The 288,358-nt window shown below is 40.1% G+C and overlaps 3 protein-coding genes across 4 annotated transcripts; 1 reads left to right on the top strand and 2 right to left on the bottom strand.

Annotated features, from left to right (window-relative positions):
- Nucleotides 1–7,209: 7,209 nt before the first annotated feature.
- Nucleotides 7,210–9,769, bottom strand: MEX3B (mex-3 RNA binding family member B). The gene is made up of 2 exons (XM_063088319.1): nt 9,487–9,769; nt 7,210–8,657 (listed from the first exon to the last, which is right to left on the bottom strand). The coding sequence occupies exons 1-2, from the start codon at nt 9,767–9,769 to the stop codon at nt 7,210–7,212; spliced, it is 1,731 nt and encodes a 576-aa protein (XP_062944389.1).
- Nucleotides 9,770–96,964: 87,195 nt separating this feature from the next.
- Nucleotides 96,965–262,010, bottom strand: EFL1 (elongation factor like GTPase 1). Its single transcript, XM_063089163.1, has 20 exons — nt 261,917–262,010; nt 261,047–261,150; nt 256,394–256,461; nt 250,947–251,031; nt 243,138–243,271; nt 236,289–236,426; nt 235,193–235,407; nt 218,965–219,088; nt 216,923–216,999; nt 216,046–216,182; nt 215,310–215,432; nt 213,331–213,430; nt 203,006–203,157; nt 202,595–202,761; nt 197,682–197,820; nt 134,665–134,796; nt 128,953–129,100; nt 122,027–123,009; nt 111,330–111,514; nt 96,965–97,269 (listed from the first exon to the last, which is right to left on the bottom strand). The coding sequence occupies exons 2-20, from the start codon at nt 261,135–261,137 to the stop codon at nt 97,081–97,083; spliced, it is 3,387 nt and encodes a 1,128-aa protein (XP_062945233.1). The 5' UTR covers nt 261,138–261,150; nt 261,917–262,010; the 3' UTR covers nt 96,965–97,080.
- A 180-nt stretch (nt 262,011–262,190) lies between these two features.
- Nucleotides 262,191–285,625, top strand: LOC134374090 (stabilizer of axonemal microtubules 2). 2 transcript variants are annotated; one of them, XM_063092291.1, is made up of 4 exons: nt 262,191–262,237; nt 267,676–267,855; nt 273,109–273,311; nt 284,682–285,625. In XM_063092291.1, the coding sequence occupies exons 1-4, from the start codon at nt 262,200–262,202 to the stop codon at nt 285,623–285,625; spliced, it is 1,365 nt and encodes a 454-aa protein (XP_062948361.1). In that variant the 5' UTR covers nt 262,191–262,199. The 2 variants fall into 2 exon arrangements, with proteins under 2 accessions (XP_062948361.1, XP_062948360.1); XM_063092290.1 differs by lacking the exon at nt 262,191–262,237 and having other exon boundaries at nt 267,820–267,827.
- The last annotated feature ends 2,733 nt before the right edge of the window (nt 285,626–288,358 follow it).

Raw genomic sequence — 288,358 nt, 5'->3', positions numbered from 1 at the left:
TCACATAGTAAAAAGAAAAAATGAAAAAACTAAAGGTCATAAGAATATAAAACAAAATAATAGCAGACATATGGATTTATAGAGATAGATAAATAGCACTTACCACATGCCATGCATTATTCTAAATGCTCTTCAGAGCAACCCTTTGAGGTAAGTTACTATTATTAGCTCCACTTCATAGATGATAAAACTGAGACACAGAAAAGTTTAGTCACTTTCCCAAGTTACACAGCTAGTAAGTGGCTGAGCAGGTTTTCTTTTATCATCCCTGACCACTGTTCAACAGTTAATTGCATATCTGTATTGGTTTTCTTTTTTTTTTTTTTTTCTCCTAAAGATGACTGGTAAGGGGATCTGAACCCTTGACTTTGTGTTGTCAGCACCACGCTCACCCAGTGAGCTAACCAGCCATCCCTATATGGGATCCGAACCCGTGGCCTTGGTGTTATCAGCAACACACTCTCCCAAGTGAGCCATGGGCGGGCCCCTCTGTATTGGTTTTCGATTTATGCATAAGAAATTACCCTAAAATTTAGACACTTAAATCAAGCATTTATTAACTCACAGTTTCTATGGGTCATGGATCGGGATGTGGCCTACCTGGATGCCTCCGACTCAAGGTCTCTCCTTAGGCTGCAGTCAAGACATCAATCAGCGCTGCAATCTCATCTGTAGATTCAGCTTGGGGAAGATCAGCTTTAAGCAGGGCCAGCCCGTGGCTCACTTGGGAGAGTGTGGTGCTGATAACACCAAGTCAAGCATTAAGATCCCCTTCCTAGTCATATTTAAAAAAAAAAAAAAAAAGTTCATTCGCATGGTTGTTGGCGGGTCTCAGTTCCTCAGTTCTTCACAAGAGTCTCAAGTACTCATGGCCACAGGCAGAGGCCCCCTCAGTTTCTCACCACGCGAGCTCCTCCATAGGGCTGTCTCAGGACATGGCAGCTGGCTCCATCCAGAGCAAGTAGTCCCAGAGAGAGAGAGAGAGATTGTACCATGACAGAAGCCACTGTATTTTTGTAACTTAACTTCAGAAGAGACATCCCATCACTTCTGCTACACTCTGTTCATTAGAAGCAAGTCACTAAGTCCAACCCACACTGAAGAGGAGGGGGTAACACAAGAAAACAGGGATCGTCAAGAGCCATCTTAAAGACTGACTACCTTGATAGTCTTCTAGAACTTCTCTATGAATATAAAACTGTTTTGTAGGGTTGGCCAGTTAGCTCAGTGGGTTAGAGCTTGGTGTTATAACACCAAGGTCAGGGGTTCAGATCCCTGTACCAACCAGCCACCAAAAACATTTTTTTTTTATTTTTACAAAAATCATATCCTTGGCATTTGGCCTTTACAGACATCAGGACGATCCTCTCGTTTATTATAACAGCTAGAATTCCAGTGTGCAGAAGCTACATGACTTCATAAACAACTCCCTCACTGATGGGCATGTAGGTTATTCAAGCAAAACACCCTTTTCACTGACTTGCCAAGTGCATATTGAGCATTGCTGTGGGTCAGTCTCTGTGTCAGGTGTTGGGGCACAGAAGTGGACTCTGCCCTCTAAGCATTCTCGGCCTTGGGCAGACCGGGTAAGACAACTAAATAAGCACTCGTGAAAGGCCCTGATGGCTGCCACTGTGGAAGGTGATAGATACAGGTGTCGTTAAGCCCAAAAGAGGGGTTGAGCATGTCTGGTAACTCCAGAAGTAAAGACACCATCTCTGTTTCTACAATGATGATGAGCAAACTGAGCAAACTGAGTCATGAACTTGCCATTTGCTTCACCTACACCTTCCATGAACACATGTGCTACAGTTGGAACAAGCGCAAAAGACTCACAGGAGTGGCAGCACCCACAATCCCACTTATAGCCCTTACCCAGATCTTGCAATTCTAACAAATGCCCTAGAAAATGAAGTCAGTGGGAGAGGGGAAAAATCAAAGAGCTTGGCATTCTGGAGACCAAACAACTGACTACATTTCACTTTTAAGCCAGGGTTTTGGCATCTTTTAGTCACTTTCTAAATTAGTCCATGTGACATTTTTATGAAGCTTTTTAAAATAGAAAATTCTGTGTTCATTTTACTCTCATCAAATGCTAATTTCTTTTTGTCTACCTGGAAAGGATGCATTACAGAATTAGCTTAATGTCTACGGTTCAGGTGGAAACAACAGTTAAGAGATGGCAAGGCTATGGAGTTAATGCCATAGAAATGCCCCCATGTTCAGAAGGTGAGATTCATGCCCACGGTTCTCCTCATAGGGTCTGGAGTCATTGCAGCAATTGAGCCCTGCTCCCTTCTTCAAATCAGTTACACTTATCACCAAGAAAGGAACATCATTCCCATGGTTGACTATTTTTTGACAAATGAGTGCTCACTTTTTTGAAAATTCCTCCTCTAAAAGTCATTTTTCTGAAGTGGTATGGATAGGAGCTTTGGATTTAGATAGATCCAAGGCTGGAATTCTAGGTTCAATGTTTATTGACTGTGTGGCCTTAGGTAATCATTTAACTTCTCCCTACCTCAGTTTCCTTATCTCGAAATGGGTTTCCTCATACCTATCCTATTAGGCTAGACTAATGCAAAACACTTAGCACAATGCCTGGGTCAGAGTGAGGGGCTTAATAAATTATAGAAATCATCATTGACATCTACTGGGCCAATGTAAGGGATGCTTAACTCTCTCCAGCTCTCCCCTTCCTGGAAAGCAGGTTGGCCTTAACCATGGAGGAAGAGAGCCGCCGTTAGCACTTTAAGCATCTCTGGGTGGGGAGAGGGCAAGGTCAAATTTTGGGTGGATCAGGGAAGGAAGGCAGAAAGGCGGCAGGGTTCAGCATTAGAAAGGCCCTTGTTCCCTAACCAGGGAGGGAACAGCCCTTTTAAGGTGAGAAAGAATGAGCGTAGCCAGCACAAATTCCATCTGTTCCCAAGGAACCTGCCTCCATAAAGCCTTCAGGACAGCTACTGTCAGCCGCGCATGGGCCAACAGATTCAAAACCCCTTGAAAGGGGATACATTTGTTCATATTTCTTGGAAAGATAAGATTTAGGAGACGAAGGCTCTGCATCACAGAGTGACTGAAATTTACTGAAGATGTCAGAGCTTTCCCCAAGAGCCAATTCCGGTAGGATAAGGGGGAAAGCCTGAAGTAAGGAAAGGGGAAGAGGAGCTAGCACAGACCCATTTTGAGCATTTCTAGAATGTCTCTATTAATTCTGTCCCAATAGCTACAGAGAACCTGACAAGATGAAAAGAACACAAGCTGGAGTTAGATAATTCAGGTTTGAGTCTGCGGGTGGTGGGGAGGACTTTTGAGTATTTGTGTTTTACTGCAAATAGGCACGATAAAATCTCAGTGCTACCTGCCTTGTGGTTATGGAAAGGATCACAGCAGAGAATGGAAATGAAAGTGCTTTGGACCTTCCATGTAAGCATTATCATTATTAATTGGGTGCAATCTACAACTCTTTGGTTAATAAAAACAGTCCCAAGTCACGACCTCCTGTGTTCAGACATCAGCCTTGACCTCCCCCATGATGTTCCTGATATAACTAGAGCTACACCGGGTAATGGGCAGCCTTTAGGCATTTAAATGTTGGAACAATACCACCAATTTCAAGGCAGTGATTGAAGAGCAGGGAAGATCCATTTGCTTGTCTACATCAGGGTTTCTCAACTCTTAGCCAGATGGTTCTTTGTTGGGAGGGCTTTCCTGTGCATGGTAGGATGTGTAACAGCCTTCCTGGCCTCTATCCACAAATGCCAGTACAACTACCCATTTTCATAATGACCAAAAATGTCTCCAGAGATTGCCAAATTGGGGGTAAGAGTGTTGCAAAATCACCAAGTCGAGAGCCACTATTCTACATGAAGAAATAAAACATGGAATAGTAGTTAGGGAAAGAGATGTCTGCTAGCTGGTATTTTTGTCACTACAGAAAGATAGATTTCAGAGGGGTGTAGATATAAAAAATGAAGCCAGCAATTGGAGGGCATAAATGTGGCACTTCTCATTTTTCCTGCTGAAGGACTGTCACCTCCACAGCCAGTGGTCACCTCCATAATAGTCCCTTGGGGAAGCTAGGGGATGGGAAAATAGGCTTAACTTGGATCAAAAGCTAATGTCATCTAATGTCACTAGCATGTGTCCATATCCCCTGTGACAGGGATCTGGGTGTGGAAGGTGAAATACATGTTAGAAAGCATTCTCTCCTCTCAAGAAGCCTAATTTTATTATAATATAACCCCAAATTTCATGTCAACAAAGGGGACCTCTCACCATAGAGAAATACAGGCCATCCACAGGTATGTCAGCAGCCTCAAAAGACGATCTTTTTTCATTTTCCAAAGCAGCATATGGACCACAAAAACAATCTCATACAGAGGGGTAAGGGCCCGTGAGAAACTCAACCAGGGAAGGCTTTTGATTTTTCCTTGCCTTATCTGTAATCATTCTGTTAAAGCAAAATTACATTACTGGAGAAAGGAAGTGTGAAAAGAATCTTGGTTCCATTCTAGGCATTTCCAGACAACTAAAGCAAAGGGGGACTTGGACTTGGTAACATCTCGCCTCGCCAGGCCTCAGCTAACCTCCAGTCCTTGAGGGAGAAGCAAAGGGGGTAAACATGGCCTGGGAACTTTCCAGAGTTGAAGATGATGCCAAAAAATTTCCAAGCAGGGCCACTCCTTTCTCTCCTCCCACCCCAAAAGCCTGTCTACTGTCTTTACACAGCATCGTTTAAACCCAACAATTCAGGAGCTACATAGGCAGTGACTACATTTCCAGGCAAATAAACATTAACACAAAGGGGGAAAGAGGGACCACTATTGTATAGAAGCCTTCTCTTTGGATTCACCTGCTTGGATGAAAATAAACGCCTGCCACATTCCAGTCGGATACTGTTCTCCTGGGGCAACTCAGCTAGGAGGTTTGCTGCAAATACAGTTGCATGTTCTGGTCACTCCTAAATACTCTCTAGAAGACAGAGTTCAGGTCAAATGAAAGCACATGGCACCTCCCCTTCACAAAGCCCTGCAGTCAGGGAGCAGGTGCAGCCTGCCAAAAACAAACAAAAACTTTCCTCAAACAACAACAAACAGTTAACACCGCAGCCTGTCAACACCAATTAGTCCCCACTACAAGCAGAAGCCTATTAAGACCGGGGCTCAAATCCAGCAAGGTCCTCAAACTGTCCGCCTCTCTACTTCTTCAGCTTCCCCAAGGAAGTGACCCTCAATGGAAACACTACAGAGCTGAGACCACCCTCTCCATGCGACAGAGCAGACACAGGGCCTTAAACCCTCTGCTCTTAGGGGCCCACGCTGAGCAGTAATGACTTTCCTGGGCCCTAGGCACTTTTGCCTTCATGGGCCCCTTCCTCAATAACAACATCCACATTAAAATTTATTTTTGAGATAACTTTAAATACTTCAATATTTTATTTTCTTAATGTTTTAGGCAAAATTTAATAGGTTTTTGTGGGGCTGAAAATTAAGACATTTCCTTTGAATGTTTCCATTTCCTTTTTTTTCTTCTAGTTTTAAAAGAAATTAAACATTTTCCTGGACCCCTAAAAATATCACAGGCTCTAGGGACTGTGCCTACTACGTCTAATGGAGAAGTAGGCCCTGATTCAGTAGATATACGTTACCTTTTAAAAGTACTGTTACTTATGGCCTATCCATCCAACCAAACCCAACTCTGGCCTTTTTAAAAAGTTCTATTGATAAAATGCTCACATAACATACCCAGGAGTTATATATTTCAAGTTTTTTAAAAATGACACCTTACACAGACTCAAAAGTCTTAAAAAAAAAAAAATCAAGTCACACACAAAATAGATTTTCTTCAATATTTTATTTATATAGAAATACTTAAAAAATGAAGTAGCACCATTACTTAAGTTTTACCTTTATTATGTAGAACTTTAAATGTCAGAAAAATAAAACTCTTGATACAATTTCAAATCTTGTCTCAGCAAATATAATATTAGTATTTGACCATGAGGTTAAAGGCCCTTTATCATAAAATAAAATATACTTTTTTTTAAACTTTGCTCAGTAAAGTACATTTAAGCTCAAGTAACATCACCTACATATACATAAACAAGTGGTAAACAAATGTATTAAAATAGAAATACTAAAACTATAGTGGTGCAACAGAATTTTTGTAACTTGCACTGAATTCTATTTATACAAATGTTAGAAAGCATCAACAGTTCCTTTTGACATGTTTATACATTTCCATTTTTTGTAATAATATAGAATAAAATATGCTTTATATCACTGAATAGAAAATATGCTGGGTGAAGCAGATCTAGAAGATTTGTCTGAACCTATAAAATCTCCATCCCAACAGAATACTGTTCAAAACATTACACATTTTATGGTTTGTAATTCCGTCACAATTGTGTGATTATTAAAATAATACAGTGTTCTTTGCCATAAGGCCATACTAAAATAAAAAGATTTAACCCAGCTACAAAAAAGTTCACTGAACTTAAATTAAAATACTTGTAAACATCTTTGCAATATGAAATATAATTTTTCAAGTCAAAAAAGAATAAAATACTTCAATCTGTATTAATGCAATTTCTCTTTAAAACTTTTAAACGTTTTTAATATATAAGAGATATGTTACAGTTTCTTTAACTTTAATAAAGCTGCAGTATCCTGGTTTCACAGGAACTCCTGGCCCTTCCACGAACATTCAAAAAGGATCCACTGTGTTCTATAATAAGCATCGTAGGAACCCACCCACAAAGGGGAACACACTAAACAGTCCACACATCCCATAGCACTATCATTATCATCTTCATCATAATAATTGTTCATTTTTTCCTACTTTAAGAAAATGGAAAACTTGTGGGGTTTTCTTCTTTTGGAAGCTTCCTATTAAGTACAGTGTAAAAACTATCATTACTAGAATGCCGCCGTTCCTATTATTTATAGAGCATGCATTTCAGGTGGTTCGGAGGTTTCCCAGGCTACAGTACTCTTGATGCAGATATCCTGGCAAGTTCCTTTGTTTAAAAATTAACTTTTAAAAATGAGCGGATACTACAGCTTTCCAAGCTCCTCTCGGATCTCGGAGTGTGTGGGGGTGGGGGGAAGGCGGGGAGGAGAAGGTGGGGCACCCAGGACCGAGAAGGAGGAAGGAGGAGAGGGGGTCCCCCTATTCCTCCGCAAGGTGCGCGCAGGCGCGCTGCCTTCAGGAAAAGATCCGGATGGCCTGAGTGACGGCGGTGTGGCAGACCGGGCACTCAGGCTCGCTCTTCTCGCAGATGCGGTTGGCGCACTCCATGCAAAAGAGGTTGTGGCCGCAGGGCACCAGCGCGGCAATCACTTCGCTCTCGAAGCACACGGAGCAGTCGCGGCTGCCCTTCCTCCTCAGCCCAGAGGAAGAGGATGAAGAGCTGGAGGAGGAGCTGGACGACGAGGAGGAGCCCGACGTGTCCGAAGGCTGCAAGCCTGGCAGCTGCGGCCCCAGCCCGTTAGCATATGCGGCGTAGGCCAGGCCTCCTCCGCCAGGGTCGCTGCGCACCCGGCGAGCCAGGTGGTGCTCGCCCGTCCCGGGGGCCATGTGCAAGGGCGGGGACAGGCGCGAGCAGCTGGTGCCCGGGTGCAGCCGACGGTGCACCAGCAGCCCAAGGTTGGCGTTGGAGGGCGCGCTGGCGCCACCTCCGGGAAAGACCACCGAGGAGGACGAAGCGGACGAAGATGCCGAGGAAGAGCAGGAAGAGGACACGGGAGCTGCAGGTCCGCCTCCCGGGGACCGCTCGAACTGCGCCCAGAGAAGTGGCGCCCCAGGTGGGGGAGCGGGGGCTGGGTCGAAGGTGGGCTGCAGCTCGGGACAGCCGTCGGGGGACGGCACCGAGGCTTCCCCCGCTGTGTAGGTGTACCCATTGCCGTTGTTGTTGTTTCCGTTGTGGGCGAAGCTGAGTGCGGGGCTGGGGGGGCTGTAGTCCGCCAGGCGCGGGGTGGCGGCTGCGCTGCCGCTGGTCCCGCCGCCGAAGTAAGAGTCTGTGGAAGCGCTGCCAAGCGAGCTGGAGCTGTCGTTGCGGTAGCTGGAGAAGGGCTTGCGGCCGGGGGTGGGCGTGATGCTGGGGGTGGGCTTGCTCCAAAGGCTGCCTGGGCCGGACCCGCCGGACCCGTGATGCAGGTCGAAGCCCACATCGGTGCCGTTGGCGTGAAAGTCGTTCTCGTCTGTGAGCTCGATGATGCCGCCGGTGCGCAAAGCAATGTGCGCCTCGATTTCCTCGCGAGCCCGATCCACATTCTCCGGCATGCCGGTCACCTCGAACACCGGCTCTTTGTCGCGACTGGGCGTCACGATGTACGTGTGCGTCTGCTGCTGGATACGCTTGATCGTGGCGCCTTTGGGCCCCACCACGAGCCCCACCACGCGGTAGGGCACCCGCACTTGGATAGTGGTCTGCCCTGGCAGGTTAGGCGGCCCGGGCACCGCGCCGTTGAGTGCCGTGTTCTTATTCCGGGAGGCGCGGATCATGGAGAAGTGCTCGGCAGCGGAGATGATCTCCCTCCGAGCCATTGCCACATCCTCCTTCCTGCCCGTCACAACAAAGACAGGCTCCTCCCCGCGAACCGGGGTCTTGATATAAGTGTTGGTCTTCGCCCGCAGCGCTTTGATTTTACAACCTGGGAGCCAGGGTGCGGGAGAGGAAGTGGGAGAGAGAGACAGATACGCCCATTATCCCGGGGTAACCGCGGAGATCAGGCACAGCCCGCGTCCAGGACAGCGGGACAGCAGGACAGGCGATGGGCGGAAAGGGGGCGTCTCCCTCCCCGACCCCGGGCCGCGCCACAGGCAGGGCAGCGGGTTCCACCCGCGAGGCGCTCGAGTAACAGCTCATGGGCTGCCCTGTCCTCCCCCCGGCGACTGCAGTCGTCCCAAGCCAAACCCAAGAATCCCAGAAAAGTCATCTGGGGAGATGCCACTGGGATCCAGCTGGATGCGCCGACCGCCTTGAAGACAAGGCGAAAGGGTTGGGGAACACGGCCGCAGCCGCAATTCCTCAGCTCAGGGGTACTGGGAGGGAGGGGGCAGTCCCGGGACCCATTGTTCCTTCTCTGGGCTCCATTCCGCTTTGCAGAAATCCAGAATCCTCCTCCCATCCGATGCTCACTCCTCCTCCTCCTTCCCCCTCCCAAAGGACCAAAGAAAGGCCCCCTCCCCCAAGCATCTTATATTTAAATTATCTTTACGGGGTGGGTTGGGTGGGGGGCACTCGGGGAGAAGGCAGCGATTTTAGCAGGAGAAAGTGCATCCTGCCGTGGCAGCAGCGCGGTTCTGGGAGACAGCCTGCCTGCACTTTCTTTGTCTGGGGCGCCGGCCCATCGCGCGGCTCTTTCTTCCTCCCCAAGGCTCCCCCGCGCCGCGGATCCCCATCCTGCACACGCCCTCCCCGCTAGGCGGTGGCCCGAGACCCTTCACCACCCTCCGGTTCCCCATCCCTGTCGGACCCACCTTGCCGCCCTACGATTTCCGCGACATGCTCGGAACTGGGCACTGGCACGCACTCGGTCATGTTCACGCTCTTCTTTCGCGGCTCGCTGTCGTAGAGAGAGGCGCCCTCGTCACTGTCCAGCCCCAGCAGAGAGAGCTGGTCTAACGCGAGCTGCAGGGCTCTTTGGTCATCCAGGGTCTCTCCCCCGCCGCTGCCACCGCCGCCGCCGCCTCCCCCGCCGCCACCTCCCCCTCCGCCGCCACTGCCGTTGCGCTCCAGGTCTGCAAACAGCGAGCTGGGCATCTCTCGGCCGTGCGCGCCGCGCCCCCGCCGGCCCTCGGCTCGGCGGCGAGAAGCAGCGGCCACAAAGGCAGCCGGGAAGCGGGTGGTCAGGGACGGGGAGGCCGGCCGGCTGCAGAGGGCTCCGTTGCTCCCTTCTCGGCGCCGGGAGGAGTGGGTAGCTCCGTGCGGTACGCAACCGGCACTGACTGCAGGAGCCCCCGCCTGGGTCCCCACCCCAGATCTGCTGGAGGGTGGGGGGGGGGCAGAGCTCGAGCGGCGGCCGCGCGTGCCCCCCGAGTGCCCGGGTGGCTGGCCACAATGCCGAGCGAAAAGCGAGCAGGCGAGCGACAGCAGCGTTTCTTTAAGGAGCCCCTCCCCGGTTCCTCCACTCCCTCCCTCCCTCCCGCCCGCCCGCCCTCACTCAGCGCTTTTTCCTCCTCTCCTCCCCGCCTCTTGACTGAGCCTCTGCAGCCAGACGGCTCCGGAGGGGGACGAGGGAGGCGCAACGTCACCGGCGGGAGCTGACACTACAATGCTACTGACACTATCGCTGGGGGAGGCGATTGGCGCGCGCCAGGCCGGGGGCGGGCGGAGGCCGCGGGCAGAGCGAGCGGAGAGCAAGCGCCACCCTCCCACCCCCGCGCTCGCCGCAGCCCGCCCAGTCCTCCTCCGGGCCGCGCCCCTCCCCCGCCGCCGCTAACGCCTCTCTTTGTTGTCTAATGCGGGACTGGCAGGCTCGGGACACTTGTATGTACCTATCAGCCGAAGACAATCACTGTCCCCAAGTCTCCTCCCTCGCCTGATTGAGAAAAGAACACGCGCCCAACTCTGATGCCAGGGACCCGGCTCTAAAAGAGCGGTCCTTAGAAAGTCCCGTTAGTGCCCCCAAATAAACCATCCGTGGAGCCAAAACTACCTCTGGGAGAAGGGCCTGTCGTCTGCCCAAAAGGTCAGCCCGAGCCTTCAGACACGGAAAACGGGACTCGAAGTCCTGGGGCACACGGGCAAAGCGACTCCCGGAGCGGGCTGCCCACCTGCGCGGGAGCGCACGAGACACAAAGGCACACATCCGCCCACACTGACACCCGCACGCAAGCGCGCGCGCCCGCGCCTGCATTTCTGTCCCCTTGGGCAGCACTTCGCTCAAGTGGCCCTGAAACCGCGGATCAGAAAGCCAAAAGCCGGCGGAAGCGCGAGCCTGGCCCGCCCGCTGCCAGTGACCTCTGGAATGCACGGCACCGGGGTCCTGCACACGCCCGCGAGCGGGCCGAGGCCCCGAGGGCTCTGACACGCGCACGAGCGCCGCGCCACCACCGCGGGGACGCAGGCCATAGCGCCAGCGGGCGGCGCGGGCGAGCGCGCCCGCTACTCCCGTCCCTCCCCTCCCCGCCCCGCCCCACGGCCAGGCATGCGCAGAGCGCGCGAGGAGCGGGCGGGCCCTTTAAGACGGGCGCTTCGGAGCGCGCCGGCCCCGCCCGCGGCCCCGCCCCGACAGGAGGTGTGCGCTCGCAGCCCGCCGCTCTTTGTCCGCTTCTCGGGTTGGGGGTGGCTGCGGAGGGAAGGTGCGACGGCAGGGACGGCGAGCTGCGCCCCCTCTTGGACCTCCCGGGAAGCGCCTCCGAGCGCGAGAGAGAAGAAAGGAGGCTTTGAGAGGCAGGCTGGGGCGGGGCATGCAGCCCCTCTCCGCGCGCGTCCCGATCCACCGCCCACTCGGGCGGACACCCCTTTCGGCCCCGCGCGCTCTCCTCTCCTTTGTTCCAGGAGCCGCCTGGCTCGCCGCGCCCCTTGCGCCCCGCCGCGGGCCGTTCCGCAGAACGTTGGGGACGGGGTTTGCGGCGACGACCAACGTCCGCGCAGCGGGACGCCTGTGAGGACAATGAGGCCATGTGGCCGCAGCCGCGGACCGGCTTACTCGGGAGACCTCGTGGTGCCGCGGAGCGATCCTGAGGCTCGAAGGCAGAGGCTCCCCCAGTGCTCCCTGCGCGAGCCCGGGAAGAGTGAGCGAGCATCCTGGCCTCCGCTTCTTATGTAAAACGGGGAAATAAGACCTGCCCTCCCCACCTCTTGGGTTGTTCTGAGAACTAAATTTGACAGTAGAGGCGAGCGCACCGTGTCACCAGTAGACAGTTCCGCGAACGCCTTTACTTTTGAGAGCACGGAGGTGATTCCTGTCTTACTTGCTCACCTGGAGCTGTCTTGGGGAAGAGGTGCTGATTATTTCCTTAGGGAGATGAGGCTGAGAGGCCACTTATAGTGGTTATTTCCTCAGGATGTTTACGTCAGCATCCCAGAGCCTGCTGTGTGTTTTTCCTGAAAGGGAATGTTTGATGGTGGAAGCGGGGGTGGGGGATGGTGCTGAGTCCTCCGTGAAAGTCACCACCTAGGTGACCAAAAAATACAGGGAAGTCCTGTATTTTTGACCCGGATTATGGACCCGGAGTCCAACTAATTTGAGAATGAGGAGGGAGTGCTCTTGCGGACTCCTGCCGAGGAGGGCCACAGATGAGGATCAACCAACCTCCTGCCCTCAAGCAGGTCCTGTAAACAGAAGGCAGACAGGAAAAGCACTCGGAAGGCCTGAGCATGTCCATCCTGAGCATCTCCAACTCGAGAGGCTAGTTTCTGGCCTCTCAGCTATGTTTCTAGGAACTTAATAGCCTCCAGATTGGGTCGACTGAGTTTTATTTTTTTAAATAACAGACATAATGAAGGTTACGTTGTTGGCAGATGAGGGACCGTGCACAGGTAGACGGGGGTATAGGAAGGGGCCCCTGTCCACAGTGTGGCTTGAGCTAGGGAGTGTGGCCACAGATACTTTCAGACCTGCCATAACTCCTTCCCCTCCAGCCAGCAGTGATATTTCAGATGGGTGAATTCTGAAATTTGCTTAAACTTCGAGGATTCGATGCTTCAGAGGAGTCCCTGGGGTCCCTGAGTCATTACCAGGAAGGTGAATTCAACACTTTGCCAAGGTGACATGTTTAATGTCATTCTCTGCTGGATCATAAAGGTAGGAAGTGTACTTACCTATAACTGCAAACGTTCAATGAAGTTACACATTTTTTTTTTTTTTTTTTTTTTTGTCTTTTTGTGACCGGTAAGGGGATCGCAACCCTTGGCGTGGTGTCGCCCGCACCGCGCTCAGCCAGTGAGTGCACCGGCCATTCCTATATAGGATCCGAACCCACGGCGGGAGCGCCGCTGCGCTCCCAAGCGCTGCACTCGCTCGAGTGCACCAGGGGGCCGGCCCCACATCTTAATCCACATGAAGGGTAAACTGAAACTCTGACAGTAGGAATTCATGGGAAACTGCCAGTCCTGAGGTGCCCATGACGTCCCATGTAGCTCAGGTCAATCTTCAAAGACTGGATTGGAGCACTTCAGTAAAACCCATAGGGAGATCAGCACAGTTTTCTGAAGACACCCATGAAATTGAAGGTCCTCCTGAGAGTGTGGGAGGATGGCAAGTGTGGTAGAAGTTATGACATCTGGCAGATTTAGTACCCAGTCCCAGATGCGCTTAAGGGTTGTTTGTAAAAACAGGCTAGTATCCAGCCTCCCACCTACATCAGGGTTGTTTTAGCTGATGGATAATGATGGCCAAAGGTAACACTGTAAATTGCAAAGTACTTAGCAAATGTAGTTGATGCTTTACCAACCACTTCTTGCTTTCTCTACTTGTATCCAATACTGACTGGTCAGGGTATTTTCTGACATTTGAATGCTATTATAAAAGTAACAATCCAGAAGTTTTAATTCTCAATTAATGGCTTTAATAAGCCAAGACATCATAAAACTTGCAAAGTCCAGTTCTGTTTTTAAATAGATAATACACTTTAATCCCATAGTTTCTGGTCAGACTTTCCCAGGCTCCTTTAGGACCCCAGAGCTTAACTACTTTTCCTGATACAGGACACATTCCCTAAGGGCTTCTCAATGTGACTATTATTTTTTTATTAGAACGAGAGAGAAGTTTGCAGAGTGTGTTCTGGTAATATAATAGAGAATTTTAGTTAACATAAAATACGAAGAGGGAAAGTTATCACACAAAACGAGATTAACAATAAAACGACCTCATATTTGGTTCCAGAGGCCTCAAAGTGTTTTGCACACATTTTGCTTTATATAACTGGCAGAAGAAACTAAAATTCTCATGTGAAAACAAGCACACTTTCAGTCACCTCATTTCATATTATTGAGCACCTACATACTTTATTATAGGCACACAGAAATGAACGAGGCTGGGGGCCCCTTCCTTTTCCCTTGGTCATGTCCAAACCCAGTCCACACAGCAGGGTTAGTGCCCAGAGAGTAGTGAATCTGACTAGGGTCCTGGAAAGACTTCCTAGAAGAAGAGATACTTAGGTTGTGCTTCCAATGAATGAGGTGTGAGAATGAATTGAGACCAATGCCTAGCATCTCGTAAGGAACTCAATAAATGTTTATTAAGTGAATGAGTGAGCCAGGTTGGAAAACCTTGAAGGTATAATTTTCTTAAGGATGTACATGAATAACTCAGTCTCTGGGAAGCAGCTCAGATGACTCCAGCCACAATCACATGATTTTGAGTAAAATTAGTATTCACAGGTGATATTTAATTAAGCACTTTTTATGTACCAGGCAGTTTACCAAATGCTTTACAATACGGTACTTTGTTTAATCTTCATAACTACTCTGAGGCAAGTACTTTTATTATCCCCACTTTACAGATGAAAATAAATTGTCGCTGGCCCAAGCAGAGGCAGATTCACCTTCAAGCAGAGGAAGCTTAAGCTGTAGGCTCCTCACTTCACACTGACCTTACTCCAAGGGCCTGGGAGAGGTCCTAGCAATTTACTCACAGGATCACGTGTTTCAGTAAAATTTTTAAGACTGAGGCTTTTATTTTTTTTCTTAAGGAGAACCCCTATAATGATGTAAGCTTCAGGCCCAACAAATCGTGGATCCACTATTGTGCTGAATATCGCACAACTAGCAAGAGGTACCCGAGCCTGTGATCTTAACCAAGCTTAAGTTCCTTCCTGTCCCTGAGATATGCATCCTCAGCTGGAAGTTGGAAATATTTCCAGCCCTGCTTCTCACATGGGATTATAAGGATCACATGTGTGAGGGAACATGAAAGCACTTTGGTTTTGAATGCTCTTCTGTTGTCTTTGTATTGCTAACATGTGTGTGACATATAATACATGTCACACACAAATAGCTTTTAAAATATTTCAATAATACAGGAAATGCTCTCCATATATTGAGTGAACAGAAAAGAAGATAAGGAGTGTGTGTGTGTGTGTGTGTGTGTGCACGTGCGTGTGTTGCTAATCACTCAATAAGCATTAGAAACAGTGAATGAATAGACTAGAAAAGATGCATCAACTTTCTCACAATGGTTAGTCTTTAAGTAGTGGGACAATTTTATTTGCATTTTACTTTTCTGTGTGTTTCAAGTTCTGAACATATTATCTTTATTCAATTAAAACAGCATTCCCCACCTTATCTCTGCTGTAAATAGAAACAACAACAAAAAGCTAAGGCTAATCCTAGCACATACTTACATTTATTAAAGCTTTGGGAATTATTAGAGTAGAGAAGGTGAAAGTTTCATAAATATTGAATTAGCCTTTAAAAGTAGCTTGACTTCTAAAAATAAATAAATAAATAAAACAAAAAAGGTAGCTTGACTTCTCAAATTTAAATGTCACATAGTTAATAATCAGTAATAACCATTCTGCAATATCAAAAAAGAATAAGGAAAAGAGAAAGTGATTTTAAAATCTCTCAGATACATGGGAATTCAAGGAGCTTGGAAACTCACAGTCTTCAGGAAGAATATACCGTTTCTTCTCCCTGAGCAGAGATAAAATAGATTAGAGGAATTCAAGCATTGTTTACAATTGAATCCTCTCCCCCAAACAAAGTCTTAGGTTAGGTTGAACCCCTATCTATAAACCTGATCAAAACCATAGATGGTTAGAATCACGGAGAAAGTGTGTGGTCCAACACCCTTACTTGACAGTGAGCAAAGTCAAGACCAGAATAGGAAACGGCCAACCCAACACCAAACTCTCCTTTGTATGGAGCAGGGGTGGGAAGCCAGAGTCTGGACTTCCAGTGTGATGTGCTCTCTTGTTTTATAAATTAAGGAAATCTGGTATTGCCCCTAGTGAACACCTTTCATATTTCATCATTTGGTTTTGAGGTAGTCTCACAGTCAATATTGCTGGTATCCAACCCTAGAGGTTGCTAAGAGCTTGCTCCCCGCATCTTGGTGGTAGACCATAAGAACAGGCAGTAGTGCAGGAGATCTAAAGACAGGCAGTCTCTCTGGCTCTTCCTCCTCACTGCTTCTCAGTGAAGGGAATGGCACAGGAACTACATAACCCCGCTTGGGGGAGACAGATGAGACACTGGCAGCAAAAGTTGTCATAGTGGTGCTGTATGCTCTTAGACGGGCTTCCATACCATGGAAATTAAACAAAACAAAATAAACAATATGCATTGGCATATAATACCAATCAGGTACAATGCTAAACACCTGGATGCTTTCTCTTTTAATTCTCACAGTATACCTATAAGGTATGTATTATCATTTCTATTATGTAAATTAACTTTCTCAAGGTCACATTTCTAGGAAGATTTGGAACTAGAATTGGAATCCAATGACTCCAGAATCCAGACTCCAGCTGACCTTTCAAATAGAAATGTGTCCAGAAAAAGCCAGGATTGTGGAAAGACTCAAAATCATGATGTAAGAGAAATAATTGAAAGAACAATGACTCTTTAGGCAGAGGGCTAATAATATTTATTCCTTAGAGTGAAGGATGACAATGAAATAAAAATAATAATAGTAAAATAAATGATAAAGTGCCTCATAATCATAAGTGCTCAGCAAACAAGTTTAAAACAATCAAAATTGGAAAGGGACATTAAGCTATAGAGGAAATTGATAAGTTTTCCAATGTTTAAAGAAATACTCAATCTCAACAGGGGGCTTGTTCTTTGAAACTGTATAGGGAAGAACAAGGATAGATGTTACTGGAAGGCAGATACTGCAATAAGGTAAGAACTTCCTTAAGCCTAGAGCTGCCTGCATGTGAGTGGGGTCCATTTAATCAGGAGAAACCTACAAAGTGCATATACTAGCTTGGGTAAGCAGATATATTTGATCAGTGATGACATTTTGAGTTTTCTTCCATTGGTCTGTTGACATTCACCTAGTCACTTACTCTCTGAGCTTTAATTTTCTCATCTATAAAATAGGAACAATGGTTCTTTACTTAAGCAGGTAACTAATGTGGGCCCTGTCTTCTTGCCAGTGGCATATAAACAGTCTAGTGGGATGCGGGTTTTCTGTGATTGACTATAGAGTGGAAAAATATTAAAAACTCTTTAGTGTTTTTCAATATTTTATATAATCACAACTTCTCTGTTCTTACAGCTTTTAAAAAAGAGCAAGAAATGCTTTTACAATCAAAATAAGTTTTGTGTCTGTGTTAAATGTCACCCCGAGTAAAGACACCAGTTAATGAAGTTTACAGCCCTGAAATTCTCCCAATAACTCTGAACTATCATCCAATTTGCCCTCATGACAAAATTGTTTCTTTTCTATGCATGTCAGTTAAAACAATAAAAATTATGCCAACAGTGCTATTGAAATTTTAGCTAATAATATTATCATTTTTTATGTTAATAAAGCAAATCTTCTACAATTTTATTTGTTAAAATTTTGCAACTATCATTTCCTAAAATGTGTGTGTGTGGTGGATTGAATTATGTTCCCCCAAAACTCACCGAAACTTGAGTTGTGTCCCCCAAGTTTTATGTATTAGAAACTTGGCCCTCTCTGTGACAGTTAAGAAGGCAGGAAATCCTATTATGGTAATTGAAAGGTGGAGCCTTGAAGAGGTGATTGGATTGTAGGACCGTGCAGTAGTGAATGGATTAAAAAGGGTGGTCAGGGGTGGGTTCTGAGGGTTTTAAAAGAAGAGGAGAGTCTGTCTCTCTGTGTTCTCTCTCTGCTCTCTCTGCTTCCACCATCTTGTAATGTGAGACCCCTGGGTCACTGTCGCCACCACCAGATGGACTTTGGACTTCCCAAACTCAGAAACTGTAAGCAATAAATTTCGTTTTTCTTTATAAATCATCCAGTTCCATGTATTTTGTTATAAGCAACAAAAATGGACTAATACAGTGTGCAACCATATAAAAATTCACTGATCCTGACAACCAAAGAAACAGCAGTTAAAGAATGCTTTTGAATAAGCACAATCACTAGTAAACCTAACTGAAGTATTAAAATATAGACCACGATATAAACTCTACATCTCAGAAAAAAAAGAAGAAAACAGTCTCTAGCCAGAAAATTTTAAGGAGCATTATGAATAGAAAGTATAAAACAAAACACAATAAAAACACGCACAAACATAAAACAACCCAATAAATAAATACCACGTCAGTAATAACAGATTTGAGAATACACTCCCCCTTGAAGAGAGATTGATTCTCAAGATGGATCTGATACACCTTGCACAGGTTAAGGTCACAGTCTCTGGAGCTAGACTCCCTGGGTTTGACATTTTCTGGTCCTGCCGAGCAGTTGTGACCTTGAGCAAATGTCTTCTCTTTCTGTGTTCGGCTTCCTCATCTGTAAAATAGAGGTGGTTATAGGACCTGCCATATTGCTGCTGTAAGAAGTGACACTTGAAGATTTACGTGCTGATGCTCATATATCTGATGAGAACCTTGAAAAAGAAGAAATAAGAGCAGCACTGCACTCTGTTGTATTTAACTGTGTTGTGCAGCTGCAAAAATTAGAACAGCATCTACTGGCATCAGAAGAGAGCTAGATCATTAAAATGGACTTTTAAGTTTTAGAAACAAGCCCAAACTGAAAAGTATTTACTATATGACAAAGGTAGAAATTCAAATGAATGGGGGAATTATAAATTATTTTCCAAAGAATTAGCCTCATCAGAACATCATCTTCTCATCTGCCTTTTCCGTCTCCATTATCAGTCACTCAAATAACATTTGCATTATAACTTTTTTACTCAACCTGGGAACCAACTGTAATATTATTCATCTCATATTTTAGTTCAAGTTGACTTCCTTTTAAAACATGCGTACCAATGTTGGGTTCTTCCTAGCATTGATATCAGTGATTTCCCAGGTTTTAAATACTAATAATATTTTATAATACAATTAAAATAAATATATAAACATTAAACTAAAACAGGGTCATCTGTGTACTTCTTGAGGTCACCACTGGTACTCCTGGGATTATGTATGTCGCACCTGGGGGAGCCATGTATATATGATGCTGAGATAATTGACTTTTTAGAAATGATATATCAAGTTGGATTTTTTTATAACCTCACAGCATACACCCAAATAAATTCCAGGTGAGTAAAGAAGTTAAATTTCGAAAGAAAAACTGAACAGAAATGTAGGTAACTGTTTCCATAATTGTGGATTATGAGAAGGGCTTTCTGAGCATGCCCCTAATGGTGGAAATCATTGTGGGAAAGGCCCATAGAAAGAAACTAAAAACCTACTGAAAGACATAGTAACACATACACAGCTCCCACAAGTGTGATGTACATAACCCCAGGTGTACCAGTGGTGACCTCGAGAAGTACACAGATGATCCTATTTTACTTTAATTTTTACATATTTAATTGTTTTATAAAATATTCATATATAAAACCTGGGAAATCACTGATATTAATGCTAGGAAGAACCTAAAGTTGGTATGCATGTTTTAAAAGGAAGTCAACTTGAACTAAAATATTAGATACAGTTGGTTCTCAGATTGGGTTGAGAGACGCCTGATTTAGGCAATCAATCAGTCAGGAGAGACCCTCCCAAGGAACAACGAGACCACGGCTCCGGATGCAATTTGCAAGAGGTTTTATTGAACACACGGGTACCCGGGCGGCTCAGTCTCTCGGTAGACTGGCGCGCCGAGTAGAGTTTTTGAGCTTGTTTTATAGCAAAAAGCGCGGGTACAGAAGCGAGAAGCAAGGTAATTGGTCGGTTTAAACAAGGCCAGGGAAAAGCGCGGGTACAGAAGCGAGAAGCAAGGTAATTGGTCGGTTTAAACAAGGCCAGGGAAAAAGCGCGGGTCATGTGGGAGTTCTTGAAACAGCTGAAGGGCGCCCTGGAAACTGCTGTTGAAAAATTTTTTTACTAGGGTATTTTTCTGTGCCTTGCGGAATGGCGTTACTGCGGCTAGCTTGGAAAACACTTCTTTCATTCCCCCATTTCTCTTGTGGGAAGCTCTAATCTTAGAGCGAATTTAGAGGTTGTCTTCGTTGTCTAGGGTCTGATATTTTTGTCTAAGGACTAGAATTTTTACTGCACTTACCCTGTCATTGATGAACTGGACTAACCTATTGATGATGCAGGGCCCGAGGGTGAACAACAGAAGGAGGAGCAATAGGGGCCCGGCGATGGTTGATAGGAGGGTAGTGAACCAAGGGGAGTTATTGAACCACCCTTCATACCAGTTTTGGTTTTTCTGGCGCTCCAACTGTCTTTTATCTAGTCTCTCTTTGAGTTTTCTCATGGAGTCTCGCACCACACCTGAGTGGTCTACATAAAAACAGCACTCTTCTTTTAGGGCCGCGCAGAGGCCTCCTTCTCTTAGGAACAGTAGGTCAAGGCCTCTTCTATTTTGGAGTACTACCTCCGATAGGGAAGTCAGCGAGTCCTCCAGCTTGCTGATTGAGTCCTGGAGGACCCGGAGGTCAGTATCCATGGCGGTCTGGAGGCTGGCTAGGCCTTGTTGGAGGTCTATGGGCCCTTTAACTAGGGCGGATGCGCCAGTACCTATACCTGCTGCGACCCCCAACCCCAGAAGAACAGCTAGGGTAAGTGAGACAGGCTCTCTTTTAACCCTGGGGTGAGGATCGTCATAGGCCTGCAACAAAGTTTCTTCAGAATGGTAATAGATGCGAGGGACCAGCTGGATCAGGATACAGAAATCTTTAGACTGATTAAAAACTGAGGTGGAGAGGCAGGGGGTGAGGCCGGTGCTGCAGGCCCACCAGCTATGGTTGGTGGGGAGCAGGTACTGATGTTCCGTGGAGGAGTTGATGGGTAGGGTCTGGTTGCAAAGATGCTGATGGGTAGAGGGCACCTTTCCTATGCACGACCCGTGTCCTGAGACCTCAGTGAGGGTAAGCTTTCCTTGGCTCTCCCAGCGGCACTGGGTATAGTTGGAGGTATAAGTGAAGGCCCCTCCTAAGGAGGCAACTCCTTCATAATAAGGGGGACCCAAGGCCAAACAGAGCCAGCAAGACTTCGTGGCGTCTGGGTCGGTGGCATTTAAGGCTAGGAAGGCCCCCCTCACAAGGCCAAAGAGTCTGTCGCCCGTGGTGGGAGACAGGGTGTTCAGGACAACACTTCCCTCCAGTACCGTGGGGACTTGGCTAGGAGCCGCCGAGGGTTGAGAGGTGGGCGGCGCTTCCCTCGTTGGGGAAGGGGGGTTTTTGTTAGGGGGTCCTTGTTTCGCAAGGACGGAGTTGGGGCCCACTGTCTCTGCTGGCTTGCTGGTGATTTCTAACCGAATGGTCAACTGTACGCCCGGATATCTAGACACATAGAATCCCAATCCCCAGGTTTTTCCTATTATCCACTCTTTGGATTGCCGTCCTTGTTCTGTGAAATTTATTTTAAGGGGGTTACACCAGCCGGTTTTTTCACAGGTTGCCAGTAGGGCACCCCATGATCGCTCTGTGTTATTCCATTTTACAGTTATGAGGTCCCAGGAGGACGTAGGTTGCCAATAAACAGTCCCCGTGGTTTCACAACCCCATTCTTTACAATACAGGGATTCTAACCCTCCACACCTTCTAGCTTCTGAAAGGGACCGGCCATCCCGGGGACACACGTAGAAGGTGGAACTTGCCATTCTGGTCCTAGCCTTAGGGTAGCTGCATCCTATGGCTCCCCAGGTGATCTGTCTATAAGCATTTTCATAGTTTGAGTCAGGGGGTCTGACTCTCTTAGAGGTTGATACATCGGTTCCTGGGATATCCCAGGACTCAAGACCGGCCGCCAGGGCACATACATCAGGTGTAAGAATGGGCCACCAAGTCCAAGGGGGCTGGACTTTCTCTGTCTTCCAGACAACGTTCCCAGTTTGGGACAGTACCTGCCAGGTGAGGGTCACAGGCTGGTGAGGGTTTTCACTCCAACCCGTTCTGCCGCCGCCGAAAACGCAGCTTAAGAGGATGATCAGTCTTTTCCAGCTCCCAAGACTCATCTGGTGCCGAGGGTGGTGCAGGCTTGAGGTGAGAAGCATGGACCCAGGCAGCGATACCGTCGACTTTTACTGCGGTCGGGGTGGTCAGCAACACCAGGTACGGGCCTTTCCACCGAGGCTCAAGGCTGCTGGATCGGTGGCGTCTGATAAGCACTCGGTCTCCGGCCTGGAACGGGTGGGGGATTGTCACGGTACCGGGCTTGTACACCTCCTTGATCTGGTCCCAGATCTGGGTCCTCACAACTTCTAAAGCCTTTAAATGAGTAAATAAGACAGGGAGAAAATTATCATCGGGACCCAATGTCCCTCCAGACTCGAGTATGGGGGGTGGTCCCCCATAGAGAATTTCATAAGGAGTTAGACCAAACTGGCCAGGGGTATTCCTGGCTCTGAGCAGCGCTAAGGGAAGGAGGGCCACCCAGTCTTTTCCACCGGTCTCTAAGGCTAATTTGGTTAAGGTCTCTTTGATTGTCCTGTTCATTCTTTCTACCTGACCTGAGCTCTGGGGTCTATACGCACAGTGTAACTTCCAATTTATCCCCAGTTGAGTGGCCAGTCCCTGACTTATCTGAGCAACAAAGGCTGGGCCATTGTCTGACCCGAGTACCTTAGGGATCCCGAAGCGGGGTAGAATTTCCTCTAATATCTTTTTGCAGACGGTCAGGGCCGTTTCAGTTTTGGTAGGAAAAGCTTCTACCCATCCGGAAAAAGTGTCTATGAATACCAGCAGATACCTGTTTCCATACCGGCCAGGCTTTACCTCTGTGAAGTCTACCTCCCAGTATACGCCGGGTCGATCTCCTCGTTGTCTCTTTCCGATCTCTCGGTAGGTTGGGACCGCATTAGTCATGACACAAGCCTGACACCGACTGGTGACCTCGCGAACTACAGACTGGAGGTTCGGGATGAGGAGGCTGGTGCGGTTTACTAATTGGAGAAGCTTTTCTGGTCCCAAGTGTGTCAACTGATGCAACCGCTGAATAAATTCTTTCCCCCGGTCAGGGGTGAGCTCTCTTGGCTCGGCCTTAACCTGGGCGGGTTCGATTAGCTCTTGAGGTTTTGTAGTTTCTGCCAGCACTCTGGTCGACAGGGCGGCTTGTTTTGCAGCCTCGTCGGCCCTCCGGTTCCCGGTGGCCACAGGGTCATTTCCCCTCTGGTGGCCGGGGCAGTGGATAATGGCGACCCGCTTAGGGAGGTGAATGGCCTCTAGCAGGGCCAAAATTTCTTTCTTGTTTTTAATGTCTTTTCCCGCAGAAGTGAGCAACCCCCTCTGTTTATATATTGCCCCATGAATGTGAGCAGTGGCAAAAGCATACCTGCTGTCGGTGTAGATGTTGATGTTTTTTCCTTCGGCCAGGCGTAATGCTTGCGTCAAAGCCACTAGTTCGGCCTTCTGGGCTGACGTACCTTCTGGCAGGCTGCTTGCCCACACCGTCCGCTTGCCATCTACGATGGCGGCCCCTGCTCTCTGCTTACCCTCCGCGATGAAACTGCTACCGTCCGTATACCAGGCTGGCACCCCGGGCAATGGCTGGTCTTTCAGGTCTCGTCGAGTTCCAGTTTCTTCGGCGAGGATCTCTGAGCACCTGTGTACTGGGGTAGCTTCTGATTCGACTGGTAGGAGGGTAGCTGGGTTCAGGATGGCAGGGGGTGCAAACGATATCCTTTCATTTAGCAGCAGGCTCTGATAATGAGTCATCCTGGCATTGGTCATCCACCGGTCGGGGGGCTGCCGCACAATGTTCTCGAGGCTATGGGGAGCAATCACAGTCACATTCTGTCCCAAGGTTAACTTATCAGCGTCCTTGAGAAGGAGTGCCACGGCTGCAACCGCTTTCAGGCAGGTTGGCCACCCGCTAGCCACCGGATCCAATTTTTTTGATAGGTAAGCCACTGGCCGCCGCCAGGGTCCTAAAGTCTGAGTAAGCACTCCCCGGGCCACACCGGCTCTCTCATCTACGTATAGAGTAAATGGTTTGGTGAGGTCTGGGAGGGCCAAAGCGGGGGCTGACAGCAAGGCTTTTTTTATGTGGTCAAAAGCTTTTTGATGTTCCTCAGTCCAGGTAAAAGGGATGCTTTCCTTTGTTAAGGGATACAGGGGTGCAGCTAGGGAAGCAAACCCAGGGATCCAGAGCCTGCAGAATCCTGCAGTGCCCAGAAATTCACGGACCTGTCTGGGGGTCGTGGGAGCGGGGATTTTCATAACAGTAGCCTTTCGGGCCGGGGTCAGCCATCTTTTTCCCCCCTTGAGTAGGTACCCCAGATAGGTGACCTCTCTTTGGCAGAGCTGGGCCTTTTTAGCCGATACCCGGTACCCTAATTTACTCAATTCCTGTAGGAGCTTTTGTGTCCCTTCTTTGCAGTCTCTATATGTGGGGGCTGCCACCAAGAGGTCGTCTACATATTGGAGTAGCACTACCTGAGGGTTGAGGGCCCTAAAGGGGGCCAAATCTCGGTGGAGGGCCTCGTCGAAGAGAGTGGGAGAGTTCTTGAACCCTTGGGGCAGCCGTGTCCAGGTCAACTGACCTGCGTTACCTTTTTCTGGGTCTTTCCACTCGAACGCGAATAGCGGCTGGCTGTTGGGGTGTAGCCTGAGGCAGAAAAAGGCATCCTTGAGATCTAAGACTGAATACCAAGTGTGGCAGGGCGGAAGGGAACTCAGAAGGCTGTAAGGGTTTGGGACGGTGGGATGAATATCCTGTACCCTTTTATTAATTTCTCTCAGGTCTTGGACTGGCCGATAGTCATTGGTCCCTGGCTTTTTTACAGGTAGTAGAGGGGTATTCCAGGGCGATTGACAGGGCACCAGGACCCCTAGGTCTAAGAACCTCTGGATGTGGGGTCTGATACCTTCCCGGGCTTCCTTGCTCATTGGATATTGTCGAACAGCCACCGGTGAGGCACCTGATCTTAGTTCCACTACCACTGGTGGGACTTGATTGGCCAGTCCCATGCCTGCCCTCTCTGCCCATACAGTGGGAAAAAGTTGGAGCCAGGATGGGTCGATAGAGGAGGGACCTGGCTTTTCATGTAGCCGGTATTCTTCTTCTAGGTTCAGGGTCAGGCACAGTGTAGGGCGGTCTTCCCATGTTACTTGTGGGCCCTCAGCAGAAAACTGGATCTGGGCCTTTAGTTTGGTCAAGAGGTCCCTACCCAACAAAGGGGCGGGGCACTCGGGTATGACCAGAAAGGAGTGGGTCACCTGTTTATGTCCAGCCTTTAAAAGTCTCTTTGTGGTCCAGGGGTAGACTTTGCTCCCTGTTGCTCCTTGTACGACTGTCCGTCTGGACCCTACCCTTCCCAGGGGTTGGGTCAAAACTGAATGTTCAGCCCCGGTATCGACCAGGAACTCAATGGGAGTCCCCTCCACAGTCAGCGTTATCCTGGGTTCGGGGAGGGGGTCCGAACCTTGACTCCCCTAGTCATCTAGGGACAGAACTTTGGCTTCTCTGACGTTTTTCTTTCGGGGACATTCTCTTGCCCAGTGACCCTTTTCTTTACAGTATGCGCACTGGTCTTTGTCCAGAGGAGATCTTTTATCCCTAGGTGTCTTTCTTGCCTGGTTGCTCAGATTCCCTGTCTGCCTATCTCTAAAACCTTTTTCACTTACCACTGCGGCCAAAATCCTAGTCAAGTTTTTTTCTTGGCGCTTATCGCGCCGCCTTTCTCTCTCTTCTGCCTCTTTTTTTTCTCTTTCTTCTCTTTCTTCTTCTGTCTCCCTTTTGTGGTACACCTTTTCTGCCTCCCTCACTAAATCTTGCAAGGAATAATCTTGGAGCCCCTCTAGCCTCTGTAACTTTTTTCTAATATCTGGGGCTGACTGTCCGATGAAGGCCATGGTAACTGCAGCCTGCTGCCCCTCAGAAGAGGGCTCAAACGGAGTGTATCTCCTATAGGCCTCCATTAGGCGTTCTAAGAAAACCGAAGGGGGTTCTGCCGGTCCTTGTAAGACCTCTCTTACCTTAGCCAAATTGGTGGGGCGCCGAGCTGCCCCTTTGAGACCTGCCACTAGAGTCCGGCGGTAGACCAGGAGACGCTCCCTACCTGCGGCTGTGTTGTAGTCCCACTGAGGTCGATTGAGGGGGAAGGCCTCATTAATGAGGTTGTCGAGTTGAGTAGGGGCCCCGTTGTCCCCCAGGACATTCTTGCGGGCCTCAAGGAGAATCCTTTCTCGTTCCTCCGTGGTGAAGAGAATCTGTAGGAGCTGTTGGCAATCGTCCCAGGTGGGCTGATGAGAAAACATAAGAGACTCAAGGAGCCCCGTAAGTCCTGCTGGATTTTCAGAAAAAGAAGGATGATTAGATTTCCAATTATAAAGATCTGCTGAAGAGAAAGGCCAATATTGCAGAGGGACTAGGCCGTTGGGCTCGGCCGGGGGTCCTATGGCTCGGAGGGGTAAAATCACAGTGGAGTCAGGACCCGAGTCGTCTGCCGGACTGCGGGCACGGCGACTCCTGGTCCCCGCGGCTGGTCCCTCAGGATCGGAAATATCGGGCGCCTGGACCGGCGCCGGTCCGACCGCCTGAGGGGCCAGAGGAGGTGGCAGGGCTGCCGGATAGGGCGGGGGCTCAGAGAGAAGGAACGAGTCGTCTGTTGCCGGGTAGATGGGGGGTCGGGGAGGAGCGGATGGCCTCTCTGGACTGGAGACGACAGCGACCTTGACAGAGGGCGGCATCCATGATGGGGGACTCTGGGCGAGGTCTTGCCACACCACGATATATGGAACTTGGTCCGGGTGTCCCCCGATTTCCTGAAAGACAATCCTTTTAACTGCGGAAATGACAGAGACATTAAAAGTTCCTTCCGGCGGCCACCCGACACCGAACGTGGGCCACTCGGAGGAACAAAAGGTCCGCCATTTTCCCTTTCTGATTTCCATGGACAGATTGTGAGCCCTTGCTCTCACGTCCCTCCAGTGATCTAGAGTGAGGGAGAGAGGGGTAGAGTTATTTTGTCCCATTTCGAAGAGAGGGACCACGACACAGAGGCCTATCAGGAACAAAACAAAAAGAAACCAGAAACGGCGGCGAGATCGAGTAGCGTAGAGACAAAAGAAGGAGTCAGATGGCAGAGCGCGCCTCTCTAGACGCGGCAGTGGGATCAGAGCATAATGATCCTCTCCTGAGGGGTCCACCAGGCGTCCCTGGTCCTCCCCTGATCCTGGGACGTCTCCCAGGATTACCGGGCGGTGAGCCCCCGAACACGTCTGTTCGCTACTCACACGTCGCTCCCAGAGCGATCAGCCCGGAACAAACTGAAACCAAAATGCGCGCACTCAGAGGGACAGTCAGAGTTACGGAGTCAGACACAGAAACAAGACACGGAGCGATCGCTGGCCAGCTTACCTCCCGTTGGTGGGTCGGTGGTCCTTGGGTGGGGGTCTGATCCCGGACGAGCCCCCAAATGAGAGACGCCTGATTTAGGCAATCAATCAGTCAGGAGAGACCCTCCCAAGGAACAACGAGACCACGGCTCCGGATGCAATTTGCAAGAGGTTTTATTGAACACACGGGTACCCGGGCGGCTCAGTCTCTCGGTAGACTGGCGCGCCGAGTAGAGTTTTTGAGCTTGTTTTATAGCAAAAAGCGCGGGTACAGAAGCGAGAAGCAAGGTAATTGGTCGGTTTAAACAAGGCCAGGGAAAAGCGCGGGTACAGAAGCGAGAAGCAAGGTAATTGGTCGGTTTAAACAAGGCCAGGGAAAAAGCGCGGGTCATGTGGGAGTTCTTGAAACAGCTGAAGGGCGCCCTGGAAACTGCTGTTGAAAAATTTTTTTACTAGGGTATTTTTCTGTGCCTTGCGGAATGGCGTTACTGCGGCTAGCTTGGAAAACACTTCTTTCAGGGTAAAGATATATATATAATGCAAGAGTTATATAAGTGACTGATGATGGAGACAGAAACCGCAGATGAGAAGATGATGTTCTGATAAGGCTAATTCTTTAAAAAATATTTGTAATTAGAATTTTATATAATTTCAATCAAAAGACATCCTATGCCACTGAATAAACAAAACAGTGTGGTATCAGTGTAAAGAAACATGAAGCTCATAAATAGATCCAAGATCATGGAAGACTTTAGTATAGACACTCATCCTCTCAACAAATACTTGGAGTGCCTGTCCTGCAGGCACTGGGCTGGGGCCTTGGAGTAAAATATGAGCCAAAGAGAGACACGGGCCCTGCCCTGGCACTGCTTGAGGTCAATAAGAGAAGAGAGGGTTAATGAAATCTTTACACAGGCGTCTGTGTAAAGTTGCCACTGTGACAACTGACAGGTAGGAAAGGATCACGGTGCAGAGAGAGTTTATAATAGGGAGATGTAGCTTATTATTATTACATAGAGGACTTAATCTCTGGCCTAGAAATATTTAATGAGAAGATACTTTCATGTATGAAGTGAAAAAGGAGAAAAAATTGTTAGTTTATAATATTTATGAAGCACATAATATTCCAGGACTGTGCTAGTTACTCTCATTTAATAATCTCAATAATCTAGTGAAATAGATACTACTATTATCTCTATTTTTGCCCCGAGAAAACTGAAGCTTAGGTGGCAAGGGCCAGGCAGACCAAGGTTGTCCAAAGCCAGAGTCCTCCCTCACTCTTAATCATCAAGGTACGACGACAGGTGAATTTTAGAATTATACACATACATACACATGCACACATATAAATACACACATATGTACATATACATGTATACATATATACATACGAGGGTACTGCAAAAAGTTTATGGAAAAGTAAAATGAAACTATAACACGAATGTTTCCATGAACTTTTTGAAGTACCCTAGTATATACATATGTGGGTGTGATCTTAACATCTGCCCACATACTATACATCTAAATATTCAGAAGTTATGACTCAAGCTATCAACTGCTGAACAGGACTGTCATAGAAAGTTCTAACCTCCTTCCCACCTTGACAAATAGAACTTCCTAATGACCTGAAGGGCTGGGTTAGAATTTAGAACTCTCAGCCTCCTGCAGGTTCCACCCTGAACTCCTTGAACTCGGGCCATACAGGGAGAGGTGGCCTTGGCCATGACCCATGACTCTTGCCTCCCTTCTCCCCCCGCATTCTCAAACACACATGTGTAGACACCCCAGTCCCATCCACACCCTGTCCCCTGCAGTCACCTTTTGGACACCCCTTGGGCTTACAGTATACACACCTGCTGTGGAAGAGTGGACAAACTGTCAGGTGAGAGAGGTGCTCACAGACACTGCAGGTGGGCATGGAAGGGGGCCTGGGACTTTGTACTCTGGGGAGGAGCACAGACAGAGGACAGTAAGAGTGAGACCCTCTAAAGCATGGGACCCAGGGCAGGGGCCTATCTTGCCTAACACTCACAAAAGAACTTAGAAAACAACTATTTGAGTTTGAAAATAACCTAAAATAACTATTGAGATTAGTATCGTTTTGATCTCCAATTTATACATGACAAAAGATTAAAGTAAATCTGAATGCTATTGGACAGGATGATTGTAAAGAATCCTTCCACTTGTAACATTTCTCACTGGCAACTTCTCTTCTTGCTTCCTTCCTTTTTCATTCTGCCCTCCTTCCCTTCCTTTTGTCCATTCCTTCCTTCTCTACACAGATGTTTAGAGAGTGCCCTATGTGCCAAGCGCAGCCCAGGCGGGCGCTGGAGCTCAGGGTAATTAAGACAGAAAAGCTCTCAGGGAGTTCAGAATCTAGTGAGGAAACTAGCATTGATCACACACAAATAAATGTGTAATTACCAACCAGGACAAATGCACCCACAGATAAGCATGTGTTGATTTGTTGGTTGCCTTTGATTTAAGGTTTCCTGCTGAGACAGGGAGGAATGTAAATCTGTTTTTCCTCTTGAAGCCAGGAGCCTTGCATATTTTCGCAAACCTCCAGAATGAATGCATTTTGTATCGCTAACCAGAATTCGGTATACTTCCTGGAAGCATAGGAGCTAATTTTGTTAAATCAACTCTACTACTTTATTGCTGCCGTAAAACTTTACTGAAAACTTCAGAGGCACAAATTCCTGCCGTGCTACAAAGCCAATTGTCCAATTATAGAAGCTGGGGATTTTAGCAGGGGATCCTGATGCCAGATTCCTATGGAAATGCAGAAGGTGGAGTGGGGGAGGATCTCCAAGCCCTTATAAGAGCCTCATTTTCTCTCCTAATGTCTCCGCACCACAAAATAGAAGAGGCGGGGAGGTGATGAGTGACGCCTGGTATTCCTTTACTTCTCTTCCAATTACCTTGCACTAGACGGTTTCTAGTAAGTTAACGCTCAAGGTGTGGGGGATGGGCCGCGGTCACTTCAGGAGGAGACAAAAACCCAGTCGGACACCTGGGTCAGAGAAAAGCAGGGGATTTGACTCCAGCTCGTTACAGCCATCCCCAGTGTAATGAAACTTGTACGCGGCTATTAATAAGCTCCATGTGGATTTAAGCGCAAAAGCTGGAAGCCTTTTATTTTTAAATAGCTTTGTATTGAGGGGGAGGATCCCAGAAGGTTGCTTGTGCCGCTAACACCGGCAATGTGGATTTTGATTGCCTGTTGATCTTACATCTTTTCACTGACGGTTTTCATTGTTTACAAGTAAGGAGTAAATCCCTATGAAATTTACCTTGGGAAAGGAACGATTATATCTTTACCAATTAAGCAAACATTCCCAGAGAGGCAAAAGCGGCTTCATTCCGCCCCCCACCCCGTGCTGAATATTCCAACAGAGGAAGCCCTTAATTTTTAAATTGTATTTTGGCACACACGCGCGCGTTTCCCTGCACCTTTTTTGTTCGGGTTTGGCGCGAGTGTCCCAGGCTGGGAGGCGACCATGGGACCTGGCACGCCCTTGGCTGAGTTTTCAGCCCCTCCCTAGAGCGCCCTCTTGCGGCGGGACAGGCGGCCAAGCCCGCACTAGGGACGGTGAGTGGCTACTGTGAATTGAGCCGCCCCACCCTCTGAGGGGCTCGTTGTGTCCCGCTCTGTCCCCACCGCCCCGTGGTAACCCCCTGGGGTGTGTTTCCTGTAAGTTACCTACGGTCAGCACAGCGAGTAGGGGTTTTTGTTGTTGTTGTTGTTGTTGTTGCTGTTGTTGTTTGCAGGGTTTGGGAAAACATCAAACACCAGGATTAGAACTGAAAAAATGAATGAGGAAATGACTGAAGAAAGGAGACTGTCCTGTCTCCAGAGCATCTTTTATCCTAAGAATCTGCAACTTTTTATAAACTCCCCAAGCTCCCCCAAGCAAGGAGTGAGTACTAATGATCTAACCGGCTTGACCTAGACAAAGGCAGGGCGGGCCGGTCGCCAGCCTCCCGAGAGAAGCCTGCGAAGTGCTGCAGAAGTGAGCACCGACCCCTCCTCCTCTTCTCTCCCCTGCTCCTCCTTCCCCTTGTTATTACAGTATTATCATCGTTTAGCTATTACCGTGAAGTACTTTTCAATCGTGTGGGCTTTGATACCGCACTCGGGTCGCATAACCTTCCGCGGATGCCTCAGTTTACTCCTCGGTAAAATGAAGGTGATCACAGGGCTCACTTCAGACAGCGCTTGATTTAAATGAGCTGATTTATCTAAAGCGCTTGCACAGCACCGAGCACATAGCACCGGCTCAGGAAAGGCCGGTTGTCATCATCTCAGCTCCTATTTTGTTTTCCACCAATGCAGCTCACCGCGTTCTTTCGTGACTCCATCTTAAATGCTCCTCTTTTTCATTACTTTCCTTTTGTGATTCTCGTCGTCCTATTAGGCTCCATGGAAATGCCACCTCCCTAATGGAGCCTCCCAGACCTACCCCAGAATCAAAAGTGGTCACCCCTCCCCCCTTCATCTCCCCGCTGACAGCACGAGTCTCTCTTGGCTCCCTGTTCTTTGTGGATCTTCTTACCTCCCCCGCTAGGCTACAGGTTTGTTTAGGAAATCTCTGTTCTATTTTTTTTTTTTTTTTTTTTCTGTAACCTTGGAAACTACTTAACCTTTCTGTATCAGTTTCCACTTTTGGAAAATGGGGAGATATTAAGTGCACCACACTCAATGGAGTCAGCACGAAAACTAAATAAAATGCTACGTGTAAACACACGATACAGTCTCCAGCATAAAGGAAGCAACGCTCGGGAAATGTTTGTGGGAAAATGACATCCCAGAGCTTCAAAGCTGACATTTTAACGCCAAGTAGCAGGCACTCGGGTGAGAAGGTCTGCAATTGGACGTGCACAGTGTCGCCCTCGTGAATGGGACCAGCAGATGCAAGGCCACAGATAGCCTTAACTGTTCCCACTCACAGTGAGCGAGTTTGCAGTCACACAGATGCTACTGTCCACACAGCCCTGCTGTCCGGAGGGGGCCCCTTCCAACTGCAGGCCCCACTGTTCCTGAGGGAGCCGCATCTGGGGCTGGAGTCACGCCACCGTATGTGTCTCTGCCCCAGCACGTGGCGGGGGCTTCTCGAGGCACAGGCACCACTGTCCTCCCAGAGTCGCATCTGCAGGAAAACCCAATCGCCTCTAACAGAAGTCGGCCAGCTGATCTTTAAACATATTCAAGACACATCAATAGGTAAAGAAAACCAGCCATCCCAAGTAAGCCCGAAGGAAATCTCATTCAACCACTGCCCATTCACCAGCTTCACCAGCTCCTGCCCAGTGTGTTTCAAAGAAAAACGTTCATTACACCATCTTCTCGGGGGTGTAAATTTTTTCCAAGGTCAGCAATTTTTTTCTTTAGCTTTTCATTTGGACATAACTTCAAACTTATAGAAAAGTTGCAAGAATAAAAATAATGCCAGGAACAGTGATACATTCTTTACACAAATTCAACTGTTATTAACATTTTTCCCCATTTGCTTTATCCCTGACTCTCTGTGTGTGTGTGCATCTGCATGTACACAAGCGTACTTCAAAAAGTTCAAGGAAAAATAGAATTGAAAAATAATATGAACCTTTCCATGAACTTTTTGAAGTATTCTCATGTATATATACATATATATATGTCTATATATACACACATGTATATATGCACACACCTGTTTTCTGAAACATTTGAGTCAGTTGTGCACATAGTGGCCCTTTACCTCTAAATACTTCAGGGTACATTTCCTAAGAATAGGAATTTTCTCGTGTAAAACCATATTACCGTAACCAACTTCAGTAAATTCAACATGGATACAATACTTTTATCAAATCTACTGTCCTATTCCAGTGTTGCCAGTAAGGTCAGCACTTTTAAAATTGTCTTCAGAAGAAATAAGATAACAATCTCAACTAGGTTGAATAGTCATATTTATTTTTAAATCCTCGGTTTTTGGAGTAAATTAAAATCCACACACAACTGACAGTATTTTAAGCAGCCCACTCAGGTTTGCCTTATATACGTTTCTATTATCACTGTCAAAAACTGCCTCAGAGTCCTGCATCTACTGTGCAGGCTGGTGCCACAGGTGTTCTAGCAAGGGAGCCCAGGAGGTAATTAATTCCTCAGGGAATGATTTACCCGGAGTGGGGTCTTCAAAGCCCATAGCAGTGCATTTTTTCATTCTTCCACAATTATCCATTGAGCACTTTCTGTAGGCTGGGCATTGAAGTTACAACTATGAAAGGATAGTCTCCAATCTAAATTTGCACGTGTGGAAGTTCAGAGCACAAACTTAGAAGTAGGACAAACCTAGGTTGTATCACAGCTAAACCACCTATGTGTTGAGAGTTGGGCAGGATTATTATGTCTGAGCTTCAGTTTCTTCAGCTTGGAAATGGGAGTAATAAATAGTAAAAGCTCCTTTGCAGGGTTGCTGCGATGATCACTGAGAACATCTGTCCCGGGCCAGCACAGTGCCAGGTACATGTAAGTGCTCAGGGTCAACTGTTATGAATGGTAGGGAGACAGGCACAGAAACACACAATGGTCCTAGTACAATCAATGCGCTGCTATGATGACGCTCTAGAGCACCTCACAGAGGGATCCCAGGAGATGGAGCCTCTGAGTCTTCAAAGTGGAGTCGGAGATGTCCTCAGAGAAGGCAACGAACAGAGGCAGGAAAGGCATAAACTGACTGGCAGGAGCCTGGACGCTGAAGGGAAGGAAGAGGGAGGGAAGGGGAGGTATTCCACCTCCCACGCAGAGGAAATTGCATGGACGACTGAGAGACTACAAATTCGTTCATTGTGGCTGGACTCAGAGCTAGAGGTGTAGGTCAGCAGGAGGTGAGGCTGGAAAAATACCACAGACACGATGGCATAAGTGATTGGTAGGTGTAACTCCTGTGAACAACTGCACACTAGTGGAATCAGCTGCACTACCTTCTGTCACTCATGCACTGTCAGGCACTGGTGACCAGATGAGACAGGACGAGCACAAGATGAGCTGCCCTGGGAAGATCTGCTCGCCCCTCCTTTCAGTAGCTCAGAATAGCCAGGTACGATTTTTAGGAAAACATTTTTTCTGGTTGTAAAATTAATAATGCTCATCATAAATGATTTTGAAAATATATTAAAAAATCTGTCCCCCCTTTCAATTAAGAAACTCTCACTGAGGAATAGCTTCGTTATGTGGCATGTCAAGTTCATTAAAAGGCTGGTTGGCTGAATATTAAGTCATTTAACTCCCTGCAGCCTCCCCCTTCGACCCTCCCTCCTATGATCTGAAGAAAAACCACCGCCCTCCAATCGTCCTGGTGCCATTTCTCTGGGTGATACCGTTGCGTGTTTTTTTTAGGGGGAGAGTCTCATCATGGTATGCAACGTGATGGTTTCCCCAAAGGTGGCCCATTTTAAAAGCAACGGATTTTGCAGAATGTAAAAACTTTTATATAGATATTTAAATAAGACACCTTGGCTGTGGTTCCTAACCAGAAGCTGGGAAGCTCGGAGCTTGGAAGCTCAGAAGCTCAAAGCAGAACTGCCTGGGGAGCTTCTCCAGCCCTCACACTGGGGTGGGGGGCCTGGGCATATGTACTGGGCTACAGCTCCCCAGGCGATGCTCATGTGCACCCTCCTTAGGAACCTCTCTCCATCAGAGGGTGTTTGTTTATGCACTTCACAGTCAACTAAAAGGGACCCCAGAGGGAACTAGTTAAGCTGAAGCCCCAAACTGAGCTCCACTCACGCCATTGTTCTTTTAAATAGACAGTCCCCTGGCACTTTCAAAATACAGTTTACTTTCAGAAAGTGAGTGCTTGCTCCTTCTCTTCCAGTAACAGATTTGCTAAGAGAGCTGAAACACAGTTCTGCAATCAGGCCTCAATTTGGCTGACAGTAATTAGTGAGAACACCACAAAGCAGAAATTTCATTCATCCAGACTACTTGTCCTGTCAACCTTGTTTGTCCTTTTTTTAAACAAAAACCAATGTTTTTATTTTTGTTTTTCTGATTTTTAAAATATTGCCTTATACAAATGTTAATAAGGGGTTTGGTTTCACTTTGCAAAGGGATTTTAAGAGTGTCAAAACAGGAAAGTATAGGTACCCACGAAGCACTGAAAATCAGATTCAGTTTATAACCACTGGGTTTACATCAGATTCTTTGGGAATGAAGCTTATGCATCAAGAGTGCTCCAGCTACGGCCACAGATACAACCTGGATGTCCAGAGCTCCTTACATTGGTGTGAGCACAGCTCAGTCCACCTTTTGGCAAAAGTGGAGTTGGAGTAGGGGGTACAGAATTCCCCCAATAGCTCCACCCAGTGTGTCCTGTCCCCATCAGAGCTGTAGGGACGCAGAGCTTCTTGTCCCAGACCTTGAACAAAACCAGGCCTTGCTGTTCCACAGGGACATTTTCCCACTCCTTCCCAGAATGTCTGTGAAAAATCAATATAAAAATCAAAACGCTCTCAAGAAACATCTGACCGAATTCTTAAGAGGTGTTAGAAGAAAAAACATTCTTTCTCTGCTTTTGTGTTTGTATTATGTTCTGTTTTATTTGTGGTTTGTGGAACAGCAAACTGTTTAATCCATCTTTAACACACACACATGCACGGGCCTGCGCACACCAGGAAATTATGTCAGAAGGACCCTGGAGTCTCTGTGAAGGCCAAGAAATACAGCTGAGCCTCGCAAGGACCTGGGACCACTAGCTGGAGGGAAAAGTGAAAACTCTCTGTGTCTCTGGGACCACCTGGTCCCTGGTGCTCTTTGCATTTCTGCTTCATTCTCTCACAGATGACCTTTCTCCATGTGGCTCCTCAGTCCAAATACCTAACAGAACTTTCTAGAATCGCTGAGTCACAGTGTCTGAATTTATTGTAGAGACAATCTGGCTGGTTCACCTTAGGTCCAGTTAGCTGTAGCCATGAGAGGGGGTACACCTGACCCACAGCCTGCTCAGCATGGTTGGGGGTAGGGATTGTCTTCTCGAGCACCCTTTTCTGCTGTGACATTTCATCCCTGAATCTGTCTTTCATAAACAGTTATATGTTTCTGCTTCCTTCGTCCTCGCAGTTCCTGGGGTAAGCACTGCTGGAGAAACATCTGCTGTTTTTGCCTCCCCAGCACCATTGCTCCACTTCCAGCATCAGATCCTTTTTCTTTTGGACATACTCTTTGCCCCACACTATCCAGGTGGTTCAGGTGAGGTGGGCATCTTCCACTCCCCCCACCTGCCTGGCCAGCGAGTCACAGCGACTTGTTCAGAAGATGAGCACGTGACCCAAGCAGGGCCAATCAGAGTCGAATCCGGGATTTTTGCTGGGCTTATCAGGAAAGGCGTGTTCTCCTTCTGTCGAAGTTGCCAGATTTAAGCCTGGAGCTGCTGGTGACCATCTTGGCTTGCTCCAAAATGAAGCCAACACGGATAAAAAGCAGAGCCAAGAAATACAAACAAATTAGGGACAACATGATTTGAACAATTAAATATGAACACATCTAAGTAAGTGGACCGAAAGTGGACCAATCTCTTTTTTTGCTTATGTCAATTTGAATTGGATTTTTGTTCCTTGCACCCAAAGGAATCCCACCTAAAACACTTGTAGAAAGAAATGACTTACATTCTTCATCAGTTTCAGCCTCATCAGCCAACACTCAGAGAATGAAAGAGCTAGACCAGCCAGTAGCCATTAAAGAGCCCAAGACTTCATGGTGCAGAAAAGCTTCAAGCCTTAGGGGCTGGAGAGATTTGCCCGAGGGAGGCCAGCCCCTGACATTTGCGCCTCAGAGCAAGAACAAAGGTGGAGGCCCACATTCTGTCCTCAAAGTATTTAAACGTTACCAATCAAGCTAACAAACTTTTGAAGACAATATATTCTATCTTTCTACTTTGATATATATATACATCTTCATTTTTGACCTAGAAGGCCAGATCCAAATTTAGATTTCTCAGCCCTCCTTGTTGGCATGGGGAGTGCCACTCTCCTTTCTACGCCCCCCAGTGCCATCTTGATGAGAGAGTCCTCACATGCACATAGGTGCACATCTCAGCTCACATGTCCAAGCTCTGCTGACCCTCCCTCCACAGAAAAAGCTGCTCCTTCTTTCCTTCTCAGGCTTCACTGTGGCCTGCCTCAGGAGGACAGACTCAGCAGAGGAGCCTGGGCAGGTCCTAGAAACAGGCCCAGAGCCTTTGGGCAGAGAATTTCAGTATCCTGGGTGCCCAAAGAATGGCCTAAAACGGGGGAGGTGAAGGCCTTCAGTGATACATTCCTTGGCCCAGAGACACCATCCCCTGAGAGGAGGGCCCCACCTTCAGGAGAGCAGACCCCTGAGAGGAAGGGACCAGGGCAGGGCCCCTCTTGCCCAAGTCTAAGGGCAATTCTAAGCTGAGGTCACACACAGGTGACAAGAAGTTATTTTGTAGTCCTCAAGCCATGCACTGGTTTCTACTCCATTATTGATATTTTTGCTTGACTAGGGTTTCCATACTCCAAATTTTTATAGAACTTTTAGGTTCTGGCTTACTGTTTGATTATGCAGGGGCCACTGGGTTGCGAGGAACTTATTCTGTCAGGAAAAGGTATTTGCACAACACTTTTGATTGTGTCTCTTACTGCAAGATGTAAGATTTAGTGGTCCCATCAGCTGAAGACATGTTTGCACTAAATGTTCATTTTAACAGGACTACTCCTGGGTGTACATAGGGCATATACCATGCACAGTAATATAGTCCTGAGGGCTGAGTAATTTACAGAATTGCAACTCACTTACCTCCTAATTTTTCAAAGCACTTTGAGCGGTGAATGTATGTAAACAAATGTCTCCTTTATCAGCTCTGCTGGAAGAATATTGGCATCTGCAGCTATTTTTAAGAGGCTCATGCTCCAGGATTATTATAAGTATGTTACTGGGGGGAATAAGAGTTTGTAAGAAAGACGGACATAGTATTAAGGACCTATGCGATTCAACAAATAAAACTTGGACAATCGTAAATATGGGAGGGTCTGCTTTGGAAGGGGTGACTTTTGTTTTTGCTATTAGGCAAGTGAGTTCTCTGAATCTGATCAATGTAGAATGTTTCAGCTGCAGTGGCCCTTAGAGATGACCAAGTGCATCTTCCCTGTTGCATATATGTGAGGCCCAGGGCCAAGGTCATCCAGCCAGCTCCCCACAGAGCAGGACCGGTGGGTCTCAGGGTTTCAACCATCTATCCCACACCAATAAACCTCCCTTCCAAAAACTCCAGTGGAAAGTGACCATGATGAGTAAATGATTGGGAGACTAGACAGCTTAAGTAGGTCAAGGGCTGCTGCTCCCTCTAAGTCCCCAGCAGTGTTACATCCTGTAATCTGACCCTGCAGAAATGCTCTCTGGAGAGGGACCCACGGTTCTCCCTCACTTTGCAAGCTCTCTCCTTAATAGAACCCTAAGGTCCTGTTTAACTTGGGAAGTTGAAAAGAACCAAATTAACACTGAAGATGAACTACACAGAGACAATGCTAAGGAAATAAGTCACAGCCCCCCTTCTGCAGGGGTAGGGATGCTGGGTAGCACTCTTGCCCTGGAATAGCCTCCCAAAGTCAAGACAGGCTTAAACCATTTCCAGGGTTTGAGAATTCCAGTACATTTTTTGATACAGGAAGGAATGCCAACACATAACTAGAAAAAGTATCATATATACTAAATGTCTGCATCAACCAATTATAATGCAAAATAATTATACAAGTTCCCAGATAAGTGCAGGATTTATTTTTTAAAAATTCATAGTGCATCAGAGGCAATACAGCCCAGTCATGATGCATATGCATAAAAGTGCTAAACTTTTTTTTTTCCAATCTTATTGGTGAATATCTGTGACAGTATTTGTAACCTCTTTGGAAATAACACCAATTCTATAAATTAGAGGCTTTCTGAATGGGAGGTCAAGTCACAGAGCCCTCTGTCCTCACCCTGGGCCTGTTTCCTGGTCTTAGACTGGTACTGATTCTGGATTTGGGATGGATGCTCTGATCTCTGACCTGCAATATTAGCTTCTAGAAACCCACATGGTCCTTTCAAACCAGGGCTGTCGCTCCCCCAGGGTAGGTTTTTAGCACCTCTGTCTGCAGGTACCCAGAGGTCACCTTAAAGAAAATATTTTCTGCCCCACTATACAGAATTCAGCAACTGCTCTGGATATTTAATTACTCACTTCCTGCTCCTATTGTTCTCACTCTTTAACCAAATCTATGCAGCACACCCCTCCCTTCCAAATCCTGATCTTTCCTAAGTGGCTACAGAGTGACAAGCACTTGCGACATACCAGAGATACAAAGCTGAATAAGCAGTTGGGTTCTCCAGTATCTCTCAGCCCAGGGAAAGCAACACATACATAAAGAGATGATAATCACCAGGTGGTTAGATAAGTATGGAATTTTTTTGTTTGTTTCTTTTTTATTTAATTTTATTGTTTGTCTTCCCGTTAGACTCTAAGCTCCATGAGGATAGCCGGTGTCTGTTTTGTTCTTTCCTGTGTCCCTACCATCTGGCACCTAGTAGGTGCTCAATGAATATTTGTCAAATAGACAAATACTTGACTTTTATACCCTGTTATGTCATATCACATTCTTGGGGTTTAAAATGTCATAAGTACTTTTCTGTAGAATTATATTATCTTTGTAATCATTAGCTTTACTGTCCTCATGATGGCATGTCATTATATTTCTGCTACCGCTACCAGTTGTGTTCCAAATTTGTCTAAAGACAAGAATGGCCTGAAGTGCCTTTTTAGAACATAGATTCGTGGGCACCATGCCAGACCTACTGAATCAGAATTTCCCAGGGAGAGAGATCGTAATCTGTATATGTAACAAGTACCTTGAGTGATTCTTATTGTCAGGGAAATCTGAGAAATTCTAAATTCTAATAAATTCATCAAAGATTACTCAGTCTACTTCTATTTAGATTATGTATAAAGAGTTTAATTTTCAGCTTATGAAATGATTTCTTTAGGACGTATGCTGCAAGTATAATTACTGGCTCGAATGCAGTAATTGCTTTCCAGTAGGACTCTACTGTTTTACTGGCCATGGGCATGAACTTGCTTTACTTCTCATCAACAGTATTAACAACTTCTTAGACTCTGTTCCTCTTGTAACTGAACACCTATCTTCTCACTTTATTTAGTCTTGGTTTGATTCCTACTGAGAGCAAACATTTTACTATGTTTGTATACTAATTGTATTCTCTTCTCCAAGAATTTTGTTCCTGCTTCTGTTTAATTTTGTTCCTGTTTAATTCTTGGTGTCTAATGTTTATCTCTTTATATGTAAGATATCAACTCTTTGTCTTTCATACTTGCTGCAAACATGTCCCCGCTCGAAGTTGTTCGCTTCTTAGTTCTTTTCTGAACAGGCAGAAACTACACACACACTCTTTTTCCTTTTTTTTCTCTTTTCCTTTGTCCCTCCTTCTATCACGTCTTTTGCTCTGCATCCCTCTATGGAAAGTCTGTAAGTGTCAAGTAGGCTAAATCAGGGTTAGAGTTGTAAACCTGGGGGTGGGGGTGACAGCAATGGATGGCATTAAAGGCTAGAGAATGGAAGAAAACATTGAAAGAGAAGGGGTAAAAAATGGAGACCCAAAGGATTTCAGTACAGAGAGGTTGGGGTGGAGGTGGGACGTTGGCAAAGGAGACTGAGAAGTATGGGCCAGAAAGGAAAGCCAGCAGTATAAGGTACCATGGAAGCCAAGAGGAGAAAGTGGAAGGAAGACGGGACTTCCAGGAAGAGTTTCTGTCTCAGGGTAGACAGGTTTGCTCCATAGGATTTAGTATTTAACTGTTTAATCCACCTGTAATTTCTCTGGAGCTGGGATGCAAGGTGAGTCTCTGACTACCATCAGCCTTGAGATTAAGGGAGCCATTTATGGTTCAGCCTCCTCCTCTCAGAGTCCTATGCACGTTCTCCAGCTTCGCAGACAGAAAGGTAAAGGTGGGAAATAGGATTGAAATTGTTTCCTGAACAGGCCAAGCTGTCTCTGCCCACCTCTCCTGCTCTGATTAGATGTTTGCTGTTTACTTGGGTAATTAAAATTAAGGCAGAACTGGGGAGAAAAAGTGAATCTCGACCAACCACAAAAACCCATTTTAAAAGCACTTTCAAATACCCTGTGGCAGAGGAAGACCGATGTGATGACTGAGTCATAGGTGCGGAAGCTGAGTTTGAGAGACATCACACGAGTTGTCCTAAATGTTAGAAAGAAATGGGATTGGGAGAAATCCCCAATCCAGCTGCTCTCCTGTGCACCAGGTGGCACAGAAGCTGTAAGAACAAGATTGAGGAGTTGACCCTTCTCTGTTGCTGTAAAGGACATCTCTGGTCATGACACGGTCTCATGGAGACACAGACCTGAGGCAAGAGAAGTTCTGACAGGCATTTGGCTCAGGTGCCCTAACAGCTTTTTGAGTAAATATGTTCTGCTTTCTTGAATGGGAAAGAGATTTCTGCAGGGACAACTTCTCTCCTGGTGAAAAGAACAGGACTCTGTCTATCCCAGCCAGTCTGGGCAGTTAGGACTTGAAGTAATCTGTGTAAGTAAAGCTTAAGAATTGGCATACAGAAAAACTATGAGCGCTCTGAGTTCAATTACTGCTAAATAACTAGTCCCCTAGTCTTCTCCCATGTCAGGGGTCGGCAAAATCTTTCTGTAAAGGACCAGACAGTAAACGTTTTCAGCTTTGCAGGACATGTGGTCTCTCTGTTACAGTTATTCAACTCTGCTTGTGTAGTGCAGGAGGCAGCCAGAGACAATGTGTGCAAATGAATGTGGCCGTGTTCCAATAAAACTTTATTTATAGATACGGAAATTTGAACCTTATGTAATTTTCACATTTCCTCCCAAACATTTAAAAATGTAAAAGCTGTTCTTACATCATGGGCCATATAAAAACAAGCAGTAGGCTGGATTTGGCTCTGGGGCCATAGTGTGCACCCCCCATTCCATGGTGTGATGGGCTCTTCCTTACCCAGGACCATTATCATTCTTTTTTTTTTTTTTTTAAAGATGACTGGTAAGGGGATCTTAACCCTTGACTTGGTGTTGTCAGCACCACGCTCTCTAAAGTAAGTGAACAGTGCATCCCTATATGGGACCCGAACCCATGGCCTTGGTGTTATCAGCACTGCACTCTCCCGAGTGAGCCACGAGCTGGCCCCCATTATCATTCTTTTTACCATTATTATTTCTTTTTACTCTTATAAAACAGAAAATAAATTTCACAGCGTCTTCATTATTGGAAACACAGGGACAGTCGAGTGTTCAGAACCATAACTGCTCACTGATTAGCGCTGCCACTCTCTCGCATCTATGGAAACATCACTTTGTGCTCTCCTGGCCCCATGGGGTGCTGGAAGCAGCAGATGGGAGAGAAGAGCATTACTTTCCATGTGCCAGTGAATATGCCCAAACATGACACATAGACTCAAAGTCCGTCTTCTCTGTTTCCCACCTGTGTGATGTTGGGCCAGCTCCTCAATGTTACCAAGCCTCATGAGGCTGATGTTCCTTCTGCACCAGGTGTTGCAAGTATTCAGTGAGATAAGGCACATACCACAGCCAGCACATGATAAATGCTCAATAAATGCAGCAGAGATAATCATGAGTCACCAAAGCAACACTGCAGGCCTGGTGTCTGGGTGTGTGCTGGAACCTGGAGAAGAAAAGGAACAGAAAAGGGATCAGGGCCAGGGGGACTCAAGGGCATCTTCAGCCCATGCAGAGAAGGAGTAGGATTGTTTAAAGTGCTTTTCTGGCTTCCATGTGGCAGGTAGCAGATTCCTATCTGCAACTCCTGAGTAGATTGCACAGAAACATCAGACCAAGCAGCCAGCTCTTACCCACCATCCCCGCCAAGTCCCTGCCTCTCCTCAGCTACAGGAAGAGACAATTTGGGGAGGAAAGTCTCTCCTAGTGTGACCCTCTTTCAGGCTGCTGTTGTTATTTCTGCAGGCTGCCTTCCATGTCTCACATAGGATATACGGATGTTTACGCGGTTGCCAGCATTCACTTCATATTCTACATACATGTAGACATTATCCCATGTTGCTACATGGTTGTCACATTAACCAGTGTTAGTGGTAGCATACTATTTCTCCAAGCAGCTTTACTATCATTGTCTTAACATTTCCTGTAGTCTTGAACATTAGGTTGGTTTCTTTCAGTGACAAATATAATGCAATGATAACTATCTTTGTGCCCCTAGCTCTTTTATTCTGCTGAATTATTTCCTTTCATTTCCCTGGGATAGATTCTGAGGGGGAGCTCAAAGCAGTACTGCACTCCTCCGGCTGCCTTCCTCCCACCTGGTGAGGTGTCCCCAGACCAAAGGGACATGCCCATTCCAAATCCTCAATCTCCCTTTTAGATCTTTCTTTGGGGACCTGGGACCCCCAGGAGTCCCTGCCCCCTTGGTCCCACTGTCATCACTAGGGCCTGCCCAGCCCCACTCTCTGGGTCTCTCCTCCTGAGGTCCAGTCACACCACCAGTGAACACAGAGCTGGACCCAAGGAGTGGCCAGTGGGCACTGGGATAGTGGACAGACTTTGAACGTGTGGGCTGGGATGTCCACACACATTCACATGAGGCCCCTTCCAATGCGGGACAGATCTAGCACTCAGAAGAGAAAGGATCTGGGGGCCAGTGACTGGCTTTCCCCCAAGCTGTCACCTTTAAACATGGGACTCTGCCTCAGCCCATTTTGTACTGCTATCACAGAATACCACAGACTGGATAACAGATGAAGAACAGAGATTTACTTCTTACAGTCTGAGATCGAGGGACCTGCATCTGGGGAGGGCCTTCATGCTGTATCATCCCTCAGCAGAAGGCTGGAAGGTGAAAGAGCATGTGAGAGAGAGCGAGAAAAAGGGGGCCCAACTCATCCTTTTTATGAGGAACCCACTCTCTTGATAACAACATTAATCCACTAATCACCTCTTAAAGGTCTCATTTCCCAAAACCGTTGCAATAGGGATTGTTTCCAGCACATGAACGTTAGGGGAAACATTCGACCATAATAGACTCCAAGGTGTCTGAGGATTTTAAACTTGAACCCGGTCTTCAAGTAGTTGTGAAGGTATGTTTGTCAAGGTAAGAGGGTAGAATATATTTTTATTTAACAATTTATAACCTGATTTATAACTTTAAACCATTTAGACATATGGTATGCAAGGCTCCATTTACACTTTTGCCTGGAACCCTGAAAATTATTAAGAGGAGGTCTGGGTTAAAGGTTGTGACCATTTCTATAGTCTCTTGCTATGTATGACTGTATTACCACATAGTTTGTCCAAGTAGCTGCACTGATGTACAGCTTATGAATGTACCACTGTCATCAAACTCTCTTGGGCACTGGAGACTCTGGTTGTTGCTGATTCAGTAGGTGTGAAGTGGTCTATCAGGACTGCTTTACTCTGCATTTTTTTGATCACCTTCAATAATAATAATGAAAGCCACCTTTATTGAGCTTTTACTATGTGCCAGGCATTATGATAAAGCATTTTGCCTTTATTTTCTCATTTACTTCTCCCAGAACCCCTTGAAGTATCTATAATTAGGATCCCTACTTTACAGATGAGAACACTGAGCTTAGAAGAATAAAGAAATTTGCTCAGCATTGCAGTTAGTAATCAGTGCAGCCAGGATTAGAAAACACGTATGTCCAACTCCAAAATCTGTGATTGTTAATTACATCATGTATGTCTCGCATGTGTCTATTCCTAAATGCATTTCCTCTTTGGTGAATGACTTTTTAAAATCATTATTTTAAACTTTTTATTTTGGAATATTTTTAGATTTACAAAAGAGTTACAAAAATGTACATAGAGTTTCCTCCCATATACCCTTCATCCAGCATTGCCTATTATTAACATCTTATATAACATGGTACATTTGTCAAAACTAAGAAACTAATATTGGTATAATGCTATTATCTAAATTACAGATTTTGGGGGGTGGGGGATTTTCCTGAATAGATTTTTATAGCCTTTACCCTTAACAAAGAATTTCATGTTTCTCATAAAAATTTGAATGAGCTCTTTATGTTTTATTTGATCACCACTCAAAACATAAAAAAAAAAGGCTCTCTGGTCCTATATACTTCCCCGAATCTGCTGTTAAATATGTCCTGTCCCCTGACCTCACTCCCTTCACTCTCCTCCTTCTCAGATCTTTCTTCTGTGTTCTCTAGAACCCCCAATCTGTCCAGTAGTCAAATTCCTACACACTCCCTTTCCTTCATTAAAACATCCTTATTGCCACCTGGACACCTGGTTCTCCCTTGCAGAGAGGAGTTGCCCTGAAGCTCTCCCAAGAGTTACTCTCTCTCCACCTCTGACTCTAAGTTCCTGGGGGTCAAGAGTTGGTTTCGTGTCTTCTTCAATCTCTGAAGATACTTCTGAGCCAGTTCTTCTCCACTCCAATGTCTGCACTTACCCCACTGAGGTCAAATTCTGCTGACCTTAATGCCTGGATTGTCGCTTTCTTGTCTGTCTCTTTCACCATTACTTAAAGAAGATAATCTTGCTGAGGACTTTACAAGGATTTAAAAGTGGTCAGAAAGAACTATGTTAACTTCTCTTCAGGAAAAAACACACACACACATGACGAAAACAGTCCAAATATCTATCAGTGGATAAGTGGGTAAACAAATTGTGGTGTATCCATACAATAGAATATTACTCAGCTATCTTATTAGTTTTCTATTCATTTTCTAGGGCTGCCATAACGAAATACCACAGACTGGGTGGCTTCAACAGCAGAAATGTACTTGCTCACAGTTGTGGAGGCTGGAAGTCCAAGATCAAGGTGTTGGCAGGTTTGGTTTCTTCTGAGACCTCTTTCCTTGGCTTGTAGATAGCCATCTTCTCCCTGTGTTCTCACATGGCTTCCCTCTGTGTGCGTCTGTGTCCTGGCCTCTTCTTATAAGGACACCAGTCATATGGAATCAGGGCCCACCTATTTGACCTCATTTTACCTTAATTACCTCTTTAAAGGCCCTGTCTCCCAATACAGTCACATTCTGAGGTTTACGGGTTAGGACTTCAACAGGAATTTTGAGGAGACACAATTCAGCTCAAAAAAGCCATACTGACACATGCTACAGCATGGGGGAGCCTTGAAAACGTTATGCTAAGTGAAAGAAGCCAGACACAAAAGGTCACATATTGCATGCTTACACTTATACGAAATGTCCAGAACAGGCAAATTCACAGGATAGAATGCAGATTGGTGGTTCCCAGGGACAGAGCAGGAGGGGAGAATGGGGAACAACTGCTGGATGTGTACAGGGTTTCCTTTTTGGGATGATGAAAATGTTTTGGAACTAGATAGAGGTGGTAATTGTACTATATTGTGAATGTCCTGAACGGCATCAAATTGCTCATTTTTAAATGGTTAAATTTATTTGTGTGAATTTCACTTTAATAAAAAGCAAACACATTTCTCCATTTCTCAGTACCATCCCCATTCCGGTCACTGTGGTAGACTTGTCTACAATGGTTCCTTCTACCATGACACTGGATCCCTTCCTCCGTGCCTCTGCAGAGATCTTGCTCCATCACTTATCCTCTCTCAAACGCAAGCTCTGCCTGTCTCTTATATCTCCCAATTCCCATTTTTCTTCCCACTGCAATGTCGCCATGCTCTGGTCTGTCCTACTTCATCAAGAAATTCCCTCCCTTCACTCCACAGCCACCTCCATCCCTGCCCTATCGCTGTGTCCATTCATAGCAAGGTTCTTGGAAGAGCTGTCCCCTTCCTCTCCTCCATTCACCCCTGAGCTCACAGAGGCATTCTGGCCTCCACTGAAACAGCTCCTTAGACAATTCCTAGCACCCTTCAGGTCCCAGCCTAGCTTTCTCTTCCTCTGAGAAGCCTGCGTTGACCCCCCAAGCCTGGATGACCTCTGTTCCTGTGTGTCCCCAGAACACCCAGTGCATACTTTGGCTGGAGCATTTGTCATCTTGCACTTGTCTTTCCTCCAAGATGGTAAGCCACTTAAGGGACACATCTGCATTTAAAAAACACTGTACATGCAGAACCGGGAAGCACTTAGTATGTTACGTATCTGCTATAACTTTCTAGGTGTCCCAGCAACACTTATCAAATAATCCATTATTGCCTCCTTCTTCTAAAATGTTAAATATGACATTCTTATGTTTAGCTGAGTTTATTTCTGGGCCTTTTATTCTGTTCCATTGATCAATATGTATTTAATTGTTTTGAAATTTCATAAACATATTTAAAATACTCAATTTGAATACTTTTATCATAAATGTTTCTTCTTTGTTTTTTAAATTTTGAAATTATTTTATATATGTCCAGTAAAAAGCCTCCTAGTTTTTTATTGTGATTATATTGTTTCTAAAATGCCTCATAAAGAAAACATCTTTTAATAACAGTTAGCTTTCCCATATGAAGCATAGTATATTTATTCAAATTTTTATTTATATCATCCAATAATATGTTATATATTGTTCTTTCTGTAGATTCTGTATTTCTTTCAACTGGGTGCTGAGTGCCCCTTTCATTATTTTGCTTTGTGACTTCTTTATATATTATATATATTCAGTTGTGTGTATAAAATATTTCATGATATAAGATTCTAGTCATCTCTCAAGGGTTTTATTCCCTTGGAATGAAATACTTTTATTGAATTTGCAAAAGTGATTCTCTTTTCAATAATTTCCTTCAAGTTTCTTCATTGCAGTGTATTGAAGATGTTTCTTTGCATGTACTCATCTGGCATCTAATAAAGGATGATATTACGCCCTCTGAAAAAGATAACAACACCCTTGTCTCTCTTTCCAGCACTGTACTCCTCTTATATATTTTTCACATCCAATTACATTGCCTGGTCTTCGTATTGTTTCAATCACTCCTTCCATCAGTCTAAAATAGAGGAAAAGAAAATCAGGGGTTCTTATGGTGTGTGATCTAAGCTTAGTCAAAGGTAAAAAGGCAGTTGAGGTTCTGTGGCTCCTTTGTTGACGACGGTACTAAGGAGAGTGTTCCCAGGTGAAGGTCAGGGAGTTGTTAAGGAAGCTTTTCTTCCATTTTAACTCATACAAACATTAGGCTGTTAAATCCACATTCAGTTTTGACAAGAATGTTAGCTTTCTCCAGGAAACCAGAACACTGGGCAGTACGCAAATATGATTCTACATTTCATTCTCAATGGTCTTCGATCTTGACACCAAAATGCTTGTTTTTAAGTTATCACACTTTTAACTGATTTTAAAATGAATAATTCTCTTCAGGCAGTATTTATCTCCTGTCTGCATTGAAGCCCCACCTATCCACACCCTCCTGAGGGGTGCCTAATCTAATCTGCATACTCACCTAAATTTTGTTCCTCTGTGTGCCTCAGTTTCCTTAAAAAGTTACTAGACTAGATGACTGTCATGGACTTGTGGAAATGTTAATACATGTTGAGGCACATTTCTTGTTGGTATTAGCTTAATGACTTAACTAATTAATGAATGGATTTTTGATACCAAAACAGGGACGATTGTTTCTATGGGTGTGGTTGCCGGGAGTTGACAGGAAGCCATGTGAGGGGGTAAAACTGAGGCTCACTAGAGCTAGAGCTTTGAGGCCAGCTGTTCCTTCTAAAACCAGGTGCAAAGGTCCAGCATTTCAGGAACAATTATCTGAACACATCGTTCAACATCACCTCCTTCGTGAAACCTTTAGGAATGACCTTGGGACCGAGGATGACTCCTGCCTTCCTGAATGCTGCTTTGTATTCAACTCAGCAACCACACTTTCCACGCTGCACAGGAATCATCTCTTTCCTTGTCCCTTCCTCGAGGAGACTGTGAGCCTTCAGCTGGCAGAGAGGCCACCTAGAGAAATATCTGGAATAAATGAGCGGGAGTGAGGGGGTGAGTAAATGAAACTATGGTTCTGTGGTCTACACTTGTGCTGTCCAATACAGTAACCACCAGCCACATGTGGCCACTTAAATTAAAAGTCATTGAAATTAAGTGCAATTAAAAAGTTGGCTCCTCCAGCACACTAGCCACATCTCAATAGTCCTATGTGGCTGGTGGTACCATACTGGACAGCACAGGTTATAGAGCATTTCCATCATCTCAGAAAGTGCTTTTGGACAGTTCTAGTCCAGAGCAAATCTTATCTTTATTATGCACACACACTCCTTTGGAGTTAGAGGGACTCTCCACTGGGGTCACAAGAAGGATCGTTTGACCCCCACAGTGTTAGGTGAGTCATTGCCAGACACACAGGGCATCACTGCTCTTGACGGGGGACGGAAAAGCTTCTAGAGGAAGTTAAAGGGGACACTGTTCCTAGACACCTTCCACTCCGTATTTCCAACCCTTTTAGAGAACAAAATGCACGAGGAGACTCCAGTGCCATGATGCTAGACAACGTTTCATTCCTTTCCCAGACAATAAGCCCTCCATTGTATTCCCATTACAATTTATGAAGGGAAACTCATGTCTCACGTGATAAATCATCTTTATTTATTTAAGTTTGAGAAGAAGCCAAAAGCAGACGGTCATCGGACAGTGTGTGATCACCACAAAGCCGGCCTGGAGAGCCCTTGAGGAGCACACGCGTTCCCTGCCGATTTTTAAATACTCTTTGTCAGGAAATGTTTGTTCAGACATTTTCAAGTGTGCTGTGTTTTTGTCCCTGGGGCTTGATCTTAAGCTCTGCTCATCCATCACCCACTGAAGGTCTGCTCCTTCCAGAGAGATGCCTGACCACAGAGATGACAGCCTCCCTTAGCCAGTTATGACCGTGCTCAGACATTGCCAAACCCTCCCATTCCCTTTTTGGAAACAATTAGTAATGGTTAATGTCTGCAGAGTGCGTGGGATCAGAAAATCCCTGGGGCAACAGCTGAATTCTTAATAAAAATTCAAGACAACCCATGATCCTCCAGGCTGCAGCTTCTGTGAATGGAAGATATTCCACGAAAACCATCTCAGAATTCTACTCAACAACAAATGCCATGTGAACCAAGAATGGTCATAATCTTAGGCTAAACAAATAGAAGGGAGAATTCACACCAACAGAGTAATTGTTGCACTAACCTTGGTGTTGTGAAGAACACACCAGGGCAGGGGTGGGGGCAACATTTTAGAAGTTTCCAGAAGGGAGCACTAGTAGGGAGGAAAATTGCAAAAATCGTCAGAAACCATTATCTTTGGACATGTAAACCATCCTAGCTGAGAGCACTCTGGACAGAATAAGGATTGAAGATAATCCTATCAAACTGAAATTTTGAGAAGGTGGATCTCAACCAACAGGATGTGGCCTGGCAGCTTTAAATATATAGTTCTGCTTCTGCACTCCAAAAAATGCATTTGTAAAAGTAGATGCCTAAGAGTTTCAGATAACTAGGAGATCATCATAAGGCAACAGCACAAGTAGAATATTAAAAATAAAATTTTAAATGTCTACTAGTGATATGGGGTGAATGGGCAGGCTAACAGGCTCCCCTATACCCTGAGCTGGGCAGCTACATCCAGAGAACCTGAAGACCAGCACGATAAGAACGGGGTTCAGAGAAGAGTGATCAGGGCAGCATGAGCTGGAAGCATTGAGTCTGGGGAGAGATTATCAGAGTACTGATAAATCTCTGCAAATCTTTTAAAAGTCACCTTATGAGGGAGAGAGTAGATGGACAATCTGACCTATACAATTTTTTTCTTTTTTATTGAAGCATAAATGATTATATATATTTGTAGGATACAAAGTTGACTATCAACAATTGTGTACAATATGTGATGGTCAAATCAGGTGACTTATCCAATTAATTTTTCTGAACTGGGAGCTGAGCAGAGAAAAGAGATGCTCCCACTCTTTTCTCCACATTAGGGGCATGGTGGTAGGGGCATGTGTAAATTCACTTAGTCCTTAGGATACATCCAGCAGGTAGGTATGTTACCCTTATCTTATACATGATAAAACTGCTTATTAAATATCAAGCTTATTAAATTGCAAGTCCATGACTTGCAAGTGGCAGAACTGGGATTCAAACCTGCACCTACCTGCCACTTGAGTCTCCTTCCTCCAGGAAGTCTTCCCTGACTGTGCCTTAATCTCTCTTTCGCAGGTGTCATGTTTGCTCTCAGACTGCTCCTTCCCTTTCTCTTTTACCAGTTCCTTCTGTTCCCCCATCTGCTCCCTGTGGTTCTGACCTCTTCTCTCCCCTCCCCAGAACCCAACTATCATCTCTCTCTGCTGGCAGGTCCCAAAATTATGTCCTTAGCTGGTTACCTGCCAACTCCCATTTCCACATTTTTACCCCTTAGTGCAGAATTTTATCACTGGTTGGTGCTCAAGTTATGGAGAACAGCTAAACCAATCCATCAGTATTTCTGGAATATCCACTAGGTTCAGAGTGGGGGTGGGGAGTGTTCAGAAAACAACCAACATTAAAAAATAATAATAATAACAAAAAATACCAGGGAATAGTCATTTGATTTTTAAACGGAGCACTGTATGCCAGATTATGTAGTGTTCAATCCCTTACTTTCAGGAACACCCAGTCTATTGGGAGAAAAAAGACAAAAACCTGTTAAATAATTTCAGGTATCACGGAGCCATGCAATGGGAGCTCTGAGGGGGAAGAGCAAGGGTCTGTGGAGATGTCAAGGACCGTGTTCTGGAGGACTTTGAAGGGCAGACCATGTGGGGAGGGCATTTCAGGCAAAATCTCATTGGAAATAAAGGCTATGGAACCCTAGGCAAGGGGCTCACAGGTCTCACAGATGTCAACACGAGTGGAGTGACATCTGATATTAATCATGCACACAGACTGTTTGTAGGGAATTTTGTCAGTACCTGTTGATCAGTTGTAGATGTGCATTCCACTTCCAGAACTACATCTTACAGGAATGCGCCTTGCTCATTCCAGCACTTTCTTCTGTAATAGTGGAACAAGTGAAACGAGGCAAATGCCTTCCAATAAAGAATTTTTTGACAAATTATCAAACATCCATACAATAAAACACGATGGAGCTGATAAAAAATAAGAATGAGGAAAGACAACCATGTATATGTTTCTTTAAAGAACAGTCGTAGATTAATACATGTAGTATAATCTCATGTGTTTGTGTGTTCACCCAGAAAAAGATCTCAAAGGGTGTGTCTCAAACTGCAAATGATAGTTGACTCTACACCTGGGAAAGGGAAGTGGCGGTGGGGAGGGGAGACTGCTTTTTACTTCAAGTGCTGCTGGGTTGCTTAAAGGTTTTGCAACAAACTTATAAAACTTTTGTAATTAAAAATAAATAAATAAAAATGAAACAAATACAAAGACCACACTGGCCTGTAATTAAATTAAGTAAAATCAAATAAAATATCTACTCCATTTCTTCTCCACAGGGGTCCCATCTGCTGGGGCTAAGAGCCTGAACTGAGAGCAGGCAGGGAGGCAGGAACTACAGCAGGTGATGTCGCTCATTCCGTGCTTCCCACGGCTGGACTGTGGTGAGCAGAGCCAAGTCTTGTAGCCCCAGCTGGAGGAGGATGGGCAAGAAGAAGCCGGCCCATACTGATGGATCGAGTTGCTGTACTTAGGAACAGACTTGCCTAATCCTTGTCCTTCCCTTTCCCAGCCACCCTTCGTGTCAGTAGCTGTCCTCTCACCACCCCTGTCCCAGGGTGCCAAGCAAGCCTCTGCCTTTTTCCCCTAGCCAGGATCTTCTCCACTGTACTGGAAGCCTCTCTTCTAACACTGCACGTGTACACACAGAACATCAGAAAGTAGAACCACAGCACTAACGAACACACAAGCAAATGACACACACCCTGGAGCAGTGCCCGAAGATAAACCATCTGTGACCAACTGCCCACACTTATTAAATGCACCGGCAACTGAGGCTTCTCTCAACAATGTATCACTTTCAGTTTCTTCCTGAAAAGCACAAAAGGTCCCCCTCAGTGACCTGGTGCCCCAGGCATTCCCTTTGCCCAGTCTGTGCAGGAAAGTCTGCTGTGTATATGGTCCTTTCTGTCCTCACTTCAAAGCCCAGGTCTTTCTTACTTGACCCCTGATGGCTAATTAGAAATAAAGGAAGTTGGGTGGAAGCATGCAAAAAACTTGAGACCACACGTTGGCCCTTCTAACTAGGAAATATTCATTTTAGTCTTTGCATCTCTATTTCATTCACTGTCAACCCTATTCCTCCATCTTCTGTGTCAATACCTTCTTTCCATATGGTGGACACTTTCTATGCTCCTCTGTGCACTTGAGGTTTTTTTTCTTAAAAAGAATGATTCTGTCAAAACTTTTTAAAGAAGGCAAAGAGAGACTCAAAATCCTCACTGACCTAAGTCACCTAGTCCTGCTAAAACTTAGATCTAGCTCCAAAGTCATCTCTGCCGATTGATGCTCAGAGCCTCACCAATTATTAAGGATTTCATAATGTTGACCACATAAAGCTAGCCCACACTTCTTTCTCAGAACATGCATTGCACTCCTGGGGTGACAGTCACAAAGCTCCACTGCTCCACTCAACAGTAGACACTCGACAGTGCTCTACTGCCTTGGGACTGTGGGGGAAAGCGTGTTCTCACCATTCCACCGGGTGAGCACAGAAAATTGAATGCCAGGGTGGAAAGGCAACAGCCAATCTGGGAACATCTGGAAAGACAAGAAAACTGGAGCACCAGGAGAACAAAGTGATTCACCTGAAGTGGAAAGGCTGTATAAGAACCCACCTCCTAGCTGGTCAGCTCATACATTCTCGCCTTCAGTGCCCAGTGGGCTTGACGACCTGAACACCTACTTCCCTTACCTAATGCCGTGTTCACCTCCCTGGGCCTGAGCTCTTGAACACTTGAGAATTAGCTTCATAATTCTCACCCATGTAGAGCTAGCTGTGCAGTGAACTGGCTTGTTTAAAATGTGGCCAAAGGGCCGGCCCCGTGGCGCACTCGGGAGAGTGCAGCGGCGCTCCCGCCGCGGGTTCGGATCCTATATAGGAATGGCCGGTGCCTCACTGGCTGAGCGCGGTGCGGGCGACACCACGCCAAGGGTTGCGATCCCCTTACCGGTCACAAAAAAAGACAATAAATAAATAAAATAAAATAAAATGTGGCCAAAGCTGGAAGTGAGTAAAAAGGTTTCTGAGCAGCCAAAATAAATGAAATACAGTTCATCCACGGAAGCTCATTACCCATATTCAAAGGCAAGCCTTTCAAACTCTCACTCAGAGCCCACGTGCTCTCACTTAACATGCAATTCTAACGAGCTCTGACACTGGTTTTCTAAATTAACAGCGGATCAGAAATACCAAACTAGAAATGGCTGGAGGAACATACTGACAGCAATAGAAAGTGACCTCTGACAGCTGAAAGGTCTACAAGGAAAAGATAGCAAACAAGGAATTGGTGTAGAAATCTGAGTCTTTATGTGGGAAGACAAATAACCTTGTACACTCCAAGATCTTGAGGGCTTGTTACAAGACAGGACCATACCATGCATTCACCTAGTCGCTTACAAAGCCCCTACTCTATTCCAGGACCTATGCTGCTGTATTTATTAGCTATTGCTTTTGGCTGCCAGTTATAAGGACCCAAAATAATAGTGGTTTAAACAAGCTGCAGGGGTATTTTTCTCTCATGTAATGGGAAACCCAAAGGTGGGAGCCTGTAGTGGATGGAATTATGTCCCCCCAAAACTCACTGAAGCTTAAATTGTGTCCCCCAAGTTTTATGGATTAGAAACTTAGCCCCCACTGTGACTGTTAAGAGAGTGGGACATCCTATTATGGTAATTGAAAGGTGGAGTCTTAAAGAGTTGATTAAATTGTAGGACCATGCAGTAGTGAATGGATTAAAAATGGTGGCCAGAGGCATGGTTCTGAGGGCTTTAAAAGAAAAGGGAGGAGAGTGTGTGTGTCTCTCTCTCTGCTCTGCCATTTGCACAATGTGATATCCCGTGTCACCAAGACCCTCACGAGCTGTGTTCCCTGGACTTTGGACTTCCCATCCTCTGAAACTGGAAGCAATAAATTTCATTTTCTTACAAAGTACCCAGTACTGTGTATTTTGTTATAAGCAACAGAAACAGACTAATACAGAGTCCAAGACTGGTATGGTGTCTCCTTGATATCATTAGAAACCTTTCTTTTTGCTTCACCATTCTTAGCATGTGGTTTTCATCCTCAAAATCACCTCATGATCACAAGATGGCTGTTGCAACTCCAACCATCACATCTGAATTCTAGTCAGCAATGAGGAGAAAAGGGAAAAGGCAAAAAGGCATACTTCCCATCTGAATCAACCCCTTTCAAGCAGCTTTAATGGAAGCTTTACCCAATTTTGTTTACCTCTCATTGGCCATCCCTATGTGCAAGATGAACAGGAAATGCAGATTTTTGCTGCAACCCCTTCAATACAGAGGTTCTCTTGGTAAGAAAAAGAAGAGATATTGGAAGGGAACTAGCATGGCTGGTCACCTGAGATAAATAAGACATAGCTCTGCCCTCAAGAAGCTAGGCTTCAGGGAGAATAATCTCCTTCCAAAATAGTGAAAATAATTCTCTCTCAAGACATAGACTTTCACCTACATGAAGAAACTCAGTAATTTGGGGCAGCCCTTTTCCAGAAGACTCTTGACTGCCGAGACTTTTGCTGAGTTTGGTTTGTTTGTTTTAATTCCATAAGAATTACATTCCTGTCTATGAAATCTGCTTGGGCCCTGCTCCCATCTACCAGTGTTTATGCACCTCATAACTCTGAGGTAGGAAATGGGAGAATTTTTTGATCATAGGAAATAACCAAAGCATTTCTTGGCCCAATTTCTCTGAGACAAATGACAAGTAGACGCAGAAGGCATTGTATCCCTGTCTGTCCTCCTTCCCTTATGCTTACCCTAATCTTATTCAGGTTGTGGAAACTTCATTAAGAGAAGAATCCTCTATGAGAGGTATAAACCCTCTGACCGTGCATTATGTGGCCGCAACTCCAGAGACACAAGAGATGCATTTTCTATTTCATTTTGAGCATATCTGATGTTTTCATAGATAAAGTGAATGTAGCGCACTTTGATGGATCTCTGTCTCAGGGGAGAGGGGTGAATTTTAAGCTGGTTTCTTCATTTCTATCTTTGCTGGGGGGTGGGGGAGGGGATTTCCCCTGACCAAGCTAGGAACAGAGGAAACCAGCTTAGACTCCTGCCTGAGCCAGACCACGAGGATGAACGCCACTGCTGGAACACGGTGCCGCTGCCATTCACCTGTCCCACTTGCCCTCTACTTCTCAGGGCCAACGTGTAGACTCAGTGGTAGGTGGCAGCATCGTGGTGGGGGATGGCCATGAGAGAAAGGGTAGAGCACCACAGACTGCCCCAGGGGGGTGGGGCACGGAGGAGAAGTGCTACTCAAGGGCACAGGAGAAACATGAGCAGGGTCCAATTGGATGCCCATAGAACTTTGAGAATCAGTCACACATTGCTCCAGGTGTATCTGACCCTTTTTTCATTCATTTGGATTTTACTGACAGCATTCCTTCTGCTGGGCTCTAGACCAGGCATTAGACATATAAAGTCCCTGCCCTCATGGGGTGGAGAAGAGGAAGGTACCAGGAGGACTTGGTGTGAGCTCAAGGAGAAGCTCCCTGCTCAGGCTGGTGGTTACACAAGGCTTCCTGAAAGAGGTTCACCCCAACTGAGTTCTGAAGGATGGATCAGGCAAGCAGAGATGGCAGCAATGCTCATGCGGGACTCTCTGAATGTGGTCTGCCCCAGGGGAGTGGTGCAAGGTGAAGCTGGGCAGGACTGGCTGACCAGAAGGGCCATGGGACCATGATGGTAACAGGGCTAAACAGTAGGAGTGGGATGCTTGAGCCCCAATAGACTTTAAGCAAGGAGAGCCATAGACCTGCACAGCTGTGTGGGGACAGCTTGGAGCAAAGCCTGCCTGGAAGTCAGGCAATGAGTTGGAAACTGTTGTTGTCACCTGTGCAGGAATGGGAGCCTGAACTCAGACTTATCGGGGCACTAGAGGCAAGGGGCAGCTGCACAGGCTGCTAGAGAGATAAAATCCATAACCATTGGTGAGTGACTGGGTGTTGTTGGGGGAATAAGGAGCAATCGAGGAGGACAGCCTGGTTTGGGGACTAGGTGACTTTGTCCCACTCTCCCCTCCTGTTCAGGGGAAAGATCCCAGGTTCAGAAACACTCAGGTTAAACAGGAGGTTTTGTGGGCCAGCTAGTGGAGTCCTGCCTCAGATCAGCAGCAAGTATATGATCTGAGAGTCGGGAGAGAATTGGGGAAATGCCCCATGTCCTACCACTTCTGCTGCAGCCCCCAGCTCTGAAGACAAAATGTGGTGTCATCCCTGCTGTAAATACGCATGAGGCTCTCGTCTTGTACACAAAGTTAGGAAGAATGAGACGCCTTAATGGAAGAGGGGCATTGTCTCTGGAGGCTCTCTCATCACTTGCAGCAGAAATCATTTGCACATATACTTCTGCAGAAAACCCTGACAGGTAAAGACTAGAATTAGCTTCATTTGACTCACAATGAATTGGGAGATCAGAGAGGGAAAGTGACTTACTCAAGATGACCCAGCCAATTAGTGACAAATATGGAACCAGCTTCCGGATCTTCTGATTCCTGGGTCAGACACAAGGAGGGAGTTTAATCCAGAGGTTAGTACATGGACTTTGCAATTAGGTAGATCAAAGCTTGAATCCCAGCTATACTTCTTGTTAACCTCTCTGAGCCTCAGTTTTGTCATCTGCAAATTGGGGGTAATGATTCTACCTTCTCACAGGGATGCTGTGAGGCTTGAGTGAGATAATGCAGCCTGTAATGCACTCCAGACTGTGCCTGGCACACGGAACCACCCCATTCTTGTTGCTACTTAACAAAACACCTGGAGGGGGCCCAGTGAGAAGCTAATCATGAGAGTACAACATGAGGCCTGGGAGTTAGAGGGAAAGCCAGTCCATGGAACATGGACTTGAGACTGGCTTGTTTTTCTTACCCCCAGCATCAAAAAAGCTGAGTTCATCCTCCCTCCAAAGCTGAATGCAAGCCAAGGCCTGGCCTACAATTGGGGTTCACAGGAGAATATAACACCCACCCTCTAGGTGGGCCTGATTTACACCTGTAGCAACATCAGACACTTATGGCAGATATGAGCTGGTCTTCTGTGTTCTGGACCTGTTGAGCTCAGCAACTCAGCCCACACTTCCCAGCCCTGCTCTTACTCCTCTCTTTCAGCACAATCCACCCCCTGCAGGGGTCAGACTCCATGGAATCTGGCCCAGGAGTGGGGTGGCCCTTGGCAGGAGATCAGAGCCTTGGCCTCAGGCAGGGGTGTAGGCAGGAGCAGTCAGGAGGGGTCCCAGCCGTGGGTGGGGGAGTGAGAGAGGGTGGGGGAGGCATTTCTTTGGGCTCTGTCTTCTGCAGAGCCAGGGCCAAGGCAAGCAGAAGGTCTGACTCAGCCCGGCTTCTTCATCTGGGTCCGGCATCACATGTTTGCGGTCTGGCACACAGGCCTAGCGATGACGGTGTTTAACCATGAACTACACAGCCGACAACCCCTCTGTTCCATTTCTGGTAGGGCCCCATGGGATTTCTTGAAATCTTGTTCATGTGGTCACTATGGACCAGACACTCTTTTAGTTCTAAAGTTCAAATGTATCTTTTTCTTTAAAAAAAAAAAAAAAAAAAAAATCTGCCACAATTCAAAGTGAACTTTATTTCTATAAAAAGGAAAGAAATAGTGCCTTTTAAAAAAACCATAGCCCAAACAGGAACATTTAAATATGAGACTGATATATAAATAGCCATACCCTCTCATAAAAATAGAGTGGTTTGGGGTTATGTTATTTTTTTTTTTCCCCTTCATTTGTTGTATGTCATTGAAAATCCACCAAAAGCCATCTGGTAGTGAGTTGAGTGAACTCAATCAACACTGTTCACACATCTCTGCCTTACAGCAGACAATTTTTAATACAGGGAATAGATCATAGAACTGCTGGGGCATGGTTTATTGTTGTAAAAATTATCCAGTTACCCATTCTGCATTATCTAGCAGGGATATGTGCTTCTAACCCCCCCCAAAGAGATGGAGTGGCCTGAAAGAGATGGTGCCAAAGGATCACAGTGAGGGCTTCAAACAAAGGGAACGTGGAGAGGTCTGTATTCGCAAAGACGTGCTGTGACGGGGCCTCCTCCAGGTAGAGGCTGAAGAAGCAGCTCCTCAAAGGCACAGCAACAGCAACAGCATTGTGCAGGGGGAAGGCCTGGGTTCAAGTCCTGCCCCTCCATACACTCTCCGAGTGGTTCTAACCCAGATATTTAACATCTGTGAGTCTGTAGGAGCTGAGAATACTGATAGCTACTCAAAGGTGTGCTACAACAACTAAATGAAAACATGCTTGTGTAGCCATGAAGAAATGTGGGCAGTCACTGGGTCACCCATGGGAGAGGACTCCACATGCTTTGGCCCTTTGTGAAAACAGATTTGAGAGCAGGATCAAGAACAGCCAAGAGCAGAGATGAAAAGAAGAGAAGAGAACATTTCCTAGTGCCATCGAGTAAGAAAGTGATTATACACGCACACGGGGGCATGTCAAGGGGCCACAGGAACCAGCTGAACGAACTTGCATGGCCAAAGTGGGGACAATCTGAGCAACAAATAAATAAACTTGCAATGCATATAAGTAAATATATAAAAATAACATATTTAGATATAAATATATAAATAACAAAAATAATAAACTTTGCATTTTTATGCCAAAGCATAAAATAAATATCCATGAGTCTATACTGATAAAAATAAATGGTTGAATAAATTAATACATCGGAGAGAAGAGATAAATCTCCTGTGCAAAATAATTCCACATAATTTATGCGGATATCCCACCCTATGAGGAGGTAGAGCATAACTCCCCACCCTATAAGTGTGGGCTGTGCACAGTGACTTCCTTCCAAAGAGTATAGCATAAAATGAAGGGGAAAAAAGTAACTTTACAGTGGAGAAACCTGACAAACACAACCTCAGACGTCATCAAGGTCAACATCAACAGCCATAAATCATGTTGGTGGTACGTACTATTGATGTGATGTGCTATAAATGGCATTTCATCTCTGGGATCTTCCTCGAAAAACCCACAGCCCCAGTATAATCATGAGTAGAACATCAGATAAACTCCAATAGAGAGGCATCCTATAAATACCTGACAAGGACTCCTTAAAACTAACAGGTCATCAGAAACAAGGAAAGTCTGAGAAACCATCACAGCCAAGAGGAGCCTAAGGAGACATGATGGCTAAATGTAATGTGGTGTCCTAGATGGGATCCTGGGACAGAAAAAGAGCATTAGGTAAAAACTAAGGAAATCAATAAACTATGCAGTTAGTTAGTAATAATGTACCAGTATTGCTCTCTTAATTCTAACAAATGTACCATACTAATAGGTAAGATGTTAATAAGAGGGGAAACCATGGGAGTGAGGGTAGGCGAACTCTCCATACTATCTGCTTAACCTTTCTGTAAATCTAAAACTGTTCTAAAAAAAATAAAATCCTTAATTAAAAGGAAGAAAAGAAGGAGGGATAATTCTTTGTACACGTCTCAATAAAGGGTGAACTTGAGGAGGGGCGTGGTCGCATACCAGGTGAGGCAGGCACCTCCTTGTTCCTCACCTGAGTGCTGTTGTTAATGTCTTACACACTAGCAGGGCGCAGGCACATTCGTTAGAAGGATGCCATGTTGCATTCAGTCATCAGGTCTACTTAGGCTCCTCTTGGCTGTATGTACCCGAGCACATACTGCTCCTTCCAAACTCAGTCTGTGGACTTGGATTGCTGACATGGGCTCCTTTTCCTGGCTTACCTCCAAGATTTGCTCATCTTTCCACAAGTCCACAGACTGTCCATGTGCCTGGTATTCAACATCAACAGAGGAGGTAGGGCATTTGGGGTTCAGCAAACTTGATTGAGTAAAGAAGGAAAATTTCTTTGCTATTTATAATCACAGTGATCTTCTAAGGAAGAGACATCCTATCCCATAAAGATCCTTTTGTTCTGCCAAGCACCTCTATGGATTCAGATGTGCCTAGAGCTGAGTTTGGAAGGAGATGATGGACAGAGATGGGAAGAAAAGAGAGAGAAAAGGCCCTGAATAATGGCAGAAGGCTGAGGGCTCCCTGGGGGGAAGAGGCCCGTGAGAAGCCCTCCTGGTAGATTGGCTAAAAGGACTTTTATAACAGGAATGTCAAAGGCCTGGTGTTAAGTTGTGTGTGCTCAGCCACACCACATGAACTTCCTTGGTGGCCTGCAGCTCATTCGTAAAAGCTCTGCTGAAGCAATGGCCTAGGACACCCCCAGTTGCTTGGTTGGGGAGGGAAACAAGGCACAGAGATTATCTGCGTGCTTCTCTGAGTGGAGATAAGGAAGCACCTGCAAGGCACAGAGCAGGAAACAATAAATCTGTATTTGTAGGAGAGAGGATATGGAGGTGACAGAGAGAATGGGGGTCCCCTGGGGGCTCTCAGGTGCATGGGGAGAGTTGAGTCTTCCTCCATCCTTCCTGGAAGGGCTTGCCTGGAATATGCCTCCAGAGGCCAGGAGATGCCAGCTGGTGTCTGGGCTGGAATACTCTAAGTGCAAGGGTGCCTGGGTCCTCATTGGCAGCATGGCTGGGCGATTCATGTCCAAGTGGGCGGTTCTGAGGAAGTGAGCCTGTGGTCATCCTGGAGAAAGCAGGAGCCTGGAGGAGCTTGCAAACACACAGCTCTCAACATGGGGCCCTGCATCTGGTAGGTCCTCAGAACGCCCTAGTTCCTCTCCCAGTATAGCTCTGCTTAAAAAATGTGCCAGCTGGAGTAACCAAAAGAACCTGGTGCAGTGCTGTTTTCCATCTGGGGGTGTGTTTGCTGTGATGCCCACAATCATCTCTGGAGGGTAACAACGAACACACTATTCTTTAATCAGCATCCCTGGAAAACATCTGGTTTTCTTCCTTCTGGTTGATATTTGGAAGTAGAAGTCACTGGGTAGCTAACTGCTAGTGTGTGCATGTGTTGGCAGGGTGGGGAGGGGGAGCACAGGGAGGCAGCAAGGCGACTGTTCAGGATCCCCACCACACGCATCACACTGAAGCACGTGATGACTGCATAGGTGACGCTTTCCATAGTGGTAGCTATTGCCATTGCAAGGAGCCACTGGAGGGCTGGGATGGGAGATGGCGGGGTATCTGTTTGGCAGTGTGAAGAGGGCACAGGGCTCTGGGGAATAAAGGGCCTTAGAGCTCCAAAGGCTGGCTCGGAGGGTCTGATGGATGGACTTGGAGGAAGCTGGGGAGGATCCAGGCAGACCTGGGTGGAGGTAAGCCCTCAGGATGAGGTGGAAATGGAAGAGGGCAGTGAGTAGGGGGGAGGGTCCTGAGGTGGCTGATAAAGGGAGGTTTGGGGCATTTGGAGTCAAGCATAAAACTCAGGTGTGCCCTCACCAGCCCCTAAAATAGCCCTGTGGGCAAGCACTTGGATCACACATCCTGATGTTCAAAGCCCTTTGGGTAGAATGCTCCCTTCTGTGTCCTCTCTGTCCCTGATGACTTTTCACACTTGTGGCTGCTAAGCCAGGGCCCGTGTTCTGGCATCTGTGCAGCTGTCAGCAGCAGGGTGGCATTTAGGCCAATCAAGACCTTTTCTGGATCTAACTCTGTTGTTCTACATCTCATCCAGCCCTCAGGGAATCTGTGAACTCTATCCACTGACAGTCAAAGAGAACCTCATTCACCACAATGAATTCTCTGAAAAGTTTTCCCAATGTTCAACTCCCAAGCAAGGAAGAGCCTGCCCTCCTGGGCTCACTGTGCAGCTGCTCCTGGGATTGCACATTGCTGTGGTCAACTGCTGGTGGACTGTCCACCTTGTCCTGCTGCTCTGGGTGGGACACACGGTGACTTCTCCTACCTCCCTGCCCCTGCCCCTGGTCTAGAGAGGCTGCATCAGAATTGGTCTCCACCAACCCAACAACTCAATATTCTCATTAGTCTTCCCAGCCCTGTGGGTGAGGCCACTTTCTTCCCTTTTCTATCCTAAAAATGCAAAGCCCTAATGGATCATCTGGAAATTTGATGGCTAGAGAATTCTGCCTTCCCCGTCTCCCCACCCCTCAAAAAAGCAATCTTGTTAACTTTTGGAGGTCAGATTGTCCTTAAGGAAAGTCCAGGCATTAGAAATACAATTGCTAGCTTCCTCCTGAATGCAATATATAATATGTAACATAATGGGAAAAATATAAAGTATAATATGTAATATATAATATGTGTGTGTGCATATCCCAGGAAATGGCATATACTTGGTTTTCAACGACGAATAACAATTATTATTATTATTAATTTAATCAAATATTTTATACCACTTGTCTTCACAATAAAACTTTTTCTACAATAAAAGGAATTCCAGCTCCCTGTCAGATCTATTACCATGCACTTTATTCATTATTAGGAATTCTATAGTTCTAAAGCAGATAAGGAAGTTCTTGAAACTTCCTTACAGTTCACCAACCTATATCTCAACTACTTTACAACATGTTTGCAGCATGGAAACTCAATGGTCGACAAGAGGAAGGCGCGACCCATATAGATCCATGAATCCAAGCCGGCTAAGGTTTGCTTTCTGGTAGCCCACCCTCCCCTGAAGTGAAAAGGAAGGCAAGTGGGGTCTAACCAATAGCCCACCACATTGGTCCTGCTCTTTGTCCTGAGCATCAGTCTCATGTCCTCACTACCCTCCATACTTTTCCAGAACCATCACTGCCTGATGCTCAGGTAAATTCTCGAATAGTGAGGTAGGGGGACACTAGGTATTGTCAATTTCCTTAGATTTCAAAGAAAAAATTTAAGATATTCTTATAAGCAAAAGAAAAGGGGGGGGAATATGTGATTCCAATTCCACAGAAAAATTACTAAAGCGACAAGAACACAAAGGATAAAATTCTGACCACTGAGTTTCCATCCATCCTAGTGAGAGGGCAAAAGCAGAATTGCCTGCGGAAACCAGCACGCAGAGACTCTCAGGAGCACCCACTAAGGGGTTATGCAGAAACATCTGGCCCAAGATATTGCTTTCTAAGCCCAAAGACACATGTGCCTTCTACCCAGCACCCAAACGTCCACATGGAAGTAATAGGAAAGATTCCATATCCATGCTGGGAACTATGAGGGGAAAGTGCTCCCACTTTTCCAAAAACCCAAGGAGTGTCAGCAGGAAAGGGGGCCAAAGGCTGCTGAGGAGAAAGATCCCCTACCTTCCCACCGGTCTTCACTTGCAGAGGCTGATCCAGCAGCAGAGTGCCCAGCAGAGTACCTCTTCTGACCTTGACTCAGGAAATAATGGGAACCCAGAGCCATGGGTGGGAACAAGTTCTAATCCCATGGAGCCTCCAAACTGGTGTTTTGTAACCTGCTTTGTCTATGAAAATATACCTACAACATAATTTTAACAGCATTCTATTGTATGGATGTGCTGTATTTTATTTAATTGATCCCGTAATAATAGACACTTAGGGATATTCCCCTAATTTTTCACTACAATATACAGTGCTGCCCAGAGTCTAACAAAAACATCTTTGCCCATTTGTCTGATTATTTCCTTAGGATAACCTCCTGATAGAATGGTCAGATAGGCACATTGATAAGGCTGTATTTAAAAGACTGCATTGCTATAAATTTCTCTCCAGAAAACATGTAACATCTTACAGTCCCACCAGAGAAGTAAAAGAATGCCTGCTCTCCCCACATCCACCTAATGGAATTTATCACTTAAAAGAAAGATGTTTGCCAGAGTCTTTCAAAAGTTTATATGCATATATTCTTTGACATACTAATTGCTCTTTTAGGAAACTGCCCTCAGGAAACACACACATTTGCGAACTTACCAACTTACGTAAACAAAGACATGCAATCAAATGGTGTGGTGAACACCTAGCCAGTTTCTGCCACAGAGGCCCTTTAGCTCCTGGCTAAGAGGTGTCCCGACTCAATCTTGTCACCCTGTCTCGCACTAGTCTTCCCCATAGCAGTGTTTCCATTGGAACGCCATTAGTATTCCTTGCCCAGCTCTGCATTCCTGGGGCAACCATCTCGTAGCTTTTAACCCCAGGCTCCCTTATCCAATCAAACACATCACTGGCAAATCAAAGTTTCTTAAAAGCAGCTTTTACTCAGCTCAAAAGCCTTTGGAGATTCCCTGTTTCTCACCACATAAGGTCACTTTGCAGGCCTCTCTCATTGGGCTCTTCCTAACTTCCCAAGCCTTTTCTCAGCTCTCCTTCCTCTGTCCCCAGGACTAGCATCTTGACAAGCCGGCATCCAACTCGTTACCAAACACACCGCAGGGCGCACGGCCTCCCACCCACCCCCAGCTATTCTGGAAAGACCCGGAATATTCAGAGAATCTGAGGATCTGAAGTGGAGGAAAGAAGACAGTATGAAAAGCAAAGGTCCATTTCTGGGTCGGCTTGACCTCCCTTTCCTCGGTTCCAAAAATTATCTTCATCCACCCCCCCACCCCCACCCCACCCCCGGTTTCAAATTTCATCTCCTTTCTTTGTCTGCTATTCCACGAATTAGGAACTCAGACAGCTGGATCACAAAAGTTCTTTTAAGTGCACATGCTTTCCAAAGGGCTCAGGTACCTGAGAATGAACCCCCTAGTTTAACCAAGGTTCTTGACTTCTGACCCTAAGCGGCGACTATCACGTGTACTTGGGGACCGGTTCGGGCGGGTTCGGTGGGTCGGGCTGTGCGGTGGGAGAAGGGTCAGGGTGGCTTTGCCGAGCAGAGAAGGCCTAGGTGACATAATAGGGTGGGGGGATGGGATAAGGTGAAGGAGCTGCAGAAAGAAAGAGGAGCCCAGAAAGGGAAGCAAAAGGATGCCCGGGCTCATTTTTATTCCATCAACATGTCACTTTATGAGACGTGGTCCGTGGTTCGGGGCGCTCGGAGGAGGACGGTTCTGCAGTGGCTGCCGGCCGCCCTGCTGCCCAGCCCGTGGCCGGAGGAGCATCTGTCCAAGGGGAGGCCACCATGCAGCTCACCGTCGCCGGTCGCCGTCTCCGTGCTGCAGGCCCAGCCGCGCGGCCAGGACCGGCCCGCCGCCTGCGGGGTCTCGCCACTGGGCCCGCGGGCTCCCCGGGCCGCCGCGCCGCGCGGTTCAAAGACGCCCTCGCCCAGGAGCTACGCCGCGGGACCGCCCGGGGCCACCACCAGGTACCCGGAGGGGCCCAGGCGCAAACACTTAAGCCCGGGCTGGGCCGGGCCGAGGTCGCCTACTTTCGCTTCTGGGCTCTACACCAGCCTCGGCGTTGACGAGCCACCCCGGGGACTGCGAGTGGCTTGGAACCCAGGCTCAGGTCGCCGACCTGCCGACGTCCCACCCATAAGAGCCTAGGTTGAGTGAAACAAGCACAGCACAGAGGGATAAATACTGCATGTGCGCACTGGTATGTGGGAGCTAAGAGAGAAAGGACGGCGGGAAAGAAAGATCACAGCAGTGCTGTGATCCAGCAGAGGCAGGGAACATTCCTAGGGCTACAAATTGGAGTTGAGGGGAGAGGGGGAGAGGGAGGGAGGTCGGGGGATAATTGGGAGGGGACAAAGGGTACAAAAGTAATTCCTGGTAACGGGTATGCTGCCAGTATGAATCTGGCCCCCACATCATGGGCAGGAGGGGGACAATCAGCTTTGTATCTCATGAATATTCATAGATAGATAGATGATAGATAGATAGATAGATAGATAGATAGATAGATAGATAGATAGATAGATAGATAGATAGATAGATGATAGACAGACAGATAGATAGCGAGCTTAGGCCAAGCCGACATCCCCGTGGAAGTCCTGTGATTGGGCAGGGCAGTGTGGAGAAAGAGCCCAAAACGTGACAGAGATAAAGATAGGCTGGGACACAGCAGCTGCACAGAAGCACAGACCAAATCACAGCCAGAAAGAGAGCCTTTGCTCTGCAAACGGGACTAGCACTCTTCGTGGATGCTGCTGCGTGTGCACTGGTATAGCAGGGCACTAATTGCAGGGGAGATCATGGATGGAAAGACAATCCTGAAGCTGCCAAAACCCTCTGATTTCATGTGTGAGATGAAAAAATATACATGTTTTTTTCACTGTATGTGGTAATGTCAATCCAGGAAAGGAAAAGAAAACCCTCTGCCTATCCCTCTTTTCGTTCTTCTCTCCTCTCCCCGTCCCCCCCTCCCCACCCCTTTCTTCAGGGCTCCTTGGTACCAGGAGCTCTGCAGAGGAGAGCTCGGTCCGCTGCCACCCTCTGCCAGCCTCCTCCTCACCCAGGCAGCACAGCACTAACGCAGTTGCCACAGAACTCCCTCTAGACAAGCAAAAACATTTTCCAGCCCATGGTTAATTGCACTTTTCCCAAGCGTAGGGGAAAAAGTTAAATGACACTTATAAAGTGAATCCTTGAGTTACAAAAACTTTTCTTTTCCCCACCACTTAAAGCATTTGCTTTTGTCCTTGCAGGTGCAAAAAGGGATGGAATCATTTGAATTCCATTTTCAGGCTGCTTTTAGGGGAGGGTAAACAGGGAACCTTTTAGAATAATGATCCCGTGAGTGATCCCAGTTTACTTCAGAAGAGGAACCTTCCACAGATTGCGCAGCTGGTGAGAGACAACGCCTGGCTGGATCCCATGCCTGCCTTATTCCAGACTCCTGCACCCAACAGTGATACCAGAGTCACCCTGGGGATGAGAAACATGCTGAGGCTGCTGTCCTGATTTCAGCTTCTGACTGGGAGAGCCAGATTGACCAGGAAGCTAATGAAACTAAGCTTCAGGACCCCGCACTTGTCCAGGCTTCTCCCAAGGCCCTGCACAGATTTTACATTTGTAAATTTGTGTTTGTTTTCTTAAAGAGGATCCCTCAACTGTATGAGCTTCAGGCCCTACAAAAATCTGGATCCATCTCTGCAGGCCAGTAACCACTTAGAGAAGTTAAATCTCAGAAGGAGAAGTTCTAAAAGCATCTCCAGATTGTCTCGAGAACCCTCTGATGTGACTCACTTTGGAACAGGGTATCGGGTACCCTGGGCACATGGGCTGGCCTTTTGGGGATTAAGAGAGCTTTCCCAGAGCAGCTCAAATGACCCCTGGTGCCTGACCTTTGAACACCCTGTTCATAAACACATCCAAAATGGTTTCTTTCCTTGCCTGACTGGCAGAGTGGGAGTGGGGGGTTCCCATCTTCAATTAGGACTTTCCACAGACTCAGAATCCCATTTGTACTACCCAGGCCCATCCATGATCTCCTGCCATCCAATCCATTCTCATATGGAACCAGAAACCTGAGAAGACTCACCAGGCCAAGGAAAGAGAGCAGGGGGCTGGAGAGGGACAGGAGGAAGAGAGAAAGACGTGTCTAAAGGTCTGGAGTTAGAAATCACCACATGTTGCAGACACTGAACTAATCTGGTGTGATGGAAGCTGAGACCGAAGCTGGAGGGGCTGTGTCTTAGTCTGTTCTTGCTGCTATAACGAAAATACCATAAACTGGGTGGCTCATAAACAACAAAAATTTATTTCTTACAGTACTAGAGGTTGGGAAGTCCAAGATCAAGGTGCTGGCAGATTCAGTGTCTGGTGAGGTCTTGCTTCCTGGTTCATAGATGTGCCTTCTTGCTGCGTTCTCACATGGCAAAGGGCAAGGAAGGTCCCTCGAGCCTCTTTCATAAGTGCACTAATCCCATTCACAAGGGCTCCACTCTCATGACTTAATCACTTTCCAAAGGCTCCACCTCTTAACATCATCACATTGGGGGTTAGGATTTCAACAAATGAATTTGCAGGGGGACATAAACATTCAGGCCGTAGTAGACTGGCCGAGGGAAGAGTATGAGGGACTTTTACATCATTTTCAGGAGTTTTAACTTTATCCTACCAAAAATGAGAAGCAGCTTAAACAAGGGAATGACATATATTGTTTCTTATTTTAGGAGGGCCACTCTGGCTACAGAATGGAGATCATGAATCCAGTAAGAATGTGACAATACCCACACCATGACAGTGCTAGCCAGCATCCAGGCAGAGGCAAGGTGATGGAGAAAGTGGATGGGTTGGAGGTCTAGTGTTACAACTGTGACCCACAGAGTTCTCCATGTCGAGGAGGATCCCAGGAACCAGTGTGCAGCTGAAGGGTGGTCTGTGGGTAAAGTTCCACCTGCCACCTCTACCTGCCTCCCCTTCCTTTAACTCGGGTAGCTCTACTTTGACATGTTGTATGTGCTGGGAGACCATAGAAACTGATGTTTTGTTTTGTTTCGTTTTTTTGATTTTTTTCTTAATTTTATTTTGTCGATATACAATGTGGTTGATTATTGTGGCCCATTACCGAAACCTCCCTCCCTCCTCCCTCTCCCCCCTCCCTCCCAACAATGTCCTTTCTGTTTGCTTGTCGTATCAACTTCAAGTAATTGTAGTTGTTATGTCTTCTTCCACCCCACCCCACCCCGGTTTTTTTTTTTTTTTTTTTTTTTTGTGTGTGTGTGTGTGTGTGTGTGTGAATTTATTTATTTATTTTTAGCTCCCACCAATAAGTGAGAACATGTGGTATTTCTCTTTCTGTGCCTGACTCGTTTCACTTAATATAATTCTCTCAAGGTCCATCCATGTTGTTGCAAATGGCAGTATTTCATTCGTTTTTATAGCTGAGTAGTATTCCATTGTGTAGATGTACCACATTTTCCGTATCCACTCATCCGATGATGAGAAACTGATGTTTGAGAGGAAAAAGTCTTTCTAAAAATAAGCTTGAAAAACTATTGGTTTGGGGGAATATTTAGGAGATAGACTTGACAAGACTTGGTGATTATGGAGGATGCGAGGAAGGGGAGGTGGGAAATGCTGGAAAAGAGGGTGATGTGGAGTCCCGTTTGGACATTTTGACCCTGTGGGACCTCCAGAAGGTGTTGGGATATACTTCCTGCTGGGCCAGGGGACCAGAGCAGTGAGAGGCTGTGGGGTGATGCTGGACAGGAGCACTGGTGCATCTCCCATGCTGGGGGGACGTGGAGTGGGGAAGCCTCCTTTAAGGCCTCTTGGAGAACTTACACATATGGCCCAAGAGAGGAGTAGGACTTGGGCTCCTGCTACCAGAGGCATCCCAGCTAACAGGAGAACTTCAACAGCACCAAGAGAATGAGAGAGCACATGTTCCTGTCCTCCATGCCCTCCGTCCTCTGTCCCAACCCTGGAGACCCAGAAGCAGAGGGTGAGCAAAGGAGGAGGGTAAAAGAGCAGAGCATGCCACATCCTTCCTATTCCACCTCCGTCCTGCCAAGCCCAAGCCAAAGTCAGAGCAAGGAGGCGAACTCTCGGTTGGATATGAAATAGACATTTCAATCTGGACCAGACTTTTAAGTACTTACTGGTACCTGGGAAGTTTTGAGATCTTTCCAAGATACTGTCAGAAACTGAAAAGAACTGTACAGCTGTAGTTCGGATTTTTAAAGGACAGTTCCATGTCTGTACCCCGTGCAGTTGAGACTGCTCAATGAAGCAGTCATATAGTTATATGTGTGTATTGTGGTGAACTTTAGAAAACACTTGTCTGGAGACAGATGGAAATAAAAATCAAGCATGATTCCCCCACTGAAAGATACGTATTATTGACGTGTTTTGTGAATAACATTCCAGTTTTGTTTTGTTTTTCCAAATCCTTGGCCTTGATGTTATAACACCGTGCTCTAACCAACTGAGCTAACCAGCCAGCCAACCAGTTTTTGATATAGTTATTTTGGTAACTTTTTATGTAATTTCAAACTTGCGGAAAAGTTGCAAGATGAGTGCAAGGAGCTCTCATATACTCTTCACCCAGATTTGCTAATTGTTCACATTTTACCTCATTTACTCTGTTATTCACCCTTCACTCTCTCTTTCTCTATAAATTATTATATGTTAAGTATATTTTAATGTAATTATAAATAAATATATTAAATAATATTATTGCAAATGTTAAAATAATAATGTTAATAATATCCTACTATATTATGGACAGATATTTACTTTCTGAGCCATTTGAGTACCCCTAATTACTTCAATGTCTACAATTTCCCAAGAATAAGGTAATTCTCTTACATAACCAATATCAAAAATATCGATATGGTAATTTAGCATTGATGCTATATCTAATCCATAGTCCATATCCAAATTACATCAATTGTCCTAATAAAGTCTTTATAGCAATTTTTCCTGGCTCAGCATCCAAGCCAGGATTTCACATTGCATTTAGTTTTCACATCTCTTTAGTCTCCCTTATTCTGTAACAGTCCCTCACTCTTTATCTTCCATGACCTTGGCATTTTAAAATAATGTAGGCCAGTTATTTTATAGGATGTTCCTCAAATGGGGGTTGTCTGGCATTTCCTCCTGATTAGATTCAGGTTATGCATTTTTTGGTACAAATCCCCCAGGAGGGAAGTTGTGTTCTCAGCACGTCATATCAGGATGAACATGAGGTATTGTCTCACTACTGGTGATGTCACATTCAGATATTTTTTAAGGTCGGATATTGTTTAAAAAAATTCAGATCACACTGGATATGCTGTTTTATAAACTTTTTTTTTTATTTAAAAGCTTGACATATTTTAAATATTCTTACTCAGCATTCTTTTAATAGCTGCATGCTTCCATTATATGGACATTGTGTTTACTTATTGTAATTCCTATTGTTTTGCCAAATTTCAACATTTTGCCAAGTTTTAGCTGCTATTAATGATGTGATGCTGAACTGCTTTATAGATAATTCTTTATGTCCATCAAAGACTATATCCTGAAGGTAAGCTCTCAGAACTGGAGTTGACAGTCAAAGGTTTTGCATATGTTAAAGGCTAAAAAGTGACATTAAAAGGGCCCTGTCACCAAAAGCATTGTGCAGATTTACACTCCCATCACAGTGTATACAAGTGTCCATTTCACCACCTGCCTCCCTACAGTCTCCCCAAAATAGGGCTTTGTCATTTTCCCATACCTTCTGTTGCTTTATTTTGTGTTTCTTTAGTTAGAAAATTTGACCTTTTTTCATATTTTGGGGGGCCATTTATGTAACTTCTTTTTTTTAATTTCCTATTCCTATCCCTTGTTAGTTTTTCTGTTGAGTTTTCATCTTTTGTTGTAATATATTAGTTCTCGTTGTTACTACTGTATGAAACATTTGTAATTCAGTTTTGAGTTCTTCCTTGACCAAAGAGTTATGTGTTTTGTTTTGTTTTCATTTCCAAATAGCATTTCCTTTACTCTATTTGTAATTAATTTTTCAAGTTATGTCCTCTGGGAAAAGGGCATGACCTGCAAACAGGACAGTTTAATGGTTAAGAGCACAGGCTTTTGGGTCAGGCAGACCTGCGGTTAAGTCCTGGCTCTGCTGGGTGACTTTGGATGAGTCAACCTCACTGGGTCTCGATTTTCTCATTTATAAAATAGGAGATAATAATAGGGTCACGGTGAAGATTAAATAAGGTACTGTGTGCAAAGTGCCTGTTACACGGCCCTCAGTCAGTGTTGCTTGTTATGGTTGTTTTGTTATTGTAACCCGGTCTCCTGAGGAGCACATCCAGAGAGACTCTGATTCAGCAGGTTAACTACAAAAGAGAACGGGAAGAGCAAACACAGCATCCAGAAGTGAGCTGCTAAGGACAAGATGTGGGGCTTTGCAGAAAAGCTCAAGGGAGGGCCAGGTCTGAGGCTTGTTAGGCAGCATCTGACACTGGCCAGCTTAATGATCCTTCTAGGTGTTAGTCACAGGACTGATTCTTAACCCCTTAACCCATCCAGGCTCAAAGTTAGGGTATCATTTTGATGGGTTCACTTTTCTATGCTGCACACATGTTTATGCTTTGGTGATAATTCAACAGCTTCTTAAGGTCTTTAGATGTACATCTGCAGGCTGCAGACATGGTGTTTTAACCTAAGTCAGGCAGCACTATGGGCCTCTGAGTTAGAAATGAACTTGGAAGACACTGAGCCCAGTGCTCAGCACATAGTAGGTATTTATCCTGTGCAAGGTGCTTCCCTTCCTCCCTCCTTCCCTCTCTCCTCCCGCGCCCCGCCCCCCCGCCCCCAGCCTTCCTCAGGGACACAGCAGATGATCCAAAAGAGCATGAGCCAGCATCGGGTCCAAGTTCAGTCCTGCTCAATACCTGCTGTGTGATACTGGGTGAGTTGCATGCCCTCTGAACTTCTCTATTCTCCTCTATAAAACATGGTTTGGGGAACAACTTGCTGTTTAAAGGCCATTCCAGCTCTGACATTCTATAATTCAGCATATGGGATTTGGCATAATTGGTTATCCCTGAACACTCACACTATTCAGACATGTGTACACATATAGAAACCAAAACCTGAGGTGGGAGGTGCAAGTAGCCCTGAGAACGAATGTGTGAGGGTGTTCAGGGGGCCTCCGCCCCGTGAGCCTCTCCTCGTCTGACCTGCTTTCCAGAGCTCTTCTCCTGGCGAAGTGCCCTGTGGAAGCACCAGCGTGTCCGTGTTTTGCTGGAAGCCAGGCTTCTCTCGTGGCTCTACTAGCTAACTACTCATCAGACCCGACTATGCAGATGTTGGTGGGAAAGGCTGAATTCTTTCCAGCCTCACAACGGAAATTTACAGAAAATAATGAGACCTTCACAGATACCCGCACATTCACCACCACAAATGGTACGAGACAAGAGAAAAGCCTTCTGCCCAGACCCACCGTGGCCCGTGGCGTCTCCACCCCAGCCGATGCTCCTCAGAGGAACCTCCAGACGCCACAGTGGCCCCACATCATCCTGGGCCCATTTTGCAGGAGCATCGGCATCAGACAGTTTTCACCTCAAAACTTCTTCACCCGCTTCAGTGGCCTGACTCATGCAAATTTGTTGGGATAAAAGAAATCATGGGAGAGAGTGAGATCAAGCAGCGGCCCTGTCTACTCAGTAATAAACAGCGCAGCTCATCTGTACGGGGCCTTTCTGCTCTGGTCCCCCATTCCTCCTTCCCTCTGTGCTTTCTGAGGCTCTGATGCATCCTCTGCCTCCTCCAAATGCCATCTGCCATCATGAGGTCAGCATAGATCTTCAGGACTGCTGGGCTGCAACAGTAGCAGAGTCAGGCTTTCATCTCAAGAATTCACAGAAACGTCAGCTCAGACGGCCTGGAGTGAAGGAAGCCTACTTCTTAGCAGCACCATTTCTGCTTGGGAAACTCTCAGCCCTGCTTCAGTTTCCCTTAGTACACCTCTGAGCTGCAGTTGCTCAAGGCCAAGAGACCTCCCACTGCCCAGAAAACACAGGCTCCACTGCATTCCCATCTTGCAGTGTAAGAGCAGCTATGTCAGCTCCTCACCCCTGACAACACTGCCAGAAACACCGCACCTGCTCACAACCAGCCTGGGCTTTCCAAGCCAATCGTTTTACTTTGAGGGTGCTAGGCAAGGGAGTGAAACAGAGATTGCATGGCCTGGATGAAGAGAAAAGGAGAAGAAGCTCAGAAAGGAGGAACGAGGGATTCTCTTTCTTGGGCTGGGCTGGGCTTGCCCCCCAGTACCATGGATGTACTGTTAATTTGACTCTTCTCTGGTCTCAACAATGACAAGTCATAAAAAATCAGTTGATCAGAAACTATAAAAGAAAAAAGAAAAACACATGTGGCTGTGATATTTTCCCCTCCCACAGCCTAACAAAGCAAATTCCATCTCTGGCCACTTCCCCCACCCCTTTCTTCCATGGGAGATCCTGGTCTGCTGCCTGGGCTCCTGAACTTCTCTTCTGACAGACATGGTTGTATCTTGAAGAGGCTAAACAATCGCAAGATGGCAAAGCTGATTAACCTAATTACATTTGGAAAAGGACAGAAAAATTGCTTCCAGGGAAAAAAAAGAGATTGAAAGAAGGAGGGAAAGGAAAGAGAGTCAAAGGGCAGCCAGACTTGAGGGTCCCCAGTAAAAATGTGGAAGGACAACTCAATCCCTGCCCAGTAATGCTGTGGTTTATTAATCAAGACCCTCATCGAAAGCCACCTCCAGGATGTCTTTAAAATGATCTCCTGGCAACTTCCCATGTCTCTGAATTCCTGATGGGCAAGTCTCATTTCAGTCCCCAGAGTCCAGGAATCTCTTCAGAAGCGACCCATGGTTTTGTGGCACTGGGTTGGCAGTGAGGTAGCTGAAGCAGGCCCTGCTTCCCTACATGTTCCACCAATTTATAGTGACCTGAGTTAACAAATCATGCCAGGGGGGTTGAGCCTCCAATAAGTTTGTGTTCCGTGTGCTTCAGAACCACAGACGGTTAGAGAGATAGGAAATCATACCGGACATTTATGCTGTCCTGGCCACTGGACTAAAGTGCCCATCATCTCACTAAGTCCTCACAAAAGCCCTTCAGGTGGGGGTATTATCTCCATTTCATCATCTCACTAAGTTCTTACAAAAGCCCCTGATTGCAGGGATATTGTCTCCATTTTATAGATGAGGAAATTAGAACTTAGGGAGGTTGAGTGAGTTGTCCAGGTTCACCAGGCTTGAAAGTGGTGACATAAGTATCTAAACATTGAACTCTCGACTCCAATTCCTTAATCACTCTGACACAGGAGGACACTCACCCCATATCCATTTTTTTGGGTGACAGATGAGGAAGCCCAGGTTCACAGTGATTAGGTCACAGGCTTGAGGTTACACCATCAATGACTGGTGGAGTTTGGACCAGAATCCTGCTTCCTGGCTTCCTGTTGATTCTTTTATCACTGCCCCCTCCTCTTCCTTGCTCCTCCCCAAGAGGCTGGCCTGAGGCTTGAGAGCTCTGATTAGATGAGCAGGATACAGGGCAGTCCTGCTAGAAACGCAGGTTGCTGGGCTCTATCCCCAGAGTGTTGAATGCAGTAGGTCTGGACTGGGGCTTGCCCTCAGGGACGAGCAGCCCAGAAATCATGGGCTCAGTGGCAGGGAGGGATGGAAAGGTGCCCACCTGGTCTGGTCGGTCCCAGACTTTCCCAGTTTTAGCACTATAAGTCCGGCGTCCTGGGAAACTCCTCAGTCCCAGGCAAACCAGGACTACTGGTCACTCTGCCAGGGACTAAGCTGGCAGCTGCTTTCTGGTCTTTGGTTCAGGTCAGGGCTTCAGATATCTGAGGAGCCTTTGGAGTCCCAAGAACTGCCGCGCCCTGACTTAAGATCAAGGAGACACCAGAAGGCTGCTCAGGCCAGGCTGAGGGGTCAGCTGTCCAGGTCAGACCACAGGGCCAAGGATCTTCAGAGCTGGAGGGCATTTTAAGCTGCATTTAGTCCGACCCATAATTTGACAAGTGGGACCCGAAGTCCTGAGACCCCTCCTGAGACCATGCAGCATGTGAGGGGCAGAGTTGGACTAGGTCTCCCAAGTCAAATCCTCCACTTTGCTTAACACATCACATGGCTGTTCTTAACTTCATCATGTGTGTCAGGCAGTGGTTCTGAAAGTGGGGTCCCTGGGCCAGTGGCATTAGTGTCACCTGGGAGCTTGCCAGAAATGTAAAGTCTCTGGCCCCATCTCAGGCCCACTGAATCAGAAGCTCTGGAGCTGAGGCCCAGCACTCTGTGTTTTAATAAGTTCTACAGGTGATTCTGATGCTGGGTCAGGTTTAAGAATCACCACTCCTAAGGCATGGAGTTTCCAGAAGACTGAACTCCTTAATGGCAGCACTATGAGTTTTCACTCTTCTCCCCATGTCTAGTATGGGGCTCTACTATGGTCTGAGTGTTTGTGTCCCCCCCAAATTCATATATTGAAATTCTAACTTCCAAAGTGACGGTATTAGGAGGGGACTTTGGGAGGTTATTAGGTCATGGGGGTGGAGCCCTCACTAACAGGATAGGTGCCCTTATAAAAGAGGCCCCAGAAAGACCTTCATCCCTTCTGCCATGTGAGGTTGCAGTGAAAAGCTGGCCATCTACGAACCGGGAAGAGGGCCCTCACCAGACCCCAATTCTGCCAGCACCTTCACCTTGGACTTTCCAGCCTCCAGAACTGTGAGAAATAAATGTCTGTTGATTAGAAGCTACCTAGTCAATGGTATTCTGTTGTAACAGCCTGAGAAGACTAAGACAGACCCAGCAGTCCCAGCAATGGGCTGTATAGTCTTAGGGCCTGGGCACCCAAAGAGAGTGGCCTCGCTGAGGGGAGTGGAGATAGGAGCACCTTCTCCAAAAGGGGCATCTGTTCAATGACTGCCCTTTAAGATAAAATAGAGATGGTCAGGAAAACACTGAAAAGACATTAGAGGAAGTGGTGACACCAGATGGTGAGTTGGTGGAGAAAGCAGGCAGAGGATGCAGCCTGTTTTAAGTGATCACATTCCACTGCAGCCAGGCCTGGCTCCTGCCTGGTTTCCTCCCTGTTATTAGAGCTCCCAAGGCTGCTGTCCTCAGGAACAAGTGTCACCTGATAAATTGACCACTGGGGAAAATCCCTGAAAGCAGCTTGCCCAAACAGATCAATATTTAATTTCTAATGAGTAATTTTCAATTAGATCCTCGATTTGACTGCCATCTGATCATTCACCTGTAACCACAGCAGTATTTTGGTTCCAGTCAGCAGCCAAGCACAGCTGATTTTATAGCCATAATAACCTGGGTGCTCCATCTCATGGTTGCCACTAAAACAGAGGCCTTAGGGTAGTGGTTCTCAGGTGGGGGAAGTTTGCTTTACATGGAACATTGGACAGTGTCTGGAGACATTTTTGTCTGGCACAGCCAAGCGGTGCTACTGGCCTCTAGTGGGTAGAGGCCAGGCATGCTGCTAAAAATTCTACAATGCACAGGACCGGACGCCCCCAAACCAAGACTTACCGGGCCCAAAATGTCCGTGGTGCTGAGGTTGAGAAACCCTGCCTTAGGCCTCCTCTCCTTGGCACTCACAATCACCTCCCTGGTGGTCTCCCTACTTCCATCCTCACTCTTAAAGGCATCCTTGCTCAGGTCACACCCACGTGTGCATTCCCCCCACCCCCCTTCACAACACTCATCACCTACAGTAATACTGTCCAAAGTCCACTAAGCATTTAAGGCCCTGCATACCCCAGTCCCGCATGCTCTTTTCCATTTTGTTTCACCATTTCACTCCATTCTCTGAACAGCTCTTCCTGCCTGTGACTCTAAAACTTCAGCATGTATCAGAACAACCTGGAGGACTTGCTAGAAACGCAGGTTGCTGGGCTCTATCCCCAGAGTGTTGAATGCAGTAGGTCTGGACTGGGGCTGCACAATTTGCACTTTTCTTCAGGGGATGCTGAGGCTGCTAGTCTGGCGATCACACTTTGAGAGCCACCATTCTATGCCAACCTCCACTTTTCACCTCAGATCCTATCCCCAAGCTGCTGCTCCTGCTCAGGACGCCCTTTCTCTCTGTCCTTCTACACATCTGAGTTCTACCCCCAAGGACCGCTCAAATGTCACCTCCTCCATCAAGTTGTCTCTGCTGCCCAAGTGGAAGAAATGTCTCCACCGCTGCCACTCAGCCCTGCACACCTCTCGATGGCCACTTATTTTCTTCTTCCATTGATGATTATTTAAATCATGTTTTATCAATAAGGTACACTCAGAAGGAGTGGCTGAAGAGAGTTCAATAGCAGGGACAAAGGCGTGGGCAGGATTAAGAGAGCTAACAAGAATAAAGCACCCAGAGCTAGTGATCATCAGACACCATGGCTGACCCCTGGGAGCTGGAGACAAGTGAAGAGGTGGTTACTAGGATCAGGAGTGGGTCACCTGACAGCTGTGGCCTTGGAGAGAGGAACATAGCCACTGCCAGATGATAGCCTTGCAGGTGGGTAGCTGGGGGGATAAACACCCTGGCCTCTCTCTCCTCCCTCTGATGTTCTGCTCGTGACTCCCAAGAAAACAGAGGGAAAAGGTACATATGGATGCAGACCACACAGGTCAGCCTGCCAGGCTCAGAGCAGGTGGAGAAGGCACAGAGTGGGTCTGGTGGGACAAAGAGAGGGTCTTCAGCACATGGCCTCTCTCCCTACTGTGAAATCCCAGAGTATAGAATCCATGTCCGAAACACCCCTGGATCCACGTCAAGTCCAGGGCCTTGCATAATATAGTAATAGTCAGTGATGGAATACTTCAGCATTAGCTGCTGTGCATGTCTGGTGATTAATTTTCAAACATTTTATGGAATTTGGCCACTCAGAATATTCTAAGAACGCTCATAACACCACAGAAAAACCTGCTGTCCAAGGCCCCATGACATCGGAAAACCGGCTTGTTGTATTTCCCAACTCCATCTACCAATTTCTCACTTATCTATCACTTTGTCCTTCAAAACAAAGAGTATAAAGTACAGGTTTATCAGACTTGTGGAGGAGGAGCAGCTTTCTCAGGTTTCAAGTAATCAAAGAAAATGCAGAGGAAAGGAATCAGCAACAGAGATACTAACCTTTTACAGGCGAAATATAACCAAACTAAAATTAAAGGGGGAAATTGATGGAAAAACATATCTGCGTTAAAAATGATAATGGGTTTGAATCCACATCATTTTCATAAATATGTGAGAACAACAGCTAGAGCTTAAGAGAGAAGTGATCTGTTCTAGCACTACTGGCTGCCATTTATTGAGCACTTACTATGTGCAAGGAACTGTGCTCAGTGCTTTATGTATTTTATCTCATTTAACCTTCACCACTAGCATTTGAGCTACAAATCCCTACTATTTGTATTTTTACAGGTGTCAAAACTGAAGTATTAAGAGGTTAAGTGAATTTCCCAGGTTTTCATAGCAGGAATGAAATCCAGATCTGCTTAGTCAAACCCAATTCTCACTAGAAAATATACAGGTAGTTATAAGTTGAAACATCAACCACCACAAAAATTCAAATTCAGTGACTATATAAACGCCATTTTACAACAACTGAATTAGTAAAGCACTTTTAAACAATTATTATTAGTAACTCCCCTTGCTGGCGTGGCATTGGTGAAAAGGTGTACTCACATAGCTAGTGCCAGGAGTGATGAACGCACCCTTCTGGGAAGGCAGAACAGCAGCACCACAGGCAGGAACCATAACCACATGCACAGTCTTCCTTTGGTGACTGGACATCTGCTTCACCGTGCTGAGGAAACAGTCATCTGCGTGAGGGGCCGGGTGTGAGATCTGGGCATTGGCTCTGCATTCTTGGGGTGGGGAAGGAGGTAATTTATTCACATATGGGATAAACTATGCTTTTGTACAGATGACCCAGACCCACCTAGGAATGGCTGCCTCCAAAGAATTGGGGTGGGGGTGGGGGTGGGGTGTGGCATTGATCAGAGACTGGGTTGGATCAGGAACAGAATATAGTCCTACTTAAGACCTGGGATGGTGTGACTCAGGGACAAGGACTAGACAGATGGGCACAGCTGTGTTCAGAGCTGTTTCCCTTTCCAGAAGGCTTGTTTCATCTGCTCTCAAGCCAGGCTTTCAGTGACCCAGCCATGGCTTGTTCTAGAGGTGACTGATCTTGATTTCCAGATGTTGAGCAGGCAGAGCATGGTGGCAGGGGTGGCGGAGCCACCTTGCTAGTGTAACACCTGTCTTGGGCCAGGGAGTGCATTCTGTCCCCATGCTGGGGACTCTGTGAACTGCAGGGGGCCTTCTGCCAGCCCCCATCTTGACTTCCAGAAGCAACACAGGAGTTGAGTACATTTGCCGCCCCCGTCATCTCTGCTTGCTTGACACCACCTCTATATTTTATTTTATTTTTATTGAAACATAACTGATGGTACATATTTGTGGGGTACAGAGGTGATTATCGGTTTTGTGTACAATATGTGATGATTCACTTCTGTATTTTAGTGGAAGAAGCACGCTGCAGTCCTGTGTCTGAATCCCCCCTCTGCCACCTCCACCCTATTCAATCTCAGGTGAGTCACTTAAACTCTCATCTCCCTCCTCTGTAAACACTACTACCTGTTCTATGATGAAATAACATATGTGAAATGTTCAATAAGGGCCTGACACATAACGGAGGCTTGAGCTTGCTTGATAAATACTAGTTCTCTCTGCCCCTTTTCCTTATTTTGATCCCTTCAACAAATTAGGGGGAAAACACCACTATGTGGTCTTCATTTTACACACTAAGGCCCACCTCATTTGGGGTTTTAACCTCCCTCATGTTTCTCTGATAGGGCAAAATGGCTGTACCCGGTGCTGTTCCAGCTCAGGAAGTCAACCAGGGGCAGGGCAGGGCTATGTCAGGGCTCCACAAGAGGGGAGCAGACAGCAGGGAAACTGGACACAGCTGGAACTGCACAGGTGACCACAACAGCAGAAAAGGAGGCCCAAGTGACACACGGAGGCTCAGGAGACCCTTCCAGTCTCTGTCACTAGAGACTGAAGATTTGGGGGTGTGGACTGCTGTCACTCCACCGAGGACCTCAGAAGCAAAGAACTAGGTGAGGGCGAGCCCTGAGTTAAAGAGGAGGTGGCTCTAGAGGCTAGAACAGAGGCTCTTTAGACAGGGCGAATAAGAATAATGATAATAACAGCTGCTATTAACTGAAAGTGTTGATCTAGTAAGAATCTTGTTTGGGGGGCTCTTAAGTCAGTATATTTTGGTAATGTCTAGTATGAAACTCGGTGGACTCAGGCCTTAGGGTTTCTAGGGAGAGTATTGTGCAAGAGGAGACTCTTCCAGACAGGAAGAGGAAATGGAAACCCTGCTGTTTCCTACTGAAGGGCTGTGGAAGGAAGAGAGACAGAGGAGGAGAAGCAATGGGTCATACACATGGGTCACGGCTTCCCCGGCCAAAATCCCAGGATGCAGTGGGGCGTGGGTGTCAAGATGGGTTGAGGAGAAAGCCAAAAGTGTACGGGCTTGTACTCCACCTCTGCGCTAGGACTCGGGTGGAGACTTCCTGGTATGGAGCAGCCATGTGGAGTGAAAATGGAGACCCAGTCGGCTGAGGTAGAGAAGGCCTGAGTTAGAGCCCCACAGCCCCCTCTGGGCATGGAGGGGACCAGAAGAGCTGGTGGGTTAGAGCCCTGGGTTGAGACCTGGGGACCTGCCCCCGTAGGGGTGAGGCAACCCACTGTGAAGGCCACATGTGTCCAGCTTTGTAGGGGTAAAGTGGAGGATGTATGCAGCCCAGCAATGAGCTGGGGAGGAGCAAAGCAGCAAGGGAGGACAACCGGGCCCAAATGAGCCAAGAAAATAACCTTCACATTTATCTGCATTCTCTGGGAGACATATGCAGAAGCAGCCCACGGAGCAGGCACCCTGCTGCTATCTCTGCCTCCTTTCCAGTCCCAGCCGTTCCCATTCTCCCTTCACTGCAGCCACATGGGCCTCACAGGCCCACAGTGCGGCCATGCGCCCTTCAGCCACAGGGCCTTTGCACCTCTACCTTCTCCTCCTGACAAACTCAGCTTTCTAGATCTTCTTGGCTTGGTCATTTCCCTCTCTCCCATACTGTCTTTTATAAAGCTAGTCATTTGGCTTGGTTGTAATTTTATATTTATCTTTACATTTCTCTTTGATTAATACCCCTTCGCCCCCTCCACACACACAATTATAAGCTCCACAGGGACAGGGCTGTGCCTGTCTTCACTGTGTGCCCAGCACCCAGCAAAGATACTGGAAATTACAGACCCTCAATCCATATTTGTTGATGACTGTACAAATGAGCAGCTGTATAAATAAATGGATGAATAATCCATCACAGTTTCTCTGTGGGGCAACAACTTCTCTGTTTTCTGAAGAAGGGGTTGGGGCAATAAGTGAGACGTGTCCAGCACAGACGGTCCGGGAAGCCAGGGACAGCAAGGGTAGGCTCCTGCCCTCGCTGAAGGACGCTGGCCTTGTCCCACGTCACTCTTGCTCTTCGTTTACCTCAAAGTCAGAGAAGCATTTTCCCTTTCAGATGAGGAAGCTGAGGATTTCCAGGGGTCTTTTGGTTTTATCTTAACTTTTCATTATGAAAAATTTCAGCATACAAGAAAAGTAAGGAAGCCAGTATAATATCCTTTGGAGAGGAAGTATTTTAAAGTAAATTACAGTTGTCATGACAGATTACCCCCAAATACTTCAATTTGCATCTCCAAAAAATAAGGGTACTTCCCTACTTAACCAAAATATTGTTATCATTCCTAACAACATTAACTGTAATTTTCTTAATATCATCTGTCTTAGTCCATTCGTGCTGCTATAACAAAAGACCTGAGACTGGATAATCCATAAAGAACAGAAATTTTATTTTCTCAGAGTTTTGGAGTCTGGGAAGTCCAAGATCAAAGTGCCTGCTGGTTCAGTTGCCTGGTGAGGGCTGCCCTATGCTTCCAAGATAGCACCTTGAATCCTGCTTCTCCAAAGGGGAAGGACTCTGTGTCCTAACGTGGCAGAAGGTGGAAGGGCAAAAGGGATGAACACCCTCCTTCAGGCCCTTTATAAGGATATCCAATACCATTTGTGACTCAACTGCCTCCCAAAGGCCACATTTCCCAATTGTTGCTGCATCAGTAACTAAGTTTCAACATGAATTTTGGAGGGGACACAAACATTCAAACTATAGCATCATCTAATACTCAGACCATATTCACATTTCTCCAGTGGCCTCCAAAATGTCTTCTCCAGGTGGTTTTCTGAATTCAATATTTAATCAAATTCCTCACACAGAATAGTGCATTTTGAAAACCATCTCGAATGTCTTGATTCAGATCATATGTTTTACCAGCATGGAATACAGGGAACCAGGTGTCTCCCTTACATTTTGGCAACCTCAGTCCTTTTTCAAAACTGTCTTGCACTGGACAGTAAGCAAGTCCAGGAATGAATAGCCACAGAGCCTGGATGCACACTGACTCGGGGCTCTACACCTGCTTTCCAGGTGCCAGAGGTAGCCACATAAAGAGACAACAGACAAGCCACATGGCGGAGGAGCAGAGAAATGAGCCATAAGGAAAGAATTTTCTCTTTTCACATGTTGAGGAGCCTGCCCGGGACATCTTGGCATCACTTTGGGTGGTGCTGCCCCCAGGCAGGTCCCAGGAGGTAACAGTGTGAGACTGACCCTTGAAAAGCCATCTACTTGGGGGACAAAGTCCTTTCTTTGGTTCTCGGCCCTAATGCAGCCCTCTTGGGCCTGGCATTGCCCAGCCTTCTTGCTGGAGGCCTGAGGCCAGGCAGAGAGCTAAAAGCATAGGCAGGTGCCACCAAAATGCTTTGGGGTGGGGAAAGGGGATGTGCACATTACTGGCGGTGCCAGTAAAAAATTTTTTTTAACCTGATGGAAACTTTGTGGCTTTCACATTGTCTTGGGACAAATAGAACCTTGGTTTATAGTCCCTAAATATGTAGCTGCTGAATTGTCCTTTAGAGGTTCTCTTGGGCCTCCAATTTATACCTTTTCCTTTTGGGCGGCTGAGGGGGCACAGCTTTCCCCTTGCTCCCCACCTTTGATTTCCTTGCCTCCACACTGAGCAAAAGACACTAGGAAACTCCACCCCAAGTAGAGGTTCCCCTAACCTTCTCTCTGACAATGAGGTTTGGACAAACTCATAGACATAGGACTATTCCCAGTCCTTCCATGCTCCAGAAAGCTGGAGGCAAACTTGAATCATCCTAAATGCCTTCAGGAGCTCCACTCACCAGGTGAGTGCAGAGGTGGCTGCTCACAAGGTTATGATCTCACTTCTGCCCTGGAGCTACAGTCTATGCCGTGGTCATCATCCGCCACATTCCTCTGCCACCCTTCATGTTCATCCAGAGAGGTGCCAGTCCCAGAAGGGAAACCTGTGTGAATCGGTCAGGCTGGGAGGGCCTCTCTGTTCCCCTCCACCTGCCCCATCTGGTTCCAGAGACTTCTCTGTTGTGAGGTCCTGTCCTGTGCACTGTAGGATGTTTGGCAGCATCCCCAGGCTCTACCCACTAGATGCCAGTGTGTTTACAGACATTGACAATTGTCTACTGGGGGCAAGTTCACCCCCAGTTGAGGACCCCTGTTCAAGGTCTTAAACAAGGGACCTGTTTGTAAAGCCAGGAAAGTTCCAGAACCATGTACACCAGCTTAGAGTTCAGCAGTGTTGGGAGAACCTCAAACCAGGCATTCTCAGGTGCTCAGGAGGGAAATGCAAAGCAGCGCCAGGCTGGGTCTGTCTCAGCCCTTCTGCATCCCTCTACTCATGTCACAGAAGCAGGAGCCATTAGGGAAGCTGTGCCAGAGCCTGGGCCTGTGATCCGTAGGAAACAACACTGCCACTGAGGATTGATGGGCACTTTCTTCCTGGAATTGCTGATTCATGAATCATTTCCAGGCAAACCATCCACTACATCCCCATTCCCTTCCACTTCCTCCGTCTCTCTCTTATACCCCCACCCTAAGTCTGGGCTGAGGTCTCTCTCAACCCCTGAGCTTGACCTTGCAGTTACAGTGGCCATGGTTGCACCGCTTGGCCCCACCACGCTTCCTGCTGTCACGTTCTCTTTCTCATTTCCTCAGAGGGGCTGCATCGTGGAAAGTGGTGTTGGAGCCCTGCTTTAGCAACCCAAGGTCCTGCTTCTGCATCTAGACTTTGCCAGTCACTGGGCAGCTGACTTGTCCTCTCAGCTGTAGAAGCAGGAGATCCAGGTAATGCAGGCAAACCCCTTAGCCTGGTGCCTGGCACACGGGGCAGCTGTTGTGTGTCAGGATGAGACTCTCTCCCTCATCCTTCCCTCTTCATTCACCCAGGATGGCGAGGCAGCCCCCTTCTTTAAAGAGCACCAGAAATATGCACAGGATCCTGAACCTGGTTATGTCTACAGATGCCACACTGAGGCCACGCAGCAGCGAGGGCCACTCTCCTCCTCTCTCCCTGACCATCTCAGGATCCACAGCCAGCTGCACTCAGGGACCCAAATGGAGCCATGGACTGACAGCCAACTCAAGAAGAAGAAGGGGTGGGAATAAAAGGATGAAGGTCTAAGGGAGTGAGGGAAAGACACAGGAGGTCGAGGGGAAGCGGGTCCTCTGATAACCTCTGCTAGAGGAGAGGGGAGGGCTGAGGCCTGAAGCTCTGCATCAGTGTAAGCACCTGGGGAGGAGAAACCCCTGGAATAGGGCCAGGGGTCCCGCACATCCCAAGCTCCCTGCTGGACTCAGAAATAAGGGGTTAGGCTGTATGACTCAAAATGGACCATTTTATACACTCTGTCTTCTGTGGGTGCTTGAGCAGCCTTATAATAACTATCCCCTCCTCCATCCATTATGGTGTTGGGCTCACCAGTAAATGGGGAGTTGATTGTTACTTCCACTCAGGTGAAATGGGCAAGGACTCCTAGAAGAGGTCAACATCCTCAGTATCTTGGCTATCCTTTTCTGCCTGTCTTCCTGCCTCTCCCAGTCCCTTCTCCCACCAAACCTGCCTCCCCACTTCACTAGAACGCCAGCTCCTCTGGCCCTCTGGTATTTTCAGTCTCTCAGCAAGGAACATCAGAGAACTCCATATGCTTCAAATATAACCTCTTATCTCCATCTTCACCACTGCAATCCTGCATTAAGCCACAATCGCCTCCTGCCTGCAGTCCCACCTGGGCTCTCTGCTTCCCATCTGGCCACCACAGAGCAGCCAAAGTGACTAGTTAACAACATGTCAGCTCATGTCACCCCAACTAGAATCCTTCAATATTCCAGTGCTCCTAGGAAAAAGATCAATTTCCTCAAATGGCCTTCAAGGCCTTTCCTAGTCTGGAACCTCTACTTTCCCAGCCTGGCCTGGCACAACTCTCCCCCAGCTCTTTCTGCTCTGGCCATGCTGGTCTTCTCTAAGTTCCTCAGACCCGCTAAGCTTCCTTCAGCCAGTAAGAACATGCTGTTCTTACGGGGATGTGACTTCCTCACCCTTCCTGGCCTAGATATGCTCAAAGGTCACTTTCTCAATAGAAGTTCTCCTGGCCGCCCTCAAGTAGGTCACCATAGCTCCTCGGTGCCTGGCACACCCCCTGGCACATAGTTGGAACTTGGCAAATATTTCTTTGTTGAGCAAATCTTGCCTCTAGTCCTTCACTCTCAGCGTGCCGTCTTACCTTCTCTCTTCCCTTCCCTTCCACCCACGCCCCTACCCCACACAAATGAGTCTCCTTTGCCACACACCTAGCCAATCAGAAATGGGTATTGGCACCTCCACAGCCATTCTGAGACCAGGACATGAGAACAGAACAAGGAATTTAAGCTCAATGAATCTTACATCAGCATCTGCAAATGGGATATAAATAGCACATATCTTATTCAATTGGGAGGCACGGTAAGAGCTCAAAAAATAATATCTGTTACCAATTTTGCTAGTGTAACTGTAAAAGAATTGACTCATAATGGGGAAAATGAAGTACTTTTTCTGGGAGACAGCGAGCTGTCTCAGGAAGCGTTTCTACGATGTTAGGTAATGCAGTGTGCTCTTTTCATTTTCGCCTCCACCAAAACCGCGTCAGGGTGTCTGTTTTCTAAGAGCTGTATTTCTTGTACGTAAATAATGTTAAAACCCAGAGGGAAGGTGACCAAGGGCCACAACACTTACTGAGAGAATTAGTAATCATTGTGTGTGTGTGTCCCAAGAGCCTGTAAGATTTGGAAAGTGTACTATTCATGTAAGCAGAGCTTTGCCAAGCCACACCATCATGGGGAAACAGATGGGAGTCCCATTCCTCTGGCTCTTGCATCTGCTATTGCATGACCTTTAGCTCTTGGAAAGGGAGCCCCTGCTTTTTTCTCAGTGTTCCCTAGAGTATGTTGGAGGTGGGGTCCTCAAAGTACAAAAATGGAGCTGTGCTCTGCAGAGCTCATAGTGTGTTTGAGACCAAGCTGTATTCTAGGCAGAAATGGGAAAGGTGCTTTGCTCTGTCTTGGGCTGCCCTTTATACCAGGGGAAAGGAACTGCACTGTTTCATCTCCCAGAGGCTTAGAGATTTAGTAAGGTAGCTTTTCAATGTTGACTCACAGCCTGCAACGAATTCATGGAAGGTTGGCTCAGGGGACAAATCTGAAAGGTAGATCCCAGGTGAACTCAGAATCACTCATGAGAATCAGCAAGAGAGATGGTGGGCCCATCACCAGTTTCTGATTTAGTAGGTCTGAGGTGGGGCTTGAGAATGTGCCTTTCTGATCAGTCTTAAAGTTATGCTGATGCTGCTGTTCAGGAGACTCCAGCATCTCTGAGATCCACTGGTCTAGGACTTCATTACTGAATCAAAATGTCTGCCTGTATTAGTCCATTTTGTGTTGCTATAACAGAATTACCTGACACTGAGTAATTTATAAAGAACAGAGGTTTATTTGGCTTACGATTCTGGGACAGCTGCATCTGGCACAGGCCTCAGGCTGCTTCTACTCATGGCAGAAAGTGGCAGGTACAAGCAGATCACATGGCGAGAGGAAGCAAGAGAGAGAGAGGAGGTGCAAGTGTCCTATAAACAACCAGCTCTCACAGGAACTAATAGAGTGAGAACTCACTCAAGACCCCCACCCCCCAGAGATAGCATTAATCCATTCATGAGGGATCCACCCCATGACTCAAACAGCTTGCCACATTGAGGATCACATTTCCACATGAGTTTTGGTGGGGACAACACATCCAAACTCTACCACTGCCCAAGTCCTATTTCTTGAGTAGATTCTGGGATCTGGGGAATGTGCATGTAAGGCACCTAAATTATTCCCATCCTTGCAGATGCAGAGACCTTGGTGAGGAGTCAGCACCCAGCTGAACTGGGTGTAGCTGGTGACAGTGGAATTGGATACAGTGTGTATGTGTGTGATTCTGGGAAACAAGCAAAGGAGATGGTGTGTTCAGGGTGATACTGAGGGTGTCACCTGATCAGGATCAATAGCTGTTGGTTTACAGATGTGCTCCACAGACCCCTAGAGGCATCATGGACTCTGCCAGGAGCAGCTGTCTGTTCTCGGGGCCAGTTTGAGGCTCCTCATCCTTCCCTCCACCTCCCGAGCAACCTTCCACTCCTGCCCAAAACAGGGAAATTCCACTTTGATGACTTTTACATTGGAACTTTCACGTTAGACTCCATATGTGCCCACTTTAGGATGAGCAGATATCACTCAGGATTCCACGTAGAGGAGAGGTGGAGGCGGCTTACTTTTATACACAGAAACAAGGAGGATGGCATCTCAGCTGTGCAGCCAGGCCTCCCAGGAACCTGGGGGAAGAAGAGTCATCAGGCATGAGGACTGGGTGTGCAGCATGGCCAGGTGGCTAGGATTGGAGGAAGTCAGAGGTCTCAGCAGCAGGAGCTGAGCACACAGCTTCAGTCTAGTGACTCAATAACTCTCTCCACCTCTGCCTCTCCACGGGCTCTTCTTTCTCCTCCTTTTCCTCTTCCAAGTGGCTAATTATCTCCAGGCTTCCCCATTTGAATTCCTGAGAAATATCGCTAAGGCTCACCAGTCATCAGTTTTCCCTGATATTTTTACCTGTGGCACAATCACATGGCTCAGAGCTTGACCACTCCCAGGCCAGGAGCAACCCATCAGGGGCCTTAGAGGGGTAGCAGATTCCCTTGGAAGAGCAGGAGGTGGTACAGGCACCTGGGTTACCCTGTCTGTGGGGATTACTAGGAAGCATAACAGATCTACATGAAGGCCTGGCCAGCATCGTGCTAGCAGTTCTAGTACATTCGACCATTTGCTTGTCAGGTTCTCAAAGCCTTCTTCCTCCTGATACAATTCCAACAATGTCCCTACCTAATACAGTCTATTTCATGTGCAGATACCAATACACACAACCCCTCAGTAACTGGATGGCAGTACCCATAAGTGATGGTGCAGGACCACTTTATTATTTTATATAATTATTTTTTTCTGATTTTCGAGGTAATACCATGTTGGATGTGCAAAAGTAAAACTTAAAGAAAAAAGGCTACCTAATTAAACCCACAAAGAAAATAAATTCAACAGGTTTGTGAATGTTTTCAGATTTTTTTCTAAGCATTTGTTAATGTATGCATATATTATAAACACATAATAGAAATGGACTCAAACAAAATACAGTTTTGTAGTTTGGCTTTTAACATTCCAGTATATCTTGGAATTCTATATCATTAAGTAAAGACCTTCAATCTATCTAATGGCTGTTAGTGATCCACTGTTCAGATATACCACAATTGACTTAAGCAATTTTCCATTGATGGACATTGGAATTTTTCCCTTTGGGGGCTACTATACACAGCCTTGTTCAAATATCTTTTGTGCACTTGGGTGAATGTTTCTGTAGGAGAGATTGCTAGAAAGATAGCTAGGTTAAAGTGTATTACCATTTCATATTTTAATCCATATTGCTGAACTGGGCAGGGCTGCTTCTCAAAGCTGCTTGTCTGAGTCAGAATCTACAGCTGCCAGAAGATGTCTAGCTCCCCACTAGCTCTCTTGATATTATGTCCAGTTGTTAATTCTCACCCAGCTGCACTCTATGGACTCAATGGAAATTTCACCAATGCTATCAACATGTTATAAAAAATGAGTGGAGGGTCTCCTTAGAAGGAGCTATGCATATGTCAAGGAGCCAGACCGAGCTATTCAGAATTGATGCCAAAACTCTCACCTTATTTTTGCTTTGGAAGTCGAGATCCCTTTTTATAGTTCTTGTTGTAGGTCTGAAAATATTTTGATCATCAAATGTGAATCACACAGAACTTCTCAGGGCACTAAATATAGCAAATATTAAAGCAAGAGCATGATCCCCAAATGTACTTTCTATAAACTGTTGCTCTAAAATGTTAATTTGTATCAGTAAATACTAGTGACTGATTTTCAAGGGCCTGGATAGAGTCAGATCTGGGTTAGCACCTGGGCTCAATAGGGCAGGGACTGCTGGTTACCTCTCTAATAACCATGCTACCTTTCACCCCTGCTAATGGAATCCTAAATGGAGAAATTTTCCAACCTGTCCTATTACTAGGGTGGCTAATAGGGAAGTAAATAAAAGTTGTTGGTCGGGGCTTCTGGAAAACAACTTTAAAGAGGATTGTCTCAGCCGAAGGCAACCTTTTTGCCTTTCCTATCTAAAATATGGATGTGAAGTCTAGGGCTCCAGTAGCCACCTTAAATCATGAGCAAACTTGAGGATGCAAGTCATCTGTAAAACAGCTAAGTAGAAAGATGTAAGGAACCTGGGTATCTGATGACTGTGGAGTCACCATGCAAGTGTTGGACAGCCACCTCCAGACTTATGTGAGAGAAACAAACATCTTGCTGAACGAAGCCTTACTTGGCTTTTCTGTTATACGTAGCTGAACTGAATCCTAACTGATAAACTCCACTACTTACAAGGTTGGGTGACCTTGGGAAAGGTACTCGGTCTCTCTGAGCTTCAATTTCCTCACCTGAGAGAGTTGGGTAATAAATAATAGCCACTTAATGGGGTGGCTGTAATAAATAAGAGGACATGTATTTAAGGCAATGCCTCTCCAAGTTGATCACACATTAGAGTTGCCTGTGGAGTTTTAAATCTCTTGAAGTCCAGGCCATACCCCAGAGTGATTAAATCTGAAATTCTGGGGTAAAATCCAGGCATTGGTGATCTTTAAAGCTCCGTAAGTAATCCTAATCTCCAGTCAATTTGAGACACACTGGTTTAGGAATCCTTGGGTTGGGTTTATCGCTGAGGTTCAGACTTGCTTGGGCTTGTCTGTGGTTTGGTGAGATGGGACCTACAAGTCTATTTGTATGGGATTCTGGGGTACCTTCTGGGAGAAAAATATATGAGAAGGTGGCAAACACAATTGATTAACAGAAGGGAACAATAACTTTGAGTACAGCTGGTGATGCCACTTGAATTTGTCCCCAAGTTGGGCCTTGGGGACCTGTCCGGATCTTACAGAGAGCAGGGTGCCAAGGAGCTGACTCAGTCAAAACTTCATCAAACCGTGGAACATAGGCCCACTGCTTTGAGACTTCACCAACGTAACACAAAGGAAAAGAGAACAAAAAACCCATTTCCACAGTTTTGGTAGCAGTGTGGCTCCAAATAAGCAAAGTGGCAGGAGCTGGCAGGGGACTGGGGTACAGTTGAGAAACAGTGAAGAAGCAATAGGTTGGGGAGAAGGAAGGAACTGTGGTGCCCAATAAAACATTGCCCAGAGAGTGAATTTGATCATGAGCCTATGCAAGACTACCCAGGAGCCCCCTGAAATATGTGGGAGTGGGAGGAAGCAGCTGAAGGTCCCACGTTAATAAGGCCATTAGTCCAGTGATCCTGTAAGACTCGTAAACTTAGGTTACACTGAGTAAGGCTCCTTGCATATTACTTAAGAAATACTAACCTTTTCTGGATATGGGAATTAGCTTTGAAAGAGAGAAGTTGGTGTACCACAGAGTCTCTGACTTGAGAGTACTTCTACTTTTTCAGAGAAATATTTGACCAGTGAGCACTGCTTTTTCTGTATCAAATTCCATTCCAAATGCTAACTCCTATTTCTTTTGAAGGATTGAGGGAGCGGTGGTGGTGGTAGCAATTTTAAAAAACACTCCAAAGCCTCTGAAAATGGCCAAATGAATTCACCTCTAATTGACACTCTAAAAAGTAGTTTTAATAAAAGAAAATGTGTTTGAAAAGGGTAGGATATAAAATGAAAAGTGTGTATTTTCAATAATCTCATGGGATACACAACAGAAAAATTCTCCCAGCACTGGTTTTTCTAGAAACTTTCTTAAAAAAAAAAAAAAAAAGGAAAAGAAAACCCAGAAAAAAGAAGGGTGGGTAAAAACTCATAACTAGACATCTCATAAGGTCAATTCTTTTTTTTTTTTTTTTGAATTAGGACAAATAAAAAAAGAAACATCTAAATCTGATGTTCAAACACCCTTTATAGTTTGAGCCAATCCTTTTCCCTTAAAAGTACATTTATAAGTGCCCCAGATCTTTGAGCATACCGTTCCTCCCTTTCTCTACCCCTGCTGGGTTTGAAAGGCTTGTAATTCCTTCCTCTGTCCATCAAGGTGATGCCCAGAATGAACACTATACGGATGCTCTTTTTCAAATTAAGTAAGATTTTTTGGTTAGTTCTCTCCTCTCACCTTCAGATTGAGAATCCCAACCCTAAAATAACAGTGTACACATTTGGAAAGACTTCTATATCTACTGTAAAGTGAAAGAGAATTAATTATCCCAATGATGCCTTGCAAAATTTTACTTATCATGAGATGGAAAATGAATAGTGTTCATTTTCATCTGTAAATTGTGAAGTAGCTAATAAACATTTCAAAAAGTGGAACGCATAATTTTAAATAAATGCCAGTTGAAATCTTCACAGCAGTGGTGTTCAAATCTAAATGTTTGCCAGAATTACCTGAAGGGCTTGTTAAAATGCAGCTTGTTGGGCCCACCCCCAGAGTATGATTCAGGAGGTCTGAGGTGGGGACTGAGAATCTGCATTTCTTGCAAGCTCCTAGGTAATGCTGACACTGCTGGCCTGGTGACCACGCTGAGAACCACTGCTCTATCTTTCCACTCTGCTAAGACATTTCCCTCACTAAGTGTGGCATACCAGAAGCAGCACGGGAATGGGAGCCAGGAGACCAGTGCTCTTGGTGTAGTTCTCCTTGACTAAATGTATATTCTTAAGCTAGTCACTACACTTTCACTAGAATCTGCTGAGCACCTACTATGTGCAAGGCACAGAATGGTAAAAAAAATCTTTACTGTCAAACAGCTTTCAAATGAGTAGATGTGGTAAGATCTGTACACAAATCACTTCATTTATCAGAACATGCTGGGTACCATAAAAGAGATACAAATAATATTATGAGCCTCAGAAAAAGATAACCTCAAGTTTGGCTAGCAATGAGGAAGGTGACATCCTAATGGAGGTGACACTAGAGACAGGCTTTGAAAGATGGAGAGGAGAAAGGGCAAGGGTGTAGCAACAAAGGGGAACCACCAGACATTTTTGAGCAGGAGGGTGGCATTGCTTGGGACTGAAATAACTCAAATTGATTTAAACAGAGAGGAACTTACTGACTCAAGAAACTGAAAAGATCAGGAGTAAATGTTTTAAATGACTTACTATCAATAAAACTGAGCCAGTATAGATAATGCTTTTGAATCTTAGACATTGGTAGTTTTACCTAAGTTCAAGGCAGAGAATATAAATGTGGATACCCCCAAGTCTTCCCCTTCTCTGCCACAGTGAATATTCAGCTTCTACTGATGACTTCTCTGATCCTAACACAAATCAGGCAACAATCACTGGAATTCTTTTGTGATGCACTTGAAGCAGGGCTTACCAAGAGGTGCAGCTGAATAAGAAATGGTGCCATGGGCTATGTGAACTTAAACTTTGCAAGGCCCTAATGAATTTCCTTATCCCTATTTCATATGACAGGTGTCCAAATTAAATGGTACCACACGCGCGCACACACACACACACACACACACACACGCACACACAAGGGTACTTCAAAAAGTTCATTGGAAATGAAATTAAAAGGTAACGTGAATCTTTCTACGAACTTTTTGAAGACCCCTCATGTGTACATATATATATATACACATGAGTATATATACAAGTCCCTAATATGCAGAAGGCCACTAATAAATGGGAGCCACCTTCCCTTCCTTCTTCAGGGCCAGGCACTATTTCTAGGGTTACATTAGGAGAAAGATTTTTCTCCCTCAGTCTATGGAAACTCTGACACAAGAAACAGGCCCCTCACAGCCTCCCAATCAGAATGCAATGATGTTGGTAGCTCTGGGCTGCTTTAGCTCACCCTCCAGCTGGGTCCTGAAGCCCAGGCCCCTCCCAGCCTCTCCTCCTCTCGCTCACCTGTGCTCTAGGGCTGGCTGAGAAAAGGCATTAAGTTAGTATGCCTATACCCGTCCCCTAACAGAAGAACAGCTTCCTGTGGATCCTCCAAGAGGGACAGTCCTGGTTTCATGGCTTCCTCAACCCAGCCTTCCTCACGGCCTCTGAAGCCTGTCTATAGAAGACTGCAAAAACCCAGCACCTCTGTAAGAAAAGGAAATCAGTCACTTCCACTTGGGCACTGACAGCTTTCTGGTATGCTTCCACTGAACTCAACAAACTGAGGCTGGGGTTTGGGCATGGCACGCAGAGTAAAGACACAATCTTACTATGCTGTCAAAGTTGGGGATGTGGTTTCAATGACTGGGGTCTCATCATGAATTACACAATAGGGTAGATTATATAGATGGCAGATTTGCTACATCCCTTGGTCTGCTTCTTTGTGGCCATTTTACTGCTCATTAGTATCTCTCCCAAACAGGGAGAAGGAAGAGAGGCAATCTATCAACTTGACATGTCACTTCCCCCACACCAGCTCATCTGGCAGGGCCCAACAGAACTGCAGAAAGAGCTCTAACTCTTTCTTGGTTATGCCTTTTTTCTCTATTAAGTGCAGCATTTGCTGATAAAGTGCAGAGTCTAAGAATATGTTTTATAGCACATCTGGCAGTTTGAATGATGTTATTTACAAATGCTATAAATCGATGTGCTAGCTTCTCCTATGGTATCAAAGTTTTCAAATAAACCAATACATGGTATACCTCTCCTAAATTAATCCAGATATCATTATGTATTAAACTTAAACAGACAGTGAATTATCTAGCCATACTTTCTCCAAAGTCTAATTGACCTAGACTTGACCAGTTATGCCAGGACTCTAAAGATCAAAGATAAAATGTCTACAACTAGTATTAAGAATGACTTAGTTTATAAGAAAAACCATTAAAAGCATTTCAAAAACAAAGTCTAGTCTGATAATTTTATGTTATGAAAAGAAATACTTCTTTTAAGTGGCTATAAAAATCATTATGCAACATCAAAAATTACAAAATCTATTAGTGACTGGATTGTATTTGTTCCTTAAATAGGGATCACCTTGAATGAGGCAACTGAGAAGATTTAGGAAAAATAAAGGGAATAGTAACCTCACGTACATTAGCTAATATCCCTTCAGTATGGTTAAGAGGAAATAAGCAAAGAAAATTATAAAAATTTACCTCTATTTTTTCACGAAAAAGGTATACAGATAACTTTCACTAACACTTATTTAAATAGGGGTGATACAATTTATGAGTGAGTGTAAAAGCAGAAGGTTTAAAGGCTAACTATTGAACATTATACTGTTTTGCTAGACAACACCATAAGATGGGTGAGCTATAATAATGACTTGGCTTAACTGAAAAGCAGCTGCTGCTCTCTCAAGTATGTGGTCTCTCTCTAAATGATACTAAATGCAGTGATTCAATGATTAAATATGAAATGTTACCACTCAGAAATTCAAATGTGACGTTTACATGGAAGATGTTCTCAGAAATGTGAGACTGCAATGACAGGCAGACAGAGTATGAGTCCAGATGTAGCTGCTCAGTGGAGAGCACTGTGGGGTCTGCACAGCATGACCCCAGCACTGAATGGGCTGTTGTGACATCAGCACACATCTTACTGCCCCTGGAGGGGGGTGGTATGCACAGGGCAGTAAAAAGTCACCAGTACAATATTTATGATAACTTCTTGCCTTGAACCAGAATTAAAAACAAAAACCAAAAAGCTGAAAAAGTGTTCTCTAACATCCTTGTTAAAATATATGGATCAACTTTATTGAAAGTGAATGCATGGAGACAATGCAGCAAAAAGAAATTTTCCCAATATTAAATCCTTGATGATACTTTTTAATTCATTATAAAGAAAAGAATCCATCAAAAGTAGTAGCTACTTATTTTTGCTGAGTGTTCTCTGCTTTTCTGCATGCTCCACAATCTTTTCTTCCACATAAAGACCCTTCCGCTTCCGTACTGCATTCATGTACTTCCGGGCCTGGTTCTCAGAGTCAGCCTTTTCCCCAAAGTGCAAGTACTCCTCCTCAGTGGTTGGTACCCAGAATGGGTCGCCGGGAATGATCTTGTAAAAAGAAGGTGACAGAATGTGTGAGGTTAGGAAAATATATTTTAATTTCAAACCCCATTCGTACAGTCTTAGCAAATGAAAAAAAAGTTAGGCAATGAACAGTTAGGCTTGCTACGAACAGTAATAAACAAATATGAAGAATCATGGGAAGTTGAACAAATGGAAGTATATTCAACAAAACTTGAAACATACATATTATTCTTTGCTCACAGAGCCATTTCATAACACTAAGGAAGAAAGAAAACTATTCATTTTTAATAATGTAATAAAAAACACTCTCCTTTTCACTAGGATATATCTGGGTGTCAGTGTCTTTTCATCAATTTTGCCTTTGTGTCCAACAAAGACCAATGCATGTAAGCACAATCTTGATTATTCTGAGCTTTTTGACCTAAAACTCAATGGAGTGCTCTGGGAGCTGGACCAGGTGGACCATATGTTTTGCATGGGCCAGAGGCAGACATGAGCAGCTTCCTTTCCTCTCTTCTCTGGGCCCATGCTTGTTTACTATTTGGTGGCGAGGAAAAGCAAATCTACGGGAAGGCATGCTGAGGACAGTTCCTCTCTGAGGCCACTCCTTGAGGGGAAGGGAGAAGGGAAGGAAGCTGAGAAAGGATTAGTCTGGAACCCAAACTGGGTAGAGGGCTCAGCCCCTCCAGGATGGCCAGCAGCCAAGTCATGAGATCCAAGGAGGTGGTGAACTTGGACATGGACCTTCCTGAGCTCCATATCCAAAGGTGTGACTTCCAGGACAAGACAGAGGCTGATTGCTCCCCCACCCCTTTCAGTTATGGGAGAAACTCCAGTCCTGATGGTATCCTTTGGACAGAGAAAGCTCCGTGAGCCTAATACTCCTTGCCTCTCTCTGCCTCCTCACTCATGGTTCACCATGGGAATTTGACTGGTAAATGTGAGAGGAGAAAACAGATACAGGTAGCCTGGCCTCCTCCTTCTCCCCTTTACTGGAAGCAACCTGTCCACAGGAAGCACACAATCTGCTGTTTCTCCATGCTGTCTGCAGAAGCAGACTTTGCCCCTGCAGTGAGAACCCTGTCCAGTATAGTTTGTCTAATTCTGGACTTCAGTATTAGGACACCGAATTGCCTAAAGATAAAGACCACATTCTCCAAGATCAGCTTTATTAGTAATAATGGTGAGAGCTTATCCTTTGTATGCCTTACTCTTTTGTTGTTGTTTTTTTTTTCTTATTTCTCATCTGGGGGGAAAAGGTTATTTATTGGGCAAATTAAAAAAAACCCAACACTTTTCAATTCAAAATATAGAAATGAAACACACACACACACACACACACACACACACACGCGCGCGCGCGCGCAGCTGGCCGGTATGGGGATCCGAACCCTTAACCTTGGTATTATAACACCATGCTCTAACCAACTGAGCTAACCGACCAGCACCCCAAAATATATTTTAAAATAGTCACTCTTCAACACAGAAAGGAAAATTTCTGTGGACCAGGAAGGGAGAGGTATTTGGAGGGAGTGAGGGGAGACCACAGTACTAAATTGGGGTGAAAGCCCCACCCAAAGCCAATGGGGAGCCAAGACAGATGTGAATATCCATGTCTGCTCAGAGCCGTGGCTAGAGATGAGTTGTAGACCACGAAGCAGAAGCAGTCACCTCTGAAGATCAGACTCAGCCTGTGCAAAGTCTGTTGTCCTATGCCATCGTGCTGATGAAGGCACTGAGCTGAGCCACTGCAGAGGACACAGCTGGAGCTATGGCACTCATGAGGGTAGAGGAGGAGACAACTCTGAAATGACTAACACTGAGGCCACCCACAGCAGAGTACATGGAGGAGAAAACTCCCACAGAAGATGGCCTTGCAAATCAGAGCACAAAGCACAAAAGGAAACCCAGCACCATGAAAGACAGCTGCCAGACTCAACAAAAGGGAGAATGCATCATCAGATCCTGAGAGGTAATAGAGTAATCTGAAGAGAGCCTTATAGAGAGCACATTTAAAAATCCCCAAAGAAATACAGTGGGGGAGGGGATAGCATCCATAAAACATTAGGCAGTTGTAAATAAGAATGAACTAGAAATCCTAGAAATAAAAAATTTAAACATAAAAATAAACAGCAAAGAAACTAAATAGGTAGATTAAATAGAAGACTGCTAAAGAGAGAAAAGTGAATTAAAAGATAGACTTGACATCCAGAAAATATAAAGAACTCTTACAACTCAACAAAAGACAAACAGCTCAATAAAGAATTGGCAAAGGACTTGAGTAAACATTTCTCCAAAGAAGATATACAAATGGTCAACAAGCAAATGAAAAGATGCTCAATATCATTAGCCATTAGGGAAATGCCAATCAAAACCACAATGAGATACCGTTTCACACCCGCTAGGGTGGTTATATTAAAAACAATTTTAAGAAAAGGAATATAAATGTTGGTGAGGATGTGGAGAAATTGGAAACCTCATACATTGCTTGCGGGAATGATATAATGGCACAGCCACTGTGAAAAAAAGTTTGGCAGTTTCCCCAAAAGTTACACACAAAATACCATATGACCCCACAATATTACTCCTAGGTATATACTCAAAGGAACTGACAACAGGAACTCAAACAAGTACATGTACACGCAAGATCATAGCAGCTTTATTCACAATAGCCAAAAGGTGGGAAAGCCCAAATGGCCATCAAAGGACGAGTAGATAAACAAAATAAGGTATATCCACACAATGGGATATTATACAGCCATAAAAAGGAATAACATATTTAAATGACATATGCTGACATATGCTAAAATGTAGATGTTACCTCCAAAACATTATGATAAGTGAAGCCAGACATAAAAGGTCACATATTATATGATTCCATGCTATGAAATGTAAAACTAGATAAATCCACAGACAGAATGCAGACTGGTGGTTACCAGGGACTGAGTGTAGGGAGGAGTGCTGAGAAACTGCTTAATGGATAAGTAGTTTTACTCTGCAGTGATAGAAATGTTTTGGAGGTGATGGTTGCATGACATTGTGAATTTACAAATGAAATACAACAGAATTGCTTACCTTAATATGGTTAATTTTATGTTATATAACTTTCACCTCAATAAATTATTTTTAAACAGATTTATAGAAATTTCCCAGAATACAGTACACACACACACACACGCACACACAAAAGAAAGAAAAGTCAAGAGTCATAAAATATGTGCAGGATTTATCTGATAGGAGTTCTAGAATCAGAGAACAGGAGATCAGTCTTCAGATGGAAGAGCCACCCTGTGACAGTGGTGAAATGCTGCAAATCTGTGAGCCTGTGATGCTCACTGCTGACCCACCAGACACTATGGAACAAGAAGAGTGAGCCACAACTGTGCTGCCTGCTCTTGAACAAAGGTTGGAAACAAAGAAGCTGCCTGTGTCCTGGCACTGAAGCTGATACAGAGAAAATCAGAGAAAAGCCAGATCACCTACAGAAGACCATGAATCAGACCAATGATAGGTTTTGCCTCAGCAACAACAGATGCCAGAACACAATGAAGAACACCAAAGTGCCCAGGAACCTAAGCGTGAGCCTACAAGTCTTCTTCTAGTTAAACTTTGATTTAAAAAAAGTCTTTGTCAGACAGACTCTAAAAATGTACCACTTATTGTAGATCCTCAACAAAAGAACTAAGAACTATCCTTTAGCCAAAAGAAAATAATCCCCGAAGGAAACAACAGACTGTAAGTAGTGAGAGTGTCCACTAAAGCACACCAGCTTTATAAACCAGCAGTGAGAGTACAAATTCTGGTGAATGACAGCAAGCCTGTTTTGAAGAAGGACCCCATTTGGTGGCTGGGGAAAAGGGGAAAGAAAGGGGATAAGGTCCAGTCCTTGGGGTGAGCAGAGTGGTGGACAAGGACGATCAGATGGAATTCAGACTGTGAAACTGGAGCCAGAATGAGGAGGAAGGAGGAAGCCCAGTCCTGTGGACATGGCAATCTAAGGGTTTTTTTCCAGAGCTAGAGGGAATATACTGCTATTTTGTGGGCACACAGGTCCCTGGAGATTCAATTCTGATTCACCAGCCAACTGGGCCTAGGATAGCAAGGCACATTCCATACCATTCAGTGAAAGAGAACGTCACCATGATACCAGCCAAGTCAAGTCAGTGTGGGATCAGGGTCTGGGTTTGGGCAAGAGGAGAGAGGGGACTACCATTCAAAGTATCCATCCAGGGTAAGGAGGAGAAGTAGCTATGAAGGGGTAGCACAAGGGAGCCTCATGGTGATGGCATAATTCTACATCTCAATGGTGATGGTAGTTACATAAAGCTACACACATGATAAAATTTTATAGAACTACACATGCACACACACACATATGAATAAACAAAGCAGAAGAAAAAGGGAGTCTGGATTTTTGGCAGTGTCACTGAGAAACTGTACCAGTTAAAGCAACTATTGGTACAGCATTACAGTCCTTGCAGCTGAAAATACTAACTAATATAGGGTTGTGAAAATTAAAGAAGATATTACATGAAAGTTATATGGTAAAGCACCTGGAAGATCCCAGTTGTCTGGCTCCAAAGACTGTCCTTTTTCCATGACAGCAGACTGCCATGAAGACTGTATTTATCCAAACTGCTCAATGGTACTAGCTAAGTCAAGTGCATATATTATAACTGGTGAAATGTGAATAACCTCTGTGGTTGTATCAATGTCAATGTCATGGTTTGGTATGGTATAAGAGATGTTAACATTGGGGATGCAGGGATAAAAGGTACACAGGAACTCTATACTTTTGGTGTGTTTTTTGGTAACTTCCTGTGAATAAATTTATTTCAATTTTTTTTTAAAAAGCTACTCATCCACAAGTGATAATTCTCTTCTGTCAGGGTCAACTGTTGGGAGGAAAAGGTAAAATTCTCAACATTTTTAAGAAACCAAGTACACCGACTGCCTTAGGAATTTGTTACTCTGTTTTGCTGGTGGAAAGGGGGGTGAGGTCAGTGGTGTCTGTTCTTCATGTAACAAAACAGGCAAAAAGAATGCAACAAGGAGTGGGAAGAGCAAGGGAGTCTTGTGTAAGCTGTGAGCCAGCAGTCTCAGTTCAATGCCAGTTCCCTACCCACTTAGCTGTGTGATCTTGGAGAAGTTATTTCAAACCATCTTGTGCCTGGGTTCTCCCATTTGTGAAAGGGGAATATGAAAAAATCCCAATCTCATATGACTATATGAGGACTAGATGAGATCATCAGTTGATGGAAGGGGCTGTGCCTGGGATGCAGGAAAGCACATCACAACCCTCTCCATCATACTGCTGTGTCAGGCATCCAGGCCCAGGGTCACTAGTGCAAGCACAGGTCAATGGAAGGGGAAAGGGCAAGTCCACAAAGTCAGTGGCATCTTCCATGTGCTTTTATGAAACCATCACACTAGGGTGACTATAAAAACAGAGCCACTGGAAGAGCTGCTGCTACATTTTGTGGCCTAGCAGATGAATCTACCTGCTTCTCCAGTAACCTCTGGGGACCCAGCCCCAGCTCCATGCCTCAGTGCCACAGAGTGTAAGAACACAGAAGTAGTGCCCTCAGGTTGAAGGACAATGACATGCTGGACACAAGTAAACAAATGTCAGCAGGGTATATGTCTACAGAGTAGTTACAAAGTCTCTATGGGTGCCATTAGCAAGGTATTGGCAGGTTGCTGGGACCCTACCAAATCCAAATGGTATAATGTGTACTGTTTTGAAGGCTCTTCTGCAGTGTCAAATTTCTAATTTCTGGAAGAGAAGAATACTAGAACCAGCATCAACAAATAAGCCAGCAACAGAAAAAGGGAGACAGTAGGGGGAGTCAGGAGAGTGTGGGATGAAGGAGCAAAAAGACCATAAAGTCGGGATTCCCATATCAGGGATCTACGGCCTTAGAGGATGAAGGATTACCTGGACCCACATGTCATGTCCATACACACTGGAGGTTTTCTATTTGATTTAAAAAAAAACCCAGCTGTCCTAATTATTCTTACCACACATCTGGCCCTGTCACTAACTAGTGTGGCCTCAAGCAAGTTACATAAGCTTCCTGAGGCTCGAGCTCTATTCTCTATCACTCTTCTACAGTGAGACTGACCGAGGCCCTCATAATACAAGGATCTGTTCTAAGAACTTTCACATATCACCTCATTTCACCTTCAAGATTAGCCTGAGGCTTGGGGAGGCTAAGATTTGTTCAACACAGCCCAGCTGGTAAGTGATGTAGATTCACCTGTAAAGTGAGGCCTCCCTATGGACTCTCTGCAGGAATCCTGCCTTGGGTTGAATGTACCCCTCACCCCAACTTAATCCCCACTGTGACAGCGTTGAGAGTGGGAAATCCTATAATCCTATTATGGTAATTGAAAGGTGGGGCCTTGAAGAGGTGATTAGACTGTAGGACCATGACATAATGAATGGATTAATAATGGTCGTCAGGGGCGTGGTTCTGTGGGCTTTAAAAGAAGAGCACATGAGAGGTAGTCTCTCTTTGCCCTGCCATTTCACAATGTGATACCCTGCTGTCACTGTCACCACCATCGAGGCCTTCACCAAATGTGTACCCTGTACTTTGGACCTCCTAGCCTCCGAAACTGTAAGCAATAAATTTCATTTTCTTTATAAATCACCCAGTTTCAGGTATTTTGTTATAAGCAACAGAAATGAACTAATGCAGATCCTAATCCTCTTCTCCTCCCATCTTGGGCCTTTGTTGTGACTTTGTCTCAGGAAGATACAAATGACTGTTCTTCTCTGGGGGTGGGTGCCCTTAGTGTATACTTGATAAATGTAGTTAATTGAATAAATTGCTGCATACCTCCCCCTTGACTTCAGAAAGCTCAGATTATAAAAAAATAAATAAATAAAATAAAAAAAGGGCATTTTCCCCTTCTTCCTGAGTATCTGAACACCTGTACAAGTAGACAGACAGACTGTAAGCCTCTCAGGAAAATCTGACAAGGTACCAGAGTAGTGGGGTAGCACTGCTGATCCAGAAGTTCCCAGCACTGGTGAGTGGACGTGGAGGTGCTGAGGGGCACAGGGTCTAGACAAAGAGGCAGCTGTGGGCAGACATTCTGTAGTTAGAGGCAAATGGTTTTAGGAGATTCCTAAAATTGGTTGGTACCATCATACTGTCCCTAGCAGCCAGACACGACTGGCCCAGACAAGCTACTTCATGGCAAAGACCAGTGAGGATGCAGAGGGCACCCCCTGAAAGTAAGGCTCCCTTTCCCCCTCCTCTATCACGGGGTCACAGAAGCCCTCTCCCTCTCAGAGAGGAGAAGGGGAAGAAAATCAGGAGACTAAACATTTATCTGGCAGTTATCCACAAAGACTATTATCCTGTAAGGGAATATGGTGTCACTAGTTTTAAAGAAGCATTCCCCTGACCAGTTGGAAGATAAACCGATCATAGAATATAAAGACACTACATGTTCTTTGCAGGTCTGAGTTGCACTGGTGAATAAACCTTAAATCCTGTAAAAAAAGAAAGTGACAAACTACATAGAGAAATAAATGAGGTGCTACGTGAGAGACAACGGACTCAGACTGGCCAATTTAAGACTAGAGTTCTTGTTTCAAAAATACAAGGCCCAAAAGTTTCAAAGAGGGTCCACTTTTGTCTGGACCTCTGTTACAGACTTCTGAAGTTGGCTCAGTTTGTTTCCCAGAGGCTTCCTGGACCACTTTTTGGACTCACCGACATCTGCCCCATGGGCCTCCCTTGGAGAACTGAATCCAGACTACTTGCTAAGCACATTCAGGTGGCCTCACTTCCACGTCTAACATAGGCAGGGGCTCCGCTTTTACCTTCATGACTCCTGTATCTGTGTGCACATCCTGAAGCCACTTGCCTCAATATGCCAAACAAACTCTATGAACAGGGGAAGTGAAGTTAACACCTGACTGCCTGAGGCTAGTTTTGAATTTCCTTGACTTCCAATCAAGCTGGCAGAATAGATGGTCCTCAGAGTCTCTCTCTCCCATAAATCAACTAATTTATAACTATTAAAAAGCAACAACAGCCAAGCTGGGGCCGCCAGAGCTCAGCGGAAGAGGGGGAGAGACCTGCATGAAGGCCAGAGAAGCCACGATGAGAGAAAGAAAAAAACCTCTCCAACCATGTTGAGTCCCGGCTGCTTTCCAGACTGGAGCTGCTGAGCACAAGGAGCAGGAGCTGGCAAAAGCCACAGCTGTGCCCTTTGGATGAAGTTGCTTGGAGGCTGCAGGGGAGAAGAGAGCCTTGGTGGCCCCCAAGCCAGCAAGACCACTAACAGGGTTCCCGCGGACCCACATAGGAGTGAGGAGCCACAACTGAAAAAAAGGAGTCACTCAGAGGCTGGTGAGTCATCGCAAGGGACCAGCGTACAGCCTGTCCCATGGGAAGTGTTTGCAGCACCAGTGCTGCGGGAGATGGGCCCACTGGGAGAACACTGGGACACAGCAAGGACAGCGGATTGGCCCCTAAGCAGCATTAGACCACTCAGAGGAGACTAGTCAGGAATACAGAACTGCATGGGGTGCAGACTCAGGCCCAGACCAGTGTTTCTACACAACCCAGGTGCATTGGATTTCACTAAATCTGGAAGTCATATAAAGTCAACCATTAAAACCCAAGCTGCACAAAAAGTCTTCCCCGGGGAATCAACAGCAAAGCAGCAATTTAGCTCAACCACAGAGCTCAAGTACTGGTCCTCACAGGAAGTTCCCCCACTTACTTCCCCCAGAAGTAAGCAAAGGACAACAAATTAGTTCCAGTGCAGAGTTTAAGTGGTGGTAACAGCAAATAATCCAACACAGAACTGAAAGAAAAAACAGAGTACCCACAACCAGAGACAAAGTTTGATATTAATTAGTAAAGACCTCATTTCAAAGAACACCTATAACACCTAAAAGGATAGGAAGTCCCCTGGGCTACCAAGCCAGAAAGGGGGGACAACCAGGCACACCACCAGTGCTATGGGGCCCACCCAGCGTCCTGAGGCATGAAGCCATGGACCAGACCCTCTCCCACAAACAGGCACATCGCCATTGCCACCACCAACCAGGTACAGAGTGTGCCAAAAACATCACTTCCATGTGGGTGGCCCACCACAGCCACCACAATAACCACTGCTGCCATGAAAGTGTTTAGACGCCATAACCACCATGCAAATGGTCCGCTAGCCACTGGAGTGCATTGACACAAGGAGAGTCACCAGCAGAGATGAAAGAAAAGAAGAGGATGTCTCTCTCCACAAAGCTCATTCCAGAGTGACAGAAGCATCTGCTCTACAATAATATTGGGGGACCTGATCACACCTCTCAGTATTGGACAGATCATCTAGGCAACAAATCAACAGAGTAACCTTTACTCTTTCAGAAGGAGAGTAGAAACCTAGGGTAATTAGAGGGGGGGAGAGGGGAAGGAGAGGGGAGGGAAAGGGGTATGGGGAGAGATTGGACAAGGGGCATAAAAGAATAAGTATGATTTGTAACAATATATAGCTAATAATATTGATTTGATCAACATAGGTCAATGGTGAACCCCCAAAATATGTATCATCAATTATGATTCAATAAAAATAAAATAAATTAAAAAAATAAAAAAATAAAAAAGAATTTCCTTAGTGGGACAAAGACAAGGGTGTCCACCCTCCCCCACTGCTCTCCAGCTTATGCTCTATAGAAAGGCCCCTCTAGGCCACAGAGCAGGGCTTGCTATCAGATGGTAGGAAAAGGTGCTTTTATTCTCAGTGATTCACCCAGAATTCATCTGCTTCTAGTGAGAATGTATTTTTGCAACTCAACAGCCTACCTAACGGATGATATTTTCTAATTCACAGGAAGGTACCAAAGTGCAAGCTGTTGCCCTAGGCCTTAAGAGAAGGGGGGGCGGGGAGGGGGAAGCCTAGAAGAAAAAACTTTTTTTCAATTTTTTGCCCTATTTGCACTATGATTATGGTTGGCAGGTGGGAAACACCATGTCCAAAAATAAACTTCTTCAGTGCTACTGTAATCACGTCTTCCTTACCCTGTATGAACCTTAGCCCACCCTCAGGGTAATCGCAGTACTAGATGGTGAATCCTGAGATTATGCTGACATAATGCACAACAGCATTGGTTGGTAATATTTTTCTTTCTGTGCTTGTTATTAGGTCCTTTTCTTCCTTTTTCATAGAAGGGTAAAACATAGAAAGAGAAATTATGAGACTGCTGACTTCAAAGGTTTCCTTGTGGAAAATGCTTGTAATTTTATTTTCTCTATTTTTGAAGCACTTTCTCTCAAAAGCTCTTGATTGTAAATTATATGGTGTGGTAGAATACAAATGAAAAGAAAAGTGCCTTGGAGTGAGAAGCCAGATCTCAACAACTGAATTATTTCTAAACCTAACTATGGGGGAAAAACTAAGACAGCTAAAAAATATCAGATCAATGACATTTAATTATAATGTAGTTTTCAAGACTTTCAACGATTTGAAGCTTTTGGGAATAGGACCATAACAGGTGGCAAGGAAATGAAAGAAGGATAGTACAAAACTAGAGCAAAACTTCTCTAGACAACATTTTCCCTAAAATTATTCATTAAGAGAGTCATTCTTAATAATAAGATTCCACAAACAAAACAAATGTTTTTTAAAAACTACTAAGATCAATTTTCAACCCTACTTTGTTTTTTAAATTCTAAGAGATAAAAGAGACTGAAAACCATCATGGAATTCATGTAACAAAAACTGCCTATATGGTAAAACCTTGCTGTTTTTATACTAGTTGCCCCTAACTATATAGATATTTCAGGTGGGCATATGGCCACCTAGGTTCAGAAGGTATAGGCACACCTTTTCTACAAAGAGTCAGATAATAAATACTTTAGACTTTGCAGGCCATTTGAGCTCTGTTGTAACTATTTAACTCTGCTTCAAAGCAGTCATATAAAATATGTAAGTAAATGGGTATGGCTGTCGTCTAATAAATTTTATTTACCAAAACAGGCAATCGGCCATAGTTTTCTAACTCCTACCTAGTTAAGGCTGTATTTCCCAGCCTCCTTGTTAGGTGGGGCCATATGAATGGTTCTACACAACTGGATGAAGGTGAAGTGATATGTGCAAGATCCAAATTGTGCTCTTAAAGGGAAGGAGTATGCCCTACTCTTCCTCATCCTCATTCTTATTAGCTAGAATGCAGATGTGATGGTGGAAGGTCGAAGAGCTACTTTAACCATTGGTGGAAGCCAAGTGTTGAGAAAGGCAGCAAGCCAGAATGAGCCTAGGCTCCCACCACAGTGAGCCACACATCAGCCCTGGATTGCCTCCCCAGACTCAAAAGGGAAATAATCTCTGCCTTATTTGAGCCACTATATTTTGACCTGTTTGTTACAGCAGTCTTATCTGTTTCCTAAACTAATGTATTTGCCACTTAGGAAATGAGAGGAACTTTACAGTTTTTTTGTTGTTGTTTTTTTAACGTGATATATAAAATTACTTTCAAGGATAAGACTGACTTTAAAATGAGATTTGTAAGCAAAAAACAGAATATATGAATTCAAATGCATCATTCTTTCAATAATGATGCCATTACAACAGCTTTGAATGCCTGCTTTAGATCTGCATTTACAGACAATTCCAGTGATTATTTTACCTACACCCTCTTCGTTCTGATCAAACATACTATAACCCAGGTTTTTGCACCAGTGTCGATGGAGGCCATCTTCACAAGATGGATGACTTGTCATCTCTAAGACTTTCAAAAGCCTGAGTTGTGAGTTCTGAAGGCAGTTTTCAGCAATGGAATCACCATGAAGAAACTGTTTCACCTCTTAAGGCCACCACATTGAAGTGGAATAATCTCTCTGGTTGTAAATATCATTTGGCCGCACTGTCCTGTAATTACACATCTGGTCACTAAAGCCTGTGGTAGAGGACTCTATAATGATGTACTTCATTAGGAACATCAGATAATATATCTACACTACAGACATGGTTCCTACTCTTCAGGTGTTGCCTTTCTTAACCCATCCTTCCTACTTCTTATTGGTTAGTGTTCTTACATAAAAGTTGAGTGCCCAAAACCAAAACAAAAAAGTGAGAATTTTGGATAAATGGGAAATTACTACCCATACTCTTGGTAACTAGCAAATTAGTTAAGTTTATGGGGCTCATGCTTTCCACATAATGAAATGCAGAAATACCTATTCAGATATGCTAAACCAATGAAACCACCAAAACATCATTTAGTTTTCAGACAAAGATGCAATGTGCAAGAAAAATTTCATAGTAAATCACTGTTAAAATGTAGTTTGTACTGAATCCCCCCACCCCAAAGTAATCTAGATCAGAACATTAACCTTGGTTCTAGCAAGCATTAAGATGTGATCTTTTTTTTTTTTTTTTTTTTAAGGAAAAGCAGTCACAGTTGAGTGCTTTGGACTAGCAACTTCATTTGCATCAATTTAGATGATATGAACTTGCTGAGTTAAAATCACATTGCCCTGTCCAAAGTCAGTTTTTCTGAAATGTCACCCTTTTTTACTTCACTGATTCACATTCTCCATTATCATCTAAAATTTAAATCTTTGTTTAAAGTGTTCTAGAGAAAGAGACCATCAGGCTAAAGAAAATGAGAGCAATAAGAACAGCTTACCATTGAACCTAAACCCTAAACCATGAGTTTTGTTGAAACAGAGATAAGAAAAAAATCCCTGGATTATTTGTGTGAAGCCTAGTGCAATGACACACTGCTGAGAATAAGCCAAAATGAACGTAGTGTAGACACAGAGAATGATAAACAAGAAAACAATCTTCACACCAGCAAGGGCCTACCAATGTCAGGCACTAGATAAGACGTTCGACATACTTTATCTCAGGGGCAAAAAAACTCAGGGAGGTTCCACACTTTGTTCAAATAAGGGGCAGAATTAATATCTGAAACCAGGACTATTTGACTCCAAAGTCAATGCTTCTTCCACTAAACTACAAACCTCCATGGTAAAAGTGAGTAGCGTCTTCACATTATTATTTTTTGCATAACCTGTAAACAGTGACAACAAAAACTGCTTTCTTAAAATTAACTTTCTACTTACATCTTTCTGTTTAAAAATTCTATTTCTGGGCCGGCCTATGGCTCACTTGGGAGAATGTGGGGCTGATAATACCAAGACCACAGGTTCGGATCCCCATATAGGGATGGCCGGTTAGCTCACTTGGGAGAGCGTGGTGCTGACAACACCAAGTCAAGGGTTAAGATCCCCTTACCGGTCATCTTAAAAAAAAAAAAAAAAAAAAAAATCTATTTCTGATCTTAGGCTTTTTCTTGAAACACAAATTGTTTTTCACACATGCCGTGCGGTTTTCCTTCACCATCCTTGTCTCCTTTGACACTCTCTGACTGATGTCCTTCTTCTTAGCTGGTTAACATTTACTTTTCCTTCAAGGATCTGTTCAGAAAGGCTGGCCTGACCTCAACTTCGCCCCTTGTTATTTTTTTCCCTAACTTAAAGAATGATGTGTTCAACAATCTTTTCTTCTCTACAGTGCAAATCTGTTAAGTTTTCCTTTTTGATTAGAGATATGGTTTGCCTTTTTACCTGCCTTTACCTATACTGACAATGATGTGTTTTGATGAGCCATTTCATTCCACAACACTTTAAAGACACAGAAACCCTGAATCTCCATAACAGGGACTGAAGAATACATAATAAAACAATTTAAAGTCATCCCTTGCAAGAAGCATAACAATTCCCCTCCAAATGCTGGAGCTATTGGTTTTCCCCAGAAGAAAAGGTCCTTGAAGTTTCACTCTCAAAAGATGATTTTCTTTTAAAAATCTAAAATAAATCTTTAGAGAGGGGGAAAAAAAAAAATCTTTGTGTGTGTTTGAGTATATTACAAGCCACATAATATCTAAGGATCATTCAATCTGGATGAAAAAGGCCACTGCTTTCTTCTGTCCATTTGACTGAGCAGAGCCATAGGAAGGCCAAATGGCATGATCAGTTTTGTTTGCTCTTCTTTGCCTCTTCTGTAGGAAGCACAACCATAGCTGAGAAGGAAGGAATGGGGATTTGCATTTTTACCTCCCAATGGCTGAATACCAGTTGTGGGCTGGCCAGGCCACTCGTCCTCTTCCTGATTTCATCAGCAAAACCAAAGCTTTCGGCAACAGGCAGCACAGCCTTAATGATGAACATGTCTGTCCCTTCTTTCATTTCTTCTTGAAGCACTCGACCTTCTCTCTTTGACAAGACAGCATAGACCCGACCTGCGAAGGCATAAATCTTTTAAACTCATTGACCAGTCATATGGCTTGAGCCACACAGACATGAACATGATTTCTTACATACCCTATAACAATCCACTAATGATTAAATTTGTTTTCAATAATTTTGGTTTACAAAAGCATAATTACAGAAAAAGTAGAAACGAAACATAACAAAAAGTAAAATCACTCCAAATTGGATTGCCCAAAGACAATCCCTACAACACAGCATGAGGAGCAGGAGACTTGTTAAAGGACCTTTCAATACAATTTCACTTATAAGCTATCTTTGGATATAAAATCCAATGAGATGAGTGTAAGCCAACGGGCTTTGTAAATATTAAATTAAAACTACACATATATAAATGTTTGCTCATATTTTTCTTAAGCTGATAATATTTAAGTAGCATGAGTATTAGAGTTTTACTCTCCTGAAAACTAATAGTATTTGGAATCTTTAGTGTCTGGAAACAATTTGTAGTGCCACATCATAAGAATTTTAGCAAATTCTCTTAGCTGACACTTTTAATTCACCCTTAGGCACAATTCTGCCTTACGCTCAGTAGGGAAACATCTTCCCCTCTGATTGGCATTCTGTGAGTGTCTCTGAGTGCTCAAAGTATCCTTTCAACTAGAAAGCAGAACAGACTGCAAAAAATAGAGATAAATTGAAAAAAAAATCACAGGAAATTGTGAAGAACTTGCTATTGCTAGCAGATACTCTCATTAATGCTTCCTCTTTCACTTCCTGCTTAAAAAATAATTTTAACTACATAAGTGATCTATGCATATTATTAGCCTTAAAAATTTACAACATTGCAGTAACAGAGTTAAAGTCTCCTTTGACCACCACATTGAGTCCTGGAGCCTTCTCTCCTAAGTAACGAGGTGACGATTCTGGTAAGTATGCAATCCACCCACCTTTATTTATTTCTTAAACTAGGAACTGAGGACAGAGAGCAAAGCTATCTGACTTCCAAACTTTTCTCTCTGATTCAGATTTCCCCCTGGTGGTGGTGATTAGGAAGGATAAAGGGAAACAAATGGCAGAATATCCATTATGTCACAAGGCCTTAAGAATTTAAAAAAAAACCAAAAACTAAAACTAAAAACTGATGAGCCTTCACCATCTTTAGGTTTAGCTTGAAAACAAAAAATTCCTTTAGTGATGAAACACATCATCTTTACTCTTGTCTACTCCCCCAGCTGGCTACTGCATTCTCTCCTTCCTTCCTTCCCTGTATTTCTTAAACAGGCAGCTTCTCATTCCTTCACTCTGTCTTTAAAATCTAGGCTCTCCTGGTTGTGGGCTCTACTGAAACTGCTTCCTTGAAATTTAACATACTTTTGATATTTCTAACCTAAATGCCTTTCCTCGTTCTCCATTCTCCATGATTTCTCCATGGTGTTTGAAGCCACTGATCAATACCTCCTCTGCCGACTATCTCCAGTCTCAGCATTACCCCTCTTATATTCCTGGCCTTCTGACTATACTCTACTGTTTATTTCAGTAACTCTTGAAGGTATAATTTCTTCCTACAGGTTTTCTTTGAGGTTTCATACTCTTCTTTGAACAAACTCCCCTCAGAGAACCAACTCATTATCATTTGTAAGGGTTAAACTAATTTTATACCTGGGACTCCTACAACTATCTCTAAGCCAGGTCCCTCACTTGACATCCAATCCCACATTTACCACGACTGCCAGGGCATCTCCACTATGGAACCTGACTTCCTTTTAAATTCGACGTGTCTAAGATTACATTACCTACTGTAAAAGGCAACTCCACTCTCTTAATTCCAGTCATTTTCCACTCTCACTCATACTGGAAATCTCAAAGTTACAGAATCACAGAACAGTGGGTTAGAACACTGGGTTAGAAGGGAATTTAAGGATCAACAAGTTCTACCACAGTAGTTGTTTAAACTGTGCTTGCATACTCTAAAATTTACTTCCTCCCAGGGCATCTTTGGACAGCCCTAACTGCCAGACAATTCTAGAGACACAAGTCTGTTCCCTTTCTAACCATTAGTCCTGGTTTTTATCATATGGGACAAGTTTAATCCCTCTTCCACAAATCAGCTTTTAAGCCACTTAAAGTATCATGCCTACTCTTTTCCAGGCCAATCTTCCCATGACATGACCTGTTCTATCCTAGCCACTTTCCAACTTTAACTACTACAATTTACTTATATCCCTCTTGTTATATGGTACCCAGAAATGAAAGCAATACTTAAAGTACAGTCTGAAAAAATAAACCATTATCTTCATCAGGATCCCCTTTAGGTTATATATTATTATTCTGAGATACAAAGGGGGAAAAAAATCTTACCATAATAGTTAATATGTGGAAACTAGTAATCTTTACTCTGCTACCTCATTCTAAGAAAAGTTTTTAAGTGTTCTATGGAAGTAAATACAAAATAGCGGTAAAAAGAGAACAAGGAAATTGGGGCAAATGGACCATGACTGGGGGGCTAGGGAGAATGAGCCAGCTTGCTGCTGCTGCAGAGGCCAGCAATGCCTCCCCTTTATGGGTCATGCCAGCAGGTTTGGACCAATAAATGTAACTGAAACTGAATGTAATTAATCATGTAATTTTGAGCCATTCAATTTTAATTCCACTAAAACTACATCTTAAAACCGTGACATAGTGATGGATCTTCAAACAAAGGAAAATACTATATCTAAACCTTCCAAATACACTTGACTCTCTTGACAGGAGTGTCCAATATTTGGATGCATTCAGAGCCCCTCTAAATCTGCCACTGTCATCACTGAGAAACTAATGTAGTCATATCAATGAGGATTTCTGATCATGTGGCCCCTTATCGCAAATACTTTGATACCTCTTCCAGTAGATATCTGTCTGTCCCATCATACCATGGCCATTCTTTGGTTTTGTCATTTAAAGAAAGATCACTGAGTGCCCTATGGCATGAAAAGCACCAGGCAAGAAAACTATATCAGGAAAAAAACAGCAAGAAAAAGGTTAATCAACTGAAACAGTTTTGATCAGGGCTCGACTCTTAATGACTACACTATAAATGTCTGTTTGTATTCAAGGCCCTCCGAGACCCGGCAGTACCCTACTACTTCAGCTCCTACAACTTCCAGGCCCTAGAATACATAGAGCACAGACCCTGTGCTCTAAGCCAAAGTAAACCACTTAATGCCCACAGTACACATTTGAGGTTTTTCCACTCTGAGCTCAGTTTCTTCAATCTAGAATACACTTAATCCAACTCCATATTCAAATCCTTTTCATCATTCAAGGCTTATTCAAAAATGACTTGCACCATGAAGTCTTCTCTGATACCCCAAGCTCAAATAAAATCTCTTTACCATTTGGGCTCCACTGAACCATATCTGTTCTTTTATGCCATTATAGATTCTCGTATACACATTTTCTTCTTCCATAATAGGTAGTAAGATTAATTTGTAAATTGTACAATCTTTAAAGCTGGAAGTTTGGCAATTAAAGGTATGTTGTTGTCTTTTTCAGAATTTAGGAAAGGAAGCAGCTGTTCACAGCAATGTTTTCTCTAACAGTAAACAAACAGGAAACGATGTGAATTTCCAATTTGGGGATGATGGATAAGTAAATTACAGCACATCTAATGGATAGGATACTATGCAGAAGTTAAAACAAAAATTATGAATACTAAGTAGCCAAATGGAAACATGACTATAAAATAAATAATAGACATAAAAAGCAAAATATTAAGTTACTTCTACCATAAGGATACAGTTATGCAAAATGCATTATTATGGACAGGGACTGTAAAAGAAAATGGAAAATGAAAGGGTGATTTCCAAGGAGGAAGATTTTTCCTTCATCTTGTGATTTCTGTAATTGCTAGTAACACTTATGGAATAACTTCAACTAAAAACACACAAAAACACACAAAAACACACAAAGAAATTGGTGGGCACTTCTTATAAACCAGATCACAGTAACCTCTTTACCTTTTGTCCCGGAGCTATCAGACTGCAAAATCAAGCAAATGTGGTTGACAGGATACAGATGGGCTTCAATCAAACGGGAGATAAGCATGCTGTGGACATAATGGAAGTGTGGGCTGGTTGCTACTACATAGATGGACTCAGCTACAAGTTTATAGAACATTCATGTTAACAAGTCGACCCCACCCTGGAAGGAGGTCCTTAATGGCTCTGCTCACAGTTTTGTGCTCTTACTGTTAAAATCAGTGACTTAAAGATTCAGAAGGCATGGTGACCAAATCGAAAGTTGACTTGTGGCCAGTCCTGGTGTCTGAGTGACTCCCAGGACCCAGCAAAGGGACTAAGTTTCCAGAGCCCTCAAGACAAGGGGTAACACACCAAAATATGGACTCATATTCCACTTCACCTTCATTGGCCAAGCAGCTGCCAAAAACAAAGGCCATACACATCTCTCAGTAGTTGGCAAACTGATGCAGTACTGCCTCATGAACTGATTGCTTCTCTGAGGTGTCCACAAGTGTATTTGGGGAGAAGCTCTGAGAACAAGTCAAGGAGTGGCTGTCCTTCTATGAGACTAGAGAGATTCAACGAAAGAGTCTGGATGTTATGAAGGAAGCAAAGTTCAGGCACATGAAGCAGCTGCAGAGGTCGCTAGGATGCTGGAGAAACCGAAGAAATGCTGGAAGAAGGAAAAGAAATGGCTGGCTGCATGTGCCTTTGCATTTTCAAAAACAGCAGTAGTACTTCAGAGGAATGTGAGGAGATGTGTGAAAAACCCAAAAAGAAGAAAAAGCAAAAAAAAAAGTACAAGGAGGCTCCTCAGGAGAATGGAATGGAAAGCCCAACTATCTCTTTCTCCAAACCCAACAAAAATAAATCTTTTTCCAAGGAGGAGCTGGTTCGTAGTGATCTTGAAGAGGCAGCTGGCAGCACAAGTGTTCCCAAAAGGGAGCAATCCTCACAAAGAAGAAACAGTTAGTGGTCCCAAAGAAGCAGGCAACAAGAGTGCCCCCAAGAAAAAGAGGAAATTCTCTTCCAAGCAGGAGGAGCTAGTCAGCAGTAGACTAAGAGGTTGCTGGCAGCAAGAGCAGTTCTAAGAAAAAGAAAACTCCAAAAACCATCCCAGGAAGGTTAGAATGAATACTCCTTGGGGGAAGGGCATATCCCAAGGTGACATTTCCCAACCAATGTCCTATACCCCAGGAAAAAAAAGTTCACACACACACAAAAAAGTTGACATGAAGCTGGCAGGGTAATAAACACTTTGATAGAATCAGGATAACTAGGTAAGGACCCAAATTTAAGATGACACAGTTACCGTAGGTAAACACAAGGTTCTACATTGGGTTCAATCAACCAAGTGTTCAGGAAAAGAGAGATAATGCTGAACAGCAGATCCTAAAAAAACAACTAGGAATAACTTTCCTTTAAGCTCAATAGCAGTCTTTAGTGTGCTGTGGTACAAAGAAAGCCAATTTAACACTAAGTTGCTGACCACAAAATTATTCCATTCATCAAAGCCCATCTCAAAGTACCATGACTTTCAAAAGAATCACCTTATTTCAGATTTTTCAAATCCCAATTTCTCACAAAATTTCAATGGAAAACCATATTGTGAACTAAATTAAACTGATTTTCCTTTCTAATTGTTTCACATAATTAAGCTCTGTCACCTTAACATGTCTCTCAAAGCAGAAATCACGGCTAACACAGTATTGGCACATACAGCTCAATAAATCTTTGTTGAGTTGAATTATGAAATGCTGACAAGATGTAAAAAGAACCCAAGTGTAGAATAAGAAAAGGTTTTTAAAAGTCAATGGTGATACTTATCTAAGAGTTTCTGATATATTAAAGCACATATGTTTTAACAATGTCAGCATTTATTCCTACACATAAAAATAGAACTATAATAATCATAGCTGTGATTAAAACTATAACTAGTACTTCCTAACAAAGAGGTATTTTTTAAATGTGAGGTTATTGCCAAAGATTAAAAAAAATAAAGAGCAAAAATGAAACAGATTAAGAGGTTATAAGGGAGAAATAGAAAAACAAGACAATTCAATGACAAGCAAGTCACACACAGCATTTCTGATGTTCAATCAAGCCCATTACAGGGAATTTTCATGCGTAAAAAAATAATAGGACCATGCCTTTAGAAAAGTAGATTTTAAAAGTAAAAAAGGGCATTTCTTGTGATTATTTCTGCAGATAAAATGATTTTGAGAGGATTATTTTCCTACAAAATTTCCCATTTTGTTCATATGCAATTCTATTTATAGAAGGATTTCTTCTTTTAACGATCTGTGTAGAAAGATCTAAGTTAAAAAAAGAGACTAAGGAAACTCATTTTGCTGAATAAAAAAGACCTGAAATCAACTCGTGCCAATTTTGGAGCATTAAAGCAACAGTCAGCAAAGTCTGAAGTCTTCTTGGAAGATCTCTGAATATCCAGACAGGAAGCAAAAAGCCTTAGACACAAGGTCTCTTCATTTCTTTTTCCAATTGAAGGAGTTGATTTAGAAAGAAAAAGGAAAACACAAGTCAACAGCTGACTATATTGATAGATCTTAGATATGAGAGATTGGTTATCAATACCTAAGAGCCCCTCGAAAGCAATGAGAAAACGGGCCTCAGTGAAGATTCTAGTCTAAGAAAGATGACTTCAAACCAATTCAGGAAAAAAAAAAACCCAGACAAAATCTAAACACAGTTTCTTTGTAAGGCAGTGGGTGTGGTAGTGACAATAATACAGAGACTGTACACTAACTAACCCACATACACACAGTTGCCACAAAAAGGGCACATAAATGAGGTTTCCCAGGAGGCAGTGAGGACTACAGAATTTGTAGCTGGATGAGGCAAGGCAAAAAGAGATTTTGTTCCAGAGCGAGAAGGTGGTAAAATAACACTGAGGGTTACTATATGCATCTCTTCCTGGAAAGTGGCAGAACTGAGTCTGATGGCCTGGTGAGGAGTGCCACAATGTAGACAAAAGGATAGGACTACTAATGATATTTTGAGGTATTGTCCTAGGGCAACCTGGTCACATGCAGGGTCCAGGTGGTGATTTCCTAATAGAAATGAGAAAATTGGACACAGAGGGATGAGTCAACAAGGGTGACTCAACAGTCTGCTGGGAATTTCATTCTGATAAACGCCAATAGCTGATTCTGGCTTCAAGACTTGTGCTGAAAATTGTCTTCTCAGAAAACAAAGGACAAATGCCACTCAAAATGGATAATGTAGAAAAGATGGCAATTTGGGGAGGAAATATGTGTTCCCATTATCTTGAGAGAAAGGATAGGTATAGGCCTACATGAACCTTGGATTTTAGGAAGGTTAATTTCAAACACATAAAGGGAATGGAAAAAACAAAAAACAACAGGTTCTAGGAAAACAGAGCTTAAGTAAAAATTCCTTTTGGGAGTAACAAGAGAGCCTAAAAAATCAATCATTAATGCTTCCAATGAGAGAAACAGGAGAGATCCTCCCCTGAACTCCTACTTTAAGAGGACATGCACAATAGATGGAAGAAAGGGATATCAACTAAGGGTGAATCAGTAGTGTGTCCAGGATGTTCGAAACCAGAACGAGCCGAGTGCACCAGAATAAAAGAGCTAAAGAAAAGGAAGAGGGCCTTTTCCATTACTTTCAAAATAAAGAGACATGCTCACAATTTGGAGAAACTAGTGTAATGTTAATAAAGGATAGTAAGAAAACAGGTTCTCAGTACCGATGTTACCTCCATTCTCTTCTGTAAGGAGAATGGTGACCAAATGTATGTATAGCAAGTAGAATGAGTATAAGAGGAAGAACAATGAAGTACAAGATAGCTGAGAAGCTGAGGAGAAAGAACCTGGCCTCCTTGAGTTCAAGTCTCCAGAACCAAAATTATATCTCATGGTGCTAAAGAAATTTGCCCTTTTGAGAAATTACACATAGTAGGGTAATGACTGAACTTTTTGAGGATAAAAACATGGGATTCTGTAAACTGCAGACTAGGAAGCCATATGCTAATTTCCTGCAGAATTTTAAAAGAAGCATTATAGACAACTGTACATTATTTACACAGGTATGAGGTAAATCTTTGGAGACAACATGGGCTTTCTAATACAAAATCGTACTAACCTCAGCTTCTTTCTTTTTCTAATATGACTGGTAAGCTGATGGTCAGGGTGATGCTATAGATATACAGGACCTTAACTTCGTCAAAACATCTGATTCACTACTTGTTGAGTTTTATTTCTCACCAGTCAAGAAAAGGACACATGAAAAAAATGAAAAAGAAATCAATGTGTTAAGATGGTGATGTTGCGACTTTGTCATTAAAATTTTTTTTAATTATTATAATGGTTATGTAATGTGTATAACTTAAGAAAAAATTAGTTGTATAGATTTAGACTACTCATATGAAAACATAGGAGTTTACAAGACTATGTAATTTCTATGGTAAAGTCAAATCACCAAAATTTGGATCTTGCTTTTTGGGGAATAGAGTGGGAAGACATAACTTATTTTTATAATTTTTTCTTCCCTTTTTTTCTTTTACAGTGTTTGGAAGGAGCAGAATAACTTAGTTTTTAAAAAAGAAATGGGGTTGATCCTAACTTCCCATGAGTTAATGACAAAATGCAATTGTTAAACTGCATTCAAAAAAGAATCTCATATTTCACGTGGGAGGTAACTATGTCTGTGTTCTGTACTGATTGGATGGTATCTGAGGTGCTATGCTCAAACATGGTTGCTTTAAGAGGGATGCTGACCAGATAAAGTATGTCTAAAGGACAGCAAATGGAATGGTAAAAGGGTACAAAAACCATATTGTGAAAAATAGCTGAAGGATCTAGAGTTTTCTCCTGGATATAAAACTAGAAAACTAATGCTCTCCTCAAATACATGAAGTGCTACTACATGGAAGAGATGAATGGTGGTACAAATGGTTGGAAATTATTAGGAGACAGACTTTTTGCTCAATATAGGAAAGACACTATCTAATCACGGAACTGACTATGAGCTGCCCATCAACAGAAGTATTCAAATAGAGGTGGTAAACAAGAATGTGTCAGGGTAACAGAAACTGGAGAAAAGCTCTTAGGTCCTCTTCAGGATTTGAAGAAATCAAGATTCCTTGATTTTAACTTTACCTCTGCCTTCTTAAATTAAGAAAGTTCTAGATGAAATGAAGAATAACATCTGGGAATGGTACAGATTGGTGTTCCCCACTAATCTATGGATTCCATGAGATGCTAATAGGTATGCTATATTCAAATAAGGTTGAAGAACACTATATACTACATGTCATATTTGGAGGTTTGATTCATTGTGCACACTGGCTTTAAGTAGTCTTCCAGTTAGCAAAACTATGTACCTTTGTTTAACTCCGCTGCTTTGACATGCTACTACTGAGGCTCAGTTCCTCTTACAGAAATGTTACTGTGACGCAAGCCTAAATTTCTTTTGGGGGGTGGGGGAAGCTTAGATTTCTGCTTTCAGGAATTAGTCAGGAAAAGAACCTTACTAAAAAGAATGTAATTAACCACATATTGACTCAAAAGACCTGGGGGGTAGAGGAAACCTAATAAGTTGGTCCACTCTATCACCTAGTGCTCAATCCTCCTCCATACTCTCCTCAGCACTGAAATGGTTCTGTGATCTCAAGAGAATAAGAAAACTATGCCAGGCACTGTTCAAGGCACTATATTTGTGTTCTCATTTTAGTATTCACAGCCCATAATGAAATATTATCCTTTTTTTTATAGGTGAAGAAAATAAGTCTCAATGAAGTAATATTGGTAAAAGGTTAAAATAGTTACTAAGTACCAGGGCGCCATGTCTCCTGAGATCCCATAGGCTGCTTCTCCCCAGAACAGAAAAATCAGGAATAGGATTTAATATGATGGTTAGCAGTAAATAAAGTCCCAAATAATTTTCCTCTTCAGAAAGAACCCAAAATTAACAAAAGCCCTTTTGTGTTATGAGCGCAAAAATGTTGCCTTATTGTTTGATCATTTTCAGAATTATTTTGGTCACCCAGACTGATATGTTTATTCACTTGAGAAAAAATGCTGCACAGGTTCACATGGTAACATATATGGACAGTTAAAACCTCAGTTACCAGACCTCCCATTAAAGAAAAGATTCTGGGCCAGCCCGTGGCTCACTTGGGAGAGTCTGGTGCTGATGGCACCAAGGCCACGGGTTCGGATCCCTATATAGGGATGGCTAGTTAGCTCACTTGGGAGAGCGTCGTGCTGACAGCGCCAAGTCAAGGGTTAAGAACCCCTTATGGGTCATCTTTCTTTTAAAAAAAAAAAGAAGAAAAGATTCTATTTGTTGCAAAAGAAAAGATCTTTAGCAGTCATATTATTCTCTCTCAAAACTTAAATACTTAAGGTATCTGGCTTTCAAAGATCTTAGTTCCTTAGCAAATTAGAAGAAGACATAGCTCCTGCAAAAAATATTAAATGACTTGAAGTTTCTGGATCTAGGGAACCTCCCTATTATTCAGGACATTTCCCACTGTCTTTACCTTTCCTTCCTTACCGAGAACATCACTGGTGGCCATGATGTCACACGTGTACATAGCAGCCATCAGGCGCTGAGGTTTCACTTGCAGTGCATAGCGACATGCTTCTTTCATGGTGGCAATTAGCTGTCCTGAGAAGGGTCCATAGCAGTCAGTGAGTGAAGATTCTCCTTTCTGGGAAGACCTCTTCTCAAAGGGCTCAGAGAAGCCATCTTGTAGCTTTTGGTTTTCATGTCCATCGGAACAGGTTTTATCTTCTCCCTGCCTCTCTTTTACCAGATCACTTTGTTCTTCATTCTGGTTATCACTTGCTCCTTGCTCCTCAAACTTACTTAGGTCCCATTTTTCCAGAACAAAACAGACACCCATGAGAGGCTCCTCACACATGGGGCCAGAGAGGGTTGCTAGTTGGAAGCCACTTACAATGCTATTGCCCAGATCTCGGTATCTATTCGCTTCTTTTGAAGCTTTGCCAGCTGGGCCTGTCCATACTGAATTCTGAAAATCCTCACTTCTATTAGCTAGTATATTGGGCCCACATTTTCTTGGGCCAAATGACCAGATTTGGTCAACAGTGTTTCTCCATTTTCTCCCTGTTAGGTGTTGCTCTAGTTTTCCTTTGAATTCCCAAATTTTCTCTTGGGTTTTCTGATGAATCATCTGAGTATTTTTGCCCTCATTCAAAGAGGATGTCAACTGCTCCATAGAACGAATCAAATCACTATTTTCTTCCAGAATCTGAGTGACTTCTTCTGGAAGGGGCATGGCTCGAACACTGAGAGTGGCAAGTTTATTGGGAGTTGTTATGGTGATTAGCCCGTCAGAGTCAACTTGGATTCCTTCAGGGATTTTGCTTTGATCTTCTTTTGTTTGGTGAATGACTGCAACTTTTTGTTGTTTGCCTATTTCTTCATTGACCATGTCAACTTTTGGGGGTTTTGTGATTGTTTCTCTGAATGGAATAATGGGTTCAGATACACTGATATGAATCTTTGCAAACCTACAGACAAATTCAAGAGAAATAACAGAAGGTTATAATCAAAATGGCATCAAAGCTCCCATGTAGAAATATTACACAATGGAGATTCTGTAAAAACACAGAAACAAAAATTATTCTAGTATGAAAGATCTGTAATTTTCATTATATCACAATTCAAAAACCACTTGTTTCAAATTGAAAAGGCTACTTCTAATGGGAACAAACCTTCAGGGAGTTCTTTATTTGTACTGGAATTTCACTGCTTTGTTCGTTCTCGAGATAAATAAATCATCTATTTAAACAAAAACGTTTTGCGTGGAAAATAAATGTTTTACTAGGATTTGACATACAAGTTCTTTAGAATTATATTTGCCAATCTAAGAGTCTAGAAAAGAAAAGCCAAATGATTATAATCCTAAATAGCCACAGAGTAACAGAAGTTCAGGACAGCCAGTCAAATCCTCACAGTATACCTGGGCTTTAATAATGAGGCTCACAGAGAGGCTCACATGATCCAGGAGTTTCTCAAGAGCAGCACTTTCCAAAAGAACTGTCTTCAATGATAAAAATGTTCTGTACCTTCACTGTGATTACTGAGTGCTTGAAATGTAACTAGTATAATTGAGGAAATAAATTTTTATTTTATTTTTTATTATTCCCATTTTACAGATAATAAATTTTAAATTTTATTTAAATTTAAATAGCTACATGTAGCTACTAAGCATTTGAAATGCGGCTAATGTGATTGAGGAACTGAATTTTAAATTTTATTTGATTTTAATTAATTTGATTTTAAACAGCTGCACGAAGGTGGTGGTTACTATATATATGTATATAATCCATTCCTGAAAATACATGTGGAAGTTGAAAAAGAAGCTTATCTTCTAAAAGGCAGGTTCTGTCCTATGAGAACTAAAAAAATTCTAGAATTGTATACATGTTCTTAATGTAAGTTTAATTGTGAAATTTAACAGTCATATAGAATAAAACAGAAAACAAAAACCTGATCTATAACCATCTATCTCAAAGTGAACATCCATGTAAACTACCACCCAGCTCAAGAAACACAACATTCTAACATTCCTACCCTCAGAAGGTCCCACCATACTTTCTCTCAATTCCATAAAGGTAACCACTACACTGACTTTTATTGTAATCTCCCCATTTTTGTTTTTATCACCTAAACTTGTACTCTACAGTTCATTTTGGACTGCTTTTTGAACTTTACATAAGTAGAATCAAACAATCTTTTTGTGTTCAACTTATTTCTCTTGCTGAACACTATGCTGTGAGATTCATCCATGATTTTACACAGCTATAGTTTTGTTCATTGAGATTATTCCATAGAATTCCATTGTAAAAATATACCATAATTTATTTATTTATCCATTTTATTGCTTCAGTTGTTTCCAACTTTTGGCTATTAAAAATTTTGTTGCTATGAGTATTCTTGTAAAATACATTTGCCCCCCTTTGTATTACATGTATATAGAGTAGAAATGGCAGTAGATTTCCAAGCCATAGTCAGTGTCTATTTCCTACCTTAGTAGATAATACCAAACCATTTTCCAAAGTAATTGTACCAATTCCCATTCCCACTACTTGTGTAGGTGAATTCCTGTTGCTCCACATCTTTGCACTACTTGACAATGTCATTTTAAAAAATTTCAACCACCCTGCTGGGTATGCAGAGGTATCTCACCTTGGTTTTAATTTGCATTTCACCAATACTAATAAGTTGAATACCTTTCCATACATTTATTGCCCTTTAGAACCCTGTTCTGGAAGTCTCTGGTCAAGTTTTCAGACCATTTTCTGTTGGATTGCTGCTTTTCTTATTTACTTGTAGAAAATCTTTATATATCGCAGATACGTCTGTTTTGTATCGAGGTTTTTACAAAGATCTTCTCTAACTCTGTAGTTTGCCTTCTTATTCAAGAAAAAGAATGAGAATATTTTATTTTTGTCATTAGTGCTTTTAAAATCCTACTTAAGAAGCTTTCCCTACCCTGAGGTCTTGAAGATATTCTCTCACAGTATCTTATAGACACTTCATGATTTTGCCTTTCACATTTTAATCTACAACCCACCTGAAATAAATTTCTTTTCTTTTCTTTCTTTTTTTTTTTTTTTTTTAAAAAAGATGACCGGTAAGGGGATCTTAACCCTTGACTTGGTGTTGTCAGCACCATGCTCACCCAGTGAGCTAACCGGCCATCCCTACATGGGATCCGAACCCGGGGCCTTGGTGTTATCAGCACCGCACTCTCCCGAGTGAGCCACGGGCCGGACCCTGAAATAAATTTCTGAGGTAGAGGTAGTATGAGGTAGAGGTCTAGCTAGTTTCATTTTCTTTTTTTTATATGGATATCCAATTTGCCAGCAGCATTTATTGAGAAATCTTTCCTTTCCTCATCACTCTGCAGTGCCACCTATTTCTGGACTCTCTTCTAATCCATTTGTCTATTTGTTTTTACTTGTGTCAATATCACTTTATTGTAGTTTTAAAATAAGACTTGATAACAGCAAGAACTCCCACCTAGTTCTACTTCTTCAAAGGTGTTTTGGTTATTATTGACCCTTTGCATTTCCATCAACTTGAAAAGCTCCACACATACATACACATAAAGTTTTTGAGATTCTGACTAGTATTGCTTTGAATCTATAATCAGTTTGGGGAGAATGGGTATCATTACAATATTGGATTTTTCCAACCATGAAGATGGTATATACCCCCTCTTATGTTTCAGATTTTTTGCACAGAGGGTTTATAAATATGAATAAATTTTTATTCCTGGATATTTGATATTTTTGTTATTACTATAAATGGCAACCTTAAAATAATTTTCACTTTATGTTTATTACTGGTATAGAGAAATAAAATAGATCTTGCATATTAATATTAATATGGCGACTATTATGAATTTATTTACTTATCCTAATAGTTTCTATAGATTTTTTTGGATTTTTAGTTCATGTCATGTCACCTGCAAATGACGATGGTTTTATTTTTTTCCTAACCAATTCTCATAATTTTTATTTTTTATTTTTATAATGCTGCCAAAGACCTCCAGTACAAAGTTAAATAGAACTTATAATAGTGGGTAACATGATTTATTTCTGATTGTAAAATGAAAGCTTTCAGAATTTCACCAGTAAGTACATGTTTGCTATAGTTATTTTGAAGATACTTTTTTAAATCAGTTTAAGGAAGTTCTCTTTCATTCCTAGCTTGCTAAGAGTTTTGATCATGCATGGATGTTGAATTTTATCAAATGCTTTTTCTTTGTCTATTGTTATGATTTCTCTCCTTTTTTCTACTAATCTGTTAAATTAACAAAGATTAAGATTTGATAAATTTACATTGATTAAAATTTTTAATATTATTCCAACTTTGAATTCCTTGGATAGTTATAGGACTATCAAGTTTTCTATTTCTTCTTGAGTTAGATTTTTGTAGGAATTTGTCCATTTTCTTTAAAGTTTATTTCCATGAAACTGTTCATAATACTCTTATGTTTCTTGGCCCAAGGCAAACTATCTAGTACCCAATTCATTAAGGTACCCTAAACTGCTACATGACAATGAGGTACTTGAGGACACAATGGCCTTCTGTCGGACACTACTTGATTCAGCTTTCTCAGAGTTCCAAAACAGCACTTAACTTGTCATATTCATAAAGCACTGCCTAGGCCCACTGACTGGGCCCCTAATTTATCTGTCCACATGCAAGTACTTGGTGTAGCTGACCTCTCTGCTGACTACCCATATATATGGAACAAGGAGATTCCTCTCTACTTGGGCTCCAGGTTCCCTCTTTGAGTTTGACAGAGAACATGGAGCTGGTTATTTTTATTTTTTTTCTTTTTCAGGGGAGGGTAGCAGCACTTTTAGAAATTGGAATTTTTAGGAAAAGCAGTTAAGGAACACTTCAGAATTTGTAAGGTATCTTATTAAAGCAGTATACACTTTTTCAAAAGCAGATGTGTTAATTTATTATGTTCGTTCAATGTAAATCTAAATTATTTTTAGGCATTTGGATATGGATATTTATAGTGCCATTTATAATAAATAACCATTTATAGTGGTTTCCAGGATGAAAATATATTTACTAAAATATTTTAATACCACGTTAAGGGCACATTTCTAGAAAACTAATTTCTCTTATTACATAGTTTTTTCCCCGTGAGATTAAACAGTATCCACAATGAAAATCATGAGATAAAAATAAAAAAGACTAAACAAAGATATAAACAGGTAACTCTATTAAAATCAGTTTTAGGTTTAAGGGAGGAATATTACTTGAAACATAATTCTAAGTACCAAAAACATGATTTTTAAAAAGGAGTTAGTGGCCTGAGAAATGTAAGTCTATTTAATACGGATTTTAATTTGATAGCAAGGAGAATGAAAAGGGAGAAAATAATTTAGTTCAAAGACAAAAAACCCCATATTTCAAAAGCCTTTTTAAAGAAACCCTCAAAAATTTATTTTAAGATACATAATTAGCATTATTCTCTAACCAACATTAGAAACTTCAAAAATTCTAAGAAAATGGTGACAAAAGTGAAAGAGATGAAAGATCTACCTTTCAATTTTGTACTAATTATGGCTATAAAAACATTGAAACAAAAGCTACAACATCATCTTAAACTGAAGAACAGACATGAGAACATTCCAAATCTGGTAGGAGTTTCCACAAAATCCCACACGGATGGTCCTATAGCAGCAGCTATTCTTATCCAATTATTATGAGTAATACAAGGAATCTTCAAAAAGCTCATGAAAAGATTTGTATTACCTTTTAATTCCACTTACTATGAACTTTTTGGATATCCTCGTTGTTGTTGTTGTAATACTACTATTACCAATTTAACTGGGTTGTTGTAAGGATTAAATGAGATAAACAGTGTCTACCACAGTGAGTATCATGTAATATTGAGTATATAATAATGTCAATGATTTAGAATTATTATTTTAGTTATGATGATTATTATTATAGCCCCAGAAATTTTAAAAGTAAAAGGAAGGAGGGCCATTATAGGGCAATTCATAATTTTTTTCACTAGTAAGCACAGAACGTATAGTAACAATGAACACTTTTTATTTGTCGTCCAGGTGGGTAAAATGTTTAAAAAGTGATAATATGCAAGGCTGGAGAAAGTTTGAGAACAGGCACTTTCAAATACCTATTGCTAGTTATAGTATAAATTAGAACATCCTTTCTTAAGGAAAAGATGGATCATAAGCCTTAAAAATACATATAGTTCTTGAGTCAGCAATAATATTTCTAGAAGTTTTTCTTAACCATATAATCAGATCTGTATATATAGATATCTGTGTATATTTGAATATGCATAGAACAGAGTGCAGATTTATGAACCTGAATGTAATGGTGGTTATTTCTGCATGGTAACCTAATGATTCTTTTTATTCTCCTGTAATTTCCTATGTGTTGCAATTAACATATATTATCATTGGAACAAAGAGGAAAAATATTATTTACAAAAAGTGATTTGACATGCCCATTTTATGACACTTACATATCTCCATAATATTAAGGATTTCCAGAAGTATTAAGATTTCCTGAAGGTTTACATTGTAGAGACCACATCAATAAGAAGTTTGTTATAATCATAGTCTACCATTTACAAAATAAGATTTTGCTTTGTTACCCTGATGTGCTATATATGTGTGCATATGCTTAAAGTAAAATACATATACAAATATGTGAAAATACTTTATGACTCAAGCTAAAAATGTAAAATTATTCAAGTGTAGGCACTAAATGTCTTTTTTCAATTATTAAAAATTAAACCTATGATCCAATTCATGTCTAAACTGAGGACATTTCATTTTTCTCCAAAAATAAGCCATAGTGTAAGTTCAATTGGTTTAGGAAATGCTAAAACAACCCACTGATATTGGAGCTATCATTTCTCCATCTTTATCATTTTCACCTACCTTTCTTTTAAGTCATCCAGGCATCGCTGAAGGTGGACTTCCCCTGCTGTGACTAAAACGTGCTCTCCTGTTTCCTGAATTAAAATCTGGACACAGGGATCAGCTTGGTTTAATAGCTTCATTCCTTTCACGAGCTGAGGCATTTCACCTAGGTTAACAAAATGAAATATAAATACTATATAAGGACTAATACAATGGAAAGGCAATCACCATGGCCACTGAAGGGAAAATTACAATAAAATAAACTCTTAAAATAATGGTTTATTTTTTTTCTTCTAAATAACACAGTGATATGAAGAAAACTACCTTCTGGTAATTTATTTGTACAGATAGCTAACAAGAGACCCTCACAAGCTTAGCATCAAAAACTCCCAAAGCTGATCTATACCACTTCTCCAAATACTCAGTTGATATAAACTACCATCATTATACTTGTGAATTCACCCAAATCTTACTACAAATGTACATACTATATACCTAGAAATGTAACAAAACACTTCCCCAAACACTGCCTATAAAATCAACAAATAAACAAAAGAAGCATTTAATATGATATTCAAGAAACTGTACCAGAGCCTCATATTAAAAAGTATTTGTTGAACTGCTTGATAGAACTGCAGATTTTAGAATACCCTAACTAGCTACTCATCCAGTGAGCTGCTGGCACCTTCTTCATTGCATACTGTTGATGCTTTTGGTACCTAACTGTTTTTTCCCTAGAGTTCACAGGTACTGAAGGTATGAATGGGGATTGTCATCTATATCTTGGGTTTAGCTACTCTTGCACTCCTTTCCATATACTTAGCTGCTATTGTTCACTCACGGCAGGCCAGAGGAAGTCTCTTGTTGCTGCTTTAGCAGATACCTTGGCTTTGAAGGCATTTTTATGCAGTCTTGTTTCAATTCTACATTTGAAGGAAAGATCTAGTAATTCCTCAATACGTGGTTTTCAACACACCAAACAAACAAAACCATAGGAGCTTTCTGAAATGCAGTGGTTTTCAACATGCCTTACTAAAGTTGATTAATTAGGGGGCAGGGAGAGAATACTAGATCTTCCATACCTACTTATTTTTTAAATAAAGTTGTTCTAATAATAACAAACACTTTATATAGTGCTAATAATGTGCCAAGCAAGCACACTTTACATATATGAACTCTTTAACTATGAGACAGGTATGATACTGTTCTCATTTTGCAGAAGAAACAGGTACAGAGAAGCTAAGGAATTTGTGCTCAACTTTACAGAGCAACTAAGTGTCAGAACCTGGCTCTGAAGCTGGGCAGCCAGCTACGAAGCCCATGCTCTATGGATGGATGTCAGCACCCTCATAGGTCAGGTGGTCAAAAGCCACATATAGGATACATGGAATCCTGAGGGAAGACAGGGACTGAGATCTCATTGTATGCAGGGTTGACACAGACATCTTCATTTGTTCCTTTTCCGCATACTGTAGTCTTTCTTCTTTGCCTAATTATCTGGATTTACAGATTCTATCTGGTGTTAACTTAACCTTCACAGAATTTGAAACTTGGCTCAAAAGGATTCTTGTGAGGAGACTACTGATGATACTAATAACACAAACACAAGGGAATAATAAAAAATGACAGTAAAGCTTCTTGTCAGCTATCAGCCAAATTACAAAGTAAAAAATGGCTATCGCCAGGATGATATCCTAACAAATACTTTAAAAATATATATACATACTTAAATCTGTTTCTTCAAGGTAAAGGTGACAGTTTAACAATAAGGGAAGAAGAAATTCTTTCAAAAGAAATTTGAAACATGGAGACAACTACTTGAAATTAGATATTAGAAAATATTTCCACTGGGGCCGGCCCCGTGGCTCACTCAGGAGAGTGCGGCGCTGGTAGTGCCAAAGTCGCGGGTTCGGATCCTGTATAGGGATGGCCGGTACGCTCACTGGCTGAGTGTGGTGCAGGCAACACCAAGCCAAGGGTTGTGATCCCCTTACCGGTCAAAAAAAAAGAAAATATTTCCACTGATAGTCATTTCATTGCCAAAACAACATGAACACCTCTTGTATAAAACCTCTTAAAATTCGGAGGGTGATTTTCCTAACCTCTTTAAAACGTCTTCCAAATGGATAGTTCGTTAAAGAAATAAAAATCAATACCTTCTAATTATTATTTTAAAAACCGAGTGACATCAGGAAAAATGGATATTCACTATCTGCATTTCATCAAAACCGTTATAGAATTGGTAGATGGGATTCTAAAATGGATACCATGATTTAGTAAAGGCAGTCAATGACGCACTTCTTCCATTTACACTATGTAACTTTGTGAGGAGCCTTTTTCAGTGATTAACAGCCATTAAGATGAAGCATAATAAATGGAGCCTAGAAGCAGACCTTTGAAGAACTAGATCACAAAATGTTAAGGAAAGTTCTTCAAAAATACTGAAGAATTACTGTGGCAACCAGCCTCCAAGATGGCTCCAATCATCCTTGCCTCCTGATATTCATGTGCCTGTACAGTAGCCTCTAACAGTGAATCAGGGCTGGCCTGTGTAATGAATAGAATACTATGGAAGTGATGATGTGTGACTCCCAAGGCAAGATCACAAAAGGTACTGGAGCTACTGCTTTAGTGTTCTGGACTGCTGGCTGAAGCCAGTTACCATGCCATACTGCATGACTCTCAAGCAGCCATGTGAAGAGGCCCTGTGGAGAGGAAATGAGGTCCCCAGCCAGCATGGGTTGTGAGCCCATGTGAGCAAATCACCTTGGAAGTTCACTTGAACTTTCAAATTGCTACAGCCTAAGGTGATGTACGATCACGACTGCTTGAGAGACCCCAAGCTAAACCCCTTTCCAAATTCCTGACCAAAGGAACTGTGAAAAATCGATAATTATTATTGTTTCAAGCCACTGAATTTTGGAGTAAAGTGTTATGCAGTTTTAGATAACTAATAAAATTGAGAACCACAATCATAAGTAAATGATATATATATCTATATATACATACTGTGCATAACTCCATCAAATACAAATTAGTTATTTCATTTTAATCTATATTTTAAAACAATTTCTATTTTTGTATGTTTTATAATGTACATGAAACATTAGCACAAAAATTCATGTATCTATATAAGCATAGGTATAGAAAGCTTTTTTAAAAAAACTGATATGGAGAAACGATGAAAGAATTCTGGAAACCAGTGACTCTGATCTCAGATAAGTAGGATTTCCTGAATTCCTAAAGGTGAAGACCCAGAACTGTCTCTGTGGCAGAAGCTCAAATCCTGACTCCATCATTTAATAACTGTATGGCCCTGGGCAAGTTAATTAACTTCCCTAAGGCTCGGCTTCCCTCAAGTGAAGATGAGGATGAAAATAGCATCCTAATACATAGGGTTGTTGTGAGGATTAAACAGTAGGTGTGTGGCATACAGTAAAGATCAATGACATGATGAAAATAGTAATGGTTTTGGGATATTTGTAGTTCTCTGTGTTGAGTTTTGAGAAGACTCTGTGGTTGTGGAGCAGAGGGTGGCCACCATGATATTTTGACCCTTCCTTGGGAAATCAGAGAAAGAAAAGTGGGAAAATAAAAATGCTCAGGATTTCCTTCTTCCCGAAAGAATAAAATGCTGTCTTCTGAATTAGTCAACCCAGTTTGTCATGATGATGAAAAAGAAGGGAGGGTCTGAGGACACATGTTCTATTCAGGAATAATAATGGATCTGCCTAGTACTTCTCAGGGGCAGTATTATTAGGAATTCTTGGTATAATAAGTTCGTACATCCCAATAGTCATTAGACACATAACCCATGGAGAAAGGGGCTATTGCCCCAAAGTAAAGGTGAGCATAAGATACTAGCACAGAGAGTAAACAGACAATAAATATCCTCTGAGGCCTCACAGGAATGGAGACAGCATTAAGGAAGTTTTTCCAGACATTCTGAATGTAAAATAAGATGCTGACATTGTAAAAATACCAAGAGGACAGAACAACGAGTATAAAATTCAGACACTGAAATAGACAAATGGGTAATTCAGTAACATCATCAAGAAATGAATGGCAAATCCACTAAAAAATATATTAGATAAAAAAAAAAGTAGCAGTGTTCCTTTTAAAATTATAAAGAAAACTGTGTGCCTCTTCTAACCATTTTAGTTTATTTTTTTACAAAGTTCAGAAAAATTCAATGAAACACATATGAAGAAATGCACTTTGGCCTCCAGATGGATAACCCTAAATAATTCTATTTATTAGACTAGCTTGTTTATAGGAAGTAAAGAAAATTAATCTTACTGCAAGTCTGTTATGGGTCAGAAAATCAGCTATGTACTAGGATCCCTCATTTTTGGTATCAAAGCTATATAAAAGGTGGTTCTGCTGACCCTTTATGGGTAGGCTTTCACTTGGCTTGGACAACAGAGTGCACAGAATAGCACACAACCATCAAATAGTCTTTTAAAGATTACAAATTTCCATTAAAATATTATGGCTTAAATCATCAATTATTCATTAAGTCCTATTTATAAAATTTAGATGCAAATGCAATACAGAAAAACTAAGTAAGAAATAAGATATAAATAAATACTATAAACATCTAAGAATAAACCATGGTTGCCAGACTCAAATGTCAAAACTTAAAAAAAATCTAAGCTTTCTTGTATTATATGTACTTCTTAGGGTTGGATGCAGTAGCCAGTGCCCAGAGTCAGCCCAACAAGTAAAATAAAAGAACAAAACCATGAACAGTCAGGATCTAGACAAGTCCACAAAGAGGAAGCGGGATTTACACAAAATGGGGTAAATCCATGCAGCAACCAAGGCACTGTGTCAGCCCACAATGCCAGACCAGAAAGAATTCCTGTTTCTGAGGCCCAAGGCAGATGGCTACTTACTAGGACTAAGTCAAAAGGTCAAAGATGGAGTCCTCCTATTTGCTCTAGGGTTTCAGGGATCCTCAATGGTTATGGACATGTCTTAGAACCTGAAGGAAGGGTGAGTTTTCAGAAGGCCCCACTCTGAGGGGAGGAGGCATACACAGGTATAGGAGCAATGAGGCCATTACATACCTCAGTCAAAAAGTACCATTTTACACATTTGTTCTTTGGTTCCCTTAAAGCACGGTTTGGAGATTCTTCACTGACTACCACTAAGTACTGGGAACAATAAAGTCACAGTGATTAAGGGGTTAGCAACAGTCATGGGAAGTGAAATACAAGAGTTAAGAAGAATTAGCCAGGCAAATAGTATAAGCCAAAGACAATGTATTTGTTATTATATGGTCAGGCATATATGAGTCACATGTGGCCAGCAGGAAGTGGTTTTTAAGCAGACAATAAATGCTCACTGTCCAGATAATCTAGCAAACCTAGAGGGAAGAGGCAGGTGATGGATTCTGAACCAAGAAGCTTGATCTAAAATTCTAAAAAGGAGTAACTTAAAACAGTTTTGCTGAGCTACAACTCTGTGCTAAGGTCAGGTGGGATGCAGAGATCACCCTGTTTATGGCATCAAGAAGAATATGGTCTCCCTGGACAGCAAAGGCACATGACTATGCCATGTTCCTAAGAGAGAGGTTACTTGCCCTTTGAAGAGTTGCTTTTGTTATTTACCTGACTGAAAATTCCCAGTATACTAAGAAGCGAATTGTGAGGAATCAGGTATTAAACACATGTATTTAAAAAGTACAACGAACATCACATGCTTTTAAAAACAAGGTCATCTTACTTGGGTGTTTTGGTTCAACAGCAACTCTCACAATAGGGGTGGCTTCAAAGTTGAGAGGTATAAATGGCGGGCAGGATGGCAGGCTACACAGTGTTGCAGATTTCAGCACAAAGTCTTGAAGGCCTCCTATTCCTGTAGGGAGAGAGGATCCATAGGGTTAATAAAGGATGATAAATTCTGATTTTACATCAGGAAAATAACCATCATCAACTCAGTATATATGTCACAGGCCAAACACTTCCAAAATGTTGCAAGGAATGAGGCAGACCTGCATTGTGTTTTTTGTATACTTACACGGTATTTGATTGCTGTCAAAAATACAAAAATTCTGCTAGTTTTTGTTTTCCAGATATACAAATCCTATTACATCAGGTACATTTGTCTGAAAACACTGATTATTTCTAATTATAACTCTTAGTTGTTTTTTTAAAAAAGTATATTTTATGAACATGACTCTCTACTAAAATAATATCTTCTGCAAAATCCACTTGCATATGGGTAAAGGAAATTTAGAGACTTAAAATGTGATGTTGCTATGGAGTACCTAACCCTAAGCTATTTTCCACACTACTCCAATTCTAGAAGAGAATCCCAGACAAATGTACCTGATGTAATAGTATTTGTACATCTGGAAAACAAAAACTAGCAGAATTTTTGTATTTTTGACAGCAATCAAATACTGTTTAAGTATACAAAAAACATAATGCAGGTACCTAACCCTAAGCTATCCTCCATACTACTCCAATTCTAGAAGAGAGTCCCAGTCAGCACCACCCTTCCTCCACCTTTCAAGCTCCTGGCGGCTGATGGTTGCATGAGACTCTAAAGTGTGCAGATTTGCTTTTGAGCAAAGGGGAGCAGAGAGAATGTCTGTTAAGCCATCCCTAAGCTATCCTTCATACTACTCCAATTCTAGAAGAGAATCCCAGTCAGCCCCACCCTTCCCTCGCCTTTCAGGCTCCTGGCTGATGGTCGCATGAGACTCTAAAGGGTGTGTATTTGCCTTTGAGCAAATGAGAACAGGGAGATGGTCCTAGAAAGAGGGATGAAGGCACATAGTGAATCTCACATTCATAGCATAAGTACACAACATTTTAGAACAAATGAAGAAACATGTACAAGGACCACTTCCATGCTTTTGGGTGAAGGTAAAGATTGAAGAGGGTATAAAAAGAGAGGTTACCTGCTTTAGGGGAAGGTGACAAAGAAGAAAGGGGCAGGGATGTTTAATGAGCATCTACATTTGCAACTTAGGCTTAGAAACAATTAAGGAAAGGAAACAAAGGAAGCCACTTTACTGCCTTCAGTTGACAAGAACAGGGTGACAGGTTGCCACCCAATCGCTAGGTGGAGGGGGAATGAAGCAGAGGCTTGGGGCACACCCACTTAGAAGGCAGTTTAGAGGTTTCTTGTCTAACTACACAGTGTAGAAACCCCCACCAACACTCCACCTGAACCTATCCAGAATTCATCACCTCACTACATTAATTTATAGTTCCAACTGTAAGAAAATCTTCCTTACATAATGCTAATACCTGTCTTCCCCCCATCTCCATATATTGTTCTTAGTTCAGCTCTCCAAAAGTTGGCAGAAAAAGTGTTGCTTCTACTTTCACCAACTACCCTTTAAATTTTGAAGGCATTTGTCAGATCCTTTTCACCCTGTTCTGCTTCACACTAAACTACATTAGGTCCTTTAACTGTTCAGCTCAGGACATGATTTCCAGACCTTTCCTGTGCACCTTTCCCTGATCCTCTTAGGACTAGAGTCACCAGGATGTTAAATTCCCCATGACTGCAGCGTACTTCTTTGGTCAAGGTCTAAATTTCTTATTACTGTACCTCTTGGCCCAGCACACAGAGAGGTCTATACTTGGCTATAGCTTTTGCTTATGTCTCCCACTAGTGCCATGATATAACAGATCTGGGTCTGCCCAAGTTACTACCAACTCTACTAGAAATAACAACATCTCTCATGAGGCCAGGGATTTAGGAAAACCCCATAGTAAGTATTCCCTTTCAAACCCCACCCCTCCTGCTTCTGACCTCTGACCAGCATCCATTTCCTTCCTGCACACACAGCACAGGGTTTCAATGAGAAGATGAATGCTGGTCTTTCCTCTGCATCACCAGGGACACAGGCTGCAGATGGTTAGTATATTCTGAACACTGTCCTTTTTGAACTTCTGCTTTGCATTTTGCTGTTCCAATTACCAAATCTACTTTTGCTATTTAGATATGATCAGATTTGTTAACATGATTATAATTCCCTCAAAAAAATGGGAAAGAAAAAAGTCAATACCACAACATTCCTAAGATTAGAAACTGCGGTTATTCGAGAGGGGGAGGGGAGAGGGAGGGAGATTAAGGAGAAATTGGTTAATGGACACAAAGAATGAGTACATTTTATAACGAAGAATATCCCAACTATCCTGATTTGATCATCACATACTATACACAAACACTGATATAGTCAATTATGTTTCAATTAAAAATACATATAAATTTTTAAAAAGAATTTATAGAAAAAGCAGTGCTCCAAAGGCAGTAAAAACTTCATTACCTGGGCCGGCCCGTGGCTCACTCGGGAGAGTGCGGTGCTGATAACACCAAGGCCCCGGGTTCGGATCCCATATACGGATGGCCGGTTTGCTCACTGGCTGAGCGTGGTGCTGACAACACCAAGTCAAGGGTTAAGATCCCCTTACCGGTCATCTTTTTAAAAAAAAAAAAAAAAAAAAAAAACTTCATTACCTGTATTATATATCACCATTTTTACTTACTTTTAAATATAATATAACTTAATTTAATTAGCTAGTTTTTGGCTTAAAACAACAGAAGCTTATTGTCTCAGTTCTGGATGCTAGAAATTCAAAATCAAGGTCTTGGCAGGGCCATGCTCCCTCTGAAACCTGAAGGGAATCCTTCCTAGCCTCTTCCTAGCCTCTGGTGTTTTCAGCAACCTTTGGCGTTACTTGGTTTGCAGCTGCATAACTTCAGTCTCTGTCTTTGTCATCGCAAGGCATCGTCCCTGTGTCTCTGTCTTCACACAGCCGCCTTCTTATAATGACACCAGTCTTAAATATAATTTTGAAACCCAGGAAAGGGACCATTAAGGTATCTGGTTGAATCACAATAAAATGATTTAAAAATCACTTTGAGAATTTCTTGATATAATTATTAAGTGTACAACTTGAGAATGAGGGGCATGTTCCTGCTATGGAATCATTTCAGGATTTCTGGGATAGAAATTAGTGTGGCATTGATTTGTTTCTAGTCACTATATTTAATTTATTTTCAATTTTCAAGGATTAAAGAAGGTGCAAGTTTTTTTTTTTTAATGTTTATCAAAAAAGGGCATATGATTTTTTAAAAATGAGAGAGAAAACAGATTGAGGAATATGGACCTAAAGCAATTTATTAGACAGCAAGAATTCTAGCTTATTTTTATATAAACACCAGTAACTTTTGTCTGCTTAAAGATAAATGACCCCAGTCCTTTCTGATCCTGATTCTTCTCTATGCAACGAGTAAAATTAGACAAACTAGCATGTGAACTCTATCTCACAGACTGAGGCAACAAATAACATCCAAGTAAATGCTGAGTTCTTACTGGGAACATAGGCCCTTGCTAGGCTGTATACAATACCCTTCAAATTCTTCTTAATCAGAAATTAGTATTTTGTGAATACTGTCAAGCCAAAATTTTTTCCAGGCTGTCCTTAATGTTTCCCTTAAAAAAGAATCCCAGAAACAAACAATATTAAGGAGATCATCTTACAACATGAGACTGAAAATACTGTGTAGAGCCTGATAGATGGATTGGCCTTCTGTTGAAAACTTTTTTTCTATTCTTAACAATTCCCTGACGCACAGGTTGAATCAATCTAAGATGAGGTTATGCTGGCAGGCAGGAATATGGTAAAAACATTACTGTATACTAAAACTGCTTTCTGTGTATGAGCCTGTAAGCTGTCTGGAATTTAAAAAAAAAAAAAAAAAAAAACTTTATGGGAAAATATGTTAATACCCTAGCTAGAATATGGTCTCTTAATCACCAAAGTTTTATTTCAAACTGACTTTAACATTGCTACACTCAAGAACCATCAACCTGTTCCTCTTAACCCGTTCAGGCCAGAATTAATGAATTCCTTTAAACCTTTACAGTACATGAAAGTTATGTATCATGGATATCCACACAGCCTCAGGTCTATGAGAGCAATAAACATCACTCTGGAAGGGACATGAAGATTTCTTTTAATGTACATGTTCACCAGGTGGTTGCAATCTGAAGAACCCCTGGTTTTGGAAGACAACCTTCTGCTCTAGGCCCTTCAGTCTTTGGATACCAAAGAAGCTCATATCCTCTGCCTCCAATTTTATGCCCTGGTTCTGTATCTTTCATAGAAACTGAGACTCAACTACAAAGCGTATCAGGGAATTCACTCTATAACTCTTGTCATGAAGGTGAGAAGGCAGATAGGTACATAAATATAAAATGGGCCTTTTCCAAGTATCTCCAAAGTGGACCACTATTGCCTAGCTAAGATTTTCAGAAGATGGGTCAAGTCTGTCCATCGTGCTAAAAAAGTCCATTAAATCAACTGCCCTTTAGCTTCTTGGTGTTATGGGAGGCCCTAGGGAAAAGTCTTGCAACAATGACATCACCATGTTATAATTTTTTTTTTCTTCTCATAGAATCAGATGGAGCTAATAATAGTTCTTAAGCAAGTTACATCAAGATCTGTGGGCCTTTTTCTCAGGAGAACTACAGTAAGTGAGGAGAAAAAATAACACCCAAAGAATGAAAAACAGTTTTGTTTTGTTTTTTTTTTTTTTTAGAGATTTTAAGGCTTACTATCTTTGTCTGTACTTGAGAATAGGTGGTAGAAACTTGCCTCTCAGTGTTCTGAATGAAGTAAGAGAATTGTAACTGTATATTACTATGGGGTTTCAATTTATGTCTCAATAAAGGAACATACGGGAGCCAGACCATCTCCATTCCTGACCTGGGGCTTGGCTCACACCAAAGGAATTACACAGCTTGCGGGGGAGGGGGACCTAGGATTGAAATAATGGAAGAAATTCCATCTTAGGCCGAGAAGCAGAGTAGAATACCTAAATGCTGCCTAGTATTGTATCCCAAAGCAAATAAAAGGGCAACTTAAAAAAGCCTTCTGCTTGTCTCTTGGTGTGTCATACTACAAAAAGTATTTACAGAGTCTAGCCCAAGGGAAAAAAGGTAGCACATAATTAATTAAAATATTTAAAATGTTTTCTATTAGAACAGAAATAAATGTGAAGGACTGATAAAAATTAGTCATGTTATGGTGGGGAAGGGAATTTCAGGCCAGTCACAGCATAGACAAAGCCCTGGAGTGTTCTGGGAACCTAAATAGTTCAGAATACCTGGGGCACAGAGTACAAGTACGGTGCTGGCAAAACATGAGGCTGAAAGTAACAGAGCTACATGATTAAGGGACGTGAACATCATGCTAAGAAGTTTAGATGTAGAGGAATTAGAGACAGCAGTCAAATCTTGGTGGTATGTTAGGAATTGGGAAGAAGGGACAAGGAAGAAACAAGGATAAAATCCAGATTTCTGGCTTGGACATCTAAGCAAATAATTACTAGTTCAAAGCATTTCTCTACTCTTCTTTTAGGTTTATAATTTTTTACTATCATTTTTGTTAGTTCTTTATGTAATAAACATTTTAACTCTATCACATTCCCTTCTCTCCCCACTTCCCCTTGCCATGTGATGCCTTCCACAATGTTATGATGCAACAAGAAGGCCCTGACCAGATGCAGTCCCTCAATCTCAGACTTCCCAGTCTCCAGAACTGTGAGCCAAATAAACTAGCATTCTTTATAAATCACCTAGTATGTAGCATTCTGTCACAGCAGCACAAAAAGGACTAAGACAGAGACAAAGGCAACAAACAGGCAATTACAATACAATGTGACAAATGTTATAAAGGAAAAAATACACATTTCGCTTATGTGAAGAGAGGAACTGAAAGGTTACAGGTTTCCTGGAGAAACTGACATACAGGACTATGGAGACAAGGATGCAAAGGATGTGAGAGGGAGTGTTGAGGTGTGGGAAATGGCACCATCGGAGGCCCAAGTGAGAGACCGTTATTATTGACAGCTGCAGTGCAGAGCATAAAGCATGACTGACAAGATATTTTCATCCCATTCATTCCCACTTCCCTGGGATCTTGCAACTGCCATCAGTTCTCGTCTTTAGTCAACATGTATTTCTGTTACGTTTTTGGAATCAAAGGGACTTGAATTTTATTACAGCTCTAACTTTATGCAGTAAAGTGGAAGTAGTGGCAGTGGTGGTTATAATGGTCATAGCAGCAGTAGTTTCATTAATAGATTTGTTATCCAAATTTAGGATTTCTTTTGGTGTATGATATAAACTGCACATTTAATTTTTTGATACTGATAACTAGTTAACTATAAAAAGCCTGTAATAACGTCTTCACAAGGAAAAAATTCATATTCATAATCAAACCCATTTATGAGCTTTGTATCCTGTCCCACTGACATAAACACATTTTGTATAGTGACACATGATTTTCATTCCAATTCCAATGATTTAAGTAAACGGGCGAAACATACAAAATTCAGCATGTAAGAAGCATAAAATGCTTAGTACAGTTGAAAACAATGCTGTACATTTATTCTAAGGCAAAAAAAAAAAAGAGAGATATCGCTTTACACAACAAGGAAATCATAACTGATTCCTTCTACCTTTAAACCCTAAATATTTCCAATTAGAAACAGGAAATAGAGTCACTTCTGGATGAAATGGTAACTTCAGCAAGGTACAGAAAAGATCTTGATTGAAATGATCAAAGAAATAGATAACTAATAAAAACCTGAATAAATAGGTGAAATGAAAGAAGGATACCTCAAATTGTTAGCTTTGGATCACATTAAAGGAAAATATTAAGGGTCAGTTCATAACTCCTTTTTTGAAAAAGTAGTACAACTTCAGGAAAAAAATGGCCTAGACAGTGTAGTGAGGGGAATCTGTTAGACAACAGATCAATGGAAAAGAATGAGCCTAGAAACAGACAAGTCAATGTGTGAGAATGTGGAAATGAAGAAGGAGCAACACTGACAGGACAGAGGGCCTATTCAGTAAACTGTACTGAAACAATTAGTTAATGAAATGGAAAATATAATTGTATCTCTATCATATACCATCTAGAAAAATAAATTTCATACGAAACAAAGACCTAAATGTGAAACATAAAAATTAGAAGCACAAAACGTATCATAAATCTTACTATATTATTAAAAATTTTATAAAAAAAGATACTATAAACAAAGTTAAAAGCTACAAAATAAGAAACGTTTTAATTCTAAGAGAGACAAAGAATTATCAGTATATATAAATAACTAGTACAAATCAATGAATAAAGACAGACAACCCAATAGAAATATAGGCAAAGAATACAGAAGAGACACTAAAAGAAACAGAAGCATTAGGTAGTCAAAAAACATAGAAAACAGAATCTTAATCTTAATCATGTTAATAAGGTAAATGCAAATTGAGACAGTAAGATACTATTCACACCAACAAAACTGGTACAAGTCTGAAGAAACCATGTGTTGCCAAATATGCACAGTAAAAGTAGGTCTTCTGCACTGTAAATTGGAATAAAAATTGTTTCAAATATGTGGGATAATAATTTTGCAAAATTCAGCCAAGTATGACCAGACTAGGTGACTCACCAATTTGATTTCTAGTTATATATCCCAGAGCAGTATTGAAAACAGGGCACAAAAGTGTACCAACGGTGGTACAACACCTTTCTAGATGATTTAGTAACTGGTTGGGGCATGTCTGGTTGGGGGCCTACTACTCGCATTTGTGGGCAGGAGCCAATCTTTGCAATGTACGGAAATGTCCCATACAAAGAATTACCACCTTTGTACAGCTTTTGAATAGTCTGCTGGACAAACCTGTTAATAATAATCTGAGCTTAAGTCTAATTCCATTTTAATAACATACTATTTTTTTGCAGCTTGATACACACTGAATTTTTAGGAATGGAATTACAATGTAAATCAAAGGAAGAATGAACTTGTTCTGAAAATGAGCTGTTTACCATTTTACCAACAGCCAAACGTGGCATCTGAGTCACCAGTACATCTGTATCAAACTTCATCTATTAACTGACACATAAACATGGTGACTGCAAGAATCTGACTTTATTATGCCTTCTAGCATAGTAAAAGTGTAATATTTACATACTGAAATGCACTTTATTTTATTGTAAATCATTTCTCTTTTATTTATCCTCTGCATTATAGTTAAGGTATTATACTGATGTGTTTGAAATTATGTAGGCAGGCAGATTATCTTTGAATTTCATTTTTGGGTGGTAAAGGTAAAGAAGATTTGGATTTGATAGGGTTAAGAATTACTGTCCTAGAGAAACACATTCGTGTCACAAGGAAATATGTTCAGAGGTGTTCACCGTAACATTGTTTGTAATAGCAAAACATGAAAGCAACCTTAAATATCCATCAACAGAAGATTGGATAGATTATGATAAATTCATACAATGAAATAATTACTGAAAAAATTTGGGAAACATGAAAACATGAAATAGTACACAAACATGAAACGGTACAATAAGGATGTTATACAGGGTCATGAATAATATACTACTATGCAAAGTTTAAAAAATTTTTAAATAAATATTGCTTACAGACACCTACTAAAGTTGCAAATAAGTTTTAAAGCAACAGAAGACGAAAATACACAGCAACTTTAAAAAAGTGATTAATTACTATTAGGGAAGGTGGGAGTTAGTGATGGGATAAGGGAATGAGATTAAGGTCTTAAATTACCTAGGTAACACTTTCATTTAGTACAAAAAGTTGAACAATTATGGAAAAACATTAAAATTAGTTAAATGACTGGGTGCATGGATGTTTATTATATTATTCACTGTTTGAAATATTTCAAAATTTTTAAAAGTTAATAATTGTTGCATAATAACAGGATCATAACTGGTTTTATCTTTTTCTTATTTCTATAATCTGAAACTATTCTATAATTAGCTTGTATTGAATTTATAAAAATGTGTATCTTTCATCTTTTAAAATATGTACTTTAAAATTACAACTTTAAATGCATACATAAATATATAAGAAAATATTTTTAAATACATAAAAAAAGAACTCAAGGATATATTCCAAAATATCAATAGTGGCTATCTCTGAATAGTGGTATTATAGATCATTTTCATTTTATTTTGCTTTTCTATATTTAAATAAATAGTCTCAGCTAATGTACTATTTTTATGATGATGATAAAATATTTTTAAAAATAGGTTTAAAAAACACCATTTTTGTTGCTTCTGTGCTTTGAATGCTCACATTGTTTGAACTATCACAAAGCAATAAGCCCTGGAATTATTCTGTAAATGGATTACATTTGCATTAATCAGTTTAGGCCCAAGAAACTGAAACTGTGATTTTACCTCTGGATTGCCAGACTTGGATTTCCCAGTGCCTAGTGTCCACAGAGGGAGTCTCGGATTCCTACCTGATAGGGAGCTGGAATGTTTCTTGAGGTTAATCAAGGTGTTGAATCTTAGTTCCACAAACAGACCCTAATTTTTAGATACACTCACAGGCCACACTGGCCTTAGATGTGGGCCTGTGTCACCTGACACCATCCATGTGTACTTTAACATTTGTAATGATCACTTCTTCAATGCTTAATAGTTTCTTCAAAGTCAATTCAAGAATTATGGAATCTGGAGGGTCTTGTAGAATTTCATAATCTAACACTTCGTGATTTGTTTGAGGGCAGGCTCAAAACAATTGCTGAAGGAGTGTTTCATATAATTTCTGTGCTTTTAAGATTTATTTTCCAAAGTATCTACTGACCCCTTATGTTTACAAACCTGTGCTGAGCACCAGGGAGGAGACAGAGATGAAGAACATAGAGATCCCATGTTTGATTTTCTCACATTTTGCTATCTGTCATTACTTATTCCAGTCCCTGAGCTTTCAAGCTTGAGATTTTTAAGACTGTTGCCATGTGTCTGCATCTTGATTTGGCATAGGTACATCTTATTTGATATTAACACCCACTGAAGAAATGTAATTCCCAAGAGTAAAGAGTAACAATAGTAGAATGTTAACTAATTTTTTCCATTTCAATTTAAGCCAATACCTTTTCCACTGCATACATTACTCTGTGAGAAGAAGCAAAGCCGTTCTGTTACTGTAGACTGCAAGTAAACTAAAACAACCTTCACATATTCTTTCTCACTTAGAAGATCAATGAAATAAGAATCAGAACTTCAGGTCAAATTTTTGATATTAATACCACTTAAATATTAATGAGGTTCTACATTATAGTAGTTATGGCTTTTTTTTTTTTTTTTTTTTTTTTTTTAAAAGATGACCGGTAAGGGGATCTTAACCCTTGACTTGGTGTTGTCAGCACCAGGCTCACCCAGTGAGCTAACCGGCCATCCCTATATGGGATCTGAACCCGCGGCCTTGGTGTTATCAGCACCACACTCTCCCAAGTGAGCCACGGTCCGGCCTGTAGTTATGGCTTTTAACTTTATAATATTACATAAACACTACTGGTTGATACTGGTGATGTAAAGCAATCAAACCCCCTTACAATGAACAAAGGAATCTGTACTGGAGGATTGGATTAATGGAGACTCAGTTAAAAATAAGTGAAAATAACTAAAGATGGGGCCCCAAATTGATACAGTCATTCTCATTTATTACCCTATTGTAAAATGAGAGACTCTAATTTCTACAAGGTAGCAGTTTTTCACAACTAAATAAGAATATCCCAAACGCTTAACAGTAGAGAACTGACAAACTAAATATGATATACTTGTCAAAATACTATGCAAACACAATTAAGTTGAATTTTTAAGACTATTTAGAAATAGAGCAGCATATAAAATTCTATGTAAATACAATTATATAAATAAAAATAGAGGAAAAATACAAATGTAAACTGTAATAGTGCTAGTATTGAGACTGACTGATCTTTTCAAAATAAAAAAATCATAATTTTTACCATGAAAAGTTATGAGAAACAAGCTACAAGAACTTTTAAATTTATTTTTAAGGGTTGCCATTAATGGAATCAAATGAATATCAACTGATTGGCAAAGGTAGCACTGCAGTACAGTGGGGATTTGATAATGGTTCTAAGTCAACTGGATATGAATATTGGGGAAAAAAATCAATCTTGATTCCCACCTCACACCTTTTACAAAAACCAATTTTAGACGGATTGCAGATCTAAATCTGATAAGTAAAACTAAAAGCTTATAGAGTAACAAACATTTCCATGACTTTGGAGTAAGCAAAGGATTTCTTAAACAGGATATAAAAAGAAATAAAAGAAAAAATTTAAAAATAAAATATTTGCAATACATATAACCAACCAAGGACTTTTATGAAGAATATATAAAGAATGCCTATAAATCAATACCAAAAAAAAAAGAGAGAGAATCTAAAAGAAAAGTGGATAAAGACTTAACAGGCATTGCATAAATGAGCAAAAATCAATGGAAAATAAATAAATTAAAAGGAGCTTAACTTCACTAGTCATCAGGGATACCAACATTGGATACTATCCCATAATACACAAGAATGGCTCAAATGAAAACTAAAACAAGTGGCAAAGATATGGAGCAGCTGAAATTTTCAGATACTTCTGGTAGAAGCATAAATTGGTACGTTCACTAAACTTGAACATAATGCTTACTCTTGACCTAGCAATTTCTCTTCCAATAGAAATGTGTACATATACACAGTCACCAAAAGACACATAAGTATTCAAAGCAACAATATTCATAATAGACAAATACTGGAAATTACTTAAATATCCACCAACAGAAGAACAGATAAATAGAATGTGGCAGTTACACAATACAGCAATGAGAATGAACAAATCACAATCATGTGCAATGACCTGGATGAATCTCACAAACAATGCCAAATGAAAGAAGCCCAAAACAAGAGTATACTCTATATGATTCAATTTACATAAAGTTTAAAAACAGGAAATTTTTTAACAAATTCTAATTTATAATGTTAGAAGCCAGGAGAGTTGCTACTCCTATAGGTGAGGGGGAACAGGTGGCAGTAACGAGAAAGGAGCTTGTCTTCAGGGATGCTGGTAAGGTTGTTTCTGGATCTGGATGCTAGTTACACTAGCGTATGTTCAGTTTATGAAAATTCATCAAGCTGTGCATTTAAGATTTGCATACTTCAAATTCTATGGATATTTTAAGTGCTTCTGAGTCTCAGAGATGCCAGTATCTGCAACTAATAAAGATAAACCATTTCAGGGCCTTTAGGAACCGGCAACAAAAGAAAGAGCACATGGTTTGTCCCCTTGTATCTTTTTCCTCCATATCTTCCAATGACTAATATAATGTGTCTTTCACTGCAAAGTCCTTACACTGATTCTTCTGAGCACACCTGCCCTCAACCAAATCACCTGCTTATTCAAATAAATAAAGCCAACTTCCTCTTGGCCACATACTCTGTCCACCCTCTGGTTCCTGACACTATGAAGTTCATATGGCATTTGGTCCTTTTAAATACCCATTGGAAGATGCTCAAAAAGGTTTAGAAAACTATTCCTTGGTTTTGGTCTGCTTCATTTTTTTGAAAAATGAAACAATCCCGAGAAAATACCACATGCTTCTCTACTGCTGCCTTTATTTATTTATTAAAAACATCTAACACATTACCCCCCAAATTTCAAAGTGTATCCTTCCACTCTTAGCATCTACTACTACTGATATCTAACCACCATTAGAGTAAAATAATCTTAGTTCACACCATGGAAAATGTTCCTTTGGCTCAGAAAACCACAGAAAAGTGCTACTAAAAATAGGTCAGCAAAATAATGTGAAAGTCATTTCAAGATGATAATTCCCACAATATGGAACATGATGGCCTTGTGAGTCTCTAGGCAAAGACCCCCAAAATACTGTGAGGTAAGACTATCATTTCTAATTAACCTGAAGTAGGAGACTCATAAGAAGGGGATGTCAAAAGAAGTTCCTTTACTCTACTGGGGGCACTTCAGTGTGTTTTCTCAAACAAATGTACTTCTGATTTATTACAAAACCCTGTCCCTAGTGAAACCTGTTGAAAACTAAAGAATCCTGCTGTAATGCAACGCAAAAATGCTGAAGAAGCCTTCATAAGACAGACTGATGCAAACCATTTTCTCAAGGCTTTCCAGTCTATGCCTACTAGTGAAGACAGATTAACAATAATAACAAAATCCTACTGGCTCTGTCCCCACCACTTTACATAGGGCCTTATTTGGAATGTGTCCATCAACTAATCTGGGAATCACAGGTGTTCCTCATAGGTCCATGAGCTCATACTTACCACAGATACTTACACTAGTGTTGTTGGGGTGCCAAAACTCTGCAGGGTGTCTGGAATAGTGGAAATGTCTCTTCCTTATGTTTCACTCTCTTAGAGGGTATAAGACATTGCTGCAACCCAATGTCTTACAAAGGTCAGCTCTCCCAGGTTTTACTCTTGTCTTCCAAAGGTCTCAGTCATGGGAGTAATAAGGCTGGGCCAAAAGGCAAATCAAGTGACAGGTATCACATCATCCTCCCTCTCAAAACTAAGGCTTGGCTATTAGATTACCCTGTCATGTCTTGTTTCATTTTCCTTAGGAAGAATTTCCTTCCAGGAGGTACCTGAATCACCTTCATGGGCCCATTCTACCAATTTTCTGGACATGCCTATGCAGTCTATACTGAAGCCAATTCCTGGCATTACTATTCTACATTAAGAAAATGGCTCATGGGATTTGGCTCAGAGGGCAGAAGAGGAGGGTACAGAAACACTACCAAGTACACTCAGGTAATGGGAAAAGCCTTCAGGGAGATACGGAAGCAGCCAGGTTTCCAGGTCCAGTACCATACCAGGTAAACAAAATCATCACAATACAGTCTGTTTTAGTTAACATTAATGGATTTCTTTAAAGCTTTACAAATGAGTTTTATAGTTTGCTTATAAGATGGCATTGTCTCTGATTTAAATACAGAATCAAAAAATGTAAACTCCAGTAAGTCCTCAGAGCTCATCCATTTTACCCTCATGGATTCTGAGGTAAAGTGGGCAAAGGCTGAGCTCAGACCACATAGTCCCTGGCAGTTTTGGAGAGAGCCTGGTTTTCCTGACTCCCAGGCCAGGGCTTTTTCCTCTATGCCATGTTTCCTCAACGTCTCCTAGATAAGAAGGTTCTATTTTCTAAGACCTAGAAATAGTCACAATATTTCTGTTCCTTTCCACAATCATTGAAGTCTCATTTACATGCCTTCCTTCTAATGAAGGAAAAGTAAAAATGCCAAATCTGGCTGGTAGAGAAGGTGAAAGGAGGGGGAGGATCTGGTGGGAACAAAGAGGTAGTGGGTCACCTCTCTCCTGTAGCGCTGATTAGTTCACAGGAATGGGATACACCAGGGTGCAGAGAATGAAGCAATAATTCCTGAAGACCCCAGTGTCTACGCCCAAAGTCATCTTTAGAGAAAGACAAAAGGCTGGGTAAATAAATATTGGTTGGCCTGCCTATGAATATCTTCATACAAGTTAAATTGTTTTAAAATTAACATTAGCTGGAACCCTCAAGGGAAAAATGAGGGGCAAATTGACATGACAGTGTAAATATAATCAGGTAAGGAAAGGGGGGAGTGAGCACTCAGTATATTCTATCCCAGCTTCTGCCCCTCTACTGAGAACACATAGAATCACGTGTGTTTGCCTTAACACTATTTGGCTGTGCTTTCCTCTTTTCTCTAATCTCTTATCTCCACACTTATTTACAATGGCCTAACTGCCTGTCTACTCAGATAATCACCAGAAGAGCTATGCTCGGCATCTAGTCGGCCCAGGTACGACAGTACTTCAAAAAAGTTCTTGGAAAAATAGAATTAAAAGAAAATAAAAATCCTTTCATGAACTTTTTAAAGTACCCTCATATGTTTGCTGAATAAATGAATGAACCCCATTTATGTTGAATGTTGATTAAAATGAAGCAGTAACTGTGATTAAACTGGCCCAAAAAGAAGGAAGAAAAGAAAAGCATCACCACAACATAATACAATGATGGTCACTGTAACACTGTCCGAAGCACAAAAAACAAGGATGACCACAGACTAATTCTCCATCAGGAAGGGACAGGCTTTAAAAATTGTGGTATATCCACAAAATTTATTCAACCATGAGAAAGAACATGGTAAATCTGAATATGGTCAACAAATTTTAAGATACAGTACTAAAAAAATATTCTAAGATATATTTTGTTCAACAAAAGGCAAGGTAGAATAAAACAATATTAATAATAAGATCCTCCACCCCCTTTAACATAAGGAGATACACTTGATATATCCTGGTATACTCAGTAAGAAGATATACATGGCATATGGGCAAACTTTTTTTAATTAACCAATTACCAAGAATATCAGCTAGATTCTTAAAAGATAGGTCCTTCCTATAGTACATGGAATGGATAAAATGGTATACAAAGTTCCTTTAAGCTCTATTTATAGGGTCTTATGATTCTATCAGCAAGTTTCCCTTCCATTCATACATGGCACACTCTATAAAAACTCAATATATATAGGCCAAGGGCAGCCCTGTCCACCCAGAAGCAGGCAAGAAACAGAGCATGCCTGGGGTCTGGGAAGGAGCTGAGGATGGCTCCCTCCCCACAGAAGCAGGCAAGAAACAGAGCACTATCATGATCCTGGGCAGGGGCCAAGGGCAGCATCCCCCGCCCCGAAGCAGGCAAGGAGCATATGAAAAACATCTCTTCTGGACAGGTGGCCCACAGCCACGATTGCTATGAAAGCAGCTCGATGCCACAGCAGTAGTCACAGGCACTGTGTACATGGCTCACCAGACACTTGACTGCACTGACAGAAGGAGAGTCACCAGTGGAGACCAGAAAAAGAAGAGGACATCTCTCACTCAAATCCAACTCCAGAGTAACAGAAGAAGCAACTTTTCTACCAGATGACCAAACATCAATGCAGAGATACTAGAAATACAAAAATCCAAGAAAATATGATGCCACCAAAAGAATACAGTAATTCTCTCAAATACCAAACCCTATGGAGCAGGAAACCCTGGAAATGAATGAAAAAGGAATTCTGAGCAACAATCTTAAGGAAACTCATTGAGATATGAGAACAGCTAGACAACATAATGAGATGAGGAAAAAAAAATCCAGGATATGAAGGAGGAAATTTACAAAGAGATTAATACCTTAAAAAAGAATGTAGCAGAGGGCTGGCCCCGTGGCTCACTCGGGACAGTGCGGTGCTGGTAGCGCCAATGCCATGGATTCAGATCCTATATAGGGATGGCTGGTGCACTCACTGGCTGAGCATGGTGCAGACCACACTGTGCCAAGGGTTGCAATACCTTTACCGGTCAGGAAAAAAAAAAAAAAAAAAGAATGTAGCAGAACTTATGGAACTGAAAGATTCACTCGACAGAATAAAAAAACACAACCAACAGCTTAAGCAGCAGGATAACACAAACAGAAGAAAGAATTTATGATCTTGAAGATAGTCTTTTCAGAATAACCCAGGCAGACAACAGAAAAAAAAAAAGAAAGAAAGAAACAAAAAAGAATTTTAAAAAATGAAGAAAATCTAGGAGAACTATCAGACAACCTTAAGTGCACAAACATTCAAATCATGGGTGTTCTAGAAAGAGTGGAGAAAGGAAAAGGCATGGAAAATCCTATTCAACAAAATAATAATGGAAAATTTCCCAGGTATAGAGAGAGACACAGACCTTCAGATCCAGGAGGCTCAAAGATCCCCCAACAGACTCAACCCAAAATATCCTCTCCAAGACACACAAACTGGCAAAGCTCAAAACCAAAGACAGAATCTCAGAAGAAAGTGGAATGCATCAAGTAACCTATAAGGGAGACCCCATCAGACTAACAGCAGATTTCTCAACAGGAACTCTACAAGCCAGAAGAAAACCGTGATGATATATTCAAAATACTAAAAGAAAAAAAACTACCAGCCAAGAATACTGTACCCAGCAAGGCTATCCTTCAGAAATGAAGGAAAAATAGTGTATTTTCCAGACAAACAAAAGCTGTGGGAGTTCACCACCACACAACCATCCCTACAAGAGATCCTCAAGGAGGTCCTGCACCTGGAATCCAAAAAACAATAATCACTACCACGAATACACAAGAAAGAACAAAACCCACTGGCAGAACAAAAATGCAAATGAGCAAGAGAAAGAAACTAAATCTTACCACCACAAAAATCATAATAGCAACATAATAACGCCCCCTGCTTTATTTCTGATTTTAGTAATTCCGGTCTTCTCTCTTTCTTGGTCAATGTAGATAAAGGTTTGCCAATTTTGTTGATCTTTTTAAAGAATCAACTTTTGGTTTTGCTGATTTTCTCTATTGTTTTTTAATTCCCTATTTCATATATTTCTGTTATGATCTTTGTTATTATTTCCTACGTATATTTGCTTTTCGTTTAGTTTGCTCCTCTTTTTCTACTTTCTTAAGGTAGAAGTTTACATTACTGATTTTTATTCTCATTTTTAATATGTGTGTCTACAAGTATAAATTTTCCTCTAAGCACTGCATGAGCCCTGCACCCTATAAACTTTGATACATTGTGCTTTGATGTTTGTCTCAAAGTACTTTCTAATTTCCCTGTGATATTTCTTTTTACCCATTGTTTATTTAGAAGAGTGTTATTTCATTTCCACACAGATGTGAATTTTCTAAATTTCCTTGTTATTGTGGTCAGAGATCATATTTTCTATGATTGTAATCATTTTAAATGTATTAACACTAGTTTATGGCCCCAAATAAAAATAAATAAGTACTCGAAATATAGTTTTCTGCTGCATTTAGCTGACTATGATGAAATGATCTCCAGGTGACCAATAAGTTTTAAGTTAATGTGTATTTCTGCATTTTGCATACATGTCCAGGAAAATAATTTTTAAAGCCTCTGAAGATCATTTAAGGCAATCTTTAATTGTTACTATACATGAACATGGGAAAGAAAAAAAAAATCAGTTACCTGATATGCATCAAATTTATTATTCTCAGTGACAACAGAGAAAAGCACAATTGTGTAAACATAGAGCTCTAGAAGTGGAAGGAACCTGACAGTCTATTTGCTTTAAAACAACCTGCCTGCAATGTGGAAGCTCTTTCACAATATTCTTAAGAGAAGATGGTAACATCAGCCCACTTCCCTGATGAAGAGCATGAATTCTAATTCATAAGTATCTATGTATATATGAATTCTCTACTAATTATGAACATCTGCATGACAAGTTCTCTGGTAGGCAAATGACTATGACATTGCCTCTACCTCTCAAACTCTTCCTGACTTACTTGTGCTATATTCAAATCAATTCCTTGTTATTAATACCACTGCCTCTAGTTTCACTTCGTGGAATAACACAAGCCTTTTAATACCTGAAAGCCAGCTATCACATTTTCCCCAACACTTCTGCTTTGATAAAACCCTCCGAAAAACTTCCAGTTCCCTCCATGCTCCATGTATAAATTTAACAGAGTAAAGTAATGCATTTAGGTTAAAAAAAAAAAAAAATCAATTGCTGAGACACAGCCGTGGGCCTTAGCCCCCGGCCACACACCACATCCAGGCAAGCAACAGGGCCAGCCAATGCCCAGGGTTCTGAGACAGGTACTGGACCTGGCCAGCCCTCCTCTCCCCCATCTGCAACCAGATCTTAGAATGTACTTATTAACCATCTGAATTTCTTTGAGGTGTGGGACTTACTTGCTCATGTCCTTCACTAAATATCTGCTTAAATTTTTCTATTTCATTTTTAACAATTCTTTTTTACAATTTTAAAAAAATTACTGCACACAAAGGTACATTTCTAGGTAGCTATTTGAGTTAAAAATGGTCTTCAGTTTGTGGCTGGCAATAGGTTTGTTGTCAGCTAACAATCTGAGGTAGCTGCTAAGTCAATCTTAAGTTTTCTTTTGTGAAGCACAGGGAACAGTTTATAAAGTAATAGGTTCCTACAATGGTCACCCATATTGGAAGTACTACTGTGTTAGGAAGGAAAAATTTGGCAGAAGAGGTTGGCATGCTGCCTCTAAATCATATTTTACAGATATGAAGGACATAGAGCCAAAATGTGGTATAAAGTCAGGCTGAATCACCAGAGCAGTCAGCTAATAAAGGCAACAGCAGACAAACAAGGGGGAGGAAAAACTGAAGCTTATGCCAAAGTTGGAAGTGCTCTGGCACCAGGCACTCTTATTTATTTTTTTTAAATTTAAATTTAAATTTTATTTTATTTTATTTTATTTATTTTTTATATTAATTAATTTATTTATTATTATTTATTATTATTTATTTATTATTTAATATTTATTACTTGTTGTTATTATTTATTTATTTATTTGTTTATTTATTTATTTAATTAATGTGACCGGTAAGGGGATCGTAACCCTTGGCTTGGTGTCTCCTACACTGCGCTCAGCCAGTGAGCGCACTGGCCATCCCTATATAGGATCTGAACCCGCAGCCTCGGCACTCCCAGCGCCGCACTCTCCTGAGTGAGCCACGGGGTCGGCCTGCACCAGGCACTTTTAGAGGGCATGAGTGGAAAGACAACAAGGTAGCCTGCAGGTAAAAAGGATTAGCAAGCAAGAAAGGGAACTTGGAGTTGATAGCCCACTATCACCAAGGTTTATATGGGAGAAAAATGGCAAAACCAAGAACCTGTCCAGAAAATTTTACTACAGAAGCCCCCTGGCTATGTATTAATTAGCAAAAGTACCAATTTCTCAAATGTGGGGAGAAAGAAAAGTTGATCATTACATTTTATTTTGTCCTTAATGTAAACTTTGTGTTCTTTAGTAACTCAAATAAAGCATTGCATATTCCAGGGTACATCTGCCTAATTCCTGAAGCACATGGGATAAAAATAAACTTGGCAGTGAGGTTTGGTTTTTTAGCAGGCAGCTCTCTTACTTGCTTCTTTGGGAAGTTAACCTCCTTATTGAGGGGGAAATACTTGCTTCCTTAGGAGGTAGTGTCACAACACCACTTAGGGCACCTTTCATTATTGTCACTGGCCCATTTGTCCCTGCCCTACCAAATATGTCACATTAATGCTCAACAGACAGCAGCAGAGGCCAGTTGAGGAGAACAGGTTTGGTGATAACTTGCACCACCCTCCCTAAATCTGATGGAAGGAGCTGGAAGAAATATAATAGCAAAGGTTCAAAGGATGGTCCAGCAAAATGTATCCTGCAGCTCTGAGGCACTGAATATTTAGCCATTTTGAATATTATTACTGGATTTACAATAGGCCCTTGTGTTCTCTGTTTGTGAATAGGGTCAGTTGGCAGCTGGTTAAATTTCTTAGGGAGTTATTGAAGCCAACGTTAAAACAAAAACAAGCATAGGATTCCCTAAAAAGTGCAAAGTGCTGGGAAGTCTGCCCAGAAGAACAATGTCAGGTTATCTTATGAATCCAAGAGCAGAACACTCGAGCAGTCCATGTTACTAATGGAAAGCTCACCTTTCAAGGTTGGCTAGAGCTGGTCATACCTTCATCCCCATGGTTTTGGTGTAGTGGTACTCTGGGACCTCAGAGGTAGGTAAAGATGTGAAGCAGGCTAGAACGGAGGCTAAAGAAAAGTGACCCATTCTTACTAGCTGTCACTATAGTCAGTGGTTAATAATTACTTTTGATCAAAATATTTCATTGCTTTTGAATATTGTTAGGAAAGTAAACATTATAAATGTCTACCTTGGAAAAGTTCAATTGCTATATTGCCGTGCAAAAGATCTATAGTTTAGATATATGGGATTCTGAACAGTAAACAACAGTCCTGGTACCCACAGAAAACAAAAGAAGCATAAGGTAACTGTAAGGCAAGTTCAAACCCTGACAGGTAGCATACATTTACAGCAACCTCAGAGAGTGATTTATGAGCATTAATTAGCTTCAAGAAAGTTATTCTAACAATGGAAAAGACAAAACCCTCCAATCAGGTTAGCCTGTGAACAACACTAAGCCCAGTTTCCTGGTAGAAGTGGAGGTTAAGTACCATTATGAGACTTCTCCCTGAGAAGGAACCTGTTCCTCCTACTACCCCATAAGTCACATTTCACTTTAAATCAGGGCCCAGCTATACCCTCCCAGTAGGACCAACCATAAAATGAACTAAACCCACATTCTAAAATGAGATCAAAAGCAAACTGCTGAAGTTAGCATAGACACACACTTTGTAATGCTCTCTTATGCCTAACTAAACTGTTTCTACAGCATTTCATGTTCTTCATGTTATGGGTGGATGAGTATAAGTGTGTGTGTGTGTGTGTGTCTGTGTGTCCCTATTCCTCAATTCACACAGTTAGAACATTAGGTCATCTATTTTTAAAAATGAAGAATAAAGTTAAAATTATATCTCTGCTCCACACTACAAACCAAGATAAAAAGCCAGATGGATTAAAAAGCTACATACATATATAACTGTTAAATATAATTAATAACATATCTTCTTAAATGAAAAAAGAAAAAAAGTTCAAAAGAAAAAAGCTCAAAAAATAAAAAATCCAAGTTCTAAACACTTGAAAGAAATTTTTTAAAAATTAAAGTAAAAATTATATTTTTATCCATAAATTTTTTTAACGTGTCTATGGGAAAAAATCATAATAAACCAAGTTAAAAGACAAGTCAAAGATTGAAAAAAATCATTTAAAGTATATATGAAAACAAAGATGAATAGCTTCAACATATAAAAAGCTTTTATTACTAATAAATGAGAAAATGAATACCACAATTAAAAAATACAGCCAAGGGACATAAATAATTAAAAAAAGAAATACAAGGAGCCAACTTACATATAAAGTAGTACTCATCTCATTAATAATTAAATAAAGGCAAATTTAAACTAAAACTCAGTACCATTAGTTACCAACATATTCAGGACTCCATTCTTAAAACAGTTTTATAATTTTTTTCTAGGAAATCAAGGAGCATATTTGCATAAAGAAACTAGTCTTCAAAGGTCAAAAGTTTGACCTTTACAATTTTAAAATCTGTGTACTAGGGGTTTTCAAATGTTCTCTTTACAGTTTTAAAATCTTTGTGTACTAGGAGTTTTCAAAAAGTCCATGGAAAGATTTGTATTATCTTTTAATTCTATTTTTCCACGAAATTTTTGAAGTACTCTCATGTATTTCTACTCATTCCTAATGTATACTTGTTTTCCCCTTTCTTCAATGAGAAATTAATCATTGCACTGATCATTTTAAACACATCTTTTATTTACTTATTAATTCTAGCATATTTTAAATTTTAATTTTTGCTTTTTTCTTTATTAATATCTTATTTTCCTTTTGTGTGTGAGTATATGGGGGGGCGTGGTGTTCTTTCCCTGATTTCCTCAATGGAATGAATAGTTGATCTTTTTTTTCTTATTGAATAATAAAAGCAAAGGCCAGTTTTTTGTACTCAGAGTTTTGGAACTACATCTATAGGGCTTTGATATGTAGAATTCTTAACTTTTGTCAGTTTTAAAACCCACATGGCACCCTCCTTTCCACCTTTAATAAACATCCATAAAATGCAGGGTGTGAAGCAAAAAGGCAATAGGGGAGAAAGCCATTAACACAACACAAAAGTACATTCTCTTTAACTATATAAAAAGGCAAATAAATAGATGCTTTAGCAGTTGAACACTTTCTCATGAAATGAATCATTTCCAAATACTAGGTGTTCCAGTTTCACTGTCTTTTGCTATTGCCAGAAGTACCAACCACTTATTTTTTGATCCATAGTTTGAGTATTTATTTTAATACAATTGACTCAATTATATAATTTAATCTTTAATAACGGCCAAATTTAACAACTCGTTAGCAAAATTCCTGAAAAATTAACAATTGGCTCTTGTGAGCTGACAGTTTCCCTTTTCCACGTCGTGCAGGGCCTAATACAGACTTTCCAGACCTGAGCTTTCTATTCCAAATTTTTGGAGGCTCCTGTCCACATGACTTTGTTCTGCTCTGTTCCTGAGTCCATTTCTAATCCACAACCTATATGGTCATTGACTCCTCTTTGATGACTGAAGGTCACTTTGCTCTAAGTTGCAGGATCCCCTGGAACTTACACCTCTTGATGTTGTGCAACTAATTCCAATAATTCAGGCCCTTGTTAAGTAGAACCTCAGCCTGCAGTAATTTCAGGTTTACAGATATATGTTGTTTACCTTTCCTTGAACTGTGAATAGAAATCACCATGCCCCTGGATATTTTACCTTCTTAAGCTATTTTTGATCTACTTTTAAGAGTGATTGCACAAGTGTTCTCTATTACACATCACCTTACAAAGGAAGTTAGCAGAGGATGATAAGCACTAGTGCTACTGAAGGCTTTTTCTATAGGGGAGGCACTTGGCAATGAGCAAAGAAGCCAACACTATGATATATAGTTGGAGTTCAAGATTTAGTTTTTTTCTAATACTGGGAAAAAATTGTAAAATGGGTATAACTTCTCCTAAGGCTGTTTGTTTAAAATGAGATGCAAATGTTTTAAATCAAAGGATTGCTGCATCTTGTAACTTAAAATTTAATTTCTACATTGCTGTAGGAGTGACTTACGAGATTGTATTTTACTTACTTTAGAATTAGAATTATTTTAATTATTTAACAATTTTGAATAATTTAATAATTTAGAATAATTTAGGTTAGAATTGTTTTAAACAACTTATTAACTTCAAGTTTTAGTTTCTTTCGGCCAGAGAATAATAATAGCTTGTGCAGTTTATATTTTGAGGACTTCACTGAAATTTTACTTGTGACCTACTAAATCCAATTTTTAAATTTAATTTATACATAGAGTACAGTGCTTTACATATGCCTATTAAATCAAGCTTATGGCTTATATTATTCAAATATTTTATTTCCATATTTATCATCAGCCTAATTTATATGTCAAACTCTGGAAGGTATGTCCAAGTCTCCTAATACAATTTCTACTTTGTAAATTCTAAGTTTTATTTTTATGTTTTGCTTTACATACATGGCATCTGAAAAGTATGAAGTGGAAATATTTAATTTGTATATATTATTCATTTTCATCTACTTAATGTGCTTTGATTTAATCTGTTATATTATTCTATGGTTGATATTTTTGGAGCAATATACACTGAGATTTGGTCCTATTTTTCACATGAATTACTCTGTAATAATAATGAAATAAACATCCCTGTGTTTAAACATGTTTATTAGGACACTCTACATTTCAGTGCTATGTTACTTGGCATATAAAGACATATGACCATTATAGCTTCTGATTATATCTTTCTTCAATAGATCTATTTGCCTGTTGAATGGTTTTTCCCCTTGAATGTTCCTCTGCCTAATACTAAATCTATATTTGTATTTGTTTTTAATATGTCTTTATCTTTTCTTTAATTTCAACCTTTGAACCACTTTGTTTTACATGGTTCTCTTGAGTTTTCTGGAAGGCTCAATCTGAGTCATCCTCTTTTAATTAAGTTGTTAAACTTCTTCACATTTATTGTGGTAATATATTTGGTTTTGGGTCTAGCATACTTCCATTTTCTTATGTTTTTTCCTTTTGGTTTCTGTTTTACCAAACAAAGTTTTATTCATTCCTTTTTAGAAATCTTTATTTAATTATAAATTACACATCAATTTCTCTTTAACGAGTGAGTGCCTTTAAAAAAAAAAAAAATCTAAATCTGTCTTTGCCTGCATCAAAAACAAAGCTGTAACTGCTGCTTCCCCACTGGACAAAAAATACAATTTTGGTATGTTTTAAACTAATTTTTCTTCTACCTTACAACCCTACTCTATTACTTTCTAGGTTTGGTTTTAAAAAACTCTGAGATTCTGGATTCAGATTTATTTAAACATTGTGAATCTTTCCTTTCAATAATTATTTTTAACAGATTCTACTTAAACTTGACAAACTATATGAACAATTAGCCTAAATTGTCTATACATTAATTGTTTTGTTGTTCTCTACTCTTTCCTCTATACCATTTCTGTAGAGTTCTTGAGTTTTAAACATTGTGTTCATTTCTTAGTTAGCTGTGGTATTATTTTAAGTAGTTCTTTTTTAAAAGGGATGATATATCAACGATAATTTCATGAGATTTTGCATGTTAGAGCATGTGTTTATATTTTTCTTTGCTCATGTATTCATATTCATTCATGTTAGAGGATGTGTTTATATTTTTCTTTGCTCATGTATTCATATTCATTCATTCTACATCATGTGCTAAACATTTTTCTAGGTATGGGGCTACAGCAGAGAATAGTAAATAAAAATCTCTAATTTCACAGAGTTTATATTCTAATAGGGAAATATATAAGAGCCCAGAAAGTTAGAGAATTCAGGAACCACATTTTTTTCCTCTCAAAATTTTGGGGAAAGGAAGAGACGCTTGATGCCAATCTCATTTTCCTTCTTTCCCTTTTTTTTTAAGTGGGTATCCTGCTTTAAACTATCTGGACATTCTGGAATATTTTCTTTAGTCTTGAAATTCAGATTTTTCTCTGGATTATTTCAAGGTCTAGCTAGGTCTAGGGGTCTTTTCTCTTAACCTCTCCTTTGTCCCTCAAATATGCTTGTTACTTAGGTTGTTCTTTCAATATGAGGGCCCAAGTCTATGGAAATTTTTCTCCTATTATTTCTTGTGTAAACACACACACACACACACACACACACACACACACATTATATACATTTATTTATTTTGAATTCTATGTATCGATTTATCCGTTTCCAATCTTTTTACTTAGAATTTTCACCTTCCTCTGAGTTCTACTGAAATTTCTTTAGCTTTTTTCTCATTCATTCATTGAGGTTTCTTCAGTATTGAACCTATTCCTCACTGCTTTGTTTTAAATTTCTACAACCATGTTTTTAATTTCCAGTCTTTTTCTATCCTCAGTTCATTTGTTTTAATTGACTATCTGCTCTGATTTTAATCAGTGCAATACCCTCCTAATCTTACTTTGAATACTTATTTATTTTTCTAAGTTTTATTCTGTTTCACATAAGTCTGTTTCAATTAGGCCTATTTACTTTTGTTGGTCAAAGGGGTCTTTTTCTTTTGAAATGCTATATATTTCTTTGTACCCCTTGATTCCTCTATGTTTATTGCAAGAGAAGGAAGTGTCCATGTTTGTTTTGTGGTGGTGGTGAGTTCTATCAGATAGTATATAGGTGTCAGTTCAAATATTTAGTATCCACAAAAAAAGGAAGAAAGATTTTAGATTTATTGTAAATTTCTTTGCCGTCTTGGTGATACAATCATCTGAATGATACAAGGAGGAGTGGCAAGTAGAATCAGAACGGAGGTTTTACCTTTGTCCCAAATAGTATTCTTTCCATGTCTTGAGTAATAATACTGATTTAATAGGTATATCTATTATACATATACATGTATGTATATCACACACACATATATTATAAACATACATAAAAAAAGTACTTCAAAAAGTTCATGGAAAAATGGAATTGAAAGATAATATGCATCTTTCCATGAACTTTTTGAAAACCTCTTGTATGTACATACTCACAATATACATGTATGTATATGCATACATATGTGTATGTATATATGTAAATTATCTTTAATGATGTAGAACATTTAAAAAATGGATACTAGTTCACAAGTAGAATCTCAATAAAGTCCCCAAAATATATACTGCACAAATATTATTGTATTCTCTGATTTTCCTTGCTTTTTTCCCATCCAAGTTTGCATCCCTACTATGATCAAAAAAAGAGAAGTGTTCAGGTATAAAAATCATTTAAAATTCATTTCCACCACCTTAGGTATCTAAGGAAACCTGACAGTTCTCCATTTTTTCCTCCCTGGCTACATTCATAGCTTCCCTACAAATATTATACATTACCCACTTTGCAGTAAGTTATACACATTCATTTATAAAAAAAGAACAACAATAATAACACCATCACCACCTTTAGGGCTGCTAATTACTATGAAGATTACTTAAAAAGCAGTAAAGTTTTCTTTTATAGAAAAGAAAGTTTAGGGCCGAGCCTGTGGCGCATTCCGGAGAGTGCGGCGCTGGGAGCGCAGCGATGCTCCCGCCCGCGGGTTTGGATCCTATATAGGAATGGCCGGTGCACTCACTGGCTGAGTGCTGGTCACGAAAAAGACCAAAAAAAAAAAAAAAAAGAAAGTTTAAAATTTCATCATTCAAATGTAGCCTATCTAAAACACCTGGAAATGATTTCAAAGTTTTCCGAGTCACTGTTCTAATAGGTATTACTTCCAGTCAAACCATTACTGGCCTTTGAAATATAGAAGCTAAAAGCTGACTGGACAGATCAAATACTATAGATAAAAGCATTTTGCAAAGTATACAGTGCTATGAAAACATAAAGTGGTACTATTAAAAATGGATTTGGACATGAAATCCCAAACTCATTCGTTTCAGTGATTCTTTAATGCTTGGATGAGGGCAAAAAGCAGTGAGACTTTAATCCAGATCCAGTTCAGAATCTTACTGGGATCATTTCAGGCTAGTCAACTTTAATCAAATTACACTCCATCCATACATGATTAGAAACAAACTGAGGTTTTGGTCACGTACCACAGTTTTTCATTCAAAACCATAATGCTCACTTTCTTGGAGGACATTTGGAAATGATGTGATCAAATGTGCTAGTAACTTTTCAAGAGTTATGTGTGGTCTTTCTAACAAAGAAGAACTGTACATTTGTGGCTGAGTTGAAATATCTGGCTGTAACCTATTAGTTGGTAATAAAATAATCACAAAAATGGACTTGGAATACACACCAGAAGAAGTCTTAGACTCTAAAGCACATGTTTAACTGAATGAAATTTATAGTACTACTATCATCCATCAGATATATCCAAGAATATGGAGGAAAAGGATTGCTGAAGATACTTACAACTAATAGAATTTTTTAAAACATATGTTGAGGCAAAAAAGGTTAGGTATACTGCATCTAAAAGTAACAAATACAATAAGTAAAACCAGGTGTGAAAACATATGAAATTTACTAAAATAATTAAAATGTAAGCAGATGAACCATTTTGTCCTTTACAAATGACAAAAATTAGAACTATTCATAGATAATCAATTATTAGTAATCATCGTGGTCCTATCTTACTGCTTTATGCTTAACTAGGTGCTTTAATAAGCATTATCTTATTTGGAATTTACACCACCATGAGGCAGAAATCCCTCTTGAACTAATAAAGGGATTAGCAACAGAAACAAATTTGAAAATGTGTCAGAAAAGAACGTAATAAATTGCCCAAGGACAGAGAATATACACACTCATAGTGCACAGTGCCTCTTGACACTGTGTGAGAAAGAACTCAATACATATCTGCATCAAACTGCAGAAAACTGATAATATATTCAATACACTTCTATAAAACAAAGGGAAGGGGAAAAAGTGCATGTGTATGTGTGTATAATATAAGGAAAAACTATGGAAGGATACACACAGATTTGTCATTAATGGTTATATCAGAGAAGTGGCTTCTCAGATGAGGAGACTATTAATTTTATTATGACACTTCTTTATTGTCTGGATTTTTAGCGTAAGCATGTACTCTAATTGCACTACTTTTGAAATTTAAATGAATGAAATCAAAATAAAAAATATACCAGCTAAATTTGTCAACAAAGAATGGGTATTACTTTTAAAACAAAAAATTCAAATTATACGTTTTTTTAAAAATCAAAGAAAACACCACAGGATTGTGCTACAGTTTGTAACAATTAGATCCTGAAAATGGAATAGTGAACTTAATAATCAAATATATTTGATAGAGGCCTTGGTGGAGAAAGAAATTTAGATTCAATTAATATTTATCGAACATCAGCAGGTGCTAGATATTATGATAGAGTTTACCTAGTAACTTAAGACTTAGAGAATATGTGTACTCAATTTATCCACAGTCTTCCTTATACATATTCTAATTATATCCCCTTCCAGCTTTGCAGATAAGCAACCCCTATACTCTGAACACAAAGACTACTATATTTCCTGGTTATCAAAGGTTTTTATTAATCAGAGTCTGTAGCATTATTACATGTAAGAACAGTTAACTTGTCCCCATATTGCCCAAATTTGGAGGCACTTAGCTAGAGTAAAATTTGGCAAAACAAAATGACTTATTTTATCTGGTGTTGGAAACTGCCTATGAGAGTACTGGGCATATTTTGCAACTTAAATTCTAAAAACGGTCATTTTTCCCTCCTCTGGCTCATAACTGATTGACTGGTACTGAATACACCTAGCTTTCTATTAGTCTATTTCAAATTAAGAAGCCAAACCTATTCTTTAGAAATACACATGGCTCAATCAACTGAATATGCTTATTAAAATCTTCCGCCTCTTTCAAGAACCCTTTGCATGCCCCTCAAACTACTGTCCATTTGCTCCCTCTCACCCAACTTGGAATCCTCACTCTTCTAGCTCTAGAACACAGTGCTGTCAGCAAAACCACTAGTAGCCAAACCTGGCTACTCTCTCAGTCTGTGTCTGCCTGGCACTGGAAAACTCCTTTGCCTTTATGCTTAGCAGCAGTTTACACTGCTGCTTAGAGAAAAAACTTTAATCAAAAACAGTTACTGAAAACTCATTTGGGAGTCCCCAGGTAACAAACAAGATAATTAGAATCTCTTCCAAAGTTGGGTCTGGTCAGTAGTGCTTTTGGCCTGACTGGATCCTTAGCCTAAACTCAATCCAGTTCCTTTACCTGTAGGTACTTACACTGCTATAGATGACACCAAATTTCACTTATTCTGATAAGGTCAAACTGTTTTCTAAGATTCATTCCATAAATATTTCTTGAGCACTTAACTCTGTTCAAAGCAAATTACTAGACACTGCCAGAGACACAAAAATCAATCCAGTAACATTCTCAAAGAATTTATAGAGTCTAAATCTTAAATTGGTGGCACACAAACAATAACATTTTAGTGTTAACTTACATTTAAAGAATGATTTGGAAAACATAAAGGCAGCTATTGATAGAAGTAAAAATAGGATTTGCCTTCCAAAACCTCAGAGAATTTAAAAAATACACAAAAGTATAGTGAAAAATGCACTAAAGCTCTGAAATCAAAGCATAAAATAAAATAAGCAAGGACAAAATATATTAGTCATAACAAGAGTGACCACAGGAGAGTTCATCATCCAAACTAGGATTTTCAAGAGTGAAAGGGGCACTATTAATAACTTCTCCAGGACAACAGGCATAAACCAGGATGCCCTGAGCAAACCAGCTTGTGAGGTCTCCCTAGATATGAAAATAGATAGCTCCATTTACTAAAAAAGAGGAGTGAAGTCAACAGGTTCAAATGCTCAGCTTCCTTTCCATTTTCTTGTAGTCCTGTTTTCAAAATCTAAAAATCAATAAGGTATACTGAAGAAATGAAAAACAAGATAGAATACACAAAAAATACTCTGATGTATGCAAAGAACAAAGCTACACTTTTGCTACAGTTTAGAATAAATTTAAATTTGGTCATGATTTTGTGGGTTTTGGAAATATTTTTATATCATTTGTAGTTCAATATCAATATATTCAAATTATATATAATTATACTAAGTAAACTATCACCTTCTATTTGGGCTTTTTTTTTTTTTTTTTGTCGTGACCGGCACTCAGCCAGTGAGTGCACCAGTCATTCTTATATAGGATCCGAACCCGCGGCGGGAGCGTTGCCGCGCTCCCAGCGCAGCACTCTACCAAGTGCGCCACGGGCTCGGCCCTATTTGGGCTTTTTTTAAAAAAAAGACAATTTTATAATTTAGCATAAGTTTTGCAAACCTGGTTCCAGTTATAAACTTGTCTAACCTCATAAGGGGAATTATTTTTCAAATTTATTATCCAAGAAAACAATGGATATATCAGAATTATGTAGAAATCAGATATAATGGACCAAACTCAAATCCAGAGACCACTCAAAGTTACCCCAAAAGAATGAAGATATTTTGAAAGATCTGCATAGGACCAATGTTATATTACCTGCAAACTCTTATGGCTATGAGATTTCAGGCTGTGAACAGTGCTGGGGTATCTAGTGTAGGGGCAGATTAACACACGTGCACACACAGTTGCTTCTAAATTAATACAGGCCCTTGGGAAAAATAATTCCTGGTGAACACAATGAACATCAGAAGCAACAAAAATGCAAACTAGGAGCAGGCTAAGGCTGGCGGCCACATCGTAGAAATTCAAGTTTTCTGATAAGCTGGACTTCCATTCTCCTTTCTAATTTGTGGTGCCTAGATTTTCCCATGTATAATCTAGAACACAAACTCTGCCAAACTGATGACTAACTGTAAGAATATCTCCTAGAACTTCCATAGACTCCATTTTCTTCCTGCTCAAAATTCTATTTCATCTCTCTGCTCAGAAGGAAGCACCTGAGAGAGAAGTGCATAGTCATTAGTTTATTCACTCCCGCCCACACTTAAACATGCGTCCTAGTAATGTGCACCCAGGTTTATCAAGTCCAGACTCAACACCAGAGACAGGCCCGAAGAATGATGATTCTTGCCCCAGGAGCTCAGAGACACCAACTGAAAACACCAAGAATGTAACGGGATAAATGTTTCAAAAGAAAAGTATTAAAAGAAGTATAGGAACTCAAAGGAAGGAAAGAGCAAGATGTATCTGTCTAGAGCAGTTGGGGAATGCTTCAGAGAGGACGTGACATTTGAGCTAGGACTTGACTGTGAGTTCACCAGGCAGTAAAAGGAGAAAGAACATGTGGGGCAAAGAGATGGCATGTGCTGAGATGCAAACGTATGAAAATTGTGTTACATGCAGAAGTGGCAAGAACTGAAGTACAGGATTTGAGGTAGGGAGAAGCAGACAGATAGTGAACGGTCTCTTTCCAAACTGGGTAAAACTGGCAAATACTCATTGTCAGCTCCTCATTTCTCCCTTTTGAGGGGCCTGGATATTTCTCCTCCTGCCCTTTCCAATGTTTTTCTCCCTTATAAAGGGGAAAAACTAGGGTTCTACTCTCAACTCTCACTACCAGCTGCCCAAGCTTAGACAGGACCCCAGTCTCTCTCTGAGTCTCAGATTTCTTATTTACAGGAAGAAGGGACTAGACTTACAAGAACTATGAAATTCAGAGATACTCTAAGCAGAATTTAAAAAATCACAGCATTTAATTTTTAACAATCATAGTTAGTGAGGAGAATCAGTAACAAAAGTATTTCAAATAATCTCAGCTACACAACTGTACAAAAAAAAATCACAGATAATAAGGGGTGTCTACGATAATGTAATTTGTTGGGCAAATCAAAACCCTCTCACAGTCTCAGTTTTTTCATCTTCAAGATGAAAATAATAAATTTACCACTAAAGTTTGTTGTGAGGCTTACGTAAGAAAACATAAGCAAAAGTGACTAAACACCTGGCATGCAACAGGTGCTAGATAAATGTTAGTTAAATCTAGTTCAATATCTCTCTCAAGTACATTGACAACTGTGGCATCCCTCATAGTATCAGGTAACGAAAGATAACCAATGTAATGAAATCTAATACGTAAACTGCTTAGAAAATGAAAATTTACTATTGTCATTTTAGAAAAATTAAAGGCTTATTGCTTTGAAGAAAAACAAACATAATACAATAAATCTACTAATTGCTGCTTCTGTTGAGTCCTAAAAGGAAATGTTCCTCTTTCCACCCCACCCTCACTCCCAGAGGATAGGGGAATTACCTTTGATTTTCAAAGCATATCTGATTTCTGCCAGCCAGTACAGAGTCAAATAAGAAGAAGAATTCAGATAAAACAGTGAAGGAACAACAATTTTTACTTCGATTCTGCACTTGAACCAATAGTTCCAAATCCTTTGAAATATGATCATCAAGGTGATTGTGTACTGACTGCTGCAAATTAACAAACAGTCATCTGGGAAACACAAAACAAAGCTAGTGATTATATGCTTCTAATTACATGGGAGATGAGTATATTAGTGACATTTTATATTCTGCTTTATTGCCCACTAAGCAATATATATTTTCATAATAATGCTTTTTCCACGTAGAAACAACCAATGGTGTCATTAACTCAATTTCCATGATGAAGAGAAAACCAAAGGAAAAAAACATACAATTGAAACAATGCCTTAGTGTTTGGAAGGGAGGTGGGAGGGACAGGAGAAAGAAAAAAAGGCCAAAATAAATTTAAACGACTGCTATGAAATCATTCTTCAGGTTAAAACAGCAAGCTGAACTACTTCCAACTTCTTTATATTAATGATTTAGTCATCTCAAAGCCTCCAATAATAAAAAATGCCTGCCTGCCATGTGCAAGACTCTGGGCTGGATAAGGAGACAGTTAATAGTACCTACACTGAGAAATCCTGGGTTTTGTTAACAAACTTCAGACCAGCAAAGTACAAGACCTGCTCAGCACTCACATACCCTTTATCCAACAGCTTAATTCTCTTTATAAATACAGTTAGAGGCTACACATTTTACACGTGGGTGCTAGTGCAGATCACAGGCTCATGCATGCGCTCACAGAGAAACTGCAGTCTTTGTTCCCATTTTCTCATTTGGTGAAAATCTGTGGGAAAGGCTGCCCCCTCGTGTTCATCTCAGTGCAGCAGTGGCCCTTGCTAGAGCTGGAACTGGCTGCGCATGTCTTTTATTAACCCATGATGGCTTCAGAGAGTGGCCCTAGCCCACTCAACCTCTGCCCCAAATCAAGGTCAGTGTATATAAGGTTCACTGCTTGGGCTTTCAGACAAAGTGCCAACGCTTCTGAGTCGGCTCAAGTCCACGAAAGCCATTTTGGATCTCGCTTGAGGCATAGCCATGTGCAGCTGGTCCCTGTGCAATCAATCAGGATGAGGACTGCTTTTTTAAAGCTCCTGGTTGTTGAGGGCCGGCCTGTGGCTCACTCGGGAGAGTGCGGTGCTGATAAAGCTCCTGGTTGTGAGAAGATTTCTCTGGAGGAATGGAATTCCTATATGTCAAATGGCCTCTGGGCCTCTGGCTGTCTGAATGTCACCTAGAGCAATCCATAAACAAAGGGGAGAGCAAAGAGGGTACTAAAAACAGCAAAGTGATGAAAAAACAGTAGGAAAACCCAAGGCAGGTGGGGAAGATTCTTGGAAAACCAACTAAGACAGAAGGAAAGGCTATAAGAGACCATCTGACTCAACCTTATTTTATATGGATATAGATTCAGGTTTGGAAGTTCCCACAGAAGTCGCCAACTCGCTAGAGGTCCCACTGCTGGTAAACCCAGTGCTGTTTCTCATATAAAAGGCTTATTGGTTAGTTTGGGATCAGAACTGTGAAAGCCATATAATTTGGAAGATTAAATTTAAGCACCCAGTGTGAGAAATCTAATTTAGTGAGCAGTAAAAGAATCAAACATACAGTAAGCAAGAAATAAATGTATGTGAGTGAACAATTAGGCTATAAAATTAAGCAAAGATTTGCCTTTTCAGAGCAAACAACAGTTCACTGCATGTAAAAAACTGCATTTTGTTTTTTTAAGAGACTTTAGATTCTAGGAAAGGAAGGCTTATCAAAAACATCTGATAACCCTTCCTCCCTTCTTCAAATCCCTCCACCCCCAAATTGCAAGTCCAAAGAAATGTAAAAATACGGAAAGGCTGTGTCAATAAAGAAAAGATCTCATCCAAACACCAAAAACTGAAAAACAGAACTAGATTAAAGGCCACCCAGGTATACTAGAATTAACTTATGCCACTAAGACAGCAGTTGGTCTCTCCAGAAGTTAAAAATAAGTGATCCTGAGCTTCACAAACACCCTAGAGTAAGAAGGCCAAGAGAAGAAGTCCTCATGTCAGTGAAAACCCTGAGACAAAGGAGAAAAGTAATTTTGGCTGCTGCCTGCTGGTTCAATTTGAGACAACTAGACCTGGGGCCCACAAAAAAAAGACCTTGTATGAAATGGGAAAAGCTTCTCCCCAAAATAGACTAGTACTGGGATAATTTTAGCTGTTTAAAATTATTTTCTTGGTAATAATAATGTTAGGAGACCAGAATAACATAATGCTGGGCTGCAGCCTCTTCTTTAGCTCCTTGTCACTAGAAATGGCTCAATACTGTTAAGATGTCAGTTCCCAAGTGAACTTACAAATTCTCACACATACAATTATTTACTGTAGGAAGATATGAATGTACTGATGTCTGTCTATGCATAGATAGAAGTCTGGAAGAATATACATTACACTGATTACACATGTAGTAATCACCATGGGAAAGTAACTTATCTTGCTTGTTCTATATTATTGAGCTTTACAGTAAAAGAATGTAGTCATAATTTACTTCTGTAAATAAAATATCTTAACATGAACATTTAATGAATAAAGAGATAAACTGATATCAGTAAATATATAAGAATAGCTAAAAAAATTATTAAAACTAATAGTGATTCAAAAATGAATTATTAAAACCATCAAAATCAAACAATATAGACTGACAAATATAGTAGAAGAGAAAATAAGAGTCCAGAAATAGATTATGGTATTTGTGGGAATTTGATAATGACACAAGTGGTAGTAAAACAGAGGGGAGAGGAGCGGGAATGAGAGAAAAGGTTTATTTAATAAACCGCACAAACACATCTATGCATCTGGAAAAAAAATAAATATGAATACCTGGCTTACGGGTTACCCGGTCCGTGCTCTAGAAAAGCTTAGCCGGGCTTATAAAAATTATATAACATAAAACATTCACAAGAACAATGCAAGAAAGAGTACCACTGATGAAAAATGTGATAGAGAATAAGCGAATAAGAGAGAGAGAGCGAAAACATTAGTGGAGCTTAAGTCCCTATATATCACACTTCTGAGAATACTCTACAAATAATAATGACAGCGGGCAAACTCTCCAGACTACAAGGCAACTGAGTTCTGCCTTCCCTTGGGAGCACACTTAGCTCAGGTGATTGGAATGGCATTACAAATGGCTTCTGGGGGTAATTTTGGCCTTTCAAAGCCTGAGACAATGCTCTCCTCCTGTTGACTGAACATGGCAGAGAAAAGAGCTGAAAGAGACTCAGAATATCTCTGCTTCTCCAACATAAAATAGCTTTGCCTCTTTCAGTCCAGAAGGTACCTGTGAGCCTCCTAGGGCACTCTGAAGGAAGGAAGAACTAATCAGTTTCAGGGTTCTAACTGGGCTAAACAAAGAATTTCCAGTGATAACATCACTTTGGCTCGGGGGTTAGATAATCTTACAACATTAAAAAGTCACTACACCTTGATATTCTGCAGTGAGAAATGTTCAGACCAAGAAAGGACTTTGCTCTCTCCTACCAAATTCCAGTATATTTATAAAAAAAAGTAAATTTGTTCACTTCTATAGAAATATTTCCACACTATCTTCTTTATGTACCTGAAAATATCTTAAACCTTGAAGAAATAAATGATGAACACTAACTAGCTTCTGACTGCTTCTGTATTCTCTCACAGAACCTCAGTGATCATATTAATTGATTCATCCATTCAACTAATATATACTGAACACCCAAGAAATCTTCACAAAGAACAATTAAATGTAAAGACTTATGACGGCCAGTCCTTAAGGAATGTGCGGTTAGTCCTCCTCCCACAAACCAGCATGTGTGAAGTGTTAGAAAGGTATAAGCTCAGTGCCCATCTACAAAGGAGAGAGGGACTTCCTTCCCCAATAAAAGGTAAATGAACTCTCCTCTCCACATCTATAAAAATGGAAAAAAGCCAAGTGCTTTTTAAAAGACCACAATATATTTTGTTCCAGGGGAAAACCTATGTGCTTTCAACCCCTACTGTTCTTAATACAATTCTAGAGGTTCAGCTGAGGATTTCCCTTGCAAATGACAGCTTTAAAAAAATCAATCAATGTTACTTTTTAAGAAAAATTATAATCGAGTTTTGAGGTGTGCTTTGTATTTGCGAATCACTATTTTTTTCACAGTATCATTTTAGAAGCTTATATATATACTTTTAAAACAACTTTCTGCAAAAAAAACCCCTTAAGGCTTCATTATTAATCTATCCCACAGAGCTCATGGCTTTGCTGACCAGTCACATATGACCTCTCACAGAAGAACCCTGGATAATAGGGTTACCACTTCTGCTTCCTTCTTCATTTTGTGTTTAAGCCTGTATGCATGCTTCTCAGTAGAAAACTCTCTGCCTTCTCCAACTGGTAAGCCACAGCTTCTACCTCAGCCACTCCTCTTTCTCCAAAATATCTACCTCTGGAGTCACACTTTGACTCAAATCTGGAGTGGGACTCCAACATCACTGCTGACAATTCAGGAGTTTCGAGGATTTGCCCTTTTGTCTTGCTTCTCAGGGAAATGAATTCCTTCTATCACCTTTGCTATATTAAGCTTTTTCTTGAAGAAACTAACAAAAGATTTCAATCTTTGTAACTGAATAACTAGGAATGAGAGTCAGTGTTTCACTAATAGTACATCTGATTGCTTTTCTACACAGTACACTGTTGGAGGATGTCTTTCAAATTGATTTCATTAGAACAAGAGTACTTTTCCCCAGAATGTTTTTGGTGGCCTACTGGAATTTTATAATTTATATTCTTCATATATGTATCTTTTGGAGATCTATTAATGATAATATTTCCTGAGGAAATCAACGGGGGACTGGGATGTGTATGTTTACACCTGATGAAACATTCCCCTCCTCCTTTGGGCCTCCTTTTACTCTGAGCTGTGAAATGTTTTTAACCCCGTAAACATGGCTGGCTCTTCTGATGCTATTTTATCACTTGTCAGTCCCCATCTCTGTACAATACTATTCTTCATGGGTGGTTTCAAGACTTAGGCTCCAGTGGACCAAATAAAAGTATTTCGTTTTGTTAAAAAAAAAAAAAAAAGGAAAGAAAGAAAGAAAAGGAAAAAAGGTAAAAACAGACAATATAGGCCTACTACTCATCTTAAAAAACATTACCAGGCTGGCGGGTTAGCTCAGTTAGAGTGCAGTGTTGTGGGTTCAGACCCCTGGACCAACCAGCCACTGCCCCCCCACCCCAAAAGACAGTATTCGTGCATTCCTCCTCAGTCATGTCCTCTTCTCAATGTAACCATTATCTTGAATTTGCTGTTTATCTTTTTGTGCATTTACTTTTTATTACATATCTGTTCCTAAGCAATAAACAGTACTTATATGTTTTTAACCTTTATACAAATGGTCTGCAATTCACTTGTTCTAATGTAATTTTAATTTAATGAATGTTTTAATTCATTATACTTGTAAGACTGATCAAAGATGATGCATATAATGTAATTTATTCGTTTTCACTCATGTATAATATTCCATTTTATGACTGCACCATAACTGATTTTTCCATTCTTCTGTCAAAGGACACTTACGTTGTTTTGACTTTTTTGTGTGTGTGTATCATAAGCAATGTCACTACAAACATTCTTGTACACGTCTTCTTGTTTAAGAGTAGACTTAAAGCTTCTATAAGATATATACATTTGTAGAATTGCTGCATCTTGGGATCAGATATTCCTCAAAGTGGTTGTATCAATTTATGTTGACAGGTTATAAACCATTCCACTTTTCCATATCTACAACAAAGGATACTGCCAGATTTTGATATTTTTGCCATTCTAATGGTTATAAAAGGATATCTCACTGTGATTTTAAAATGCATTTTCTTGATTACTTCACATCTAGTACGTCTGTCACATGTCAACATCATGTTTTAGATCACCTGACATCACCTTTCTCCAAACCACATACTTTATCTTTTCTGAAAAGACCAAAACACATTTAAGTCTTCATAAGTACTGCTACTACTTAAAATTCATACTTAGTGTTAGCATTCAAATATCACCTTCCCCCAAAATGTCTTCATAGTCTTTACAGAAATACCTTTCTTTTTGGAAAAGAAACAAAAATTCTATTTTACCAGTTTACTTCCAGCCCTAAAACTTTCAATAAATATCCTAATAGCTAAATCTTTGTGCACAATGTTAATTATTCCTCTGAGTATACTCCTAAAGGTAGCACTTTTGAGTCAAAAAATATGATTATTTTTGAGGATAGGATTATCTTTAAAACCCTTGATGTATAACACCAAATGGGACTCCAAATAAACTGTATCAATTTATGGATATAAGAGAGTATATTTCTCAACATTCCTAAATACTCTTTTGATAATCTGTTGTTCTGTAGGCAAAAAATCAAATCTGACTTTTCAACAAGAAGACTATTGTGAACCATCAAAAAGGGTATCTTCCCAACCTTCATTAAACCATTTACAAAAGTCGAATTATTTTCCTATTCTGATATGTACTAAAAATACTAAAAATAGAGATCAAATATCTCACCATCTGTTTCTTGAACTTGGCCACTGCTTGGTCCATTACCACCCACTCTTTCTTGCTTCTGACACTTGACCTTCTAGCATCTTATTAATTTAGCTAAATTCCAGGCTCTGCCTCCCTGGCCTACCCAGTGTTGGCACGACAACTATGCTGTTAAATAAAATACTCAACTCACAAGTACATATCCAATATATCTTTGGAATGGAATATGATCTGCAGTCTATTCATTATTATATGTAAGTTTTAAATACAATTGCTCACTTTTCAACTAATTATCTAAAACAGGCTTTGTAGGGCCAAAACCAAGGATAAAAATAAAGAAATTGCAACAAGACTATCAGGTGACCTTGCAGAAGATGGCTCTATGGCGGTGAACCTGCGCCCTCTCTCCCAACCAGAAGGCATAAAGGCCTAACACTTGTAGAGAAGTAGGTCTCCGTGACATTTCCTCCAAGCTTATACCTAGGGAAACCTCCTCCCTGACTGGCACTCAACTCAGGCCAATCTTATATTTCCATGCCTGTGCAATACTCGCTGGATTCCCTATCTCCACTTCCTCCCAGAGCTTCAATACAATCCAATTTAGTCAAGACAAGATGATGACTTGCTAGCAAGTGCTCATTATGGCCTCTCCAGGCATTTACCATGTTTCAGAATCTCATTCTATCCCAAACTTTCCTTACTTTTATCAGATGGCCGTGTTCTCTACATTGTTGAAATGGGAGAGACTATATCCTCTATACCCTTAATCATTTAAAATTTTCACGGCATCTTTCATCTTTCCCCTTTCACTACCTCTTTTTCATTCTGATAAACAAGTATAGTTGTCCCTTGGCATTGCGGGGGATTGCTTCTGCCCACCCACCAAGATACCAAAATCCACAGGTGCCCAAGTCCGTTATATAAAATGGCATAGTATTTGCACATAAGCTATGCTCATCCTCTAATATACTTTATTATTTTTTTTAATATTTTATTTATTGAATCAAAATCGATTATACATATTTTTGGGGTTGAACACTGAGATATGTTGATTAAATCAGTATTACTAGCATATATATTGTTACAAATCATAATTATTCTTTATGCCCCTTGTCCAACCTCTCCCCTTCCCCCATTCCCTCCCCCTCCACCCTCTAATTGCCTAGATTTCTTCTCTCCTTCTGAAAGAATAATGGTTACTCTGTTAACTTGTTACCTAGATGATCTGTCCAATGCTGAGAGATGTGATCAGGTCCCCCAATATTATCATAGAGCAGATGCTTTTTCTGTCACTCTGAAATGGGTTTTTTGGAAAGAGACATCCTCTTCTTTTCTTTGTCTCTGCTGGTAAGTCTTCTTATGTGAATGCACTCCAGTGGTTGGCGGACCATCTGCGCGGTGGTTGTGGCATCTAGCTGCTTTTGCAGCAGCCATGGTTATTGTGGTGACTGTGGTGGGCCACCCACGTGGGGGTGCTGTTTTTGGCATGCTCCCTGGCACTGGCAGTATGCCTGGTTGTGGGTGTGTTTGGTCCCCTTCTCCTTGCCTTGGGTCCCCTGGCAGGCCCTAAGGTGCTGGCATGTTGTGCCTGGGAAGAGGTCCAGTCCCCTTATCCATACCCCAGGTCCCCGGGTGGGCTCCGAGGTGCTGGCATGTTGTGCCTGGCTGTGGGAGGGTGGTCCGGTCCCCGACTCCATACGCCGGGTCCCTGGGTGGGCCGCAAAGCACTGGCTCAGTGTGCCTGGTTGTGGGATAGAGGTCCATTCCCCTTCTCCTTGCCCCGGTTCCCTGGGTGGGCTCCAAGTAGCTGGCATGTAGTGCCTGGTTGTGGGAGAGAGGTCCAGTCCCCAACTCCATACCCTGGGTCACTGGGTGGGCCCCAACGCGCTGGCTCAGTGTGCCTGGTTGTGGGAGAGAGAACTGTTCCCCTTCTCCTTGCCTCAGGTCCCAAGGCAGGCCCCAAGGTGCTGGTGTGGTGTGCCTGGTTGTGAGAAGGGCATCCAGTCCTCTTCTCCATGCTTCAGGTCCCCAGGCTGGCTCCGATGCACTGATGCAGTTTGCCTGGAAGTGGGATTACGGTCCAGTCCCCAGATCCAAGCCTCCAGTTCCCAGGCTGGCCCCAAGGTACTGGTGGTGTGCCTGGCCCAGAACTAATTTTTTGTCCTTTGCTTCTAACGCGGGGGAACTTCTTGTGGGAACCAGTACTTGAGCTGTGTGGTTGAACTAAATTGCTACTTTGCTGCTATTTCCCTAGGGTAGGCTTTTTGTGCAGCTCAGGGTTTAATGGTTGACCTTATAGGTACTGCCAGCTCTCCAGAGACCCAGTGGATCTGTGTTCTGTAGAATCTCTGATATGGGCCTGAGTTTTTTCGTCAAACTGCACCCCATGCAATTCTGTATTCCCGACCAGTCTCCTCTGAGTGGTCCTGTCCTGATTGGAGGGCAGATCAGCTGTCCTTGCCATGCCCCAGTGATCCCCTGGTGGGCCTGTCTCCCCCACCACCCGTGCTCCAAATACTTCCCATGCGACGGGCCCTGCGCCAGTCCCTTGCAATGACTCACCGGCCTCTGAATGGCTCCCTTTTTTCAGTTGTTCTGGTTCCTCACTCCTGTGTGGATCCATGGGAACCCTACTAGTGGTCTTGCTGTCTTGGGGGCTGCCCAGGCCCTCTTCTCTCCTGCTGCCTCCAAGCTACTCCATCTGGAGGACACAGCTGCAGCTTCTGCCAGCTCCTGTTCCATGTGCTCATCAGCTCGAGCCTTAAAGCAACCACGGCCCACAACGCTCAAAGAAGCTTTTTCTTTCTCTCATCATAGTTTCTCCGGCCTTCATGAACTCCATAGGTCTCTCCTCCCCTTCCCCTGAGCTCCAGCGGCCCTGGCTTGGCTGATGTTACATTTTTATAGTTGTAAATTGGTTGATTTGTGGGAGTGTGACGCTGCCATCCTGATTGGATCTCCCATCCTCTAATATACTTTAAATCATCCTTAGATTACTTATAATACCTAATACAATGTAAATGTTATGTAAAACAGTTGTCACACTGTGTTGTTTTTTTACTTTATTATTTTTTTATTATTGTATTGTGGGTCTTTTTTCCCAAATATTTTTGATCCCCAGTTGGTCGAATCCTTGCACACAGAACCCAAGGATATGGAGGGCCAACTGTATAATCAAAATCTAGTAAACACACACACACACACACACACACACACACACACACACACACACACACACTCCCCTGACCCGACTATCCTTCAAACTGTTACCCATTTTTCTCCTTCCTTTAACTGACAAACTTCAGCAAAAACTGTTTCGATTATTTCTTGCTTTATCTCCTCTGACAATCTGATCTCTATCTTGTAAGTGTCATTTACAAGTAAAAGAGAGATATACTCTGGAGATGGAGATGAGGAAAATTTCCATCAAATAATCCTTAGTTCTAATATAATGTCTAAAGAGTCAATGAACTTATTAGGAAACAAACAGTTCTTAGGTTATCAAGTTGTATTAATCTATCTATTAAAGAAGTTATGTAGTCATGGCCAGTTACCTCAGTCAGTGAAAATGAGAATTTACAAACACATCTTAACTTATAATAAGCATTTTATCAAACCATATGCTAACAATCTGATCTGAGGTGCCGGACAATGGGAATCCTGCCTTCCCATAACCTGTTCAGCAGCTTCAGGGGGTAAAGAAAAATAGCTTGTCACATCAATGTGCAACCGCAGACTACTGGTTGGAAAATGTTGGTAAAATGTAAATGATAAAGAGAATATTGCATATAAAATTAAAGAAATTCAGCCAAAGTTGTTGGTTATTAAAGATTCAGACCATAAATGTTTTCATTTGAAAAAGAAACAAATGAACCAACTCTTTTAAATTAGAAGAAAAAAAAGTAAAACAATCTATGATAAGCAGGAAGTAAGACATTAAAGATACTACATAAATTAATGTGCTAAAAAACTGTAACACACAAAGAATTGATTCTTTAAGGGTAGAAAATGAGACACAATGTAATAAATAAAATACCAATAAGAATAATCAAGAGAAAAGGAAAAACCCCAAACAATGTAGAAATGAAAAAGGTTAAATAACCAGATACAGAAGTAGATAAATATGCCAGCTTACTTAATATATATAATTACAGGACTATGGAAAGTTAATTTTTGCAAGCTTCACTTTTCCCATATGTAAAATGTATGCATCTCTTTTCAGGGAATAAATAAGACAATCATTCCCAAATATTTAGTACAATTTCTTGCACATAGGAAGCCCTAGCAGATGTTAACTGTTGATGTCATTATCGTAACCCATATTAATACTAGTCCCCATGCAAATGAACTAGATAATCAATCAGATTATCCCTGAGAGCATGAAGTACCAAAACTGACATAAGGAATAGTAAAAAAAATCCTGACAGGGACAGTAACAATTGAAACCATTATCAAATCACAATGTTGACAACCAGCCAGCTATAGTGGGTTTCATGGGTGTTAGTATCAAAAATATTAAGGACCAAAAAATTCCTATGCCATTTAAATTGTTCCACAGAATAGAAAACAATGAAAATCATTCCCTAATTACTTATTTGTTTTATGTAACTAGTATAATGCTGATATCTAAACTTCACAAATATACATAAAAAACTACAGATCAGGTAAACTTACAAATATAAAAACATTTTCATAACTACCTACAAACTGAATTTATTGTTCTATTTACATACTTAAAATACACTCATCAAACAGTTTATTCCAGGAATGCAAAACTGTTTTAATGTTAGGAAATGTGTTAATATGATTCATGGCATAAGTGGGTCAAAGGAGAAAAACCATATGTATCACCAGAAAAATGTGAAAAAGACCATTTTGATAAATATCAACATGTATTCATATTTAAAAATTTAGCCTAGTAAATAGAAACAGAGAGGTATTTTCTTTTCATTATAAAAACTATCCAGCCCAAACTTCACTGTAGCATGTGCACACAAACACACACACGTATATAAAAATTCCTATAAAGAAAAAAAAAAGATTTTTTTTTGTTGCATCACTATTTAACACTGTTCTGGGAGTTACAGCAACTGTAGTTAAACAAAAGGAAAAAAGCTGTAAATATTTAGAGAACGGGGCTGGCCATTTAGCTCAGTTGGTTAGAGTACCACCTTGTAACACCAAGGTTAAGGTTCGGATCCCCATGCTGCCAAGAAAAAAAAAGCATCATGATATTCAGAGAAGGGACTGTCTCTGAGAGAAAAATATACAGGTTACAAAACAGCATAGAAACTATTTTTATGAAAAACAATATGCTACTGTATCATACACTTAAAAATGGTTGAGACAGTAAATTTTATGTTACGTGTTTCTTACCATGATTTTTTAAAAATATGAATTCCATACAATCACACGTTTAAAAATGCTTAAAATGGCAAACCTTATATATATTTTACAATAAAAAAATGCACATATATGGACAAAAAAAGACTGGTAGCTACACTTACAGTAAGAAGTAACTCTTATTTAGCTTATCTACATCTTCAAATGGATCTATATTATGGCTTGGACTATATTAAAAGTTGTCTTTTAAAAAGAACTTAAGTTGCTTAATACAGTACCTTAATAAAAAAAACCATTAAAATGTTAACAATATATAATTACATTAAAATTAAAAAGAAGCTTTCATAAGAAAGCACATAGAGAATTAGGAATGAGAAAGATATAGTATACTAGACTGAAAGAATCAAATATTTTATACATTTAGCCCAGTTGATTTTACAAGTGAACTATTTCAAAACATTCATAGAAAAGATAATTCTCACATTATATACAAATTTCTCCAGAGCATCACTGTCTAATATGGTAGCCACTAGCCACACATGGTTATTCAGCACGTGAAATGTGGCAAATGCAACTGATAAACTCTTAATATTATTTGATTTCACTCTATTTAAATGTAAATAACTAACCATAGCTAGTGGCTACCAACTGGACAGTGCAGCCCTAGAGGGTTGAAAAGATAAAAGCTTCCCATTTTGGTATTATCATGATACCAAAAAAATAATGGCCAACTTTATTTATTATACAAGAAATATTTAGATAAAATGTTAGTGAGTTGAATCTAACAGTGTATGAAAAGAATATGTAATGATCCAGCACAGTTTATTTTCTCTAGGAATGCAAGGATATCTTAATCAGGAAATTAAATGTAATTCATGACATCAATTGAGCACGAAGAAAAACTATAACTGTCTTCAGATGCTGAGAATGAAATAAAATTGAGTATCTATTCCTTTTTTTTTTTTTTTAAAGAATACTTTCCTAGCATGATAAATAAGAGATTTCAGACATTAGCAGACCTGAAACTAAAACACTAGGTACTTTTCTATTAAAGTCAGGAAGGAACTAGACAGACTAGCAGCTATAACTATTATTATTTACCATATTCTTATTAGCAATATGAAAAAAGAAAAAATAAGACACACATCCGTTATGAAAAAGAAGAATAAAACCACTACCTTCTGTAAAAGGAAAACTATTAAAACCAATTAAAAATATTAAAACTAAGAAGTGACTAAGTAAGGCTGTTAGTTTTCTTTTTCTTCATTGAAACATAACTGATTATACATATTAGTGGGGTACAAAGTTGAATATCAATACCTGTATACAATGTATGATAATCAAGTCAGGATTATTAGCATATTAATCATCGCAAAACGTAATCATTCCTTGTGTCCATTTACCAATTTCTCACTGACCCACTTCCTCTACTCCTTTCCCACCTCTAGTAACCACAGTTCTGCTCTCTCCTTCTAAAAGTTCAACTTCTTGTGATTGTTGTTTTTCTTTTTTTTCCTCTTTCTTTCTGTTCTCTTATGTATTTTTTAGCACCCACTTATGAGTGAGGACATGTGGTATTTCTCTTTCTGTGCCTAGTTTATTTCCCTTAACATAGTTTTCCCCAAGCTTATCCATGCTGCTGCAAATGGCAGAATTTCACTTTTTTTTATGGCTCAATAGCATTCCATCATATATACATACCACATTTCCCTTCTCCAGTCACCCACTGATGCTCATTTAGATTGGTTCCATATCTTGGCTATTGCAAATAAAACTGTGATAAACATAGGAGTGTAGGTATCCCTTGGACATAATGATTTCCATTCCTTTGGTTACATATGCAGTAGTGGGATTGTTGCTGGATCGTATAGTAGTCTATCTGTAGCTGTTTGAAAAACCTCTACACTGTGTTCCATAGTGGCTTTACTAATTTACAGTCCCACCAACAGTGTAGAAGGGTTTCCCTTTCTCCAAATCCTCACCAGCATTTGTTGTTCTGGGTTTTTTTGGTTGTTATTTTTTTGATAATAGCCAGTCTAACTGGAGTGATATCTCAGTGCGGTTTTGATTTGCACTTCCCTGATGATTAGTGATGTCGAACATGTTTTCATATTCCTGTTGGCCATTTGTATGTCTTCTTTTGAGAAATGACTATTCAGCTCCTTTTCCCTTTTTATTAATCAGATTATGTTTTTTTGCTGTTGTTCAAATTCCTTATATATTCTCTGTGTGTGTGTGTGTATTCTCAGATGTATAGTTTGCAATATTTTCTCCCATTCTATAGGTTGTCTTTCACTCTGCTGATAGTTTCCTTTGCTGTGCAGAAGGTTTTAGTTTGATGTAATCCCATTTGCTTTTTTCTTTTGTTGTTTGTACTTTTGATGTCTAAAGTGTTTGCCCAGTCCTACATCCTGAAGTGTTTCCCCTAAGTTTTCTTCTAGGACTTTTATAGTTTCAGGTCTTGTATGTAAGTCTTTAATCCACTTTGACTTGATTTGTGTATATAGTGAGAGGTATGGGTCTATTTTCATTCTTCTACATATGGATATCCCGTTTTCTGAGCACCATTTATTGAAGAGGCTGTCCTTTCCAAAGTATGTTTTGATGTCTTTGTCAAAATCAGTTGGCTGTAAATACATGGGTTGACTTCTGAGTTCTCTATTCTGTTGGCCCATGTGTCTGCTTTTATGCCAGCCCCATGCTGTTTTGGTTACTATGGCTTTGTAGTATAGTTTGAAGTAGTATAATGCCTCCAGCTTTATTATTTTTACCAGGCTTGCTTTCTCCATTTGGGGTCTTTTGGTGTTCCATATGAATGTTAGAATTTTTTCTATTGCTGTGAAAAATGTCATTGGTATTTTGATGGGGACTACATTGAATCTGTAGGTGGCTTTGGATAGTATGGACATTTTCACAACGTTAATTCTTCCAATCCATGAACATGGAATGTCTTTCCATCTTTTGGTGTCCTCTTTAATTTCTTTCAGCAGTGTTTTGTAATTCTCACTGTAGACATCTTTCACCTCCTTGATTAAATCTATTCCCAGGTATTTTATTTTTTTTGGTGACTATTATAAATTTTCTCCTAGTTTGTTGCTGGCACATAAAAATGCTACTGATCTTTGCACATTGATTTTGTATCTGGTAACATTACTGAATTTGTCTATCAACTCTAGGAGGTTGTTTTTTTTTTCTTCGTAGAGCCTTTAGGTTTTGCTACATATAGGATCATGTCATCTGCAAAAAGGGACAATTTGACTTCATTTTTCCTGTTTGGATGCCCTTTCTTTCTCTTGCCTGATTACTCTGGCTAGTACTTCTAATACTATGTTAAACAGGAGTGATGAGACTGGGCATCCTTGTCCTTTTCCTGTACTTAAAGAAAAAGCTTTCAGCTTTTCCTCATTTAGGATGATGTTTGCAGTGGGTTTATCATACATGGCTTTTATTGTGTTGAGATACTTTCCTTCTATATCTAATTTGTTGAGAGTCTTTATGATGATGGGATGTTAAATTGTGCCAAATGCTTTTTCTGCACCTGCTGAGATAATTACATGGTTTTTGCCCTCGATCTTGTCGATACGGTGTATCACATTTATTGATTTGTGTATGCTGAACCATCCTTGCATCCCTGGGATGAATCCCACTTGATCACGGTGCATAATCTTTTTGATGTCCTGTTGTATCCTGTTTGCTAATATTTTGTTGAGCATTCCTGTGTCTATGTTTTATCGGGGATACTGGCCTGTAACTATCTTTTTTTGCTATGTCCTTGTCTGATTTTGGTATCAGGGTAATGCTGGCCTCACAGAATGAGTTTGGGAGAATGGCCTCTGTTTCAATTTTTTGGAATAGTTTGAAATGTATTGGTATTAATTCTTCTTTAAAACTTTGGTAGAATTCAGCAGTGGAGTCATCTAGTCCTGGGCTTTTCTTTGTTGGGAAACTGCTAATTACTACCTCAGTCTCATGGTTCATTACTGGTCTGTTCAGGTATTTCATTTGTTCTTGGTTCAGTCTTGGTAGCTTTATGTGTGTCTAGAAGTTTATCCATTTCCTCCAGATTTTCAAATTTGTTGGCATATAGTTGCTCATAATAGTCTCTAATGATTCTTTGTATTACTGTGGTATCAGCTGTCTTTGTTTCTGATTTTTTTCTTAATTTGGATATTCTCTCTTCATTTTTTTATTAGTCTAGCTAATGGTTTACCTATCTTCTCAAAAAAACAACTTTTTGTTGATCTTTTGTTGTTTTGTGTTTTTTGGGAGCCTCTCCTTCATTCAGTTCTGCTACGGTCTTAGTTATTTCTTCTCATCTACTAATTTTGGGATAGGATTGTTCTTGTTTTTGTAATTCTTTGAGGTATTACATTAGCTTATTAAGTCTTTCTATTCTTTTGATGTAAGACTTTATTGCAATAAACTTCCCTTTTAGTACTACTCTTACGGTATCCCATAGGCTCTGTTAAGTTTTGCTTTTATTTTCATTTGTTTCATGGAATTTTTTGATTTCATGCTTTATTTCTTCTTTGAACCATCAGTCATTCAGAAGCATATTGTTTAATTTCTATGTATTTGTGTAGTTTCCAACGTTCTGTTTGTTGTTAACTTCTAATTTTATTCCACTGTTGTCTGAAAATATACTTGATATGATTTCAGTCTTTTTAAATTTGTTGAGACTTCATTTGTGGCCCAACATGTGGTCTATGCTGAATGATCTCAGTGCTGATGAGAAGAATGTATATTCTACAGTTGTTGGATGAAAGTTCTGTAAATGTCTGTCAAGTCCATTTGATCTAACATGCTGCTTAAATCCAGTATTTCGCTGCTAATTTTTTGTCTAGGTGATCTGTCAAATGCTGAGAGAAGCATGTTAAAGTCCCCAACTATTATTACATTGGGGTCTATCTCTCCATTTAGATCCAATAACAATTGCTTTATACATCTGGGTGCTCCAGTGTTGGGTGCATATATATATTTATGATTGCTATATCTTCTTGCTGCACTGACCCTTTTATCACTATATAATGTCCTGCTTTGTCTCTTTTTATAATTCTTGGTTTAAAATCTATTTTATCTGATATAAGTATGGCAACTCCTGCTCAATTCTGGTTTCCACTTTCATGGAATATCTTTTTCCATCCCTTCACTATTAGTCTATATGTGTCTCTACTGGTAAATTGAGTTTCTTGCAGGCAGCATATAATTGGGTCTGGTTTTTTAATCCATTCAGCCAGTCTGTATCTTTTAAGTGGGGGATTTAATCTATTTATATTCGGGGTGGTTATTGAAAGGTATTGCATCATTGTTTTATGATATACATTTTCCTTCTCATTTTCATTTGTGTATCTGTTCCACGAGCAGTTTTTATTCTTTCTCATGTATTTATGGTGACATATGTCACTCTTTTGATTCTAGATGGAGGACTCCCTTGAGGATTTGTTGAAGGGCTGGTCCTGTGGTGGTGAATTCCCAGTTTTTGTTTGTCTGGGAAGGATACTATTTCTCCTTTATTTCTGAAGGAAAGCTTTGCTGAGTATAGTACTCTTGGTTGGCAGTTACTTTCTTTTATCAGTTTGAAAGTATCATCCCACTCTCTCCTGGCCTGTAGTGTTTCTGTTGAGAAGTATGCTGTTAACCTGATGGGGAGTCTGTTATAGGTGACTCGACACTTTTCTCTTGCTGTTTTAGAGTTCTTTCTCCATCTTTGAATCTTGACAATTGGACTATAATGTGTCTCAAGGAGGTACTTTTGGTGTTGAATCTGTTTGGGGATCTTTGAGCTTCCTGGATCTGGAACACTGTATCTCTCCCAATACTTGGAAAGTTTTGGCTATTATTTCACAAAATAGGCTTTCAAAGCCTTTTCCTTTCTCTTCCCCTTCTGATATGCCCATAATATGGATGCTTGTAGGCTTAAGGTTATTAGCTGGTTCTCTTACACTTTCTTCATTTTTTAAAATTCTTTTTTCTCTTTTTGGTCCACTTGTGTTGATTTGAAAAGCCTGTCTTCTAGTTCAGAAATTCTTTCTTCTGCTTTTTCTAGCCTGCCATTTATGCTCTCAATTATACTTTTTTTTTTTTTTTTTCAGTTGTACTTTTTATTTCATTGAATGAATTCTTCACTTCCAGGATTCTTGCTTGTTTTGTTTTTTTTTTATTGTTTCTACCTCTTTGTTGAATTTCTCATACATATTCCGGATTTTTTTTTTTACTTTACTGTGATTTCTATTTTTTCTTGCATCATGTTAAGTTTCCTTAACATTGCCATTTGGGATTCCTATTCCAGTGATTCACCAGTTTCCTGTTTTGGGGTGGTCTGGTACCAGAGAACTATAGTATTCTTTGTGGGGGGAGTCATGTTTCCCTGTTTTTTCATGCTTCTCATATCTCTGAGTTGATGTCTGGGTATATGGTGATATAATCCCTTCTTTTTATTTTTGGAGTGGTTTTTGAAAGAAGAGAGTCTTACATTTAGAAATGCTCTATATTGACAGTTATGTTGGGCATTGTAGGTTTGGTTCTCGGTGAACATAGCAGTAAATGCCAGCTCACTCCTTGAACCCTTCTATGCTGGTACAGGCAGGTCACTGTATCAGGAGGGACTCTGGGCTCCCAGCGAAGGTCGGCATGGATCTAGGTGACTTACACACTCCCTCACGCTCTCTAATGGTGCTGGCAGGCTCACTGTGTCAGGCAGACCTGTGAGCTCCCAGGGAAGAAGGGAATTGATCCAAGTGACTGGCACACTATCCCCGCCCCCTCCATTGGAGCAGGCAGTTCCCCTGTATCAGATGTGACTCTGAGCTCCCAGGGAAGGAGGGTGTGGATCCAGACAATCAGTGCAAGGGACCAAATCAGTCCTTGCTTGCTGTCCACCGGTGCAGGGAGGGAGGGGGATTGAATTGGGTAGGGCTCTGAGATCCCAGAGGGAAGCAGGGCATATATCCAGACAGCAAGCATGCTACCCTCATGCTCTCCACTGGGGTCTGCGGGGCCACTGGATTGGCAGAACTCTAAGCTCTCCTGGCTCCTATCCCAAAATGGTAACATCCAGCATCAGCCAAGGACCAAGGAGGGAGGGGGTGACTCTGAGTGTAGTTCCTCTCTGGAAAAATAGTTATGTGGGCTCTTAGCCACTCCACAGACTGGGCTCACTATCCAGGAGTGACGTGCACTTACTTTGCAGCCTGATTTGCAGGCATCTGCTGTGGAAGTGCTGGCCACCAGCCCTCCCACCTACCTTATCCCAGCAGTGCAGAGTTTCTCCAGTCTCTGCACTGGTCCTGGTTGGCTTTCTTCACTGTTTAGCTGGATTTCATTGTTTTCTCCTAGACACTCTATTCTATAGGTAATTATCTATTTGTTGCTTTGGACTTTTTTTGCATTAGAGGTGAGGGTTGGCCATCTCTAGTCAATCAAGGCTGTTAGTTTTTTACTGATTAAAATAGATTTCCTCCAAGTTAAAATGTTGATAGTAAAGGACATCTGAAAGCAACTCACTAGTATGTGTATTTAAAGTATTATAGAAGTACCACACAGAACCACATACTGTTTTCTCTTGAAAAAAATTAAATCAAAATTGGTAGTAAATCCCTTCAAAGGTTTCTTTTTCTTTTTCTTTTCTTTTTTTTTTAAAGATTACCGGTAAGGGGATCTCAACCCTTGGCTTGGTGTTGTCAGCACCACGCTCAGCCAGTGAGCCAACCAGCCATCCCTATATAGGATCCGAACCCGTGGCCTTAGTGTTATCAGCACCGCACTCTCCCAAGTGAGCCACAGGCCGGCCCTCCTTCAAAGGTTTCTGACTCAGGTTACCCCACATGATTAAGAATTCTCTCCCTTTCTCTCTCTCTCTCTCTCTCTCTCACACACACACACACACACACACACTTCATTCAATCCACACTGATTAACAACACTGACTTCCTATTGACCCAGTAACCACCCATGGCAGAACCAAAACTTGTTCAGAAAAAAACTAATTAATATTTATTATTTTCCTCATGGTGTGAAAAGAGGAATATCATGTTTCCTCTCAGAACATGTCCCTGAACTTTTAAAGATTTAAACATATGGAAAAGATCTAAAAGAGTATATAAAAAGGCTAAAGATTTGAAATCCTAATTCAATTTCCCCTCACATTTTAATAGGAGCCTGTAACAAACATTTATTTTTAGAGATATTCTTGGCAGGGAATTGAACAAAAGGTTATTGTGTGTTAAACCTGGTGAGGTCTCTCTGGTACCATCTATACCAATTTTACAAACATCAGGTTGGAATTAAATTATTTTAAACTTTAAATCAACTGTTTCCAGACCACAAAATCTATTCCACACTTATCAGTATGTACAAGTTCTCTAGGTAAGTTAAAGCTGAGTTCAAATGTGAAATCTGCATTTTTCAAGAGCCAATAAAAGAACTTACCTTTAGACATTGACCACATAATGCCAAATTGCTCAAGAATGCCAAATAATGTTTTCATTTCCTTTTCCAACAAAAATTTTCATCTGTTCTTGATAAATGTATTGACTGTATCATTTCTGATGAAAAGCATATGTGTATCAGTCATATCACTCTAGTATTTTTTTTATTAGACAGGAATTAGGATTTTTTCCCTAAGTTAACAAAAATAAGAGAGATGGAGTTTACAGGCCTTCCCTGATCACTATGAATATCTCTATGTCTTAATTTGTGATATGTGTTCTGCCACGGACCTGCTAAAATACAAAAGGAAATTACCTATGATTAATAGTGTGGCTGTTTTAAAACATGCCATAAATTCTTTGACATGCCTTCCATCAAAAGGTAGAGTAGGTCCCCTCCCTTTGAATATGGGCCAGTCTTAGTGACTCACCTCTAATAAACAGAATGTGGTAGAAGTGAGGATAAAGGATTTGGAGGTTAGGCCAAGAAAGGCGATAGAGAGTCCTCCTGGCTCTCCCTATTGGGACACTCACCTATAAAACTCAACCATTTTGATGGTAAGGAAGCCAAGCAGCCATACAGAAAGGCCTCAGTCCCACTCCCAGCCACGGTTCCAACCAACAACCAGAAACAACCCCCAGACATATGAGTGAAAAAGCCTACATGTGATTCTAGTCCCCAGGCTCTGATCCACCTCAACAGATACTATGTGGAACAGTGTCCCCACCAAACCATGCCCAAATTGCAGATGCATGAAAAAATAAAAGCCATCTTTATTTTAAGCCACTAGGCTTTGAGTGATTTATTATGCAGCAACAGGTAGATTATTTTAGCCAAATTTGGCCTCTTATTCTTTCCATTTCAGACCTAACTAAGAAGATAAACCACCTATAAGATAAAAAGCTGTGCTGTCGTACCCATTCACTTCACTATAGCAATCTGATGGCTGGAACTGAGCATTCATTACCCTTGAATGCCAGCAAGTCTTCTCTTGAACTGTTTGCTTCTCACCTCTTAACACACCAGATTCCCCGGCTTCCTCTTCTGTCCTGTCATAAACTCCTAGCTTTGAAAACTTGCTTTTATTAAACATCCTGACTTATGAAATTGCTGCTACTGCTAACAGATGCTCCATGTTTTTAATCAATGAATATGTGAAATTTGCCTGAAAAGGTAATTCTTTGACTTTGAGGCTCGTAACTAGTTCAAGATGTTTATGGAGTCATTCAATTGAGTTAACAATCCAACCAAGTAACCATACCAAAACATTTATTGTTCCTTCTAATGAATACTAGAGGGGAAATAACCTAAATACTGAAATAAGTTTTATCTTTACAAAACACAAGCCTGAAAAGAGACTGGAGATAATTTAGTTTAGAATTTTTTTCAGCCACTGGGATACTGACATATTCCAGGGAAGATTTCCATGACATCAATACTAAGAATTTTTACCTCACTTCATTCCCATTGGGATGTCAACCTGCCATAACGTGATATAATCACAATTTTGAACTTCAATTCTGTTTGTATTTTACCAACAAAACGTACAAAATACAATTCTGTTAGTATTTTATAGCTATAGCAATAAAATGTACCCCATACAATATTATTTAATGTTCTGTCCTTAAAGTTTTGGATATAATGATAAATAACAGTTACGATAAAGGAATCCCTCAGAATCCATAAACAATCCTTGAAATAAATTTAAAGTGCCTATTCAATTTCTACCATAAGAAATGTTAGTAATCATTGCTCTAGTCTAAATCACTTGGGAAAACTGAAGCCCAGCAAGGTTATATAATTGGCCTGAGGCCATATAACTATTTAGTGATAAAACTATAACCAGAATTTTGCTATGTTCATGCTACAAAGTCATGCAGGGAGCTCAATCAGACTTGGATTAACAGAAGGTAAACAATTCCTATATGTATGTTTCAATTCAAAAGGCAAATCAATGTAGTTGGCTGGGTTCCAAATTCTTCAGTGTTATGGAGAGGCCTCGGGCATCACCAGACGAATGAGGGAGAAATGTGGTTGACAGTGTGGACCCGCTATTAGAAAACCATTCACAACCCCAATAACCTCTGCTTTAACTAAAGAGGCTATATGGGTGAAACACTCAATCCTAGGCCTCCCTTGCAGCTAAGGATGGTTATAGGACAAAATTACAAAAATGAGAATATATACAGAAGTCACTAGAGAGGGGATTTCTTCCAAAATAAAAAATCTTAATCCCGTTAGAAGCCCTTGACCCTTGCGCCCTCTTCTTGTAAGGAACGTAAATGTGATTCTTGGAGATACAGAAGCTATCTTGGTGCCACTGGAGCAAAACCCACATGCTGAGGTTTGCCAAGCAGGCAGACAGAAGGAAACTGGCTCCCTGATGACACAGGAGAGCCATACACCAGCTCTTAACTGTCTATCCTTGGGTTTCCTATTGAGTGAAGTTTAAGACTATGCAGTTATTTTTTGGTTATCTGCATCTAAATACAATCTTAGCAACGGAGCAAGTACGCCTTGCTGCCGCCAGACTCCATCCCCAGCTCGGCCGAATGTGCGACGACCAGAGAGGAGCCCCACTGGAGAGGCCTGAGATCCACAGAGACCACGCGTGCCGTGGTGCCAGCACGTGACTGAGCAGGTAGGCCATGCTGCCGCCAGACTCCATCCCCAGTCCGGCCGAGTGCATGCTGACCAGAGAGGTGCCTCCCAAGAGAGGCCCAAGACCCAAGTCAACCATGCACCCGAGGCGCCAGTGGGCGACCGAGCAGACACTGAGGCAGCCATGCCAAACTGGCAGCCCCAGCAGCATCCTAGCCAGACTACAGTGTCGAACAGTGGACTGTGAAATCCCTTGCCACAATGACTAAACTTCAAAGGAAAGATACCAGAAATATAAAAAAATCAAGAAAGTACACCACCAAAGGGTAATAACTCTCAAGCTCTAGATCCTATAGAACAAAGAAGCCCATGAAATGTTGGACAAGGAATTTTGAGTGATAATTCTAAGGAAACTAAATGAGATACAAGAAAACTCAGCTAGACAACACGATGAAATGAAGAAAAATATACAAGACCTGAAAGAAGAAATGTACAAGCAAATCAATGCCCTGGAAAAAAATGTAGCAGAGCTTGCTGAACAGAAGAATTCATTCAGTGAAATAAAAAACACAACAGAGAGTTTAATCAGCAGGCTTGCAGAAGCAGAACAGAGAACTTCTGACCTTGAAGATGCGCTGTTTGAAATAATAGAGGCAGACAAAAAAAAAAAAAAAAGAAAGAAAAATTTAAAACAATGAAGAAAATCTAAGAGAGATAGCAGACAATCTTAAGCACTCAAATATCTGAGTCATGGGTACTCCAGAAGGAGGGGAAAAAGGAGATTGTATTGAAAACATATTCAACAAAATAGTGGCAGAAAACTTCCCAGGTACAGGAAAAGACACAGATCTTCAGATTCAGGAAGCTCAAAGATCCCCAACTGTATTCAACCCAAAAAGGCCTTCTCTCCAAGATATGTTATAGTCAAATTGGCAAAACTCAAAGACAAAGAGAGAATCTTAAAAGCTCCAAGAGAGAAGTGTCAAATCACCTATAAGGGAGCCCCAATCAGAATAACATCAGACTTTTCATCACAAACCCTAAAAGCCAGAAAGGAATGGGATGATATATTCTAAATACTAAAAGACAGAGATTGCCAGCCAAGAATACTCTACCCTGCACGGCTATCCTTCCGAAATGAAGGGCAAATACTATATTTCTCAGACAAGCAAAAACAAGAAATTCTCAAGGGAGTACTGGGTTTGGAACCTGAAAAATAACTACCAGTGCCATAAAAACTCAAGAAAAATCAAAACCCACTCGTAAAATAAAAATGCCAACAATGAAGAGAAAAAAAAAAGTTTATCTAAAACCCAAGGAACAAACAAATACAGAAGACAAAACAGTAAATCAGAAAGAAAGGAACAAAAGACACCCAACACATCCAAACAAAAATCAATAAAATGCTAGGAGTAAATCAACACTTTTCAGTAACAACTCTTAATGTAAAAGGATTAAATTCCCCAATCAAAAGACACAGACTGGCTGACTGGATCAAAAAGGAGGACCCAACTATATGCTGCCTTCAAGAGACCCACCTCACCCATAAAGACTCACATAGACTAAGAGTGAAAGGATGGAAAAAGATTTACCATGCAAACAGAAAAGAAAAACGAGCTGGAGTAGCTATTCTTATATCTGATAAATTAGACTTTAAACTAAAAACCATTAAAAGAGATAATGAGGGCCACTACATAATGATAAAAAGATTGATCCATCAAGAAGACATAACAATCATAAATATACATGCACCCAATGTTGGAGCAGCAAGATTTATAAAACAAACTCTATTAGACCTAAAGAAGGAAATAGACACTAATACCATAATAGCAGGGGACCTGAACACCCCATTGTCAATATTGGACAGATCATCTAGGCAAAGAATCAGCAGAGAAACACAAGATCTAAACAACACTCTAGACCAATTGCACTTGGCAGATATCTACAGAACATTCCATCCAACAACCTCAGAATATTCATTCTTCTTATCAGCACATAGATCATTCTCCAGGATAGATCACGTTAGGTCACAAATCAAGTCTCAACAAATTCAAAAAAACTGGAATTATCCCAATGTATTTTCTCAGACCACAATGGATTAAAATTAGAAATCAATAACACGAAATTCTGGAAACTATACAAATTCATGGAAATTAAACAGAATTCTACTTAATGACATATGGGTCCAAGAAGAAATAGAACGAGAAATCAAAACATTTATTGAAACTAAGGAAAACAATGATACATCATACCAAAACCTGTGGGATACTGCAAAAGCAGTACTAAGGGGGAAATTTATCGCGTTAAATGCTCACCTCAGAAGAATGGAAAGATGGCAAGTGAACAACCTAATACTTCACCTTTAAGAACTAGAAAAACAAGAACCATCCAAACCCAAAGTTAGTAGACAGAAAGAAATCACTAAGATCAGAGCAGAACTTAATGAAATTGAAACCCCCAAAAATGATACAAAGGATCAATGAATCAAAAAGTTGGTTTTTTTTGAAAAGATAAATAAAATCAGCAAACCATTAGCACAGATAATTAAAAAAAGAAGAGAGAAGATCCAAATAACAAAAATTAGAGATGAAAAAGGTCATATTACAACTGACACCTCTGAAATACAAGGAATCATTTGAGGCTACTATAAACAACTATATGCCGAAAAATCTGAAAATCTGGAGGAAATGGATAAATTTCTGGACACACACAAACTACCAAAACTGAGCCAAGAAGATGTAGAAAACCTGAACAGACCAATAACAATAAAAGAGATTGAAGTTGTTATCAGAAGGCTCCTAACAAAGAAAAGTCCCAGACCAGATGGATTCACTGTGGAATTCTACCAAATATTGAAAGAGGAATTAACACCAATTTTCTACAAACTATTCCAAAAGAAGGACCATGCGATCATCTCTATAGATGCTGAAAAAGCATTTGATAAAATTCAACACTCATTCATGATAAAGACTCTCTACAAGTTAAGTATAGATGGAAAGTATTCAACGTAATTAAAGCCATATATGAAAAACCCACTGCCAATATCATCCTGAATGGAGAAAAGCTGAAAGCTTTCCCTTTAAGAACAGGCACTAGACACGGATGCCCACTCTCACCACTCCTATTCAACATAGTGTTGGAAGTACTAGCCAGAGCAATCAGAGAAGAGAAGGAAATAAAGGGCATCCAGATTGGAAAAGATGAAGTCAAACTGTCCCTGTTTGCAGATGACATGATCCTATATATCGAACAGCCTAAAGCCTCTACAACAAAACTCTTGGAGGTGATAAATGATTTCAGCACAATAGCAGGATACAAAATCGACACACAAAAATCAGTAGCATTTCTATTCTCCAATAGTGAACATGCAGAAAGGGAAATCAAGAAAGCTTGCACATTTACAATAGCCACCAAAAAAATAAAATACTTAGGAATTGAGTTAATCAAGGATGTGAAAAATCTCTATAATGAGAACTACAAACCACTGCTGAGAGAAATTAGAGAGGATTCAAGAAGATGGAAAGATATCCCATGCTCTTGGATTGGAAGAATCAACATTGTGAAAATGTCCATACTACCCAAAGTGATATACAAATTTAATGCAATCCCCATTCAAATTCTAATGACATTTTCTCAGAAATGGAAAAAACTATCCAGACATTTATATGGAATAACAAAAGACCACACTTAGCCAAAGCAATTCTGAGCAAAAAAAATAAATAAATAAAGCTGGAGGTATAACATTACCTGACTTTAAACTGTACTACAAAGCTATAATAACCAAAACAGCATAGTACTGGCATAAAAACAGACACACTGATCAATGGAATAGAATAGAGAATCCAGAAATCAACCCACACACCTACAACCATCTGGTCTTTGACAAAGGAACCATGCTCTACACTGGGGAAGAGACTGTCTCTTCAGCAAATGGTGCTGGCATAACTGGATATCCATATCCTGGAGAATGAAACTAGATCCACACCTCTCACCATATACTAAAATCAACTCAAAATGGATTGAAGAATTAAATATACACCCTGAAACAATAAAACTTCTTAAAGAAAACATAGGAGAAACACTTCAGGAAGTAGGCCTGGGCACAGACTTCATGAATGACCCCAAAAGCATGGGCAACCAAAGGAAAAATAAATAAATGGGGTCATATCAAACCAAAAAGCTTCTGCATAGCAAAAGAAACAATTAACAGAGCTAAAAGACAACCATCAGAGTTAAAAGACAACCAACAGAGTGGGAGAAAATATTTGCAAAATATACATCTGACAAAGGATTACTATCCAGAATATACAAGAAACTGAAACAACTTTACAACAAAAGAACAAGTAACCCAATTTTTAAAATGGGCAAAAGAGCTAAATAGGCATTTTTCAAAGGACGATATATGAATGGCCAACAGACACATGAAAAAATGCTCAATATCACTCAGTATTCGGTAAATGCAAATCAAAACCACACTGAGATACCATCTCACCCCAGTTAGGATGGCTAATATCCAAAAGACTGTGAACGATAAATGCTGGCGAGGTTGCGGAGAAAAAGGAACTCGCATACATTGTTGGTGGGACTGCAAAATGGTACAGCCTCTATGGAAAATGGTATGGAGGTTCCTCAAACAATTGCAGATAGCTCTACCATATGATCCAGCTATCCCACTGCTGGAAACATACCCAGAGGAATGGAAATCATCAAGTCGAAGGTATACCTGTTCTCCAATGTTTATTGCAGCACTATTTACAATAGCTAAGAGTTGGAACCAGCCCAAATGTCCATCATCAGATGAGTGGATACAGAAAATGCAGTATATCTACACAATGGAATACAACTCTGTTATAAAAAAGAATGAAATACTGCCATTTGCAGCAACATGGATAGACCTTGAGAGAATTATATTAAGTGAAACGAGTCAGGCACACAGAAAGAGAAATATCACATGTTCTCACTTATTTGTGGGAGCTAAAAACAAATAAATAAATACACAAATAAAATGGGGGCGGGGGGAAGAAGACACAACAATTACAATTCCTTGAAGTTGACAGGACAAGCGAACAGAAAGGAGGTTGTTGGGAGGGAGGGGAGAGGGGGAGGAGGGAGGGAGGTTTCGGTAATGGGCCGCAATAATCAACCACATTGTATATTGACAAAATAAAATAAAATTAAAAAAAATAAAAATACAATCTTAAGTCTTACAGAATATAAACCTGGCTTTCCCTCTGTTTTAGCCCATTTTGTGTTGCTATAACAGAAATACCTGAGACTGGGTAATTTATAAAGGAAAGAGGTTTATTTGGCTTACGATTCTGGGACAGCTGCATCTGGCATGGGCCTCAGGCTGCTTCTACTCATGGCGGAAAGTGGCAGGCAGCCGGCGGGTACAAGCAGATCACATGGCGACAGGAAGCAAGAGAGAGAGAGGAGGTGCCAAGGTCTTTTTAAGCAATGAGTTCTCGCAGGAACAAATAGAGCGAGAACTCACTAATTAATCCCTCCTCCCCCAGGGAGAGCATTAATCCATTCATGAGGAATCTGTCCCCATGATTCAATCAGTTTCCAACACTGCCACATTGGGGATCAAATTTCCACATGAGTTTTGGAGGGGACAACACATCCAAACTCTATCACCCTCCTCAAGCCACTTTTTCCCAAAGTGGTGTGTCCATCTGGCTTATTCTTATATAGGTAAATTTGGTAAACAAATGTGTTAATCACCTTTACCCTCACCCCAGCTCCTATCACCACCCCACAATAAAAGAGAGTAAGATATAGCTCTTTTCTCCAAGAAAAAAATGAAAAGTGTTAGCTTGTAGTAGGTCTCCCTGTAGTAGATGGCAGGGCCAAGGCTGCCTTGGGAGGCAGATGAGAGAGAAATCGTTTCCCTCCTTATATACCACTTAACTTCAGCCCTGGACAGCATCTAGAAAAACAGCAACAGAAAAAAGGAATCCAGAAAAGAATACATGCCGCATTTGCAACCTCTATCAGAAAAAGGACACAAACACCAGGCTTTAATTAAAGGAGGTATTACAAAAACCATTCACTCAACAGAATACCTTTCATTTTACTTGAGCATCATGATGGAGATCTCCCACCTCATGTCCCATTTAAGAAACAAATTGGAGTCTGAGCAATACAGCAATCCCAAGGAAGGCTTATGAACAGAAATAGGGTGTTTTCCATTCTTCTTCCAATGTCCTTTTTGATAAAATTAGTTGTGGTACCTCATAAAGTTACATCAATTGTTAAGGTTCTATGGCATTTTCCAAAGGGATGGAAAAGAATGGGTAACACTGCCAAGAAGCTAGAAATTCTACTAATTTCATGTCAAAAAATTCATTTAATGAATTAACAAACAAAGAAAAGAATGTATCTCTGTAGGAGAGTAGCAAAATGCTTTGGCAAATTTCTTGGATTAAATTCCACAAAATCCAGACAAACCATTAGCTTTTGTACCAAGAGCCTAAACCTTTTCTTTAAAAATTAAATTCCCAGCCCAAGCAATGACCCAATAAATAACTCTATAGCTAACAATGACCCGAGGGTTCAGAACCTAAACAGTATAATGGGATACAACATTTTATGGTACACTCCGGTTCCTTTGATGATCCAAGAGAAATTCCTTAATCTGAATCTTTAGAGTTGCACTAAGGGCCTCAAAAAGTGAATTCTGCAGGTGAGGGGCAGAAGTGAAGTAAGTAACAAACCTTAAAGAAATGAGGAACAATATTTATGGATATAAACTGATAATCGACTAGTGTTAAATAAAGCAATACTCAAAGGATAAAAAGCATTGAAAAAAGCAATGAGTTTAAACAGGGCTTTGCATCGGAATAGTTTCCAACAATTTAGAATCAAACCTGTAGAATCAGAAATGTCTTAGTCATCTAGTCTGATTTTATGTGAGCAGGAACTCCCCCTATTCTTCCTAACTAAATCCAACCCTAGCTTAGGACAGAACATTCACAGATTACTTAAAGCAGTACATTTTTAAAACAGAGCTACCTCAATTTAGCAAGTAATCCACATGCTGCTTACTCAAATGCACTGTTAAGGACAGCAGAAAAAAAATTACCAAACTAAAAAATAAATCAAAGTTACTCCCTTCAAAACTTTAACCAAATTTTTAGTGACATGTCAGGTAATCTCCCTGAACGGAGTACACGTGTAATACACAGCATCACCCTACCTAGCACATTTCCTGGAGGTACCTCCTCTAGATCTTCCAATTCCCTTCCCATCAGAAGATACAGGTTTTCCAGAGTACAGCATGCCATGTGGGGAACTGGGGGGAGGTCATCTGGTGGAGCTGAGAAGCCTAATGGTACCTGGGTAAAGAAAAATTATTGAGGACAAGTTGGTGGCACTTGAAAGCATTAATTGGTACCTATAAAGTTATTTTTGTTCATCAGTAAGATACAGTACATCCACATTTCAAGCAAACCTGAAACATGCAAATTTTTAAATGGTGTTTTAAGTATCATTATATGTATAAAATCTGAAATACTGAAACCTTTCAAATATTAAAAAATTGCCCAGATTCCAAATTAATCATAAGCTTCATAGCTAAGTAATATAAATTCTGTTGTGACCCGGTAGCACCATTCTAGCTAAATCCCATAGCCCTTGTAAACAATGGCATGCACCAGTTCTGCTGGCTAGCGTGCTATTATTTCAGCACTCATTATTACTAATACCATTTAAAATTGTTTTAATCTTATTATAATGTTCTTCAAGCTTTCCACAAGGGCTGGTCCTAGTAGGAACACATCAAAAACTTTGGAAGGGTAGTTAGATGTAATAAAATGCCATTAAAAAGGCCAAACAACTGCTATTATATGCTATGTTGTTAGTCTACAAGAGAGCATCCTGTGAAACATTAGGAACACAGATGAGAAGACAAAGCACATATACAGCAAAAATATGCTACAAGTATAACAGATTTATGAGCTCCCCCGGATCACACTTATTCTTACAGAAATATTGTCTTGAATGATTCCAGTTTTGAGTTGTGTGAAGTCTTGGAAATATATCCTCCACATAAATGCAAGGGCCCAGAAAGCATTTCAATCAACCAACCAACTAACATATCCTTGGTACCCATAGACCCAGGGTGCTGTGCTAATGCTATGAGGAGAAAAAATGCCTAAGATAAAACATACACAAAGATAACTAACAAAGATAAGCAGAGAGTGACTGACAAAAAAGTACAGGCAAGTAAATTCATAAAGGCTCAGAGGATAGAAAGGCTCCTGTATTAGGGTAGACTTGGAAGCTTCATGAAAATTGAAAATCATTGCCTTTCAGAGGCACGCCCCATCTAAACGTACATGTTCTGACAGAATGACAAATCTTCAGGTTAGCTCTAAGATAGATTGGAAAGAAACAAAAAATACAAGGACTGGATAGAAAGAAACACAATTATCCACAGACAATATGACCATCCACTTAAAACAAGCAACAGATAAATTATTAGTAGTAAGACAGTTTGGCAAGGTGGCAAAAAAGCAAGGTCAATATAAAAAAGTTAATTATACTTCTATAGGTCAACAATAGACAGAAAAAAAAATTTTAAACAGTAACTTTTAGAATATCGACAAAATATAAGATAGTTAGGAATAAGTCAAACAAAAGCAATTGAAGATCTTTACGAAGAAAACTATATACCTCAATGAAAATCATTAAAAGTGACCCAAATAAATGGATAAACTTAACACATTCATGAGTGAAAGATGTTATACTACAAAATGTTGATTTCTGCCAAATAGATGTACTGATTCAAAGTAATTCCAATAAAAGTCTCAACAAGGCTTTTCACAGAACCTAACAAGCTGATTACAAACTTTATATAGAGGATCAAAGGGTCAGGAATAAGTAAGACACTCACAAAGAAAAATAAGGTAGAGGATGTTTGCCTTTTAGAAATCAAAACATTCAGGAATAAAAACAACAATGAATAGACAGTGACAGAACTAACAGAAAAAATGAAATCTAATGGTCCAAAAACAAACTCATGTACATGTGAAATTTGATCTATGACAGAATTGACAAAGCAGATTAGTGAAGAAAGATGGACATTCAATGATGTTGAAACCACTGGAATTTGTATGAGGATAAAATCAAACTGGATCCCTTCTTCATACCATACACAAACACTGAATTAAACATTTAAATATGAAAGACAAAACATTAAACTTTAGAAGGAAGCATAGAAAGTTTTCATGACTTTAGTATACTCCTAATTTTAACTTTCTTAAACAAGAAACAAAAAGCAAAACCCATAAAGGAAAAGAGTGATGAATTCAATTACATTAAAATTAAGAACTCTGTCCATTAAAGAATACCAAATAGAAAGTGAAAACAAGTTCCAAAATAGAAAAACCCAGTATTTAAAAAAAGAAAGAAAAGTAGCACAACAGAAAAATAGGGAAATGACCCAAAGAGATAACTTCATAGGAGAAAACATGATTGACCAATAAACAAATTAAAAGAGTAATAAGGTAAATTAAAACTACTATAAAACATCATATCATACCCATCAGACTGGCACAAGTTAAAATCCTAACACCAGCAAATTCTCGTGAGGAAGCGGAACAACTTGAACTGTTTAACATATGCTGGGAGTACAAACCAGAACTACTCTGGAGGATAATTTGGTATTGTCCTGTCAAGCTAAAGAATTACCCAGGCAATTCTACTATAGGTGTATTCCCTAGAATTTTTTGCAAATGTGTACAAGAAGAAATGTACAAAAATATTCAAGGTAGAATTGCTTAGATTAACAAAAAATGAAAATAGCCCAAATATACAGTAACAGGAAAATGTACAAATAAAATGTGTATTTACATAACGGAATACTATGCAGCAGTGAACAATAAATGAACTAGAGGAATACACATTAACTTGGATTAATCTCACAACATTAAGTGTAAAAAAAACCAGCAAGCAAGTTGTAGCAGAATAACCACAGTTAAATTCTATTTATACAAAGTTCAAAAATATTCAAATAGAAAAATATGTTCTTTAGAAACCTAGGTTGCAAAACTATAAAGAAAAGCAAGAGAAGGATGTGGCAGACAAACCAATGGTGCCCCTCCCATGATCCCTGCTTCCTGGTGTTCACACCTTTGTGTAATCGCCTTCCCCGAGTTGAGTGGGACCTGTGAGACTTGCTTCTAACCAATGGAATATGGCAAAGGTGATGGGATGTCACTCTTGTAATTATGTAACATCAGACTGCTGTGCTAGTAGATTCATTCTACAGTCTCCTGGATGGCTTAATGAAGTAAGCCTTCAATTTGGGAAAGTCCACATGACAAGAAACTATAGGTGACCTCTAGCAGCTGAGAGTAGCTATCAGCCAACGGTCAGAAAGAATCTGAGGCTCTCAGTCCTACAGGTGCAAAGATATGAATTCTGCCAACAACCTAAGCGAACTTAGAAGCAGATTCTTCCCCAGTAAATTCTTCAGATGAGAATGCAGCCTGGCCAACATTCTGATTGCAGTTTTGTGAGACCCCAAGGAAAAACACAGTTAAGCCATGCCTGAATTAACCCACAGAAACTGTGAGATGATAAAATGTATATTGTTTTAAGCTGCTAAATTTGTTGTGATCTATAATATGCAGCAATAGAAAAATAATACAAAAGATAAACACAAAATTCTAAGTAGGGATCGATTCTGGTACAGGTCTGAAACACTTCTTTTTTTAAAAAATTAGATTGAAATTAAACTTTATGGGGCACCATCTACTGAAATAAAGAGTCATCTGTGCTGTCAATGCATTTTATCATTTCATCTTGTGTCATTTGCTAAATAAGCAGTTGATTTCAAACTGTAGCACCACAAAAGCAAAAAGACACTATGTACAGAAGATAATTTGGAGTGCTTATGGAATTTGTAATGCCCAATAAATCAGTGTTTCATTAAATAATTTCTTATTCATCTGAACACTTTAGAGAGCAAAGAAAGAAGAAAATTAACAGACACTTGACCCTTACTGATAAACAACAAACTTATCAATTATGTCCAAGCCAAGATGTTAAGATAATCATAAATGGGTTTTTACACGTCAATACAGCACTTTCGGCCTCCTATAAAATATAACCCTATATTCACTAAGCGCTGTGCTCCTTCTTGATAACTGAGAACATGCCACAGCCCAGCAAGGACTGCTTCACCACCACTCAGCACTGCAATCTCCAAGGATTAAATTGCTAACACTGATGGAATAAGCATTGAAGGCAAGAAAAAACTGGTGGCAAAGTCTTTCTTCAACTGTTACTTCCCTCCTTCTCACTTGAGCCAAACAACGTAGCTTCCACAGTTTACCTGCAGACAGGTTACTTCCCAATCAGAGAGGAGCATGTGCTTTTCTGCTCATGATGCTTCACGTTACTGACTAACAAGTTCCTAACTTACTGCTTCCTGCTGATCCAGACTGGCTGCTTCCTGCTGATCCAGACTGGCTACCTGGACCTCCGGCATCTACTTCATCCTATGACCTTTATTATTTAATTATGACTTATATACCATGCTTACTTCTAAAAATGTTTTGAGACAGCTCTAGTCTGTGACTTTTTTTTTTTTTTTTTTTTTTGCCCTTTGGCTCACACACTTTTGGATTTGGCTGTTCACCTGCTTACAAACTCGCCTGACCAGATTTCTATAACCTGCCTACCATGCAATTGCTGCCTATCACCTGCTCACTGCCCACTCCTTTGGCCTGAGCCACCTAGCTTTTGGATCTCCATATTTCTCAAAAATCTGCAATTGCCCTGACTGACTCCAGTATGACATCTACTCTTATCAGTTCTTTTCTCCAGTCAAAGATGATTCTTGCCTTGAAGAGAAAAGCCTTATAATTAAATAAGGCCAGCAAACTTGGTTCACATATTGGCTTGGTTTCCTAAAGACAATTAAGTGAGACATGTACACCAAATGCCACCAAAGCAATAAAAGAGGAGATATATTGATTCATTCAAGTGTGCCTTTCTAGAGACAAAATAAATCTACAATTAAGGCAATCACCAATCCCAACCAAATTGAAAAGATCTAAGAAACTTAAGACAACATATTAATGTTTTACTTCCAGTACTTACCCGTTGCAAAAACTCAGCAGGACTGTATTTGGGCCCCAAGACAAAAATTTTCCTTCCTCTTCGAGCTACACCACTGAACACTCGAGCAAATGCAATAAAAGACTCTTGGTTGTTTTCTTCCCGGAGCACAGGTTTAGGGGTCGTACTTTCCACCTGTTGCTCATCACCTGCCAGAAACAAAAGGATAATGAGTGCCAAGAATGCTCACATTAATCCAGGAACTGCCTAGAAACACAGAAGGAACAGTAAATATGATATGTTTGAACCAGTTTCAGGAAAGAAACTCCAAGAATGAGAAGAAAACTGAGAAAAGCTATGATTAAAGCTAAAAGCTCAAGAGCTAAAGGATGTGTCCCAGGTTAAGCAAAATGTCAAATACTTTGCACCAAATCCTACTTAGGAAAGCTATACCTCTTGGCTCTTCTCCCTTTGGACTTGTTTCAAGGGCACTCTCATCTTGGGTGGGCTCCAAAGGTGCCTGCCCCTGCGCTGCTGCGAGCTTCTCTGCATGCCTTTGTCTTGCACGCTCACGTCTCTGAGCAATTTCTTCTTGAGTAAGAGGCCTACAGGATATCACAAATATGTTATCATCTGGCAACATCAAACATCTCTCAGTTTATCCAAGGAGGCAGACAGCAAGTATTGATATGACTGGATGATTATTGGTCCCAGCTCCCCTCCAGACAGGTTTCTCCAAGTTCTGTGCCTAGCTGTAGCAAGAGGAAAGAGAACCTATCAGGCTCTCTCTGAGAAAGCTATGTCCTCAGCTATTCTGAGCTTATGAACTGACATTCAATAGCCCATGTCATCAAGTGGAACCATGCACGATAACATGGAACCTTTCTCAGGTATCCATATTCCTTTTGGAAGGGGCAAAGAACAGGGAGAAGGAAGAGAAAGAGTAACACATATTAGGGCTCAAATACCCCTTCAAAGAAACAAGAATAAGGCCTTAATAAGAAATTGAGGTTTTCTCCACAAGTACAGAAACATATCTTTATGGAGAATAGGAGTTCAAGAAGAAAGGTTTGAGGTCAGGCTGACAACTGGCAATTTAGTAGGACTAAAAGGTCAAACTGCAATTATCAACCATTGTGTGACATCCAAGAAGTAACATCACAGAAAAGGCAGTATATGGGTGTGTATTTCTGTTTGCTGCGGATTATTCCAAGTGGGGGTGGAAGAGCAGGGGAGATAATTAAGCTGTTTTTCTTAAAAAGTTACCCTCATGCCCATCAGGCCACAGCAAAGGTAATTAGAGCTTTAATATTAAAAAGGTCTTTACAAAAGGGGAGCACTAAGATGAATAAAAATAGGCATCTGTTTGGGAGTTTGGGTTTGGAAGGCAGAAAACAGGCAGGTAGACTAATTCCCAGGATATGGCTCCCTTCCCATGTAGAGGTCCTTATGAACCCACCTGCATGCTCAGCCCCAACACAAGAGCAAGACCAATCCCTGCCCTAAAGTTGGCAGAATTTGAATATTTTTACCCCTATACTCTGGAACTAAGCATCAAGGCACCCAGGCTAGTGCTCTGGTCCCAACTTTATGCTCCAGCTCTGGAAGCTGTACTACTCTTTCTGTTCCCAACCACCCTGTGTCTCCCTCCTGTGTTGTCTCTCTCACCTTTGACATTATGATTCCTTCTTTACTGAACAATATCTGACTTGACACCTGACTGATAACCTTATCCCCCACCATGCAATGCCACCTTCCCCTTCTCTCTCCTTAAGCACTGGAAACCATGCAGATAGCCATTCTGCAAGGGCGCTGCCCACCTGCCTTGTAAATGGCCCCATCTCTGATGCCAAGCTCCCTAAAACCCCTTCCACCTTTTTACTTCATGTGGGCTAACTTGGAAGGTGACTGCTTACATCACTGATTGTCTACTGCTATATACTTCAGATACCTGCCTGCTAGATAAGACTTCCCACCTGCCTTCCTTAGCACCTAACTCTCAAAATGGATGAGATCAGTTCTAAGGGCTGGCACTTTTAGTTAGACATATTCCTCTGTAGGTAACAGGGCTGTGCAATATGATACAAAAATGTGAGACCAATCCTTGAGACAGGCTTAGTCAGGTGTCTGACATTAGGCAGTCAAAACTGCTGGCAATGGAGGGATTGACTACCACTGCAAGAGACAAGCTCCTCTGTACAGGACACTTTAAATATTAGAGGGCCTTTCGAATACAGGATGAACTCTGCTTCCTCACCATTTCTAGCCATGGCTGCTGTTCTATTCTTCAAAGCAACATCTAACAAATCTACTTCCCTCTCCTTTCATTTGAATCACCTGCATTTATGCCCTTCCTCTCACCCTTCTCTTCCCTAAGCTGTTTCTTCAACCAATCCTTAGAGAACTTTCCTTGTTTCTAGAGTTTTGCTAAAAACTCATAAGAGTATCTGAAAAGTATGAATTGAAATATAAATGCAAAACACATTATTATTAGAGTAGGGAGGAAAAAATACCTGAGACACCTGTTAGCATCTGAAGAGAAACAGTCTCTTCCAATGGGCTTATCACTATGATCCAGATATTTTGTTAATCACTTTACATATAAAACACAAATTTATCAAAATAATTAAATGAAGTATATACTATATCCCTATTTTACATGAGGAAATGGAGACTTAGAATATTTAACTAACTTGACCTGAAGTCACACAGATATTAAATGGAGGGATTATATTTCAAAGGCAGCTCTGTCTGGCTCCAAACTCTGTGTTCATTATCACCAGGTTACGTCTTCCATTCAGAAGGAATTAAAGATGATAAAATCACCATCTTAAGTAAATGTGATTTCATTTTAGCTTTGGTTAAAAAAGAAGCACATTTGTTCACCTCATGTATTAAATCCTCATCTGCCAAAATTCATGACATGGTCTGGAATAAATCGGCATTTATAGCTATTGAGTTAACATCAAATGTATAGATGCTTGCTATCTATCTATGTATTTATCCACCCATCCAGTTAACAACTACTATGCCAGGCACTGCTGTGGGCACTGAAAGTGGTGGTAGAGAAGAACAAAGCAGACAGAAGAGAATTCAGAAAGGACTTATACAAGGTATCCACTGTGATTCCAGTATTGGTTGAGAAAAAAGAGGAACTTATTTGCAAAAAATAAACAGCTCTACTAGTAAGGGAAAAGGTGAATTATTTAGGCTATAGTTTAACTATGGATGATAATTCCTGAAGGGACAGTAGTTACTAATACTAGAGATGAAGGAGACCAGAAGTGAGAATGTTAACTGGAGATTCAAATGTCACGTTGGGAGATGAATTTGGAAGGGAAAGGAAAAGAGGCAAGAACACAAAACCATCCAACTTCAGGACTCTATGCAAAATGGCCATGCTTTGGCCTTTGTAAAACTGGTCAAGGGGCAGGGGAGTGTCAGAAAAAAGGCTAGTGGAGGGGCTGGCTGCAATTGGTTCCACAGGTAACTACACTACCAGATAGCTGAGATGATGGGAAGTAAGCAACCAAAAAGAAAAGTGGCACCTGTTTAAAGATAGCATCTTGTTACCACAAGCTGGTTCTCTAGAAGGAAGCAATACACAGACTCAGGGATATAGGAAAAGAGGGACTGCCTCAAAAACTCCAAACAGAATATTAACTAATAGGTACTCATCATCAGGTGAGAATTCAATAAGAATTTCTGATAAACTACAATAGAGAACAGGAAAAACAAAGGCCTAAAATCTAAAAAGGGCAGGTAGGTTGGATGTGTGCCTGCTTAGACTGAGGGATGGGTGGAGGTTGAAAAGCCATACAGGATGACTGAGGGCAGATTTACAAAGTGAAATCAAAGACCACAGGTTTCAAAGCTAAACAGACCTGGACTCAAATAGTTTTTGAGCTTTCTTCAAGCTATGTGACCTCAAGCACATTACTTACTTCTTTTCTAAGGCTCCTTAATTTTCTCCCAAGTAAAACTGAAACACTAAATACTTCCACTACAGAATTGTTGTTAAATCTAAATGGCATATTCATTGGTAAGGCAGGACTATTAGAAGAGCCTAATAAACTTCAGCCAATTATTAGTGTTATCATCATTATTAGTTACAAGATGGAGGAGTAAGATGAGAAGAGCAAAGAAAAAGGTTGGAACTATGAAAGACAAGCCACCCCATAGGAGTACGGATGTCCCAGAAATAAGCCAGCCTTTATAAGGACTGATGACCAGCTTTAAATCATCCCAATCCCTGAATGACTTAAGATGATTACATCTAAACTAGATGCTTGCCAAAGCAAAAAAAAAAAACAAAAACAAACAAACAAAAATAATCCAGAGCCTCAAATTCTCTCTACAAATTCCCATACATAACATCTGGTACTTGATTTTAAAAAAAAGGAAAAAAAGGACACAAAATTACAGGATTTGTCAGAAAGTATAAAAAAGAATAAAATGGAAATTCTAGAACTGAAATCCACAACAGACTAAATTAAGATGAGATGTGCAAACTGGAGGATACACCCAATGAAAACAAGCTGAAGCACACAGTGGGAAAAAAAAAGTATGGAAAATTTTAAAAAGATAAATGAGATATGATGAAAAGCTCTAACATATGCATAATTGGAATACCAGAAGTAATACCAGTAGAAATAATAGCTCAGAACTTTCCAAAACTAAAGAAAGACATTAAGTCATACTTAATAAACTCCATTACTCACAGGCAAAATAAATGCAAAGAAAGCCAAACCTTGGCACCTTGAAAACAAAAGACACAGAAAAAATTTTATAAAAGCAGGCAGAGGAAAAACATATTTTATTCTTAGAAACAAAAATCAATTACCGTAATTTCCCACACTGACAGAAAAAAAGAAAAAAAAGAAAGAAAAAAACACCATATGGTCATCTCAAATAGATGCAGAAAAAGCATCTGATAAAATTCAGCATCCACTGTGATTAAAAAGAAAACAGGCAAACAAACAAAAAAATAAAAACAAGGACATATCAGGGGTTAGGGAAATTCCCAAATCTGAAATTTAAAAACAACAACAAAAAGCCTAAAAATCACACTTCACAGAGAAATACTGAAGGCTTCCTCTGAGAGACTGGAAAGGAGATAAGGATGCCTGCTATCACTACTTCTAAATGATGCACTGGAGATCCCAGCCAGTGTAATAAGAAAAAGGAAGAAATAAAACTGTCATCATTTGCAGTTGATATATTGTGGAGAAAATCCAAAGTTATGAAGAAAATATAAGAATAAATGAATCATTAGAGAGAAAATGAATATAAAGATCAGTGTACAAAAATCAACTATAGTCCTAAATATCAGAAACAGACCAATAGAAAATGAAAGTGTTTAAAAAGAATACATTTTTAATCATATTAAAAACCACCTAATATTTCGGAATATTTCCAATAAAGATGTACAAGAACTCTACCTAGGAAACTATAACATATTACTGAAATAATTAAAGAAGTTCTAAATAAATGGAGAAATATACATGTCCATAGATTGAAATCTTCAGTGATATAAATGTCGATTCTCTCCAAATAGATCAATAATTCAATGCAAACCCTATCAAAATTCCATCGGGATGTGTGCGTGTACGCACGTGCATGTACATGTGCAAACTGACAAGCTGATACCAAAATTTACGTGGAAATGCAAAGGGCCCAAAATAACCAACAATCATGGAGATGCAGTAATTAAGATTACAGTAATTAAAGTAAGTAAGCAAGTAATTAAATTAAGATGACACAGCTATAATAATTAAGACAGTGTGATCTTGGCTCAAAGATAAAGAAACCAGAAGAACAGAAGAGAAAGCCCTAAAACAGTCCCACACATACCTAGATACTTCATTTACAACAAAAGTGGCACTGTAGAGCAGTGAGTAAAGGACAGTCTTTTCATTAAATCAGGGAAAAATTAGGCTTTGTGGGTATCTCATACCCCCATTTCACACTCTGCTTTTCTCCTCAGCGCGTATCACTATTTAACATACTCTAGACATTTTATTTTCCATGCTGTGGAAGACTTCCCTTAATCTTTCGTTTTTGGTCCTTGTTGCTAAGAAGAGCTACTGAAAAGGTCATAATACTGCAGTTCAGAAGAAAGGAACAGAGCTAAGTAATTGAGAAAATGCTTCCTCAACAAACGGATACGGCACCAGAAATAGAAAGGTTTAGGAACTGTATAATAAAGTTTAACGAACTATCTGCAGTGAGAAGGAGTGGGCAGAAAGCTCAAAAAGTAACCGGAAGTTGATAGAGTTAATAGAAACAAGATACAAGCCGAATTGTCCACAAAATCAAATTACTGAAGTAAATGCAAAACAAGAGAAAGTCTCACAGAATACAGAGAAAAAGAGAAAAGAAATCAAGAGCAGAAAAGAGGAGAAAAAGAGAGACCTAGAGGGCCAGTCCAGGAGATACAATCTATGCATAATAGGAATATCTAAAAGAGAGGACAAAGCAAATGGAGCTGAAACAGTAATTAAGGAACTAATTGAAGAAAATTTCCCAGAGTTGAAGAACAAACTAGATCTAGAAATGGAAAAAGTACCGTTAAAATGTGACAAAAAGAAAGCAACATCTAGACATATTCTGGTGACTTCAAGATAAAGAAAAAATTCTACAAGTATCCAGACAGAGAAAGCAAATTACCTATAAAGGGGCAAAAGTCAGGCTGATCTCAGATTTTTCTCTTGCAACTTAATGCCAGAAGACAATGAAACAATATCTACAAAATTTTAAAGAAATATAATTTTGAATCAAGAATCATATACTCTGCCAAGTTATCATTTCTGTACAAAGGCAACTAGAAAACATTCTCAAATATGCAGAGGTTAAGAAAGTGTGTCAATCCAGAATCTTCCCTGAAAAAACTGCTGAATGATTTACTGCAGTAAACAGAGAACGTGAACTAAAGTAACTCAAAAGTAGGGAGGCATTTGTATGAAAGAATTAATGGTAATCATTAGAATCAGTTAAGGAGCATTAAGTTTAAATTGTTATAGATAGGGTAATAAAAATAAATACAAATATAGAATTGTAATATAAAAATAAATACAAATATAGAAAGAATTAATGGTAATCATTAGAATCAGTTAAGGAGCATTAAGTTTAAATTGTTATAGATAGGGTAATAAAAATAAATACAAATATAGAATTGTAAGCTGGTGCTAAAATTTCATTTTATACAGTTCTAAAATGAGAAAGAGCATGCCAAATGTTCGATGTATTGGGCAAATAAGCACTGTTTTCTTTTTAGTATGTAGTATTGTATATAAAGATGTGTAATATTAAACTAAACATAAGTAAAATAAAAGGGCTGTGTCACTATGGGCAGGACAAGTAGACTAAAGGCATTCTAAATGTTATTCTGACAAAACTGGAAAACAGTACAGTTTTACTTTATAAATAAAATTTATTTTACTTACTTTACTTAAAGGAAAAAAAGAGTAATAAGTTTGTCTAAAATGTAAGTACTGATAGTGAAAGAAGAAAACTTCCAAATCACTAGTTGGAGATGGGAGTGGATATAAACTTGTTTTATGTACATGCTGCAGAAAAACAATAGTCACTGCATCATATAGTAGTTCATATTGTTAGAGTGAGCAGGACTGAAGCCATGTTGGGACCTAAAACTGCATGGGCTCTAGAAGATTTTAAAAGACATAGTTTTTTGCTTACCATGCATTTCTCTGAGTTCCCTCTTTTCCCATGGTTATTTGATATTTTGAACCTTGGTTATGGGGTAAGATGGCATCATTTACATAAATGTAAAGCTATTTTTCAGTCAGCCTGGAGTTACAAACTTGCCACAGGACACATATTATCCAGACCCAAGAAACCAAAGAAGACATCAATAAAGCTATGCTGATTCTACCCCGAAGCATATCAAAATCCAGCAGGACCTAAGATAACATCAAGGATGGGAAAAGAAACTAGACCAAGCCTCGATGAGACCTTGCACCTGGTTCCTCGCTCAGAGCCCCCACTGCTCACATCCCCCTCCTTCCTGCTTTTCACTTCCCACATTCCATTCCCTCAACCCCCTCTTTAAAAACCCCTCAGGTAAATCTGAGTCTTTGAGATGGTTTTAGTCTGGCCATTCTCCCTCAAGTTTCCTGGAAAGATGGCTTTAGTCTGGCCGTTCTCCTTCAGGTTTACTGGAGACATGGGTTTGCCTAACATCTCTCCTTAGCACACTGGTATTCCTGAATAAAAGCTGACTTCTTATTCCACCAAAAAAAAAAAATATCCTAGTCTCTACTAAAGGAAAATAACACAACACCCTGCTGCTTTTACCTTGGTAGATCTAATATAGTAGAGATGAAAATGCTATAATGCTACCAAACCAACTTCTAATAGTATATTTACTTAATTTCTAAAAAAGTAAAACTTACATGGAAAAAAAAATAAGCTAGAAGATGAACAGCAGCAAGGTAATGATGATGATCTTACCCAGTTAAGCTTGAAAACACTATATTGTTATATAACAATTACTGAAACTGATACTATTTAAATAAAAAACAAAAATAAAATTAGTAAAACAACCTGTAGCAGAGAATCCTGAGAATACCAACGCCATCTTGGGAAGGCACTGCTCCATTCTCATTGTCAGACTACCTCCCTCCACATGAGAAACCATTGACCTTCTCATAGAAACAAAAACCATTGCATAGAAACAGGAGCCATACACAGTGAACCATTACATGGGAACAGGAACCATACACAATGAAAATTTTTGTGCTTGATTGCTTTAATTGCTCACTTTTAGCTTCTGTAACCTAGCCAGCTAGCTTGCTTTGTGCACCTGGACAAACTCGTGCGCCAACAGGATGTGGTTTTTGCCTTTATACACTCCACCAGACCAAGAGCCTTTATAAACTCCACCAGACCAAGGCTAGTTGCTGCTCTCCCAAAATACCTAGGGGAGGCAGTCACTGGCCAGCTAATAAAGACTCTGTTAAAATTCTTAATTAAATGTTTGGTTCCTTTCCTGGGCGACAACCTCACAACAAACCTAATGGAACAGAATTAAATGTACTACCATAAATATATTAAAATCAAGAAAACATATGATGAATGTTTAAGAAAAGTGTTCAAAGAAAATGTAATTTATAGTAGAGGCATAATAATACTATTATTCTTCAGCAAGGAAATAAAGGATGACTGCATGTAGAAATTTTAAATGATATAAATACATGTATTTGAAATCTCAAGAATTAGTTTTCCAATTATCCCATATTTCCTAGGATTCCACTAGAACTTGTGAGATACTCCCAGTGGCCCCCAAAAATTGAATCTCCTAAGATATCAAGAAATTACCGCTACATGTAGCATTAAAATATAATGTGGGAGTAGCCTAAATACATAATTATATTCATTCATTGAACTATTCCCTCATTCAGTTATTCATTTAGCTTTTCATTCATTCATCCACTCATCAACCTATTCATTCCCTCATTCAGATATTCATTCATTCATTCTTTACTCACTCAGTCATCTATTCCTTCATTTATCCTCAGGACGAAGTCATTGAAGCCCCTTATATTCAAATCATTAGGAAGTACTAAAAAATAATATACAACCTTTCTCTTGAAGGGTAAGCAGAATTTTATCAGAAGAAAAGGGACCTTTCAAGATGGAAGAACAGCACAAGTAAAGATACAGGATTTGTTTAGGAAATAATATAGGATACTAGAGAAATAGAAATAAAAATCTAGTTGAAAAATGGTTTGGGGTCAGGTCATGCTGGGTCTGAAATGCCACTCTGGTAAGTCAAGTTTATTTCACAGTCTGGTGATCCCAAAACTTTAGTTATTCACACATTACCTTCATGATTTTTGCTAAATATGCATATTATTTACTTAATATTTTATTTAAATGGACATTTTTACTTCAATAAAATTTAAAATCTCATTACTGTAAAAAGAAAAGTTATATCAGTTAACATAAATAGGCAATACACATTAAAACAAAATATTACCACTGAAATCATCACCAACAGTATACTTCACACTTTAGGCAAAACTGCTCAAGGCAATGAGAATCATTAGGGTTTTTAAGCAGGAGACTTATATCTTCATAGTTGATAGATCATAGTTCATAGTTCATAGTTAGAAAGATCACTCTGAAGGAAGAATGGCAAATGGACTGGTAGAACTAGAGACTGGGGCAGGGGAACTAGCTAGAAGGCTGCTATAATCATTCCCACAAGAGATGATCAGGAACTAAACTAGTGGGGGAAGCAGGAGATATGGGAAGGAGGGAAATATATATGAAAAACAGATGATGTAGAACAGACAGATTCTCCAAGACCCTGGAAATTGAGAAATAATCCATCTACCACATGCACTACCCCTGCACACACATAATGCACACACAGAGAAGCATATATACTCACACATTCATAATCTCCATTGAGGTAGTCAGAATTAGATGAAACAAGGCAGGCTTAAATTAGAACTGGCCTGACATGGCCAATAAAAGTTAACTGTTACTACTACCACTACTTACAACTACTCTTAAAATTTCTATCAGTTCAATTCAATATCACAGAGCTGATTTCAACAGCTTTCTTCTACAGAGGTATCACAAAAGGATACATTACCATACAATTGCATATTATCCTGGGGATTGGGTCAGTGCAAATTCTGGGTTGAGGAAGAAAAGCATTATCTGTGCCCTCCCACCTACACCCCAACTATGCCCCCACCAAAATCTGCCAATTCCCTAGTCCAGCCCAACTTTCCCCTTTTCCTTACCTTGGCTTATTCTGAGGCAAGGCCTTAGCATCAACTGCAAACATTTTGGAAACAAAGATAATGACTGGATCAGTATCCTCACTTCCACATTTCATAAAAGCTAAACAAACAGGAAGTAAAAATGTCACTATTTTTTCCCATTATTAAAAAACCAGATTTTTCTGGAAAACAATTAAGATGTTTAGAACACAGCATCATCTAAACTCGTAACAAGTCCATCACTTTTTACAACTATGATAAAAATTTCATTTAGAAAATATAAGATTGCTAGGAAAGAATAGTAGAGCAAGAGCAAACAGAGTTGGCAGAAATGAGGAAAGTAAACCGAAACTGACAGTATGGGGGGTCGGTGGGGGTTTCTACATCAGAGCTAAAGCTATGGAATGGAGTTAATCACCTACTATAAGCCTTAATAAATTTTTCCTTACATCCATTGGAAAAGGGACAGAATTGAGGAATGTTAACAAAGGTCAACAGTAAACAAGGTAGCTTGTTAATAAAATAAATAAAAATCAATAGCTTTTCCAATCCCCCCACAATAACAAGGTAGAAAATAAAATAGGCAAAAATATCGTATTATGATAAAAATTCTTAGAAATAAATTAGGATTCAATATTATAAAGATGCCAATACTGCCTAAATATATAAATCTTAACACAATTTCATATCAACGTATTGACATTTTTCTTAACCTGTACTGGAGAAACAGAACCATTGGTTAGTAATTTTTTAAAAACCCACATCAAAATAATCTGTACACAAAAAAATTCAGCAATAAAATTCAAACAAGAAAAACCTACAGGAAGTAAGAATTAAACATATATCAGAAGTTTTGCCAGGGAAACCTTTGAAAAGTTCTGAGGAACAGAGTGACTACAGGATCACTCTGGCTGCAGTGTGGAGAAAACACTAAAGGGAAGCAAGAGTAGAAGCAGGGACATCAGCTGGAAAAGCAGGGACAATAACTGCAGGTAAGAAATGATGGGTGCTTGGCTCAGGGAAGCAGAAGTGGAAATGTTGGAAAGTAGTAGATTCTGGATATATTTTCAAAGGAAGAAAAACAGGATTTGCTGATGGACTGGATGTAGGGATGTGAGATAAATATGAGAACCACAGATGACTCCAAGGTTTGCGGACTGAGCAAATAAAAAGATGGAGGTACCTCTAACTGAGATGGGAATAACTACTGTAGGAGGAGCAGGTTTAGGAATAAGACAAAAAGCCCAGTTTGGGATAGGTTAAGTTTGAGATGCTTCTTAGACAGCTGAGTGGAGAACGGAAGTATGCAAACTAAAGAAACGAAAAGTAGAAACATGAGGAAGCCTAGGAGTCAAGAGAAGAAAGTGTTCCAAGGAGGAAGGAGTGATCAACTTGGTCAAATGTTAGTAACAGATCCAGTCAGACAAGGATTGAGAACTGGCATTAGATTTAACAAAGTGAGTGTTAATAGTGACTCTAAGAACAGCAGTGGAGTAGCTTTGAGGATAGAGGTTGCAAATTCAATAGAATGACAGGAAAAGAACTGGAGACAGCAAATACATAGACAAATTTCATGAAGCCTACAGAGCCCAGAATAGGAGCTCCGCCTCTCATGTGTTTCTAATGACCAGTACAGCGCCTTGCAACCACTTTTCCACAGTCCCTAGGGACATAGCCATGGCAGTGATGCCAGCTGTTTGGGAGGATAGAATACAACATGATTATGAAATAAGATTAGGGCAGGAGGGAGCAGCCTCAGAGTCTCTGGTCTCCCACCCCACTGACTGAGCAAAATGGTAGCAAAACAAAAACTTTGGTAGGGGGTAGGGGCGGAACAAAAACTGGCGAAATAGCCATTTGTGAAATTGTTTTTTTGTGGAATTGGACATTTGGCAAATTGGTCATTTAGCAAACTGGCATTCAGCAAATAGATCGAGAGCAGCCCGGACTGAGGACAATCAACAACATGGTGCATTCCAATATGTTCATCTTTACCTCACCTGCTTTCAGTGCTTGAGTTTCCGGTGGAAGAGAGTCAAATGTTTGTGATCCTGTGCACATCAGTTTCTCCACTCTCTCTGCTGTAATATCAAGGGGACTTGGAAGTTTGTGACACACCATAGCTGAAGTCTGTTGTTAAGGACTCAAAACCTTGAGCTAGTGCGATCCACCAAGGCAGAGATTCACTGCATCCACTAAATATTGAGGTAACAATGTATATCTATTCAGAAAATGCCTGGGCTGCAAGGCAACACTGTTTTATTCAACATATCTCAAAATATGCATACAATTTCAAGGAGTTCACTGGCTCTCCAAAGGTCAGACAAGATTCTCATGACAGATGTTCTGACACTGACGGCCCATGGAACAAATGAGGACAATAGAGCTTAGCAGGCTGGCTATATGTGACCTTGAAATGAAACAGTGATCTAACATGAACATCTAAATTATCTACATATATATAAATCTTACTGCAAACATTTTTATTTTTACATGCTTACTAAACAAAAACAAAAAGAAATGTCTTTTTAAAAGAACGTTCATTAGAATTAGTATTAACATTAATTAGTATTAGTATATTAATTTTTAAATACAGTTTCATGCCAAAACACTAAATAAGCAGAGAAGACTTAATATAAATTGGAATGTGTTATTTCCAGAGGATTTCCTGGTTGCTAATAACACATTACTTTTTATCAAAGCCATTTCATTAAAAACCATTAAAATAAAGGATACCAAGAACAGCCTGGGATATGGGTAACCACTGACTGCAAATGGCATTGATCTGAATTTTAGGATCTGAATGTCGTGCCTCCCGGGCTCCAATTTTTAATCCTAAAGATGTCACTATTTTATCAATTTTTTCTTTATCCCTGTAGTAAACACAAAATTGGAAGAGGTGGGAGAAAATCATGTACAGGTATGAACAAACAGCAGAGACAAAGAACTCAACATTATTTGACACATTTTTTTCCTAACGTGTTATTTTTTCAAAAAAAAAAAAAAAAAAGCTAAAATGATTGAAGGAGATCCTACCACAGCAGAGGACTCCTCAACCTCTACTCTTACACTTTCAAATGAACCCTTCTTTAAAATTTCCCATGAAGCACCATTCCAATCTCCTTAAAAACAAGCTACCATGCCAATTGGCAAGGCAGTTTCACAAATAAATGCTAAAAAGTCATTATTCCCCCCTGGAATAACAGAAAGTAAATTTACCAAAGCAAGCTTTTTTCCCACTTGTACCAGGCAAGTTATTTCCCAAGTTCTCCACTAATGATCCTAGATATCAAGCACCTTTTCTACTATAATTACTATTTTTTAAGATTAGGTTTGTAAAAACAAAGGCCCAATGTTTTTTCCATCCTTTCATCTCTTCACCTCAGCACTCTATAAAATATTGCTGCTCTGTCTCTCCTCCATCACTCTTTACTTGGGTTACACATACTCCTTTAAATTGTTTCCAAGTCCTGTAATCAACTCATCTGTAAAGACTCCGTTCACTTTCTTGGACTATCTCAGCTTTCTGAAGTGTGACTCATCAAACTGGAAAGTAAGACAAATTATACCGCCCAAAGATGCCCAAAGATAAACAATTTTATAACAGTCTTACTTTTTCAAGACAGCATCATACAAACTCCATATATTTTCCAGGATCAACTGTACAAACAAAGGTTTCTTTCCTTTGGCCTGTACAAAAGAATTTATGGGTTTAAATTCCTGAACATTTGATAGCTATTTACATATTCATTCTTGACATGTTTTATTATCAATATGTCTCATTTCTACTCCGAAATATTTATGCAACAGTAAAATAGCTGAAAGTAGTTAGAAGAATGCTCTAAACAGTCAATAATCCACAATCAATAATAACCCACTGTTCTCTTCCTCAGGGAGCCAAGCACTTTGCAAACAATATGAACATTTAGGAGCCATATAACTGCAGCTGCCCCACCACTACCATCAAAGACCCACACACAACACCCAAGCCAAGAGCTAAGACTTCACTCTGCATGTGCAGGTTCTTTCCATGGGCCTCAGTTTAAGTCATGTTAGAGGAAATACAAAATATTCTTAAACATATAAAAAAATGTTCACAAAGACAGGAAAATTTATTAAAAAAAAAAAAACTACCATTTCTCTTACTGAACTGTGCAAAAAGTTAATAGCAAGAGCACCTTGAGATATATATTCTCACTTACACATGAGATGGAACATAAATTGAAACCTCCTTTCTGAAAAGCAATTGGTAATTGTACCAGGAAATTAAAAGTGATTGTCTTTAAATACCTGGTTTTTTAAAAAAGTCATCATAAAGACATAAAAATTTATGCATAAAGATGTCTATCAGAGCTTTACTTATAATATCAAAACATTTTCTGAAAAAAAAAAAACACTGTCCAATCTTAGAAGAATGATTACATAAATGATGGTGCTCTCACAAAACAAAATAATAATAAGGTGATTATATGACAGAAACTGTTCAACAAAAGAGTTTACTTGCATTATTTCATATCATTACCACTCTAAGAAAAAAATACTATTATCTCCATTTTACAGATGAAAAAACTGAGACAAAGGTTACAGATCCATTAAGTAGTGGAGCCAAGATTCAAACATAGAGTTGACTCTCAAGCCATGCGCCTTTCTACTTAACTATCTCACTTCCCTTTCAATATACTGTTTACAGAAAGCTTTTAATGGCAACGGAAGATGTTCATAATATGACAGTAGGCAAACAGGCAGCTGCATTATATAAACAATATAATCTCAACTGACACATGTATATATCTATCCAAAAGGAATGAAAGAAATTAAAACCACATCACTAGCAATGTTGGCATCTGGATTTTTTTCTTTCTTGCAGCTTTATACTTGTGAGTACTTTCAAAAAGGAATATATATGATTTTCAATGAGAATAAATTCATAAAATCATGAATTTTACATTAAAAAAATAAAGCTTCAAGAAAAGTATCTTTGGAGGCTATATGACTCAGTAGTCCTACATCACCTCTATCTATAGAGGACTGGGTTACAGGGAGCACCCCCCTTTCCCCATCAGCACTGTCTGTTGACAAGCATGCAGTGATACAAGGCCTCAGGTGAGACTAGAAGTACAGTGTAGACCACACAGTGATGCCTAAAAGAGACATCTCTTTGTGGTAAAGAAGACACACAACACAAGATGCAAAATGTGTCTTCAAGTGCCCAGGACCTGAGATTTTTGGTCCTCTACAGGGAAAAAAAAAAGTATACATATATATATATATACACACACACACATTTGAAAGGGCCAAGAACTCTATGTAAACAATACTTGGAAATAAGACTCATAAGCCTTTCCCAATTATATACAGTAAAATAAAAAATCTCTCAAGAACTCACCTGCATAAACTAAAGCTAAATTACATCTATTAAAGGTATTATAGTACAGGGGGTTTTTTTGTTGTTTTTTTTTTTTGTCTTTTTCGTGACTGGCACTCAGCCAGTGAGTGCACTGGCCATTCCTATATAGGATCCGAACCCGCGGCGGGAGCGTCGCTGCGCTCCCAGCGCTGCACTCTCCCGAGTGCACCACGGGCTCGGCCCTATAGTACAGGTTTTTATAGGGCAAAAATGTGATCAACAATCAAAAGAGTCATATATCACATTACCTGATCAACCTTCATAATCTTCTTAGCCTTCATATTTATATAATAATCTCCCCACAAGGTTTTCAAAAGAACTTCCTTTTTGATGCCAATTTTTTGACTGTAGATTTTGGCAAAGTGTTCAATTCTGAAAGAAAATCAAGTGTTTGTGTTATTAGTAACAACAATAATAAGTATAAGTACAGTTTGAGTATTTCTGTGCCAGATACTGTTCAAAGTTTCTTACGAGTAAATTTTAGTAATTTTAATAGCTTAATCATTTCATCTTACAGATTTCCCCCATTTTACAGAAAAGAATAACAAAGCACAGTGATATTATACACATAATAAATGAAGTAGGGATTCAAACCCAAGCAGTCTGGCTCCAAAGCCCATGTTCTTGTCCAACATTCTCTACATTAATATAAATTAGAATTCATGCTACAGCTCCCTTTCTTAATTTTGCACATGTTAAACAAGATAAAAGGAACAAGAGCCACAGAAATGCAGGCTCCAGCTGCCCGTCACAACTGTGCCAACAATAAAACTTTACTTTGGTTCTTCACTGCTGCTCATAATGGAAATGAACTCTAGAGTTAGTACCTGCCAGAACAATTTTTTTGAGCACCTTGGATTTAATGGTAAACATACACACACTTAACTCTCATCAGCCCACAGAAAAACCAGCTAGCATCATGGTCTCCAGCCATGGGACAGCAGTCAATCAATAAATAGGGATGCTATAAATAGCATCTGCATTGTCAGGAAAAGGACCCAGGAAATAACTTTTCCACAGGAGACAGTATTTTGAGAGTATCCAGAACTCTCAAAGTGCCACCATCTTAAAAGATGCCTGCTCAGGAACAAGGCAAGGATGTCCCCTCACCATTCCTTTTCAACACCCTATTGGAAGCCCAAGCTAATATAATAAGAAAAGAAAAGGATATCAAAGGTATACTGATTAGGAAGGAAGAAATAAAACTATTTTTGTTCACAAATGACATGACCATCTATGTAGAAAATCCCAAAGAACTGACAAAAATAACCCTAGATCTAATAAAGTAAGGTTGTATATGAAGTTAATATACAAAAGCCAATCACTTTCCTGAATACCAGAAATGAACAAGCGAATTTAAAATTAAAAACACAATACTATTTACATTATTAGCAATCCCCAAAATGAAATACTTAGGTATAAATCTTATGAAACATGTATAAGATATATATGAGGAAAATAACAGAGCTCTGATGAAAAAAATCAAAGAACTAAATAAATGATGAGATATTCCAAGTTCATGAATAGGAAAGACTCGATTTCCTATTTGTTTGTTTGTTTTAAAGATGACTGGTAAGGGGATCTTAACCCCTGACTTGTTGTTATCAGCACCACGCTCTCCCAAGTGAGCCACGGGCCGGCCCTTCAATATTGTTAAGATGTCAGTTCTTTCCAGCTTGACCTATAGGTTCAATGCAATCCCAACCAAAATCTCATCAAGTTATTTTGTGGATATAGACAACCTGATTTTAAAGTTTATATGGAGAGGCAAAAGACCCAGAATAGCCAAAACAATATTGAAGGAAAATAACAAAATGGGAGGGACTAGTAATACCTAACTTCAAGACTTACTATAAAGCTACAGTAATCAAGATAGTGTAGTGTTGGTGAAAGAACAAATAGACCAATGGAACAGAATAGAGGGCTCAGAAATAGACTGTCATAAATATCATCAACTAATCTTTGACAAAGGGGCAAAGGCAATACAATGGAGCAAAAGGTGTTTTTAACAAATGGTGGTGGAACAACCAGACATCCACACGCAAAACAATGAAACTAGATAGACCTTACATCTTACACAAAAACTAACTCAAGATGACTTAGTAAATATAAAATGCAAAACTCCTAGATGACTTAGAATATCTAGGTGACCTTGTATGTGGCAATGACTTTTTAGACACAACACTAAAGGCACAATCCATGAAAATAATAACTGATAAGTTAAACATCATTAAAATAAAAACTTCCGGTCTGTCAAAGACACTGCCAAGAGAAGGAGAAAACAAGCCACAAACCGGGAAAACAATTTTTTTTTTTTAATTTTGTTGATATACAATGTGGTTGATTATTGTGGCCCATTACCGAAACCTCCCTCCCTCCCTCCTCCCTCTCCTCCCTCCCACCCAACAATGTCCTTTCTGTTTGCCTGTCCTATCAACTTCAAGGAATTGTAATTGTTATGTCTTCTTCCCTCCCCCCCCCGTTTTTTTTTGTGTGTGTGTGTGAATTTATTTTTAGCTCCCACCAATAAGTGAGAACATGTGGTATTTCTCTTTCTGTGCCTGACTTGTTTCACTTAATATAATTCTCTCTAGGTCCATCCATGTTGTTGCAAATGGCAGTATTTCATTCTTTTTTACAGCTCAGTAGTATTCCACCGTGTAAATATACTACATTTTCCTATCCACTCATCCGATGATGGACATTTGGGCTGGTTCCAACTCTTGGCTATTGTAAAGAGTGCTGCGATGAACATTGGGGAACAGGTATACCTTCGACTTGATGATTTCCATTCCTCTGGGTATATTCCCAACAGTGGGATAGCTGGGTCATATGGCAGATCTGCAATTGTTTGAGGAACCTCCATACCATTTTCCATAGAGGCTGTACCATTTTGCAGTCCCACCAACAATGTATGAGAGTTCCTTTTTCTCAGCAACCTCGCCAGCATTTATCGTTCACAGTCTTTTGGATATTAGCCATCCTAACGAGGGTGAGATGGTATCTCAGTGTGGTTTTGATTTGCATTTCCCGGATGCTGAGTGATGTTGTGCATTTTTTCATATATCTGTTGGCCATTTGTATATCTTCCTTAGAGAAGTGCCTACTTAGCTCTTTTGCCCATTTTTTAATTGGGTTGCTTGTTTTTTTCTTGTTAAGTTGTTTCTGTTCCTTGTATATTCTGGATATTAATCCTTCATCAGATGTATATTTTGCAAATATTTTCTCCCACTCTGTTGGTTGTCTTTTGACGCTGTTAATTATTTCTTTTGCTGTGCAGAAGCTCTTTAGTTTGATATAATCCCATTTGTTTATTTTTCCTTTGGTTGCCCGTGCTTTTGGGGTCGTATTCATGAAGTCTATGTCCAGTCCTACTTCCTGAAGTGTTTCTCCTATGTTTTCTTTAAGAAGTTTTATTGTTTCAGGGTGTATATTTAATTCTTTAATCCATTTTGAGTTGACTTTAGTGTATGGTGAAACATATGGGTCTAGTTTCATTCTCCTGCATATTGATAGCCAGTTCTCCCAGCACCATTTGCTAAAGAGGCAGTCTCTTCCCCAGTGTATAGGCTTGTTGCCTTTGTCAGAGATCAGATGGCTGTAGGTGTGTGGGTTGATTTCTGGATTCTCTATTCTATTCCATTGATCAGTGTGTCTGTTTTTATGCCAGTACCATACTGTTTTGGTTATTATAGCTTTGTAGTATAGTTTAAAGGCAGGTAGTGTTATGCCTCCAGCTTTATTTTTTTTGCTCAGCGTTGCTTTGGCTATGCGTGGTCTTTTGTTATTCCATATAAATGTCTGGATAGTTCTTTCCATTTCTGAGAAAAATGTCAGATGGGGATTGCATTGAATTTGTATATCACTCTGGGTAGTATGGACATTTTCACTATGTTGATTCTTCCAATCCAGGAGCATGGGATATCTTTGCATCTTCTTGTATCCTCTCTAATTTCTCTCAGCAGTGGTTTGTAGTTCTCATTATAGAGATTTTTCACATCCTTGGTTAACTCAATTCCTAAGTATTTTATTTTTTTGGTGGCTACTGTAAATGGGCAAGCTTTCTTGATTTCTCTTTCTTCATGTTCACTATTGGAGAATAGAAATGCTACTGATTTTTGTGTGTTGATTTTGTATCCTGCTACTGTGCTGAAATCATTTATCAACTCCAAGCCGGGAAAACATTTTAACAAAAGACATTCCTGATGAAGGACTGCTATCCAAAATATACAAAAAACTCTTAAAACTCAACAATGAGAAAACAAACTGACTACAGAATGGGCCAAAGACCTTAGCAGGCACCTCGCTCAAGACGACATACAGATGGCAAATAAGGATATGAAAAAGTGCTCCACAACTTATGTCATAAGGAAAATGTGAGTTAAAACAATGAGCTACCACTACAAACCTGTTAGAGTGGTCAAAATGCAGAACAATGACCGTGGTTGACCACGGGTAACTGAAACCACAGAAATCGAAACAGCAGATAAAGTCAGACTACTACATTATTCATTGCTAAGAAATGAACTATCAAGCCTTGAAAAGACATGGAGGAAACTTAAATGCTAAATGCTATTACTAAGTGAAATACTTAAATGCTATCAGTAAGTGAAAGAAGACAATCTGAAAAGGCTATATACTGTTGACTCCAACTATATGACATTCTGGAAAAGGCAAAACTATGGAGACTAAAAAGATCAATGGTGGCCAGTGGTTAGGGAGGAGAAAGGGATGAACAGGTGTAGCACAAAGATTTTTAGAGCAGTGAAACTATTCTGTACTATAATGGTAGATACATGTCATTAAACATTTGTTCAAACCCACAAAATGTACAATATCAAGAGTGAACTCTAATGTAAAAATGTGGTCTTTGGGTGATAACAACATGTCACTGTAGGTTCATCAACTGCAACCAATGTACTATACTGGTAGGGGATCATGACAGGGAGCTTATGTATGTGTAGGAGCAGGAGTACATGTGAAATCTCTGTAGCTTTCTCTCAATTGTGTTGTGAACCTAAAACAACTGTAAAACATAAAGTATATTTAAAAAGAAAAAAGATGCCTATAATTTTCTCCACTGCATAAAGAATACAAAGCACATTCTAGACAACTCTTTACATGTCAGCTAGCAAGTGTGGTAGTACTGGAGCCCAGATGTTAACTACACCTGACTATAGTGGAAGCCTGGCGGGAGCAAGAAGAAGGTGTAGGAGTGAAAGTCAATAATTATGGTCAGAATCAGAAATATGAAGAGCATCAGGCAGTAGCTTAAAAGCAAAGCAGACACCATAGAAAATGCTGAAAATAAATATCCAGTGACCCCTTTTACTGAAGGCCAAGTGAGAGAAAAACACCCAATCAAAATCAAAATCAAAATTACAGTTACAGGCTGCTGATGTTCTGGAGCTGGCCTTAAAGGTCCATTACTTTCTAAATAATTTGCTACTTCATTTCCCATTTGATCCAACAGTTATTTATTTGGTAAAAGTTTTTTTTTTTTTCTTTTTAATTTTCTAAAATTTTAGATTCTATGAAATGTATGTTATTAATTTGTAGGGTTTTGTTTGTTTGTCTTTTTTTGAGGGAACCCTTCTTTTCTCCACAAATTCTCACCTCACTCCAAAGACCTAGGAATTTCTGCAGCTTTCCCAATATGGGAGTTCTAAAAGGAGCATTCCTGGTCTCTCTCCCACTTTAAACACTCATCCACAAGAGAAGAGAAGGTGAAGGGCCAACATTCACTTGGTAGAATTCCTATGCCTCAAAAAGAAAACAGGCTCTGTCTTGCTGCCTACTCCGTGGATCAGTAAAGAGAGCCAGGCCTCCTTCCTGACTTCCTGTGGTTCAGTACACCTAGAGCAGGGCACACAGCCTTCCTTCAAGATGTAAGTCGGGAGACCCTTATCTCTGCAGCTTTTCACTTGTCAATACCCAATTTTGCCAGGCAGGCTGCAATCATCCATCCTCCATGCAGATTTCCAGATCCAATCCAGGACCTACAGGTAGGTTCAAGGGTCTACAGGTAGGGGGAGACAACATGAGGCAACCATTGTGGCCTGAGTTCCCAAGCACATTCTCCAATCTAACTTGTGCAGGGAGCCCTGTTCTTTAGGAGTGCTGCTCACTGGGGCCTCAATGAATAAAGCTGAAACTTTGACCTCCATATTAGCAACTTTGGTCTATTCTCAGATGGTTAAAACTGGTGATGATAACTGATTAGCACATCAAACTTACAACATTCTTTTATCTTTTGAACTTGAATTTTTTTTTTCCTGCCTGAAACAGGACCAATTTTTGTATATTCTTCACTGACATATAAAACAAATTCTGACATTATACTATTCATATGAATTATGTTTCTGCCTACTTAACCTGTTAACAGTTGCCAGTGATCTGTTAAAATCTTCCCCAAACCATTTGCCTGTAGAGTTCTACTTAGAATTCTATTTTTGTATCATGCACTTTGTGTTGTTTTGATAGTTCATAGAGTTAACCTCTTCACTACTGAAATGTCAATTATCCATATAAAAATGATCCTTATGCCATAATTCATTTGCTGTAATTCTTTAATACTACCAAACCTACTTTTCTTTGGTCATTTGACTAACATATCTGAACCAAAGCTTTAGTGATTAGCCTCTGTCCATTATGCTTTATGTTTATCTCTTATATAGCAGACTTCTAGATTTCCTTTTTTAATGAGATTTTCTTCTTTTAAAATTCTTTACTTCAATTAATGGAGGATTTCATACATTTATTGTCACAACTGTTTTGATCAGCTGGATTTCTACTGTTGTTTCTGTTTATGTTTCCAGGATTTTAAAAAATACTCATTTGTGTTACCTAGACTGTGTTATATTTTATCTTTCAAAATGATGTGTCAGACAAATATTCTGCTCTTAAAAGTGGTAAACTTAAAATTTTCATAAATACTCTAAAACCTCTACCAAAATCATAAATTACGTTAAGACATTTGCCCATTTGCTTAGGCCACTATCCTCAAACCCTTTTTTAGTATACCGTTATTTATATATGCATACACATACAGGTATATATGCCTTTCAAAATCTTGAATTCGGGCCGAGCCCGTGGCGCACTTGGTAGAGTGCTGCGCTGGGAGCGCAGCAACGCTCCCACCGCGGGTTTGGATCCTATATAAGAATGACTGGTGCACTCACTGGCTGAGTGCCGGTCACGAAAAAACGACAAAAAAAAAAAAAAATCTTGAATTCTGTCTTAATTCATTTCCTCTACAGAGTAACTTTAAACAAAATTTTCAGAAGAGACCTGCAGAACATATTTATATTCCAAGACTTTACTGATCTATCTATCTGTTGCCTAGCTTCCTGAATGACAACTCAGTCAAGTATGAAATTACTGAGCCACACACCCTTTTGCCCTTCAAGCTACCCAGTGGATTAATGTTGACTGCAGGATTCTAAAGACACTGATGCACAAAGACAAATAAAACTATTAGGAAGGGCTTTTCACTGTCTTTTCTTTCCTATCCCTATTCTATGGGGCTCAGGCCTCAGTTCTATTGATGTAAAACAGGAACTTAAGATTCTCACAGCTATCCACCCAAGTCAATGTGTTTCTGCTTTTCAGAGCAGATTCTCTTGGATTAACATCTAATAACAGGACAGATTTAGGTGATAAACCCTAGGTTTAGCCTCTAAATCCTGTCCCACTGTACAAAAGTTTATAAAACCATCTTCCAAATTCTGAAATGTGTTAACTTTCCACCATTTGTGTGTGACACATGCAGCTGCCAACTTTCCCTATTCAGTGACATTTCAGAAGAAAACTGGAAGGAAAACGTCTCCTGTGCTTTTATTACCACTACAATTTTCCTATAAATTAACAGTTTCTTGAGAACGGGCACTAGCCAATCTCTAAATCTGACCTTGTCTAACACAGGGGAACATTCGCTTGACTAACAGTATCTAGAAATGTCCAAAGTTGTAAGGGACACAAAAGTTACCCTTACTCTCTCCTTTCAAGCCTCTCCCCCATTCTTTCTCCTTCCACAGTAAACCTCTCCCAACTTGTGAGATTTAGACTAAAATTAGCATGAAACATTAAATTACTTAAGAAAATCATTATAAGAAAAAGACAAGCCTCCCACCTTGTGGCTCACTAGCAGAATGCTCACAAATAAGGAAATCAACAGGTCTAACCCTGTAGTATGACTGAATGAATCACCATACTTTTTAATTGCAAGAAATTCTTAGACATTATTTTGGCCCAATATTCTTATTTTTTAGATGAGAAAACTGAGGCCCAGAAAAGTGATAAGGGCAAGCCATAAGCCACATATGAGAAGTGAAAATTCTTAGCAGCTTCATAATTTCCATTTTCATTATATATCTATTTCTGAACTTACTTAAGTTTGGTATGACCTTTCAGGCACCAAGTGGACTAAGGTATCTATAATTTATTACAAACATAGAAAATTATGACATTATAATATATTAATACTGCCAAACACAAAATTTCTTCAGTCAAAAGATAATTAAAGAGCAAGTTCTTATAAAAAGGAGGACAAGGAAAAGCCAGACACTGGTTAGGCTACTCCCAAGCTTTGCATTCTAGTCAATTTCCAATCTTTTCTTCTTTTCCATTTCCAGGTCATATACTGATATATATTTCAATAACAGACTTTTCCCCCTGGTGCATTACTTCTGGTTCTATAATCCCTGCATATTATATTCAAGACTAAGCCCATAACTAAAGTAAATTTCTTTATAGTTCCACAATTACTTATCCAAGCCAAAGACATTTTTCTCAAAGTAATACTCCTTTAATAACATTTGGATTTTTTGATTCCACAAGTCAGTAATGGTTGTGGTTAAGAAATGATTAGTAATCAATTACCTATCACATTCTAAAAACCAATGTCACTGTCATATGTACATATCCAGAAGGGGCAATAAAAAGAACTGAGGATGCCTATAATCTAAAGGGAAGATCCCAGAGAAGTACCATGGTAAGAAAATACAAGCTTAGGAGTCGGGCAGACTTTAATGTTAATATTAACTCTGCCACTTAGCAGCTGGGAGATGGTGAACAAACTGCTCAATGCTTCTGAGCCTTAGACAACAAATATCTATTCCAAAGGGTTGCTGTAAGAATTCAATGAAATAATTTAAATAAAGTGACTAACTCAATGCCTACACATGTTCATCCTCAATAAAGTTAGCTTCTTTTCATACTAACTTCTGCTAGTGTTGATATAAAAGTTGATACATATGTATTTGCTCATATATGCATAAATACCTAAAGAGGATACACAAGAAACTGCCAGGAAAAAAACTGAATTAAGGGAGGGTGAGAGACTATTTGGGGTAAACATTTTGTTCATTTTGAATTTATTCAAAGAATAAAGTTTTTAAAAAATCAATTGTATATACAATCTACAAAAAAATGCAATACTGGTTTAATATTCAAAAATCAATGTAATCTACCATTAACAAGTTAAAGGAGAAAATCATATGATTATATTAATCAATTCATAAAAGGAATGTGACAAAATTTGATACCCATTCATAATAAGTTTCAGAAAAACAGGAATATTGGGGGACTTCCTTAACATGAAAAAAACATCTAAAAACAGCCTACAGCTAACATTATCTGTAATGGTGAAAGACTGAATGCTTTACCCCTAAGATCCAGAAGAAGCCAAGGATGTCCACCCTCACCTCTGTTATTCAAATAATGCCAGAACTTCTAGTCAGGGCAATATGGCAAAAAAAGAAAAGAAAACAGCACACAAATAGGAAAGGAAGAAATAAAATGGTCCCTATTTGCAGATGACACAATTGTCTTATAGCAAATTCTAAGGAATCTACAAAAACTGCTAGAATTAATAAGTGAGTTCAGTAAGGATACAGTATACAAAACCAACATACAAAAATCAATTGTAGATGCTGACCAGTTAGCTCTGTTGGTAGAGTGTGGTACTGATAACACCAAGGGGTTGGGATCCCTGTACTGGCCAGCCGCAAAAAAATTTAAAAAGTCAATTGTATTTCTATATATTAGGAAGGAATATGTAGACACCAAAATTAAAATATAATAGCACTTATAATTCCTAAAAAATTAAAACATTAAGTGTAAAGCTAACACAACGTGTACAGGACTTACATGCTGAAAACTACAAAATGTTAATGAAAGAAATCAAAGAAAATCTAAATAAATGGAGGGACATATAGTGTTCGTGAATTAGAATACTCAATATAGCAAAGATGTCAATTCTCCCCACATTAACGTACAGGTTTACCATGAAATTTCCATCAAAATCCTAGCAAGATTTTTTTGCAGATATTTACAAGATTATTATAAAATTTATATGGAAAGGCACAGACCCTTGAACAGCTAAAACAATTTTTTAAAAGAATAATTGGTGGAAATAATCTACACAATTTCAAGACTTATTATATAGCTACAGTAATCAAAACTATATGGTACTGTTGGAAAGACACACACATACATCAATGGAACAGAAAAAAACACTCAGAAATGACCCACACAAATATGTCCAACTAGTTTTTACAAAGGTATGAAAGCAACTCAACGGAGGAGGGACAGCCTTTTCAACAAATGGTGCTGAAGTAACTGAACATCGATTGGCAAAAAAACCCAAAACCCAATAAAAAACCTTGTTGCAAGTCTCATATACAGAATTAACTCAAAATGGATCACACACCTGAATATAAAAAGTAAACTATAAAACTTCTAGGAAAAAAATGAGAGAAAATCTTGAAGATCTAGAGTTAGGCAAAGAGATCTTTTTTTTTTTTTTTTTTATTTATTTATTTATTTTTTAAATTTTATTTTGTCGATATACATTGTAGCTGATTAATGCTCCCCATCACCAAAACCTCCCTCCCCCCCTCCCCCCCAACCATGTCCTTTCTGTTTGTTTGTTGTATCAACTTCAAATAATTGTGGTTGTTATATCTTCTTCCCCCCCACCCCGGTTTGTGTGTGTATGTGTGTATGTGTGTGTGTGAATTTATATATTAATTTTTAGCTCCCTCCAATAAGTGAGAACATGTGGTATTTCTCTTTCTGTGCCTGACTTGTTTCACTTAATATAATTCTCTCGAGGTCCATCCATGTTGTTGCAAATGGCAGTATTTCATTCGTTTTTATAGCTGAGTAGTATTCCATTGTGTAGATGTACCACATTTTCCGTATCCACTCATCTGATGATGGGCATTTGGGCTGGTTCCAACTCTTGGCTATTGTAAAGAGTGCTGCGATGAACATTGGGGAACAGGTATACCTTCGACTTGATGATTTCCATTCCTCTGGGTATATTCCCAACAGTGGGATGGCTGGGTCGTATGGTAGATCTATTTGCAATTGTTTAAGGAACCTCCATACCATTTTCCATAGAGGCTGCACCATTTTGCAGTCCCACCAACAATGGATGAGAGTTCCTTTTTCTCCGCAGCCTCGCCAGCATTTATCGTTCATAGTCTTTTGGATTTTAGCCATCCTAACTGGGGTTAGATGGTATCTCAATGTGGTTTTGATTTGCATTTCCCGGATGCTGAGTGATGTTGAGCATTTTTTCATATGTCTGTTGGCCATTTGGATATCTTCCTTAGAGAAATGCCTACTTAGCTCTTTTGCCCATTTTTTAATTGGGTTGCTTGTTTTCTTCTTGTAAAGTTGTTTGAGTTCCTTATATATTCTGGATATTAATCCTTTGTCAGATGTATATTTTGCAAATATTTTCTCCCACTCTGTTGGTTGTCTTTTAACTCTTTTAATTGTTTCTTTTGCTGTGCAGAAGCTTTTTAGTTTGATATAATCCCATTTGTTTATTTTTCCGTTGGTTGCCCGTGCTTTTGGGGTCGTATTCATGAAGTCTGTGCCCAGTCCTATTTCCTGAAGTGTTTCCCCTATGTTTTCTTTAAGAAGTTTTATTGTCTCAGGGTGTATATTTAAATCCTTAATCCATTTTGAGTTGATTTTAGTACACGGTGAGAAGTATGGATCTAGTTTCATTCTCCTGCATATCGATATCCAGTTATCCCAGCACCACTTGCTGAAGAGGCAGTCCCTTCCCCAGTGAATAGGCTTGGTGCCTTTGTCAAAGATCAGATGGCAGTAAGTGTGTGGGTTGATTTCTGGATTCTCTATTCTATTCCATTGGTCAGTGTGTCTGTTTTTATGCCAGTACCATACTGTTTTGGTTATTATAGCTTTGTAGTATAGCTTAAAGTCAGGTAGTGTTATGCCTCCAGCTTCATTTTTTTTGCTGAGCATTGCTTTGGCTATTCGTGGTCTTTTATTGTTCCATATAAATGTCTGAATAGTTTTTTCCATTTCTGAGAAAAATGTCTTTGGAATTTTGATGGGGATTGCATTGAATTTGTATATCACTTTGGGTAGTATGGACATTTTCACTATGTTGATTCTTCCAATCCAAGAGCATGGAATATCTTTCCATCTTCTTGTATCCTCTCTAATTTCTCTCAGCAGTGGTTTGTAGTTCTCATTATAGAGATTTTTCACCTCCTTGGTTAACTCAATTCCTAAGTATTTTATTTTTTTGGTGGCTATTGTAAATGGGCAGGCTTTCTTGATTTCTCCTTCTGCATGTTCACTATTGGAGAAAAGAAATGCTACTGATTTTTGTGTGTTGATTTTGTATCCTGCTACTGTGCTGAAATCATTTATCAATTCCAACAGTTTTTTTGTAGAGGTTTTAGGCTGTTCGATATATAGGATCATGTCATCTGCAAACAGGGACAGTTTGACTTCATCTTTTCCAATCTGGATGCCCTTTACTTCCTTCTCTTCTCTGATTGCTCTGGCTAGTACTTCCAACACTATGTTGAATAGGAGTGGTGAGAGTGGGCATCCGTGTCTAGTGCCTGTTCTTAAAGGGAAAGCTTTCAGCTTTTCCCCATTCAGGATGACATTGGCAGTGCGTTTGTCATATATGGCTTTAATTATGTTGAGATACTTTCCCTCTATACCTAACTTATAGAGGGTCTTTGTCATGAATGAGTGCTGAACTTTATCAAATGCTTTTTCAGCATCTATAGAGATGATCATATGGTCCTTGTGTTTGAGTTTATTAATATGGTGTATCACATTTATTGATTTGCGTATGTTGAACCAACCTTGCATCCCTGGGATGAATCCCACTTGATCGTGATGAATAATTTTTCGTATGTGTTGCTGTATTCTGTTTGCTAGTATTTTAGTGAGGATTTTTGCATCTGTATTCATCAAGGATATCGGCCTGTAGTTTTCTTTTTTGGTTATATCTTTACCTGGTTTTGGTATCAGGATGATGTTTGCTTCATAGAATGAGTTTGGGAGATTTGCGTCGGTTTCAATCTTTTGGAATAGTTTGTAAAGAATCGGTGTCAATTCCTCTTTGAATGTTTGGTAAAATTCTGCTGTGAATCCATCTGGTCCTGGGCTTTTCTTTGTTGGGAGCCTTCTGATAACAGCTTCCATCTCCTTTATTGTTATTGGTCTGTTCAAATTTTCTACGTCTTCACGGTTCAGTTTTGGGAGCTTGTGTGTGTCCAGAAATTTATCCATTTCCTCCAGATTTTCAAATTTGTTGGCGTATAGTTGTTTATAGTAGTCTCGAATGATTCCTTGTATTTCAGATGAATCAGTTGTAATATCGCCTTTTTCATTTCTAATTTTTGTTATTTGAGTCTTCTCTCTTCTTTTTTTTGTTAGCCATGCTAATGGTTTGTCAATTTTATTTATCTTTTCAAAAAACCAACTTTTTGATTCGTTGATCTTTTGAATTGTTTTTTGGTTTTCAATTTCATTCAGTTCTGCTCTGATCTTAATGATTTCTTTCCGTCTGCTAACTTTAGGATTGGATTGTTCTTGTTTTTCTAGTTCTTTAAGGTGAAGTGTTAGGTTGTTCACTTGCCATCTTTCCATTCTTCTGAAGTGAGCATTTAATGCAATAAATTTTCCCCTCAATACTGCTTTTGCAGTATCCCACAGGTTTTGGTATGATGTATCATTGTTTTCATTAGTTTCAATAAACTTTTTGATTTCCTGCTTGATTTCTTCTTGGACCCATATGTCATTAAGTAGAATGCTGTTTAATTTCCATGTGTTTGTATAGTTTCCAGAGTTTTGTTTGTTATTAATTTCTAGTTTTAATCCATTGTGGTCTGAGAAGATACATGGGATAATTCCAATTTTTTTGAATTTATTGAGACTTGATTTGTGACCTAATATGTGATCTATCCTGGAGAATGATCCATGTGCTGATGAGAAGAATGAATATTCTGAGGTTGTTGGGTGGAATGTTCTGTAGATATCTGCCAATTCCAATTGGTCTAGAGTCTTGTTTAGATCTTGTGTTTCTCTACTGATTCTTTGCCTAGATGATCTGTCTAATATTGACAGTGGAGTGTTCAGGTCCCCTGCTATTATGGTATTAGTGTCTATTTCCTTCTTTAGGTCTAATAGAGTTTGTTTTATAAATCTGGCTGCTCCAACATTGGGTGCATACATATTTATGATTGTTATGTCTTCTTGATGGATCAGTCCTTTTATCATTAAGTAGTGTCCCTCATTGTCTCTTTTTATGGTTTTTAGTTTAAAGTCTATTTTGTCAGATATAAGAATAGCCACTCCAGCTCGTTTTTCTTTTCTGTTTGCATGGTAAATCTTTTTCCATCCTTTCACTCTTAGTCTGTGTGAATCTTTATGGGTGAGGTGGGTCTCTTGTAGGCAGCATATAGTTGGGTCCTGCTTTTTGATCCAGTCAGCCAGTCTGTGTCTTTTAATTGGGGAATTTAAGCCTTTAACATTAAGAGTTGTTATTGAAAGGTGCTGATTTATTCCTAGCATTTTATTGGTTGTTTGGCTGTCTTAGGTGTCTTTTGTTCCTTGCTTTCTGGTTTACTGTTTGGTTTCTTTGTTTGTTGGTTCCTTAGGTTGTAGATAGTGTTTTTGTTAGCTTGTTTTCTCTTCATGAATGCCATTTTTATTGTACTAGCGGGTTTAGATTTTTCTTAGGTTTTTATGGCAGTGGTAGTTATTTTTCAGGAACCAAACCCAGTACTCCCTTGAGGATTTCTTGTAAGGGTGGTCTTGTGGTAGTGAACTCCCGCAGTTTTTGTTTGTCTGAGAAATATACTATTTGCCCCTCATTTCGGAAGGATAGCCTTGCAGGGTAGAGTATTCTTGGCTGGCAATCTTTGTCTTTTAGTATTTTGAAAATATCATCCCATTCCTTTCTAGCTTTTAGGGTTTGTGATGAAAAGTCTGATGTTAACCTGATTGGGGCTCCCTTATAGGTGATTTGACGCTTCTCTCTTGCAGCTTTTAAGATTCTCTCTTTGTCTCTGAGTTTAGGCAAAGAGATCTTAAACTTGACTCTAAAAACTACAGACTGGGAGAAAATATTTGCAAAGCATATATGAGATAAAGGACTAGTATCTAGAACACATAAAGAACTCTCAAAATTCAAGAGTATAAAAACAATTAAAAAATGGGCAATAGACATGAAAAAACATTTCAACCAAGAGGACATACAGATGACAAATCAGCACATAAAAAGATGTTCACCATCACTAGCTGTTAGAAAAAAGCAAATTAAAACCATAACATATTAGCACGTACCCATCAGAATAACTAAAATAATAATAGTGACAACACCAAATGATGGTGAAAATATGGAGCAAATGGATCACTCATGTATTGCTGGTGGAAATATAAAATGGTACAACCCCTGTGGAAAACAGTTTGGCAGTTTCTTTAAAATTAAACATACAACTATCATATGACCCAGCAATTGCACTCCTGGGCATTTATCCCAGAGAAATAAAAACTTATGTTCACACAAAAACATGTACATGAATATTTATGGCAGCTTTACTCATAACAGCCAAACCTGGGAAAAAAAAAAGATGTCCTTTAAAAGATGAATGTTGAACTGTGGTAAATCCATAACCATGGAACACTACTAAGCAATAAAAAGAAGCCAACTATTAATACATACCACAACTTAGATAAGTCTCTAGAGAATTATGCTGAGTGAAAAAAGCCAGTCCAGAAAAGGTACATATAGTTTGGTTCCATTTAACGAACTATTTGATTCCATTTCTATAACATTCTTAAATGATAAACTATAGAAATGGAGAACAGATTAACGGTCATCAGAATTTAAGGAGGGTTTGGAGCTGGGAAGGAAGTAGGTGTGGCCATATAAGGGCAATATGAGGTATCCTTGTGGAAATGTTCTCTACCTAGACTGCATCAATGTCAATGTCCTGGTTGTGATACTGTACTACAGTTTTACAAGACGTTACCAGCGGGTGGAGGGTAATAAGAAAACTCTCCATATTGTCTTTTACAACTATACATGAATCTACAATTCTCTCAAAATAAAAAGTTTAACTAAGAAAACTCAATTGTATGTTAAATACACAAAGAGATTTAATTAGACTGAAACAAACTTACCCGAAGCCCCACCCATCTATTGCACTGGTAAACACCACATTTCCCTGTTCTGGAGAGAAGTAAAGGTGAGAATCATCCGTGTCCTCCAAGCCAGTGCTCCAATCATATACTTGCTCTCCTTGGTCAGAATTTGGATTCACTTGGGATTCAGTCTCTCTCTCTGCTCTTTCTTCTAGGACTTTAGAAGTAAAAAGAGTTCCTGTGAGTGCATTAATCTAGGAGAGATGATAAAATGGAAGAGTGTCATTCATATGCTTAACACGCTCATGGTAGGAGACACACTGTCTAACCTTTGTTAGGGATAGAATTATCAGTCACAGTTTGGGGTCATACTAATATACATGTGTGGAGATGACATTCACAAACTGTGCATAACTTACATGTTATTAACCCGTTCTTTCAAAAGCCAGCAAAACTAAATTACAGGTAGAGTATCCATTATCCAAAATGCTTGGGACCAGAAGTGTTTCATATTTCCCCCAATTGTTTACCTGGCAAACACCTACCTTTCTTCTGTCTCACAGTTTCCATTCCAAAATTGTTCTTAACTCTTGACCCAGACTGGGTTAAGTGGCCCTACACCTATGCTCTGAAATCACATCCAGGGCCTCCAAGTATCTCTTTAACTTTCTGTCTCCCCTACTACACTGTGAGCTCTTTGAAAGTAGGGACTCTTAGCTGTCCATCTTTATATTCACAATCCCTCACACATAATGAACATTCAATAACTAATTTATTCAACATATACCTATGTAATGTTTGCTGAATAAATAAATGAATGCATATGCTTGGGTAAAATTTCATCCGAAGCCGAGGAACAGAATACCATAGAGCCTCATGAAATTGCTTCACTTTGGAACCAAACTACAAAGTTTTAAGCAAGAGATGTTAGTGCTTTCAGGAGATGATGGAAGGGACTCCTGAGATCGTGCTTGTTCTGCTGCATCTGTTATAGTATGATGACTCCAACTCTCATAGATCGTAAGTGCAAAAGTATTAAGGGAATTTTCTGTAGCAATACCTCATACCCAACTCAGTAACTTCTTCATAATGCCTCTTTGAGCTCCAGTTTTGAAAATACTGAAGAACAAAATACCTGTTCTAAAATATTCTTGAGGTGAAAATAGGCCTCCTGTGGCGTGAATTTCAGTTCCACGATCAAGCGATCTATCTTATTAATCACTAAAACAGGACGGATGTTTTCAAGCCAGGCTTGTCGCAGAACTGCCTGTGTCTGATAAAAGCAGAAAGAAAAATGTAAAATTCATCATTCGAAAGAATTAAAGAACATTAGAAAATCATGATTAATAACCAACACTTTCTGCCTACGGTGCCAGTGTGCGACCTAGCAGGTAGGCCTCACCGCTGATACCCGACTCCATCCCAGGCCCGGCCCAGTCCGCGCAGAGCAGGGAGATGTCCAGCAGGGGAGGTGGAAGCCCCACAAAGACCACACGTCCTGCGGTGCCGGTGTGCGACCAGCAGGTAGGCCTCACCACCACCAGCCAACTCCATCCCCGGCCCAGCCCAGTGTGTGCGGAGCAGGGAGACATCCAGCAGGGAAGGCGGAAGCTCCACAGAGACCACATGCCCTGTGATGCCGGCACGTGACACAGCAGGAAGTCCTCACCGCCACCACTCGACTCCATCCCTGGCCCAGACCAGTGCGCACGGAGCAGGGAGACATCCAGCAGAGGAGGTGGACGCTCCACAGAGACCATATGCCCTGTGGTACCCGGTACCGGCGTGCAACCCAGCAGCCCAGCCATATGCATGCTGACCAGAGAGGCGGCTCCCTGGAGAGGCCCAAGACCCAAGGCAAGCACACACACAAGGCACTAGTAGCCAACTGAGTAGACACTGAGCTAGCCATACCAAATTGGCAACCCCAGCAACATCGTGGCCAGACAATCGTGTCAATCCAGTGGACTGTGAAACCCCCTTCCACAATGACTAAACATCAAAGGAAAGATACCAGAAATATAAAAAATCAAAAAAGTACACCACCAAAGGGTAATAACTCTCAAGCTCTAGATCCTAGAGAACAAGAAGCCCTTGAAATGTCTGACAAGGAATTTCGAGTGATAATTCTAAGGAAACTGAATGAGATACAAGAAAACTCAGCTAGACAACATGATGAAACGAGGAAAAGTATACAGGACCTGAAAGAAGAAATGTACAAGGAAATCAATGCCCTGAAAAAGAATGTAGCAGAGCTTGTCGAACTAAAGAATTCATTGAACGAAATAAAAAACACAACAGAGAGTTTAACCAGCAGGCTTGCAGAAGCAGAACAGAGAACTTCTGACCTTGAAGATGGGCTGTTTAAAATAACACAGGCAGAAAAAAAAAAAAGAAAAATGAATTAAAAGCCTGAAGAAAATCTAAGAGAGATATCAGACAACCTTAAACGCTCAAATATCCGAGTCATGGGTATTCCAGAAGGGGAGGAAAAAGGAGGTTGCATTGAAAACATATTCAACAAAATAGTGGCAAAAAACCTCCCAGTTATTGGAAAAGACACAGATCTTCAGATTCAGGAAGCTAAAAGATCCCCAACTATATTCAACCCAAAAAGGTCTTTTCCAAGACATGTTATAGTCAAACTGGCAAAACTCAAAGACAAAGACAGAAATTTAAAAGCTGCAAGAGAGAAGCGTCAAATCACCTATAAGGGAGCCCCAATCAGAATAACATCAGACTTTTCATCACAAACCCTAAAAGCCAAAAAGGAATGGAATGATATATTCTAAATACTTAAAGAGAGATTGCCAGCCAAGAATACTCCATCCTGCAAGGCTATCCTTCCAAAATAAAGGGCAAATAGTATATTTCTCAGACAAACAAAAACTGCAGGAGTTCACTACCACACAACCACCCTTACAAGAAATTCTCAAAGGAGTACTGGGATTGGTACCTGAAAAACAACTACCACTGCTACAAAAAGCCAAGAAAAATTAAAACCCACTAGTATAACAAAAATGGCATCCATGAAGAGAAAACAAACAAAAAGTTTATCTACAACCCAAGGAACCAATAAATACAGAAAATAAACAGTAAATCAGAAAGAAAGGAACAAAAGACACCTAACACATCCAAACGAAAATCAATAAAATGCTAGGAGTAAATCAACACTTTCAGTAACAACTCTTAATGAAAAAGGATTAAATTCCCCAATCAAAAGACACAGACTGGCTGACTGGATCAAAAAGGAGGACCCAACTATATGCTGCCTTCAAGAGACCCACCTCACCCATAAAGACTCACATAGACTAAGAGTGAAAGGATGGAAAAAGATTTACCATGCAAACAGAAATGAAAAACGAGCTGGAGTAGCTATTCTTATATCTGATAAATTAGACTTTAAACTAAAAACCATTAAAAGAGATGAGGGCCACTACATAATGATAAAAAGATTGATCCATCAAGAACACATAACAATCACAAATATATACACACCCAATGTTGGAGCCAGGTTTATAAAACAAACTCTATTAGACCTTAAAGAAGGAATATTAATACCATAATAGCAGGGGACCTGAACACCCCATTGTCAATATTGGACAGATCATCTAGGCAAAGAATCAGTAGAGAAACACAAGATCTAAACAACACTCTAGACCATTGGACTTGGCAGATATCTACAGAACATTCCATCAACAACCTCAGAATATTCATTCTTCTCATCAGCACATGGATCATTCTCCAGGATAGATCACATATTAGGTCACAAATCAAGTCTCAACAAATTCAAAAAAACTGGAAATATCCCATGTATTTTCTCAGACCACAATGGATTAAAATTAGAAATCCATAACAAATGAAATTCTGGAAACTATACAAACACATGGAAATTAAACAGCATTCTACTTAATGACATATGGCTCCAAGAAGAAATCAAGCAGGAAATCAAAAAATTTATTGAAACTAATGAAAATAATGATACATCATACCAAAACCTGTGGGATACTGCAAAAGCAGTATTAAGAGGGAAATTTATTGCATTAAATTCTTACTTCAGAAGAATGGAAAGATGGCAAGTGAACAACCTAACACTTCACCTTAAAGAATTAGTAAAACAAGAACAATCCAAACTCAAAGTTAGCAGACGGAAATAAATCATTAAGATTAGACCAGAACATAATGAAATTGAAACCCCAAAAGCAATACAAAACATCAACAAATCAAAAAGTTGATTTTTTGAAAAGATAAATAAAATTGACAAACCATTAGCACGGCTGACTAAAAAAAGAAGAGAGAAGGTCCAAATAACAAAAATTAGAAATGAAAAAGGTGATATTACAACTGATACATCTGAAATACAAGGAATCATTTGAGACTACTATAAACAACTATATGCTAACAAATTTGAAAGTCTGTAGGAAAGGGATAAATTTCTGGAGACACACAAACTACCAAAACTGAGCCAAGAACATGTAGAAAACCTGAACAGACCAATAATAACAGAGGAGATTGAAGCTGTTATTAGAAGGCTCCCAACAAAGAAAAGCCCAGGAACAGATGGATTCACAGCAGAATTTTACCAAACATTCAAAGAGGAATTGACACCGATTCTTTACAAACTATTCCAAAAGATTGAAATGGACGCAAATCTCCCAAACTCATTCTATGAAGCTAACATCATCCTGGTACCAAAACCAGGTAAAGATACAACTCAAAAAGAAAACTACAGGCTGATATCCTTGATGAATACAGATGCAAAAATCCTCAATAAAATATTAGCTAACAGAATACAGCAACACATACATAAAATTATACACCATGATCAAGTGGGATTCATCCCAGGGATGCAAGGTTGGTTCAACATACGAAAATCAATACATGTGATACACCATATTAATAAAATCAAACACAAGGACCATATGATCATCTCTACAGATGCTGAAAAAGCATTCGATAAAATTCAACATTCATTCATGACAAAGACCCTCTATAAGTTAGGTATAGAAGGAAAGTATCTCAACATAATTAAGGCCATATATGATAAACCCACTGCCAACATCATCCTGAATGGGGAAAAGCTGAAACCTTTTCCTTTAAGAACAGGCACTAGACAAGGATGCCCACTCTCACCTCTCCTATTCAATATAGTGTTGGAAGTACTAGAGCAATCAGAGAAGAGAAGGAAATAAAGGGCATCCAGATTGGAAAAGATGAAGTCAAACTGTCACTGTTTGCAGATGACATGATCCTATATATCGAACAGCCTAAAGCCTCTACAAAAAAAGTTTTGGAGTTGATAAATGATTTTAGCAAAGTAGCAGGATACAAAATCAACACACAAAAATCAGTAGCATTTCTATTCTCCAATAGTGAACATGAAGAAAGAGAAATCAAGAAAGCTTGCCCATTTACAGTAGCCACCAAAAAAATAAAATACTTAGGAACTGAGTTAACCAAGGATGTGAAAAATCTCTATAATGAGAACTACAAACCACTGCTGAGAGAAATTAGAGAGGATACAAGAAGATGCAAAGATATCCCATGCTCCTGGATTGGAAGAATCAACATAGTGAAAATGTCCATACTACCCAGAGTGATATACAAATTCAATGCAATCCCCATCTGACATTTTTCTCAGAAATGGAAAGAACTATCCAGACATTTATATGGAATAACAAAAGACCACGCATAGCCAAAGCAATGCTGAGCCAAAAAAATAAAGCTGGAGGCATAACACTACCTGCCTTTAAACTATACTACAAAGCTATAATAACCAAAACAGTATGGTACTGGCATAAAAACAGACACACTGATCAATGGAATAGAATAGAGAATCCAGAAATCAACCCACACACCTACAGCCATCTGATCTTTGACAAAGGCAACAAGTCTATACACTGGGGAAGAGACTGCCTCTTTAGCAAATGGTGCTGGGAGAACTGGCTATCAATATGCAGGAGAATGAAACTAGACCCATATGTTTCACCATACACTAAAGTCAACTCAAAATGGATTAAAGAATTAAATATACACCCTGAAACAATAAAACTTCTTAAAGAAAACATAGGAGAAACACTTCAGGAAGTAGGACTGGACATAGACTTCATGAATACGACCCCAAAAGCACGGGCAACCAAAGGAAAAATAAACAAATGGGATTATATCAAACTAAAGAGCTTCTGCACAGCAAAAGAAATAATTAACAGCGTCAAAAGACAACCAACAGAGTGGGAGAAAATATTTGCAAAATATACATCTGACAAAGGATTAATATCCAGAATATACAAGGAACTCAAACAACTGTACAAGAAAAAAATAAGCAACCCAATTAAAAAATGGGCAATAGAGCTAAGTAGGCACTTCTCTAAGGAAGATATACAAATGGCCAACAGACATATGAAAAAATGTACAACATCTCTCAGCATTCGGAAAATGCAAATCAAAACCACACTGAGATACCTTCTCACCCCAGTTAGGATGGCTAATATCCAGAAGACTGTGAATGATAAATCCTGGCGAGGTTGTGGAGAAAAAAGAACTCTCATACATTGTTGGTGGGACTGCAAAATGGTACAGCCTCTATGGAAAATGGTATGGAGGTTCCTCAAACAATTGCAGATAGATCTACCATATGACCCAGCTATCCCACTGCTGGGAATATACCCAGAGGAATGGAAATCATCAAGTCGAAGGTATACCTATTCCCCAATGTTCATCGCAGCACTCTTTACAATAGCCAAGAGTTGGAACCAGCCCAAATGTCCATCATTGGATGAGTGGATACGGAAAATGTGGTATATCTGCACAATGGAATACTATTCAGCTGTAAAAAAGAATGAAATACTGCCATTTGCAACAACATGGATGGACCTTGAGAGAATTATATTAAGTGAAACAAGTCAGGCACAGAAAGAGAAATATCACTTCTTCTCAGTTATTAGTGGGAGCGAGAAATAAATAAATACACAAAGAACTGGGGGCAGGGAGAGGGAAGAAGACATAACAATTACAATTCCTTGAAGTTGATAGGACAAGCGAACAGAAAGGACATTGTTGGGAGAGAGGGAGGAGAGGGAGTAGGGAGGGAGGTTTCGGTAATGGGCCACAATAATCAACCACATTGTATATTGACAAAATAAAATAGAATTTGTAAGAAGAAGAAAAAAAAAATTTGGAAATATAACCAATGTTTTAAATTATGTCCTATTTACAAGGAGGACATAATTTTTGGAAGGATCAGGTAGGGAGAAAAAAATAAATAAATAAATAACCAACACTTTATCACATTCCTTTATCACAACTCAGACTATGCCAGTCAGACAGAGGTACTTGTTAGGAATTAACAGAGTATATATATAGCACAATATCAAAGAACTACCATCAATAAATCATCCTTGCCTTTTTGGAACTAGCAGTTTATTTAAGAAGGATAAATAAAATTGTGTGAAAATAGCGAAGAGTTTGGTGAAAATATGTATATGTGTGTGAGAGAGTGTCCATAGACACACAAACACACACACACGTACATACACAGAGTTAACTGAATAATTATAAAACAAACACTTATATTAACAGCATATAAGTCAAAAAATAAAACATTCCCCCAGAAGTCCCCTGTGTATACCTCCCTGATCTAACCCCATCTGTTAGAGGTAGCCACTATTCAGAAACCTTTTCTATTAGAGTAAAACCTTCAGAGCCTCCCCAAATTCAACATTTCTCTCATTTTTGCTAAGTCCTTCTTTCATAGGATATCACAGACACTTCAAAGAACCTAAAGTTAAAGTCATCATCTCTATGATAACTTCAAAACACTCATGATTTAACTCCATCACAGTCTGAAACATTACCAAATGTGAAATATGAAACCAACTTTTTGACTGTCAAGTGAAATGCCTAAAGTGGCACATAGTAATCAACAGTTCTCCACTTTCCCCACCTTCTTTAACCATTTAAATACTTTCACTTTACAATCCATTACCTGTGGACAGACTCCTTCCACAGCATCTACCACAATGATGCACCCATCACAAATGCGAACAGCTGTTGATACTTCTGAGGAGAAATCCACGTGTCCTGGAGAGTCTATCAGATTAATCAAGTACTCCTCATCACCTGAAATAAAATTTGAAAACACACATTTTCAATCGTGCAGGTATACAGCATTCTTAATCAGGCATTCTCGAATAAGAAAGCTTCTAGGAAAAGACTGAACAAAGCTAAAGAAGCCAAAAGCTCAATCATCAGCTACCATCCCAACTTTTCCCACTGATGGGACTATTGATTCCAAATAGCATCTATATAAAATGTTAAAGGACTTTATTATTCTAACAGTTATCACTTATTAAGAGCTTAGTTTGAGCCAGGCACTGTGCTAAACACTTTCAATGTGCTAATCACACTTTACTGAATCCTTACAATATCCCTATGAGATAAATATTACAGGTTGAGTATCCCTTTTCTGAAATGCTTGGGACCAGAAATTGTTCATATTTTAATTTTTTTTTTTTATTTTGGAATATTTGCATATACATAACGAGATCTTGGGGATGGGATCCAAGTCTAAACACAAAATCTCTTTATGTTTCATATATACCTTGCAAACATAGGGCCTGAAGGTAATTTTATACAATATTTTAAATAATTTTGTGCATGAAATAAATTTTGTGTACACTGAACCATCAGAAAGCAAAGGTGTGTCACTATCTCAGCCATGCATGTAGACAATCTGTGGTTGTTTGGTATCACCATCATTCCTGAATTTATATGCTACCAATAAGAAATCACGTTCTTACACTTGTTCATACATAAGTAGCTAACAGTAAAAAATATGACATACCATTAATATGGTGAAAAAATAGTGTGTCAGGTGTGGAATTTTCCACTTGTGTCATCATGTTGGTGCTCAAAAATTTCAGATTTTGGAGCATTTCAGATTTTCAGATTACAGATGCTCAACCTCTGCTATTCTCAATTTACAAATTTGGAAATTGAGACTGAAAGAAACCAATACCTAAGGGCCTGAGAGTGAAAGCTGTTCAAAGAGGCCAAAAATGTCCATTTAAAAGGACACAAAGCAGTGGCCCAAGTTCTTCCCTACAACTTCTCAAACAGTGTGTGAATCTGCTCAGTCAAGATTTAGACTCAATTCTACAAAAATTTAAGGAGCAGTTACTATGTGCCAAGCAGTGTGCCATGTGCTCTTGCATATATTATCTCTATTAATATTCATAATAAACAAATGTATGAAGCTTACAGTAGGGTGATAACTCATCTTGAGTTTTAGCAGTGAAATTCCCACATCCCATCAAAGCCCTCAGTCCAGGCAAACCAGAACAACTGGTCACCCAAGATTTTAGGGATTTATCATTAAAACATGATTTAGTGAACCATGCAGAAAAAGAGGAATATTTTAGAACTGAGCACTCATTCCCTGTTACTGCTAAATTTGATGTTATTCTCATTTAAGGGCAAAATAATTATTTGAATGCTCAAACATATATACTTTACTTTTGCTCCTCCCTTTAACTCAGTGTTTATCAACTTCAGTATGCTCAAGAATTACTACAGGGCTGAATGTTATGATTTATAGGCCATTTAAAGGATTTTCCCCAGTGTAATTTAAATGATGTCACTTATGCATGAAGTGATAGTGATGACAAAACAATAACCACAGCCAGACCTAAAATCTGTGGATTGCCTATTTGTGCCTGGCATTGTTCTAAGCATGTTATAGATATTATCTAATGTTTACTTACAACAACTCTAGCCCAATCTTACAGAACAGGTAACTAGGGCACAAAAAAATACCTTTTTCAAGGATATCCAGCTAGAACCTGACTCTGAAGTTAATTGCCTAAGATCAAACAATCCAAAATGGTAAAGAAGTTCAAACACATCTAACTCCAAAGACCAAACCTTTAATTGCTACAGTCGGGATGGCAGTAAATCTCACCCCACAAGCCAAGATTCCACTGGCAGTCAATTCCTGAAACACCTGGTAAAAAATTCCAAAGTGTACTGGGGCTCAGTGGGAAAGACTGCCATCAATTTGCATAGAGACTGCCTTCCTAAGCACCACTCCTCCCCACTGCCTCCTGTCTTTTCATGCAAATTGCTGTATAAGGAACTCTGGCTCTACTGTGCGCACCACCAGGGCAGGCTCCAACCAAAGAAGACCATGGACATCTCCAAAGAAAATCAATGAAGTCAAATAATCAGGGTCCTGGAACAATGGCCCACTGTGCCTTAATCAAGCCTTTTGCTGCCAGATCTCACAACACCAGTTCTGCCAGTCACTCTCTTGGATAAGCACCATGATCTCAAGAATAAACCAGAGAAATATGAGTAAACCAGAGAAAAATGAGCAGCCTGGTACGGTCCAGGGTCCTACTACATAAAGCAAAAGCTGTGAGAGTCTTGGCATCACTCAGCATTTTCTGAGCCTAACACCGTTTCATAGGTAAACATGCCAAAGCCCCCAAAAGGTAAAAGATTTACCAAGGGTCACAAAAGAAGCAAGCCAGAACATACCCAGGTCTATCTAATGACTTAGTCACTTCTCAAGTCTTGGATTCCTTTATATTTTTCAGCTGGAGAAACAATACTTTCTTGTTCGTTTGGCTAAACTCCAGACTTTAGGGTGGGAGAACAAAAACTTACCCTCCCTTTGTCTGTGATACTACCTGGACCTGATACATAAGTTTCAGAGACTGAGTCTCCTGTCAGGTTCTTTAACGATTCTAAAAATGCACTCAAATAAACAGATAAATAAAAATGCACTCATACAGAAATCTCAGGCTTCCTATACAACAGTGCTCTTATCTTTTATTGGGGTTACAGATCTCTCAGAGAATACTCAGAAAAATGAACACCTATCTATTTATGCCTCCCTAATTATGCTATCCCTAATTAACACCTATCTATCAATTTATCAATTATCCCTAATTAACACTTGTCCACCAATTCCAGATTCTTTGAAATTTATTCAAGGATGGCAGGTTCTGATCTAAAAGGAAACAGAAAGTTAGTGATATACTGTTTCCACCTGAAAATCTACATCCTGAAAAATAAGTGTGTCAAATAACCTTGGGAAATACAGTAGGCCTAGGAGCTCACAACATACATACATATTAAAGGCTCAGCGAAGCCCTGTAATAAAAAAGCCTGTCTGACTCTGTTTAACCTAGAGTTTCCCAAATGTATTTAATGGTGAGAAAGAAGAATTGCTGTCGTCAGTCACAGAGTTGATAAAGGCAGAGCTCAGCTCAGAGACAGGATTCTCTACTCCTCCTTCAATACCTTTTTCATTTTAACCTTTTCCAAATAACTTCAAACTAAATCTCAAAGGCAGAGCAAAAGAAGTCCCATATCCACTAGAGAAAAAAAGTTCATAAGCACAGCTTCTGCTGTGACTTTAGCCACATTATTCCTCTTTAAAACTCATTTTCTTGAATGCTATCCACTTTTTTGTATGTGAGGATCAAAAATATATATACATATATGCATAAACAATTATGGGTTTTTCATCTAGATAGTTTTATTATTGCTAATGGAAATTATTTTAAAAAGTAGAGAAGACATAAAATTTCTCAGGAGACAAAAGTTTTTAAGCATGCTAAATGATCTTTCCAATTTGTAACATATTCCTGAAGCTGTGTATTGAACTAATCCCTGCTATTCAGCATTCCCTGCATTCAGGGACAGAAACTTCTGCTGCCTTACTTCCCAGGCATTCCAAGATAAATCTTTCCATTTCAGGGGATTGATCTAATCAGCCAAGCAACAATCCCATTTCTTTTATGTTCCAGGCAATTAGGGAAAAAAAAAAAAAAAAAAAAAGCTGGAAAACCTGAAGTTAATTATGGGAGATATCTTCCAGACAGTTTCTGCTGCTAATTGAGAGTTATGGAAGAAGAATCTCTCCCTTGCCCATTTTTAGTTTTAAAGTGTCATGGATGACTGTTTCACAGAAAGTACACATTTGTCACCAGCACCTGACAAAATACCTCCTCTGTAAGCAATAAAACTTCATATGAGTTCAGAATTCAACTTATAAAACACTGGGGATGTTCATTAAAGCACACATAGAAAGCTGATGACAGAAAACTTCCTTAAAGTAAAGAAAAAGAGAAAAACTCAAGTTATCGATGAAGATCTGAACTTTGTGCAAGTGTCTTTTATGTTTCAGTATATTAGTAGAATACTATATTTAACAACAAAAATAACAGGAATACAGGCAAAACCTAAGTTATCTGAGGATATGTTCCCAACTAAATTTCTTATATATGAACACGTACAACTATGTACATAAATTATACCCCAACTACAGAGTAACCACAAGCCTCCTTTCACAGGAAATACCACTACTATCCTTTAATATTTTAAATCACTATTATCCTTTCATAGTTTAAATCAATATGTAAAATTAGAAGTTGTAAATAAACTAATATGGTTTATTACTTGACAGAACTGTAAAGCACAAAATGACCCATTTTATCTCCTATTTGTTAACACAGGTAACAGGAGCATGCCAGGTAACTGAGCTCCATCTTCACGAGAGGGCTGCCACAAGAAGAGGTTGTAGATGGGTGACTCTGACGATACAAGTACCAAAAGTGAGAAGGTATAAGAAAGAGGAAACAATAGTGTGGAAACAACTATGAATAGAAATTTTCTTTTTTTGCTGCACACTCATCCCAAAGGCCTCTCCAGATCTTCTTCCAACATGTAACAAATTAGACTATGTATGGGCCACTTCTGCTTAGGGTTTACTTCACTTATTTTCAGTTGTTCTCAGTATAATGCCAGTCTACATCAGCCACACAGTACTGTTGCCACACCCTGAACTCTGACATCACTGACAACTTCTCCACCTTTGAAGTCCTGCTGCGTAAGTACTAAATGTAGTAATTATTCATCAATATTGTCTTGACTCCGTGAAGTCACTGGCATTTTTGCTTGGAAGGATAAAAGAATAAGAACCAGAATAACAAACCCTAGAGTAAAAAAGTTTGATGTTCACTTCTTTTAATCTCTCTACGCTTTCATCACCCTGGGAGGAGAGTCACAGATCAAGGACCAACTATCTTTCACTCAGTTTCACACTGTTAATGTGTGTCATTACTATAAGGTACATATAAGGTACAGGTCCTATTGTCAGAGCAATTGAGAGAGTAACAGTAATACACCTTTGACTAGGAAAGAAGAAGAGGGACTGTGCAGGGACGTGGGCTGAAAGGATATATTCATATACATATATATGTATATATTTAAAACAAGACAGACTTGAGCATGATTAAAAGCTGATGGTTAGGAGCCAGTACAAAGGGAAAAGTTGAAGATACAGAAGAAAAGATCATAAATAGGAGATAAGGCCAGAGCACAGGTCTTTCTCAATGACAGGAGGTAAGCAAAGATGCCAATACCATTATACTTTGAGGTACAGTGGTGAGCAGTTAAGAATTCTTCCATTTTCTGTGAAATAGAAGGGAAGGATGTCTGCTAAGATTGTGGGGTAGGGGATAAGGAGTAGTACCACTGGAAGAACTAGAAGAAGATTTAAAATAGCTGGTAGGAGGAATGAGAACTAACAGAAGAGATATGGGAAGTCTGCCAGCAGTCCTGAGACCAGTTGAGAACCTACCTAGCCCAAGTATAAGAAAGAAGCATAGAGAATTAGCTTTATCAAGGGTTAGAGTTTTGTTGGGAGGAGTATAACAGAAGGTAAAAGCAGCAAAGAGACTGAACACATTGGCAAGACAGTCAATGAAATGACAAATCTGGGCTATATAAGGCAGGAAATGAACAGAAGAGGCTGATGGGGCTCACACAACTGAAAAACTTTATGATGTCAAAGAATGTGTACCTCACTACCCAGGTGAAAAAGCTGGGAGAATCAAAGATTGTGGAAAAGGGAGCATTAAAATTTGAAATGTCAAAGATGGATAGTTCCAGGTGATGCTAAAACCCAGGAAGTAACCATGATATTGGTTGGGTGAAAGGGAGAACTAGATATCACTGGTATTGAGAGGCTAAGCTGTTGAAGAAGTCATTATCAGGGACGGTAAAAGCCACCTTGGAGAATTTGGGAGAAAAAGAAAACTTTAGGCCAGGTGCCAAAGTCACTAATAAACAGGGACCATAACCAGGAGCTCACAATGATAAGAAAGGTGAATAATGGGAATAGTATGAATCTCAAAAGGAAGAGTTTAAAAACAAGTTTGGAAGAATTAAGCTTTGAAACCAGAACTCAGAACAAGAATGGCAATCCCATGTCTTAACCCAGAGATACATGGAACACGAAAGAATGAGTAGCATTCACTTGAAAGAAGCACAAGGAAAGTAGTGTTGTCAGAAGACAGCCAGGCAGAAGGAGGAGGGAGCATCAGTAAAGGGATGTTGAGGATGTTAGGGATGTTTGTTTACAACCTTTAGAATGTCTTCAGAGTAAGTTCTGGTAAGAAAGGGAAGAGTGAGAGGTTGAGGGAGGGTGCTATAATCACAGAGAAAAATGGGGAAGAGGTTAAAATCCAGATCATGTGGCTTACATCTTGAGCAGTGACCAAGGACAACAGGGATACAGGTAATGTTGGCCACAAGATGTCCATAAGTGGTCCCAGCAATCCCTGGTGGAAAGGAGACACTCAAGCTTCAGGAGGAATTAGTAGTGGCCTGGACTGACTGACTGACTGACTGACTTCCAAGAAACTCCTGGTCCAAGTGAATAGGCTGGAAACGTAATTACCTGGTTCCTAGGACTACTCCCATATGCTAGAAACTATTCTGTCCTTGGGAAAGTTTCTTAACCTCTTTGAACTCCATTTTGCACATATGTAAAATAAGGATAATACCCATCTCACAGGGTTGCTGTGAGGATTAAATAAAATCATGCATAAGAGACACCTAGCTCACAATGAAACTATCATGCACCTAGTTTCTTACACCTGGCATCAACTGAATGCTTCACAAAGTAAAGCATTCACTGTCTTAAAAGAAAAATAATTTGGAGATAACTACTGTTTAGGGTTTGGTATGTTTCCTTCCAGACACCTTTTTCTGCATACATAATATATTTTTGTTATCCAAACGCATTCATATCTTACAAAAAATACTCTGCAACTTGTTTTGTCTCTTAACATACCGTTTTTTCCTATATAATTACATATAGATCAACCATTTGTTTTAACAGCTGCACAGTATTTCAGTGTGGATTTATCAGTTTATTAAACCATTCTATTAACATTTAGGTTGCTGGCATTTTTTTTCACTAATACAAACTTTTTGGTGAATTTCAGTCAACATATATCTCACACACTTGTATGACTATTTCTGTCAGAAAAATTCCTAGAGGTATGACTGTCAAAATGACACCTTCACTTGGGGACAGTAAGCTGGTACTGCTCATGGCAACCCAGCAGTAAGTAAATAGGACTCCAAATCTAAATTGCAGGCCATGGGGCAGAACAAGGACTCAGCCAGGAAATGGAATGCTAAGGCTGAGCCAGCAAAGTCCTAGGGCTTCTGACTTACTCTGTGAAGAAATCCACACAATCACCTGGTAAAGGAGGGCAGGTGTGAACTGCCAGTTGTTCTGCCCTCAAGCCAGTCAGAGGTCCCCATCTACATCCAAGCCTGCACAGCCTGACTCTGACAGCAGATCATCTGAAGAGGCCAGAATAAAATATGTGCAATATAAAGCAAAGAAATTGAGGCATGTGATTAATTCGGAAAGAGAAAAGAGGACATTAAGATGCAAAACTAAATGTCTTTAAAGCACAGATAGTTTTACCTTTTGCATAATGTAGTGAAATGGCACTGGATTTCATAGTGATACCTCGGATCTGTTCATCTTCTCTGCTGTCCATGTACCTTAACTGGAAAAATGCAAAATATGCATCCTTACTTCCCAATGAATTAAAATGTAACATTAAAATTGGATGACTTAGATTTTTGTTTTAAATACTTAATTTTTAAACTGTAGAGCCTTTTTTTTTTTTTTTTTTTTTTTTTAAAGGGAAAGGGGCTGGAGAAGTGAAGTTGGTTGAGGAGAAGAGAATATAGACAAACTGAAAGACATTACCACTAGGAACTCACAGATGTACTCAAACGCTGCATACCCTCCCCAGAGTACTGCTCATCCAAATTTCAGCCATGAATGTTTGGATATTCCCAGAACAATTCACAGAGGATAGCATTTGGGGGAATTCCTTCCATTCATCAAAAACATAGCTATTTTTTTCTGTTCATAGGTTGTTTGACAAAGTCTGAGCAGAGGCTGAAACAGAAGGTCTCCAAAGGCATAGAAAGCCTTTACTCCTCCTCCCAAATTAACGGACTTTAAACACATTTTTAAAAAATAATATTTATAACATCACCATTTAGTTGATGGCTTTCATACAGATTTCATGACCACAAATAAGGGCATGCATCTCATTCTGAAGGTTTGCAACGCATCAATACCTATAGTGGCTTCACTTAACCAAGATCCCACCATTTTCCAACTTCTCAGCCTAAGCACCACACTATCCTCCTTTCTCTCCAGAATGATCTTTCACCTGTGCTGCCTTCTTTCTCTCCACTGTCAAGTTTTTGAAAAACTCTTAACTTAATCTTTATATTTACTCATTTCTTTCATTTAAAAACCTTGAGCATAATATATTGATATGAGATTACCACACTTACTCATCCCAGGTTAATTTTTTAAATCTTTTTAGAAAGATTTCTATTCCCACAGCTCTAGCAAAACAAAACTCCTAAAAGCTATCAAAGACCTCTGGCCAAACACAACTATCTTTTTCAATCCTCACTTCTCTTGATTTCAGAGCAGCATTCTACACACACAGTCACCCACTGTGTACATGTGTGCTCACATGCATATGTGAAACTTTTCCAAGAATCTGAAGTCTTGTAGTTTCCCTCCTCTCTCTCTTTAGATTCCCCTGCTGGTTTCCCTTCACCTCTCTAACCTCTCAGACAGATCTTCCTTAGAAAAGTCTCAATTCCTTGCTACTCTTCTATATGTGTATATTTTTAAGCATTCAGTTGGTACAAAACATGTATAAGGCATCAAGAATAACAATAAAATGAACACCTGTGTATACATCATCCTATTTAAAAAAGGGAAAAAAAAGTTTGTGTTACTTTTGAAGTCTCCTGCATCCCTGACTCATAGGTACCCACTATCCTGAATTTTACCTTGATCATTTCCTTGCTTTCACTATAATTTTAAAAAATGAGTGTATCACTAAGCAATACATCATTTAGAGTTGCAAGTTTTAAGCCCAATATAAATAAAATCACACACTATATATATACTGCTCTGTCCCTTTTTCTTCGCTCATATTGTGTTCCTGAGAGTCATCCATATTGATGGATAGTTATATTCATTTTCATTACTGTAGGAGTCCACCTCACAAACCTACCACACCTATTCATCCATTCTATTAGTGACAGACATATACATTGATTCCAGTTTTTTGTAACTATAACTGAGCTGATATGAACTGTTCAGGGTATGTCTCTTATACACTACCTAGAAGTAGAACTTCTGAGTTATTAAATTTGTGTATCTTCAACCTTACTAGGTATTTCCAAATTCTTTTCCAAAGTAGTGGGACAGATTCATACTCTTAAAAGAGGAATAGTGCTTCTGTTACTCTGTAACTTCAACAACACCTGAGATCATGGGGACTTTATTTTTTAAATCAGATGGGTGAGAAATAGCATCTTGTGGTTAATTCACATTTCTCTGTTGTTAATGGGACTGAGTATCCTTATATAAGTTTACTGTATTGGCCATTTGGCATTACTCTTCTGTGAGTTTCTTGTGCAAGACTTTTGCCCATCTTTTTACTGGTTGTATTACACGTTTGTTTTGTTTTGGACAGGAGTTATTTAGTATCTTGGAGTATTAGTCCTTTGTCAATTTTAAGTGTGTTATTAATATATCCCCCAGGTACCAGGCTTGTTTCTTCACTTTCTTTATGGAATCTTTGATAAACAGATGAGATGTTCTTAATTTTAATGCAGTTGAATTATCAACCTTTTATATACTGGTTTGCACTTTCTGTCTTAAGAAATCTTCCCTTAAGGTCATAAAAGTATTATCCTATACTATTTCCCAAAATTTTTATAGTATTGCCTTTTACATATAAATATTTTAACTATATTAATTTTTGTTTGTGGTATTAGGTATAGGTCCAATTTTTCTTTTTTTCCACATCGATAACTAAATGCCCAAGGACCATTTATTGAGAGGTTCATCTTTTCCCTACAGACCTGAAATGCCGACTCTGCAATAAATCAAGATTCCACATATGTATGTATTTCCAGACCTACTATTCTAGGCCATCAATTTTGTACCTCACCAGATTCCTAACCATAAGTTACAATACATTCATAATAAGTTTTGCCATCTGGTAAGACACACTCCCACACCCTACTCTTCCTCAGACATGTCTTGGCTATTATTGATTTACTATTTGCTCTTCTGTATGGATTTTAAAATCAGCATATCATGTACAACTTTTTAAAGACTGTTGGAATTTTTACTGGAATTGCTAAATCTATAAATTAATGTGAAAAAATTGTCATTTTTAAAATACTGAGTCTGCCAACACATGAACATGGTATATCTCTCCATTTATTTAAGTTTTCTCCAATATCTCAAAGGTACATTTTTAATGCTATTTAAATGTTTTTTTTAAAATTATATTTTCTATTTATTTCTTTTCAGAGTTTTGTATCCTGAAATTTGCTAAAATCTTACTAATATCCTAGCAATTTATCTACATACTCTGAGCTTTCTACAAAATCACATCTCTTAACAATGCAGCTATTTCTTCCTTTCCAAAACTCACTTTTTATTTTTCTTTCTTGTCTTATTGTTGCAGCTAGAACCTCCAGTGCAATGTAAAATAGAAGTTACAATACAATGGGCAGAAACGGTGCAATAGCTATCCATGCCTTATTCCTGAATATAAATGGAAAAGTTTCAAAACTTCATCATTAAGATCAATCTTCTATGTAGGTTTTCTGTAAATACCCCATTATCGGATTACAGAAGTTCCCTTCTAAACCTGCTTTGTGAAGAGGTCTTATCGTAATGGATGTTGAATTTTATTGAATGTCTTCTGTATCTATTGAAACGACTCATAATTTTCTCCCCTTAATTCATTCATGTGGTGAAATTCATGTTAAGCCAATCTTGAATTCCTTCTAATAAACTCTATTTGGTTATAAAGAAACACCTTTTTATACAATGCTGAATTCAGTTTGCTAATAATGATTATAATTTTTAGATCCACAATCATAAGCTTGGCATGCAATTTTTCTATCCTGTATTATCCTTAACCGATTTTTAGCATCAAAGTTACGCTACCTTCGTATGACTTGGAGAATATTCATTGTTGTTGGGTTTTGGAACGGTTCAAGAATATTCCGTTGATAGTTTTGAAGTCATCTGTTCCTTGAATGTTTGGTAGAACTAGACAGTTAAATCACTTGGGCTTTTTCTTTACAGAGAGATCTTCACCAAAGAATTCATTTCTTAAATGACTATAGAATTATTCAAGTTTCTCTTGACTCCCATTTTAGTAAGTTATCATTTCCAGACATTTTTCCATTTCGCCACTTTCAAATTTATTACCATAAAATTGTTCTTTATGCCCTATTACCTTTTTAACCTCTGTAGCATTTTTCTTTCCTAGTATCACTTATTTCTGCCTCCTTTTCTTCTTGTTTGCTCTTACTGATATTTGCCTAATGTATTAATCTTTTTTTAAATCATTCATTCAAAAATATTTATTTATATATACTACACTATACATCCCAAGTACAGTGTGCCACATTAGGGACATTAGCTGGTCAAAAATACCAAATGTGCTTCAACCATGATAACTAAATACAAAACAAAAAAGTTTTCTAGTCAAGAGAATCATGAATTGTCCATATTGCTAGAAATATTTTTTAATTAGGAGACTTCATATTTTTAGAGCAATTTTAAGTTTACAAAAATACTGATTTTTGTACAGAGGTTTCCACACACACCCCCACCCCCCTATAGTTTCCCCTATTATTTACATCTTGTATCAATGTGTGGTGTGGTACATTTGTTACAACTGATAAACCAATACTGATACATTATTAATTAAAGTCCATAGTTTACATTAGGGTTCACTCTTTAAATGTATAATGACATATGTCCATGATTATGGTATTATACTTCCTGTTTGTTAGTTGTGTTAATCTTATTCAAGAACAAAGTTTGGCTTCATTGATCCTTTCTATAAAATGTCTGTTTTCTACTTCACTAATTTATGCTTTATTATTCCCTTTCATCAACTTAGAGTTACTGTACTTTTTCTAACTTACCAAGTGGGGAAAATACAAGCACTTCCTTATTTTACTTGGCCTAGTTTTTTTCAGCCTCCTCTAGATAGCATTTTGGGCCAGCTCCCCATCCAGCCTGCCTCAAATGCCCAATTCTATCTTCAAGTCTCCTGGGTCAACTCTGTTGATTCAATTTTGTTTCTGCATTTCCTCTTCTCTTTACTCTCTGTCACCTGATCAATCCTGCTGATTATATCCTAGATTGACTAAGGAGAGGAATATTTATTTTTCTACTGCCAAGTAAACTAATTACTCCAAGCCCTTTCGACATACAGCTAGAAATAAAAATCCCTTTAATTTCATTTCCTAAAACACTATTTTCATTATGATCCTCAGGCTTAAGAACCCTACCTTTGGTACTTAGGATACTTAGGTTACCTTTCAAGGTCTGTAATCTGACACAATCTCTCTACCAGTGTGTTTTCTCTCCCACTAGTGGCTAGGCAAATATTCTACTCAAATCAAGCATGACACACAAATTAGTCTTTATCCATGTTATTTCCCACCACTTGATGGTTTCTCTGCCTTCTCCTCAAACCACCCAACTCATCCACCTGTAAAGAACCTCTCTCTGTGAAATCCTCCATAATTGTGTATCATTTGACTCATTGCAAAAACTCACTTCTGCACTTATAAAATATTAATATAAAACAATATAAAGCAATACAGAAGTAACCGTTTTCCTCAACATCTATTTTATCTCACTAAATGGATTGTTAGCTTCTTAGACGCAAGAACTATGATTTATACTTTTTTGGATGTCTAAAGAACACAGCAAATGGTTCATCACACTGTAGACAGCTAACACTGAAATGCAACAAGTATTTATCAAACATTACAACATACCTTGCCTGCCAGGCGGCTGGAGATGATTCCATTGCTAGATATAAGACAGTCAGCCAGAGTAGTTTTTCCTGTTGAAATAAAATAACGTTAATTCAAATCTATGTCTTTTTTAAAAGGGGTGGGGAGATGGATTGCACCTACAGATTTCATATCTGTTCATAAAAATTAGTTTAGCAAAGATTTCCTATTTACCTCTGCTGGGTGACACAGATAAATGGAACATCTTAAAGAGTTGTATTAGGCATTTGAGCAGAGTATCATCTGGGTGGACACAGATGCAAGACTCCATAGTGTGGTAATTTTAGGTCCAATCCTGTGGATCTCACCAACCTCACCTGAAAAGCTGTCAAGTAACTTTTTTTAAATGCAGAACTTTTCTTAAATTGAGGCAGACTTAACAAAGAATAAAATGCACAGACTTTTAAGTGATGAGGCAAACCACCATGCCAATCAAAATACAGGGCACCTGACAACAACTTTTACAGTTTACTATAATCTGTCCAAGAATTTGATCAAGTTTATCACAATTATTACATCAATCATTCCATATCCATAAGTGATCATGCTTATAAACTTAAGCCCCTGACAGCTCAGAATGAAAAAAGACAGCAATAACTTTTGTCTCTGAAAGGTATGCAGGGTAAAACACCATCAAGAAACAACAGAACATAATCTTCTGCCATATTTCCTCCTGTATGATCTTCGCTGGCATTTTCAAGTTAAACTGTCTTAAGAAAATACTTATTTAGCAAAGAAATTAAGGAAATGTGCACGTCTCCTACTGTTTGCAATACACCCTATGGAGGGCATCAGCTACACTGTAGCTACAATGCAACTAGTATTCAAATCTAAACCCAGGATTCTACTTTATAATAAAAAAAAATCCTTGTATACTCAAGTATACATTTTTAGTTACCTTTATTAAACAGACTACAACTAAAGACTACATAATTTCAAGTATGGGTATACATAATTATTACCCCTGCGTTAGAGTAACAAAAGGAGGGTTTTTCCTCCAAGACAAGTCCTTATTGCACTCTAGAAACTTTAGCAGAGCTAAGGAATCTGTGTAATAGTTCAAACCAGAGACCAATTGGAAACACTGAAGACCTTTAATACAGTGCTTGCCATATATTATGTGTTAGCATATAATCCTAGAGCATCACTTTCCTACTACATAATAAAGTAGAATTCATTCCAAGTATGGCAAGCATATATCCCCCTAGAATGCAAGTAGCAAGAAAACAGGGACTTTGCTTTATTCTTGTCTGTTCCAAAGGACCAGAATAATGCTTGGCATATAGAACATTCAATAAATATCTGTTGAATGAATAAGTGAATCACAGGTTTTCTGAGATAGTATGAACTAAACATAATTTTAAAGAGTAAATTTAATTTGTTACACACTCCACTGACTTTCCACATGATTTAATTCACAAAGCAAAAAACACTTTTGTCAGACCTGATATCCTCAAAATGTGAGCAGTATAATTACAAAAACTCATGGGGGCAGGGATTAGTTACTGGATTTGAATATAAAACTCATTCCCAGTTGGCTTCACCTATAAAGTGATCCATTATCTCTTTCATTCACTTCCCATAGTCACTTCACTACAGCTTTGATGTCATCTAACCTCTTTTCTGCCTTTCAACCCATCCTAAGCATTTCTACCAGTATAAACTTTCTAATGTACTATTTGATTACATCACCCCTGCTCCTCCCCTCCCCGCCAGTGGCTCTCTATTACCTAAAGATAAATGTCAATGATCATTTTCATGATAAAGCATTTACCTTCCTGCCAAGGAATTCTTATTATCATCACATCCTATAAAGTAGGTATAGTTTCCATCCTATTTTACAGATACTGTATACTGAAACTCAGAAAGGCAAAGTAATTTGAAAATGGAGTTTTGAACTCAGGTTGTCTAACTCCAGAGCTGGAGCACTTAACCCTTATCTTAGTGCCTACCTGGCATGAAGAGCTCTATGAGATATGATACAGCCTGCCTCTCCACCTTTATCTACTACTCCCTCACCTTCAGGATGGTACACAGGTGTTAACCTAAATAACAGAGAGAGGCTCTAAAATAACATGTTTAATTGGGAACAGAACATTGCAATGGGAATATGCATGCCATAGTAAACTATGTGTGTATTCAGGGAGGTAAAGGAAGACAAAGGGTTTTAAAGGAAAAATGATAGAGGATTACATAATTGTTCTGGGACGATTACCTTTGGCTACAGGGATTAATAACAATGCTGAAGCCTGTACAAGGTTGGATAGTGAGTTGCTGAGTAGATATCCCAACAGAAGTATTTTTTGTGTAAGGTTGCAATGGCCCCTGAGCAAGACTGTGGTTTTGCAGAGTCCTTTGTGACAGTTGTTATTAGACATGAGAACCCCCCATTCATTACCTATTCTCAGTTCTATTCATCAGTGGTTTTAACACATGTGACTCCGTTTTGATTCTGACAACTTTCACATAGGTTTTATTTCATATGCCCATTCCAATCACTTTGCTACGGCTACCCCAGCTAAGAAAGGTGGTTTTTTTTGTTTTTATTGTACATATTTGTGACATACAGTGTGTTGCTTCAATACACGAATGTATTGTACATATATTGTATATTCACTTAGGGGAGACAGCATATATATCACCTAAACATTTATCTTTTCTTTGTGGTGACAGTCAAGATCCTCTTCTAGCTATTTAGAAATATGCAATATATTATTAGCTCTAGTCAGCCTAGAACACCAGAACTTATTCTTCCTACCTACCTGTAATTTTGTACCTATCAATTCATCTCTTCCCCTCCACCTTGTCCTCCTTCTCTTCCTGGTCTCTGGTAACTATTATTCTACTCTCTACTTCTATAAGAACCACATTTTTTTAGATCCCACATATGAGTGAGATCATGCAGTATTTGTCTTTCTGTGCCTGGCTTACTTCACTTCACATGATGGTCTCCAGTTCCATCCATATTACTGCAAATGACAGGATTTCTTTTTTTTTTCTTTAAATAGCTGAATAGTATTCCATTGTGTATATATACCACAGTTTTTTTTAACCATTCATCCATTGATGCGCACTTAGGTTGACTCTGTCCCTTGGCTCTTGTGAACAGTGCTGCAATGAATATGGGGGTGCAGGTGTCTCTTGGATATAATGATTTCACTTCCTTTGGGTATATACCCAGTAGTGGGATTGCTGGCTGGGTCATAAGGTAGTTCTATTTTTAGTTTTTTGAAGAATGTCCATGCTGGGGTTTTTTTTGACCATGAAACAAGTCTTAATACATTTAAAAAGATCACAGAAAATATGTTCTCTGACTACAATAACAGAAGGAAATTGAGAAAATTCACAAATGTGTGGAAATTAAAAAAAATTATTCTTAAATAAACAATGGGTAAAAAAAAAAAGTAACAGGGAAATTAGAAATAAAAATCAAAGCACAACATATCAAAATTTATAGGACGCAGGGCTCATGCAGTGCTAAGAAGAAAATTTATACTTGTAAACACCTATACTAAAAATAAGAAAATTCTCAAATCAGTAATGTAAATTTCTACCTTAAGAAAATAGAAAAAGAGTAAACTAAACTAAAAGCAAATATAAGGAGAAAATAACAAAGATTAGACAGAAATATATGACTGTATACTGTTTTCCATCATGGCTGTATTAATTTACTTTCCCACCAACAACGTAAAATAGTTCCCTTTTCTCCGTACCCTCACAGCATTTATTTTATGTCTTTTTGATAATAGCCATTCTAACCGTAGTGAAATGATATCTCATTGTGGTTTTAATTTTCATTCCCTTGATGATCAGTGATGTTGAGCGTTTTTTCATGAGCCTGGTGGCCAATTGTATGTTTCTAAAAAGGGGTCTGAAACCAAGAGCAAGCTTCACATGAAGCAGTGCTATTGTGTTATAGCAATGTCTGTCAGAAGCACACACACCATGCATTGCCATCTCTGCCCTTCCCATGTTCTGGGCTTTGATCACATATATTTCTTTCTCCTCTTGCTGACACATTCTCACTTGTAATGGCTGTCACCATCTATCATCTTAAGCCCCCGTTCAAGCATTATCTCTAATATTAATTATGTTATGAAGCTTTTTCTTAACCCTTCCCTCCCAGCTTCCCAATCCTCTATTTCTCCCAACCCTTATAGTTTACTTTTTTCTCATAAATCTGTCTCATTTTGCCCTGCCCCACCTCTAAAACCTTCTCTGCAGCTGGGCCGGTGCCCTATTCATGAATGTCTACCTCCTGATGTACCTAGCAAAATACCTTGAACTCAGCAGATGTTCAATAAATATCTAATGAATTAAACAGGATCACATAACACAGGCTCTCAGGACATCATGTGAGGACTACAGACGTTTTATATACACAGCCATTTCAAAAACAAAAACTCAAGTTCTGGTTTAAAACAACGTGACATACTATACATTAGAATGTTAATCACTAGTTAACCGCATTCACTTCAGATGCTTTACCGCATGCTTCTCTAACATCACAGAAAACGTTCAAAAGAAATAAAACTTGCTTCTTCACCTCAACTGCCCACACCTGCACTCCATTAAGACAAGTAGAGATATGCCCCCTTTATTAGTGAAAATAAGCCATTTAAAAAGGATTCTTACCATGGTCAACGTGAGCCAAAACACAGATATTCCTGATGTTGGCCGTGTTTTTCTGGAGTTGAATCATCTTATCCAAACTGTTGAGCACCATGGCTACTTATTTCCTGTGACGAAAAGTTAAATATGTATAACAAATGTCAAAGGGGCTAAAGTTCAAGGCAAAAGCAAAAGAAAAAAAGTTTAAATACTGGGAGCTGACATGACTTCTCAGATCCCTTAGACTAAGAACCCAATAAACATTTACTGCCAGTTTGAGCACTAAAGTCAGTATCACATCACGATAATACTTAAGGAGTTTACTCATCCTTCCGGATCCGACGGCTGCGATGAATCGCGCAGATCGTGCAGCTCGTGGGGACTGGGTGCACGATGACACCAGTAACCCTGCTTATGGACGAGTACTCGGGGAAACTTCCCCAGGCCAGTGACTACGTACAGGAAGGGCTGAATGCAGGAGGAAGAGAAAATGCTGACATCTCTCCCTACCCCTCTCCAACACTTGCCCAAGTCCGTCATTCTATCCTTCTCGCCGACTGTCACCTGAGGTGAAATAACCGGCTTTATTACTGCCTGCAGAGCCCGAATAAAGTTTTAGGTCACGTGCTTATAAAGCAAGCAGGTGCACAGCAGGTCTTTCACTCCTTTCCAAATAAAAAGGAAAAACCTCAGCTCTCCATCCCCTTCATCTCCGCGGGGTCGCGGTTTGGTTTTCTTGGAGAATACTGGGTACACAGAGACGCCTCCGCCCACGGCCGCTACCCGCTCGGGCTCGTCCCCAGCCTCGGTTCCCGCCCTGCCGCCGCGGCGACCCGGGTCCCCCAGCAGCGCTCGGGGAACGCCAGCCGGCCCCTTGCGAGGGCCCGCACTCACCGGCTCCGGCCGTCCCACCAGCCCCGCTCTCACCCTCCGCAGCCAGCCGTACCACGCGCGTCTATAGCGCAGTGAGTTAAGCAGGTCCGGAACGCCCGCCCGCCAGGGGGCGGGGCGGGAGGACGCGCGACCTTTGACCCACGCGCGTCTCCGACGCCGCCGGAAGCCGGCGCCGCGTCCGTCGCCTGGGATCCCGCGGTTTCCTTGACTACGCCGGGCGCTGTGGAAGTGGAGAACCTGCGAGTGCGGAGGTCCGGTGGAGAAGGCCCTGCAAGCCGAGAGAATGAGAAGCTGGTGTCTGTGTCAGATTTGTACCTGCGGGTAAGAGGCGGCTGGTGTGGCGGCGGGCTGCGGGCTCTGCCTTGAGAGTGGCCATCCCCAGGAGCTGAAAGGACAAGGACACGGCAACGTCCCCTTTGATCGGGTCCACGAATTCTCGTTTCGCACCCGCCGGCTACTGGGGATAGCAAGTTTCTTCTTTGTAATCCCCGAGGCTCCCTACCCAGGGATGCAAACCAAAATGCCCCTTGGGCCAGGTACATAATTTGTGTGAGGAGCGGTCGGAAGAAAGGCTGGGAAGTGGTGGGATCTGATCCGACTGGGAGAGTACGTGCCCTATGAAAGAAAAAAGGAAAAAAAGATTTAACAGAACGGTGTGCAAGGCCATGAGTTTGCAACCCATGTTACACTTTCTTCCATCTCCAGCTTTCCATCCTCCAAGCCAGACCATATTACCCTTCCCATCCAGGCACCGCTCCTTTAGGATCTGCCTGACTGGAAAAGCAGTAGTCCCCACCCTGATTCCCAGAAATGATCTGTGAGCCTCACCTAACAACCTCCAACCACCTATAAACAGTTTTCTCCTTCCTCAGCTTCACTGTTGACCCAGAAATTTGATCATTGTTTGCTAGGTAAACACGAATATGTCAATCTTTTAGTATTTGAAGGGGTTCAAAGGAAAAACACTGTATGTTAACGGAAAGTAGTTGCTTTGCCAGTCTCATAATAAACATTGTTTTTATTTAAATGTGGATTAAAAGATAAACAAATTAACTTTGAAGGTATGAATTTGCAAACTCCGGTGTGCAAGAAAATTTTTTTGTAATCTTAAATTAATTTGTAACCAATCTAAGTTCCTTTCTCATGCAGCTGCCAGGAAATTAAATCTTCATTATGTTGAGCGCTTCCCTTTCTTCAAGAAGTGTAATGATCCAAGGAGTGGAGGCATTGCCAGTGCAAGAGAAGTCCCCTCTGGGCTTTGAACACTGGTAATGATCTCCACTGAAATGTCCCTTGCTGAAATTCACATAGTTTCTTCAAGAGTCGTGCCTTTACTGCTTTCAGGCTTTTATTTGAGGTAGAATCTTTGACAAAGCTGGGAGCTACTATTATAGGGCTCCACTTGGCCAACCCCTTTGAGATCTGGCCATCTTCTAGAACACTGACACAGAGCGGGGCAGAGATTCCCCACTCTTCTCTTTCCTCTCATCTTTTACCTCCTTTCTTGGGCAGGGGTGGGGGGAGAGGATCTTTACTTCTTTTTCAGTTCAAAACCATCTGTTTCGTCTTGTGACCCTAAAAGAAAACTGTCTTTCATCTCACCCTTAGGGAGACTTGATTTCATCTCTTCCATGACCTTTTTTTTTAAAAGACAGGAAAATTTAACTTCTGTGTTTTGGCTCATGTTGACCATGGTGAAAATCCCTTTAAATGGCTGATTTTTTAAAAGACAGGAAAATATCCTCTGCCAAAAGCCCTGCAACAAGGAAATGTAAAGGTCCTGATTACAAGCTTGAAATAAAGGAGGGAGAAAAGACAGGAAGAACAAAGCATTAATATTTTAGTAAATTGCCTCTCTCTAGGAGGATCAAGATTGTCAAGAGACCTCTTCAGGGAAGTTTTGACTTGCTTATGCTACCTTGTCAGTTTGCTGTTTGAGTCTCCCCCCTCCACCCCCGCCACCCCAGTATATAACTAGTTTCACACGTCTATTTTTTTTCCACTGTAAGGTCAAAGCAACCATCCTTCTCTAACATATTTTTCCCAATGTTTCATAATATTTTGTATTGTGTATATACAATTTTTCATGTGAACTAAACTGTGATGGGGTTCTTTTATGTTGGAAATCAAAGTTGGGGGATGCTAGGAAAAAATGAGGCTTTGTAACAATAACCAACTTTCTCTAAAAACCTGGTCAGAATGGTTGGGTGAGATTTGGGGGAGGTGGGAAAGAGGATGACATTTAAAAGGATAGAACATCACTTGACTTGGGTCATTGACCTCAAGTCCATGATGGCAGATAAAAAGAGCATATTTCCTCATCTCTTTTTTGAAATAAATTTATAGAAACCCAGGTAGAAGTAAAACCATATTACTGGAGAGAATGAGAGGAAGACTCACTAACAGATGAGATTTCAACAAATTTGGGGAAGATAGAAAGGAGATAAGAATACTGACATTTAAAGCAGAAGAAGATATACTGAAGCAAATGAGCTGAAGTAGACATGGGAGTCTGCCAAATAGGTCCAGAGAGAGACTCTGATATAAGTTCATAGGTTCAGTAGAGGGTGTAAGGGTGGGGTGTATACAGAAAGATTAATTGAAGTTCTGAATTCAAACACCTATATTGCTTGGCCTTTTCATCTTCTACAGTCTGCCCCCACCAAATAAAGCATGGGCAGATACTTACCCCTAAGCAGTGAGAAATGCTTCTTTATCTAAATTAAATTACTTATGGGCCGAGCCCGTGGCGCACTCGGTAGAGTGCTGCGCTGGGAGCGCGGCGACGCTCCCGCCGCGGGTTCGGATCCTATATAGGAATGACCGGTGCACTCACTGGCTGAGTGCCGGTCACGAAAAAACGACAAAAAAAATAAATAAATAAAAATAAATAAATAAATTAAATTACTTATCTAGTGAAAGTTAAGACTCCAGCTGTGGAAACCTACCATGAAAAAAGAGAACTCAATAAGATAAATAATACAGTAGAAAAGTTGAAAATCTTGAGTGCATGTGAGATACAAAGAATGTGAAGGATTAAAAATACTAGAAATTTAGGGAAAATAAAAAGATATACAATAAAATTATGATTCAAAAATGAAACAAAATAAAATTTAGAATGATTTTTTAAGTATGAATAATTGATAGCATGAAACAAAAGATAATTTACTTAATATTGAGGCTGGGCACCTTTTACTTTGAATGCCCTTAGGGCCATCATGTTGAATTCATAGAGAAGAAAAGACAATCCCTGAGCACTAAGTGACCCAGCATTAAGTGGTGTATCATTGTCATTGTAATGTAAACATAGTAGACTGTGTTTACATCTTTTCAAAAAAACCTAGGTACAGAGCATGGCAATTTGGTTGTGTTGAAGGACAAAATCTAAACAGAGTAGTAATATATAATAAATATAAAAGGATAGCTAGCAAAAGATGGAATGTGAAAGGGAGGTGGAAAATTGGAGGAAAATATTTAGGAGCTAATAACTTTTCCATTGCAAAGCAGTAAAGTCAAAGAAAAGTATCTAGGAGGTAATATCTTCATCTTACAAAGTAGGGTGTCCAGAAATGCCATTTAAAGTTGAAGGGATAAAAAAAGGGGGTTAAGTGTATCAAAGATACAAATGTAATCAAGGTACATATAAAGATCTTTTTCATTCAGATCTTTGCTCAAATGTTACATTATCTAAAATCGCAGCCTTCCTTCCCCACTGCACTCTCTCTATCCTACTTCCCTGCTTCATTTTTTTCCATTGCACTTATGATACACTGTTTTTTTCTGATTTGTTTATTATTGGCTCTCCTCCTCACTGCCACTCCAGGATGTAAGCTCAAGGAGGGCAGGGAATTTTTTGCCTTTTCTTTCTTAATGTTATATTCTCAATACCTTGGCATAGTTGTTGCTCATTAAATACTTGTTGAATGAATGACTGAATGAATGACCGTACAAGAGTAGGAAGTGAATGGGGGTCTTATAAATTAACTAAATCTTTGCCTTTCATGTTAAGATTTGAAAGTTAGTAACTTAAGGTGATAAATCAAGATATTCAAAGTTTGTAAACGAGTGTTAGAGACGTAGTCTCTAGCAAAACTACAAAGCAGAAATAGTAAGAAAGAAATTGCTTCTGGGGTTTGGAGATGTTGGGACAGGATATTTTTCCTTTCCTTTATAACTCTTCACACTGTTTGATTTGTTACGATGTGAATGTATTGCTTTGATGGAAAATAAAACTAAAATCAATGACAAATTCTAAAGCTTTGACTTGATTCTTATAATTCAGCACAGCTATATCAGAACCTCTATGCATGACCTGTGTACCCTATCCCTAATTTTTCCAAGAGTCTTGGACCATGTGTGGCCTGAAATCACATCAGCATTATCCACAGCCTCCACTTTCAGTTGATAACCCTGAATCTTTTGACTCCCCTGACTTTGAAGTTTCTTGGGTATCCTATGACACCACCTCTTCACTCTTCGTTCATTGCAGTTCATCATGCTGTCCAGCAACCTCCAAGCAAAGTAACTTATTTTTCTTATTTTCTTCTTGGGGGTTCACTGAGTTTGGGTATCTTAGTTGGTTCTGATTCATCTGCAAAGCATATGCATTTTCTTCAGGTTCAGCTTTACCTGGACTTGTATTATCAACCCTCATCACATGGCCTAGGATCTTCAAATGATACCAGACCTGAGAAATTGACCGTTTATTTCAGAATGGTGTTTATTTGGGATTTGTTTTGTTTTTTAAGAGTTTTATCTTTTTTCTGACTATGGAATAAGTATATATGAGGCATAGTATGAAAATCGAAGAAAAAAATCTATAATATAGTGAAAATCCCTCATAGTCCTTTCCTCAACAGATAGTGTGTTCAAGACTTGTTTTACATACACATAGGTTTTTTATATAAAAAAAGAGAGTGCATACTGTACATACTATTCTACAACCTACCATCTCACCATCTTCCAATGACCATGCATAAAGGTCAACCTCATTCTCTTTAACGACCATATACTATTAGTTTATATGATATATTGGTCAGGATGCTTAGTTATGGACAACATAATCTACTCTGATTAAGTAAAAAAAAAAAACTATTAAGGAATATATATTGCTCACTTGGAAGAACTAAAGAAACCATTTTCAAAATCAGCTTCCAGGAAAAATTCCCAAAAATCTCATCACAGAACTGGGCTGCCAAGGGAGCCACTAACTCTGCCACAATCAGAAAACTGTGACAGAGCTGTAGGCTTCAGAACTACTCATCTCTGTCAAGGTCAAGAAGCTGCCGAGTCAGGAAACCACCTTGCGAATCAGGACACTGCCTAACAAACTGCTGGCTCCAAATTCCCTTTGCCTCTACCACAAACTATGCAAGCAAAATGGATGTGGTGCTCTGCCTCTCTATGTACCTCTGTTCTGAATCAAAGTCTCATGAGAGTATATCTGAGGTGAAACCTAAATTGTATGTGGAACCTGTCAGTAACGGGTATGGGAGCTTGTTAGCTTTTCGGCTTCTGTAGTATAATAAGACAGTAAATTGTTGGGAGAGCAAAACCAGAGTTTCCCACTACATAAGGATACACCATAATTTTTCATTGTTTTTGTAAACACTGTTACAAAGGAAACAGTTTTATTTTTTAGTAAAGCTGCTTTAAAATTTAGAGATTCTGAGTTTATTGGAGGTCTCTGATTAAAATGCAGTTACCACAGAAAATGTTTTTCAAGGCCAAATAATCTTTCAGTTTGTTTGTTTGCACAGGCGACATCATTGTCCACATGGAACCGCAAGGATTTATGAAAATTCTGGAATGTTTTGCCCCACAACTGAATATTTGGAAAAATATCCTGTGTATGGCAATGTTCTTCCACCTCAGAGTCTTAAACCCAAGCAAGAATTTCGAGCATGCCGTGGCAAAATGGAAGGAATAACTACATTTAAGTAAATATTGAGCAACTATTTGCTTTACTTATTTTCCTACCAACGCTTCTGGTTTTAGTAAGATTTTCAAGCTATTTAAATTGAACTATGTAGTTGACTGAAGTTGAACCAATCCAAGAAACAAAAAACTAAGTCACAACTTGAGAAAAACAGAAAGATGAGAAGTTAGGCTGACAAAGAATGATAAGAGAAAAAAGAAATAAAAAGTTCTACTGATTTTATTTTTACTCCTAGAATATCTTACAATCATCTACTTTCCACTGTCACCACCACCTAGAGGAATGCAGTGGCTTCCTAATTGTTATATCTGTATCTACTCTAGTTCATTTTTGCATGTCTGATCTGTTTTCAATATTTTAGCCTGCCAAGATGATCTGTTTAAAATGCAAATCTAATCCTATTACTTCCCTGCTTAAAATACTCTAAAACTTTCCCATTGTGTTTTAACATAGACCGAAATCCTTACCACAATCCCTACATGGTCTGCTCCAAACTTGGTTCTCTGGATTATTTTCACTGCAATGCCCTTTTCACTCTTTTGTGCTCCTATCCTATAGGCCATTTTTCATCTTTGAAAGTACCAGCTTCACCTCGTTTCAGAGACTTCCAAGATACTATTTTTTCCCTGCCTGGAATTTTCTCTCTCTCTTCCCTAGTTAAATCTCATTCGATCTGTAGATCTCAACTAAATTGTCACTTGGGAAAGCCTTCTCTCACCCCTCACCCAGTTTTCAAGATAGGTAAAATTCCTCTACGTAAGCTCCTTCATATCATTTATCATTAGATTAGTTTCAGTGTTCCATGAAAGTAGGAACTATGTTTATTGTTATCTCAGCATTCTATTTACAGAAACCTGGTACAGTGCCTACTAGCACATAATAGGATCCCAATATTTGTTCAGTGGGTGATGGACAAAAATCCTCTTAAGCCTAAACTTTTCATTGGACCTGGCTTTTTTGATCTCTTTGTATCTTTGTCAGTTAGGTGTCAATTTTATTTATTCATTATTTTATTTAAACTATTGATGTGTACACCATATTCAAGGCACAGTCTTAGCGCCTTAGGTGTGAAAATATCAGTACATTTAAAGTTCCTGCTTTCAAGGAACTCATACATCAGCTTTCTATAATTTGGGGTTTTAGAAATGTTCTATAACAGCTTTAATTTTTAGTGTTAGACATTTCCATTTCATTTCAGATAGAGCTCATTCTATTTATATAGCAAAGGTGGAGACTTTCAAATTAGATTAATACTTCTACTTTTAACATTTCAGGCAACCCTATAGTAATAGTGCTTTGGTGACTCCAGTTAACTTATTTATATCAGTGTGTGGCTCTTCCACACATTCAAAGATTTTTCCATAGTCTTCACTTTGGTGTGCTTTAGTACCATCTGGAAGTGCTAAAATTGCAGATTCCAGAGCTCCACCTAAATGAATCAGTAGATAATGGAGTGGGTCCCAGGAATCTGTATTTTTAACCCGCAATTCTGGTGATTCTGTTGCCACAGACTTGCAGTAGGTCAGGCACTGGACTGCTCACTTGGGGTGACATGGAAATAAAACAGAGCAGGGATTTGCCCTACTGTTGTTTACAGTCTTTAGGAAAGATAGTCCAGAAACAAAAAATCAGCTAAATAAACAAGATAATAATAGATTATAGTACATGAGATGAAGAAATTGAACAACTGGTTGAGATAGAGCAAATTGGAATGGTTGCTCTTTTTTCTTCATCTTAACTTCTTTCTTCCTTGATACCTGTGTGGTTCATAATGAAGATTTGAAACAAATTTCACAATATTTATGTGTATTGAGTAAAGATTTTGCTTTTTAACCAGTTCCAAATGTTAAAATCAAGAAAGTTTAACCTGAAATATCTTTCTTTTAAAAGGCAATTGCTTTTCAGTTCTGGATTTTCCCAGTTGACTTGGTCAAGTCATTAATATTGAAAAAAAAAAGTCCCAAATCCCAAAGGCTCAAATATGCCAATAAAACTAAAAATTCTATTCCTCAAGTCATCATCTCTCCACTTAGTAAGGCACTGGATCTTTTCTTTATATTATAACTAGAAAACCACCAGCATTTCTAAAAGCCATGACCTAGGGGCTTGGAACTCTTGCTTGACCCCCTCATGTTGACCATGTTGATTAGGCAGTAGAAAGCAGATTTATCTATATAAACAAAGAATAAAGTGTCACTCATACTTTTCTATAATACAGGAAGAAACTGTATAAAGAGCACATGTCAGAATTTGTGCAGACTTTTGATGCTTTATAGCATTACAGTTGTAACACAGAGGACTGCCAGAATAGGCAAGAAGTCTGTCCTGAAGGAGTAGGATTCTGGGCATATCAAATATGGGATATATTGGATGAATAAGACTATTCACCCTCTATTACTTTTCCATGGAAAGTGGCTTTGGGTTCAGAGGTATACTTTCTGACACTTAACTAGTCTAACCTGAGAAACTGAGACTTCTAAGCTTTCTCTCTGCCTTTCTCTCCCTGATTTTCCAACTTCCTGATTGCATTTTAGCCTAGTCTTCTCTAGCTGGTATTTGAGAAGAACAAAGAGCAACTCAGCTGTCTTGAGAAGCAGAGGTATGTGATTTCTACTACTATCCATCTATTAAATACTTATTAAGCATTTGTTAAGCATTAAGCACTATGCTTAGCACCTGGGATACAGTGGTGAGCAAAAGCAGACATGATCTCTGTGCTCACAGACATTACAGTCTAGTGGAAGTGACAATCAAAAATATCACTCAAAATAAGTATAAAATTGCAACAGTGATAAAATCTATGAAGGACAGAGCCAGAAAAAGAGCTTTGACTTTATCAGGGAAATGAGAAAAAAGAGCTAACACCTGAAGGATGTTAAGCAATTAACTAGAGTAAGAGGGGAAGTACTTTCCAGGTAGAGAGAGTAGCACGTAGCAGAAAGGAGCACAGAAAGTAGGAGATACTCAAGGAGATACTCAAAGAAGGCCAGCAGAGCAGAGAAAGCAAGAGGAAACAGTGTGGGTTGAGGCTAGAGAAGGAGCCAGGCAGGGCCTTTAGGCCATGTTCAGTTTCATCTATATTCCTAGAGCATTAAAAAGCCATTGGAGATTTCTTTTCTGTTTTTGTTTTATTTTATTTTTTGCAGGGGTGGGAGGGATATGGGAGAGGTGGGAGATCTAAGGAGGAGGCTAGGGTGATAAGGGCAAGAATGACCTGATCATATTTACATGCATGTGAGAGAATTACTTTGAGGTCAATGTAGAGAAAAGATTAGAGAGAAGACTAGAGTTGATGCAGGTAAATGAGTTTAGGAAGCTGTTGAAATTATTCAAGTGAGCTAGTATGAAAGATTTGAATATTATGGTGGTAATGGAAATGGAGAAAAGTGTTTAGATTTGAGAGATATTTAGGAGGCAAAATTGACGGGAGTTGATGATAGAATAGATATGGGAGGGAGGTGAGGTATAAATGATGAGGCCTAGGTTTCTGACAGTGCAGCTGAAGGAAACAAGCAAAAAGAACCGTATTTGTTGGGGGGGAAATAATGAGTTTGATTTGGGGCATATTGAATTTTTTTTGAGGTGCCATTGAATATCCAAGAGGCCATTGTAGATGCTGGTATAAAGCTCAGAGAAGAGGTCTAAGCTGAGATGTAAATTTGACAGTCATTTCTATACAGGTAGTAGTTGAAGCTGTAGGAGTAGAAGAGTTAGTTGTCTTCAGGGTTGAACATTGTATGAGGAGAGGAGAGTGTGTACGCCCAAGTCTTGAGGAACTCCAATATTTATTATTTAATAGCTGAATAGAGGTGGGTGAAGCTGCATAGGACAATGAGGAGAAATAGTAAGGCAGAAAGAAAAAATTCCCGGAAATGGAGAGAGTGGACAATAATGTTGTTTATTGCTGGAGAGGTCAAGTAAAATGAGTACTAAAAATGTCTGATGGATTTCATCACAGGGAATTCATTGTGAATCTTAGAGCTGTATTAGGAAAATGAAACCAGACTGAAGTAGATTGAAGAGGTGGGTGGGTTAAAGGGGGTGAGAAAATGGAATCAATCAGTCTGAGAAGTTACGTTGTGAATAGGAGAAGGGATTCTGTGCATTTTTTATTTGTTTTTTAGAGCTTATGAACACATGCAGCAAGTATTGATTAATACAAAATAGTTTAATCATAAAATGAGTGACATGGTCAGTAGAGTCCAGAAGAAAAAAGCAATCTGTGAAAACTTGGAGTAATAATAGTTGTAGCTAACATGACCTGTCTGTGTACCAAGCACTCCTCTAGGTGTGTGTTTGTGGATCCTTAAAACAACCCCATGAGGGCCGAGCCCGTGGCGCACTTGGGAGAGTGCGGCGCTGGGAGCGCAGCTACGCTCCCGCCGCGGGTTCGGATCCTATATAGGAATGGCCGGTGCACTCACTGGCTGAGTGCCGGTCACGAAAAAGACAAAAAAAAAAAAAACAACCCCATGAAATAGATGATAATTTTGTCCCATTTAATGTATAAGGAAACTGGGGCATAGACAGGTTAAGTTATCCAAGGTCATGCAGCTAGTGAATGACAGAGCCAGGATTTGGACCCAGGCAATCTGATCAGTCTAAATCTGTGGTCTTCTCTATTCCACCAGACTACCTCAGTCTCTGCAGTACTACCTCTGTCATATAATGTAATATGATGCCCAGGGACTATTACCATCCATGACAAGGGATTCTGGGAGATCCAAAGATGAGTAAGACTCACATCCATATTATGAATGTAATTTATGTCTAAAGGCCAGAGTTACTGATCATTTAATGAATAGGAAAACAGCACGATTTCAGTAAGAAGAATGTATGCCCAAATAGTTTACTGGAGTCTTTCAGTAGGATGAATAAAGTTTTTGATAAAGTGGACCCAGCAGGAATTTATTTTTTAAATTTTTCAGATTTATCAAACCTTTCACCTGATATTTCTTCCTGGTTAGAAAAAATTCAGTTACTTGAGGATTTTGTTTACTTAAGATCCAAGTAACTGAGGATCTGTTATAAAGATGTTTTGAAAACTAGGATTGTTGACATTTTTCTCAATATAATTAGTCACTGGATAATAGGACCTTATAAAGGAATTCAATTACTTCTTTCAAGTAGTTAGTTTATCAACTATTACCATTTTAATAGTAAAAAGAAAAAGACTTGAAATTTTCAATAGTGTATTGAAATGATCAGAAATAAAAGAATCTGTGAGGCTATGTTTCAAATTTATATATTCCAGGTCAGATTATCGTCCTTATGAAATAGTCAAACAGCCTCGCCATCTACCAGAAGAATATAAGCCAAAACAGGGGAAGATTGATCTTGGCACTACCTACAAACTGGATTTTAATTCTTATAATGTGCAGCCTGTGGCAATAGTCCGTCCTTTGGAGAGACAACAACTTAAAAAAGGAAAGTTGGACACTGTCCCAACCTATAAAGGTAAATTGCCATTTCAAAAATGAAGGAGCCAAAAAACTAAAACTCACTTCTAGCTTTAACAGTTACTATCAAATTATAATTTTGGTGTGTTGCCAGATTTAGCCCCCATGGCTTAGGAAATAACTTCTTTCTCTTTGTTCAAAATAAGATTGCATAGTTCAAAAAACAAAAAACAAAAAAACCCACCATTTGCCTGATTGAGAGTTAAGAGACCTGGATTCCTGTACAAATTAAATCACTTAGTTTTCCCTCTCTCAAAACATATAAAAAACAAAGGATGCCATTGAACAAGCATTGTGTCACATTTGTCACTTTATGTCATATTTAGTTGGAGTTGAAGCTCTACCGAGAGAGTATTAGGGTCTTTGAGAAATAAGTAGCAACCCTCTTATCCATTCAAGTTCTGAAACAACCTGTAAAGCAAAAGAGTTAGCAGATGGAGAACCAAAATATTACTTTTATACTGATAAAGGGTAGGGTGGAGGATAAAGCTTCCATCTGTAAGCAGATGGTTCCTGATACTGAATCTCAGAATAAGATGGGCTTATCCACGGTGTGATAGACAGTGCTGATCAGCCACATGGAGAACCTACTCCTCTAAGACTTCCAACATGGAGGAAGTGTGAGAATACCTTCTCCCTGATGACATCTGATGTGGAAGAGTAGGAGCTGGGCAAAGTATGAACAGTTTTTCTTTCCAAAAACCTATCTGACTTTAAAATACTCTATTACTTTTGGGGGATGAGGTCTTTATTTTTTTTAAATAGGCTATCTTGATAATAATATTATTTCTATGTATTCTTTTATTAATAATATAGTTGCATATAGTATAGGTTTACATTCATTCCATTAATTATGTGAAATAGCTGAATGAGTATGGCTAATATAAAACCCTTTTGTATGAGTGATACAATCCACAATCAAAGTCATGATTCATATTTTAATTAGGTAATAGCTGAATGCACAATTTTTCTATAAATTTCACACTTCGTACTTTAATGAATAAGTAAAGTGCATGGCATCGATATACTATGATCCATAAGCCTATCCATCAGGGAGGTTAGGAACGATGTTCTTTCTCTTTTTAAAAGCTGTGAGCTCATAAAATGCTACACAAAGAACAAATTGTGAAGACTATGCATATGGTAAACAAATATAATCAAATGTAGCATATGGTAATTGCTAAGATATAGACATTGATATGTATAGGAGACAATATACTGTACAAAATTTGATGTAAAAGATAATTAATGAAAATGATGTACTTGCTCCTTTATACAATAGTAAAATTTTCTTCACTTTTTTCTACCAAATCTATAAAATAAATCAGTAATATTGATTACCCCTTATACTGTGAACATTTACACACAACGTACGCAGATACTCACACCAACACTAGTTTTGGCTTTCTATTACTTGAGTTTCCTATAGATTTTCGTACTTCCAATCCTATAGTTCAAGTCTGAGGAATCCTGGCCTTCTCTCTTCTGATCTTTCTGAGTGAGGAAAGGTTACGTTTTGTATTTTCAGGCTTTTAGGCATAAGACAACAGTAATACTAAGGGCCAAGGCTGTACTTCATCATTATGTGTGATTGTAGTGCAGGTTTTGTAGATATCTATTTAAGGACAGGTCTGTAGATGAAGAGAAGTCACAATGGGAAGAGACTCTCTTACTGTCCTCTGAAAGTTAGGGAATGGAAGAAAGACAGAAATAGGATATGATAAAGAAAAATTAAAACTCTGCAAGATGGTAAGCAGGGCAACATGTAGATTCTGGAGATGTGGTTGTATGAAACAGATAACTCCTTGACAAATATTTCTGCCTCCAGTAGCCTCAGCTTAGAAGTTCATTTATATTAAAATACAGATGATGGAAATAGATCAGTATTTGATTTGATAAATATGTTTTGGGGATTATCTTGCTCTTTGCTAGCCATTGTAGGGAATACAGAGATCTGGATTGTAGCATAGTTGTTGATGTTTAGAAAATTTATAATTGATAACCAAGGAGGTAAAATATCTGTACACTAAAAACTATAAAACATTGATGCTGGTTGGCCAGTTAGCTCAGTTGGTTACCGCACAGTATTAGAACACCAAGGTCAATGGTTCAGATCCCCATACTGGCCAGCCTCCAGGAAGAAAAAAAAAAATTGATGAAAGAAACTGAAGAAGTAACAAATAAGTGGAATGATACCCTTTATTCATGGTTTGGGAAAATTAATATTGTTAAAATGTTCAGACTACCCAAAGCAATTTATAAATCTTATCAAAATTCCAATGGCATTTTTCACAGAAATAAAAAATCCTAAAATTAATGTGGAACCACAGAAGACCCTGATTAGCCAAAGCAATCTTGAGAAAGAATAATTAAGTTGGAGGCTTCACACTTCCTGATTTCAAATTATATTGCAAAGCTATAGTAATCAAAGTAGCATGGCACTGGCATAAAGGCAGACACATAGACCAATAGAACAGTATAGAGAGCCCAGGAACAGAATAGAGAGCTGCATATTTTTTGTAGCCATTACAAATTTTTGTGAGTTCAGCTTTCAGTATAGGATATAATAGAGGGTAGAAAGTCATTGCTTCCACTGCAACAACTAAAGAAAAAAGTATGAATTTTTAAAAAATCTTCTTTTTAATAGCATCAGACAGCTGCAGAAGCAAAGAACTAAAATTCTAGAGAGGGAAGAGCCCTTTCTAGGTGATTTGAGATGGCCAACCATTTACTTTTCTGGGAACATTGGTCAAGTCTAGGCCTAGACTGAGGGTTGAGCTTGGCATAAAGCAGAGAGACTATACTAGGGAAAATTAGTGAAATACTTAATATGTGGCTGGTATGAGAAATTTGAATCTAGAAGAGCCCCAAATTCAGGGCTGGTTTTCTTTGTGGGATATTCACTGAGTGTTTAAGAGGCATGGTAGGCTGGGAGACGGGACCAGAAAAGTCCCACAGAAGTATCTCACAGTCTTACTTGGCAGTAGATACTTAGGAGACAAAGTCCTACTGGAATGAGGGCCCTACCACAAGCACACCTCAGGTCTTATCCTTGAGACATTTGAAACTAGAGAGGAACACTATGTCTAACTATAGGTGCCACTGAGTGCTGACCTAATTCAATTCCTGATCAGATCAAGGTGATCTCCTCCACATCCTATTTGCCTAACATAGGAAAGAGAAAACTGTCTCCTGTTGAAAATAACATTGGTGTTAGCTTCTATTATTCTTTTATACACAACAGCCAGCATATAGTAAAATGTTATGAAACCCATGAAGAATCAGGAAATATTTGAAGAGATAGTAGTCAAGAAATTTCCACAATTGATGAAAGAACCAGCCCACAGACTCAAGAAGCTTGACAAGCCCCAAAATAGATAAACACAAAGAAAACCACCCCTAGACAACTGTTGTCAAACTTCTGATGACCAGGTAAAGATAAATTCCTGAAAGAGTAAGAGAAAAAATAAATATTATCCACAAAAAGGATAATTATACCTGACTTTCCAACAGAAACTATGGAAGCCAAAAGACAATGGAATGGTATCTTTAAAATGCTAAAAAGAAAAGAAATCTAGAATTTTAAACCCAGTAAATACCAGAATTTTATATCTAGTAAAAATATCCTTCAAAAAAAAGGCAAATTAAATATGTTTTCAGACCAAAAATAAAAAAAGCTGAGATAATTTGTTAGCATCAGACCCATACAACAAAAAGTACTAAAGGAAGTTCTTCAGGTTGAAGAAAAATTATTCCAGATAGAAGCACGAGATGCAGGAAACAATGAATCACACAGAAAGGGTAAATATGTGGGTAAATATTAAAAGAATATTGGTTTTTTTAAGGTCACAATAATAATTATGTTTTTACACAAATATAGAAGTAAAATATTAGAACAAAAGGCAGGAGGGTGCAAATGGAATTAAACTGTTAAAATGCTCTTCCATTGTTCTAGAAGTGGTAAAAATATCAATTTAAGTTTGGTGGGGCCAGAAAGAGCCCATAATAACTCAAAAATGCAATTTTATTTTTGAAGTATAGAAAGTTATAATTAAAATTCTAATAGAGAAAAAATGGAATATTAAAAATTAATAAAAATCCAAAAGAAGACAGGAAATAAGGGGTATGGAAACAACATATGGGAAAAATCAAAAGCAAATAGCAATACAGTCAATTTAAGCCCAGTTAGATCATTCATTATGTTAAATGTAAATGAACTGAATACTACAATTAAAATTCAAGGATTGATTCCTCATACATTAAAAAGATGAGAAGACATTTTTAAAATGTATGCCAATAATCTATAAATTACATGAAATGGACAAATTCTTTGAAAAATACAATTTACCAAAACTAACTTAAAAAGAAATAAAAGTAAAAGTAGCCCTATATCTGTTAAAGAAATTGAATTTGTAGAATTGAAGGTGTAACTTAAATCTTTGCCAATTAAATCCAGAATTTTCAGTTTCTGAATAGGATGTAGAAGGCTGGAAAGAGTGTGTTTCCAACCTAACAACAAGAAAAAGCCAGATAATCTACAAAGTCATAAATGTTTATGAATCCTTTAGAAAGCTGTGATCATAGGTCAACCAATCAGCCTGAAATCTAAGGACAACAGCTGCCTCCAAGTTGAGACAGGATGCAAGCACTGTTTCAGCTGGAGCAGGGCATGGAATAAAGACTGGCTGGCATAAAAGGGGATAAAAGGGATTCATACACATTTTTAACAAATTGCTAAAGACTGAGTGTGGACCAGTGGAAGAGTATAGAAGCCCTGAGAACTTCAAACACAAACCACTCATAGATTCTTCTCAATGGATTTTCACTGTGTACCCATCAGAAAACTTAGGAGAGAAGCTGAAGACCAGAGAAACCTTCTTTTGGAGGTGCAATCATGGAGAGTGGAATGGCCATTATTTGAGGAACAGCAGGAAGCTTCATTTGAATCCCTCTAACCTGTGGAAAAAAGGCATTAATCCACTGTAGGAGAGGCATCACTCTATCACCCCCAATGAACAGGTAAAGATCTATTGCAGCTTGGGGAAATGAAAAGGAAAAACAAGAAGAAGCAAAACAAAATAAAACCTCTAATGTGAAAAGGGAAAATGAAATTGTCCTGAGACCAATCATTAGAGATCTACTAAATCAGGGGAAAAGAAGGGAGCACTAAGAGAGCTCTACCTCTGAGACCCAGGGGTACAGGGCCTGCCTAAGACTGAAGCTGGACTGAGACAACAGAGAAACTACCTCCCATACACACATATACCCCAATACCAGATTACTGAGCACTGAGTAACAAGCAAAATCAGTCTACCATTGGGAAAGGGCAAAATTACAGAGAGAGACATTCTCTGAGGTACAGGTGCAGAGAAAAGGTCTAAAGCTGAGGATGGAGCAGACATTGAGAAAACGCCTCCAGCAAACCAGCCCTCACCCTAAGCACAAGATAATACCAAAGGAATTTGAAGCTGGAAGTGCATTGAAGGTAAGTATAGCAACAACAAAAACCCAAACCTAGCTCAACTACTGATTGGACTGACTTAACCCTCCTCACTAAAGACCTGGCAAATGAATTGTGTATCCTTTTCTGGATATAAGTATTGTTTATTAATTTATGCTGCACATAGTGTCCAGCTTTCAAACAAAAGCTATAAATTACACAAAGAAGAAAAAAGAAAGTGAGAAGGAAAAAACAAACTGTCAAGAGACCAAATCAAAACAAGGTCCAGAAATGACCCAGATATTGGAATTATCAAAAAACTTTTTTTGAAAAAAATCATGATTAATGTTTAAAGCTATAGTAGAAAAGGTGGAAAATATACATGAACAGATGGAGAATTTCAGCAAAGAAATGGAAACTATTAAAAAAGTGAAATGGAAATGCTAATTTTTTTTTTTTAAATACACACAATAAGATAAAGAATGCCTTTCGTGGGCACATCAGTAGGTGCAACACAGCCAAGAGAAAAAGAAAATCAATGAATTTGAGATAAGTTAATAGAAATGACCTAAGCCAAAACACAGAGAAAGATGAAAAAAGTAAAGCCAGTACAGAGCATTCAAACTGTGGGATGCTTTTAAGTAGGCTAACGTATAATTATTTGGAATCCCAGAAGAAGAGAAAGAGAACAAGGTAGAAGAATTATGTGAAGACATAATGGAAAAGAATTTTCCAAAAACAATGAATGACATCAAAGTAAAGATCAAAGAAGCTTAGAGAACACCAACCAGAATAAATTTATAAAAAGAAGAAAAGAAAAGAAAGAAATCACTTAGAAACATATTCATACTGTCGAAAGTGAAAGATGAGAACATCTCTGAAGCAGCCAGAGGAAAAAAAGACACATTACATATAGAGGAACAAAGAAAGAATATACAGACTTTGTGGCAGAAACTATGCAAACAGGAAAATAATGGAGTTACATTTTTTAAATGCTGATTGGGGATCAGGGGAACCTGCAGCTGGATTCAATCTGCAGTGAAATGTGTTATAAATAAATACAGACAGATAGACAGACTTTTCCAGACAAGTAAAAACAATTAACAGTAGACCTTCGCTATAAGAAATTGTAAAGGAAGTTCTTTAGGCAGATGGAATATGATACCAGACAGAGATTTGTTCCACATAAAGAAATGAAGATCCCCAGAAATGGCTAAAATGGAGGTTAATATAAAAGGAATATTTTTCTGGAGCAAAAATTATAACACTATATTGTGGGTTTGTATAAGGCATAAGAGTTAAAAGTATAACAATAATAGTACAAAATATGGGAGGTAGGAAGTACACTATTGTAAAGTTCTTAGATTATATGTGAATCAATCACTATTACTTAATAGTAGACTGCGATTAATTAAAAGTATGTACTACAAGGAAGTACATAAATATGCAAGGAAAATTTTTTACAAAACTACAGAATACAACCTGTGGACCAAATCTAGCCTACCATGTCTTTTTGTAAAAAACTTTATTGACACAAAACCATGCTCACTCATTTATAAATTGTCTATGGCTGCTTTCGCACTGCATTGTTGCAACAGGGACCATATGACACACAACGCCTAAAATATTTTTAATCTGACAGGGAAAAAGTTTGCCAATACCTCTTATATAGGGTGACCACTAAATAAATGTTACCAAGGGATGGAATCTATAAAAAAAATCTAATTAACCCAAAAGTAGGCCAAAGAGAAAGAAACAAAGAACTGATTGAGCAAATATGAAAAAAAGAAAATGAGTATAGGTTTAAATTCAGCCATATCAATGAACAGATGGAGAATTTCAGACGTTAAAAATAAATTGTCTAACCATGCCAATTAAAACACAGAGATTGCCATAGTACATGAAGAAGAAAAAAAGAACCAACTATGTGCTATCTACATTAAACACATTTTTCTTTTTTTGTTTTTTGGCTGCTGGTCAGTATGGGGATCCGAGCCTGTGACCTTGGTTTTATAAGGCTGCACTCTAACCAGCTGAGCTAACCAGTCAGCCCTAAACCTACTTTAAATACAAAAATATAGACACATTAAAAGCAAAAGAATGAAAAAATATATACCATGCAAATCCAATTAAAAGAAAGCTAAGAAATGACTATATTAACATCAGAAAAGTAGCCCTCAGAGCAAGGAATATTAACCAGAGATAGAGAGGGATATTAGCTAAGGATAAAAAGACAATTTTACACACACACACACACTCACACCCTAAATGTGTATGCCCTTAACACTGAGCTTCAAAATACATGAAGCAAAAAGGTATAGTACTAAAATAAGAAATACAGAAATCTGCAATTATAGTTGGAGACTTCAACATTCCTCTTTAAGTAATCTATAGAACATGTAGACAGAAAATCAGTAGGGATATAAAAACCTGAATGACACTATCAACAATCTTGACCCAATTGACACTTGTAAAGCACCTACCTGTCAACACTAACAGAATATAATTCTTTCCATGTGCACATGAAACATTCATCCAGACAGATCATATTCTGAGCATAAAACAAACCTTAACAAACATAAAAAAGAAGTAAAAAGTATGTTTTTGGGCCACAACAGAATTAAACTAGACATCAATAATAGAAATTTAGAAAATCCCCAGATATTTGAATATTAAACAACAAATTTCTAAATAACCAATGGCTTCAAGCAGGAGTTACAGGAAATGACAAAATATTTTAAATTTAATAAAAATTTTAAAATGCCATATCAAAATGTGTGGAACGCATCTAAAGCAATGCTCAGAGGGAAATTTATAACATTTAATGTTTATATTAAAAAGAAGAAAGTCTTAAATCAATAGCCTAAGCCTCCATTTTATGAAACTAGAAAAATAAAGGGAAAATTAAATCCAAAGCAAAGTAGAAGGAAAGAAATAATGAGAATAAGAGCAGCAACCAATGAATTTGAAGACAGAAAAATACAAAAGAGAAAATAAGTAACACCAAAAGCTGGTTTTCTTCAAAGATTAAGTTAATAAACCAAGGGGGGGGGAATGAGAGAGAGGACATTAATTATAAATATCAAGAGTGAAAAAGGACACATCACTACAGACCTTATAGATCTTTATTTTACATTGTGGTTTCTTTTTTCTTTTTCTTGTTTTGGACAGTTTCATCAGGTTGCTGTACATGTTTGCTTCAAGAATGTAGAAATTAAAATTTAGGAGGTAATAGTAATAGAATTTGAAAACTGCTTGAAAGGGAGAGAAGGAATAGGGAGACGAAGTCGGTTGGATGGAACCTTTACCTGAGAGGCCAAATTCATAATAGAAAATGTTTTGTTGATATGTGATTTTCTGGGGAATGTGAGTCTTAGTGAGATGGTGAATTCAGTTGGAGCATGCTAAGTTCTAACTTTCCTGAGAGATATCCAAATAGATATCCAAATATAGCAGGAAGATAAATATGTGATTTAAGGGAGGTCTGGAGTAGAGATTCAAATTTGGGAGTCAGGCTTATAGGTGGTATTAAAACAACGGGAGGAGTTTGGTGATGTGTAGACTGAGAAGGATGAAGCCCAGGATGATGCCTCCTGACTTTGTTAAAGTTATTTCCAATTCATTGGTACCTCAAGACACCACAAGAAGTAGAGTCCCAAGTAGCAGGAAAAAGAACTAGAATAAACAACTCTGGACTTATGTCCTCAAAGAAGAACTTAGAACAGCTCACTATATTAAAATTGGGATAGAGCTGTGTATACAAATAGTGAGCAAACACATGAAGGTACCTCATGACCTAAAAGCTGTTCAGAAAAGAACAAACTTCCTAATAGATTTTAGTGGCTAGAAAATAAGAGTGATCAGAGGAAACGTTTATCCAACAAGGGCAATATTGAAACTGCCAAATGACCAGACTGTATTGTTAGAAATGGATTGTATTGTTGTTATTATAGTATAATATTGTTTGTTTCCACGAGTGTCATAAAACATTAAAAATAGATGATATTGATAAAGACTATGATGTTTTAAAGGTATTGCTAGAACGTTAATAATAAATATTATAGGACAAATAATTAATACTGGCATATGTGTACAGGTATATATTAATATGGAGGAAATTGATTTTCTGCAGTTATCTAGAAGTGATATTCATACTAATATATGCTGTTAAAACTTGACTCTCAGTCTCCAGATTCTTGCTTTCTTTTTTGAAAGTCAAACTTGGTTTGGTGAGGGAGAAACGTTCTCTCCTGTTAACTCTCATAAAATGAACATATTTTTTCTCCTAGTTACTTTGGCAACAAGGGCTTCCCCTGTATGACTGTGTCGACCTAAAGACTTTTAATAACGTCTATGATTTCCTTTTAGTTCCTGCAAAATAGTGTTATAACTTTATACTTTAGTTTGCAAAGAATAGCAATTCCTTCTTGGAGAAAGAGACTTTTAGTAAAGCTTCATGTGAACTGGAAATGGAAAGCTATCAGGTACAGAGAAAGCTTGAGGGAAGAGCTACTCCATCTCTGTGATGCACTACATGATTTCTCTCACAGCATCTTCTCTTTCCTTTTCACGTCTGCTCTGATTGCCACTCTACTAACTGGCCTCCTCTACCTATTCATCGTTTCTGTTTCCTTACGAGTCTGTTTTGAATATAATTTCAGCTTGTCATAGCTCTCCAACTCTACCCATGGCAAACTTTTAGCTTCTTCTCCCACTTCTATCTGGCCCTTTATTTTCAACTTTAGGTTAACAAGAACAAGAATGTTTAATCTAGCTCATTTTTTCTTGACAGTTTGTTTCATAGGTCTCTGCTAGCCTAAAGATCATCTGCTTTTTTTTCAAGTACCCACTCTCATCCAAACATCAGTAGCTTAATCTTTCAGTTCAAAACTTGGCCATTTTGGCAGAAATTTCTATTGAGGAATTTTCTCTTTCAAGTAGGTAACCACATAATAAGCATTCAAGGTTTGGCCTTTCCAGTATACATTACATAGACTTTAGTCCAGATTCTAATACATTATCTTATATAGCAAACTTCTGTGTTTTATAAATTAATTTTTCATATTTAGAAATACGTATTTTGGGGTGAAGTCAATTCTGTAGTATTTCCCAGCTTACTACCTTTCTCATCTAGAAATAGAAAACACCTGAAATATAAACACCTCAGTTTTTCATCCACGGTCTAGGTAAGCTGCAGGAAGCAGCCTTAAAGTATTTAACTTCTAAATCTCAGATCTTAGCTCTGATGTTAATTTCTAAATTCTACATACAATTTTTAACACTTTTAAAAGAACTCAGTTCAGGCCCTTGGCCTCCATTTCATGAGGAGGAAAAGTTGAAGCCAGTGATGTTTCTGGGATAGTACAAGTTTCCCTGTATCTTTGCTCAAGGAGTTCTATAGGCTTCCTAAAGTATAATGGAGTTGAAATTTTCTCTCCTTTGAGGAGTCCCTCCTGAGCAAGGATTAATACCCACATCACTTTTGCCCACACATCGGGCACTTGAATTTATTTTAAGCTCTAGATTTTATGACTTACCTTAGCATTTTGTGATTTATAGTGAAAATCGCAGCCAGTTCCTGGGAATACAGTCATAATCTCCTAAACTCTCTGTCCTCACCTGAAACAGTCCTTTGGCTTTCAATAATTGCCTACAATCAGGCTCAGATGTGCCATTTCCTTGTTACGTAGTCAGGTGAATCTGGAAGTGGGAAGTTATATGTATTAAAGTGGGGAGATGGGTAGGGAAAGGTGGACATGAAAAAAGAACAAATCTAAGGGGAATGAGAGAAACTTCATACTTGATGCTAGTGTTCAGATTTCTAAAGGAAATGGAAGGATGTTTGGCAATGAGAAAAGTCACTCATGATTTTTAGAGGAAGGTTTTCTTCAGTGATTAAAAATGATTTGTTTGTTTTTAATTTTCAAGATGATTATAGAGCTTGGGACATTCAAAAAAGTGAACTTTATAAACCAGAACAAACTTACCACCCCCCTACTGTGAAATTTGGAAATTCAACTACATTTCAGGATGACTATGTTCCTCAGGAGATAAAGCCTAAGCAAAACTTTAAACCCTCCTCTGTGGTCAGACGTTCTATAATCCCTTTTAATGGTGATACAAGTCATCGCCTTGATTATGTTCCTCATCAGCTAGAATTAAAGTTTGCAAGGCCAAAAGAAGTTTACAAGCCCAATGACCAACCCTTTGAGGATCTCACTACTCACCGGTATGACTTTCAGGGTCTTGTTGGTGAAACTGCAAAAATCTGCAGACCTGCATACACCAGAGTGACCCAAAATGCCCAATTTGAAGGAAGCACTGAATTCCGTGAAAGTTTTCAGCCTTGGGAAATCCCACCACCTGAAGTCAAGAAAGTGCCAGAGTATGTGCCCCCTACAGGAGGCATGCAGTTAAACAGCACAAGCCATCTGGACTATGTACCCTATCAGGCCAACCGTGTTGTTCCCATCAGGCCAGTTTCTCATAGAAGAAATAACAATTTTCCTTTCCAAGGAAAAAGCACTATGAAGGAACATTTTCCAGCATGGGAAATTTGTCGTCAAGGACTTATTAAGAAGCAGCAACAGATTCCCAACCCATCTGGAAAATTTGATGGTTTGAGCACTTTCAGATCTCATTATGTGCCACATGAATTGATTCCAACAGAGAGTTGCAAACCTTTAAATGTTGCTTTTAAGAGTTCTGTTCCATTTGATGATGTAACCATGTACTCCATAGAGTACACACCGAAGAAACAGGAAATTTGCCCAGCTAGCTATCCCTCTCCTCCAGGTTATATATTTGAAAATACAAATGCACAAGGTCATAAATTCTTCCACAAGATCGCACCCATCATGAAAGCCTTCTAATCATCAAATTGTGCTTAAAATGAAGCCAATTAGCAAGATGTTGGTTTTCTAAGGAAAAACTCAATTTTTATAGTGAAAAAAAAATGATGAGAGAAATAAAACAAACAAATCTTTTTAGATTTTTAAACAAGAAAATTGGAAAATGTATCATATGAGATTAGAAGAATCTTAAAATCCATTTGGTATTGATATTTTAATGAGATTCTTCTTTAGTATTCATTTCTGAAAGTTGAATAATGTACATTCCCATCTGAACTACTTTCATACCCAACATACTGTTTGATAGTTTCTCCCTAATCTCTAGTAGTATTATTTATACATCTGTTTATAATATGGCAATTATATGGTTATTCATATAACAGTTGTCACTTATCGAGCACATTAGGACTATCTAGAACAACATTGAAAATGGTACATGAACTCTTCTTCAAAGACAACAGGATTCATTTTCCTTAGACTTCTGGGCATCTACATAGTATATGCCAAGTCAAGTTTTGGTTGGTGGCATTAGAGGCTGCTACACTGCTCCTCACCATGTTCAAGTTAGCAAGAGGCATTGTGGTGTGGCAAGGAAAGGCTCTGTGGCTCGGAATTAGAGGACTTGAGTTCAATTCCAGTGACATCAATTTTTATTTGTGCCACCTTAGGCAAGTGACTCATGACTCTGAGCCTCAGTGTCTTCTTTGTAAAAGAAAACTTCTTCTGCTTACCTCAAAAAACTTCATTTTGAGCATCAAATCATATGATCTATTTTAATTCATAAAGTAAAAGTACAAAAGTAAAGGATTATTAATAAACCACTTAATCTCTTTTTGTACCTGTTTTCTCCTTTTCAAACTAGGATAATTACCTACTCAATACTCATTTTCTGGCCTGAAGCAAGGATTGTAAATAACCTAATTTGCTTTGAAATTATGACTAGCATGTGCTTCTGAGAGGAGTCTTGCCCTCTAAAACTTCACAAGTACCTGAGAAGTTATGACAGAGAATGGAGAGCTCGGATTGGGGTAGATAACTTGGTTTGAATTTGCAGAAACGAAAAAGTAGTTTTAGGAGGATTGACAGCTCTGAAGAAATATTCTAGGTAAACTTAGGTAAATTATGTACCTAATTGCCGTGCCCAAATATCTCTGTTCAGAAGCCAGAGCCAAGCCCAGTATGGGGCATAATCACCTTGTTCACTTCTTCTAGTGTGAAGATAAAGTGCTAAGAGGGAAGAAAAAGAATGATGCCAGTTAGTGAAGTAGAAACAACATATTGCATTTATAAATGCTGAAAATTTCCTAAAGAATTAAACCCATTGGTTTTTTTTTAAAGTAAATGATTCCATTATAGAAGAACATGGCTTATTTTAGCAAAAAATGAATTTTAGTCTTTTATGACTTCAGAATTGTTTCAAAATATATACTTTGAAAATAAATTCATTGATATTTTGTTAACATAGTTCTAATTATTTGAAAGTAATTTGTCTTACATATATTTTTCCATTTATTAGTGAAAATGTGCTATGTGAAATTTTATATTTCTATGTAACATTGATAAAACATCAATAAAAGGAATGGATTTTCATGAAATTATTTCTGTACCCAATTTTCTTTGGAAAAGAGAGCTTTTTAATAAAGTTCTGTCTAGGTTAATCTAACCATAAGTAGTTATTCTTACTTTTTTAATAGAAAACATTATACTATATAATCAAAAATAAAAACTTTACTACATTATAAAACATTATACTATATAATCAAAATTAAAAATTAGAGAATACTACAGCACATCTTGGCCCATAATCTAGTGCTGGATATTCAAATTCCTCTGTAATTTGATGGGGACAAAAGTCACCCCTAAAAAGATATCTAGGAGGGCCTCCCTGAAGCAATTTGCCGTGGCTGAGAACACAGATAAATAATGGTATATCCCCACAGTCTAACACTCAGTGTAAAGTGTGAAAATAGAGACTGGAACAGAGTGAGCTGGGTGTAGGACTTTTACCCTGGGAGTTCAGGAAAGTCTCCCTTAAGGAGGTAACAGTTGAGCTGAGTCTTGAAAGATAAGTATGTGTTGGACTTGCAGAGGGAGAGAACATACCTTGGGAACAAAGTGGAGTGGGGGGGAAAGGGGGAGGGGAAGGGAAGTTGGGGATAATTGGGTTGGGGACAAAGGGTAAAATCGCAATTTCTAGCAACGGGCATGCTGCCAGTATGGATCTGGCCTTCACATCTTGGGCACGAGGGGTGACAATCAACTTTGTGTCTCATGAATATTCATAACCAATTAAAAAAAAAGATAAGTAGCAACTTGCCGGATCAAGTAAAGTGGAAAGGTGAGAACAACATAAACACAGGTACAGAGTGATCTATATCTCAGTGCAAGAGTTAAAGAGACTTCCAGGATATGGCAGTAGAAATCTAGCGATCCCTGATTTATCGTCTTCGTAGGTCTCCTCGAAATACTATGCAAGAACACACACACACATTCACACATTTTAATAGCTCTGGAAACTAGTAATATTATTCAACAACCTGCCAGATTCTAGGACTTTTCACTAAGCCAAACTTGGATGAATCTGATGAAGAAAGAAGGAAATTCAGAAAGAAAAGTCAGTAGGAAATTTCCACCCCCACCTCATCCCATTTTCACCTTGTCTCCCTGCATACCCTTGTTGTGGGAAATAAATCCACAGACTAAGAAATTAGAAAGGCTTAGTGGTTTATAAAAAACTGTATGCACAACACAAAG

The sequence above is a fragment of the Cynocephalus volans genome, chromosome 3 (genome assembly GCF_027409185.1).
Source record: "Cynocephalus volans isolate mCynVol1 chromosome 3, mCynVol1.pri, whole genome shotgun sequence".
NCBI lineage: Eukaryota > Metazoa > Chordata > Mammalia > Dermoptera > Cynocephalidae > Cynocephalus > Cynocephalus volans.
The sequence above is the reverse complement of the archived record's forward strand: the minus strand, read 5'-3'. Positions and strand labels throughout refer to the sequence as shown.

Excerpts from the sequence above, each read along its gene's own strand:
- EFL1 (XM_063089163.1), bottom strand. The coding sequence starts at position 261,137 with ATGGTGCTCAACAGTTTGGATAAGATGATTCAACTCCAGAAAAACACG. Across the intron at positions 236,427-243,137 it reads TGGAAGGAGTCTGTCCACAG|ACACAGGCAGTTCTGCGACA; the intron begins GTAATGGATTGT and ends TGCTTTTATCAG. Across the intron at positions 217,000-218,964 it reads AGATTATGAAGGTTGATCAG|GCCAAAGGAAAGAAACCTTT; the intron begins GTAATGTGATAT and ends TCTTTTGTACAG.
- MEX3B (XM_063088319.1), bottom strand. The coding sequence starts at position 9,769 with ATGCCCAGCTCGCTGTTTGCAGACCTGGAGCGCAACGGCAGTGGCGGC. Across the intron at positions 8,658-9,486 it reads GGAAATCGTAGGGCGGCAAG|GTTGTAAAATCAAAGCGCTG; the intron begins GTGGGTCCGACA and ends CCTGGCTCCCAG.
- LOC134374090 (XM_063092291.1), top strand. The coding sequence starts at position 262,200 with ATGAGAAGCTGGTGTCTGTGTCAGATTTGTACCTGCGG. Across the intron at positions 262,238-267,675 it reads TGTCAGATTTGTACCTGCGG|GCGACATCATTGTCCACATG; the intron begins GTAAGAGGCGGC and ends TTGTTTGCACAG. Across the intron at positions 273,312-284,681 it reads CACTGTCCCAACCTATAAAG|ATGATTATAGAGCTTGGGAC; the intron begins GTAAATTGCCAT and ends TTAATTTTCAAG.